General features: G+C 49.1%; 11 protein-coding genes across 19 annotated transcripts; 3 read left to right on the plus strand and 8 right to left on the minus strand.

Annotated features, from left to right (window-relative positions):
• Positions 1-20,129: 20,129 nt before the first annotated feature.
• CDH22 (cadherin 22) lies at positions 20,130-99,959 on the minus strand. Its single transcript, XM_059480920.1, has 12 exons — positions 99,829-99,959; positions 72,482-73,446; positions 68,384-68,678; positions 57,977-58,096; positions 48,617-48,784; positions 47,529-47,716; positions 46,449-46,702; positions 39,273-39,409; positions 32,175-32,296; positions 31,784-31,901; positions 24,298-24,549; positions 20,130-22,957 (listed from the first exon to the last, which is right to left on the minus strand). Exons 2-12 carry the CDS (start codon positions 72,698-72,700, stop codon positions 22,419-22,421), a joined length of 2,412 nt encoding a protein of 803 aa, XP_059336903.1. The 5' UTR covers positions 72,701-73,446; positions 99,829-99,959; the 3' UTR covers positions 20,130-22,418.
• Positions 99,960-129,397: 29,438 nt separating this feature from the next.
• On the minus strand, positions 129,398-134,997 carry SLC35C2 (solute carrier family 35 member C2). 2 transcript variants are annotated; one of them, XM_059480655.1, is made up of 9 exons: positions 134,646-134,997; positions 134,419-134,569; positions 132,735-132,798; positions 132,444-132,516; positions 132,121-132,289; positions 131,752-131,835; positions 131,361-131,425; positions 130,435-130,564; positions 129,398-130,291 (listed from the first exon to the last, which is right to left on the minus strand). In XM_059480655.1, the coding sequence occupies exons 1-9, from the start codon at positions 134,760-134,762 to the stop codon at positions 130,170-130,172; spliced, it is 975 nt and encodes a 324-aa protein (XP_059336638.1). In that variant the 5' UTR covers positions 134,763-134,997; the 3' UTR covers positions 129,398-130,169. The 2 variants fall into 2 exon arrangements, with proteins under 2 accessions (XP_059336638.1, XP_059336637.1); XM_059480654.1 differs by having other exon boundaries at positions 131,250-131,425.
• Positions 134,998-135,005: 8 nt separating this feature from the next.
• Positions 135,006-154,159, minus strand: ELMO2 (engulfment and cell motility 2). 5 transcript variants are annotated; one of them, XM_059480652.1, is made up of 22 exons: positions 153,925-154,159; positions 149,765-149,890; positions 149,590-149,630; positions 149,016-149,088; positions 148,634-148,684; positions 147,492-147,673; positions 146,594-146,693; positions 146,263-146,414; positions 144,027-144,105; positions 143,387-143,422; positions 140,463-140,513; positions 140,019-140,141; positions 139,259-139,393; positions 138,739-138,843; positions 138,551-138,659; positions 137,783-137,919; positions 137,300-137,463; positions 137,105-137,217; positions 136,694-136,801; positions 136,281-136,357; positions 135,890-135,967; positions 135,006-135,334 (listed from the first exon to the last, which is right to left on the minus strand). In XM_059480652.1, the coding sequence occupies exons 2-22, from the start codon at positions 149,840-149,842 to the stop codon at positions 135,134-135,136; spliced, it is 2,193 nt and encodes a 730-aa protein (XP_059336635.1). In that variant the 5' UTR covers positions 149,843-149,890; positions 153,925-154,159; the 3' UTR covers positions 135,006-135,133. The 5 variants fall into 5 exon arrangements, with proteins under 5 accessions (XP_059336635.1, XP_059336632.1, XP_059336633.1 ...); XM_059480649.1 differs by having other exon boundaries at positions 136,281-136,363; positions 153,925-154,157; XM_059480650.1 differs by having other exon boundaries at positions 136,281-136,363; positions 153,955-154,140.
• Positions 154,160-154,290: 131 nt separating this feature from the next.
• Positions 154,291-156,759, plus strand: SNRPB (small nuclear ribonucleoprotein polypeptides B and B1). The gene is made up of 7 exons (XM_059480873.1): positions 154,291-154,389; positions 154,497-154,648; positions 155,009-155,120; positions 155,367-155,519; positions 155,872-156,010; positions 156,150-156,275; positions 156,571-156,759. The coding sequence occupies exons 1-7, from the start codon at positions 154,387-154,389 to the stop codon at positions 156,606-156,608; spliced, it is 723 nt and encodes a 240-aa protein (XP_059336856.1). The 5' UTR covers positions 154,291-154,386; the 3' UTR covers positions 156,609-156,759.
• A 189-nt stretch (positions 156,760-156,948) lies between these two features.
• On the minus strand, positions 156,949-163,507 carry DDX27 (DEAD-box helicase 27). Its single transcript, XM_059480713.1, has 21 exons — positions 163,376-163,507; positions 163,158-163,292; positions 162,996-163,055; positions 162,574-162,724; positions 162,152-162,198; positions 161,910-161,996; positions 161,046-161,151; positions 160,786-160,959; positions 160,311-160,461; positions 160,059-160,158; positions 159,809-159,950; positions 159,581-159,734; positions 159,385-159,466; positions 159,132-159,309; positions 158,884-158,990; positions 158,637-158,742; positions 158,441-158,535; positions 158,214-158,340; positions 157,921-158,005; positions 157,651-157,725; positions 156,949-157,374 (listed from the first exon to the last, which is right to left on the minus strand). Exons 1-21 carry the CDS (start codon positions 163,469-163,471, stop codon positions 157,359-157,361), a joined length of 2,274 nt encoding a protein of 757 aa, XP_059336696.1. The 5' UTR covers positions 163,472-163,507; the 3' UTR covers positions 156,949-157,358.
• A 112-nt stretch (positions 163,508-163,619) lies between these two features.
• On the plus strand, positions 163,620-176,396 carry ZNFX1 (zinc finger NFX1-type containing 1). 3 transcript variants are annotated; one of them, XM_059480600.1, is made up of 13 exons: positions 163,621-164,025; positions 164,727-166,661; positions 167,446-167,577; positions 168,012-168,157; positions 168,360-168,503; positions 168,988-169,105; positions 169,359-169,600; positions 169,712-169,851; positions 170,167-170,321; positions 170,996-171,141; positions 171,498-171,608; positions 172,326-172,421; positions 173,848-176,396. In XM_059480600.1, exons 1-13 carry the CDS (start codon positions 163,971-163,973, stop codon positions 176,281-176,283), a joined length of 5,856 nt encoding a protein of 1,951 aa, XP_059336583.1. In that variant the 5' UTR covers positions 163,621-163,970; the 3' UTR covers positions 176,284-176,396. The 3 variants fall into 3 exon arrangements, with proteins under 3 accessions (XP_059336585.1, XP_059336583.1, XP_059336584.1); XM_059480601.1 differs by having other exon boundaries at positions 168,991-169,105; XM_059480602.1 differs by lacking the exon at positions 172,326-172,421 and having other exon boundaries at positions 163,620-164,025.
• Positions 176,397-177,312: 916 nt separating this feature from the next.
• Positions 177,313-183,695, plus strand: CCNDBP1 (cyclin D1 binding protein 1). The gene is made up of 11 exons (XM_059480771.1): positions 177,313-177,454; positions 177,556-177,615; positions 178,281-178,360; positions 178,930-179,011; positions 179,458-179,554; positions 179,824-179,897; positions 180,186-180,262; positions 180,909-181,162; positions 181,910-181,970; positions 182,906-182,952; positions 183,307-183,695. The coding sequence occupies exons 1-11, from the start codon at positions 177,388-177,390 to the stop codon at positions 183,413-183,415; spliced, it is 1,008 nt and encodes a 335-aa protein (XP_059336754.1). The 5' UTR covers positions 177,313-177,387; the 3' UTR covers positions 183,416-183,695.
• Positions 183,696-184,194: 499 nt separating this feature from the next.
• LOC132078548 (protein 4.2-like) lies at positions 184,195-194,154 on the minus strand. 2 transcript variants are annotated; one of them, XM_059480769.1, is made up of 13 exons: positions 194,007-194,154; positions 192,719-192,904; positions 191,835-192,065; positions 191,114-191,232; positions 189,997-190,119; positions 189,061-189,235; positions 188,517-188,655; positions 188,034-188,137; positions 187,467-187,709; positions 186,333-186,650; positions 185,738-185,898; positions 185,337-185,470; positions 184,195-184,450 (listed from the first exon to the last, which is right to left on the minus strand). In XM_059480769.1, the coding sequence occupies exons 1-13, from the start codon at positions 194,014-194,016 to the stop codon at positions 184,300-184,302; spliced, it is 2,094 nt and encodes a 697-aa protein (XP_059336752.1). In that variant the 5' UTR covers positions 194,017-194,154; the 3' UTR covers positions 184,195-184,299. The 2 variants fall into 2 exon arrangements, with proteins under 2 accessions (XP_059336752.1, XP_059336753.1); XM_059480770.1 differs by lacking the exons at positions 192,719-192,904; positions 194,007-194,154 and having other exon boundaries at positions 191,114-191,363; positions 191,835-192,068.
• A 4,556-nt stretch (positions 194,155-198,710) lies between these two features.
• LOC132078588 (protein-glutamine gamma-glutamyltransferase 6-like) lies at positions 198,711-210,142 on the minus strand. Its single transcript, XM_059480827.1, has 12 exons — positions 209,950-210,142; positions 209,377-209,616; positions 208,745-208,863; positions 207,514-207,642; positions 206,146-206,323; positions 204,582-204,717; positions 204,089-204,192; positions 203,068-203,310; positions 202,196-202,522; positions 200,994-201,151; positions 199,191-199,324; positions 198,711-198,864 (listed from the first exon to the last, which is right to left on the minus strand). Exons 1-12 carry the CDS (start codon positions 210,140-210,142, stop codon positions 198,711-198,713), a joined length of 2,115 nt encoding a protein of 704 aa, XP_059336810.1.
• A 4,817-nt stretch (positions 210,143-214,959) lies between these two features.
• On the minus strand, positions 214,960-229,403 carry LOC132078468 (protein-glutamine gamma-glutamyltransferase 6-like). The gene is made up of 14 exons (XM_059480629.1): positions 229,207-229,403; positions 228,119-228,233; positions 226,036-226,209; positions 225,188-225,427; positions 221,325-221,443; positions 220,959-221,084; positions 220,643-220,823; positions 220,259-220,394; positions 219,788-219,891; positions 219,449-219,691; positions 218,474-218,791; positions 217,351-217,514; positions 216,511-216,635; positions 214,960-215,425 (listed from the first exon to the last, which is right to left on the minus strand). Exons 2-14 carry the CDS (start codon positions 228,123-228,125, stop codon positions 215,275-215,277), a joined length of 2,088 nt encoding a protein of 695 aa, XP_059336612.1. The 5' UTR covers positions 228,126-228,233; positions 229,207-229,403; the 3' UTR covers positions 214,960-215,274.
• Positions 229,404-231,811: 2,408 nt separating this feature from the next.
• Positions 231,812-243,147, minus strand: LOC132078467 (protein-glutamine gamma-glutamyltransferase E-like). The gene is made up of 13 exons (XM_059480628.1): positions 243,083-243,147; positions 241,170-241,337; positions 240,621-240,854; positions 239,947-240,065; positions 239,340-239,468; positions 238,278-238,455; positions 237,984-238,119; positions 237,031-237,134; positions 236,322-236,567; positions 235,089-235,394; positions 234,284-234,441; positions 233,937-234,070; positions 231,812-232,195 (listed from the first exon to the last, which is right to left on the minus strand). Exons 1-13 carry the CDS (start codon positions 243,090-243,092, stop codon positions 232,048-232,050), a joined length of 2,070 nt encoding a protein of 689 aa, XP_059336611.1. The 5' UTR covers positions 243,093-243,147; the 3' UTR covers positions 231,812-232,047.
• Between the last annotated feature and the right edge of the window lie 646 nt (positions 243,148-243,793).

A 243,793-nucleotide genomic window follows, 5' to 3' on the forward strand; every position in this document is an offset into this window, starting at 1 on the left:
CAGGAGCCCTGACACCTGAGCCAGGGGCAGGCCAAGCCCTGGGCTATGGGATCAGCAGGGAGCTTTCTCCAAGGAGCTTAAAATTACTGCTGAATGGAGCAACACCTTTCCCTGCCCTGCAAGGAGAGCTCAGACAGGACCAACAGTGTGCACACTGCCAGAGCAGGACCCTCCCAGAACCAGGGATCCTCATTCCTGCACTGGCCACAGAGGATATGTGACAGGGACACCCCATTCCCAGGCTCCCTTCAGGGCTGGGCTCCTGCTTTCAGCAATCCCAGGAGCTCAGCAGCCACCCTGTGGCTCGTGCTGCCCGCAGTGCCGGGCGCAGCAGCGGGAAGGAGGGTGCGCGTATCAGGATGCTGGAGGTTATTGCTTTCATTAATAGCTGCATGAGAGAGCTCGAGGTGAGCCAGGCAGGAGCAGAGCCCCTCTCTCAGCATGGCTCCTGCCTGCAAATAGTTTTCACCTCCTTTTTGCTTCCCCAGGGCTTCCCAGGGCCGGTCTCTGCCCAGCGGCTACAGGACTCCTGGGTGCCCCTGGGTGTTTTGCACCCCACTGCTCTCCCACCCCCACTGTGCATTTCTGCTCACCCCTCTAAACGTTCTAATACTGTAAAAGATCCATCAGAAACCTTCCACTCCAGAGGGATATATATTATCTAAATTTGATAAGACAACTTAATTTCTCTCCGTGTCTGTTACTGGCGATAAAACTGGGAGACTTTTATGACCCGGAGTCCTCTGTAAGATTGTCAGGAACTTATTATACAAGGTATAACTGGATTTCTCTCCACAGATGGCTCGCAGCCATGAGCTGTAACGCAATTCTGCAGCACATTTGGTAGAATAAATGCAAAGAGCTTGTTACAGTGAGTTAGATAAGAGAGACGGGAACACGGCTCTCGCAGGCTAATTCGGCATCTGATCTGCCTTTTTCTCACTGTGAAGGACGACTTGGAAAAGTGCATTTCACACTGAGGAAGGAGCCAAGCCCTTCCCAGAGCCACCTGGGATTGGTGCAGAGCCAGCGTGGTGCACTCAGAGGGACAGCACCCAGCGTGTGACGGCAGAGCTGCTGGCCCTCTGCGCGTGCCACCGCTGTGTCCCCAGCGCCAGCAGGTGCCTTCCCACGTGGCACGAGGGCCAGCAGGTCCCTCTCAGAGGCCCTCATGGCAGGCTCATCCGTTATAGTTATCACACAGCCCATTCAGGCTCTGACCAGATAAAGACTGGTGATTTTTTATTTACTGATTTTTTATTTCAGCATCCTGCAGGCAGGATGCCACGCAGCGAGCTCATTTATCTCAATTTGCTCCCTCCCACCTCCCATCCCTAATTTTTCAGCAGAGCCTTGGAGGTGAAAGCCTTATCTCTGTGGCTCTTCTGCACATGGAAAGCAATCATGGCCTCTCCTTGTAGGGGCCCTGGTGGGGCTATTTGTTGTCGGGGCAGTAGCTTTGTGGACTGGAAATGAGACAAATCTCTCTGCAGCTGCTCATGGCCCTGGGCTGGGGCAGACCCTGCACTGTTTTGTGGGGCTGCAGTGGGGCTGCAAGAGCTCCCAGTCACACATCAGCTCCCCACTGACCATCTCCAAACAAGAAATGCTTTCCCAAGCTCAGACCATGTTAGAGCAAATGGGAATTGCTGAAACCATCAGGTGGTCACAGCATGTTCCTCTTGTAGCACCCATTCCCCTGCAGTCCCACTGGCTGCAATCCCTGGAGTGGGCAGATCCAGCCCTGCAGACCTGTGCACCTTTCTGCAGACAGCACCCTGGTGTCACACTGTCCCCAGAGCAGAGCCTTGCCCAGGCCCTGCCTGCCCCTGCACCACTGCCAGAGCTCCTGCAGGCATTTGGAAAAACACAGCTGCTCCTTGGCTTTTGGGTCCAGGGAATGGCAGGGCCAGGAGCCCAGCTCAGGGCAGGGCTGCAGCACAGCATGGCCACATTAATTCTGGGCGAAACGTGTTGTTATGTGCATCAGGTTTTGTAATGGAACATGTTTAAAATTCAATAGAAAGAAAGATTAAAAAATAAGTTTCTTATCTAGAGGAGCCATAGAGCCAGTGAGGAAATTATGAATGTCTCGTTGTCCAAGGTTAAAGAGTGAGAGCTGAGGCATGAAAAGGCAGGAGATAAGATGAAATGTTTTCTGTTCAAATGAATGGGCTCCACTCTGCTCCCTAATAAACGATCAGTGTCAATATGACAAATTAATTCTGCATTGAGCTCCACTCAGGGCTCAGTGTGTGCAGGGTGGGGAGTGTCCCGGCCAAGCCTCCAGTGCCAGACCTGTGCCAGGGCCAAGCCAGCCCTGCACAATCCCCTGCTCAGGGAGGGTGCTGCAGGACAGGCCCCATGTCCCTGGCTCTGCTGCTCCTCTCCACAAGGAGGGAATGGGATGCCCTGAGCTTCAGCTGTGTGCTGGGATCTGGGAGTGCTCCCTGGGCAGAGAGGGGACCACTGAGGACCCCAAGGACAAGGGGACAGGATGACACATCCCGGACTGGCAGCGGCTGCAGCAGAGCTGTGCCAGCAGTGCTGGCAGAGCAGCCAGGTGACCCCACGGAAGAGATTGGACCTTTTAAAAGAGACAGTGACAAATGAAGCTCTGTTCCACTCGAGGCACAGAGGAAGGGGACAGGGAGGTTCTTCCAGGAGCTGCAAGCTGAAGGTCATTTAGGAGCTGGATGAAGGCAAGGGGGGTCTGGGAGGGGACAGTGCAGGGCAGGAAGGTGCAAGCAGGGTGGGATGGTGGATGTGGCACCTGATGGACAGTCCCAGTGTCGCAGACATCTTTTATGAAAAATCTTTTCTTTAAGATTTTTCCTCTTGAGAAGCTGAGAGGCCTCAAGAACAAAATGGAAACATTGATTATCTGCTGCTGTGGAATGCAACAAGTAAATCTGTGATTAGTTTCATGTAGTTGTTTCTAATTAATAGCTAATCACAACCTAGCTGGCTCGGACAGAGAGTCCGAGCCACAAGCTTTTGTTATCATTCTTTCTTATTCTATTCTTAGCTAGCTTTCAGATGAAATATTTTCTTCTGTTCTTTTAGTATAGTTTTAATGTAATATATATCATAAAATAATAAATCAACCCTTCTGAAACATGGAGCCAAATCTTCATCTCTTCCCTCAACCTGAGACCCCTGTGAGCACAGTCGCATGCCAGAGGGGCAGGCAGTGCTGGGAGCAGAGGGCAAGGAGGAGCTGACCCCATGCTGGGAGCAGGGGCTCTGTGGATGATGATTGCATGCCTGGCACCAAGGCCTGGCCATGCCAGCCCTGGCCAGGATGGCCCAGCCAGACCGTCTGTGGTCCTGGCAAAGCCCCCACACCAGTAAGTGATGCTGCTGATGGGGACTTGTTTTCCACTGCTGAGCAGGAGCCCAGGGAGAGGAGCACTGTTCCTTGGGGTGGGGAGCAGGCTGTGTGGGCAGGCAGAGCCCAGTGAACCAGCCACCAGCCCTGGAGCTGCACCACCCAGGGCAGGAAAAGGCCAGCCATGCCATGCCATGCCATGCCATGCCATGCCATGCCATGCCATGCCATGCCATGCCATGCTATGCCATGCCAGGCCAGCAGGTGCCATAACAGCAGCTGTTGGTACTCACAGGAGCTCCTCAGTGCAAGCCATACTCCTGCAGAAGACAAATCACAGCCGACACACAACACTGTTACTCCGTGTTTATCTCCAGCTGCCTGAGGGCAAAAGCAGGTGAAGTTACAGAAAATGTGGGGTGTCTGGAGCTTAGCATCGCTGCAGCCCCGGGCAGATCCACAGCCCTGTCTGTGCTGGAATCACTCACAGCCAAACTCTGTCTAGCCAGCCTGGCACAGGCAGGGACAGATCAGAGCCCTCCAACTGGGGAGGCATCTCCATCACTGCTGTGGGGCTGGATTTGCTTCTTTTGGGGCTGCTGCACCAGCTTGGAGCCCAGCTGACCAAGGAGGGCTCCCATGCCACCGTGCTGCCCTCACCCCAGCACCGTGGCTGGCATGGCAATGCGGGCCTGCAGCAGCAGGGCTGTGGGACCTGCTCTGGGAAGGGTTAACAGCCTTCCACACTGACACTGGAGTGGAATGGAAAGAGTATCTCAACAGCTGAGATTAAAACAAGAAAATGAGTATAGAAATTATGTTTGTTAAAGCGAAATAGCTAATATAATCCTCAAAGGATTTTTCCTTTTGACTTAAAAAAAATCTAATATCTTCATTTCCATACCTTTTTTAAGCTAATTTGTGGAAAATTAAAATGGTGAACCCACAAAGGCTGCAGTTTAATTGAATCTTGCATCAGCCCTTGGTGAGCAGTCTCTCTTGGATTCCTTGATTAGTTCCCTCCATTAAATCATTTTTGCATCGTTTAGCTGAGATACTGTCTTCTGGCGGGTCTGGGACTCAGGGACCTGGATAACTCAGTCTCCATCTGAGCAGATGTAAAACGACACGCCATGCTCTGGAGAACTCTCTTATTTGGCCTCCTGTGTCCCTGGGACTCACTCCTGTGGCTGCCTGGGCAGACAGCAGGCACGGGCTGCCCTCAGCACCAGCCCTGGCACAGCTCAAGTGGGTGCAGAGCCTGGCACAGCTCAGGTGGGTGCACAGCCTGGCACAGCTCAGGTGGGTGCACAGCCTGGCACAGCTCAGGTGGGTGCAGAGCCTGGCACAGCTCAGGTGGATGCAGAGCCCTGGCATAGCTGAGCTGGGTGCAGAGCCCAGGCTCTGCAGGGCTCAGGCTGGGGTGAGCCCAGAGGAGGCAGGATGGGGAGCAGAGGGAGCAGAGGGAGCAGAGGGAGCAGAGGGAGCAGTGCTTGGCACTCACAGTTTAGAGGGGGTGCACTCACCCAGCTGTGGGAGGTGTGGGGTGAGGCAGGGACCACAGTGTGACATCCTGGCAGGGGCAGTCCTTCCTCTCTGCCCACCTGGAATGCCCTGTGCATGTGCTGCAGGCACCAGCCCTGCTGGAGCCACCAGTGCCCAGCATGGGCAGCCTCAGCACTGGCAGCCACTGAAGTTCACCTTCTGTGTCTCCCTGCTGAATCCCCTCTTTTTAAGTGTGGATCAATTGCACCTATCAAGGATGGCTCTTAATTTAGAGCACTTGCAGCCTCCCCTGTGCCATGGCACAGCATTCCTGCAGGGACAGGGCCACTCAGTCTGTCTGGGGGCACCAGCAGCAGCTGCACAGCAGGACAGCTGGCCTGGCTCTGAGCCTGGTGGGCCATGTTCCAGCCCTGCCAGTCTCCTGACCCCGTTGCACTCAGACTGGTGGGTGCTGGATGAGCCAGCTCTCCCTCCTGCATCCCCTGTGCAACTCTGGCACCTCTCGCTGCCCCAGCAGTGGTGCAGGAGTGTTCTGATGGCCTTGTCAGGCTATCATGTCCCATAGATTAAAACAGATTTATATAAAGTCCTTTTCACCCCATTAGATTACTCTGGATTAACCTTGATCTCAGTAATAGATGCTATAAATGTAAGTCCCGCTCAGGGGGATTTTATCCATATGTTCTTGGAAGGCAGAAAGTAGATAAATTCTTAGAGAAGGTCTTACTGAGCGATTAGAAAGATTTAACCTCTTCAGAGTCAGCTGGAGCTGCCAGCCCCTCTGCAGGGAGAGTGCTCAGCCCCATCTCCTCAGGCAGTGCCCCCCAGCCCCAGCACCCCCACACTGAGCTGGGACACGTCCTGGGCTGTCCCCTGGGCTGGGGACACAGCGTGCTGTGCTGTGTGACCTGACACCCCCTGTAGAGCCTGGGCTCTGCACCCACCCTGAGTCCCACTGCAGCCATCTGGGGGGCTGGTGGCCACCAGCACCTGAGCTGGGCTCACGAAGCCCCTTCAGAGCCAGGGCTGCCTGATGCTGCTGCTGCCCTTGATTTATGGCCTGTGCTTTCCTTGAGAGCTCTGTGCTTTTCCATCAGCAGAAGGGCCAAGCCTGTTGGGCAGAGCCAGCTGCAGCCCTTCAGTGTTTCGTGGCTCAGAAACAGTTAATGCAAGGAGAGATGAAGGCAGGACAAGGAAATTCAAGCAGCTGTTCCAGCAGAGGAAGGGGGAGCCAGCGCATTGCACTACCCAGCACACGTAGGTGTGGCCCGAAGGGGTGGCAGCAACCAAAATTAATTCCCCATCCCCTCCTGCTGCTGATATTAAATTGCTCTAAGCGCAGGCTGGAGCCAGAGCCAAGCTCAGCTCCTCCAGGAGAGTCTGACCAGCAAGTTGCCTTCTGCTTGCTGATCAGAGGAGCACCTGATGGAGGAGGGAGAATTTGGAATTTGGCACTGGGCTGGGCTGCAGAGAACTGGCCCTGCTGGAAGCTGCTGTGATCACACAGCCCGGGCAGGAGAGAGGAACAGGCTGCTGACAGCAGACACAGAAATGAAGAGGAGCCAGCTCTGTGGAGCAGGGCAGAGCTGCAGAGCCACAGCATCCAGGGTGGTCTGTGAACTCTCCTGGGGTTCCTGGTGGGGGCTGCAGTGCTGCTGCAGAGCCTCTAAGGCTGGAGCTGGTGGAAGGGTTTGATTCAGCATTAATCACTGCCTGCCTGTCAGGCTCCTGGCAGGGCTGGGCAGGGGCAGGAAGGGGCTGTGGTTTCACCTGTTCAGCCCCAAGGCAAGAGGCTTTGCCTTGCAGGGGCATGGGGACACAGCCCTGACAGACACAGCCCTCTCAGTGCTGCCCACCCTGTGGGCTGCATGGGCAGCCTGCACTGCACATCTGTACTGCAAGGACACCCCTCCCTGGGCTGGGGGGAGGCAGGGAGGGTACCCAGACCTGCCTGCAGCACAGCAGGATCAAGGGGAGCATGCCACCCCTCTGCTTATACCCCCAGCCAGGCACCTCTGCACACACCGAGGATGTACGGGAGGACCTGCACTGTTAGCAAAGTCTGATGCAAATGTGCATGATTGGCAGTGCCCTGCAGCCAGGGCTGCACCTGATGAGCTGTGGCACAGGGACAGACCAGCCAATCCAGCTGGTGTGAGCAGAGCTCTCTTGGAGGCAGCAGGCACAGGGGATGCAGAGTCAATACTGCATCCCCTGCCCTCAAGGCTGGCTGTGTCCATTCCTGCAATGACCTTGCTGCCTCCCCCTGCCAGCGGCCATAGCCACACACACCCCCAGGGAGGGGGAGCTCCATCTCCCTTGGATCAGCCAGGACCCACACTCCATCCTGGCTCTCCTCTTGCACCAGGAGACGTTTCCTGTGCTGGCTCTGCAGGGCCATGTCCATCCCACACCCCACAGGGGCCCTGAGCAGGTACAAGGCAGTTTTTGAGCAATGCAGGAATAAGCACCAGCAAGGAGAGGTGACTACTCCTCATAACCATCAGTGGGACCCGGGCTGATGGCAGCAGCTGTGGCAGCATCACTCTCAACTGTGCCCTGCCCTGCTGCACAACCCTGCACTGCTGGCCCTGCCCCTGGGAATCTGCAGGGCACCTGTGTGCAGGTGAGCCCAGCCCTGCTTCCTGTGCAAGGCATGGCTCTGCAGGGTGGCTCTGTGGCTGTGCCGAGCTCCATCTCTGTGCTCCAGCTCTGTGCTCTGAGCTCCATCTCTCTTCCCTGCTCACCCAGCTACTCTGCATGCTGAGCTGAGCCTGCAGGCTCTGCCCACACCCCTTGCACTGCCAGCCTGCCCAGACCCCTGTTCTTCCAGGCTCAGGAGCCTCCTTCACACTGCCACTCGTTGGGCCTGTCCTCAGGGCCATCACCAGAGGGTGGGGAGTGCCAGCGCTGCTGTGGAGCTGCTGGGAGCCCCCAGTGCTCTCGAGGCACCCCAATGCACTGGTGCTGACAAAGGGGGGTGGCTGCAGGCAGCACAGGCACTACCTGCACGCTGCAGCTCTCAGTGTGTAGCTGGAGCAGAACCAGCTCAGCAGCAGCCTCCTTCCTGCACCTCCCCTGGGTCACAGGGAGCCCTGGCCCTGCTCACCACAGTCCCAGCTCGTGCTGTCCCCAGCCACTGCCGGGAGGTGCCGGGGTTTGTCCTGCTCTGCCCCTCTCCCAGGGGGCCAGGAGGTCTTACCCAGACGTACAGAAATTCTGCCTGCTGCCATGAGCTGTCACCTCCGATTCTGCTGAATATTTAAAAACCGCCTGAATCTGAAGTGACAAATCTATCATTGACCATCTGCCACTCTGCACGGTCACCCTGCAGCAGTCCCTGACATTTCCAGCTCTGCCCTGACACGAGCCAGTAACTCAGAGATGGAAGGCATCAGCCTCAGCAGGCTGACAGGCGCTGGCCCCCCCTGCCCCAGGCAGCCCACGCACAGGGACAGCCGGGTCCAGGGTCCCTCCTGGCACAGACTCTGTGTCCAGGGTCCTCCTGCCCCTCCCTGGCACGTATCCGTGTCCAGAGCCCCTCCTGCCCCTTCTGCCCTTCCCTGGCACAGACTCCATGTCCAGAGCCTCTCCTGCCCCTCCTGCCCCTCTCTGGCACAGACTCCATGTCCAGGGCCCCTCCTGCCCCTCCCTGGCACAGACTCCATGTCCCTCTGCTGCCTCCACTGAGCACACAGCTCCATGCACACCGACCCCACTGCCAGCACAGTCTGGGGGACAGAGCCAGTGGGACACCCTGCTGAGGGCACAGCCATGCCCAAAGCTGGCTGTGAGCATCCCCTGCCATCCCTCTGAGGGCTGTTGGACATGGGCAGCACTGAATCCTCCTGGACGTGTACCAGAGGCTCCCCCAGCACAGCTGAGTGATTGGGGCTCCACTGGGGGCCCCCAGAAGCCTGTCCCTCCTAGGGCTACACAGGAGTCCTGCCACGTCTCCATGGCCAGCCAGAGCAGCCAGGCTGCCTCATTCTCTGTACAAGGGTTGGGGGGGATGTTTGGGTGTGAGACACAGCCCATTCCAGGGCCCCCTCCTAGTCCTTGACAGTGTCCTGTGTACACCAGGCAGGGATGATGGGATGGTGCAGGGAACAGGCTGCTTTGGGGCAGTCATTCCCAAGAGAAGTGCACATGTTCACTGCCACACATCCCTTGGCAGCACAACAACCACGCTCACTGCTTGGCTGTGTCCTGCAAGGTGAGCCCATGCTCAGCCATCCCTCCCTGCCCCACAAGGACAGGTCTGGGGGTCCCTCTCTGAGAGGTGCCCTCCCCAAGGCTGCTCCCCACACAGGATGCAGGAGGAGAGTTACAACTTCCCACTTCCAGCAAGGCTGCTGCACCCTGCACACCTGGTTTGGGGACCCATGGGTGGCACTGCTCATCTGGGCTCTGAACCAGTGCAGTCCAGGCTCCAGCATGGAGCAGGGGAGCCCCAGGAGCTCTTCTGCAGCAAGGGATGCTCTGGGAGAGCAGCATGGCTCTTGCACCCCATGGCCCCAAGAAGGGCCAACAGGTCCTCTCTGCAGAGCTGCTCCTGGCAGTTCTCCACAGAGGAGCTGTACTAGCAAGGCCACAGGGCTCTCATCAGCTCTCCTGCATCTGCAGCAGCTCCAGGGGAGGCTGTGGGGCCGAGTGCCAGGAGACCCCATGGGGGATGCTGTGGGCCATGGCCCTACACGTGGTGCTTGGCTCAGGCCCGAGCAGAGACAGCCGGGCTGCAGGAGAGCTCCCGCCAGCCATTCGCTCCGTGCTTGTAGCTGGCACAGAGCTGCAATTTACAATCAACCTGCTGTTTGAGCTAATTGTGCTGTAATTGCTGAGCTGTGCTCCCTCCTGTTCCACCAGCGAGAGGCGGCTCTCACACTTCTCTTGGCAAGCTGGCACATCCACGGCCATCAGTGCTCCCACCCCAGCCATGCCCTGGGCAGAGGCAGCTTTCCTCTCACTCCTCTGCCAGCAAACAGCACCCTGAGCTTGGCAGCTGCTGGTCTCTCTACAACCCTCATTGGAAGCAGCTGCTGGAGGCCAAGGATGACCAGGGCCACGGAGCCTCGTACACGTGGCACTGGGCACTGCACAGAGATGTCTCTGCCTCCTGGGAAGGCATCTTGCCAAAGTTTCCTTTATTCTGGACAAAATGTGGGCGATTGGAGGAGCAGAGCAGGCTGTGCTGGGTTCAGGGAGCGGCTGGGTAGGGCCTGGGGTGCCATTGTCCCGCTGCGAGGCAATGAGCTGATGAGCGCTGGGGAAGGGAGATGCCAGGTCATCAATTGTAATTAAAGGACACTGTCACTGCCGGGCTTGGGCTGGCTCCCAGCAACTCCTGTCACTCCCCCGTGCTGACACTGCAAAACTTGTACATCCTCTGTGCTATTTAAAAATCCCATCTTTAATAACTTGGAGACATCAGGAACCTGCATGACAGGCACAGGGGGGATGTCAGACACCAAGGGGACAAGCACAAGGGGAAGCCACTCCCTGGGGACCAGGGGATGCTGCAGGTGGTCCCAGCCCCGCGTGAACAGGCAGGGCTCGGTGTCCCCTGCGGGCTCGGTGTCCCCTGCGGGCTCAGTGTCCCCTGCAGGCTCGGTGTCCCCTGCGGGCTCAGTGTCCCGGGCTTGGTGCCCTGGGCTGGGGCAGAGCCGCAGCCCCGCAGGCAGCCCCGCAGCTCTGCCGCTGCAGGCGGCGTGTGCGTAATCAGCGCTAATCAGGTCGTTCTCTAATTGCGGGGCCTCCCGCAGGGTGGTGAGGGCTGGGGGGCGCGGAGGAGGGTGGCACTGCCCTCCCCATCCCCTCTCCTGTCCCGGCCAGGTGTCACATCTCTTGTCAAAGGCATCTGTGGAGAGTGGGCGGTAAACACTAACAAAGGCGCTGGGATTCTTTCAAGTGAGAAGTGTTTGGAAAACCAATTTTTCCTGAGAAAAGTCATCCCTCTTCACATCCCAACAGGTTTTCTCCAAGGACACCGTACCACTGTGTTTTTCTCACAGAGTAATTTGTGTTCCCAGCAGTGGGCAGCCTCATCCTGCCTGCCTGCTGTCCATCCTCACTGCTTGGTGTCCATCCTGGTTACCTGGTGTCCCCATGGGATTCCCAGCAGGGGAGATTGGCTGGGCACTGACCCTCTTGGCAGGGAGTCCTGCCCAGCACACCTGGATGTCTGCAGCTTGTCCTCATCATGGGTTTGTGCCTCCAAACCCATCCCTACCTGACAGGCTGGGGCCTATGTAAATTCCCACCATAGTCACACTGAGAGCTATCAAACTATCTAATTTAATTTCTTTGTGAAAATAAATAGCTAAAGTGGCCCTAGGTACCTGCATAAATACTTCAGCTTTATGTTGGGCCTGTTATTACTTCTCCCAGCTCGTGCAGTTGTAATGCACACTTAATAAGTACATATTTATTGCATGCCTCGTCCTGGTGGAAGAGTAGGGAATTTTTGCTGAATAAGCAGGAAAACAGCTTAGTCTGTAATAAAAAAGAGACGGAGTTAAACAAAAATATGCTGGGTAATTAATGATTGAGCTTTGAATGGCCATAATTTTTTATTAAGCAAGTATGCAAATATGGTGTAAGTGGCTGTGTTAGTATTCAACAACTTTTTTCAAATATTGATGGCTGATCTCTGGTAAGACTGTGTCTCTTTTCTTCATGCCTGTGTGCACCGTGATGAGCAGACGTGAGCACTGCTGTGTGTCCATGTGGGGAGCTGGGAGCAGGTACCCAGGGAGGTGTGCTGCTCCTGTGCAGCCCTGGCCAGCTTCAGTGACCCACACACCCCTCCTGTCCCTCCTGCCTGCTGCCAGCCTCTGCCTCTGTCTCTGCTGCTTTCTTTGCCTCCCTGATCCGTTTGTTGCACGCTTCATTAATCCTGATAAATGTGTGGGTTAGTGCTGGGAGAAGCAGCTGCAGGGATGCTGCCACCCTGGAGCTCCCTGTGCTCCCGCTCCGGAGGGTCAGTGCTGGCACCCGCCAGCCCTGGGACAGAGTCCTGCTGAGCAGCTGGCACCTGTGTCTGGGGAGCAGGGAGAGCAGGGGACAGGCACAGGGAGAGGGACAATGCCCCTGTGGCGCAGAGATGTCCCATGCAGAGCTGCTCTGTCCCCAAGCACCAGCGCCACAGCCATGCGAGCCAGGATGGGCATGCAGGTGACAAAGAGTTACTGAGCTGTGGCCAAACCATCACTCCTGTGGGTACCAGTGACTCTGTGCCCTGTGCTGAGTCACAGCAGGGCAGCACGAGGAGTGACACAGACTCCATGAGTAGCTGGATGCCCCTTCTCTAAGAGGAGATGTGGCGTTCCTGGGGCTGCAGAGACACGAGGGGATATGGCAGCACCCTGGGTGTCCCAGCCACAGGGGCCAATCGAGCTCTGGGACTGTTGTGGTGACAGAAAGGCGCCCTGGAGATCCTGGGGATGGACAGCCCATGGACAGCACCAGGAGGCTCTGCTCCCCACATGAGTGCTGCTGCTCTGTGGTCAGAGAAGCTGGCTTGGTGGAGCAGTTTTTGACAGGCCACATGAGTCCCAGGGGGAGCAGATCCCGAGTTCCCCTTCCCATCAGAGCAGCAAGGCAGGGAATGACACCAGCCAGTGAGGACAGGCAGGCTGCAGGAGTGACAGGGCCACGGCAGTGCACACAGCAACACTGGCAAACAGCGAGCTGATCTCCCCATTAGCCCTCATTAGCACGTGGCTGAAAGACAACACGAGTTTAAATTAAGAAGACATCACAATGGTCCCAACCGTGTTACTGCTGTGCTCGGGAGGAGCCCGACAGCTGCTGTTTAATACACCTCCAGGATCTGTCAGGGCACACACACACTGCACAGCACAGCGTCTGCCTCGGCACACACATGCTTCTGCATGGCTGCACAGCTCCACAGCACACAGCACCTGCCTCTGCACGTGCCCAGCACCCTGCCACACTCAGCCCTGCTGCCCAGGATGTGTCCCTGGGGCAGGAGGTGCTTCCTCCATCACCAGAACACCTTGCTGTGGCTCCATGTGTGTCTGTGCTGGGCAATGGATGTGTCCCTGTATGCCAGGACACAGCTCTCTTGCACTGTGCCCTCCTGAGCCCGGGGAGCAGGAATGAGCCGGTGGATCACCCAGGGTCAGAGTGATGGGTGGCTGCTGCAAGGGGAACAGCACAGTCTGGGGTTGCTGTTCCCAGCACAGCAGAGTGGGATATCAGCACTCCATATTTACACTGCACATTCCCAGCGTGACGCCTGCTAATGACTCCCACTGCTACGGGGGAGCTGGTGGCTGTCATGGGAAGGAAGGAAAGAAAAATCCTGTTCGTGGGCAGGAAGGGAGCCAGAACCATATGATGGGAGGTGTAGGGGGCTGATGCTGAAGGTGTGAGCTTGCCCCTCTCAACAGGGACAGAGCAACCTGCTGATGTCCCCCATGGGTGTCCCACAGGGTGTCCCACGTGAGTACCCCACACAGGTAAGCCTTGCCTGCAAGCTCATCTGCCAGCCCACACCTCATGCCTGAGGGCCTGCAGGAGCCCCAGTCAAGGATTGCACTTGCCCTTTGTGCCAGGACTTGCAGAAGGGCTGGAGTGTCTGACTGGTGAACAGAACCATGGTGGGACTCACAAGGGACAGGATGCTCTTGGCCAGCTGAGTGAGGAAAGCTGTGCTCAGGGATAGATTGTGCTTCCAAGGCCACAGCAGCAACAAGCACTCTCAGCCATGGATTGTGAATTTCCCACACATTTAGTGACAGTATTGGAAATGCATCTGAGCACATTAAACTATTTCAGATAGCATTAACTGTGCTGGCCATGTGCTGGCACAGGGACACCTGCAGGTGCTGCCCTGGGCAGATCTGGAAACTTCAACAGATTGGGAATTGGTGGGCACTGACAGCCAGGAACAGCTCCTGAGTCCCTGAGATCACTGGGCTCCTCTACCCTCGTGCCAGGTTCTCCACACACATCCACACGTGGCAGGAGGCAGGAGAGGCAAGGCTGGAGCTGAGGGTCTGCACTCACCTCCCTGCAGGGAGCAGCCCAGAGCCCAGCCCTGGCAGCAGCAGAGAAATCAGCATGGGGACAAGTGTCAGGTGCCCCTTCATGTCTGAGATGGTGAGTGGGAGAAGCAGAGGTCATCTCCTTCTGGAGGAGCAGAAAGCTGCAGCACAGAGCTCAGTGCAGACCTGCTGCCTCAATTATTTATAGGTACCATGGGTAGAACATGTTTTAATGACATTTGTGCTGGAGCTCAGCAGTGCGGATCCGCAGCCAGCCAAAAGGAATATGTCAGAGGCTTTATGGCCGCTAAAAGCAGCGTGTCAATCACAGTGGCATGCTCACCTCAGCCCTGGATCTGCTCCCCCTGCCCTGAGGAGAGCCTGCTGCTGCTGTGATGGATTGATGGGCAAACCCACAGACACACCAGCATAAGTCACCGGGCCACTTTTATGGGTAAATCACAAGTAATAAGCTTTCTCTGTAGAATTAGAATGACATCCTGGAAAATTATGCTCTGGTTTTACAGCATATGATGGAAAGGCAATGGACACTTTGGAAGGGGATGCCTGTCCTACCATCAGGCAGCCATGGCTCGAGGCTGGGTGTGGATGAAGCAAGCCTGGGTGGTGGAAACTTGAGCAGGAGATGAAAGAGACAGGACAAGCCTGGGAATGTGATCTGCACCGGACTGCACCAGCTCTGCACACAGGACTCATCCAGGCCCTGGGTGGTTGCTGGGTGCTGCTGTGCATGGCAGTGCAGCCCTGGAAAGGAGCACGGATGCCTCTGGATCCCAGCAATGTCTGCAGTGACAGGAAAGGGATGTGTCTCTGCTTAACCTTGTAATCCTGCAGCCAACTTCTCTGTGCAGCTGGTGGGCTAGGGGTGCACAGGCCAGGGCCCTGGCAGCCAGACCTGAAAGCAGATGAGATTCCAAATCAAGCCATCTGGACACAACACGCTCCAGCACCTCCAGCAGCTTCCCAGAGAAGAACCTAGGACACAGAGTCGTGATGCTGAAGCACCTCCAGCTCACCAGTGTGTCTGACAGTGTGCCTTGTGCTGGGATTTAAAGACAATTGGCCCTTGTGTCTTTTTGCATTTCTGCTTGCAGAGTGTCATTTTCTTCAGAAAATGCTCTTTTGCAATTACTGTGAATTACACATGAAAAGCAAGCCACCACGTATTGATTGGAGCCCAAGAAAAACACAAAAGCCATTTAGAGTAGATTAACTTTTTCTGGAAAACGGCTTCACAATTATTTAAAGAGATTAATCAGTTCATTTTAGGTCATTTTCCATTGTTTCCATGGCCTAGCCTGGCATATCCCCCTCTCCACTGTGGATGGAGATGAGGCCTCCTCAGGAGGAGGAAGGGGGGTGCAGGCAGATGGTGCTGCTCTCTGGGTCCCTGTAGAGACTGAATCAGGGCAGGGCACAGGGGAACCCTCCTCAGCCAACCCAAATACCTGCCTGCTCCATGCCAGGTGCAGCCAAAGAACAGGAGGGCAGAATTCCTGGGCCACATCCTGGGTCATGGCTTGTGCACCCTCACTCTCCTCCTGCTCCCCATGCCAGTGTGCTGCAGGCAGAGCAGGCTCCCACCCTCGAGTATTTCAAAGGGTTTTTTTTCTTCAGGAAGAAAGAATTGAAGTCAAATAGCTCCTGTGGTGGAATACTTCCCAAATGTCAACACAATCTGTGCTACATTACGGGTAAATGTGATAATCTTAACGCCTGGCTTCTTAATGTCAGTGGCACTGAAGTCTGATGGATTGACAGACTGCCAGAATGACACGCAGTCATAGCTGATAAGGGCTCTCTCCGGGGAAATCACAGCTTTTTAAAGATGTTGGCAGCTACTAGCAAGTACCTTTTTATTTAAAAGGATTACAAGCATTGATTGCACTTCCTGTTTTCTTTTTATCACATTCCTGCACCAAGCGAAGCTTGCGCTGCGAGCTGAGCTTTTCAGACAATTATTCTGGAATAATGAAGGCGTGTCATGTTGCCTGTAATGAGTGTTTTCAATGCCTAATTTGCGTGCGGTGTGAAGGGATTTCAACAGCTGCCGGGCTCCTGGCTAAAGGTGAGTGACTCCTGACCGCGGTGGAGGCGGCTCTGCCGGGGCGGATGGCAACGCGTGCTTCCCCCAGCTGAACAGGGATTAAAACTCCACCAATTACCACGGTGAAAAACACAAACCAAGGGGATGTGTTGTGCTTGGAAATGGCTGGTGGCTGCTCCCCCAGCGAACAGCTGGACCAATTCATGCTCACCTGAGCAGCTCCTCCACAGCAGCGGAGGAGAGAGGGATGAAAAATGGATGTCTATAAAGCTGCAGTGTAGCTGGACAGGGCAGTTAACAACCCTGAGCCACAAACACTTGCTGTCACCGACTACAGATGAGGGATGTCTAAGAATGAACACTTGGCCTCCCAACCATGGGCACAGCAGCACAGGTGGGTGGATGGTGAGCTCTGCACAGCCCAGGGGGGGCAAACACCAGGGCACTGGGCTCCTGCTCTCACCCTTTCTTGCTGCCCAATGTCATGCTGTTAAATGCCAGGTTTGATCCCTTACACCTGGGTTCCAGTGTTGGTGAGGGCAGGTGGTGTTCAGGACATCCCCCTGGCTGTCTTGGGTTGCTCAAACCCCTGCCAGGGGGTTCAGAGACCCTGGCACAGAGACCAAGATGCCTGTGGGTTTGATCATGACCCATGGAGCAAGCTACCAACCTTATATGAAGATCTGCAAGCCACGACAGTTTAAGTAGAATGATAGTGAATTTATCACAGGGTGAAAAATAGATTTTTGGGGGTTTTAGAATGGGGGTTCAGGGGGCAAGATGGAGGAATCTGGGCGTGTCCAGCCTTTCTCCTTCTTCTTCTTGGCCTCCATCTTCTGCTGGGATGGTGGCACTTTTAGATTGGTCTAGAGTAGAAGCTCACTGTCTAACATAGGTGATAGGTATTGGGAAGTAATTGTAAATATTGTAAATGTAATTTTTAGTATAAAAAGATAACACCTCCCTGGGGGCAGGCAGAGTGCCTCTGTTTGTCCTGCTGAGCGGATCTCATCTGGACAGAAGAAAGAATTTTATAGATAAGATACAATAAACAACCTTGAGACCAAAAACTGAAGAGCTCTGATTCCTTCTTCGACCACCAGGCTGGGAAAAGAGACTTTCTGATATATCTTGGGGTCACTGTGACCAGCTAGAGACCTGAGAAGGTGGGATGGGATGGGCCATGGGAGGGACAGAGCTCTGTGATTGCTGTGTGGGGAGCCCTGGTTGTGCTTTGCTGTGTGTCCCAACTGCTTCAGACTCTGCCCACCCGTGCTGGATTCAGCTTTGCAAAGCCAAAGGTATTTCCCTCAAAATTTGAAGAAATCATTAAATCCACACTCCTCTGGAAAGGAGCTGTGGGGCTGGAGAGAGCCCAGGCTGGGGTGTGTGGGTGGCAGATGATGGCCAGCCTGGCTGCTCAGCATGGCACAGCACCCCAAGAGGACACAGTCCTGCTGGCAGCAGGAACACCAGCTCTCCACCACACTGCCCTGCCTGCTCCACACAGTCAGGGGTGGTCTCAGCCCCACTGACTGCTCAGAAGCACAATTCCAGGGCCAAGTGAAATTCAGTGATTTTGTTTCTCTCCAACTTCTCTGGCTGTGGTGACAGAGCTGTGACAGCTGACTGGAAACACAGCTCTGCTCCCAGCAGTGAGAGGGGAGCAAGAACTGCTGCTGAGCACAAAGCCAGGTCATCTCCAGATACTGGGAGCCCTCCTGGGATGGGCTGGGAGGCAGCAGAGCCACAGCAAGCAGACAGCACAAAACAGAGTTCTGTGACAGCAAGAGAGCCCTGACAAGACAGAGCTGCTGCCTGCACCGAGCACAGGGCAGAGATGTGAAACAGATTTTGCTGAGCAGGGAGAGTCTGACACCACCCCTGAAAGCAGCTCAAGGGCTGGGTAAATGAAAGGATGTAGGGGGCTGGGATATTAGCTGTGTTGGAGGTGGTTAAAAGGAGTCAGATTTCTGGTGATAAAGCAGCTTCCTCAGAGGGTATGGGGAGAGAAGGGATCACCTTCCAGAGCAAGATATTGCCAGTGGGAACGGGAGGTAGATGTTGACACAGCCTTGCTACATTCAGCTACCAGAGATGGATTTTCCTCCTGGGGTTGAAGGTATCACTGCCCTTTTTTCACTTCCTTTTAATGATCCCAGCAGATCACATCCATCTTTTGCAAATCCCTCTCTAGGGGAGACCTGGACACCTTGCCTTCTGGAGCCTGCCATGGCTCAGTGCAGGCACTGGAGGTGACTGATGCAGCCTCCCTGTGCTGGGGATGGAAAGGGGCTGCAGCAGCCCGTGGCTGATGGGACACAGCCCTGCAGGACCCGTTCAGAATGTGACAGTGGCAGGTGCCACTGTCCTGGCCAGCACTGCCAGCAGACAGCCACAGGTCACGTCCCATGTAGTGAGAAGCATCATCTGCAGAGCAGGACTGGCTTCCCCTCCTGCAGGAGGAGGAGGAGGAGGAGGAGAGGGACCTGTCCTTACTCTGCTCTGCTAGGAGGCTGTTGTGCAACTGCTGGAGAGACAGAAGCTGCTGTAGAAGAATTTCCTCAGAAGGGGCTGTGTTGAGGAGGCATGGAGCTATTCAAGCATCTTCACAGATGCTTCTGCAATCAAAGCTCTCAATAATCCTCCTCTTTTGTAGTGAAGGGTCTGGTTCTGACTGGCAATTTGTTGCTTTGAGCTCTCTCCACTTTCCCACAATATACAAGAAGCAAATCCTCCTGCACAGCACAGGCTCACACTCAATGCCAGGCACTTGTCACCTCCACTGCAGTGAGCACAGTGACTGCAGACACCTCCTCCTCCTCAATGTGGAGCTCCCAGAACACTCCAGACCCCAGCCTCTAGAATCCCAGAGTGTTTGGGTGCCTCAAGTGGGACAGCAGGACTTGGAGAGCTGCAGCTGGATGAGAGTCCTTGTTGCCAAGGACCCGGGCTGGAAACTCGGGTACAAACACTCAGTTCTGTGCAAACAGCCACGGGCCAAGTGTGCAGACCTGCCAGAGCAGGTGGCTGTGACCACAGCACAGACTGACCTGCTGTGAGGGGGCAATTAATGCTGCAATTAATGGTGATGCTGGCAGAAAGAACAGCCAGGAGGCAGAAAGGCTTCCTCAAGGCTGGCAGCTGTGGAGGCACTCACTGTAAGTGTGAGAAGGAAAACTGCATGGATGCTGAGGTCTGACAGCACACCTTGTGCCTCTGGAAAACCCTCTGGCCTCAAGGCTTCCCCCTTCTGTCACAGCTTCCACTAACTGCTGTCATCAAAGGTCACCAGATGCTTCTTCCATAACATTTAGTGAATAATCAAGGGAGCAGGATGGTGTGGAGGCAAGGGGATGGTGAAGGATAAGGGAACACTCAAAGACCTGGGGGAACAATAATCCTGTTTTCCTGTTTTGCAGCCAGGACTGTAAGATGCTGTTTAAATGGTTTTTTGGAGCAGTTTGAAGTCTGCCTGTTCTATCTGCTGACCTGGCCCTGTCCCCTCTCTCTGTGCCTGCTCCAGCCCTCCCTGGTGTGCCACTGTCACACTGATGGGTGCTGCAGCCACCTCAGTGAGGCTTCCCAGGCTCAGGGAGGGTCACATTTTACCGTCAACACCTTGATCTTTCCCCAGCTCCTGGCCATCAAGGAAATGACCAGCAATTGATTTAGCTGGGTCAGGCCAGAATGTCATTTATTTGCATTGTTTCAGTATTAAAACTGAGTTTGAAAGAGGTTTTCTAGCTGCTGCCAGTAACTGAACACTGCTGTAACACACAGCATCACCAAAATGAGAATGGGTCAGGTAGCAAAGCTGTTGACAATGCTCAGATGTACTGAATCCATCAAGAATTACAGAATCATACAATAGTTTGCTCAAAGCACAACCCAGCTTTCTCTGGAAAGGGATGGAAAAAACCAAGGGCACTTTTTTTCATTGTTCATTTTCATTTTTTTTTCAAGTTCAGAGAGAAAAAATGGCCCTTCTCTTGAAGAAGCTTTTTCTGATGAGCATTTCAATGAAAAATGGGAAGAAGCCAGAGATGCAGCATCCTGCCAGTGGGAACTTGCTGCAGGGGTTGGCTGTGCCATGGCCCATCAGCCACCCAGCCCCTCGTGGAAAGCACCAAAGGGACCACAATGAGAGGGCAATGCAAGGAAAGGAAAAAAAAGACCAAAAAAGCACATAAGACTCAGACTAGACGACAAGGAAATAATTTATTTCCAGGTCCCAGAAAGACCTTGAGAAAAAAAAATAAATAACAAGGGTGAGGAAATCAACCTTCTAATTTCATCTGGGTAGAGAAACAAAAGCTTAGTGACTCCGTGGGACACGGTGGCAGCTGCCAGCTCCCCCTGCGGGGCCGGGCGGGGGGCGCGGGCACCTCCTGTATTTACAGAAAGGGAAACGCGAGCGTGAGTGCATGCGGAGCACGGGCTGCGCGGGGATGGGAGGGGTGCTAAACACCTACCCTGTCAGACCCCGTCTGCGAGGACAGAGCCCTGCTATTGCACAACACTTGGCTAGAGGGAGGGCCGGTGCCCGGGGGGCTCAGCTCTGCAGCCCAGAGGGAAAACACGAACACATTCCTGAGGAAAGAGAGGGATTTCTCCTGTTCTCCTGCTTGGAGGTGCGGGGTGCCACGTGCTCGGGATGCTGTGGCCAGAGCTGGCACTCAGGGCCCTGCTGCCTCCCCAGCATCATCACAGTGAACCAGCAGCACGCTGGGCGCGGGTGCCAGCCGAGGCCCTGAGGGGCTCCTGGTGCCAGCGTGAGCCCAGCTGGGCTCTGCACAGGTGGCAGTGGGCAGGAGCAGCTGAGGGCAGGCACAGGTCCTGTCCCTCTCTGCTGCCAAAGGAACGCCAGCAGCCGGGAAGCAACACACAGTAAAGAAATGGACACACATGTACACCTACAGTTAAACCTGCTCCAAAGAGAGAAACAGGGGCTGTAGTTAAACTGAAAGGACAAACCCAATGACAAGCCCAGGATGTGTCAGGCCTTGGGAGACCGTATCAGTTACCTATCAATGATATAATTGATTTTTTTCCCAACGTGAACAGATAAGGAGCTGCACCAGCCAGGATGGCCCGAGGTGCTGTGCAAGGACATCACTCTGCAGGCTGTTCAGTTTTCCCTGTGGTGGTTGGCAGGCTGGGAAGGCACTGGGCACCCAGTGCTTTCCTCCAGCATCATCTGCAGCCTAAGGAGCACTGGCACATCCCACTGGCACCTTCCTCCCCTGCCTCCCAAAACCAGGAATTACATGCAAAAGCAGTCCTGCTGGGAGCTCATGCTGGTTTGCTGCAGGACACTGTGCTGGGCAGGGGACACCCTGGGCATCCCGAGGTGTCACAGATGTGCTGCCCAACCTGCAGCCAGCTTGGCCCCAGAGCTGTGCCAGCAGGTTCTGGCCTCACACACATCTCCTGGGATGGCTGTTCTGTTGCTAACGGTGATGCTCTGCTGTCAGCTGGGTGCAAGCAGGAATTATTCTCCCCAGCCAGGGGCCAGGGTTCTCCTGCACCCTACAGCAAGGTCCTCCATGGGATGCAGCTCTCCACCAGCCACTGTGGGCCAGGGAGCACTGACATCCTGCCTGCTGCCCTGTGCAGCTCACACCATTTGCTGACAGCCAGTGGCAGGCTGGGAGCCCTGCAAACCCCAGGTCCTGTGTGAGGGGCTGGCAGAGCCCACCTGGGGGTGGTGCTCCGATGGCACTGCCCAGCACCGCAGCTGCTCTGTGGCCCAGGACACAACATCGTGCCTCGGTGACAGGTGGGACATCGCTGTGTGCCACTGGGGCTGTGGGGCACACCAGCACTTCACAGACAACGTCTGCTGTGCAGGGAGTGTTGGGGATCCCCTTCACATCACCAGACAGGGGTGAAGCGATTGGCAGCACGGAAGGGAAAGCTGTGAGCAGCCGTTCTGCAGGGTGTGATCCCAGCGTGGCATCCTCCCCCCAGCACCGTGCCCGCAGCCGGGGCTGCCGAGAGCCCCACGGGGAGCAGCGAGAAGGAAGACTTCAAAAAGCAAATAAACTTAGGAGGGGAAAACCTGAACAGAAGTTAAAAGCTTGTTTCCCTCAGCAAGGAAAGCTCTTAAAGAAATCAAAGCTCTTTAAATGCTCCGACTCAAGTGACAAAAACAATTTAGACAACAAAAGGCTCCCGGTTCGCTCTTCCTCTCCTGGATGGGGATCACCGAACAGATCTATTTAAATGATAATTTGTGGGGGAGAAACCCTCTCCAAACCCTCTTGAATTAGATTTTCTCCTTCTTAAGTCAATGCGTAGTGCTTTAATGGAGACTGGCTTTGAGGACGCCCCGGCGGCTCCTCCAGGCTCCCCACCCGAGCCGCACAGGAGCAGTCCCCGGTGCAGCCTCTCGCCGGCAGCCGTGCAGTCCGGCCCAGGGGCACAGGATGCCCTGTGGCAGCTCTCGGGCAGCAGTCCCAGCCCAGGGGGTGCCCGGGGCCAGGGGCTGCAGGGGCAGCTAGGACTCCTCGCTGTCCTCGCCGCCCCGGCGCCCCGCGTACAGCGCCGCCAGCTGCCGGAACCGCGGCCCCCAGCCCCCCAGGTAGGAGAAGTCCTGCTCCGAGCCGCTGGACCAGGTGTTGATGGAGCTCAGCGAGGGCACTGGCGAGTCCGAGCCCTCGAAGGCATAGGTCTGGAACGAGTCATAGGGCGGCACAGAGAGGTCCTCGTCCGCCTGCTCCACCTTCCTGCAGATGTAGTCTCTGAACACAGAGAAGTCCAGGTCCGGGCTCTGCACCCACTGCGGGAGGGCGTGCAGCTCCGAGGATGGGTTTCTGCCTGGGCCCCCCTCTCCTGGGCCCCCGCCTCCATCGCCAGCTTTGATCTCGCTGAAGTCGTAGAGGCTGCGCAGGGCTGACATGTCATAGGCCTCCGTGTCCTGCTCACCACCTCCTTCATCGTTGTATTTGATGACATTGTCCCTCATGTCCTCGTCCTCCTCAGAGGTCAGGTGGCTTTTGTGGTGCCGCTTCAGCGTGAGGATCAGAAGGACCAGCACTGGGGAAGGAACAGACAGTCAGAGGGGCGCAGAGTCTCAGGGATGCTCTGCTCCTGCAGGGTGAGGACAACCCTGCTCGGTGGCAGAGGTGGGGGCACAGCACCCTTGGCACAGGAAGCCCTGCTGGGATGCCAGAGGGTTCCCATTACCCTGGCTCATCAAGCAGCAGCCCTGCTGTGTACTGGCTTGGAAAGAGGTTTGCCCAGGCTCCAGGGCAGACCAGGAGCTTCCCTTGCCATGCAGCGTGACCACTGAGACAGGAGGGAGAGATGGATAAACACACAGCTGGACAGACAAACGGATGGGCTCTGCAGAAGGTCAGCAGGAAAATGGGGTGCATGATTCACAGAACAGCTAAATGCTGGGTGGGTAGACGTGGAGCAGATGGCACAGAGCCTGAGCAGCAAGCCGCAGCTGTGTCCTGGATCATCATCCATTCAGCCCATCACCTTTAAAGCACCAATGTGCACTTTATTTGTCTGGGCAATTAGGCAGAAATTTGTTTGCTCTGCGTTGGAAAATGAAACCAGTGTAAAGTGCACCCTGTGGGAAAGGGTTTTCTGAACGGAGATGCAGCAGGAGACAGGGAGTGGAGCCATGCCAAGGAGAGGAAACCTCACCAAACAATGTGCTGCTTCCCACAGGTGTCTGGACAAGCCCTGGAGCCGGCCAGGAGCCAGCTCTGGGGCAGAGAGGGCTTTCAGCAGCTGCATCCGTCAAGTGTCCTGTGCTGAACCTGAGGGCACTGCAACACCCCTCACTCAGAGCCCATTCCCACATGCACACACTCCCCATGCCAGCAAAGCTTGTGCCAGTGTGCCAGTGGCAGGCAGCAGCATTCCCAGGGTACAGGTTCTGACCTAGGCAGCACTCTGGTTTGACCACAGCCCAGCTCTGATCCTGCCCACACACTCTAACAGTGACCTTCTCAGGTAAGAGCAGACCTGTGTGCCCCACACCACACGCTGGGCTCACACAGCCCCATCTGCTGTGAGATGCCTGCGGTGGGCACAGCAGGGCAGCTGCCAAGCAGCTCTTGGCTCCTGCCTGTCCAGGCAGGGAGTGAGCCAGCAGCTCTCCAGGCTCTGCTGGGCAGCATCACAACCTGCCTGGCACAGGGAACTCTGCTCTGGCTGCCTCGTGGAGCCCAGCACCATGAGCTGTGACAAACGTGGGAGCTTCCCCACTGAGCAGGGACTGAGGTTCGTGTCCCCCATGCTGCAGCTACCAGGGAGGAGACAGATGCACAGAAGCTCTGTGCCCACATTCAGTGATGCTGAGGGAGTGGAGCAGGGCCAGGCCAGGCCAGGGAGGGCTCAGGGGACAGGCAGGCACTCACCAACCAGGATGAGGACGCAGACCAGCAACGCGATGAGGGCGCCGGGGCTCAGCGTGGCTGACACCACGTAGGCCGTGCTGTTGCAGGACTGGATGGCCCCGGTGCTGTCACAGCCACACACACGGATGGTCAGGGTCCCTGTGCTGCTCAGGGCTGGGGGGCCACTGTCCACCACCAGGATGGGCAGCAGGTACACGTCCTGCTCCTGGCGGTTGAAGCCCACTCTCTGCGTGTGCACCGCTGCCGTGTTGTCTGCAGGGAACAAGGAAAACCTCAGCAAAGTCACCCCCAAATCATCACAGCCTGCAGCACCTGCCAGGGGCTCCTCCATGCTCTGGAACAGCAGCTATTCCTACGCCACCCCCAGCAGTTATCCTGAGAGAGCCTGGGGCCTCCTCCTCCTCCATCACATGGATCCAGCTCATGGCTACCCCCTTCTAGCCTGAGTGCCTGAACATGGCCAGCTCCACTACAGCTCCACTCCAGCACATTCCCCTTTGCCAGCAGCACCTCAGGGCCAGCCTGGCATCTCCTTTGTCACCACACCTGGCAGTGAGCCTGGCACAGGAGCAGCAGCACATGAGTCTGAACCACGCTGACAAACAACGCAGGTGGCACAGAGAGAGGGGAAAAACTTCCAAAAGACCTTCTGAGAGTGGCACAGAGTCAGGATAAAAATCAGCTGCTGACATGTACACATGAACAGACAGGGTCTGCAGGTGGCACTGAGACTGCAAGAGCAGACACTGCTTCTTCCAAAGCCAAAAGCCATGAGTGAATGGTCCTGCCTCAGCCGGAGGGCCAGATACCCCTGTAATCCTCTGTAACTCCTGAAGGAGTAGGCAGAGCTTCTTCCAAGCCTCCCAGCCAAGTCAGGCATCCTCCTCCCCATCTGCTTACACCCTGCTGCTTGAGGGGCTCAGCTGGCACAGCACAGCTCGTTAAGATCCCATTAACACAGCCACTTCAGGGGCCCTCCAGGGCCCTGGAGCCAGCCATGAACCCAAGGAGCAGCTGCTGCCCACCAGGAGCAGGGACAGGCACTGACACTGGGCCTGACTCCCTGCTCAGGGGTGCTGCAGGCTGCCAGCCAGCAGCAGCATGGGCAGGATGGGGCTGAACTGCAGGTGACAATTGGAGCCAGGTGTCACAAGCCACTGCCGGCTGTCTGCAGCCTTTATCTAATAAACCATGGATTGGCCACTCACAGCAAGGTGCTGCTGTCTACAGACTCTGCTCATCAGAGCTGATTTATGCCAGACCATCCCCTTTCTCTATGAATCAGCCCTTCCATTGGAAAAGACATGTACAGTAACTCTGGCCCTTGGGCTGCTGCCACCACGGAAATTGCTGTATGGATTGGGGGCTGCACGAGAGCACCAGGGCATGGTGGGGACAGGAGGTGAGCCAGGATGGAGAATCAGCTGGTCAGCCAGGAAGCAGATCCCAAAGGGTGTTTGTGACAGCCAGGGCACTGCAGAGCACAGATTCCTGTCCTGTGGGACGCCTGCCACCGTGGCTGAGGGTCCTGGGGCAGCGTGTGGCAGCAGCACCACGGCAATGGGCACAGGTGGCAGCAGGAACAGGGGAGCACTGGCACCTGGGGGCAAGGAGGCTGGACCAAGTGTGGTGGCAGCAGCACCTCAGAGCTGCCTGTGGCCTGCTAAAGATGAGCTATGAAAAAAAAAAATTATTGTTATGCTAATCGTTTGCACAAAGGTAATGAGATCTCATTTGGTGCTGGTCCCCCCTCCTTGCTGCAGTGTAGCAGGGGGATATAAATAATGTTAATGGCACTATCTCAGCAAGACACCAGGACTAACTCCTGGCTAGTCCAGATAAAAGTGAGCCTCAGACACCTGGATGGAGTGGGGATAAAACCACAGTGTGACAGTGTTCACAGGGGTCTTAGGATGAGGGAAGATATGAGGATCTGACTCCATGTTTCAGAAGGCTTGATTTATTATTTTATGATATATATTACATTAAAACTATACTAAAAAAATAGAAGAAAGGATTTCTTCAGAAGGCTAGCTAAGAATAGAATAGGAAAGAATCATAACAAAGGCAGCTGTCTCAGACTCTCTGTCTGAGCCAGCTGACTGTGATTGGCCATTAATTAGAAGCAATCAACATGGGCTAATCAAAGATCTACCTGTTGCATTCCACAGCAGCAGATAATCAATGTTTACATTTTGTTCCTGAGTCCTCTCAGCTTCCCAGGAGGAAAAACCCTAAAGAAAAGATTTTTCATAAAAGATGTCTACGACACCACAGGACAAAAAGGACAGACCAAAGTGCTGTAAGAGGGTAAGGCTCTGGCCACAGCCCAGGAAGGTCACCTTTGCTGTCACTGTCACAGCAGCCAGGTCACCAGCCTGGGGCTGGAGCCAGATCCTGGCTCAGAGGGTCCCTGAGCACACAGCCCTGCACCTCCACTCCATCAGCCCAGCTCTCACACAGGGCTGCTGGAACACAGGGCTTGGAACTCCCCCAGCTGCTCCTCAGCACTGTGCAAACATAGGGGTAGCACCAAACCTCTCTGGAAATGCAGCAGGAGGTTGGCAACTCCCTTCTGTTTACAGGCAGCTCCAGCTCCTGCGAGGGACCTGCGACAAGGCATGCTGTATTTTTAGAAACAGTCTCTAGAAAGCAAGGGGAGCTGCCCATGCAAGTGGCAGAGGGGCAGGCACCAACCTCAGCTCAGCCCAGACAGTTTAGGCAGTCTGGCACCACTGAAAAAGAAATATTGCCACCCACCAAGTCAAAATAAAGAACGTGGTGGTTAAATTTAACAGCAGCATGACAGACAGGTCTGCTCAGAGAAACCTCGCCTCAGGAAGGGGCTGAGGGTTTGCCCTTTGACCCAAAATTGAGGCAAGGGAGCCACAAAAATCACAGCTACAAATGCTACTTAAAACATCATGAAATTGTATTTTATCTCCCGAACAGGGTGGCAGGCGCCCTTCATCCCAGGAGGGAGATGCACAGAGATTTCAAATGTACAGCAATGAAACTGCTCACCAAGGCTTGACAGCCTGGCAGGGACCACCTGCCCCTGGCACTGAAATGGCTCCACCACCTGCCCACCACCCTCTGCGCCCACCACCATTAACTCCTCTCTGCTGGGTGTTTGCACCCCTGTCACTCACAAACTATGGTGTTCCCCTCTGAGATACTCCAAAAAAAGGTGCTCTGCCATACGATTGTAGTCCTTTCGATCACAAATCTGGGAAAATTTTGCCCAGATCTTGGAATGTGTATCCTGGAAAATGCATCCAAGGCAATCTCCTACAAAACAATTGTCATTTCTCTTGGTGCAGTTGTTTCTTTACATGTGGCTGACCCACAGCAGCTGCTTGGGGATGTGCCTTGGTGCAGATTTGTTTGCATTGGCACAGCCCAGGCAGCCCTGGCCCCGCAGCCCTCGTGTCTGCTCCTCTGCAGCAGTTTCCTGCCAAATCCATTTCTGGGGTGATGAGCTGAGGAGCAGCAGTGCTTCTCAGGAGCAGCACTGCAATGTGAGCAGACGTTAATCCACAGCTCTCCTGAACAGACGACTCTGGGTCTCCACACTTGGTTTCCTGCCCAGTCCCCACAAAGCTGCACCTTCTGCTGAGCCTGTGCTGAGTGTCCTCTGATGCCCCAATCCAAACCTTTTACTATCACTGCCTTCCTGCTGCACAAATTGACATTTTCTTCGTAGGATTCCTGCCACCCTCTCTCTGATCACGCAGTGACATTATCCTGTGTTACATCACATCACCTTGTGTGACAGGGCAGGAGATGGCCCCTCTGTCCACCTGAGGAGCAGGGCACTGGGCAGGGCAGGAACTGACATGAGCTGAACACACAGGGACTCATCAACACTGCCCTAAGAGGGAACTTTGGAAAGGCAATATACTCTGGTGGTAGCTTAATGTCACTAGGAATAATAAAATAATTAAGTCTCCCAGACTCCCTCTCCAAAGAGGCTCTTGGCAGCCTTGAAGATAGAACTAATAAATCCTTCTCATAACTCAATCTCAAACAGGGCTAGCAGAGCAGGAGGGATTTTGATGTCCCTTCCCTCTCCCACAGTCACAGGGCCCTGTGAGCACCTGTGTTCCCTCTCTCTGCTGCCCCAGAGCCTGGGAACAGCAGCTCAGGGGAGGAGCACCCGGCTGTGCCTGCGGGCACACTGCTGCCAGAGCTGCCCCAGGGAGCACACCTCCTCCAGCCCCAGCTGGTGGAAGAAACATCCTGGTTTTCCCTTCTGCCTCTTCCTTCTCTCGAGTTCTCTGGATACCAGGCCACAGCACCACTGCTGCTCCTTCTCTGTTTGCTCAGCCCCGAGGAGGTTTGATGCTCTTTTACACACACCCACTCCAAGCCTGCCCCAGCCAAACGAGCATCTGCGCTGCTGGTGCTGAGAGGGGCATCCCTGCGGGGCTGCAGGAGGCTTCCTCTATCCTCAGGCAATCCACAAATCCTAACATTTTGCTTTTGATTGTTAGGATTTTCAGATCTTCTATCACCCATTACATGCTCTTAATGAGACCTGCAGAGAGTTCAGACATCTGCTTGCCGAGCCCTTGAGCCCTGGAGTCAGTAGCTCCATGTGTCACTCCACATTACCTAGCACTCCTTCCAGGTTGCTGGGCTTGCCTGCTTTCTACCACCCCTTCCAACACAATTAGCATTTCTTGGAGAACATGATTTCAGGCTTTAATTGCCTTTGATCCCGCTCTAGTCAATTTTCTCAGGGCAGAAAGGCCCAGCAAAAGGCGAGTTAGGAAACAAGAGGATGGTGAATGCCTTTGGAATGGCACCAGGTGGATCTTAACCTGGTCAACTTCTCTAATTCCATCTCTCCCTTTAGTCACTCCATATGACGGGCATCTTCTTCTGGATGCTCGCTGTTGTTACCACAGGTGACATTTACTCCTTGTCTGGTGAATCAGGGAGTGTGTGAGAGCTCCTTCAGACAGAGCAGAAACAGGGAAAGAGAGGCACCAACAGGCCATGGTGCTGTCTCCAAAAGCCCAACTTGCCCATCACCTGTAACTCAGCTATGTGGCTGCAGGGACACCCTTGGTTTTTGCATTTCCAGCCCTGAGCCAGCACAGCTCTGTGTGCCATACCCAGGACATCTGGAGGGAGCCCCAAAAGTGCTGTCCCCACCCTGCTGTCCCCACCCTGAGAACAAATCACTCCCCGAGGTGGCTTTCTGGTGCCACAAAGGAGCCAAGTGAAGTAGGTGCAAAGCAAAAGAGAGGATTTAAGCAAGAGCTTAGAGAATCCATCTGTGCTGACATCCATCAGTGTCACTCCTTGGCTGCAAAAGCAATATTTATAAATCACGTTTCAAAACTGGCTACAAATTTGTACAAAGAAACAGATGGGCTGGTGGTAGCAGTTTGTCACCACTGATATTTGCACGGGGGAGTAGAGACAATGCATGGTGGAGAGGGGTGAATGCAGGAGAGGGAGGCAATGGGGAACACAGGGGAGGATGCAGCAAGGTCACCTACAAGAGCAGGGGCAAAGGTGAGTGCACCCAGGGCAGGTGATGGAGTGGAGAAGGGGCAGAAATCAAAGGGAGGGAGATGGCACCAAGGCCCCTGTTAAAAATGAGGGGTGCCTCCATCTGCCACAGGCAGCCACCTCCTCTTGCTGTGGAAGACAGCACTGCTCAGCAACTGGGAGGGTCTCCAAACACTCTGGGAATAACCCTGCAGCAACATTTGTTTTCCCAAGAGCAGGAGGCGGGAGGTGATGCCAGCTTTTACTCATTTTATGCAGTGTTACACCACACAAAAAGCTCCAGGGATCATTTAGCACAAAGAGTTACCCTGTGCCACGAGAGCCTCATCCCACTCAAGAGAGCAGCAGCTCTGGAGGAGATGGTGGCACACGTGTCCTGCATCTCCTGCAAGGGCAGCTCTTGGGCACTGCTGTGGACACCCACACAGAGCCAGGGAGCCAAGCAGCCCCTGTCAAGCCCCACACACCCCCAGCCAGTTCCCTGGCAGATGAGCAAACAGCAGTGGTGGCTCTGGGGTGGCAGCCTGGCCATGCAGACACCCTGGCCCAGAGCTCAGAGCATCACGAGGGGCTGGGCAGGGATGGACACCCGGTGCAGCTCAGCGTGTTCAAGCACATTGTCATAAGGTTTTCCAAAGAAAGTGAGGGAAGTTAATCGCTGGGTGTGGGGCAAAATCTGGCTGAGGATTAAAGCCTGTTTACATGATAAGAAGCAAAGGTCTTCTGAACAGCTGCCCTTGAGCAGAGGGGGAGGGACTCAGGTCAGGGACAGCTGTGCTGCTCAGGACACAAAGCAATACCCAGCTGTGCTACCATCACATCTGAAGCTTTTCCATTTTGACTATCCCTTATAATGCTGAACCAAACTGAGCAAGCAGGATCTTACGTCAGCAGAAGGCTCCTGTGATAAGCTCAGAACAAACTAAACCAGGCTTTTGGCAGATAAAGCTGCAAAAGCAGAGAAAGAGAATGATTTTAAAAGAAAACCCAACCAAAACCAAAGAAGAATTTCAATGTGATCTGTTGGCCCCTGTGACAAGCACATGAGGCTGGAGAGGGTCCCAGTATCTGCAGGGGGCTCTGCTGTACCCACTGCTACGATCAGCACCTAAATTCCCCCTTAAACACCAACCAAAAATAGGGAGCATCCTGATAACTACTTTTCTGGATTGTTACTGTCCACACAAATGCAGCCTGCAAAGTCCAACAGCTGCCAGACTCAGCCAGCAGAACCTGCATGGCACCCCATCACTCACAGCAGCACTGAGTCACCCAGGATGAGCTACTGAGCTCAGGGATGCAGAGAACCCCAGAGCTGCCCAGAGGAACAGACAGACTCTGCCTGGCTGCCTGTCCCAAAGGAGAGGATGAGCCCCAGGAAACAGAGGAACTGCACCCAGATCCACCACCTGACAGGGAATCAGGCTCTGCAGGCTGTGTCCCAGAGAACCCACTGGCTGTGGGCTGCCCACAGCATGGCTCCACTGCCTCCCAGGGCTCTGGAGCTGCTCCCATTTGTCAGGGGCACAGGGCTGGCCACCCACATGGCAGCCCCAAGATGACCCCAGCTCCAGGATTTACCTTGGAGAGGAATAAATCACAACGCTCAAAATGGGAGCATGTTCTTCTATAAATCCACATCATCTCCTTGCCTGCAGGCAGGTTGGAGATTTCCCATCAAGAAAGGGACTGAGAGCCCTGAAAATACCAAAGGCTTAACAAGACAGCATGAGAGGAGCTTTGTAACTGCTTGCAGCAAGGAATAAAGCTGGCAGAGCCTCCTTGAGGAAATCCAAGCTGTTAGCTGATCAGTCCCACCATTTCAGGTTGACAAGAAGAACTGCAACATGGCCAAAGCACCCAGAGCTGGCACAGAGAGACCATAACCCAGCTCCCTGTCCATGGCCAGAGGTGCTGCTCAGCCTGAAGGATGCTGGGCCAAGGGAACAGCAGGACTCACCCTGGATATCCAGCAGAGAGAAGTGGTGGTTGTTGGTGGCCTCAGGTGCCAGGGTGAAGTAGAAGCGGTGCCCGCTCTGAGGCTCGTCCCGGTCCACAACGCTGATTGTCTGGATCAGCTGTGGGGAGAGGGCACAGGTGAGCACCAGAGCTGCTCCCACAGCCTCTCCCAGGGCCCCACTGCAGGGTCCAGGCAGCAGCATCACCAGCTGCAGCCAGGGAGGGACGAGCCTTCAGCCCTGCCAATGGGCTCAGTGGGAGCAGCAGAGTGACTCCCCCTGGCACAGGGGTGCACACCAAGGCTCTAAGGCAGGGGGGGACAGATGGGCAAGCTGGCACTAGTCCAGAGTGCTGCCTGCAGCCCTAGACCAGGGCTGGGGGACTCTCACTACCTGGCCTGGCTTGGCATCCTCACACACAGCAGCTTCATAGGGGGTTGCAAGCTCAGGTGGATTGTCATTGACGTCCAGGATTCGAATACGGAGAGAGGCCCTCGACACCTGGGAGTGGTTGTCTGAAACAGAGAGAGAAGCAGAGCTTCAGGACAAAGGGACAACTGCTGCTCTCAGAGAGCAAACCCCCTCATCCCCATCTGTCCAGAGCCCATCGTGGCTGCTGCCAGCACTGCACCTCTGCCTGCCTGTGGCACAGACTGTCTGCAGGACAGCAGCACCTGCAGAGCATGCTTCAGCCCCAGTGCACCCTGCAAAGCAAGCCCAGCCACTGGGCTGTGTGCCAAGGAGCCCTGAAACACCACCTGATCTACCCCTGGAAAACTGGAGCAGCCCAAAGCTGGTCCCAGCCAAAAGGGTCAGGAGCTGTGCTACAGCAAAACAGCACCAAGATGGGACAGAAAACTGGGATGTGAGATCCCCCTGGTACCTGGATCCTGATCCATAGGTGCTCAGGACTGGCAGCAACATCTGAGAGTCAAGGAAAGGGAGCTGGGATGTGAAACAGCTGCACCAGCTAAGGGCACAGGTTGGTGGTGGGATCTGTCTGTCCAGCTGTGCTGTGCCCAGGTGACCCAGGGTCAAATGTGCCCCACTGAGGCACGAGGCTCTTGCCCAGGGACTCAGGACTCTAATGCTGACACTGGGATTTTCTTAACTTAAACACAACATCATCCACCAGCTGGCATGAGGGGGGCACGCAGTAAGGCTGAGGGCAGCCCTGTCACCCTGGCACTCACCAGCCCAGCCCCACACAGGCAGTGGTCCCGGGGACCCCCCTCCCTTGGGGCTCACTCTGCACGTGGGATGGGGCAGCAATTACACCTCCACTCACTGCAGCATCACTGAGCTGCACACACACTGCCGAGGGACACCGAGCCCGTGGCACAGGATTATAAATCACTCTGGAGGGCCTGATGTTTGCTGAAGCACCTCATATATCTCCAGAAATGAGAACTCCCTCTTACTCCATCTCCTTTGTTTTACCCAGAGGCTGCACCTGTGACAGAACTAATGCTTCTCTCCACGCTCAGGCAGGAGTTCTGCTGCCTGTTTGTCTATAACATTAATAGTGGCCCCAACTGATCAGGTGGGGGAGGACCCCGGGGAGAGGAGATTTAGCGCTGCTCCATAATTAGCCAGGAATGTAAGCCCCCTCCCCAGAGCTGCCTTCACCCGGTTCTCACGTTATCACTCCCTCTCACCCAGACCAGCTGCTCTGGTGATTAGATAGTTGTTTTTGGGGGAGGGAGGCTGAAGTCGTGACTAAAAGCCTAGAACTATGTGTTATTTTAAAAGGCATATTGGTGCAGTGAAATTGCTTGCAGGAAGAGAGGAAGGGGGAGGCAGCGGGGTGAGAAGGGAGCCCGGGGAGGCGGCGGGGTGTGTGCTTGATGCCCACAAATGAGCAGGAAGAAAAAGGGTTCAGTTCCTGCAAGAAGGAGGATGACAGCGTTTCATCACCCCCTCCTCAACCCACAGGGAAGATGGATAACCATCCCTGCTGCTCAGCTCTGGAGCAGGCTGAGATTGCTGAGAGAAAGATGAGAAAAGGCAGAAAGGGAGAGGAGAGGAGAGGAGAGGAGAGGAGAGGAGAGGAGAGGAGAGGAGAGGAGAGGAGAGGAGAGGAGAGGAGAGGAGAGGAGAGGAGAGGAGAGGAGAGGAGAGGAGAGGAGAGGAGAGGAGAGGAGAGGAGAGGAGAGGAGAGGAGAGGAGAGGAGAGGAGAGGAGAGGAGAGGAGAGGAGAGGAGAGGAGAGGAGAGGAGAGGAGAGGAGAGGAGAGGAGAGGAGAAAGAATCCAGGACCCCAACTCTTCCCCTTCCTAACTGTGACCCAGAGGAGGAGCTGCTCCCTTAGTGCCCCACAGTGTGGGAGCCAGCTGTGAGCAGGAGCCATCCCAGCACTACCAAACCCAGGAGCTGTTGGGATGGTGCGTGCCAGCTCTGGACATCCAGGTGATCCTGAGCAAAGCAGCTTCCCTTCGAGTCCACCTCCCCCAGCCCCTGAGGAGGGATGTGAGCAGCGTGTTCAGAGCCAGGCAGAAGCACAGGGGTCACATCCCTGCCTGGGCACAGAGCTGGGCACCTGCACCCTCCCCTGCCCAGCCAGGGCTCACGTCCTGCTTCCCTGGGCACAGCTCTGAGACAGTGACCTTTCCAAATGCACCCTGTCATACAGAAACTGTCCTTCTGCCCTTCCAAAACTGCTGAAGCCTGAGGCTCGTGCTCACTCCTGGCTCAGTGACGGGGTCAGAATTTGACGTGTCCAGGAACATCGAGGTTAGAAAGGCAACTGCTGCATTCTTGTCTACCTTTCCAGTGAGGCACATATCAGCTTCTTTGTATTTTGGCTGTACAATGTATATTTGAAGGTTTCCCAATGCTTTATCAACTTCCCTCATCCTTTGAGCCAGTACCTGGATTTACAGGTGGAAAAAATGAAAAATGGTTGGATGTATTTGAAAGAAGTTATCTTCAAAACATCTGAAATGTGTTTTTTGTAACAGTGGCATAAACTGATATTACAATGGTCAGAAGTGTGATTGAGATTGTTGGAGCTCATCTGTGATGAAAGGCACAAAGCACTCAGCTAACAGGGGATTTACATCTGCGAGGTCAGAAACTCTGGCAGTGCTGTGTGCATGCACCCAAAATGCCAAAAGGCTCAGCAGGCAGGTCCCAGGGACAGAAAGAGAAGCAGAGAGGGTGGATGAGGCTGTGGGGTGGGTGCTGCAGGCACCTGCCCTCACAGGGCTCACCTGGCCTGTGACAGAGGCCAGGGCAGCACGTGCTGGCTGGGGGCAACCGGAAGGGAAAAGAACCATCTTCCATTGCAGCCTCTCCTCGGTATTCCAGCTCAGCTGACTGACATGCAAATTAGTTTAATTATTTCTTCTTCTAAAATAAATTATATTTTGCAGTGGCTGCAATATGTTGTGTCAGGCAAAATTACATTCAATATTTTTAAACTAATTGATGTCAGCCTTGAGAAAACCTGATTGACAGCAGAGAGAAAACTAGGCTGCTACCTAAACGCTTCCCTAAATTAAAATTAAACATGCCGTTTTTCTGCATTTCCTTCAGGAGTTGGAATGCTATTAATCTGAAAAGACTGAGGAAAGAGACATGGAAAACACACAGAACAAGAGGGAGATGCTGGGAGCACAGCCGTGCAGCACGGGAGCTCCAGGCTGGTGACTGGCAGCTGCCTTTGCCAACATGGGAGGAATTATTTCAGAGCCACTGGAGCTGCTGTGCGTGGGGGACAGAGCCGTGCCCAGTGCTTCCACACTGCTGCATCTGTGGCACAGCCACCAGCGTGGCTCAGGGCTCAGCCAGACACCCTGCCCAGTGCCACACAGCAGGACAGGCAGCACTGGGACAGGGCTGGCAGGGATGGGACAGGCAGTGCCAGGATTCTGGAGCAGGAGATGGTCACAGTCCTGCTGCACAGCAACCCTCAGGCCAAGAGTTAAATGCTTCGGGGGAATCTTCATCCACATCCCAGAGTATTTCCTTATTTAATTAATCATGTAAGTAAGTAATCTCAACAGGACAATATTCTCCTCTTCAATATTCAGAAGCAAAACACCAACTTGGCCTCTCCCTGAGCTGCAGACAGCTGAGTGCTCACAGGACTGACACTGAGCAGCTCTGGGCAATGCTGTAGCTCTGCAGCAGCTCCCAGGGATGGGAAGGGATTGACAGTGCTTGGTCACCCCTGCTGTGGCAGGAGAGGAGGGGACTTGTGGCTTCTGCTGTGCCAGGATCCAGCCCTTACTCCTCCAGACCCTCACGCAATCTCACAACAAAACACTTTGCATTTTTACACACAAACATCTCCTGTGGAGCTCCAAATCCAGCAGATGCCATTTGCCCCCATCCCCACACACACCCCAAAGTGCTCAGCAGCTTCTCTGGGTCTGAGGAGAGCCCAGGAGACCCTGGGCTGCCACATGCATCTGCAGCACCTGGAGCAGCCCAGCTCAGGGACACTGCTGGGCACAGCATCCAATCTGCTCTTCTGTGTCGAGACCAAATTGGTACAATACTGAATTCAAAATTTTTACATTAGTAAGGAAGTCAGAAGAGGCAGGAGTGGAATTTATTTCCTCACTATCTCAGCAAATTGGGAGAAGAAAATGCAGAGCAGAAGGCTGGGATGTGCCACTCTGCTCTCTAGCCCTGATGCCACGGCGCTGGGGCACAGGGTGGGTTTGGAGCTGTTGTGCAGCTCCTGCCTGCAAACCAGAGTGCTGCTGCCAAGGACAGAGCAGGGCATGCCAGGGGTGTGACTTGTCTGACAGGTGGCTGTATCAGAGGCTGGAGCTGAAAACGTGGTCCCCAGCTGAGGGGAAGCAAAGTGGAAGCAGCAGTTAAGCCAAGTAACATAAATGGCTCTCACCTCTCCTGAGTCCTGCCCAAACTCAGCAGCATGAGAGTCATTAAATTGCATCCAAACACAATGCTCTGATTAAAGCCAGTCTCCAGCAGGAAGATTTATCATCTCAATTACCAGCAGTGGACACAGCAGTCAAGGCCTCATCATTTTACATGAGCAAAGAGGAAAACAGGAAGAGAATCACTAATATTAGCCCAAGGAAGGTAAACAGCTTGCGAGGGAGATGAAGATTTATCTGTGGAAACGCTTGGCCTGGTCCCAGGGCAGATTATCTGAACAGCCCCCATGCTTCCTGCTGGCTGCCATGCTGCAGGCCAGGCACTCTGCTGGTCCTGGCAGCCCCTGCTGGGGGACAGAGCTGCCCTTGCTCCTCATGGTAACACTGGGGAGCCCAGAGAGCTCATGGGCACAGCTGGGCACAGCTGCAGCTTTTCTTACTGCTTCCAGGGGCAAATACACCCAGATAGCCACAGGCGGGAGATAACCTGGACACGAGCTCTGTTGCAGGATCAGCAGTGGGTGCCAGACAGGGCTCTCCAGAGAGGGGGCACAGCTCCTGTTTGGAGCTGCTGAGCCCCAAAAGCTGCCTGTGGGGCTGGGCAGTGACACAGCCAGTGGGGCTGGCTGTCCTTCAGCCTGCAGGGGTCAAACCCTGCCCAGGACAGCCCTGACAGCAGACCAGGAGGGCAGCTCAAAGAGGCCACATGGATGCAATATCTTGTTGCAACACACTCTAGGCCATGTTACTGGTGCCATGGGAATCAAGTGAGCCCTGGCACCACGGGAATTCAGTGGGTACAGTTTCCCACCAGCCCCAATGAGCTGAGGCACATTCCTGAGCAGCAGGACTCCCCCGGGTTTGTTCCATTCCTCCTGCCAAGTTTACATCTCACTGAGGACAGAGACTATGTGACCACTTGCCTCTGATGGAGTTGGTGATGTCCAGCCCTGTGGCACCCAGCTGCACCCCACAAGGCCATGGTGAACACCACAGACACCTGTGTGCCAGGCACTGCTCTCCTGGGTGTGCTGCTGCCCTGCATTCCCCACTCCCACTCCAGGGCTGATCCCACTGCACCAGGCACATCCTGACAGCTGCTGCACAGCCCTGCTCCCAAACCCCTCCATCACTCACAAGGCTGTACCTTTACAACTGCCCTTTCCACCAGAGGATCCAGACATAAATTGTACTTTAAATTCAATATCAGTCATTAATATTTCATGATTACAAAACGTCGAGGATAATGTCACTGGGAAGAATGTCTGGGCAGCTAAAACGGATGAGTCAGAGCTCACCATGGGAGAAGTCAGAGCACTGAAGAGTCTCCCTGGCTTTTGAAGCAATCCAGCCTGACAGGCTTCCCTGCCAGAGGGGAGCTGCAGCATTTACTGACTTGTTCTGAAATCCTAGCCACAGCGTGTAAATATTGTCCTTCTGATTCTTGTCACCTCACGTTTGCTCTGGATGCTGAGTTGTGCTGCAGTGCTGCCATCCCCCCTCCCTGCAGAGCCTCCCCATGGAGCCCCAGCACAGGGCACAGCTGGGCTGCCCTCCCTGAGATGTGCCCAGGCAGGGCTCACAACAGGGCCACAGCCAAGGAGAGCAGGGGTCACTGCCCTCACCCAGCACAGAGCAATGGCACAGGGAGGGACTGGGATGCACCATGGAGGCACAGATATCCCTTCTGGGCACTGGGGGTCTGGCCAGGGCCACTGACCCTTCCTCTCTAGGGCTACAGGGCCTGTGCCCTCACCTGGCCAGAGTGGGTAGCAGGATGTGACCTCTGGAACCCAAGTCAGGCCTTGACCTGGCTCCTTGAACATGAACACTCAAGAATGAGCAGAGAAACACTCAGAACAAAGCCTGAGAAGGCTCCTGCCCACAGGCAGACAATCTTGGCATATGTCAGCAGGGGTAAGGAGGTGCTCTGCAGTCCCAGCAGCTCCCTGGTACCCACTGCAGGGCAGAGGCAGAGCACAGCAGGGCCCAGGCTACCCTGGTGACTTGCACCTCCAAAATACGGAAAACTTTGAAGAATATGGCAATGCCTTTCTGTTTCCCAGCATGATGCCTGGAACATTCTGCTCCCACAGTCCCTTCCCACTGCTGCACCCCAGGATCTCCCATCCATTCCTTCTGTGCCAAGCCTGAATCACTCCAGGCATCCAGAGCTCCACACCCAGGTGCAGGTACAGCCTGTGAATCCCAAACTCGGAGAGCTCTGGCAGAAGCAAGGGCTGACAGTCCTGCAGTGCCACAGGGCTCCAGCCGAGGGGACATCCAATCCACCAGGGCACAGGACTGATGTGGGGGAGGCAGTGATGTGAGCACAGCCCCCCGGGAGCCCCCGGTGCTGCTCAGCAGGTGTGAGTGCAGGCAGCAAGCTGTGCAGGGATGACTGGCAGGGATGGCGCAGAGATAACACAAATTTGATTAGTGTTCATCAAATATACTATTCGACCATGCTCCCTTATTAATGCTCAGCTCAGGAAGAGTATTTTTAGGTTGTCTAGGGAGATGTCAGACTCAGTGCTGCTGCATTTATTTTTCTTTTTTACTTCGGTGTTGATTAACACTCGCGTTTGGGCAGCACTCAGATTCCTCCTCCTGCCCCACACAGCATCCCTGCATCTCACCTGCCTCCATGGCCAGGACAGTGATGTTGTGCCACCCTGCTGTCTCCCGGTCCAGGACCTTTCCTGTGACAATTGCCCCCGTTTTGGCATCGATGTCGAAGATCCTCTCGGCGTCGGTGCTGCGGTCGATGGCGTACCTGGGACCAGGCAAAGGGAAACCATGAGCAGCTGGAGGTGCCCACCCTTACCAGCAGCCCCAGGGTACTGGAATCCAGCACCACAGGCCCTGTGGCTCTGCTCTTCTTGTCCTGGGTTGCAGCATGGTACAGGAAGGCCACATCTCTACCAGGCTGCAAGCCCAGAGCATTCAACTAAAATTTAAGTGTGGCTTTTGGTGCATAAAGTGGAGCTGTGCACAGACTTTAGACAAGGGGAAAAGCCTGCTCTGATGGGAGCCTTAAGCTTTGGATAGACAGAGCAATACAAACACTGTGGGCTGTAACTTCACCTGTGACTCTGGGAGGCCTCAGTGCTGTAGGCTCAGGAAAAGCGTGAACCAAAGTGAAGGTGGGCATCCCTGCTCAAGGAGCCCATCCCACCTAACACCCTCTGTGCTGCTCCTGCCACTGCATCCTCAGGCGAGACACCCAGAGGGCAGGACACAGGAGGCTGTCAGCCACAGCTGCAGACACCTCAACTGCAGCTGCAGTGGCACAAAGCACAGGCTCTGGGCTGACCATGTGTAACTGGGGCAGCAATCCTGGCAGCAGAGAAATGGGCAGCAGCCAGCATCCCCTCATCAACACAGCACAGCATGCCAGCAGCCCCAAGATTTGCCCTATTTTGGGCTTCCTGTCCCACAAGGAACAGGCTGATGAGCTCCTCCAACTCTGGCTGTGTCCAGCTGCCCAGCAGAGACCCCTCACAGGCAGCTCTCACTCTGCTCATTGTGCTGCCCCAGTGCTGCCCCAAACAGCCCCTCCTGAGGGAGGAACCCACATACTCCCTGGGCCACCTCCAGAGAGCACAACTCCCATTCTCCCCAAGGGCAGCCCCACAGCCCACGAGGAGTCAGACACCAGGTTTGGCCCTGAGCCTTCACCAGGACACCACAAATCCACGTCCCAGTGGTCTGTCCTGCATTTCCAGCCATTACACATGGAATGGAGCAAGCCAACAGTAAATCAGGGCACAATGAGGTGTGAGATGCTGAAGGAAAGGGCTGGAAGGGAAGTCTGATCCAGCTGAGGCTGTTGAGCACAGCCATAGCACAAATAACAGAAACCACCACTGCAATCAGAATTAGAAATCCAGAAGGCCTGCAAATCACAAACAATACAGCATAATGTTATTGTGTACAGCATCTTTCACACACACTGAATCCCAGAGTGCTTCACAGAATTAAATAATACAAGACAGCAAAGAGTACAAAGGATAAATTACCAAAAGCAGGGCTGTGAATAAATTAAAGCCTTCAGTCACATGTCCAACCACAGAAGGAAGATAAATGTAGGGACAAAGCAAACTGGAAAGCTGGTGAGGAAGGACTGAGAGGCCACAGTGGACAGGAGCAGAGCAGGACAGGCTCCAGGCTGGCAGCAGGTTCAGGACAGGGGAAGTGCTCCATGTGCTGCAGAGCAGTTTTCCAGCTGTGGGTGCATCACCCACATGGCTCACAACCAAGGAACACCAGCTCACCTTCTTCATGACCCTGTGCTGCTCTGCCCCATGCCCTGGGATGGGACCAGCTGCAGATGGGAGTGCCTCTGGCAGAGCCCCTGCCCATCCACACAGCTCTGATGGAGCACACAAAAAGGCATTCCTGCAGTTTAACATGTTACACAGTACCGGATTACATTTCCTAGCTCTCTTCCTTTCAGACAGATGGGGAGATGAGAGAGTAAATACAATAGCACTTGCTTGTAGCCAAATAAAAACATTCAAAACCCACTATCTAAATTTACTTGCACCCAGCCACCACCTAGTACTTATGCAGCTGAATTCCTCCTGCCCCCTTGCATCTAGAGGTGATGGACATCTCCCACACAAAGCCAGGTAAAAGCTCATGTATCTCAAAACAGCTACCAGGGACTGCCTGCATTTTCTGCCCCAACTCCCAGCTGGCAGCAGATCTTTTACAGGCACACAGCCAACTCCAAAAGGGACAGCGACACTGTCTTGGCATGTACTGCAGCCTCTCATCCACTCTGTTCACTCACTGCAAAGGAAAAGGAGAGGTATGGCCGCTCTGAATTGTACAAATCAGTCCAATGTTCTGCTGGGAAGAGGAACAGAAACTGGATGACAACACCTGATACCTTTCCAACAGCATAACCAGTTCTACATAACTGCTTCCATTGTTCTCCCACACCCCCTGACCTCAAACATGTCCTGCCTTCCACTCCACTTCTTCATGCTGTTAAGTTCAAGATGGTACTTCACCCTCCCCGTGGCTTCCCTGCCTCTCAGAGAAGCACATGCCTGTTTTAATCACACTTCTGTCTTAAACAGAGACATCTGCAAAAAAAAAAATCCACCCAGAAAAATCCAGTTAGTGATGGGAGACACCCCCAGGCCTGGACACATCTGACAGGGCTGCCCAGCCAGAGGGCAGGAGGATGGAAGGGAGTGTTCAGGATAATCCACTGGATCCTGCTCTTATGCCTCTCATAGCTTTGCTGCTGAGGATGTCCTGTCCCTTCTGCACGGTCTGTTTGGGACATGCTGCCTGTACCCCATGGCCAGGCACAAACCAAACCACAACTCTGATCCCTTTGGCACCACTGCCACAGAGAAATGTCACCTTCTCAGTATGCCCCAGGGAAGGAGACAGAGCTCCGCAAACTGCCAGGGCAGGGCTGACTGTGCTGCCACTCTCTGTGACTGTGGAGGTGGCCAGTCCGGCTGGGTCTGCAGTTCCCAGAGGCCATGAATGCTCTAGGTGTGGGGAAGTAGCTTTGTTATTCCAGGTCATGTTGATTGGGCTGGAGTTTGGCATCAAGATGATCTGGTACTAACAGACATCTTTCAGGTGTAAGCTGAATGCTTTTGTTTAAGCTGTCTTGGTAACCTAAGTAGGTAGCCATGCTCTGGAGTTCTGGGCAGCTGTGGGAGCTGGGGACTGGAAGGGTGGCACAGGGATGCCCATCAAGCCCTGAAAGAAGCTGCTCAGAGCTGCAGATCTCACAGCAGAGCTCACCTCCCAACAGCTTCCACTTCACCCCATGCTGGAGTGAGCAGGGCTTTGCTGGGCTCACTCACATCATTTGTGCAACACAACCTTCACCACCGGCCTCTCCACCTCTACTCCAGCTTCATATTCACCCTTCCCACTGCAGTCCAACAGTGCTTCTCACCTGGGAAGAGGCAGCATTTAATCCCTCCTCCTCCAGGTGCTCAGTCAGGACCTGTGCTCATGTCTCCTGCAGCTGGCTGGTGCTCTGGAGCTGCAGTCCCCAGCTCTGATTGGGATGCAGACCTTGTACTCCATTTCCCTCTCTTCCTGCTGGCACTGCCTCTTGGTCTGGATGTTACAAGTGACTGTTTAATTTCAACAGCTTTCCCCATGCTCATCTTTCCCATGAATGCGTTTCTCAAGCAGTTTGTTTCACTTTTCCCCTGAACACAACAAGAAGCACATTTTATGCCATGTGTTTTGTTAATAGGGAGCTTTTCAAACACTGTATGAAAAGCTTTTTGTTGTGTTTGTTTTTTCCTCCTTTCCCTTTTGTATTGAAGCAGGTTGTAGTTCTTGCTGTGCTGTTGGAGTCTATAAAATGCCCATGTCCAACACGTGTCTCCAGATTTTGTGAATGCCAAACAAGAATATCTCTGAGAACCTTAAATCCCAAGCAACATCTTCCCAGTGCTGATAAAGCCTGGAATGCACACAATCAGAGCACAGGCTCCCACTGCAGAGAGAGAAACAAAAGGCTCCCATACAAACAGCCTCACACACACAGACAGTCTATCACTGTATTACTTCATACAATGGCTCAGCTGAGAAAAACTGCACTGTGCCCAGAAAACACACAGCTAAAGCCAAAAAGCCAACTGGAAACTAATTTTTTTTTTCTGAAAAGAAACAGTTCCAGTCTTTGATAGGGAAAAAACCCAGGGATGGAATAAAATAAAAAGAACTGGACCTTTAGGAGGGCATTTCCCACACTGGTACCACGGAGGGTTTTGTGCTCCACAGAGGGCTCATAGAGCTGCTTGGCCATGCAGAGCTCAGCACAGCTCCCTGCTCAGGCACTGGTGTCACTGGGAGGGTGTGAGAGACGGGCCCATTCTCTGAGAGATGGGCTGATCTCCAGGGGCCTCCCACAGCCAAGGCAAGCAGCTGCCAGGGGCTCTGCAGGCAGCACAGTGAGCTCTGTGCAGCTGGAGTGAGGCAGTGAGGAGGTGCCTCAGGGACACCCCTTCAACCCTCACATCTTTGTGACAGGTCACTGAGACCCAGTGCAGCTTGTGGGAAGGGATTTGTTCTCAAACCAAGTGGCTGCATCCTGTGGATCACCAGGAAGGCCGGGGAACATCAGCTGGAATGTGCCTCCAGCAGTTGCTTTGGGCAGTGCAGCAGGAGTCACACAGCCTTGTTCCTGCTGGCCTGGGGCTGGAAACAAAAAGCCAAGGGCACCTCCCTTCCCGTTTGGCTAAAAATACCTCCTAAACCTCGTTACTGGCAGCCTGGTGTCAGCAGGACCTGGAAACCCTGACGGAGCTGATTTCTGCTCTGCTGTCTCTGGCAATCCTTGTTCTTTGCTGCCTCAAGGGGAGAGCGCATCTCGCTGTGACAGAAGTGGTGGCTGTCCCTGTTCACAGGCAGAGCCAGCACACAGACCCGAGTCCGGAGAGCAGCCCAGCCCTGCCTCTGCTCCCAGATGAGGAGCAGAAGTTAAAGGGATCCACTGAACTGCAGCATCTTCAAAGGGCTCATACCAACTTCAAGGCACTGAGGATCAAATGCTGGTCGTGCCACCAGGACCAGGTGCTCTCTAATGTATCAGAGGTGAAGTACAAGTGCTGGCTTCTTGTGACTGAACTTCTGAGCAGCACACTTGAAACGAGAGGGGACTTAGTGCCTCTCCTGCTGACGGGTTAGTGTCACATCCTGGTGCTGCAGGGTGCTGGCATTAATGTCTGTGCACTGCTTTGAAGCTGTTAACAGCTGCCTACGCAGCAAAGTATTTTATTAAATTACCTGGCTAGCCAGAGGACAGGGAAGCAGGAGAGATCCAACTCCACCTTCCTCTTGCATTGGTGCTGCATCAGCATGACCAACAGCAACCTGCAGCTCCACTTGGTACGTGTTAAATGTCTGTGAAGGCTCACCCTGCTGCACTGCCACTGCTCATGACAGCAGGGACTGCAGCACCAGGACTGAAGGGATGGACCACGTCCCACAGGGCAGCAGGGAGGACACAGGATGAGCTACCTGCCTGGGGACAGCTGGAGGCACGACACGCATTTGAATGCATCAGCCCTGACAAGGGAAAACACATGGCAATTCCCAAATGGCAATTCCCAAGCTGCAGCAGATGCCTGGGAGTCCTGTTGGTTGGGTCCTTGTGTCTGAGCACAAGGCATTGCCTTGCCAGCACCGAGCTCACTGCAGGAGAGACTCCCAAAGCGAAGTTTGGGCTCTCACCATCTCATTCCTGCCCAGTACTCGAATCTGCTTCTCTCTGGTCCAAGTCTCCAGTGCCTTCTGTACAGCATTAAGAGCTTCCCTTCACTGCTTTCTTTTGGTCTGTCTGCAAACAATGCAGCAAGCTCCACAGGAAAGCAGCACAAAGAACAAGAAAAAGCAAGAAAAAGAATAGTTCTGTCCCCAAGGTCCCTTTTCTACAATTACAGATCAGAAAGTAAAATCTATGTTCTGCAGCACTGCTAGGAACAGTCAAGTGAAAAAGCACATGCGCACACACAGGTATGTGGGCACACCACTCTCCTGCAGGGTGTGTGCTGACAGACACATGCTCAGGGACAATAAAAAAAGAAATCAGACATGTAGCCTGACTGGAGAGGGACTGGAGAGTCATGGGATGAGGTGAGCAGAGTGTGTTGAGAACACATTCAGCACTCAGCAGCCACTAGTGCAAGTGGTGCAGCACTCACATACACAGTTCCTGGCACACCAATGCTGATTTCAGTCACATTCCCCCCAAAGTCAACTTTGAGCATCCAGCCTTGTGACACAGTACTCTCTGCTAGCTGCCAGGCATCTGTAGATGGCAGCTTTCCATTTGTAAATGCATTTCTGAGCTTTCTAATCATCACAGTCTTTGTTTGCATGAGGATCAGGAGATCCTCCTCACCCCACCATGAAACAGAAACCCACGGCTGCACAGCACCGAGCTCAGTGCCCCAGACAGGCTCTGGGGGACATCACTGAATGCAGCCAGGTGCTGTAGCTGAGCCCTCGGTGGCCTGTCCCCCTCCAGCCCACATCCCCATCCCTGTCCCTCCCTGCAGGGCTGGCTCCCTGCAGAGCTCTCAGTCACAGCCAGTGCTGCTCCCTGGAAGTGAGCGGCCCCGCCGGCACCTGGCACCAGAACACACATTTCAAGGAAATTTTCCACACGTTGAGGATGTTTTCTGAACACCAGATTTCCAACCCAACTGCTTGTGACTCAGGCCAGTTGGCAGGGCCAGAAGGCTGCTTTGTGCCTTAGGTAATAACAATTTAACAAGGTAACAATCTCTTTAGCCACAAATTAAATGGAAATGGGAAATGTCCTGTGCAGATAAGCTGCTGCCTGGATTATGTCCCCTGCCCAAATATAAACTCCTCTGATCTTTGATCCTATGCACACATGCACGCACACAGAGCTGGGCTGCACCTCCCAAGCCTCACCTCATTTCTCACCCTTCACCACCGTCCTCCTGCCACTCCTACTGTCAGGTGCCACTGCAGATACCTTGCTGTCAGCAGCAAGGACACACAAGCATCACCCAGCCACCTTTCCTGGCACTCCCTTGAGCTCACAAAGCTGTCACCTGTCAGTGACGTATCTGGCACCTGAGACACCGCTGTGCATGGGCTGCCACTCACCTGCCAGCTGCCTGTCCCATGACACACACACTGGCCACCCATACAGCCCTTGCCTCTTTCACCTGCACTCTCCCACCCTCTCTGCCCCAGCCATGAGCCCTCCCAGGCCAGGTGTCCCCTGCAGGTGTCCCCATGCCCTGTGCTGGACTGGCTGATGTGAGGGTGGGATGGTGCTTTACCGGACAGGGTGATTCGCTGTGTCCGGGTCCAGGGCAGTGACCACCCCCACGACAGAGCCCACGTGGGCATCCTCCTGCACCTCCAGCAGGTTGGAGGGGGGCCGGAACTCGGGGGGCTCGTCCACGTCCAGCACTGAGACCCTCACGATGGTCTGGTCCCGAAAGGTGCCCAGGTCCACGAACCGCGGGTCCACGAACTTGTTGAGGGCCTCCACCACCACAGTGTGCACTTTCTTTGACTCGTAGTCAAGAGGCTGGGGAAGAGGGAAGGGAACAGGGTAAGCCACAGCCAGCCCAAGGAGCCCCTCTGCTGCTCCTTCCTTCACCAGAGACATTGGGGCAGCCCTAGAGCCACTAGAGCCACCTGCTCCCAAGCCTGGGCGCTTCTGCTTTGCCCTTCTGCCAGCAGCACCCACACAAAGGGGGCAGGAGGAAGCAGAAGCCTCCATCCCACTCCCCTCAGGGCCCCCAACAGGGTGCCCAAGCTGTGAGCAGCCAGGATTCACTAGGAAGACAGCACAGTGTGTGCTGCACATGAGCGAGTTTTCATCATTAATCACCCTGCTCTTATTTCTACAGGGGAGGCAAGCTGCATACAGTGGCCTTGAAGAACAATCATTCTTTCCTGCCTGCACCAAGTATTTGCTTGATTGTTTTTGCCACCAAAAGCAGATACAGTTAAAGTGCTGCTGGTCAGGTACAGGAATTAGGTAGGCATTTTTCTCCTCTAACAGGTGCTATCAATAACAGCTGTAAGCATTCCTCCCCATAGTCCTATGCATGGTGCCTCCTCTGCACAGCTCACTGCTTCACTGCCACCCCCAAGCCACCCTGGGGGGCTCCAGCAAGCACTCTGTGCTGCTCCTTTTCAGCATTTCCTCTCAGACACAGCCCTGTGCTTTGCCATGCAGGCAGAGCAGAGACAGGTCTCTCCCTGCATCAGCAGGCACAAAAATGCAGCTGCTACTGCTGGAGCAGCACTCAGAGCATTTTCTTCAACTCAGATTCAACAGCAGCAGTCCCCAAAGGAAAGGGTCCTCCTAGGGAGCTGTGCCCTCCCTAGTCAATCACCACTCTCACCTTCTGCACTGTGATGACAGCCTCTTGGGTATTGCTGTCCGTGGTGACTTTGAACATCTCCACCCCTTCCTCATCCTTCACTTGGTATGTCATGTCCGTGTTCTCCCCAACGTCAGAGTCCTCTGCCTTCACCCTCCCGATGGCAGTGCCCACGGGGGCCGTCTCCACAATGCTGAACTGGTACATCTCTGCAGGAGAAATGGGCACCAAGGTCACTGCTCCTGCCTCTGAACTGCCCCCCACCCTCCACACACTTCCCTGGGGCACCTTTGGGCTGGGAGGGCTGCTCAAACCCCACCGTGCCCACAGTCCAGAATGCCCCAAGAGGAGAAGTAAATACAGCCAAAAACAAGGGCTGAAGGAAGATAACCGGGGAGCACTGACATTGCAGGTGCTGTGTGAAGTAAGGGCTGATTTCTCTGCGTGGACACTGCTCTGCAATCAGTGCTCTCTGATTCCTTGCAAAGATTCTTTAGCAATTTCTGATTTCTGGGAGATGCAGTCCAAGAGCTGAGCCTCCCCCAGCTGCAGCCCCTTCCCTGGCCTGCCAGCCTTAAGCTGCTAGAGAGCACTGCAGAGCCCTCACAGCCCACCCCTCACAGCAGCATCACCCCGCACCTTGCCTGGGCAGGGTCCCAGATCAGACACCAGCACCAGGCCACTGGCAGCAGGTTGGAATACAGAGCTGTGCTGTGACAAGGCTGCTGTCCCTGAGCAGTGTCACTGTCCTTGCACTGGGCAAGGGTGTGACAAGGTCTCGCACAGCAGCCAGGAGGGGCCAGGCCAGCAGCCAAGCTCCCAAGGGACAGCAGCATGGTGGACCTTGCTGGCTTCCAGCTGCTTGGAAGGGCTCAGGAAAGGGCTGGGCCTGCTCTCCTGCCATGCAAGCCATGCTTGCTTCCAGGCCCTGCACTGGGGCAGAGATCTGGCACCCAGGCAGGGACACCTCCAGACCCAGGAGCTGTGTGTGCCATGGTTCCTGGTTATTGTCACCCTGGGGTGGCCAGGCTGGCTCAGCCTCAGGTTCCACCCCAGCACCCAGAGGAAGCAGGACATGCTCCAGTGCCCCCCAGGGCAGCAGCACTCACTCTGAGGGAAGCGTGGCGGGTTGTCGTTGACATCAGTGACCACGATGGTGACGGTGGTGGATCCTGAGAGCCCCCCCAGCTGCCCTGCCATGTCTGTGGCACGGATCACCACCTCGTAGCGGTCCTGCGTCTCGCGGTCCAGGTCTGCCACGGCCGTGCGGATCACACCTGCAAACAGCAGCACATGAGCACAGAGCTGTCACAGGGCAGTCACAGAGCCACACACAGCCTGGGGCTGGAAGGGCTTGCTGGAGATTACTTTGGACAAGATCCAGACCTGGATCAGCTGGATCTCCCTCTTCACATGGGGCAGATGCTCCAATATTGCACCAACCTTAAGGGCCTTCCCTGGGCTCACTCTGGTATCCCACAGAATCACATCTGGTGTCAGGTACAGCACTTACATCTCACCAGTGCACAGAAGAAGGCACTGTCACCTCCCTTCACACTGTCCCCAGCCCCAGCCCTGGTGCTGCTGGCCAGCTCTGCTGCAGGAACACACTGCTGGCCACAGCCAGTGCCTGCTGAACCCCTCTGCAAGAGATCATGTCAGCAAAAGCCAACTAAGGGGAGAGAAGGGCACCGAGGGGGAGAAGAACAAGCCCAGGAGGTTGTCAGCCAGCCAGAAACATCCCAAAATTTCTCCTGAAGCCCAGGGATGGCCACAAGCCCAACCTGCTCCCAGCAAGTCTCCTCATGAAGCGTGAAAGAGTCCCAAGTGCTGCTTTTCCTGTGGGCTATTGCAGCTCCCACTGGGTTAAACCCTGGCACAGAGGAGGTCTGTGCTTTCCTCCAGGGTGACTGGGAGCAGGGTGGAAGATCTGTGGAGGTCAGAGGGGGCAGGAGTCACAGGAAGAGAGGACTCATCCTCACCCCCATCCAAATGCGGGGGCTGTGCTGGGGCCAGCCTCGAGGTCTGCTCTGTAAAAACCCAGGCTGAGTCACAAAACCCCTCTGGCACACATCTGCAACAGCCCACTTGTCCTGATCTGCTGAGCAGGAGCCAGGCTTGCTGCAGCACCCCTCACAGAACAGGGGTGCCCCTGCCCAGGCTCCATCTACAACGTGCCATGGCCTGGGCACGGGGGGAATTGTGTGATTTGGAGAATGGAGGTGTGGGCAGCACATTTCTAAAAGTCTGTCTGCACAAAACCCCTTAATTACAAGTGTCCTTCTAAGTTAAAGAGACCAGAGGCAACAAAACACATGCTCTGTGTCAGAGAATGCACTGGAGCTTAACAAAATGAATGGTGTGGTAGTACTTCTTACAAAAGTAACTCTCTTAAAACCTATGTTTATAGGTCTCCAGTATTCATCTGGGATTGGGGAAATGGTCAGGACTAAAATATAAAGGAATGTAAAGCAAGAAACAAAGAGCAGTAAAAGCCTGAAAACTCAGTGCATGGCAGAAATTATCTGTCACCCACGACTGTTTCATTTAAATGGAAACAAAGTAGGGGGAAAAAATTGAGGATGAAAGAAGGAAAGAAAAGACTCTGGTCTGAAGTGGCAGCAGAGTCAGGAAGGAAGGAGTGCTACATGGATACAAGGTCATCAGCACCACATTCCAGTCCCACTGTACCAGCAGCAGCCCATAATAGACAGGAATCATCTTAAAATCCCTTCCAGCTCAGTTCTTTAACATTCCCACAGATTTAGACATTGGTTTATGTTTTTGTAAATCCTCTCTCTTCCAGCGTTTTCTGTTTAACTATCAGCTTTACCTCCTCCTACTGTGAACTGCAAATTCATCTCTGCTTTGTTTCACCACTAATCCTGCCTGGTGCTAGGGACAGACTGGAGGAGGCTGCTGGAAAGGGTCCCCAGTGAGAGGTCTGACCCAGGGGGAACAGGGAGCTCCCCTCTTGCTGAACAAACAGCAGAGAACCATCCGGTGGTCTGAGCACCTTGCAATCCATTTGCTGATGTGCAGCACATCGAGCAGTGCTGGAGCATCAAAGGTCCAAGCAGAGGGGGAGCTGAGTTCCAGCAGGCTGCAAGGAGCCAAGGTATGGTACAGGGATAGAGCCCAAGGCTACCAGGTATCTTTAATCCACAGCCAGCAGGTTTCCAGTTTTCCCATTCATGTGTCTGCTGTGGCCTTGGGCATCTCCAGACCAGGGCTCAGCCAGAAATGCCACTGAGCTGGGAGGATGAAATTCCTCGCCCTTTGCATGACATTACAGGTGCAGGCAAAACTGTTCAGGAGACATTTATCACTCCTTCCTTTGTGAAACTAGCAATTATCCCAATGATTAGCATTGTTAGGATTTATTATAAAGACATAACCACCATTTCAGATCGTTGCCATTCTCCAGCTCTCATGGATGGGCACAATTATCACCCAGCCTGCCTTGTCCCTCTGTCACTTCAGGTTCTGTAATTACCCGGACTCTCCTGCCTTCAGCCCCATAGATGAGGGAGCAGGTCTGAACTCAGATCAGGTAGGACTGTTAATCACTGCAGAAACAAACCCTTGGTAGTGGCTGCACCACCAGGATGTCCTGATCCAACACAGAGGTTGTAAACCTCCCCATTGATACGGGCTCTCAGAGGAGACTGTGCTGTTATCCCTGGGGTAGCTTGGTCCATTAATCAATTGTATTGGGTCTGGGTGCTATTAGCACCTTGAGGGGTTGCTCTCAGTCTAGAGGTGTGGTCTAATTTTTGTAGGTTTTGTTTTACTCCAAGGTCGCCCCAACCATAAGCAGACCAGTGGTTTATGAGTGAGTGAAGCCAGGATAGGCACAATTATCACCCAGCCTCCTTTGTCCCTCTGTCACTTCAGGTTCTGTAATTACCTGGACCCTCCTGCCTTCAGCCCCACAGACAAGGGAGCAGGTGATTATCCTGTGAGGGGGCCCAGGGTGTGCTCTGACCCCCTCATTCACCTGCTCTGCTCAGAGGGAGCTGTTCAGACCCTCACACAGAGAGGCAGAGGGGATGCAGGAAATGAGGGAAGGACCCATCCCAGCACGGATGGCACCCTCCCACTTGGGCCAGCCCTGCACAAAGCCACAGGGCTCAGGGGCCAGGCCAGCTGCTCGTGCTGACAGGCCCCTCCTGCCACCCCACCGTGAATACAAAACCCTTATTTCTGGGCAAGCACTGTCTCATTGAAATTTAAGCAATTCTGTTAATTAACGGGGTCTGAAGCATTTTATAATGAAAATGATTCATGTCAGCACAATAGTGATGAATTGGGATGAGAGGGAAAAAGCTCATGCATTCACCAAGGCTGTAATGACTTAACTGAGCTGCTCGTAATGATATAGCTCATAATATGCCATGCAGGATGGGAGGAAAGTGCTCAGGCACTTCCCAGAACACCTCCAAGGTCACTCGTCCCAACAGGGAGCAAGTCCAGGCTGTTTGGCACAGGCAGAGTGGGGCCAATGTCCCCAGCCACCTCCTGTTCCTCCAGCAGCACAAGGCAGACAAAATCTCTGCCTGTGGTAGGGGTGGAGACTGATCAGAAACTCCCTCTCATGTTGTGGTGTGCCCAGTCCATCTTGGAAAGGGGGGGGATCTGCTGCAGACAGACTGCCAGACCTCCAGGAGCCCATCAGGACTGTCCCTGGGATGCTATTCCCAAATGGCACGGGCCACACCAGGCCACCAGCCCGAGTCAGGCTGGCTTCGTCTCCTAGGCTGAGGCACCTCTCACCATTTGCTGATGGCTGTGGCAGATCAGGGTCTCCACACGTGCTCCACATCCCTGTGGCACTAAGGGCACTGCCTCAAACACTTACCAGCAGCAAACCCACATGGTCCCATCCTCCAGAGCCAAGATAGCTCCCAAAACCTGACCCCCAGGGACTCTGCAAAGGAGCTGCAAGGGATGGAGACACAGACTTTCCTTCCTCAAGGCTGTACAGAGAGCACAGAAAAGCCATTGCTATCATCTCCCAAGATTCACCTTCTTTCCAGCTGGAAAAACTGACAAACCTTGTCTTTCCCAGACACTGCTAACAAAGCAAGAACAACCTCGAGCTCAGGCTTGTCTGCCCCATTCTTGTCACTATCTGTTACAGCTGAATAATGTGGACACGTGGTGGCATACCCTCTGGTACAAGGCACATGTGGCTTTCCAGCATGATCTAGATTAATCAGTATAATTACCAGGCAAGGGGACACTTAGAGCATCACATAAATACCACAGAATCTGCTCCAACAGCAGACTCTCTTTGGGTGACAAAAACAAAGCAGGACAAAGCACTCAGCAGGTAATTGCCTTCCAGGAATCCCATCATGATGGCCTTTGCTCTGCTCTCAGGTGCCTCTAGGTCAGATGTCCACATCCTCAGAGGCTGCCTGGACAAGGCACCTTCCAGCTGAGGGCAGGAGGAGCAACAAGCCAGAAAGTCAGGAAGTAACAAACAGGGACCTATCCTGAGGAGGCTCCTGATCCATCACAGCTCAAAGCAGGCAGTCCTCAAAGGCAGATGAGATTAACCTGGGCCATAAAGAGTCAAGCTTTTAGTATCTCCAGGGATGGAAGTGCCACCATCATGGTGACAATTCTTGTCTTCCTGCCATTTGGGTCTCTTTCGTGTGCATGCCTGAGAAGAATCTGGGTCTGTCCCCTCTATCCATGCCTGAGAAGAATCTGGGTCTGTCTCCTCTATCTCTCTCTCCTATTTAGCTGGCTAAAGCAGATTAATTTCTGCCAGCAGCCTGGTCAGTCAGATCAAACCCATCTCTGCCTCAGGCCAGGAATGGCAAGGCACCTGCCAAACTGACTGCAATTCCTCACCTGTGCCCTCACCTGCCTGCAGGGACACAGAAATACCAATATATCTGCCAAGACACCAGTCCTGCTGGAAGCACACATCCTGGAGGAGGTCAGCCCTTGCAGAAGAGGTCTTGGCTCTGAGAACCAGCACTTCAGTCTCCCTCCAGCCCCCATCCTGTCCTTCAGCTCAGCACAATTTGAGAGGAAGAAGCTAAAGGTGCTCTGAGTGAAATACAAGGCACAAAGGGTCAGGAGGTTCAGGAAGCACCTAACAAGGGCTTGTTCCAGGCTGCAATCAGCCTTGCCCATGCCAGTGCAGAGCCAGCACACTCACCCTTCCTTTGTCCCTTCTTTTAGCAGCTAAGTCCCTCATCACTTAACATTAATTCCCTCAGCACATTAGTAGATACACTCTAATTTCCTCAAGATGACCAAACATACAATTTGGTCCCAAATCAACTGAAGTTCCTGCACAGTCTCAGAAAAGGGCTGTTAATGTTCAATCTCACTGACAAGAGGAATCCCCTTAAATAGATGTGGCTTCTCTGCAGCCTCTCGTGCCTTACACTCAGCGTCCCTTGTGCCTGTGCACAGCTCTGGTGGATAAGGGACAGGGATGGGGCACAGACCTGCATAACCTCTGGGCACACAGAGACACACATCTGTGTTTCCAGGCACCAAGGAGTGTTTTTAACAAACTGGCAAGAGCAGCAGAGAAATGTGTCTGCCTCCCACCACCCCATCACACACACTAACAGCTCAGTGTGCAGCAGGCTCCCAGCCATAGCTCCTCTCCCAGCCCAGCCTCGCTGCCCCAGGACCAGGCAGGTCTGTCTCCAAACACAGCAAGGCTGGCAGGTAGGGCTGAAATAACTGAGAACTACACACAAATAACCATCAGCTTCATCCCAGCAGACCAGTATCTCCATTCTCCCTGGCATAAAAAGTTCCAAGCCCTTATGGCTCAGTCTTTAAATCAGGACACAGGCTCTAGAACTCAGGAGCTGGTTTAAGTCATCACAAATGCCAGACTGCATTTCAAATACCTTCTGAGTTCTGCCTTTTCCCTGCATTCAGCAGTGACAGATTTGAAGAACAACCTCTTCCTTACGGTAAAGAGCCAGGCTCCCATGCACAGCCCCAAACTGACAAGCTGGCTTTTAAGGAGGCAAACATAATGAAACCTATGGTGTTCCATGCTGTGGTTGCTCTATCACACTCAATATCCCTACAAAAGGATGAACAAGGCTGCTGGAAACAGGGACAGCAGGCTGTGGGGTGTTGAGCAGCTTCAGGCTCCCTCGCAAGGAAGGGATCACAGGCAGCAGTGAGTCTCCAGCCACACTGCCAGGGATGAGAGAGGGCACTGCAAAGGACAGGGGAGCAGACACGAGCTGCCTGCCAAAAGAGAGATTTGCCCCTATAAAGGTGAATAATCTGCAGTGGTACAGAGAATGCAGGGTGGTATCAAGCAGCAGCCCATGGATTTAAATGCACAAATTTCTCCTCTCGTGTAAATGCACTCAGAGAGCCCACACTCAGGTGCACATCTCCATATTGGAAAAGAATAAGCTTGAAAGATCTTGGTGAGGATGGGATTTCTGGAGCTGCCACTAAACCTCCCACCCTGTGTAACTTTGGGAGAGCTGGGCTTGTGGCCCAGCAGCAGCGAGGGGGATTCTGCTGTCAGATCAGTGCTCTCACCCAGAGCCAACACCCAGCACAGCAGCAGAAGAGGCTGTTCCCCCTGGAAGCAGCAAGGCAGAGCTGTGTGCTGGTTGCTGTGAGAGCACAGCCTCCTGAGCAGATCAGGGCAGCCACAGCACGGGCACTGCTGCTCACCTGCTGCAAGGAGCAAAGATTGCCTGCACCCTGTCTGAGAGAGGAAGGCAGCACAAAGCTCACAAAGCTTAATGCCTGCAGGCTCTTGCAACAAGCCATGGGGATATTCTTACAGCTGGCAAGAAAACCTTGCCTCAAAGGCTTATGCATATAAAGCTCCCCACTCACACAAAAAGAAAGCCAGCCTTGACCTCCAGCACACACAGGTGAAGTTCTTGAACCTGATTTGGTGTACACAACACAAGTTTCAGTCTCTGAAACTAATCTCAAAGCATGAGAGTGGCTGCTGTATATGAAAGAAAGAAAAGCTCGTGTGCATCAGCTGTGCTTTCTCTTCACCACCATTCAATTCTGGAATCTTCCTGCAGCATAAATGCCATCCTGCTGCTCCCACTATTCCAGCATTTAGATGCTTGTCTCCCTCCAAAGAGACCCGAGGTGCTACAGGCACTCAGGGCTTACTGAGTGGCAGGACTTGGCACAGCACAGCAGCCAGACAGTTTGGGTTTGCCTCTGAAAGGTCCATTGAATACAAAATCCCAGCTGAACACTACAGCTGCAAACATCCATGAACAGGAGACAAAGTCAGCTACACATGGTCCATGTTCATGTACACAGGCATGGAAACCACTTTTGTACCTGTGCTATGAGGGAGGGTGTGAAAAGAGCACAAGGCAAGGGGGGAAGAGAGAACCTGTGCTGGAAGGAGTCAGGGCTGAGGTGCTGTGCAAGGCAGCACATGCATGCATGCACCTGCAAGAAACAGCAGAGAAGGAGGTCAAAACCAAAAATGGAAATCAAATTGTTCTTCATTATCATATATTATAAGAAATGTAACATGCCAAGTTTTTATGGTTCTTTTTATGGCCATTAATAACAATGGTGGCTCTGAGAGCTGCGCTGCTGCTATGGATAATTAAATCTTATGCTCGGGGCAGAAGCTGGGCCACCTCGGGCAATCAGACTTGGATTCCCCTGTGCAGCATAAAGTCTTGTTCTAACAGAATGAGGGTGGGAGCAGGTTGGTGTGTGTTTGGATGGATATGATGACACTTTGTGCCCCCACAGCACTGCAGCCACAACTTGAGGGGCTGATGGGCAGAGCTGCAGCCCTGCAGTGCTGGGGAGGCAGCTGCCACAGGCCATTTGCAGCTCAGGGACCCCAGAGTCAGCCCCAACACCTGTGTTAGCAGCCAGATATCCTGCAAGCAGACATGCTCAAGAGGGGCTGGAGTCTTCTGCAGACTGTCAGCAATTTTGCCTTTGTGAAACACAAGCAAGTAAAACAGTAAATCAACCCCCCAGTGTATGAAACAGCCAGCTTGAGAATTAAGATACAAAAAGTCAAGGAATCAAGAAGCTTGGATTCCCAGAGTGACATTAATTCTCACCATAGTCCCACAGGGCACATTTTAGTTTATGCCTTAATACAGAGCATTAATGTGGCAGGAAGCTGAGCCTCTGCACGTCCTGGCTTGTGCATTGGCTCCCAGTGGTCCCTCTCCATTCCAGCAGCCAGACTTCACTCACACAAAGCTGTCTCACATTAGCAGGATCTCACGTGCACCTGAATTTTCAGTGGTTAGCCTATTGTTCCTACACACACAATATAAAACAAAGCAAATCTGGCAGAGAAGAGAGCCCAGGTGCAACAGCTCCTGAGCAAGGCGTGGGTACAGCCCCAGCCTGCTGCTTGTGCCCTCTCCCCCCTGCACCAACCTCAGTCCAGACAGAGGCATTTCCCAGCACAGGCCACAGTGTCAGGAGTGTGCAGGAACTCCCAAACCCCCAAATCTGAGCATTCCTTCAGCAGCAGCTGGGCTGGTGGCAGAGCCAGGGCTGGGCCCAGCTTCTCCATGTGCACCAGAGCACTGTCAGGAGCTGGAGGGTTTCTTGCAGGTGCAGAGGCTCAGGCACACAGACCTTCTTCACACTTACACCAGCATCTCCAAACAAATCCCAGCCTTAGAAAATATCAGCACAGACACAGATCAGCCTGACAGAGACTTGGGACTCCAGCCCAGTTCATGCCACTGTGGTTCAGCAATAGGGTGGGGAGGACTTTGCTGTCCAGTTTTCCAGCACAAGCTGCAGCTCCTCAGCCTGCTTGTCCTTTGACAAATTTTCCTTAAACTACAGGGCACTTTACTGCATGCTTTGTGCCTTAAATATCCCTTATTAGCATTTGAGTGTCTTCCTTTCTTAGCAAGCTTGTGAGGCTCTCATTAAGGGTAATGAGAGTCAAACTCCTGGGAGGCAAGGAGAATATATACCCCAACATCTCCTGGTTATGGTCTACTCTAACCAGTATGTCAGAGCATCATCTGCCAGGGATTTATTACAGAGGCATTTTACAACAGGCTCTATTATAAGTTATTAAGGAATGGAGCAGCTTCTACTGTTCTTTCATTAAATATTAATAGAACATTTATAAACCTATCCTTAATTTAAAGTGTTACCTTTAATCAAAGCCCTGGTGATAATGATGCAGCCTTTGGTAAGGCCCCTTTGGTAGTATTTAAACCTTCTCCACTGAAGTTTTATGTGCCTGTGGGGGCATTCCTGCTCCAGGCAGAGAGGAGCTCTGGCCAGTGCAGGTGCAGACCAGGCACTCTGGGCATGCAGCTGCAGATCCTGCTGCAGGCAGGGCATGGAGCTGGGCAGCAGCTTCCTCTGCAACAGCCCTGCCAGCAGCATCCAGCACCAGTGGCCAGCAGGGAGGCACAGATGTGGCTCACAGCCATGTGGGATGTTGTGGCCCAGCCCAGCTGGGTGCTGCTCACCTGTTTTGCTGTCCACAGTGAAGTGCTGCTCCCCCTCCAGCACGCTGTAGACCACCCTGGCACTGCTCCCGTAGGTGGGGTCGTCGGCATCAGAGGCCATCACCTGCATCACAGAGGTGCCTGCAGCAGGGACAAGGAGGGAAAGAGAAAGTCAGGCAGGAATTTAGAAGAGCAGCACAGACCTCAGAGCAGGGCCCAACACTGATTGCTTGCACATGATGAGGGGAAGGAGAACAGCTGGGTGCAAATGCAGCATCACCTCCCCACCAACACCTGAGAGCCAGGACTCCAGACACAAATGTCTCTGGTGTGCTGCAGAGTGGCAGCAGGGACAGGATCCTGGAGCAGGACCTGCTCTCCAGGAGATCACTGCTCTGATCAGATGGGAGCTTTCCCCCAGTAGCTTTCTACTGGACCACGTGGGGATGTCATACTGGCACGTGCCCTCCTGTCAGCACAGAGTGAGTGACAAGGTCACCTCCAGCACAGAGGGACCACCCAGCTGGGGCCTGACCCACACTGCAGCAGGCAGACCTGCCCAGGGACAGCAGCCTGAGGAGAGGAAAGGCTTTCACTCACCCAGACATAGCACCAGGTCCTCATGCTCTACACGTAGCAGGGCAGGAGGACTATAAATTGGATAAAAGTCCATCAAATGTCTGCAATTAAGTTATTGATTTTCAAGGCTGCCTCATTAAACTGGGTACTTCACTCCAACTGTCCCTGTGATGGCTTTAATTTGACATCATGTTCAATTTAACAAAAGCAGGACCCAGGACATGAGGGTGGGGGCAGGAGCAAAGGGGCTGAGATGCAGAGAGACAACAGAAGGGAGAAAGGAAGGGAAGCCTACCCCTGCCTAGAGACACCTTGAGAGAGGAGGTGGTGTGACCAAAGCACTCTGAGGACAGGCTAACATGTTCCATCTCCAGCACCAGATTTGGTTCATCCCTGCCCAGAGGTCAAGCACTGGCAGCAGTCAGACAAAAGCAGCCTCTGTTCCTCTGTTCCTGTGTCACAGGAGGCAGATATGGAGCTGAAACTATCCAGAGGAGGAAGAGGAGCTTCAGTCCCTGGTGCCTTCCTCCTCATCCAAGCCCAGAGGCTGCAGGCAAGGCAGGGATTTCCTGCACCAGCCCTGCCCAGACTCAGGCAGGAGATGAGGCAGCACAGCACAGTGCTGCTGTGAGCAGCTGGGATGCACAGGCTCCCCCTGTCCAGTTCACTCTGATCTCCTGGAAAGGGTGTTCACTGAGGGAAACGAGCAGTTACCATGGTTGCTTTTCATTCTCCTTGGCAGCCTTCTCAGAGCTGCAGCTCTGCTGATAACAGGAGAATCCCCCTCATCAGTCTTCAGCAACAAGCTAGTTTGAGTCAACTTATTTATGCTTTGCTGTCTCCAGTGGAGTTATGGTGCATCCCTGCCAGGCACGTCCAGATTTTACACCACGGCAACACTGGCTCTCTGCCTGGCAAACAACTGTTCAAGAAATACTATTGCTGCATTTCCTCCTCCTCTCCCTGCCATAACACAGCTCCTTCAGGCAGGTATGAGCCAAGGCACATCACTCCCACACCAGCCCTGCACATTCCCCCGGGCAGCCTGGCACGCTCCCTCGGGAAGCTTCTGATCAGAAGGCAAAAACAGGGACCAGAGGAGGGAGATGACACCAGGGTCTCCAACATCCTTCTCCCAGCTGCAGGAGAGAAGCCTCCTAGGGATGCTGGAGGTGCCAAAGTCTGAGGATCATAGCAAGCAGTACCTGCCTGTGATGGTGTTCACAGGGGTCTCAGACTGAGGGAAGAGACGAGGATCTGACTCCATGTTTCAGAAGGCTGATTTATTATTTTATGATATATATTACATTAAAACTATACTAAAGAATAGAAAAAAGGATTCCATCAGAAGACTAGCTAAGAATAGCATAATAAAGAATGATAACAAAGGCTTGTGGCTTGGACTCTCTGCCCAAGCCAGCTGACTGTGATTGGCGAATGATTAGAAACAACCAACATGGACCAATCAAAGATCCACCTGTTGCATTCCACAGCAGCAGATAATCAATGTTTACATTTTGTTCTTGAGGCCTCTCAGCTTCCCAGGAGGAAAAATCCTAAGGAAAGGATTTTTCATAAAAGATGTCTGTGACACCTGCCCCTGGGAACAAGGGAGGGCACAGCCTGGCAGCAATCAGCTGAGAGCCCAGTGCCCACAGTAGCACCACTCCTGCCCCTGCAGCACAGGCAGACCCTGCTGGCTTTGCACAAACATCTTTCACCCCAAGAACCACTTGTTCCTGCTGAGGGTTAGGAGATTCAACCCTCACCCACAGGGACACAAGCCCATCAGTTTATTTCCCTGCCCTTGCCCTGTACACCCTGTGTCAGGACTGCACATTTGCAGACAGAGCAGGTGCCCCAAGGACCACACCACAGCCTCCTGCTCCAGCCCTGTTTGTGCAGTCATCCCAAGGCAGGGATCAGGAGAGGCAGGCTGGCCACTAAATGTTTGCACCAGACTCTGCATCTCAAGATGCATTCATTCAATTGCACAACTCACCTCCTAATCCATCCCTGTCAGGCACAGCTGTACTCTCTGTGTTCCAGAATTTACCTGGATGCTGCCAAGCTGCAGAGTCTGAAGAGGAGGCAGGACTGTGCCCACCCAGAGCATGGTTTGTGTCACCATTCCAAGCCATGCCCTGGATAGGTGAGGGAGGCTGCTGCTCTCAGGTTTCCTGTGCCAGCACTGAAAGCTCCTGGCCCACACCTGCTGGGCACTCCCAAGAACTGGAAAAACAGGGCAGCAGCTCCAGCTCCAGGTGCCAGGGGGAAGCCCCACGTTTGGGACCAGAGTTTTCTGCTCAAGGGCAAGGGAAACCAAGCAGCATTGCAGCAAGACACCTTCACTCAGAGGCAGAGAGGGGCCCCAGTGCCCTTGGGCTGCAGCCAGCAATGCCAGAGGTGATGAAGGCTCTGCCCTTCCCCACCTGCCCTCACAGCATCTCATTAACAAAAGAGCAACATCAGCCAGGTAGGGTGCACTGACCCCTTTTTGTGCCTTGACTTCTTGTCTGCAAAGATACCTGCTCAAGGTCACCTAAAGGGGATCAGGAATTTATTAGTTTAACTTTCCAGCACCCTCCCCTAGCCTCCATTTATCCCCTTCCCACCCTTCCCTGTCCATGTGAAGAGCAGTGGTATTCAATTTCAGCTGAACCTGGTCCCCTCCTTCCTGCAGAGACAAGCTTTCCCTGGCTCCCACCCTGCTCCAATATTAGTCCCTGCTCTCCAAGCACAGCACTGCCCACAGCAAGTACAGAATGTACAGCTTTTATTTAGTTTTCTGGCACATGCCTTAGCCATAAAAGATACACTAAATAAAATCTAAACATCCATCATGTACTCTATCACCCGCCTCCCATAACCAAGGAGCCTGAGCCCATATCCAGAGAGATAATTAGACATGTAAAATGAGATAAGACCTTGGTTCCTCCCCCAACAAGCTCACTCCACAGATCAGAGGAAACCAACAATGTTACATAAAAATTAACAGGTCAGAATCCATCTCTAATTCTCCCTCTGCAACGGTGAGCTCTGACACAGCAGATCAAACAAACCCTGATTTCCTCCAGAAGGAAGGGAGAGCAAGACCCTCACTTCCCTCAGCCTAGCTGGCTGTGGCTGCCAGCCATCCTCTGTCCCCATGGGCCCTGCTTGGGCTGTCCCCATTCCTCACCCTGAGCCATCCTGGAGATGTGCCAGGGCCAGCAGCCAGCCCTGAGCTCTGCCAGCAGCATCCCTGCTCTGCTGTGAGCAGGGTCAGCAGGGCAAGAGGGGCTGCCCACGCCCAGAGGTGCCCGTGATGCCCCACTGAGCTGTTTGTGGGGGTCCCCAGAAAGAGATGAGAGATGAGAATCTGACTCCATGTTCTCAGAAGGTTGAGAATTATTATTATATTATATTATATTATATTATATTATATTATATTATATTATATTAATTATAGTATATTAATTACATTGTATTGATTATATAAATTCTATTCTATTTTAGAATGCTATACTAAAACTATACCAAAGAAAGAGAAGGATACAGACAGAAGGCTTAACAAGAATGAATAATAAAAACTTGTGACTGACGCAGAGAGTCCGACACAGCTGGCTGTGATTGGTTATGAAATAAAAACGATTCACATGTTTGGATAAGCAATCTCCAGACCACATTCCAGAGTAGTAAAACATGCAGAAGCTGAGGCTTCTCACCTTCCCAGGAGAAGAAATCCTGGCGAAGGGATTTTTCAGAAAATACCACGCTGATATTTTCCCTGCAGGAGCTGTGTCTCTGCAGGGTCCCTCCCCTGAGGGCAGCCCCCAGAGCCACCCTGCCATGCTGAGTGTCCCCAGGGCTGGCAGGGCACAGCAGCCCAGCCCAGTGCCCTGCATGGCATGGATGGGCTCTGCAGGGCACCTCTGCAATGCCAATGCAGGCCTGTCCTGGCACCTGTGGCTGCCTTCCCACAGGACCCAGAGCCTCTGGGGCCATCCCTGCATGAAAAGGCTGAGAGCTCCAGGCCACTTGCTATGCCACTCACTGCAAACACGTTCAGCTAAAAGAAATGTTGACAGGCAAACTCCAAACACATCCACGAGCAGAGAGGCCCTGCACTGAATCCACAAGGAGGTGCCTGGGACCTGTCACTTCCCCAGGGACAGAAGCACAGCCAGGCTCTGGGCAGGCAAAGAGGCAAATGAGCAGCAGGGAAAACCAGCACTTGCTAAACTTGGCTGTCTCTCCTCATGGCAGCATTCACCGTTCTGTGGTGAAACCAGGAGCATCCAGATGCTCTCCAGACCAGCTCTGGGGCTCAGTTGCCACCTGCAGAGAGCAGGGACACTTTCTGGGCATGCTGAGAGCCCTTTCTGTGGGATCTGGCCAGCTCCAGGACAGCACTAGGGCACTCCAGCCCTGCAGAACATCAGGGGCCCTGCAAGGAGTGCTGTGTCATGCAAAGCCATATTCCCTGGTCTGATGCCAGCGTGCAGCACTCCCATCCCAGGTGCCTGGGTGCCATGGGGCAGGAGGGAGTTTATAAACAATGCAATTTACAGCTTTTCTCTGGCCCCAAACACCTGCAGTGGCTGATGCACCCCAGACACATTCAGGCAGGACACCAGAGAAAAAAAGAACTGGAGTAGCTTCAAAATTACTGGAGCAGAAGTGAGTTTCTTGCAATCTTGTGAACATCCTGACTTGGTAGAAAGCCAGGCCCAGAGGAGATTCACTGCACAGCCCTGTCACCCCACAGGACAAGCCCCAGGGCAGTAACCAGGGTGCAATTGCTCCAATCTGCTACTCTGAAACTTCTTTTGGGGTATCTGGCCAGAGAAAGGCACTGCACAAAGCACACCAGCCCCTGGAATGGAGCAGATAAACGTGGTGCCATGGGGAGCAAACCACAGCATCCCATAGAGGGGCTGAAGTCCCTGAGGGGCTGGATGAGATCCCCACCTGGGCAGAGCAGTGTTTGAGCCTGTCCTGTGACCCAGAGCACAGTGCACAAGGGGAAGGACTCCCCTCACCAAGGACAGACAGACAGGGCAGCCCCAGCTCCCAGCAGCTTCCAGATACACAAAGTGACTTCAGCACTCCCCAGCAAGGGGGGTGTGTGGGGGAAATCCGATTGCCTGCAAGTGTTCTGGCTGTATGGTAAACAAAGTGTTTTTCTCTGCTTCCAGCACGGAGATTAAACAATTTCTTTTCACAATAATCACTTCTGCATTCAGCCAGCTTTGTGCTGGAGTCAGGGCTTGACCCCAAGTTTCTGTCTGTACAGCCAAATCGCGTCTAATCTGGACATGGTGCTAAACAGAGAAATGAGAGTGAAATGCACCAAGGGAGGAAGGAGTGATGCTCTGATGGGAGCATATGCCTTTCCTGGCATGCTCCTCTCTCCAGACCCTGCCTGCTCCCCAGGGACCCCCCCAAGTGAGCTCTGGGCTGCAACACCCATCCTGTGCAACCAGCAGAGCTGTCTGACAGGACAGTGTGCTGGATTTGGGCTCACGCCTCAGTGCAGCAGACAGCTGCTAAGCAGACCCCAGGGAGATCAGGAAAGGAGCCCAAAATACAGCTAATTTTAGCACCTCCTGTAACAAGGTGAAGCTCCTGCAGTTCCAAGGCAGTTGGCTGGGTCCCATCCTACATTTTCCTGAAGCTGCAGGTCTCTCCCTTTGGTGCTGGATTCTGCTCAACTCTGATGTTTTGAAGAGATTCACCCAAGGGTATCCAGAGAGGCTGAGCCTGGGGTGCCAGTACAGAGCAAGATCTTGACCAGCAGCCTCTCCTTGAGGTGACAGGACAGCAGTGAACAGGATTTGCAGCTCAGGCCCCATCCTGCACACACACTGCTCCTTGGTAGGCACGCCGTGGGCACAGGGCAGTCAGTGAAAATACTCCCCAGGAGCCCCTGCCCTCCTCAGCCTGGGTGACTCCAGGGCATTGCCTCCAGCCCAGCTCCCTCTGGGGGCTGAGCAGGGACCTCTCCATCCCTCTACAGACCCAGCTGCCCTCCCTGCCAGGCTGCAAACCTCCCACAGCAACTGCACTGCTGCTCCTGATGCCCCAGGCCAGACCTGGTTTCTCCAGAAAAGCCAACTACTGGTTTTTGAGCTGGTTCTGCTGTGCCAAGGGAGGCCAGATAAAGCTATTGGGTCAGCTTCCATTTTGGATGTGCTTCTTCCAAGTGCAGGGTATCCCTGTGTAGGAAACAATGCCTTCTCCAGCCTGGTTCATAGGCTGGGGCTGGCTCCAGGCACCACCTCTGCCCTTTACAAATCCCTTATCCTCTTGACCATCCTGCATCTGCCACTATTGATCCATCAGATAACAACAGCAATCCTTTCTCTTTTCCCTCTGCAGAGGTTCACAATGAGTTTGGATGAGTTCATGGAAGACAGATACTAAAGCTGACTAAACCCCCAGAAACCACCCACAGCCAAAGAAATTTCCAAGCTGAAAACAGATGCTGGCTGGGAGAACATTAAGAGGAGCATCACATGTCCTGTGTGTGCTGCTCCTCCTTGCTAAGAATGCACTTTGACCACTGCCAAGGCAAGATCTGGAACAAAGAGGCCTTTAGAGCACCCCCAGTCTCAGTCTCAGTACACACACACTGCCCTGGCCCCAGCACAGAGCAAGGGCAGCTGTGCTGCAAAGCACTCCCAGTTACTCTGAGAGTTTGTGCACTTCTCTCATTTGTTATTCCCTCTTAGACACTAGGAAATCAAATGACTTTCCCTCCCAATTAGTACTCCTTCATTATGCAAATAATGTCCTTTGATCTGCTCCTGCTGTCACGGAGCGGATCTGACTGTATTTGGTTTATTCCTCTTCATGCCCCAGGAAGGCACCCACCTCTGGGAGCTGGGACTGAGCTCTTGGCAGGGAATGGAGAGTGCAGCTGAGAGCTGCCTTGACTGAGAACAAAAACCACCCAAGCACAAACCCCAGCGAGGTCTGGGAAGGCAAGACCACAGGAGGAGGAGGAAGAAGGGGTCACCCTTAACTCTTCAGGCTGGGATGGAGAGCAAAGGCTGCAGAGACAGGGAATGAGCAGCTCCAAGTTGGAGAGCAGCCCTGCCCTTGGAGTGCCCCCATCCCAGTCACCCAATTTTTACTGCATTCATCTACTGCAGATGAATCCAGGAGGGTCTGAGAGCAGCTCGGCCACCAGCAGGTCCCCAGGCTTTGATCCTGATACACTAATAGCCAACTTAAGTTCTCCAGCCTTCATTCTCCTGCTTGGCCAAACCAAGCTGGGATCACCTCCATCCACACTCAGGAAGGCAGCAAGGCACACTCCCCAGTCACGCTCATGGAAATACCCCACAGCTCTAGGGAAGATGCTATGTCCAGCTCAGACAGCAAATATCAATAATCAATAACAACCACAGCAAAGCCATGAGCACAGCTGCACCCAGCCTTGATGCCACACAAGGAGCACGCCCACACAAAAAGGGCTTGGCAGGTCTCTTCCCACAAGAATATCCTGAACTTCACCTCCCTGAGCCAGCAGCTTCCCATACCCTGCACCCTCAGCCCTTCCTGCAGCATCTGGAGCTGAACTTCTCACACCAGGTCCATGAGCACCCCCATCCACCTCCCAGCTGCTGAACCTTGGAGGGTTGAGCAGAAAGCTCCTTGCCAGCCTTGCTGTTTATGCTTTCACAGGCTGTGCCCATCTTGTCCTTCGTGCTGCCTTTCCTGGCAAAGCCCAGGGAGAAGTGGGAAGGAGTTGGGCACTTGCAGGAGCCTCCAGTGGGTCCCTCCAGCTCTGCACTCACACTGCTGGGGCCCAGGCAGCAGCACCATGGGAGGATGATGTGTGAGACCCTCCCTGGGCTGTCTCCAGGGCCAGGCTGCTCTGGAGGAGCCCGTGCACCCCTCAGCATGGCCAGACTGCAGGCAGGTAGCCTGGAAAGCAGAGCAGGCTCCTGGCTCCAGCTCCCCTCTCCAAGCACACAGCTGGGAAATGCAGCCCACGCCCTTCACAACACTTCTCTTCACTTTTAACTTCCGAGTATTTTAATTTGCAGGAATCGCCTTCTTTCATGTTGTGAAACCGTGTTTCTTTCTCCCTCTGATCTCCAATTTCGCATAGAAACTGTCTCCTTTGATATGTCTTGTTCACATCAGTCTGATCAGGCAGCTCCATAATTGTTAGTGATTTTCAAAGAACTGGGATCCTTGTCTAATACCCAGACTTGAGAATTCCTTGCTTTTTTAAATGTTGTTCAAGCAAATTAGATTAATTTAATTTCTTTCTTCCCTTTGGGAACAGGATGCCTCTTGCTTTGGTGCCCACATGCTGTCTTTCATTTCTCCAGGAGCACCCAGCTGTAGTTCAAGGGGTCACTCTGACTGAGGCAAAGATTTGCACAGGTAACTGGAAGCAGAAGAGCTTGTTCTGCATACATGAACAGAATCCAGGCAGTGGCAGCTCCTCTGGTGCAATTCCTGCACCTCTGTACGTGCTGCAGGCCACATTCCAGCCTTGCAATATGCTGCACATGAGCCATGGAGAGCTGGAGCTCTGTCCCAAGGCAGTGCAGACTGAGCACCATGCCCTGCCCTCTGCAGCCAGACCTTCCTGCAGCAGCACAGCAGGACCTGGTGGTTCTCCTGAGCTCCTCTCAAGCCCCTGGTGCTCTCAGCTGTCCCCCTGCCCTGGGGGCTCTGCACTCCTGGCACTGTTGCTGCCCCTGTGCTGTCTCAGCCCTTGCTGAGTGTTGGGGTCCTGCCTGATGTTCAGTGCCAGCCTTTCACAAGCTGTCTGCCACCTGGACACAGCCCTTGGGAACAGTGATTTATGGTTCCTGCTCACAGCACATGCCAACACACACAGCCTGCTGTAGGGGTAGGACAGGGCCCAGGGTGCACAGGGAATGCTGTGGCCTCAGGCAGTGCAGCTCCAGCCATTCTCCTGGACTCCAGCTGTGCTCTGCAGCATGGGAACCCAGCAGAAGTGAGGGCAGCAGTGCTGCAGCTCACACATGACCTTCCTGCACCCCTCCCAAAGCTTCGGTGGGCACAGTGCTGACTGCCCTGCTCTGCCATCCCAGGGGGATGGACTCGTGCAGCCTCATCACCATCAGCCTGGCCCTCAGAGCTTAGTGAGGCTGATCACCAACACACCTGAGAGGGGCCTGCTGCCAAGGGGATGTGCAGTAAAGGCTAACATGGGAAAACCACACTTCTGTCACAGGGACATGAATTCCCCAGTCTCAGCCAGCAAGGCCTGGCCCCTCAGAGAAGGGCAGACCCAGCTGAGAAGGGGCTGGCAGTTCTGCATGGGGACACTCAAAGGGATGATGTCTGAGCAGCCCTGGGGCTCAGAAGAGCAGCAAGGCAGCACACAGAGGATGGCCTGAGCTGGGGGAGAGGCACCACTCAGACCAATCTGAACCACAGGCAGACTCTGTGAGCCCCTTGATTTGTGAGGGTTTAGTCCAACCAGCCAGCATGGTTGTGAGCCCCTTGATTTGTGAGGGTTTAGTCCAAGCACCCATCCTTCAGGAGGGAGGGGGCTGTGCAAAGCCAGAGTCAATGCACAGCAGGCAGCTGGCACCACCACGACCCGTCCCCAGAGCACGGCTTAGGGCTGAGACTGAGCGCTCAGCCAAAGGCTGGCAATCAGCTCAGAGGATTTATCCACTTGTTTTTCTTAAGCCACCTTATTTATTTTCCCTTTTGGCTCCATAGCTCTGCAATCCCTGAGATTTGCAAGCAGTTTTTATGGGGTACAGTGGGCTCAAAGCAGTGACAAGAGAGACGTGCAGCTTTCCCAGCCCAGAGCAGACCAAGGTGTGACAGGGGAGAGGTGCAGCTTTCCCAGAGCAGACCTACCGACGGGGGACAGCTCGGCCACGCTGCCGATGTAGGGCCCCTCGAGGAAGCGCGGCTCGCTGTCGTTGATGTCCTGCACCTTGATGATGAACTCTGACTCGGGCTCCAGCAGCTGGTCCGTCTGTCTGTCCCGGGCCTGTGCCCTCAGTGTGTAGAAGGTTTTCTGCTCGCGGTCCAGGCGCTCTGTGGCGTGGATGTCCCCTGTGATCTCATCGATGAGGAAGATGGTGCCCGCGCCCTCCCCGGAGATGGTGTACTTGATGGAGCCGTCTCCTTCATCTGAGTCCGAGTGGATCTGCCAGGGAAAGAGGGAAAGGGTGGGAGCAGGCTGGGGATGTGCTTGTACCCAACCCCAGCCACCTGCCCATGGTCCCTGTGTGATGCCCCTCTGCTCTTGTTGGACTGGACAGTGACAGAGAGCACCACCAGACAACTCCTGCTGGTTGACACGAAGGCCCAATAAATTGGAATTAAAGGCCTGTCTTTACAGCTCTGCAGATTACAGATTCTGCCAGTGCCCACCCCCAGTACAAACCAAGGGACAAACTAGTTTAAGAAGGGGTTATGAGATGATGGAAAAGCAAAGGACAACTCAACTGCACTCCAAAGAAAGAGGTTCCCCTCTGGGCAAGGACCCAGGACTCTGGCAGCATGGGATCACCTCTCCCAAGCTGCACCATCAGCATCCCCTCCCTTCTACACAACCAACAGTTTTTTCCCTTTTAATTGCCCAAAGTCCATCCTCATCCACCTGCTTTGCCTCAGCCACCCTCCATGATCTGGGCATCTGGTGCTGACAAGTCTCCCTGCTGGAGAGCTCACACACTTGCTGCACCCCTGTGCTGGGTTTGTGTTGCAGGGCAACAGGGGTCACAACATCCCATCATTATGCCCAGAGCCCCACTTTGACAAAATCTGCAAAAGAGTGTGACAAATTGGCTCATGTTAGGACTAAAAACAGACCCTGAGGAAGATGCCTTTGCAGGCAATCTCTGCTGCTTCATTTTTTAATTAAGACAATGTTTGGAATTAGGAAAAGAAAGGGTAAACAGCAGCTCCCCAAGGACCAAGAGCTGACTGGAATCCAGGCCAGACGTCCAGAGATAATTTTATTGGTGGCATTAAACTGAGTTATGAGGTTTTTACAATCCAGCCACTTATGAGAAATCTATTAACAGTAACTGGACAGGCAGAATGCATCTTGACAGGGAGCAGCATGGGCATTAATTGGGACAATCCATAATGGGACAGGCCCCCGGAAAGGTTTCATCAGCTGCTTTCATTTGTTTCCTACAATTTTTGCTTAGAATCAGCAAAGTCATGTCCCCCCTCCACAAAAAGAAAAAAGCCGTCCATTAATCGGCTAATGAAATATGAAAATGTTTATGGGCCATTCAATCTTCCAAACTGCAGTTCTATAATCCACCTTTCAGACATACAGCTCCACCAGCAAGAATTTATACCAGAGCTGCCTCTTTTTTTACGATGCCTTCATTATATTTGTCTTGTTAGATACAGTTTATGTATTTATTTCACAAGTGAGGGACCCACACGTTAGGCAATTCAGTGCATTTTGCACAACATTCACAAATTACTGCCCATGGTGACATATCTCTCAAGGCTTGCCTGGAAGGAGACCTTCACTCAGCTCACAAATAGGGCTGTGAGCCCAGCAGAGTCTGGGACCACCGTGATGGCTTTGGCTGGAAATGTGCCTATGGGGTGGTCACCCCACCCTGGCCATCCTGCCCTGGTCTGTGGGGATGGACATCCCAGCCTGGCCATCCAGTCCCCACCCTCCCCACAGGCTGGGGGAGAGCTTGCTGCCCTCTTCACTTTATCATCCTCTCCCAGCTCTCAGTGCTACTCCGTGAGCTTTTCAGAATGAAGGAGCACCAGGTCTGTACAGTGCAGGCAGCAGAAACCTGCATTTCCTGCTGAACACCGGGCTCATGATTAATAATTAGGCTAGAGATAAAGCATCCAGCACCACATTGAGCTCTCAGCACATCCTCTTCACATATTTGCTCATCACTGACTGCTTGGAGCAGGCACCAGCATCCCTGCGAACCGGAATGCTAGGAAGAAAAATGGAGCCTGGGCTCAAGGGGCTGCAGAGATTGATTTACAGGGGAAGATTAAAAGAGCTAAATCTGTGCTGCTTGGCTAAACAACAACTAATGGGGGAGGGCCGGATGGCAGACTACAGAAACACGAGGGGAGATGCCACAGAGCACATAGCAGGGATGTTCTCCCCTCCCTGTCACAGCAGGCAGGCTTGGGGAGCACCATGCAGCCTCAGGGCTCCCTCCACCCCTGGGCACAGCAGGACACTGATGTCACACAGCTCTGGGCCCCAAGAGCACAGGGACCACCCAGCCCTGCCTGCAGCTCAGCCCCAAGCAAGGAGAGCAGAGTCTGGGACATCCAGAGGGAGGACAATAGGCTGATCAGTCCCATTTGTTAAATGGGAAAATTGTTTCCTTGTCCTAAAAGACTACAACCAGAATTCTTACCAAGCCATTAATTACATACTAATAATTAAATCAAAATTAAATATGAACAGAGGTGCACATTCCTTATTAAAAGCAATTAAACAGAAAGCACAGATACACAAATAAAAAATGGCTCTGGGGCTAGAAAAGAAAGAAAATCAAATAAAAACTAGCCCGTAATAAAGGCGCACTCTGTTTGCTCCAACTCATAAAGCCCGAGTTCATCAATTTTCTTTAAATATTAGCAACTTAATTAAATCTGCTTTTTTCCCTTTAATCCTCTCCTCTATCTAAAATAGATCTGTCCACATGCAGAAGTTTGTAACTAGTGCTGACCCCATAATTCTATTTAAAAAACCCAAAGAAATCCACATCAAACTGACAGCAGCCTCAGGGGAAATTACAGTTCAGAAGAAGGATTAGCTAGAGAACCCAGATTTTATGGAAATGGTATCGGCCCTCCAGAAAGCACATGTAGGTGTGTGAGAGGCCTCCACGGAGGGCAAGCCCTAGTGCAGGAAGGCTCTGGACCCACAGACTGTGCTAAGAGGGCTGGCACATTGCTGGGGACAAGGAGTGTCCCAGGCAAGCGCTCCATGCTCTCCCAGCAGCAGGAAAAGCCTGGCCCTGCTGCTTCCAGCCCTGGGGATCCCAGGCAGAGCTGCTGCTGCTGTGAGCCAGGCGGGTGATGTGGTGGGTGATGTGGAAAGGGGCTGTAAAACGGGTGAGTTGTAGGTTTGGGTTCAGCTGGAGCAGAGGCAGAGCCAGGCCTGTGACAGGCCCTGTGCTGCTCCCAGGGGAGCCATGAATTAGCTGGGCCTGCTCCGAGGGCGGCGCAGGAGCGCGGCTTTGAGTGTCTGCTGAAACGGACACAAATCACCACTGAAATCCCCGCTGGCCCCCAGCCAAGAAACCCATTTTCAAGCTCCTCCAGACTTATGCCCAGACGGCTGAGGCCATCAGACAGCCCTGCTCTACAAGCTCTTGGGCACTTTCCTTTGGGGCGAGCCCATGCCTCCAGCTCCAGTGTGCTCCTCTGACTGGTCCCAACAGCTAGCACTGCCTTCACCCAATACAAACAGTCCAAACACTGCCTTCATCCAAATACAAACAACCCATCTGCCTGATGTGAGGGGCAGCTGCTTCTCCAGAGCTCCCAGAAAAGGATAAAGCCCAGAACCCCAATGTGAAATGCTCCTTCAGCCTTGGGACACCAGGAGTGGAGGGAGCAGAGGTCCATGTCCAGCCTTCCCCGGAGGTTGCACACCAGGGAAGTGTGGTGAGCTCCCTCCTCCAGACCCAGTCCTGCCCAGTATGGCACTGTCACCTGTCCCACAGAGACAGGGCTTCTTGCACCCACCCCCAGACACCACAAGAAACCAGTATACAACTGTAGGAATGCAGATGTAAGTCTTGGTGTGTCCTGGGAGCACATTAACCTCACCACCCCCAGCAGGGACCAGGCTCCTGCCATCACAGTCCAGAGAGTATTTCTCCAGCCAGGCTCCTGTGAACAGCCTTCACAAGGGCCCTCTCTCTGCTCAGCAGTGCCAGCATATCCACCCTGCCCCTGTCCCCCCATGGAGACACCAGACCAGCTTACCTTCCCCACATAGAGCGGCTCTGTGCCTGTGTACTCCTCCACCACAAAGAACTGGTTCCAGACCCAGCCACGCTTCACTCTCCCTCCTGCCAGCAGTGCAGGGTCCCCGGGCTCCCCAGGGCCCTGCCCCGCTGTGTGCATGGCCCAGCAGCCCAGCTCCTGCATGGCACACAGCAGCAGCAGCATGGTGCACAGGCAGCCCTGCAGACCCTTCGCCATGGCACTCTAGGGGGCTGCATCAGCAGGAGCTTCTGGGTGTGCAGCCAGCATCCTTTAGGGAGAAGCAGGAGGAAAGTCCACACAAGGAGCTTCTGGACAGGCAGCCAGCATCCTTTAGGGAGTAGCGGGAGGAATGTCCACACTAGGGGTGTGAGGCTGGCTGGTCAGCGCAGAGCATCCCTGTCCCTGCTGCATGCCGTGCCCTGTCCTGCCTGAGTCACATGTGGGACAAGAGGCGGCCCGGGCTGCCCGCTGCTGGCGTGGGAGCAGTCAGTGCTGGTGCCTGGCAGGCTGCTCCTGGGTTTGCAGAGGAGAGTGTGGCAGCTGGCATTTGTCCCTGGGGACAGAGCTGCAGGGCTCCGTGCTGGGCTGCCGTGGGTCTGGCTGGGCAGGGGGGCGATGCCCAGCCTGCTGCCCACCCTGCCTGTGGGCACACGGGGCACACACACCCGCTGCTGGCATTCACAGGAGGAGGAGGAGGAGGAAGCTCTTCCACAGAGTTTTCCACAGAGAGTTGACAGGATGAGCTGCTGTGGCCAAGGTCTGCCTGTCCTGTGGCAGCTGGGACTACTGTGCAAGGAGTGTGGCAGGGCAGGTGTGTGTGCCACAGGTGCAGCTCACAAGGCCATTTGTAACTCCATCCCAGTGCCTGCTGAAGGGTCCTTGGCCCAGGTGATTCTGGTCACTTCCATTCTCTGCTGGCTCACGCAGGGAGGTGCAGGGCAGTCAGCAGCATCTTCAGGAGCCTGGAAAAAGCCAAAGTGTCAGAGCTGGTGTGAAAACACGGCCCAATGTCCCCCTGTGCTGCTCCTGCAGCATTGCTCAGTATCTCCCACCCTGCCCTGCCTCAGGTGCTCCACTGCCAGGCCAAATCCCACAGGTCCTACAGAGCAGGAACACAACAGGGAGGGCTGCAGAGCTCCCAGCACTGCAGACATCTGCTCCAGCAGGGACTCAGAGACCAAGGATCCTGCTGACAAGGGCAACCCTCACCACATGGTCCTGGCTGTTGAGAGGAGTGAGGTGTGTGCCTGGAGGGAGTCACTGGTGCCCACCCACACTGCTGGGAGATGTGCAGCAGCACTCCTGGCACAGCACAGGACCAGAGCACAGCAGGCAGACAAGGCTCACAGTGAGGGATACCAGCCTCTGAGCATGGGAGGTGCAGCCAGTGCAGACACTCCTGCAAGCCCTCCTTGCAGAACCTCTCTGCCATCTCACCTCTGCAGCCATGGGCAGCAGGAAAGCATCTGTTAAAGAATTTGCCACGTGGCTGACTCCAAAGGTAACAGTTTGAAAAAGGGCTCTGGCGTAAGCTTCAAGCCACTCTCAAGGCACCAAGGGCTGGGACACAAGACCTTTAGCCAGTGAGCACATGGAGAGATGAAGCCTGACCAGGAGATGGGGATGCAGCATCCATCTCTCCCTGCACCAACACCCTGAGGTTCCACCAGAGCTCTGCAATACCAGCCACAGACTGATCTACTCATGAAACATGCACCAGCCTGCAGAATTCATCTCCTGTCAGCTGCTCCTCTGGAGGAGCAGAGGAGAGCAGAAAGAGGGTGAATGGAAAGGCAAATGATCCTGGACTAGATGTCCATCTACTCCCCACAGAAAGGGAGCTGGGTTGTGCTTTGCACAGACCCCTGCATGAATCTGAACAGTTCAGAGGAGGGACAGCTCCCACATATTTCTCCAGCTCTTTCCCTCACTTGCCATTCCCCTGTGTGACTCCACCAATGGGGCCATTTCCCAAACAGGGAATCTCTGCTGCACTCCTTCCTGTCTGCATTCACTTGTCTGGACAGACCCTTCCCTGAGAACCACAAAGCATCATTCTACACTGCCTGCTCATGTCTCACAAGTTGTGTGTCAAACAATGTGCACAAATCTGTTCACCAAAAGGTCTCACACACATCCCACCCCATGCACAGCCAACATCACTCACACTCACTGGCTCCCTCTGTCTATTTCTGCCTCATTTGTGTGCACACACATTTCCTCCCCATCTACACACACTGCATTCCACTCACACATGCACATCAGCTGTCACATGTGCCAGCCCTGTGCACTTCATGCTCCAAGGAAAACAGGGTCTCCAGTGTATTTTTATGTTGGCAATCACGGTACAGAAGCAGTAACATTGCTGCCACCCCTCCTCCTTGCCAGCCCATTTATTATAAAGATATTTCACACCAGCCAGGTGAGTTGTTGGCAATGTGTCTTGCAGCCAGGCCTCCCAAGCAGAAATGCTTCCCGTCCCTGCTCCCAAAGGGCAGCTGGTGAGAGTCCCTATCAAACCCCAGAGTATTTAACTCTGTACACCCAGGGGAGCAAGATGTCCTGTAGGTGGGGGATGGACTGAGCCATCTCTTCCCACACAGAGGGTAAAAGTAAATTCACAGATCAAATGCACAGATTGGGGTCTGGAGCAACAGAGCTGAGGCTGCCCAACCCACAGCAGGCTCCAGAGCAAGACACTCACAAAACCAGTGAGTGCTTTGTCACACTTACCTGGCTATACAGAAGATAAATACAGCCAGACATAGTGCACTGCTGTCACAAACAGCACTTCTCCCAGCTCTCACACCTAGGAGAGCTCTGGTTATTTTGGAGTAGGTTACCCAGACAGTGAGACATGTCAATAAACTGAGCAGCAAAAGCTGAGCCAGAGCAAGAGTTTCAGGTCAGCAGCAAGGGCAAATAAACAGTAAGTGTGGGAAGAACACCCTGCCCAGCATCTCTGCCTGCCACTCTGCAGCACTTTTACAGGCAACACCTCTGGTTGTATCCAAAATCTGAGTACAAGGAGCTGTAGCTGGTAAACTCAACTGCCAGAAAGAGAATTTAGAAAAGAATCCATCTGCATGTGTTCTCAGGACAGCTATGTCAGCCAGAGCCCTGGAGAGAAGCAGCCACCACCTGCTGAAGTCTCCCATTCTGCTCACCCAGCATCCTGTCCTTGCCATCCAGGAGCAGATCCAGCCACACTGATTTATAAAACCCTGCCAGAAGCCTGACAAGGCAGCAGTGCCAGTGCCAGGGTGCAGTTCTGCAACACTGAAGGCCTTCTGAACACATGGGGAGGCTGCAGGAAAGCCAGTCCAGTGGAGCAAATCCTGGCACCACAACCAACATCAGCATCCAGGGTGTCCAAGCGAGCTGGCACAAAGGCAGCACATTCCCACTGCCTCCAGAACCCAGCACTGGGGCACACAGCTGGCAGAGAGCACCAACACTGGCTCTGTGACAGCAGCAGGAGCCACCTTGATTCCCCTCATCACACCATCTCACACCTCAGTGACATCTGATTTCCTCCAGGACACAGGAACCCCAGACACTCACTGCAGGCAGCCCTGTGCACACAGAAATGGCAGAAATGGACGCTGGCCCTCTCTGTCAGCCTGACCAGAGTTACAGCACACCAGTGGAATTAGCACAGTCCCAAACAGCATCAATAAACCAGTAACAAGAACAGTTTAAATGCACACACTAAGGCAAGGCAGGAGAGAGGAAGTGAGGGCAGAAGAAGATGCTGCAGTGGGTGAGCTCCACTTGAGCAGAGCTGCTCCCTGGCTGGCAGACAAGCTGGCCCACAGTTCCCAAGGCAACTTGTTCAGTCCTGTTGCATCTGAGCACTCCACAGAGCAGATTCTGCCATGGAGAGAGAGTCCTGCTGAGCACCCATGGGGCTGGGCTGCGTTGCTGTGGGAAACACAACCTTATGTACAGTCTCAGCTATTGTGCTGGGTTTATATTTCACAGATTCCTCATCTGAGCTGATGCAGTTTGCTGGTGTCACGTCCCCAAAGTTCAGCTGCTCTCAGCTGAGCTGTGTGCTGCTCTTCCTGTGGGCAGCAATGCAGGTGCTGTAACCAGAGCTGCTTCATCCAGACATCAAAGCCCAACCACAGAACCTGTGCTGAACTCCAGTCCCCTGCACCACAAAATGCAGGCCCAGAGACACATCTCTAGCCAGGCTCATTGCCACAAACCAGATCCTCCTTCTCCAGTGGCAAATTCTCAGCCTGTGTCTCTTCTGTGACAGATTCAGGGTCATGTCTCTCCTCAGTGTGCAGAACCTTCTTTCCAGCTGCACATCACAGACCTCTTCCAGAAGCTGCAAAGCCAAAAGCACCAAGTCCTACTCATGCCCTTGCAGCAGCAGGAATGAAGACACCCCAGAAGGACCCATGCACAGGAACCAGGACTGTTTTCATCTTTTATGAAAAATCTTTTCTTTAGGATTTTTCCTCCTGAGAAGCAGAGAGGCCTCAGGAACAAAATGTAAACATTGATTATCTGCTGCTGTGGAATGCAACAGGTGCATCTGTGATTGGCCCACGTTGGATGTTTCTAATTAATGGCCAGTCACAGCCCCGCCGGCTCAGACAGAGAGTCCGAGCCACAAACCTTTGTTATCATTCTTTCTTTTTCTATTCTTAGCTAGCCTTCTAATGAAATCCTTTTTTCTATTATTTTAGTATAGTTTTAATATAATATATATAATAAAATAATAAATCAAACCTTCTAAAACATAAAGTCAAATCCTCATCTCTTCCCTCATCCTAAGACCCCTGTGAACACGGTCACACAGGACTAGCACAGTGTTTATTTCCCCATCTTATTGAAAACGTTTCACCAACAGCTGGAAGTGCCCCTTCCCCCTGCCACACTTGAGCAGTGGGGCTGTAAATAATCATGGGAATTGCTGCAGCCCAGCCCACAGCAGCACACATGTTCCCATGTGGCAGCATGCCCAGCACACCACAGCAAGCAGGCTTCCATGCAGAGTGTGAAGCACCAGACCCTCAGACTGCCCCAGGCCCAGGGTGATGTCCCCTGTCCTGCTGCTCTGCCATCCCCACCTGCAATGATCAGCACAGCTCCCCCTGCCCTCCCCAGCAGAGCTCGTGCAGTTTGTTGGTGCGCATTTGGCACAGCTCTACTGTACATCATGTTGACAGTAGAAATTACATCCTGAGCTTATGTTTTACACTGTGCTCTGTCAGAACTCACCGCAGCCCAGTGATCAGGACAAATTGAATAGCATCCCGTCCATGTCAATATTTATTTCATTTTACAAATGCAGGCTGATGCAGGAGAAAGTAGGCAGGGGGAGGGGGCAGGCAATAGCACACCAGGGCAGCAGTGCCCAGCACAGCCCTGCATTGCTGCCAGCAGCCCAGGGAGGACTGTCCCACCCAGAGGGAGGGAGCATCCCCGGGACCTCGTGCACACAGCTCTGCTGGAAGGGCTGGCACACCAGTACTGCTCCTCTGACAAGCCCTAAGAATTGGTAAAAAGCACAGAATTGCCCACCAGGTTCCAGGAGATGCAAAGGCAGGGAAGGAGAGCCCTCTCTCCTGAACCCCAGGCTGCAGCCTCAGCAAACGAGAGCTCGGATGTGCTGCTCTGGCTCCCTACTCCTCCCAGCAGAGTGGCAGCAGCATCAGGGCTGCTCCAGCTGCTCAGAACAGCCATGGGGATGCTACAAAATCTGCTGAGGAGCAAGGCACTGCTTGTGCCACCCTCTAGAATGCAGAGCCACAGCATGAATGCCAAGCACAAGAGAGGAGCTCCTTAAAGCTTGGGCTTTCTTCTGCTTTACCACAGCCCAGAGGACACAAGGAGAGGAAGGCTGCAGTAGGAGGGTTGCTGGACAGAGACAATTCCTCAGCCTGACACCCACAGTCCTCCTGCTGCTGCAGAATGAGCTCAGGGCAGCACCTCTCACACAGCTCCAGCCCTGCTACCCAGCAAAGCCAAGGAAGGAGCAGAAGCAGCACAGCAGGGACAGGGACAGTCCTTGGGGTGGGGACAGCACCTGCAGGCAGAATCCCAACCCCGTGGCTGAAAACTGGGGGCCTGTGGACTCCCATGCTCCTTGCAGTGTGCTCTCCCAAGGGCAGATCCTGCAGGGACAAAGGGGGCACGAGAAGAGCTGTGGTGTGCCCTCATCCCCAGGTCTGGAGCAGAATCTCTGAGCAGTCATGGGGAGCCACACAGAGTTACAGCACACCAATGGAAGCAGCACAGTCCCAAACTGTGGTTCTGCCAGCTTTGGCACTGAGCACAGGTGCCTCACAGGGAGGCTGCAGAGCAGAGCATGGGGAGATACAAGAGGCAGGCTGGAGATACAGACAGAGCACAGTCACAGCTTTGTCAATGGTTTGCAGCTCTGCTTCCAATAGGCAGGACTACAGCACCTCTGGAGACAACCCAGGACAGAAAGCCAGACAGACAGAGCTCCTACCTGACTCCCAGCAAGCAGCCATGAGTGCCCCACTGTCAGAGCAGCAGGAAGAGCACAAGTTTCACACAAGTTCATGTTCCCAGAACATGCAAACCCATCTGGAGACCCTTTCTAAATAGTGGAGCCAACCTCCAGCACCAACCAGCCCCCTCCATTCCCTGCCCAGCTCCTTCTGACCCCACTGTGCCTCTACCTGAGAGCTCAGAGCGTGAGCTCTGGCTCCAGCACCATCCAGTGTCAGCTCTGTCACCTCAAGGAACAGCTGAAGCCACGTGCAAGCACAAGAGCAGCTCTGGGGGTCAAATTAGTGCCAGCTCAGCCTGCAGCCCACAGGGAGCCCACCTGCCTCACATGTGAGAGCGTGGGCAGCACAGCAGCCCAGCCTCAGACAGCCCTGCTGGGACAGGGGGCAGGGAAAGCAGCAATTACTCCCAGAGCAATTCTTTCCAGCTCTGCCTACAGAGCAGCACGGGCTGTGACCACGGCTCCTCCTGTTAAACAGGATTCAAATCCGCTTAAAGCTGGGCAAAGGAGCAGGCTGGCTCCACACACCCCCCAGATCTGTTGTGTGCAGGTAATGCAGGCATGGCAAGGCTGCTGCAAAGCTTTAAGATGGTTCATAATCTCCAGGCCTAAGGCTAAGACATGAACTCAGGCTCTCCGGAGCTCACTTTCTCTACTGGATATTGTAAGACAAGATGAGGCAAATACAGGTTTTTGTTGGTTTTTTTTTTTTTTTTTTCTTCTTTTTATAAACTTCTCCTCGAAACACAGAGAGGAGAGATGAGGCAATCTCAGCAGACATAAAACACTGTCAACTCCAGGCCAGGCAGGGGTATCACAATCAAGCTTCCAACACCCCACACGCTGTCTCTTGACAGGAGATGTCAATAGCACACCAAGCACTTGGCCAAGCACCCATCCACATCCCCACAGCTCCTCTCCAGCATTCAAGAGGCACCTCAGGATTCCCCCTTTGGGCTGGACAGTGGAATGCACTGAGCCCTCTGGAATACTCTGCAGCTTTAGAACACCAGGGACCAAGAGCACAACCTGGCTGCAGCCCCCACAAACCAGTCCTTGGCTGGAAAACATGAACACACATCACTAATTCAGTAAGGGAAGTCAGCACTGCTGAGAGAGAAGGTGTGGGATGCCCACTCACACCAAGACAGATGATGGTCACAGGCACTGCACTGCAAGCTCCCATCCCAGCAGATCCCATCAGTGCTTTCATTTAAGTCTCAATGTTCACATAAAGCTGGACAAAGTACCAGAATACTGGTGCCACATCTGGTGGGAGCATCTGGAAGCTAGACAGGTTTTTGCCACTGCAAGCTCTGCTGAAATTGGGGTTTTGCCCACTGAACCCTCTGCTGAAATGGATCCTGCAAAAGGCAGACTCTAACTCAGCGTCCTTTCCAGAATATCACCAAATTTTGCCAATCAAGAGAGAGAAACCAAGAGATATCGACCTGGATAGCACTGTGTACAAATGCTGGAGATCAGTGGCAAAAGGATCCAAAACTCTAGAGGCTTTTTAATTAAGATATTTAAATTACTTTTGTCTTTACTTACACACTGAAAGGGTCATGCAACCAGTCACTGGATAAGCTTTTCCCAAATGCAGGTCCAGACTGTGCAAGGCAACATTTGGTAGCAATCTGCCTTTCAGCAAGTCTTCAGCCTTGATAGAGAGCCCAGCAGACAGACAATGATAAAATCAAGCTCTCCCTCTGATGTCACCAGAGCCTCAGCTTTAACAACAGGGCAGAAAACCCATTATCCGTAGTAAAAGTTTAGTCATGCTTATTTTTGAAGTAAATCACTGGATTTCCTCTTTCTGCTTCCTTGGAAGTGTTCTTTCAGCAAGGAACTCCTTCATCTGCCTTTCTTCTCAGATCAACTTGCACAGGGTTGAGGAAAGTTGTTTTGGCAGAAAATGTGTACCTACACAATGCTCAGCTCTGTATGACTAAACATGCCTCTTTCTCCCTTCTTTTTAAGTTGCTTTAAGTTTAATTATTGTCCGCTTTGATGCTGCCTTGAGAAATTATAATAGAAAAATGAGGCAACTGCCAGAGCAGGAGCTATTCACAACCTTTTGACTTCTCATATTCAGTCACTTTCTGCTATCAGACACACTGTGAGGAACAGTATTTGTTAAAGCTCTCACACAAGCATTGTTTGGAAAGAAGTATTTTCAAAGTTTAGGAGGGTGGTTTTTTTTCCCTCCAAATCTTCTCTAGTCCAAGTTTCAAAGAAATTTTAATTGCAAAGAAAATCTCAACATTTGCCCTAGGGAAGAGGTTTTTACAGCCATAACGGTCTCGCTCTGCAGCAATTCTTTCCCAAATATGGAATTTTCATGCCTTGTCTACGTGAATACAATACTTTTAATTTGTCTTTAAAAACAGTCTCTGAGAGGAGGTGGAAGCAGCCATCACAGCACCTCTGTCACAACTTCTGAGATGGACAGAGCTCCTCCTGCTGTGGGGAGAGAGCTCCAGAGCTCAGCCCAAGCCTTTCATTTTAGGATGTGGACAGAGAGCCGTGTCTGAAAGCCATTCCCCTAAGAGAGCTGCATCTTTTATGCCTCAGCACCTCCTGAGAAGCCTGAAGTGCTCTTGGGCAGAGAACCCTCCCCTGCCAGAGCTGCTCCTGTGGCCAGCCCAGGGACACACAGGGACTGTCACAGACATCTTTCCATGAAAAATCCTTTCCTTAGCATTTTTCCTCCTGAGAAGCTGCGAGGCCTCAAGAACAAAATGTAAACAATGATTATCTGCTGCTGTGGAATGCAACAGGTGAATCTTTGACTGGCCCATCTTAGATGTTTCTAATTAATGTCAATCACAGCCCAGCTGGCTCGGACAGAGAGTCCAAGACAGCTGCCTTTGTTATCATTCTTTTCTATTCTTAGCTTAGCCAGCCTTCTGATGAGACCTTTTCTTCTATTCTTTTAGTATAGTTTTAATGTAACATAGATCATAAAACAATAAATCAAGACTTCTGAAACATAGAGTCAGATCTCTGTCTCTTCCCTCATCCGAAAACCCCTGTGAACACGGTCACAAGGGACCACCATCACCCCCTTCCTTGCCTTCTGCTGCACTTCTTCTGGCCCTCAACACCACCAAAAGTGACAGGAAAGGAAGGGCACAAGCCCAAAACAGGACAGGTGCAATCAGAGCTGATGGCCCAGACAAAGGGGCCATTTGGATAGGAATTAGAGGACAAAGTAAAGTAAAAAAGCACAAAATGGAATTCTTCCGCTTTGACAAATGTGGAGGGAATTGGCTTCTTTTAAGCCAATGTTTGGCAGATGCATGAATTATTTATCATTCAATATTGTGTGATTAAATGGAAAATTGAAGATGTTCATAGCTCTGTCTGCAACTTCCTACCTCTTGTGAAAGACTCCTCAAATTCCTACACAGAATAACAAGTGGGTATTAGAGTGAGTCAGAAAGGTTCAAAGAAACCTCCTCCAATTTGCTTCTCAAGGTTCAAGGTCACATTTAGAGACTCAGTCCTCTGGTGAAATAAATACCATGGCAGGCACACATCACTTTCAGGAAGGGCTCTTGCTGCTGCTCACTCTTCTTCCCCATACATCTTAATCCTCTTAGCAATTTTGTCCTTGGAAATCCCTCAGTCTTCATGACAGGAGATCTGCTACCCCTCCTTACAGAAGGCATGAGGAAGTCCCTTCCTTCCCCTGACAGCACATTGTCATTTTGAGATTCGGACCAGGCTCCCACAGGATCCTCCACAATGAAGCTGAGAGGTTGTGAGGGAGGACAGGAGAGCAGCAAAAACCCAGGACAAGACCTGGGGGGCTGCACCTGCAGTTCTGCAGTTCTCACAGCGCTTTTCTGCAGTTGCAACAAGATCATCTGGTTGAGCACAGCCCAGAATAGAAGCCTGGACCACCTCCCCACTGCAGATGCCTCTTTGGGTGCCTTTGGCCCAAGCTAAGTGGCTTCCTCAGCACCTCAGGACAAGCCTGCAGCAATAAACAGCTGTTAGCAAGGTGGAAGAATGAGTGTAATTAGTCTCCTTAATGCCAATTTCAGCCTGATCTCTCACACTTAAGAAAACTGTTACAACGATTTTCTTTTTTTCAGAGGAGCTCATTAAATAAAAATTAGAAACAAGATAGCATAATGGGTAAGAAAATTGTTTCTGCAACATCCTGCTAAAATCCAGCACTGCCCTGCCTACAGACAGGCTTTTCTGGTTTGCAAGAAGATGCTCCAAACCTTCCAAAAATTCCCCAGGAATTCCTAAGCACCAGGAAGAAAAGAAGGAATGTGGCACCACGGGAATTTAGGAACCTGAAGCAAGATGGTGCAGAGCTCATCCCCCAGACAGGAGGCAAATGTGCTTTGCTAAGACTCAGCACTGTGCAGAACACTCCACCACAGCTGGCAGGAATCCCTGGCAGCTGAGTCTCCAACACAGGCAGCACATTTTGTTTATTGTATCTTATCTATAAAAAGTTTTCTCTTGCTTTGCTGAGGTCCGCTCAGCAGGACAGACAGAGGGACTTGTCACTGCCCCCGGGGCAGTGTTATCTCTTTATACTACAAACCACATATAACATGTTTACAATTACTTTCCAATACCTATTACTTATGTTAGACAGTGAGCTTCTACTCTAAACCAATCTAAAAGTGCCACCATCACAGCAAAAGATGGAGGTAGAAAAGAAGAAGAAGAAAGGCTGGACATGCCCAAGTCTTTCTACCTTGTCTCTAAAACCTCTATTCTAAAAACTCTAAAATCTACTTTTTCACTTAGTGATAATTTTATTATTACACTACTTAAACTTTTGTGGCTTTTAGGCCTTCATACAAAGCTGGTAATTTGCTCTATGGGTCATAATCAAACCTACAGGTGTTCTGGGCTGTGTGCTAGGGTCTCAGAGCCCCCTGGCAACTGTGGACACTTAGAGGGATGTATTGAGTTCTGACAGGGACCTACACACTGGAGCAGATGTGCCAGGAATATTCAGAGCACAGCACCTGCAGATAACAGCTCCTGCAAAATAAAGGGCTGACCTCCTTGTAAGCAACTTGCAGACAACAGCAACAGGCTAAATTTTGCATTCAACCATTAATGATTGATGCATTATTTATTTGGAATCATTTGCTTCATTCTGCTAATCACATCACCACTATCACATCACAGCTCCTGACAATGAGCAGTGCTCACAGCCATGTCCCAGGAGCCACTCACTCAAGCCAAGCCTGGTGGCCTCAGGGCTATTCCACCCCCCCAGGAAAACATCCAGCCTTTGCCAAAAGCTGCTCACTGCCCTGCAGACACCACATGCCCTCTGATGGGCAGCATCTGGCACTGCTCACACTGCCCCAGGTCCACCAAGGGCTCACCTGCAGTCAGGAGAAACCAGCAGCACACTCATGTTCTCCTGCCCCGAGCCCTTCTTGCACTTTGAGCCCAGCCCTCATGTCATGGTTTAACTGCACAACAAGGTAACCACTGTAAGTTTCTGCAAAATTCAGGTGTCAATGGCCCAACTTGGGCCCCACAAAGAAGCCCTCCCTGGCAAGGGCAAACAGCCCCATAAAGAGAACCCACATGGAAACTAGACACCTCTTTGTCCCCTCAGTGCCACAGCCCAGAATATCCCATTTGTGTCCCCCCCCAGGCATTCCTGTGCCACTTTGCAGGTAAAACCCACACAGCAGAGGACACAGACACCCTTCCCCAGAGGAACCAGTCCTTTGGGAATGGACCAAGTCCAGGTGGGAGCTCTGGAGACAGGGACAGAGAGACCACATGTCCCAGGTCATTCACATGTAAATGAAGAAGCATTTTAGCATCCAGTCTGCTAGAAATCAAATTCTGATATCCTTCCATGCCCACTAAATTCTGTTCACAAAGACTAGAAAAAAAAAAGGAAGCAAAAGCCTTAATAAATGCTGGAAGAGCAGGGAGCTCCCACCAGCTCCGAGCCCAGCGTAGCTCAGGGATTATCTAGGCAATAGTTTATTTTTCTCTCCAGTATCATTTTCCCAGCTTGATCTCTACTGTCGCAGTATGATGGTTTCACCCCATTAGCCTTGCTTAAAAAAGTGATCCCAGGACTGTGAGTGTTATTGCCCACATAAATCAGGAGGCTTTGAATATGGAGCACCTTTAAATAAACAGCTGATGGAAGTGAAGTTCCGGGATCATTATTAATAGCTTTTCATTTCTGTGGCCGCTGTGCTGTGACATTCTTTCCCAGCAGAAAGCCTCTGCTTCCTATCCCCAGCACATCTGATCCCCCGGGTCCTGCAGCCAGGATGAATGACTGCACCTCTGTGTTAATTGCATCGTCTGCTCCACAAACAGAATGCTAATATTAACCAGCAAGAGGAGGGGAGTCTGCACACCAGCAGTGATGGGACACTTCAGAGAGCGACAAACCAGTCCCACTGCCTTTTCCAGGGCTGCTCCTTCCTCCTTCCCTCGAGGAAGGGCAAATCTTCCAATACACACCAGTGAATGTTACAACAGGTGATGAGGTCCTGTTCAATTTCTGTCCTGTCTGAAGCGCCTTGTACTGGACAGACACCAATTTTCTCTGCTCTGCCAGCAATATTACACCTCTCACAAGCCCCCTGGTAAGCAAAATGATGCCACTCTCTGTCACCCTGGTTTTTTAAAGATTTTTTTAAGCCTTCTGATGTTGACATTCTTGTAGCGAACTTTCTCACACACTTTCTGTAAATAACTCCTTGTTTTGCATTCCTTTATGGAAGAGGAGAGAGTTGATGGACTGTTGGTCTGTTCAGTGTCATTGGAGAGGTGGCACTGTCACCCTCCAACCCACTGTCACACTTGGAAAACTATAAATGTTGGAGTCAGAAAATAAACTTCCTTTTTTCTTCACCTTGAGAACAGTGGTGTGTGCTTGTGCCTGTGCACACAGGTGCTCCCAGGTGGAATTCCCAAAATCTTCACATGCAGGACCCAGAGCTGCCAACCCTGCTGCATCCACAAATGACATCTTCCCCCAGGTTTGTGGAGAGACCAAGTTTCTCCTCAAAGTATGCTCAGGCTCTCTGAGGCACTTTGGCCAAAGCAAGAAGGAAATGATCCTGCTGACAGCCAGCTCCAACAAAGTGACCAATGTAAGTGCTGGCAAAGAGGCTCCACAGTGCTCCAAGATGCCCAGGAAAAGGCTGGCACCAGAGGGTCCTGCTGCTGCAGCCCACCCCCATCTTCTTCTACTGTTCTTGAGTCGTGCTGCTCAAAGAGAAATCACAGGGGAAGCAAAAACCCCAAAGCAGCCTGTTGCTGTTCGCAGGGACAGACTTTGCAACAGACATTTACTGTACATAAACTCAAAGGGCTGCAAAGAGCAGCAAACCACGGGAACAGGTGATGGCTTTTGATTTTACTGCTTGCTCTTTTCCCAAATCCAGCTCTCAGCAAGGAGATTTGGGACACAGGCATAAATAACAGAAGGTTCAGCTATGAGAAAGCAGAAGTGGGAGCATCAGAAAACTGGAGTGTGGCTGAACAAGGCTGAAAGAGACCACTACACACTGGGAGTACATTCCTTGGAGGGCTTTGAGAGGGACAAAAAGTGTTAGATGTGCCTCCTGATTTCAGAGCCCTTTTCTAGCTCTGAATTGTGAGGGACTAGCACAGCAGAGACACATCCTTATGACAAGACTGTGTGTCTCTGGATATGATTCTGCAAGAATACAGCACCAGCCTTCCCTCTGCAAGGAACTCTGACCACTTTGCTGAGTGAAGAGAAAGATTTGATTCCTCCTCCAGCACTCCCCCAGTGCTGTATTTGCAGACTGAGAACCAGCATCCAGCAGCAGCCACCCAGGGCCTTCAAGCACAGGAAACACAGTGGGTATCACACATGCAAAGCTCAGTGCATCACAGAAACACTGCTTTCCAACCACCAGACTTCAGCATCCCATTGAAGCATCACCTCTCAGCAGAGGCCAAATGTGCAAATTGCAGTTGAAAGGGAGAACATTTCTGAAAGCTTGAAGCACGTGAACACAGCAGACTGGAACAGAATCTGCAAGTAGCTTCACTTTAATGTCACTACCAAACCAACAGCACAAAGAGGAAGGGACAGACTGGGAGCCCTGGGAACAACCACTCTGCTCAGCACAACTGATAAAGGGAAATTAATCATTCATCTCCTCCATCAGGCACAGGGGTTCAGGGCTTTGGTGTAAAACTCCATCAAACAAGACTGGCATCTTCACTTCTGACATTCCTGGATGGACAGAGGACACAGCGTGGGTTCTGCACAGGGCTTATTTCACAATCCGGCCCTTTGCCTCTGACACTCCTGGAAACAGTGAGGCTGTGAGAATCTTCCCAAGCCAGCACCAGGCTTTGAAGGGTCTTTCCTCATGTATCTGCACAAAGCTGGGACCTTGGGGCCTTGTACGTGGGTTCTAATGTTATTATTATCAAAAGGAATAAAGAGGGACACGGTGAAGTCAGAGGCAGCAAAGCAGCCCAGGCAACAAAGGGAGGAAGAAAAAGAGAGATTACAGCAGCAACAGGGAGGACAGAAAAGCAGATGGACAAAGTGCATGGGAAAGAATAGAGCAAAGGGGATAGACATCCACGTGGGCAAGCAGGACTGTGCTGGAACACGGGGGAGTGTGGGCGTGCGGGAGGGGGCACAGACGCTCACACAGGCAGGTGCAGCAGCCATTTGCAGCTCCCAGTCCTCCTGCCCAGCCCAGGCTGCCAGCCTGGCACTGCTCCAGCCAGGGATCTGCCTGAGAGCACACACAGCACTCCCCTGGCCCAACCCTCTCCAGTCAGCACAGCAGCCGCTCTGACAGAGAAAGAGCCCCGTGACCAAAGACAGACAGACAGACAGACAGACCCTGGCTCTGAGCACCCCTCACTCCCCCCCAGAGCAGTTCTGTGCCTGGAAGAGGCAGAAGTGGCAGGACACATGTACAGACACAGCCACCTTCCTGTGTGGTTTCCTCCTTTGTCACCCTCGCACACATTAACCCTTTGCATCCTGCTCTGTCACTGCACTGCACACCCTTGCTTGCACTCCCTCTGTCCTCTGGGCTGCTCCACTTCTCCCTGCACACTCCTTCCCAGCTCCCTTGATGACAGTCACATCAGAACCCAAATCCCCAGTCCAGAGCCCAACACACCCAGTCCATGCTGTCACTTGCACAAGTGCTGAAATCCAAACTGCACATCACCCCCTGTGTGCTCCCACTCTGATCTCCAGGCCCCCACTGCTCCAGCTGGACACTGTGTCAGGACTGCAGCACAGACTAAACGTGCTCCTCCCCAACCCACCACCAATCTCAGGCTGCTGAGCTGGCAGCAACCTCAGGCACAGTTTGGGCATCCAAAGCCAAGCAGTGTCCAGCCAAGAAGCCATTCTTGCCCCCCTGGGCCTCTGAGTTGTTGTACATGTCTTTCCCCTCACCTCTCCATCACACCTCACAGTGGTGTGACACCAAACTCACACCTTGAACACACAGTCATGGTGACTCCAAAACAGAAAAACAAGACACAGCTGCCCTGAGCAGGGCTGGTTACAAACCTCTGAGAGGTTCAGGACCAAGCCAGACACAAGCACTGCATCTGGGCACTGCTTGGGCCCCCATGGTGGAGGACACTAGGAGCATTCACTCATCAAACAGCTTTCCACATCTTGGTACACAGAGGTACAGACAGATCTCACACACAAAACATATAAAGCATTAAAAAGTTATAAAAGACTCCAGGCATTGTCTAGAAGAGGACAAAGAAAAAAATAAAAAGCTATTTCTATATATACTTGGGAAGCACCAGATAGCACAGTGATGGACTAGATATAAAAAAAGATACAGATGAGTCTCAGTCCCAGCCTTTGATCTCTCACAAGGGAAATGCATGTGCTGCCTTCTGGAAACCAGGACCAGACATTGTGTCCTACCCCTGCCTAAGCCCAGCTCAGCTGCAGTTTAAAGAAAAGCCTTCCAGCCTGGTGCTTCACTGTCCCTCCCTCTCGTTTCTATTTCACAGCAGCTTTTCACAACCCTGACAGTGCTTACTACAAGCAATACCAGCTCAGCTGCAGGATTTTCTCCTTCTGGGACAGACTAAGGTTTGGAAAATGCCTCCCTAGAAGCAACAAACTTGTCTAGAGCCTGTGGCCAGGAGCTGAAGGCAGATGCTGAGCAGCAGCCCTGGGCAGTCCCAGGTCAGAGCCTGTCCTGCCAGCTCCAGGAAGGAGCTAGCTGAGGATCATTTACACCAGCTCACCACTGACACACAGTCCCGCTCACCAAGGCTTGCTTTCCAGCCTCTCCAGCTTCTCCCAACACACACCATGCCTGGCAGCACCCCACACCTGTGTCCTGGTCAGCCTGAGTGTGCCTTGGCCAGCACACCCACAGGACAGAGGCCCCTTCTCCTGCTGCCCAGGTCTGACAAGGACTCTTTTCCAAGCCACCTCCCTCAGTATGAGCACTAAAAGGTGTTTAATTGTATTGGGTATGGCTGGGAGGGAGTTAATTAGCTTTGCTTGGTGCTGAGTTTTAGCTTTGTGACCAAAACAAAACTGATATTTTAGCTACTGCCAAATGGTGTTTGCAGTGTTAAAACCCTCTCTGCTTCTCACCACGTCCTCAGTAAACAGACTGGGGTGCACAAGAGTTTGGGAGCGGATTACCCAGATCAACCACAAAGCTACCCTGTCTCATCTAACATTGTGCTCAGCAACAAAAAGGGAGAGGAGGGATCTTGGGGGGTTTGTCATCTTTAGCTCAGTAACTCCTGGACATCAGTCCATGCAGAGAAGGCACTGAGTGTTTGCCTTTGCATCCCTTGTTTTCTTTCTCTCTTCTTCCACTTTCACTCATTAAACCATTTTTATCTCAACCCACACACATTTTCTTTTACTCTTCCTTTCATTTTCCCATGACCCACTTGGGAATGAGGGAGTGAATAATTGGCTGTGTGGGGCTTAGCTGCTTACCAAGGCTATCCCACAACAGCCCAAACACTTGGCTGCACCAGTACAGGCCATGTTCACAGCCAGAGCAGAGGAAATCAGACTGCACCCTTCCAAAGGCATTACCCAGAAAGCAGCAGAGTGGCAGAATGAGAAGCTCCATTCTCCTTGCACAGTGCCTTGAGCCTCAGTCCTGTGAGGAGAGCTCACATCTCCAGCTCTGGAGCAGCCAAGCACCACCCCACTTCCCATCTAATCCACTGAAACACATTTGCACTCTAGGTGCAAAACCAATTAAAGCCTCAACTGATGGTTCCAGCATCATTCCCAGCAGACACGAGTCTCCCATTACACAAAACTGCTTTTTAAGAGAAAAATCCATAAATGCTCACCTGTGGTGGCTACTCCATCTGGGAGGGTTCAGTGCTTGCGTTCACTCCTTACATCCATTGCTTTGTGGTACCAAGAACAGGAGCAGCAACATCTGTCAGCACAACAGTCCTCTAGGCAGGACTGCAGAGCTCCAGCGCAAAAACCCTTGGCTGCCTTCACTAACCCAGCTCTGGGGCAAGGCAATGTCTTGATGATGATGTCCCCATCTGCAGGGTCAGCCCCTAGTCACTCGTGCCATGGGGACTCAGAGTGGCAGCCCCAGCCCTTTGCACACCTGGGGATTGTCCCCTGCCCACGCACCCAGCTGTGCCATCAGCCCTGCCACACCTGCCACCGGGGCTGCTCCTGTCCTGCATCGAGCTGGGCCACACCAAACCCACCCGGGGGCTCACCTGAGAGCTGAATCTGGGCAACAAAGCGGAAAAGAGGGGTTTGGGAAACACACAGCGAGACCACAGAGCCACTGCCCAATGGAGGACCCTGTTCTCAGCTCACCTCTCTTTCACATTAATTGGTTAATTGGCACGGCGGGCTGCGCACAGGAACGGAGGAAGGCTGGCTCCCTCTGCCGGCACCGGCCCGACCGGGAGCCCCCGGCCCGTGTCCACCCCCGGTACCGGGAGCCCCGGCCCGTGTCTGCCCTCCGGTACCGGGAGCAGTCAGAGCCCGGCCCGTGTTCGCCCCCGGTACCGGGAGCAGTCAGAGCCCGGCCCGTGTTCGCCCCCGGTACCGGGAGCAGTCGGAGCCCGGCCCGTGTCCCCTCCGGTACCGGGAGCAGCCGGAGCCCGGCCCGTGTCCGCCCCGGTACCGGGAGCAGTCAGAGCCCGGCCCGTGTCTGCCGTCGGTACCGGGAGCCCCGGCCCGTGTCCGCCCCCGGTACCGGGAGCAGCCGGAGCCCAGCCCGACACCACTGACCTGGCAGCGCTGTTATGAACAAGTTTATAGGATAACTCAGTAAATCGATGTTTGCCCTGTTTGTTGGCTGTTAAATGTTAATTACCCGGTTGAAAGTGTTGATTCTGTTAGCTGTCGGTGTTGTTGGTCACCCTGCCCAGCGGCCCCTTGCCTGTGCATTTCTGTCCCGAAATGGCTTTAGCCGTAGAGAAGGTGACATGTGAGTAACATGTAAATTAAAACACAATGTGCAATTCGAGAGAAGAACACCCTAAAAAGAGGAGCCAACTTGCGGTGTAAGGGACTGAGTGACATGTCCTACTCGGGAACTGTCACTCTATTCCATGGGTGTGATTTTGGGTGTCACCATAACCTTACAAGAACAGGACCAGGATGAGGATTTCAGACAATGAACTTTGCAGTTTTCCTAGGCACGCTCATGAGGGTGGAAGCCCCAGCTCTGCTACACAGCAAAGCTGTTTTACCTCCTCCTCCACGTCACTGAAGGGAGCAGCAGCATCCAGAGCTGATTTCATAAATAAAGACATTAAAAAATGAGCAGGTCTCCTTGCCCTTATTTTTACTACGCTTTGGGGGCTCGCCTTACTACACCGCCAAAATCCCCCAGAGCTTCCACAGCACAAATTCAGGGTGCCCAGGGAACGGGTGCCCTGCCTTGGGACAGCATTACTGCAGCAGGAATTATTTTGGAAAAAACACCATGCTGCTGGGAAACAGCCCGGGAGGGCTGTAGCAAACGGGTGTTCAGCTGACTTTTGAAAAGTTTAAGCAGGGATGTAATTTCTTAAGGACTCTGCTGATGCTCAGCTATTCCTACCTGCCATCAAAAGGTTTAGCTGTATTTCATAAGTGGGAAGGCAGCCAAGCTCAGAAAGCTGGTGAAGTCCAGCTCTCAAAGCAATGCCTCCCTCCTCACCTGTCTGTCCTCGACCTTCCAGACTCCGGTGGCAGGGAAAACAATTCCCTGTCCACACAGGCACAACACTGTCACATGTCAACAGCCACATGCCTAGCTGGGGCCACAACAATAGCAAAGACAGCACGTTTTCACACAGCTAAAAACACTGAATAGGGAAAATACAGAAAGATCCAAGGGTAACTCTGCAGTTTGGCAGTGGTGGGGGTGGAACCAACAGTGTCCCGTCCCAGGTTAAGAAGATGATTTGCTCACTGTTAGTATATGCACAACTCAACTGATTCTCTCTAGAGAGGGTGATGAGGACAGGAGGAGGTGCTCAGAGCTTAGGAGCCACTTTTAATGACAAGGATTATTGGAGAAACAGCATTTTGGGGATTTGGGATTCCGGGAAGAAGCTGCAGTAGGAGCAGAGGGAGATAATCCCAGTGTGACAGACAGAGACGCAAGGAAGCAGGACGGGAGAAGGGAGTGCAGCATCCCCAGGCACACACAGAAGTTACTGTCTGGCTCAAGGGAACATCCATTCCAGAGCAGGAGGCTGCCAGAACAAGGGTCTGGCCCACAGCTTCAGCTCTCTTCCCTCCTGGCATGGCCAGACCAGTCTGGTTCCTCTGCACCAGCCAAACCTTTATCTGTCCTTGCTGACTCTGGCCATCAGTGGGGCCAGAGGCTCTATCTGCCCCACAGGGCAGAGGATCAGGCTCCCTGGCCAGCCTGTGAGCAAACAGCCAGCCAGGGGCTCCCAGGCTCTGCCCCAAAGGCAGCAGAGGGGCACCGAGGGGGCAGAGCCAGGCCAGGGCCAAGGGGACACAGCCCAGGGTACCCAGCTCCAATACCTCTGAGGTGGGCATGGGGCCATTCCTGGGCTGGTGTCTGCCTGCACTCAGCCCAGCAGAGCACAGGGAAGGGCAGCAGTGCTCAAAAAGGAGTCCAGAGACAGATGGATGTCACCTGCAGAGGCTGTGCTGGGTCCCCAGGGGCTGCCATGCACTGCACTGGGGATGAAGCTGCCCCAAGCCTGTGGCTGCAGCACCCAGGAGGGGCTGATTGTGTACAGACCAGGACAGCTCCTCTGTGGGAATGAGCTCCCTGCTGCCAGGCCACTATTGTGACCACATCTCACCCTTCTGCCATCAAAACCTCAGGGAAGTGCCAGCTTACCAAAGCAGGGCTCAGCTCCTGTGCTTGCTCCTACAGCTGCTGCTTCCAAATCTCTCACTCACAGCCTTGGTGCGCAGGGTGAGCACCACTACCTGTACCCACACTCACACACGGGCTCCTGCCAAAAGGCATCCAGAGCTTTCAAGGCTCCTTTTATTGCCCAACATGTTTCTATGGCGACTACCTTCACATCCCATCATTGGCTGTGGAAAGCTTCTGGCCATCAGCAGCTTCAGGTGAGTTGAGCTTCAAGTCACCTGTAGTTTTTAATGCCACTGGCTACAGCCAGCTGGGAAGGGATTAACAAAGCCCCAGGTGAAGAGGGAATGGTGAGCATGGCAGTGTCAAAGAGGAGTGAGCCCATTCTCCTTCCCCTTGGTGTTCTCTCAAGTCCTGTAGCAGGGAGGAGCAATAGAGAGGGGCAGGGGGTGTCTGCAAAAGGGTATTGGACATACAATTCTGCTTCCATGGTTCCCTGAAGGATTTCCCAATCAGCAAAGCTCACAGAAGTGCCATAAGCAAAGCACAGGACCACTTCAGCCCAGCAGCCACACCAGTGCCCTATCCACAGTCAGGATGCTCCCAGCTCTGCTCCTACAGGGCAGCCACAAATCCGTGAGTGCTTCACCTCCATCACAGCCACAGCTTCCATCATGAGCCAGGAGGGCCAAATTCAGCACACGTGACAGCAGTGACAGTGTGAGACAAACAGGGTGGCTCTGTCTGGGGAGCAGACCCTGCCCACAGCAGTGTGACAGCAGTGCTAACAGGCACTTAGCCCAGAGAAGGGGGCTGAGGAGTGTGAGCCAAGGCATGGCTCTCCCACAAGAGATCTGAAATCAGCAAGTGCAGCACTGAGCCGAGTCAAAGCTGAATGAGTTCTGTTGGGTTTATTTTCTCCAGGCTCATGGGTGGCACTGCCAGAGCACGGCAGTGAGTAAAAGCAGGACAGCAGAACAGGGCACAGCAAGTGCAGAATTCCCAGACAAGAGCAGGAGGGCAGGACTGGGAACACAGAAGTGCTGCCCTTCCTGCAATGAGTATTGCAGCCTTGCCTTGTGTTCAGTGAGCTATCCTGAGATGGGGCACCCAGCAGAAAGGAGACACTTTCTGAAAAGCACCTTGATTTCCAGCTTGCAGGTGTAGCAGCAATGAATGATGCAGTCAAGCCTGGCCCTTGGGCTGGAGCAGATGGACCAGCTCTGGGCTGGAGCACAGATGGACCAGCTCTGAGCTGGCTGCCTCTCCTATGCCCCAGGGCACAACTACACCTGCTTTCAAGAAGGAAAATGCAGGGCCCTCAGCTTAGCAGGGTCTGTCCCCCACCTTTTAGGCAAAGCTGCCTTCTAGGAGGTCTGGGGAGAGCTACCCCATCTGACACTGGTGTGTGCCCTCACCACCACCCAGGCTGGGTCAGCAGCATGGAAGCAGCTGAGACAGCGCCTGGAAACCTGTTTGGACACAAAAGCCATGCCCAGCCACCGAGGCACAGGCACCCAGACACCCCCATGCTGTGAACAGTCTCTCCTTGTGCTCCCACCTGCCAGCACAGTCCTGCACCCCCCTTTGCTGCACATGCACCAGGAATCATCAACAGCTAAGGGAGCTCCGGGGCTGCCATGGGCCCCAAAATCATTTGCTCAGGCCCACAGTGTCCCACAGGCCTCAGAAGAAGGTGCTGTAATGCTGGCAAAGAGCTGAGACATCCATTTGCAAGAAGAATTCCAACCACACTGCAAGAGGATCTGAGGAACAGCATCACCAAGAAGATCCACAGCTGGACTTGGACCCTCTGCAGGCATCCCAGCCAGCCCTGTGGGGTCACAAAAGGCACATACTGCTGGAGAAATATCCAATTTTGCTGCCCAGAACCAGCACAAAAATGCCTTCCAACAACCATTCCCCAAAAGGGTACAACAGAACTCCCTTCTTCCTGCCACGGCACAAAGGACAATAAAAAGAAACAAAAATGCAAGAGATACTGAGCCAGGCTAAGGTAAGGTCTGGACTAGACTCTGAAAGCAGAGTTGTTGCAAAGGATGAAATTGAAAATTACTGTAATGTGCTGTATTCCTTTTATGGACTTCGCAAATAATAGAAAGTGATGACTACATGAAAAGGAAACTGTGAACTAACTGGGAGGATGGGTCTCTGCAGTGGCTGCCAGCAGGAGCACAGCCCCGTGCCTGAGCCCTCCACAGCTCTCCAGAGAAGAAACCAACCCACAAACTGGACACAACTGCAGAGAGAGATGTCCCACAGAGCTGAGCAGGCAGGGGACACCCAGCTCATGTTGGGTGAGCAGCTGAGTCCAAGTCCAACCCCATACTCCAAGTCTGCGGCAATTTGCTGTCAAATCCAGCCACAAAGACTTGGCTTTTCTGCTGGGGTAGAGCAGGGACTTCACAGCGATGTGCAGGCATGAGCCCTGAGAATGCTGCAGCAGCCAAGGCAAAGGACAGAGCTCTGTACCCTCACCTGCGGCCCAGGACTGCCACACACCTGAGAGCAAGGTGGCACAGGGGACCCGCTCCCTGCAGAGCCAAGAGCACACGGTGCTGAGGGCATTCCCAGAGCAATGAACAGCCTGAGGCAAAGCTGTGGCATCCCTCCCCATCGGGCACCCCCTCCACAAACAAACACCATGGGATAAACCGGTGGTAAGACAAAAGAGATTCTGAGAAAAGCAAGGAGCTGTACACCGTGTCCACCTACAACCTCTGTCCACCTACAACCTCGGGCAAGCAATCTGCTTGGAATTCACACCCACCTCATCTTTACATGTAATTTCTCAAGAAAGCAGATCACTCAAAATGGCCTGTGCCTCGGGATATGCATGGACTTATCTGCAGAGAAGTGTCATTGCTTGTAAACCCAAACACAGTTGCATAACCACATGGTTAAAAGATAACAGCACAAATTCATACATGGCTGTATCCTTATGCACGAATACTCTTCAACGACATGATGTCACAAGAACCCAAGTGTCACCACACCATTTCTTTTTCAAACTGTTTTCATTTGCTTTTAAAATGTAGGCTTTTAAAATATAAAAACGAATCATTTGAAAAAATAAGTAATTGTACTTTAAAGGAATAGCAGCAGATTAAATCCCACCTGAAGTCCAGTTTTGTTTCAAAGCTTTCACGAACAATCTAATCCTTCTAATGAAATAAAGTCTTTGAGTTGAAAAAGTGGCTTCAAATAAACAAACATTCCCTCTGCAACATTTCCAGCCAAATTTTTCTGCTATGGGATAGTGATTATGAGTACAAAAGTAAAATTTGCTACAAAAAAAGCTTTGCTAGCTCAATATTATTTTTAATGTGCAAAAAAAAAAAAGCCCAAAAGTTGACCAGACAATATAAACAACAAAGAGTAAATTGTGACCCTTTTCTCATAATCCTTAAACACAAGAAAGAACTATGACTTTTTCAAACATGACATTTAAATCATGAAAATATGGTATTTTTTGGAATGGAGCTAGGAAGAATAGGATTTTAACTGTTATTTTTAACCCAAAGACAACCTTTTCTTTCCCTTTTTATTTTTTCTGGAGGCCTGCTAGCTTCTTTTGAAAAAGAGTTTAAAACTGACCTTGTTCCAGTAGCCACTTGTCTGTCATAGGTATGAAATCACCATATCATATTATAAAGTGTCAATGCACCAAAAAGCAAAGGGCATTTTTTTTTCCCCCAGAAGGAACAAAACTGGCTTTTTTACCTATGAAACAGCACATACTTTTTCTTTCATGAGCCCACCAATTTCAGCACGGTATTATTCGGCAGCCGGCATTTCATACAGAGACCAAACCTCACTTGCTCTGACCCTCACCTCGCTGGAGCAGAGACGTGCGTGAGACAAAAGTCAGCACAGAATCTGGGCCACCTTATTTAGATTTCAGCGGGCTCTACCCTGTGCTGCTCTCAGGGTACTGTCAACATTTCAGGGAATTCATCAATGAGCAGCACAACCACCTTTTGGCCTTGAACACAAACAAACACAGCACCAGCACGAAGGAACCGTTTCAGACTTAAAGCCAGAGAAACAATTTATTTTCAGCATTTAAAAACTGATGTACCAGGACAATGATCTCCAACCCTGATAATTGTTTGCTGCAAATACTCATTACCCAGCGCTCTTGAAAGAAGTGGAGAGCATTCATCAGCCTCATAGGGAAAACATGGCAAAGCCCAGGTTCTGAGCAATCTGTGAGTACAGAGACTGCAGGCTTCAGCCATGCTCTGTGCATTGGGTACTCTGAAGAGACAGAAACAGGTCCCAAAGAAACAGTCATGAGCTGAGATTTCCTCAGTGGTATGCAAGCCTGTGTTGCAGCACAGCATTTTAACAGCGCAAGGACCAACCCAGGAGCAGGGAGAGAGAGGCACATTCCCCCATTCATTTCCTCAGGCCATGCAAACAAGCTCTGGAGAACCAGAGCTCTGCGGAGCCACCCACCCATCCTCCGTACCCTCTCAGGTCCAAAGGCATCCCTGAGGTGCCTTGCACTGTCTCATGAAGTTAAGTCTGAACTCCCGAGCCTGCCCCTCCTTGCCGCTGCCTACACCATCACCCCTACAACTGGTGCTGTTCATGCATAAAACCAGGGTAGATGAGAAGACAGGGCAGATGTCCCCTGACTGTGCAGGATGTTAGAACTGTCAGAAACCAAAGGAAAATGAAGAGGCATCAAGTGCATCGCTCCACTCGCAGACCCAGGGCAGTGCCCAGGTGGGTGAGAGGCACCTGGCGAGGCAGCGCTGGGCCAGGGCACGCAGGGAGCAGATGCGGCTGCAGATCCGCTCCCAGAAGGCCTAAGCACAGCCGGTTGGGAACCACATTTTAAATGAGGAAAGTGCTAGTTTTAGAACAGTTATTTTTAGTTTGTTGTTAGAAAAAAATGTGGCTCTGTGAAGGGAGATGTTACCCGGCCGGCTCTAAGGGCTCCCGCTGGGTCCCTCGGGTATGGCAGCCACACATCCACACGCGCCCAAAGCAAATTCCGTGTGGAATGGGCACGGAATGGGTACGGAAGAGTATGAAAGCTACGGTCCCAGTGAGAGAAATGGGGAGATGGATCGTGGGTAGGAAGGAGCCCGGAGAGGATGTTTTAAGATAACACCGGTGAAAAAAGGAGCTGCAGCTCTTCAAGCACCGGACTGTTTTAATTGGAGGGTGTGCACGGACCCGCAGCTGGCGCGGCCGCGCCGGAGGCATCGAACCTCTGGCTTCGCCCGCCGACACCAAGGAGACCGGGACACACGGGAGCACACCGGGGCACACCGGGGCACACCGGGACTGCCCGGCCCGAGGCGGCGGCGACCCCGGGGCCGGGCCGAGCCCGCGCTCACCCGCGGGGAGCGCCCGCCGCAGCCCCGCCGAGCGGCGGCAAAGTTTGCGGCGCGGCGAGGGACGGAGAAGTTGGGCTCCCCCGCCGCCCCCCAGCCCCCGCCCGCCCCGCTCTTACCTGGGGCGGCGGCCGCGGCGGCTCCCCCGCGCCGGGCGCTCGGCCTCCCGCGGCATCCTGCGGGCCCCCGCCGGCGCGGAGCGGAGCCCCGGCAGCCCCGGCAGCCGGCACGGAGCGGAGCGGAGCGCAGCCCCGGCACCGAGCGGAGCGGAGCCCGGCAGCGGGGCACGGAGCGGATCTCAGGCTCGGCAGCCGGGCACGGAGCGGATGGCAGCCCGGGCAGGCGGGCACGGAGCGGAGCGCAGCCCCTGCGCCCCGGCACGGAGCGGATGGCAGCCCCGGCAGCAGCGCGGAGCCCCGAGCGGCGGCGGCGGCGAGCGGAGCCGGTGCTGGCACCGGGCGGGCAGGGCGCAGGCGGGGCGCGGGCGGCGGGAGCGCGGCGGGGGCTGCATGTGCGGCGAGAGCCGCCTTCCTCCCCCTCGCTCCCTGCCTGCCTCCCCTCCTTCCCCGCCAGCCCAGCCCTGCCCAGCCCTGCCCGGCCCGGCCCAGCCCAGCCTCTGCTGGAGACTCTGAGAATGCAGCGCCGGGTCCGCGCCCCGGGCTGGCCCCGGAGCCTCCCCCAGGGACCCGCCCTGGGGACCCGCCCGTTCCCGGGATGCGGCCCCGCTCCCCCGCGGGCTGGCGCGGCCCCGGCGGGCGGCTCGGCTCTGCCCTGCCCGCGGCTCCGCTCCGCTCCCCAGCCCGCCGTGCCCCCGCCCCGTGCCCGCATCGCCTCCGCCGCCCCGGGGCCTCGCCGGCCGCCCCGGGGGCGGGAGCGGGGCGCGGACGGGGCAGGGGCAGACCCGGCCACCCCCAGGTCAGGATCAACCCTCCTGTGCCCGGTGCTGAGATCTGATTCAGTGCGTGGAGCGCGGGGCTGAGCCGGGGCGCCGGCCATCACAGAGACCCCAGACCTTTGAATGGTGCCACACACTGATGGCCCAATGGCATCGTGGCGGGAGCTCTGTCAGGGGCTCTGGGCATCTCTGGGGCTGAGCCTGGGGCTGTCAGACCCTCTCCCACTGTGCACCATGGCTGTTGGCATCCTCACACTCACCTCAGCTTTTTGGTGCCTTCTCCAGAGTCTTGCTGGAAGCATGGTGGGCACTGTCCTGGCCCAGCAGCTTTTGAGGGTGCAGGGGCAGAAGTGGCAGCACAGTTGTTGCCTTCAGTAGAGTCACACACCAGCTGCAGGATCCACAGACCAGTCTGGGCCAGTGGAAGATGGAAGCAGGAAGAAGCTCAAGGCTGGTGAGACTGCAGCACTGTATTTGGGGATGGATAAACCTTGCAAGTCAGGTTTTATTCACAGCTCAGGCAAACAGACTCCAGTGGGACATTTCCCAGTCTCCACTGCCCAGACACTCACATCTTACCTGGAGAAAATGCTCTCCTGTGTTCACAGCATTCTGTTATTTGGCCTTGGAGTTTGGCCCTGAAAGGAACACAAGAGAACACCAGAGGAGGGAATGCTGTGTTGCTGCATTTGTACTGCACCTTGTGTACAAGACAAACAAATCCTCTGCTTGGCCAGTTTGATCAAGAAACAGTAGTAACCCAGTAGCAGGTTATCTTCAAACTACATAGATCTGGTGCTTCCTGTTCAGGTGCCCTGAAGGTGAGGGGAAAGCAAAAGAGAGGCTCATAAGCACAGCATGGACCCAGGAGGAGTGGCTCCTCCTTTCCAGGACCAAAAGATGGGCAGGATGCAGACCCAGCAGCAGCTCTGGCAGCTTTATTCCCCACCTTTGCAGTGGCTGGCACAAGGCTTCCCACCACCCTACTGCTGCATGACTCCCACCCTCAGAGGGCACAGGGACCCTCAGGACATCCCAGGAAATGCTCCACATCAGCCCCTTCAGACACAGAAGCATCTAGAAATGTCCTCAATCCCAGTGTGAGACTGAGAGACCTGCCAGCTGCAAGCACTGCTGCCAAAGTGGATCCCACTTGAGCCTGATGCTCTTGTAGGGAAAGGAGCAAAGCCTGGAGCACAGCTGCTGCTCTGCTAACACAGTCTGCAAACAGAGACCGTGTGCTCAGTGCCAACTCAGCCCCGGGACACCTGCAAGGCTCTGGTGCCAGCTAGGACACTGGCACTGGGAACACCCAGATCCTTCCTCTGGGACAGCCAAGAGGTCACCTCGCACACTGCAGGTGGAGCTGAGCCCACTAAACTGGTGTGACACTGGGAGGAGATGGTCCCAGCACTTGTCTGTAGTCATGGTGCCCTTTTCCAGCCTGTTTTTGCTAAGACACAGAAGATTTGTTTCTCTTCCCACTGCCCCCTCCCCTGTGGCACAGCCTCTCCATGCCTGATCAAGTTGAAGAAGTCCCTGCTTACCACACATGGGTTGGGCTAGCTGACATTTAAAGGTCCCTTCCAACCCAAACCACGCTATGATGACTCCATGATGCCATGCCCCCTTGCTGCTGCCATGCAGGCGCTGGTAAGGCCAGACAGCCTGACCCACCCAGCTCCCAGATGAGCCTGGAGAGCACCACAGTGAGGCACTTTATGGCAGTCCTTCCATGACACCCAAAACCAGGGGTGCTTCACATGGCCAGGAGCCACCACGGGGAAGGAGAGATGGAGGATGCAGAGCAGGAGAACCAAGGACCACCCGTGACATGGTCACTCCTGTGGCTCCCCATGACCACAGCTGTGTCCCAGCCCCTCTGAGAAGCTGACATGTCACTGTCATGTCATGTCTTGTCTGTGCAGTGACAGAAGGATGGACAGGTTATCCTTTGGCTTTGCTGCCATCCCCTTTATCTCCATGAGAATTCAGTCCTCATCTGGCTTCTCTTTTTCTCTTGTTCTCATCACTGCTTTACCCCAGTGTTTAAATAGCTCTTTTGTATTTTTTGGCTTTCCTCTACCTGCAGCAGTCTTCCCTTACTCTGTTATACTCTCCCCATCTCATTGAGCTCCAGGCCCCTTGCTTTGTTCTCTCCCTATCTCTCCCTTTCTTTCTGCTGGTGCCTTGTTCCTTTTCTTGTTGTGATTTGTCTTCTCTGCTCTGTCCCTTTCACTCTTCTATTCTCCTTATCTCTTTTTGCTTCTTCCTCTTCCTTTTCCCAGTCTTTGCACTTCCCCCCTTCCTCTCTGTGCCTTTGTCTGTAAGGAGTTGAAAGTTAAAAGCTTTTCCAACTTGATCCTGAGCAGCTTTCCCCGGTGCTTTCATCTCCACAACACATTTGTAAAACTGCTCAGACTGAAGAGCCATGACATGAACAACTGAAGAAATATCAGAAAGAAACAGGACTCCCAACATGGAATGGAAATCTTCCTTTTCCAAAAAAAATCTCTGTTTCACTAGCACTGAGATTTTTCTCTCCACAGCTCCTTAAAACACAACATAAAACCCATTTACCACCATATAAAACCCATTTACCAAGATTTCATTTTCCTGGCCTCATTCTCCTTCCTGGAGACTTCCTGGAGTTCTGTAGGAGGTAGACACAGGGGTGCCTGAGAGCTCCCCATCATCTGCCAAAAAATAGCTGTGACCAACCTGTTCTCCCTTCCCCACCTCCAGCAGGTCCTGCCAGGTGTGTATCACAAACTGCTGTCCGCAGGGAAGTGCTGCTCACACCAGGAAAGGTGCTCTGGCTCTTGTCCAACCCTACTCCTGCTCTGCCTTCATGCAAAGATAGCAGAGACCTGGCAAACTCTCCAGCTGATGTGCCACCATCTCCTCCCAGCTGCCAAAAGGAGCTCTTTCTCAGCTCCTTCTCGTGTTCTGTGCAAGGTCCAGCATTGTTTGTTTTGGGTATAGCAGCTGCAGACCACTTCAGGGAAATTCAGGGAATTGATACTTTCAAGCTGCTTTGTTTGGTGCTCCTGTGCAGCCTGTGCTGTGCAGGGCTCATGTGTGAGCACAGGAGTGTGGTCAATCTCACCTGTGAGCAGGAAACCCCAGAGTTACCAGCACAGATCTGTGCTGTGTCACATGGAGCAAGCCCAAGTGCTGTCTGCTTACTTGGAAATTTGTTGCTGAGAAGCCCATGAATCTTGGCTATTCTCACAACTCCGTGAGAGATTAATCTTGCTAAATCCTCCTACTCCTTCCCTATTGGAGAAACAGATTCAGCACAGGACAAGCTTTGTGACTCACCTCTCTGTTGGCAGAGCCATCTCCCATTAATCTAACTCCCTGTCTAATGTCCACATTTGGCAGGCAGGCAATCCATCTCCAGTCCAGCTCTGTCCAGGATCCAGCTCCCCTGTCACTCAGAGCTTTCCCAACCCTGGGTGCCCTGCAGGGCTTCTCCCTGGCAGGACAAGGGCAGCCTGCAGCCCACTGCCCACAGTGACAGCAGGGGACACAGTTTGGGCAGGATGTGCACTTGTTAGGCAGAGAGATCCCTGGCTGCAGTGGCTGCTGGGCTCAGCAGCTGTCCTGCAGAGCCGTGTGCATTCCCTCAGCACAGCCCAGCTCCTCTCAGCAGAACAGCAGAGATGCACACAGCTCAGTGCCAGCAGCCTCGCTCCTGCTGGGGGCAGGATTCAGTCTGCTGCCCTCCAAAATTCACCCTGGAAGGAGCTGAGCACTGAGTGTCAGGACTGGCAGAGAGTGCTTTGCTCACAGAGCTGCAGCTCAGGGTGCCATGGGAGACGCATGGGAGCAAATCCCCCTGACACATTCCCTGCAAAGGGTCCCTGGGAGGTCACATTTGCTCCACTGTGCTTTTCAGCTACCTCTGGCCAGCTGCTCATCTTTGTCTCAGAGGCACTGCCTGTCTCTGGAGGGCTGCACTATGGGATGCTCTGCCCAGATTGCCCCCTGCCTTTACCTGGCTGCTGTTCTGGTTAAGGATGGTTTAGGGTGAACTCCACAGGCAGGTTGTACCACATGGCTTTCTTCATTGCCCATGGCTGTGGGAGAGGTTCTGCACCCCTTAAAAGGTCCAGCACCATGATTCCTGCTGGAGATAGGGGCATGAGCTGAAGACAGCAAGTCCTGCAGAACTGGGGACACTGTAACACAACACAGAGCGTGTCCACATGAAGATGGAGGTGACAAAACATGACTGGGAGGAACACAGCCCCAGCACTGCCCTGCTTGCTGGGCACACCTTAGCCAAATGCCCCAAACTCTTGCCCAGAGCCATTCCTCATGTCACCCTACTTAGGTTATTCCCTTTCCCAGACAACCCTGCCTTGCTGAGGTTCTTCTGTGCTGTGGGTCTTTTTCTGGGAACATTCCCACTGCCCCACAGATTCAGGCATTGCCTGTCACCACAGCCTGGCAGCTCCCCCCATCTTTATTCTCCCTGAGTACTGTGTCATTTGCAGACTCCACGGTGTCAGCCTTGTGATTAGATTCCAATGCCTTTATGAATAATTTGTTGCGCAATTATAAAGCAAATATTTAATTGAACTTTATGTAAAATTGCTTCTGCCTCTGAGCACTGAACCCCAGTTTTGGGAGAGGGCTGTGCATGACCCCATCAGGCTCTGGGCGCCCTGTGATGAGGCAAGCAGAGCACTGCCAGAGCCCCTCCCAGCAGCCTGTGCCTGCTTGCAGCCAGCTGGGCCTGCCAGGGGACCACAGGGGGTGGCTGCACACTGGCCCCAGAGACTGCTGCAGATGCAGCAGCTTCAGGATGGGTGAGCCTCCCTTCCCTTGGGAGCATATCCTGGGGCACAGGCAGGGATGTGTCTTCCTGGTGGTGATCCTCCCTTCCCTTGGGAACAGTCCTGGGGCACAGGCAGGGATGTGTCTGTTGGTGAGCCTCCCTTCCCTTGGGAGCATATCCTGGGGCACAGGCAGGGGATGTGTCTCCCTATGGGTGAGCCTCCCTTCCCTTGGGAGCATATCCTGGGGCACAGGTAGGGATATGTCTTCCTGGTGGTGATCCTCCCTTCCCTTGGGAACAGTCCTGGGGCACAGGCAGGGATGTGTCTCCCTATGGGTGAGCCTCCCTTCCCTTGGGAGCAGTCCTGGGGCACAGGCAGGGGATGTGTCTCCTGTTGGTGAGCCTCCCTTCCCTTGGCAGTGTGTCCTGGGGCACAGGCAGGGGATGTGCCTCCCTCCCTGCCAGCTGCAGCATTCCCACAGTGTGCCCAGTGCAGTGCTGGCAGAGCTCAGCCTGAAGGATGTCACTGTAGAAAATGTCTCTGTGACGAGTGGATGGCAGTCAGGTTTCAGCACAAAGATAAGGACGCATGCAAACACCCTGGATTTTCTTCTTTCCAGCCCTTTCATTCCAGGACAAGACTGGAGTGTGCAGTTGGAAATTTTAACTTCAGCTGACTCTTCAAAGGAAGGTATTCTCCATTGGCCATGTCTCAACAGCATGGAGCACCAGTCTGAGTTGATAACAGGAGCTTTGGGTGTCCATCTCAGCACATGCAAGGGCCTGTGGTCTGTGCAGGAACACTCAGTACCAGACATCACCCACAGGCTCAGCTGGAAGAGGCTGAACAGGAAGGGTCTGGAACACCTCAGATTGGCCATGGCATTGCCTCTGCACAGGAAAACATCTGTATCAGCAGAACCAACAGAACTGGACGAAATCCTAATTTACCATGGTCTGTAAAAGAGGCTGAAGTGCCTATTTCCAGTGAGGCGAATTTGAAATTGAAAGAGGAAAACGAGTGCATTGAAGAGATCAGAAGCTCCTTTCCAAGCGTGTATCTGGTGCAGGTAATTGCTAACTGACCTGGAGGGGCTCTTGAAATCGACCTAATGCAGCAGATTCTGCTGCTCAGAGTGGCTCCAGGGCTGGGGACAGCATGTGCTGGCACTGTCCCTGCAGTGTGCTGGCACAGGAGGACAGGCTGGGCACTGGGGGCTACAGCATGGGAAAGGGAAGGTATAAGGCTCCCCCCAAAAGTTTCTCAGCCTGGCCTGAGCATGTCTAGCTGGAAGGGCCTGGGCAGCTGCTGGGAGCTGGACACTTGTCCTTGCACAGGGCAGGCCTGTTGGCAGTGATGGGGGAACCAAGGCTTGGAACCTGGAGCCTTGGGAGGTTGGAGCAGGGATGGATGGGGGGTCTGCTCAGAACTTGGCAACTCAAGAACTGGGTCTGGACAACCAGGTGAGAGCTGGAGTCCCCCCTGGGAAGGTGCAGAATGCAACGTGCCCTGCTGACACAAATGTGTGGTTATTGGCTTCTCCACACAAACCAGTGACGAATGTCAGTCCCCTGTGGCAGCCTGGGGTTATTCCCTTCCCCAGCAGCACTCCCTTGCCTCTCATCTCAGCTTGGGCAGCCCTTTTACTCAGCTCTTGCTTTTATGCCTCTGGATGAAGCAGCACAGCTTACCCTTTGGCTGGCAGCCGCACGTCCCCTGCTGACAGCACACCCCAGGACCAGGCCCATTAGCTTTTGCCCCTGGCAGCTTCCCTTCCTTCCCAGCCCTTGTTCCTTTTCACTCATAGGCGTTAAAGGTTCCTTTCAAGGTACACCTTTCTGCTTCCTCTGCAATCCAGACATTTCTTTAATAAATCACATCTCTACTGGCTCTGTGATGTCTATTTGGCTTTGAGCTGTCATCTCCACTGCTTGTTGTGCCCAGCGTGAAATGCTGCCACTCTGCCTATAAAAATTGGAGGTTGGGGCAGTTATTTGTAGCAGTCATTCAACATTTGCTTTACTGGTCCAGGCCCAGACTGAGGAAAGCCCATTGACAAGTACTTGGCTCTGCTAATGGGCAGGCAGATGAATTGCCCCTGCTGTGGGATATGTTCACAGACTGCCCTCCCTTCAGTGGCACAGGGACTTATTCCAAATTGTTTGCTCCTAAGACTTACATCTAGATGCACAGATAACTGAAGCTATGTCCTAGATATGCAATATGAAAAAGAGAGGGCAGAGAAAATGAGGAAAGGCAGAGGTTGGGGCCATCGAGTCTGGGTTGCCTCCAAGAATCCCAGCTAGATGGAAAGCTTAGGACTAGGAGCACCATGATACAGCCTCCCTTTGTCCTTCTCTCCCCAGTCCACACACAGGCACACACACACACTCTCTCTCTCACTCACTCTGCTCTAGCCCTGAGGTCAGCCAAAGGCACAGAAAAATGAGGTTCAAAGCAATTGTAATCTTCCTGTGATAATTACAGAACTGTGGTGCAGTGAAAGTCACAGTCTGGCTGCAGAAAGCAGTGGAGAGCCTGCAAGCTGGAAAACAGTTGTTTGTTTCTGTCACTAGGATGGTGCTTGGACTCACATCCCAGAAAGGAAGAGTGATGAAGATGAGCACTGCTGGAGTAACCAGGGCTGAGGGCAGCCCTGGGGAGGATTTGCAGTCTGGGATGGGAGGATCACCATGATGTGGCTGGGAAGGACCAGCAAAGCCCTCCTGTACCCCAGGACATTGGTTCAGTGCCTACATCTAGGAGGTGCAGCATCAGCCCCAGCTCTGCTCACCTTTCATCATGCCCAACTCCCTCTAACTCAAATCCTGCTCAGCCACCACCACTGTTAAATTAGCTGGCAATGTATGTGAATATGCAGTCCTGGCTTCCTTCATCCCGTGGCAGTCCCATTGCACTGAATTTAAAGTTACACTTTCCTTGTGCCATTTATTGTCCTGCTGTTGTGACTAGCAGGTTTCTGTGAGTATCCGACAGGGTTCTACAGCTTTTCCAAAGTGCAGCTGCAGGAATCTGAACCTGCCAAAGATGTGCTGTAAATGCATCATGTGGGGCTCCTATGCTCACTCAATTACCAGGATCCAAACTTTCTAAAAATATTTGTATTTCCAAACTGTGTACTTGTGTCTTCCCTACTACATTTCAAACAGTCCAGTATAGATATTTTTAGAATAGACTCAAACACAGTCCATCATGTCCCTTGAGCACATAATTAAGTAGTCACCAGTTTAGCTGTTGTACGCCTGCCTTTCCTTTTCCCAGGCACACCGTCCTCCTAACCCACCTTGGAATTGTCATTTTCCTGAAGTTAGCTGTGGCACACTCATGGAATGGCACCTCTTGGCTGTTTTCACCCCTTCAGAGTGCAAAGGCAATGAGATGCTCTTACTGGTCCAAAATCCTCCAGAGCCAAGGCTATGGCTGCAGCTTTTATGAATACACATTCTGAATCACATTTTCTCAGGCTTTTACAAGGATATGGCTTAGGGCCATGTTTGTTGTAACTTTGAGTTTTCTGGGAAATACTCCTGCTTTCTGTAGCTGCTGCATACCCATTGCCAGGGACGATTTTTCCTCTGCAGTGGGTGTTCCTCTGGGTGGGCAGAGAAGCCTTCTTGCCCAGCAGACTTGTTCTGTTGCAGCTCCTGGCTCTTGCACATATGCTGGTCTTTCCTGGTGTGCTATTGCCATATGCAGAATTTCACAGATCAGTCTGTGCTCAGAATTCTTGCAGATCCTCAGCTCCAAGGTTTTACTGCAGGTCTTTAATTCTGTCACATATTGATCGACTGTTTCTGCTTGCTCGAAAAGGATTGGAAATGTTAAAATGATTCATTGTTTGGTGGGATACACAGTCGCATTTTGTTATGTTTCTCTTACACGTTCCTTTCCTCCTCCCACCAGCAGCACAGAGACCAGGGCTTTCACGTTAGTGCTTCTTTCATCTGCACTAATTGCTAAGTGGATCTCAAACTGCCTGACAGTTTCCGTTCTCTACTGCATCCCAGCAGGGAAGGATTTAATGCTGGACCCTGTGATACGCTTGTTAGTTCTTCCAAGAGCTCCTGGAAACCACTAAAGTTCATATTTAAATTTTGTCAGAGCCACCTTGCAGAGAGAAATGTATGTATGAGGAAAGATTGCCCTCATTGGGGCTGAACCAACGCTGATAAAAGTGACTTAGCTCTGAAGAGCGAATCGTGGGGAGTTAAAAATAATTTCCCGGAGCATCTTCCTGTGGCCCCAGCTCTGAGAATGAGCAACGAGCCTGGCATTCTGAGAGCCCAGCCCAGAGCCCATGGGGGCAGCACAGCCCTGGCTGTGGGAGGGACTCTGTGCCCAGCCCCTGTGTGGGTCAGGCAGAGCCATCCCTCCTTCCCCCCCTGCACTGGACACAGCACAGACAGCAGGCTGCTGCCCCAAGGCACCCCCAGCAGCTCCAGCAGGGCACATTGCCCCTTCCCTTCCTGTCAGGGCTGCCAGGACACAGCCTGGTTTGGCAGGGAACCCTCCTGGCACCGGGCTGGGGAGGCAGAGCATCCCTGGCACCCATGGGGATGCTGTGCTGGGGCTGGGAGCTGCCTCCTGGCACAGCAGCAGCCTGGAAGGGCAGCTGGGTGGAACTGGGCCCTTTGCTCCTCAGCTCCAGCCTGCCAGGAGCTGGATGGCCGTGCCCAAGCAGGGCAGAACATGGCTCCTTAGGGAATCCTTGGAATTGCCTTTGGAGAAACAGCAGCAGCCTGCACCGTGGCTCTGGGGCAGGCATGAGGAGCAGGCTCCACTTGCCATTTCCTTTTCTTAAACTTCAAATGTGCCATCAGACGTAAATTATTCACTTGTAATCCCTGGAGCTGGCAGCAGCTCAGAGAGGATCCAGCTCAGGTGATAAGAAGGAGGAAGGAAAAAAGAGGAACCCATTAAATTTAAAAACCTCTGAGAGCCACAAAATGTAAAAATATATTCAGGACAGGAGCCAGGCCAGGATAGGGAAGCTGAGGGTCTGGAACTCACAGCTCTCTGAGTAGTGGGGTGCCATGAATGACAGGGCATGGTGGTTTGAGTGCTCTGCTCTGTTACCTCATCTAACTCCTCATGATGCTCTGTCCTGTGTCTGTGGTGAAAATGGAAGGAGAAAAGAGCAGGAAATCCTGCTGGAGTGTCCAGCCCAGGCTGAGAGCAGAGTCCTGCTCTCCAAGGATGCATTTGGGGGGTGCTCTCTCCCTCTCACAGCCAGACCCTGGCTCAGCCTCCTGAGAGAAGGTGTTGGGGATCCCCAAAGTCCAGGTGTGGGAGCAGCTGTGTCACAGCATCAGCATCACCCAGCAGCACTGTCCCCAGGGACACAACCACGATGCCCAGAGCTGCCTGGGCTCCTGCAGCATCCTTGGAAAGCTTGTTTACTTGGTCCTGATGCAGTTACCATGCTAACTGGAAACAGAGAGCAGCCCCTGGCAAGGCAGGGGCTGCAGAGAGCTGGAATGAAAAACATTTCAAATGTTTCGCTTCACCAGCCTGGCTGCCCCTTTGCCCACCAGCTTTGGTCTGCTCCTGCAGCAGGAGCTCCAGCACCTCTGAAACAAACTGCATCCATCAGGGAGGAACACTCCCACCTCCCAGGCCTGGAAAGGTGTCGTGGAACTGCTCCCCAGCAGCCAGCACCCCTCCCCATGTGCCAGGGACTGAGCAAGCTGCAGGCACTCAGGGATTGCTGCTCTCCTGAGCCCTGCAGGAGCATCTGCAGGCAGGGGCAGGGCTGCAGCCCAGCCCAGCCTCCAGCACTGCCAGGCCCAGCCCCACAGCTCTGCAAGAGGGGCTGACAATGGGGTGGGGGACACCCACTTAGCCCTCCCCAGAAGCTGGAGGGATAGCTTTGGAACCCAGCACATCCCTTTGGCTGTCCAGGACGGCCAGGACCCCTGCCAGGGGGCTCAGAGACCCTGGCACAAAGCCCAAAATACCTCTGGGTTTGATTATGACCTGTGGAGCAAATTACCAACCTTGTATGCAGATCAGCAAGCCACAACAGTTTAGGTAGAATAATAGTGAAGTTTTCATGGGGTAAAAAAGTAGATTTTGAGCTTTCTAGAATGGGGGTCCAAGGGGCAAGATGGAGGAATCTGGGTGTGTCCAGCCTTTCTCCTTCTTCTTCTTGGCCTCCATCTTCTGCTGTGATGTTGGCACTTACAGATTGCTTTAGAGTAGAAGCTCACTGTCTCACATAGGTGATAGGTATTGGAAAGTAATTGTAAACATTGTACATGTAGTTTTTAGTATAAAGACATAACACTGCCCTGGGGGCTGGCAGAGTGCCTGGAACTGTCCTGCTGATGGACCTCGGCAGGACAGGAGAAAATTTTTTATAGATAAACCCAATAAACAATCTTGAGACCAAGAACTGAAGAGCTCCGACTCATTCTTCAAGCACTCAGGCTGAGAAAAGAGACTTTTAATATTTCTTGGGGTCACAGTAACCAGCAAAAGATCCTGAGACTGGGAGACACAGAGGATGTGACAATGTCCTGGCCCAGCCTCAGTGGCTCTGCAGACACAGAGCTTGGCCCCACCATGGGAGGGTATTTACTCTGAGCTCCACCCAGGCTGGTGGGCAGCTCCCCCTCCACCTCTCTGTGCTGCCAGTGGCTGTGGGAGGACAAAGAGCATCAGTGCTGGCACAGCCCATGTCTGCCAGGAGATCCCTGGCAGAGCTCAGCAGGGCTGGGGTAGGACTCAGAGAGGACTGGCCCTCACAGCAGCTGAGAGAACTGGTGGTTTTAGAGTGTCCAGGATCTTGTGCATCCTTTGTCACTGCACACCAGCTCTCCATCCTCTGTGCTCTGGGCTCAGACCCGAACTCAGATCCAGACCCAGGCTGAGCTTTGTGTCTCCAGCCTTTTGCAGCACAGCTCAAGCTGCCTGAGCCACCCCAAATCTCAGGGCTCCCTGTCAGCTCCACCTCTGTAACTGAGGTGAGGAAAGGGGCTGGAGGTGCTGCAGGTACTGCACCAGCCTGGACTGGAAGAGCAGCCTGAGACCCTGTGAGCAGATCAGCTGCACCTCCTGCCTTGGCTGCCAGCACCTGCAGGGAGCCTGGATCCCTCCTCAGAAGAGCAGCCAGATGGGAAAGGTCTGTGTGAGTCTGATAACAGCGGCTGCTTGGCTTCCCTCCCTGGCAGGGCTGCACAGGACACACAAGTGCTGTGTCTGGCACTGCAGGAACAGAGGGGCCAGGCTGGCATCTCTGCCCTTTAGAGCCCCCAGCACAGCTTCTCCTGCTGGAACACCCCCAGGGAGTGCAGAGTGAATGCTCACACCATGGTGAAGGGCAGGTGCATCCCTGGGTGTGCTCAGACACTTGGCAGATGCTGAGCCAGGCTCCACAGCACAAGGTGATGGTTCAGAGTGCAAAGTGCCAGCAACCCTTCCCCAGCAGGGCTCAAGGAATCCATCCCTGCCCCAAAACTCACTGAAGGACATGGAGCTGCTGGCTCTGGGCAGGACAGGAGCTAAAGGCCAGGCAGCTCTTTCTTGCACTTGGATGCCAGCAGGGAAGCTGTGGATGTGAGGGTAAAGCCAGGCAACAGAAAAGAACAAGGCAGTGCTTGTGGCAGGAGTGCTGAAATCCACTATTATTCTACGCTCTAAACTTATTTTTAAAATTCTCTTTCCTCTGCAGATGGTGCAAACAAAGTGCCAAGTGATCTGCCCCCACTTTTCTGCACAGCAAGCAAGAAGACATCACTGTATCCAACAGGTGGAGGGAGGTGGGCACCGCCACCAGCAGGCACCAGCCCCTGCTCATTTACCCTGCACCAAAAGCATCTCAGCAAGCCAAGCAGCTCCACCCTGCTTCACCCATGGGAAGGACAGAGCACCAGAGCAAGGCCAGGGTGCTGAGCAGGCTGGGGGAATGTGGGCAAGGATGGAGGATTTTTCTGTGGGTGGAAGGCAGAGGAAGGCTTGGGAAAAGTCTCCACATTCCCTGGGACTGTGGAAACCACTGGCAACAGGACAAACATCAGGGTCACTTCTAGGTCAGCAAAACTAGAAGTTCAGTGTATGCTTCTGCATCACAGCTTGCTGGAAATTCTTGGAATTTAGGTGGAGGATGGATGTGATGGCAATGATAAAAACTGGGCTTTGCAACCCATTTTCACACTCGGGGCCTGTGAGGTGGGCTTGGCTTGTTAGGTAGGTGAAGAGATCACAGTGATGGTACCAGGAGAGGAGGCAGAAATCAAGGCAGAGAGTGATGTCTGTGATCAGTCACATGACAATCAAAACAGAAAATAAAGCCCAACACCCAGCACTTGGCTTTTGCTCCTGCAAATCTCTCTGCACCCTTGTAATCAGCAAATCCAGAATCAGCCTCCATCCCCTGCACGTGGGGAAGGTGACAGGGATCAGCAAGGCATTGTAAAATTGGTTCTATTTTTACATGCACAGAAGGAACAAGGACTGCCCATCACCTCTGTTTCCCCTGACAGCAGGACTATCACTGCCTGGGCTGGCAGTGCCCAAATCCTTGCTTTATACTGTCCTTGGCTGCAGGGGCAGCAGGGGCCTTTCCTTGGGCATCCTGGCACTTTGGGGCTGTGAATATCCCAGGGACATTCTGGAACTTGCTGGAACCTCCCCAGTGCTTCCTGGTTTTCCAGGATTTCTGGGCACAAGCCTGCAGCCCCTGGTCTGACCCCACAGCCCTTGCTGCGCTCAGCTCCTGCTCTGCAGCACCATGGAGAGCAGAGCATCGGTGCCTTCCCCGGGGCTGGGTGCAGGGTCACTCCTGCTGATGCTGATGCTGCTGCCCAGGGCTGGTGCTGCAGCAGAGCCCAGCAGAGCTGTGCAGAGCAGCTCCCCACAGACTCTGCACCCCACTCCCCCCAGCTCTGTGTGCCTGGGGCTGCACAGAGCCCAGCACCCCAATGCTGCCCTGGTGCCAGGAACAAAGACCTCTCCTGAGCAGGCTGGGCTGCCTTGCCTGCACCTAAATATTCACATGCACTGTGCTCCAGCCCTTTGATCAGCAATTTATCTCTCCATGCCACAAGTTTCCTGGAGCCTGGCGTTTCCGCCCCGTGCTCAGCCCGGGTCCCAGGAGCCCCAGAGACAGGTGTGAGGAATTAGCTACAGGGGCTAATGCTCTGACAGGAACCAGCTCCAAAAGCAGGGGACAGAGTGTAATGTTTATTACATTTGAAGCAAAGCAAACATGTGGCCTACTTATGTATCTAGAAAGAATTAATTGGGGAGCTCCACAAAGCATCAGATTATAAATTAGAATAATTTTCACCAACTTCAGCCCATTCATCTTGTTTCACAGCAGGCCTGTCAGCTGGGGCTGACGTGGCCCAGTGCAGCCCCAGGCCCAGCTGCTGTGTGCTGGCACAGAGGGCTCTCACAGCCAAACCCATGGGCACAGCGTGCCAGAACCCACGGCAGCCCCTGGCCTTCAGCCAAGGCACACACCTTTAATGGAAACAAGCTCAGAGCCTTAAGAATGGCTCCAGAGGTGCTGAGGGCCAGCAGCTGCCATCTGCAGGGGTGTGCAGAGTGCTCTGCCCCAGGCACACAGGAGAGATGCTGGGCACTCACCTTGTGCTCCTCCAGCCCCTCCACCTGCAGGAGCTGAGGGTCTGGCAGGGCTGTGCACACCCTCCTTACACACCCCACCTGGTTACAATTACACAATCAGGCTCTCCTGATGGGACATAATGGACAACCTCAGGCCAAGGTCATGTGGAGAACCCTTTGCACAGCTCAGAGCTCACCCCCAGGACATCACCCACCATGTGCACGTCCCTGCCTGAGCTGCTGGGAATGTAATGCTCTGCATGCCCAAGGCACTGGAGGCCTTGGACTGACACCTTGAGAAGGGATAAAACCCCTTTGCAGTCAGATTCTGGTGCAAGGAGCAGCAGGAATCACAAACTGGAAAAGCAGCTCATGCCTGAGGTCCAGCCCCCCAAAAACCAGGCCCCAGAAAGGGCTCCAAAAACCAAATCAAGAAATGACCCTGAGGTGTTTCAGGGATTCTGTCCTGGAGAAAAAAAAAACCACCCAGAGCAGTGACTGTATCCCACATGGTGAAATCTCACTGGCTGTTCTGAAAGCAGAGGATGAGATAACACTGATTTGGCCTCCACTTACAGATCCCAAGGGGACAGCATGCAAAATACCATATGGATGCTGGGATCATTTTGCTCCAAAAGGTCACCTGCTGCCTTGCTGGATGAAGTGTTAAAAGAGCCAGAGGAGGTGCCTGGGCAATGCCTGTAAAGGAGGATCCATCCCTGGAGATGCAGTTCAGGTCACAGCACTGCCACCATGATCCCAACTCTCCAGCCCTTCACAGTGATCAGGGCTGGACAGAAGCAGAGGTGGGAGCAGAGCCTCAGCACCCACCTGCGCCAGTGGGAGCACTCCCAGGGCTGCAGGCTCCAAGGCACAGACAGTCAGGATGGTTTCCACAGGGAGGAGCAAAATCTGCTCCAGGAGTTCTCCCAGAGTGGCCAGGAGCAACTGCCTGGAGCACATTGGTGTGATGCTCCTCCCAACACCCTTCCAGACAGTTTTCAATTCAAAGAGACACGTGCCAATTTGTACTTGGTCTTTTTGACAAAACTATCCAGAAGCAGGAGCTAGCATGCTGCCAAGGCCTTCAGAGATGTATATAACAGTCTTGTCTCAGCTGACAGGACTCAAAAAGCTTCATGCCATGGCAGGCACTCTCATCAATCTGGTTTTAGCAGCTGAAACAACCTGCTCTGACACAGGAGCTGTCAGGCTCAGCAAGCCCACCCTGGCAAGGGTGTGAGATCAGGATGGGCAGAGCCCTGCAGGCACCAGCCCAGGGCTTCCAGACAGGTGCCAGGTGAGGGGCACGTGCCCCAGGCAGGTCCCACTGCAGAGCGACACCCACCCTTTCCCACTGCTCTGTCTCAGCTGCAGCCCTCACTGCACACCCGGCCAGCTGATAATTTGTGTTAGTTTGTTCAAATGTCATTATTAATTAGTATAAAAACACTATTAGCAATGTTAATGTATTCCAAACAGTTCTGAGCATTGGCACTGTGTGAAAGCAGAACTGGGGCAAACAAAGGCAGCAAAGCCAGGCCTGGGCAGGGGCTGAGCTGAGCAGTGAACCAGGATTGTCGCTCCCTCAGCTCTGCTCTCCCTGGTATGGCAGTCAGGAAAAGTTGGACTGAGACAGATTTGTGTTTGTGTGTGTTTGGGAATCATGGCCACGGAAATGACCCAGCAAGGGAATTTTAGGATTAAGAGAAAGGAGCTGAGGCAGGGGCATGGGGGTAGCAACAAAACCAAATGTAAAGTGGATGAATTATTTACTGCAATAAACAATTGTGAAGTCACTTACCCTGGCTCTATGCATTCTAAATGGGGGCTGCAATGTTTCTCACATCTCCCTAGTGTGCTGAATGATTTTTTTGCAATTGGATGCATGAGGCTGGGGTAATCTTATAAGAGACTCCAGAAGATCAGTTTAGTATTGATCATGTGCTGAATTTAAAGGCTTTCCACATCCATCTGCTGCTGTTCCTCAGGTGACAGCCCAGCAAAAATTTGGGTGCTCACTGGGCCCCTGCACCCCAGAGCTGCCTCATTTGGCTGTGGCTGGGCTGATGTTCAGCAGGACCTGGGGCCAGGGCATCCCACCAGAGCTCTGTTCTGGAGCCAGCAGAGCCACAGAGCTGCTCCCACCCAGCCTCTGGATCAGGTCCCCCAGAGGATCAGGCTCTGGTCAGCTGGTTGTGGACTGCAGTGTGTCACAGCTCAGTCTCAAAGGGACCCGCCACAGGGTGGCTGTGGAGCAGGAGCTTGGAGAAACATCAATCCTGGGGACACAGGGTGACAGGAACAGGCACAGAGAGAGAGAGCACAGGGAGGAGTACACGTGGAGCAGGACCTGTGTCTCCTGCTCTCTGCAGGTTTGCCAGGCACATGACTGCAAAGGGTGAGGCTCCAGAGACAACAGCCTGGCAGCAGGACAGCTGCTGTGACATGCACACAAATGTGACAGGAAGAGGGAATTTGGAATTATGGGACTCTTGGATATATTGTGTCATGATGAGGTTTTAGTTTTTCTTTCACTAATATGCATATTGCAACGTGCAATGGAGCCATGAAAGCTGTGAGCCACGTTTTCCAAATGACAACCTGCTCTAGGATGTTAAATATAAAGTGGTTTTTTTTGTAAAACAACAAGAGTTATATATATGAGAAATGTACTGATTTACTGAAATAGGAGATGTGCAGGGTAGGAAAACAATGACACCTCCAGGTCCATATTTACTTAACAAAGGACCTGTATTCAAGTAACCCTCACTGGTGTACTCACAGAGGTTGAGTGGCTGAAAATAAGGATACAACATGAAGAAGCCCTCTCTATCAGCAGAGAGAGCACATCAGGTGCTTCTTCAACATTCCCAGGCAAAAATAAGAGTCTAAAAATCCATTTTGCACAGCTGTCAGCTGGGGTGAATGGGGGCTGTTGTCACCTATGGGCAGCTCTGCAGAGCGCTGAGAGGCAGCACTCCAAACACAGGGCAGGACCTCAGTGCACTGTACCTGGTAGGTGCTGAGATGCAGATCTTAATTCCAGACATTAATAAGGCTTCCAGTTCCACTGCTGCTGTTGTTGTTGCTGCTGTTGCTTTGTTTTCAATAGCTGCAGTTGAACATTTAACCTTTACATTGATGGAATGACCCAAACATGTTTTTCCAGGCTGGCCAGCAACAGGGCTGCCTCACAGTGAGCAGAGGGATGATTTTCCTTTCAGCCTGGCAAAGCAGTGTGCTGGGTGCCTGGCAGACCTGCAGGTGTCCCCTGCTCAGAATACATGGAAGGGCCTCAAAGGTAAGGAACAAGCATTTCTCCACACTGCCAGCTCTAACAAAGAGGTGGCACAAGCCTCTGTCCTCTTGGCAAGCACAAGAATAGCAGCTCACAATTTGGACACCATGCAGCTGTTCCAGCTAGGAGGCTGGCTCTGGCTGGTGCTGTCCCATGCCTGTGCCTCTGCCAGCAGCTGAGGCACCTATCCATCATCCTGGCATTTTGGATGGCACAGAAAGAGTTACAGGAAGGAGCAGCAGAGTAATGGTGAGTTAATATGGTCCCATGTTTTTTACTACTCTCAGAATATTAAATTGATCGCCTGGTACCAAAGGCCAGAAGTGTCACCTCTCAACAAGATGAAATCTATGTAGCCTGTGGATAGGGGAAAGCCACAAGATTTATAAAGGCATCCACAAAATTAACATTTGAATGAGGATGTGGGAGAAGAGACCATGAGCTGCAGCAGCAGGTCTGCAAGGTCTCCCTGCCACCCCTGCATTCAGAGCCCAGCAGGCACTGCTGACTGCACCCCCCTGTCCCAGTGCCTGACCCAGAGGTGCCCCATTGCCAGAAAGGGATTGCCAGGAAGCTTTTGGAGGTGGCAGCATGTTGGTAGTGCCATGGGGAGTAAGTGGCAAAGGGCAGGAGCCAGCCACATCCAAGATCTCCTTGGGGAGACCCTCCCTGGCACTCACAGAGGCTCAGGCCTCTCTCCCCTCAGCTTCCATGGGCACAAGCACCCTGCCAAGGCTCCATCCCACTGCCCAGGTGTCCCTTGGCACAGCAGGCACAGACACCCAGCATCCCAGCAGCTTTTGGGGTGCACAGCTGCTGGCACAGGGGCTCAGTCAATATTTCTGCTACACTGCCTGTAAAGCCAGGGGCTGGGCACCTCTCTCTGGCTTCCTCTGCACAGCAAGGAAAATATCCAGTCCTGCCACAAAACTGAAGTCAGGGAGATGCTGGAGCACTCTACTCTGGAAACAGCCTGAGAGCTAAGGTTGTTCAGCATGGACAAGAGAAGTTCCTGAGGAAGCCTTAGAGCCCCTTCCAGTGCCTAAAGGGGCTCTAAGAGAGATGAAAGCTTTGTACAAGGGTATGAAGTGATGGAATAAAGGGGAATGGCTTCCCAGTGACAGAGGGCAGGGTTGGATAGGATATTAGGAAGAAATGTTTCCCTGTGAGGGTGGTGAGGCTCTGGCACAGGCTGTCCAGAGAAGCTGTGACTGCCCCATCCCTGGGAGTGCTCAAAGCCAGGGTGGACAGGGCTTGGAGCACCCTGGGACAGTGGAAGGTCTCCCTGCCCATGACAGGGTGTTGAAACAAGATCATCTTTAAGATCCCTTCCAACCCAAGCCATTTTAGGATTCTGTGATTCTACGACCCCATAGAGCTGCTATCATCCCATAAGACAGTGCTTGGGGCCACACACTCACTCAGACTGGCCCATCCCACATTGCACAGCTCAAATTCCTGCCCGGGGGCCCCTCGGTGTGTGTCACAGGGTGGCAGTGTCCCAGGGGTGGCAATGCCCAGGGATGGCAGTGTCACACATGTCCCAGCTGTCCCTCGGTGTGTGTCACAGGTCCCAGGAGTGGCAGTGTCCCAGGGTGGCAGTGTCCCAGGGGTGGCAGTGTCCCACGTGTCCCAACTGTCCCTCAGTGTGTGTCACAGCTCCCAGGGGTGGCAGTGTCACACGTGTACCAACTGCCCCTCGGTGTGTGTCACAGGTCCCAGGGTGGCAGTGTCACACGTGTCCTGGCTGTGGGCTCACACCTGGCGCTCTGCTGCTGCCGGCGGCATCACTGCCGTGCAATTAAAGGAATGAAATGTTTATACAGGAATAAATCTGTGCTAATGAGTGCATCCTGCCCTGACAGCCTCTAAAACACAGCAAGCAGCGCGGGAGAAGTTTCCAGTGTGCTCTGCTCCCAGGCAGCAGCCAGGCCTGGGGATGGAGGTGGGCAGGGAAAGGGAAGCAAAGCCAGGCAGGTGCTGGTGGGGCACAGCAGCCACTGGTGCTTTGATTTCCATTTCTGACAAGGAGTCAGCAGGAAAGACCAATCCCATGTGGGGCTGGCTCAGGCTCAGGAGGTATTTGTGCTGTTTCCTGCTCTGGGAAGGGAACTGCACCTTGCTCAAAGGTTTAGGAAGGACAGAAGAGATTTGGGTGGTGGGGACACACTGCTTTGGGCCCTGCCACCCAGATGGCCTGTTCAAAACCTTTGCTGCAGGAGGAAATCCCCACACAGGTCATCCTTGCTCCCCTCCACCCCTCAGAAACACTGCACTAATCCCAGTCCTGCCTACATGGGAAGGCACGGAGACAGAATCCAATTAGCCCGAAATCCTGCTCTGGCTCCTGCACAGCATCTCCCTCTCTCTCTCAGAGCTGTGGAGCTGCAGAGATAAACAGTGCATTAGGATTCCAGAGGGGTCTGGCAGCAAGGATGGCTCTGGAAGTGCAGCACCAGTGAGAGACCCCTGCGCCCCTCCCAAACCCCTCCCTCCTCCCGTGCCTCCTCATCCTCACTCTGCCTGCAGCACCCGAGCAAGGTGGGAGCTGAGGGCTCAGGCCAGAGCTGGCAGTGCTCAGGCTGCTGTACCCACCCCAGGGGCTCCATCTTTGCTGTGGGAGGATGAGAGGCCTCCAGAGCCTCCTGGGGGTGGCCAGGGTGGCACCAAGGCCAGTGCAGGGGCCCCTCTCCTTCCCAGGGCATTTCTGTGCCCAGAGAGCCCTTCAGAGCCAGCAGGACACTTGTCACCCTCAGCTCCAGCAGAGAGTGGCCCTGCATGCCTGGCTCTCCAGAATGATCCAGGGGGCAAAGCAGGTCCCAGTCCCACAGAAACAGTGGCAAAAGGGACTGAAAGAGCAAATCCTGCCCTGGGGAAGCCAAGCTCAGCCTTTAGCCACCAAGCAGAGTGCAGGGGGTACCTGTCACTCACTCTGTGCCAGGCCCTGCAGGACCTGAGGCAAGGAGCCCTCTGGGCCTGGGGCTCCCACTGCTGTGCTCACACTCCTGCTAGCACCCCCTGTAAATTACCTGCTTTGCATTTTGCAGCAGCAACTTAACAGTATTAATTCATTGTGTTCTGTCTTTAACAAACACCATTATCATATCACCAGCCAGGATTATGCAAATCCTGCAAAAGGAATTATTTCTCTCCCCAAAGTCACCTTGATTTATCAGTTTTAACCCAAAATGAAATAGTAAGTTGCTTTGGACAAACTGTTAAAAACATGGCCATTCATGACACATGGCCAGGAGTCTGTGATGGCCCCACAGGGCACTGTGCCCAGCTGGTGACCCTTCACATGGGCAGGTGACACAGCTCTGGGCTGGCCCACACTGAGTGGAGGTGTGTGACAGTGTTCACAGGGGTCTAAGGATGAGGGAAGAAACCAGGATTTGACTCCATGTTTCAGAAGGCTTGATTTATTATTTTATGATATATATTATATTAAAACTATACTAAAAAGAATAGAAGGAAAAGTTTCATCAGAAGGCCAGCTAAGAATAGAAAAAGAAAGAATGATAACAAAAAGAAAGAATGATAACAAAGGCTTGGACAGAAAGTCCAAGCCAGCTGACTGTGATTGGCCATTAATTACAACCATCCAGCATGGGCCAATCACAGATGCACCTGTTGCATTCCACAGCAGCAGATAACCATTGTTTACATTTTGTTCCTGAGGCCTCTCAGCTTCTCAGGAGGAAAAATCCTAAGGAAAGGATTTTCCATAAAAGATGTCTGTGACAGAGGTGGATCAAGAGCTGGGGAAACAGCCCCCTTGCAAAATACACCTGGGATAACTCCCTGGGTCCATTGCCCTGGGGCAGGATTGAGGCTCTGAAGAAGTGTAGAATCATGAAATCACTAAGGTTGGGGAAAACCTACAACATCAAGTCCAACCTTTGGCCAAAAGCCACCACATCAACTAAACCATACCCACATTGAGTCAGTTCCTGAGTGCTTCCAGGGATGGAGACTCCATCACTTCCCTGGGCAGCCCCTTCCAGTGCATGTGGGGCTGGCAGCAAGGAAACCTTGCTAAATTGCATCAAGGGCTGTCCTGTGGCTGTGACTGCTCTGTCCCCATCCCTGTCCCTCCTTTGCAGGCCATCACTGCAGGCTGGGCCTGTGTCACACTAACAAACCAGGGTGTTCTCCCACACAGGGGTGGGTGCAGCTGGGGACCAGCAAGCAAAGCTGCATTCCCCTCCAGGAATGGGCTCTGGAACAGGGCCTCAAACTGCTTAAAGCCTTTGGCCATGATTTCCTTGCTGCAGGGATGAAGGCTCCTCACCCCTCTCATGGTGCTGGACCTGACCCCAGCTGTCCCTGTGTAGCTGCTCTGAGAAGGCCCCGACGTGGGAGGAATGATGAGGAGAACTCCATGGATATCAGAAGGCTAATTAATTACTTTATTATACTATATTATTCTATAAATCTGAAACTGAACCTGCCAAGCACTGAACTCGGCACACAACTCTCACACTGCCCAGAATCTGTGACTGTCACCCAACAGTCCTGACCCACACACACACCTGGCCCTGACAGGCCAAGGAAACAAAACATCCTAACTTTGGGTAAACAATCTCCATGTTGCATTCTGCTTTGGCACAAACACAGGCACAGCAAATGAGATAAGAACATTCTTGGGAAGAACTGTGCCTTGCTTTTCTCTGTGAAGAGAAATGTGGGGCTACATCCCTCAGCACAAAGGAGGCACCTGTATGATTAAAGGTAATCTTTTTGCCATTATTTGTCAGCAGTTTGAGCCAGTCCTTCAGCAGAAGCTGAGAACAGCACCTTAGCAAGAAGAGAGGACTTCTTCTCTTTCTGAGGGCAGACAGCAAGGCTCTGCAAGCTGAGCACAGCCTTTTCTTCCAAAAGGAGCCAGGCCTGTGGTTAGTGCTTTGCCCTGACAGCCAGCACTGCTTTATGTGTTCCAGCTCAGTGCAGAGGGGCTGTTCTGAGACAGAGATCTGCTGCAGATTCCATTAACTGTGGATGGTAGCTGTGTTAGAGTATAAAAAAATTCCCCAATTAGTTCTAAATAATTTTTACTTTCAAACTCAATGTGTTCTGGCAGACAAAGCATCAAGGGCACCAACTGTGTGTTGGAGCAGCATGATTGCAGGCTGGTGAATTGAAAAGCCATAGACAGGTGGACACTCAGCAGCTCTTGTGCCTGTGGCTCACATTTAATTCTAACAGAGGATGGGAAATTCCTCAAAAAAACCCAAACATACTACGACAGAGACAAGGATGAAATTAGGCACTGCAACCTATGGTAAAATACAGCTCAGTAAGAGATAATTATTCCCAAACTAAATACTGGAAAAAGACCTTTTAATGACTCCCTGCACTGTGCCTGGACATCACCCCTGGCACACTTGGGCACACTTGGGCTGGGGCCTGCAGTTTGCACCATGAGAAAGGGTTTGATCAGCTTTCAGCCTCAGCCATGATGGGCCAGAGGAGCACTGAGCCCCCAAAGTTTTGTGGGGACAGAGCTGGGGACAGGCTGGCTGGTGGCTGTGGTGTGCAGGGACTGTGAGGAGGAGCTGGAAGAGCCTCCTTGGCCATCCCAGAACAGAGCCTGAGTGCTGGTGGCAGAGATGCCTCCTCCTGGCATGGCACAGACCAGGGCTCAGTGTCGCAGACATCTTTTCATTAAAAATCCTTTCTTAGGATTTTTCTTCCTGAGAAGCTGAGAGGCTTCAGGAACAAAATGTAAACAATGGTTATCTGCTGCTGTGGAATGCAACAGGTGCATCTGTGATTGGCCCATGCTGGATGGTTGTAATTAATGGCCAATCCCAGCCCAGTTAGCTTGGACTCTCTGTCCGAGACACAAACCTTTTTTTATTCATTCCTTTCTATTCTTAGCTTAGCTAGCCTGAGATGAAACTTTTCCTTCTATTCTTTTTAGTATAGTTTTAATGTAATGTATATCATAAAATAATAAATCAAGCCTTCTGAACATGGAGTCAACATTCTCGTCCCCTCCTTCACTGTAAGACCCCTGTGAACACCATCACAGCTCAGGCTGCCCACAGTCATAAAATCACACTCATTCCTGCTCTGATGTGCTCCACATGGTCCCTCCTGGATTTCTTACAGCTCCCTCATTTTCTCTGCCTCTCATCCATCCTGGACCCAGCTCCTCAGCACCAGCTCTTATTTCCAGCAGAGCCTGATGTCCTCTGATCATTTCACACCAAACCATGCTCAGCCAGGCCACCACTGCCCTTGCATGGTGAGAGAGAAGCTTGGAAAGAGGGACTATACTTCATCCTCCTGGCCCTGAGAATCCAAAGGGTGACTCTTGCCAGTCCTGCCCACCTTGCAGCTGGGACATCCCTCTCCACAGCCACAGAGCCCCTCAGGGCAGCCCCTGCTCTTCTGGGCACGGGGACAAGGCAGGCCAGAAGCTGGGAAGGTGGGTGCAAAGCTGGAGCACAGGAGGGATGCAATGGCACAGACCAAAACAGGAGAGGCAATTCAATTTTCAGAGGCTGTCCCACCAATTCAGCTCAGAGAGATGATAAGAAACCCATTTCCAGTGATAGGCACCCTAATCCCCAGCCATCCTGCATTTCCATTTTTGAGAGGCGCTGTTTCCAACAGGGAGGCATTTTCACATCTAGGTTTGCTAGAAGGGACAGCAATGGATTAAATACCAATTTTTCCAGCACTGATTAACTCCTTCTGTGCCTTCTCCTGCCACTTATGCAAGTGCTGGATCACAGGGCAGGGGAATGACTGCTGTGCTGTAGCCCTGGAGCAGTTGCACAGAGCTGGAGGCCTCTCCTGGGCTCTTCCCAGTGGCCTGCAGCCTGAAGAGACAGGGAAGAGAAGAACATGACATGCGTCAGCAGTGCAGGCAGAGCAGCTCAGATCAGGGATTTGTTATTGCTTAAGGCAGGACTCAGACTCAACGAGTCATGCAGCTAACTTTACATCCAGTGTCAAAACCATTAGACAGGTCCAAAGTGCTGCAAGACTGATTTAAAGTCACATTTGGAGGAGAATAGCCCCTCAGAGAAAAAGGGAAGCAAACTATGCAGTGGTGGCCATGCCCCTCACGTGCCATTTTCACAGTGTCTGCATTGTGGCCCAGGTGCAGCCTCCAGGTCACTGGAGAGGAGAAAGACAACAGCAGCACAGATGCTGACTTCCAGCATCAAGCAGAACCTCTTCTGTCACTGGGAAGCCACTAAGCCACAGCATTCCTGGAATGCCAGCACAGCCTTTCTCCACATGCCTGTAGCCAGACCTGCATCTGTACCAGCTATCCCAGTCCTCCTCCTTGTCCCACTGCCCTCACACTGTGCCAGGTTTCTCCATTTATCCCCGTTTCCTGAGATCAGGCTCCTGCCCACTCTCTGACGTGTCCTTCAGGGAGCTGATGCCCCCAGGCTCCCAGTCCTGCTTCTACAGCACAATTTTTTACCCTGGCATCCCGCCTAGCCATGATAAAACTCCCAGCACAGGGTGGGAACAAAGCCTGAACGGTCTGATTTAGCCTCTCCAAACCCCTCCCTTGGCCCCAGTGATGAACTGAGCAGCTTTGCTGGAATACCCAGACAGGCATTGCCTCATAACCCATGAGCTTTCCTGTACTGAGGCTGCAGGAAGGAGCCCTGGCTGTAGGCAGAGCTCTCCCATCACTCCCCATGGCTCCAGCACCAGCCACAGCTGTCCATTCATCAAGCACTGCACAAATGGAAATTTAAGGGCTCATGGCTCTATAACACAGAAAACAATTCCCTGTGCGTTTTCACGGCACGGTAATTTATTGGATCAGAAATGATGAATGGCAGCAGGAGGGGGCAGGGCCAGCACACAGGGGAGTGCTGATGCACTGGAAAGCAGAGACAGAGAGGAGCAGCTGAGGGCAGGGAATGGGAAAGCCCCCAGGATTGCTGCTGCATGGGGCTGGGGGAACGCCACCACCCACAAACACTGATTTCCTCCCCACCATTCAGGGCAGATGTGCAGCAGAGGTTTCTGTAAGAAACACCCACACGAGGAAGAAGAGAGCTGGGCCCTGTGCTCCTGAGAGGAGGCACAGCCTCACTCTGCCCAGGCTGTCTTTGCAGATTCAAGGCACAAGCAAGAAACGGAAAAAAGCTCCATCCCTGGGGAAAGAGGAGCACCTGGTGGAAAAACAGAGTGTAAACGTGAGCAGGACAGCTCCTCCCCCCTGTAATCTCCCAGCTCTGGAGTTTGAGCTGCATTCAGCAGTAATTGAAACCAGGCTCTTTAACACAGGTGCCAATTACTGCCTGTTAAAGCAAGGAGCACTGATAGATACAGCAATTACACAGCTCTGCAAGGCTGGAGAGCACAAAATGAGATGGAAGGGGCTCCTTATGCCACTGTAGGTGCTGTAGGACAGCTCTCTGCCCCAGCAAACCTCTTGCAGTGTTAGACTGCACAGGTTCTTGCACACCTGCATCTTCACCTGCGTGAAGAGCCTGCCCTTGCCACAAAGAAGGGAACAAAATCCTGGGGTGTCCCAGGTAAAGAATTGTCAAGGGAGCTGATTCCTGCCTTAGGCAGCACTGCTGAGGCCACACCTGGAGTGCTGTGACTAGAGCTGGGCTCATCACCACAAGACACACAGACACACTGCAGAGAGACAAGCAATGGGCTATGAAGATTATCAAGGGCCTGGGAGCCCCTCACATCTGGGGAAAGGCTGACAGAGCTGGCACTGCTGAGCCTGGAGAAGGCTCATGGGAAATCTGTCAATGTCAATAAATATCTGATGGGAGGGTGGAAAGTGGATGAAACCAGGCCCTTTTCAGTGGTGCCCAGAGACAGACACAAACTGAAACAGGAGGTTCCCCCTGGACACCAGGAACCAGTTTTTTTCCCCGAGGGTGGCTGAGCACTGGCACAGGGTGCTCAGAAAGGTTGTGGACTCTCCATCCTTGGAGATATCAAAGCCATCAGGACACATTCCTGGGCAGCAGCTCTGGCTGGCTCTGCTTGAGCAAAGGCTCAGGCAAGATGACCTCCAATGTCCCTTCCAACTTGAACCATGCTGTGATGGTGATCTCCAACCATTCATATTCTTTGTCTTCTGCCATTTCTACACTTCTGTTGCCCAGCTGCCTTTCCCCCACCTCTCTGCTCTTCTTTGCCTTCCTGGGGCTGATGTGGCAGTAAGGAAGGAGGCTGATGCAGATGTACTGTGCCAACGGTAGCAAGAGGACAATGGAAAGTGGAATTCCCAGAAAAATCCTGCAGAGATCCAAGGCTGTGAACATAAAAATCTGCATACCCCAGCAAGGAGGAAAACCAAGAGAGCCTCAGTGCAGCAGCAGGGGTACCAGAGTCAGAGGCAGTTATTTACCACTGCAGAGACTGCAGAAGAATGTGAGCCCTTTAAAGCCCCAGGCTGGCAGTAACCAGCATTCCTCCCATCTACACCCTGAGCTCCCCCTTCCCCACCTCACAAGGCACCAAGCACAAACCATGTAATTAATCCTACAGAGATGTTCAGCTGCAATGAGAAACGAAGCACATCCTGAGGCATCCCTACTGCTGGCACCAGGCCCCACGTTGCTGCTCTGCCTTGCCACTCCTGTGTGTTCTGGAGACAGACTTGCCTCCCCACAGCAAGCCCACTGGTGCTACAGACCCTGTTTGCTGGGCACAGGAGCAGAGGAGTGCAGGGGGCTCTGCAGGGACACTTTCTCCTTGCCCTCAGGATGTTTACGGCACTGAAATTTTAGCAGGAAGCCAAGCATCTGTTCTTCAAATAAAGAGGTCTCCCAGGGGGATGTGTGGGGAGGCAGAATCATCACACATGTAAACACCTGGTCTTACAGGCAGGAACAGAGTTTGAGGAAGGAGTGCAGCACTTCTGAGACTCATTCAGCCTTGCTTCCGCTGCTTAATGAGTTCAAACACCATCAATATTCAGTGGCAGCCCTCCCTTGCCAGGCTGGCTGTGCTGGTGAGGGGCTGGCACAGACAGGGCAGCACAAACCCCACAGCAGGGCTCATCCTCCTGCGCTGCTGCAGCACACGTGGCCCTGGCACTGCCCTGCTCCAGAGCTCTTCCAGGACATTCAGCCTTCACACATTTCCTCTGAGGAAAGGGGCAGAGCCAAACTGTGCCACACAATGTTTGTCTGTGCTGAAAGCTGCTTCCCCTGTCCCCTAAAGTGGCCCCTGACTTGGGGGTTGTCAGAAAATGGTCTGCACAAGCAGTGAGCTGCACCACTCCTCTCAGGCAGCCACTGTGGCACCAGGAGACCTCCTAAAGGCAGGAGACAAAGCTCTGTGCCTGCACACACGGCTGGGGGCTCCCAGGTTTCCCACCCCCAGCCCACTGCCTCAATCCAAGCCTCAAACAGCTTCAGCAGCACCAAGGGGCCTTGGCTACCTCTGGCCAAGGCACTGCAAAGCCACCCAGGGCTATTTCCAGAGGCAAAGAGGATTTACTGGCACTCCCAGCTTCCAATACCATCCTGTCCATACCTCCCTCCTCAGTAGACTCCAGTCTTTTCCATGCCTACAGTCTGTACTTAACACTCACTACAGGATTGTGCATTCTCATTTATTTTGTGCCATTGCTGCAGCACTCCTGGCTCCCTCCTCCAAGTCCTTCATCTTTGTATCTTTTACCATTTCCAGCATTTTTGATGCACAGTAGGATTTTTTCCTTATATGAGAGGGTGGGCAAAGATTCTTTCTCCTTTCATTAATTATTAGTGCCCATTCAAGCAAGATGGACAGTGTTCAGCAGAGCTGTGGTGCTGTTCTAACACTCTGCTGCACAGCCCTACAGCAGCACAGTCCCACCCCACCCCTCCCAAGCCTGCCCACAACTCTGCCATGTTCCAGGAGCTCCCAGACAGAGCTGGAGTTCAGGGGCATCACCTCTGTCTTAAAAAGGAAACAAGGCTGGAAGCAACAGACTACATGGTCCTACAGGTCACAAGCACAATTGGATTTCATCTTCAAGCACCATATCTGGTGCAAATCCCAGCCTGAAAATGCAATTTCCTTTACCTTGGATTTACAGGGACATGAAATCTCAGTCTGGGAGTTACACAGCAGAAGGATTCCCAAGGTTCAGCTGTAGGAGAGTGGAAAGCGAAATGAAGGAGCAGCTGTGACACTGTTGAAGCCAGTTCATGTGCAGGAAGTGCCACTGCCCCACATCAAGCACAGAGTGTTTGGGGCTTGGAGCTCACAGCTATTGGCAGGGCAAACAGGGTGAATCCTGCTGGAAGCATTGGATTTTCCAGTTATTGGAAAGTACAGCTAGGGCCAGAGCAAGTCATTCTCAGCTCCAGACATTCTCCTTGATGCACAGAACCCCTTGGTCTGCCAGCCTGTGTGGATGTGCTGGTTCAGCAGCTTTACATGAAGAAGCTGCACCACCTGCTGTCTGCTGTGAAGCCAGTTACCAGAACGTGATCAAAGATGATCACTGATAACCAAAGTTTTCTTTAGAACCTGTTTTTTACAGGACATGCTCTTGATTAAAGTCATCAAGAAAGACTTAATATCTGAGAACTAAGAAGTAAGATCAACAAAAGGACTGTTTAATCAAAATGGCTCAGGCTCTCAAACAGAATGAGAGAAGTTCACTTTAATACCCAGCTCCTGCCAGGAGAAAGACTGTACTGTTATCCCTTTGGGAAACTCTGTCAAGGTATTTCTACTCTAAAAACTACAAAAGCTACCACTGAACAAAACTTTGAAAGATGTGGAAATTCTGCCATGCAAAACACCAGCACCTGCCCAACACCACTTGAGGCTTAGCAGCAAGGAAAATGACATCTTAAATGCTGCTATTCCCCGTTCCTGGACTGCAGCACTCCCTGATCCAATCAAATGGGGCAAAGAGAGAAGAGTCTTACAAAAAGCCACACTGCTAAAAGTTCTCTTAGGATATGGTGCATCAAGGCAGAACAGTCAGTAAGTTCTCTTGGCTGGCATAAATATGAGAGGCTGCAGAACATCTCCCTAATTCCAGAGATCAGTGATAGCTGGGCAAGTGTTTTGTGTGCCAGGCCTTATGGACATGCAGTAGCAAGGTCAGTGGAGGACTAAAAGCAAAGGAGCTGAGAAGACAAATGACCTCTGCTTGATGAAGCATAAGTACAGAATGTACAGACAAAAGCAAATGAGAAAAAGAGTTTATTTAAAAAAACAAAAAATCCCCCTCTCAAAACCCCACATACTTTCTGATAAGCTTATTGCTCAAGTTAGATCTCATGTGACACTGCTCATTCTCCTCTTGGCCTGTAGCACCAGAAGTACTCCTGCATCCCTGTCTTCACTCCAACCTACATCATCTGGAAATGTTCATAATTTTCAACTGGTCCCAAATACCAGCATTCAATTCTCCCCTTACTGTGCACACAGAACATGGAGGTCCCCAGGCACAAAAGGTCCTTGCTGGGACAACTCTAGGGATTTATTCAGTGATCCTACCAGGATGGGAGTTCCTAATTTGCAGAAACATTAAAAAAGAAAATGGAAGGTGTAGCTACTTTCTCCTTTGAAGTCAAAACCTAAACAGCAGTAAAATCATCCCTGAATCACTCAGCCTGCAGTCCAGACATGTCCATGTTCATTCTACAGCTCATGGTCTGCATTGTCAGTAAACAGCTTTCAGGATCCCCTAATGGACTTTTCATAGCTTTTCCCTGTCTCACCTCACCATTCTACACCCACTGAACCAGGGCTTGTCTTCCAAGTTCCTGTGAAAGGGATGTTGCCTTTTCTTGTGCAGCATCTACAGATCCACTCTGTGGCAGAACAGCAGAATTCTCTCAGCGGGCCCTGGCTCTGCTTTGGGTGGTCACAGAGACTTTTGGACCTTCCTCCTGGATAGCTGTCAGGCAGGTTAGGTAAGAACAGAGCAGGTGGCTTTGTGCTTCATGTTCAGTCAGTGCTGCTGTGGGGTTTCAACAACCTCCTCCTCTTCCTCAGCCTGCTCGGGGTGGCGCAGCAGCAGCTGCAGGTCAGGGTCAGAGCTGCCCTCTTTGTGCGGCTCCAGTGCTTTGTCACCTGCATGCACACAGCCCATTCAGGGACAAACCTGCTGGATTCCCACCAAACCTAGTGCTGTCAACCAGCTGGAACCAGACACAGCTCCTAGTGAAGCAATGAGAAAGCCTATAGAGAAAGAGAAAGGGATTTAAAACAATCACCTTTGGAATTCATGGCTTTGAGAACAACGTGGAGGGAGATTCCCAACAGGCAGACAGCAAAGCCCAGCCAGTTCAAGAGACTGAGGCGGTCTCCCAGTAAATGTGTGGCCAGGAATAAAATGCAGATTTCCTGTGGAAATAAAAAAACATGACAAGTGGCAGGGCAGGACCTGAGGAGATATGCATGGTACATTTTTCAGCTGGAGCCTAGATCAAGATGTCAGGCTGCTAAATTTCTATCAGCACATTCTTTCATGCGCGCAGAGTTCTAAAAACAGTTTCTAGAAACAAACAACCTGTCAAACCAGGATGTGGGATTTTAAGTCATCTGACTGCATAGCTCAGTTACAGAGGAATCCTTCAACTTCTGGATCAGAGAGATTTCATATATCACAGTTCAGCTCAAAAGTATGTGTGCTGCACTCCTCTGGGGAGGATGTGCCAAACTAGGCTACAGAGACAGCTCAAAGCAGTGGTTTGGTCATACGCAGGTCTGATGCAAGAGCTTGCCCTCCTCTCTTCCACACCATCTGCTGTCCATGAGGGCAATGTGTTTTAGTCTATCCCACATTCCAACAAACTTTGATCATTCATGGTATTTTTTATAGAACAGCCACTAGTCTCTGGCCCTTTGCTGTCAGGGACCAAGAGACTTCCTGCAGAGACTGCAAGGCAAAGCATCAAGCTCCTGTGCAAGGAGAACAAAAAGAACAAGCAAAAATTTCTAAGGATCTAAGCAAGCTCCCAGCACATAAAGCCCAATAGGGATGACTCAGTACTTGCCTTCTAGTATTAGCACAGGAACCATGCCTTACCTTAAAAATGCCAGCAATGGAAAGGGTGAGGCTAGATGTTCTGGAAACCAAGAGGAACTCAGAAAAGCCTAGACCAAAGGCAAGAATTCCACCCAAGAACAGCTTCCCTACCAGAGAGAACAGCATTCCTGCTTCATGGAAACGGGAGAGCTTCTCTGATATGGACAAAGGAAGGCCTAGGAAGAAGACAATGAGTAGCAGAATACCATTCCCAGCTCCCAGGATTCCCCTTAGTAAGACTGAATGGGTGGGCTGCTCACATTCCAGTATGAGGAGGATGTGGAGCCAGTTCTTCACAGCCCTTACTTCCACAAGTGTGGCAAGCTACTACTTCTATGCACTCTTAAATGTTCTGCCAGCACAAGATAAATCATGGTCTCTAATTACTTTGCAGAGTTGATAGCTGTTTGCTTATCTAAGTGAATTATCTCCAACAAACTGCTAAGCAATCTCCCAACCACTCTATAAAGCTCTCCCTGCTTTCTCTAATGAACTCACGCACCCTCAAACACCGCAAAGAGTGGGAGGAGCCCCAGGAACATGAGCGGCTGCAGGTGAAACATGATATCAATGGGATTCTGGAGCCCTGAAAGAGGAGAATCAATAACAGAGCAGGCAGCAACAAGCCAGGGAATAACACAGGTCCCAGAGCCTTCATTAGCACCATTCCTAGACAAACACCTTATTTGTGATGCCCACACCTGTGCTGCTGCAGACACCCAGCCACCTTCATTACCCACCAACAGATACCTATGCCCAAGGTTTCAAACATATTCCAAGAGATGTTTTGTTTCTGCAGCAAGGGCAATCACCTCTGCTTATTCCCCTCCCTGCCACCAGCACCACCACCCCCTCCTGGCACCCCACATACCCAGTTCAGCCTTCTGCATCAGGATCTGTGTGAGAGTCCAGCGAATGCCCCCCAGGAAGGAGGCACAGAGCACCAGCACAAAGCCCTGAGCGTTGAACTGTGTGGACTTGTAGGTGAACATGAAGAGTCCCCCAGCAATGAGCAGAACGACCAGCAGCAACGTCACCCTCTGCAGGAGAGCAAACACAACAGGGACAGGCACCTCCTTCCTTCCAGATTCACCCACATAACTGCAGCATTCCTCTACTCACATGTTTTTGTACATGCACTGCCTGTTTCCCTGGCTCTGACCTCCTCCCTAAAGCTTTGTGTGGGACTCTTACCATCTCCTCCAGCTTGAAGAGCAGTGAAAAAAGCAGGATGAAGAGAATGGCAGAGGATTTGGTCATCGTGTAGCTGTAAGGACCAAAATACACTGTCAGACTCCTTCAGTGTAGCTCTTCCCATCACAGTACTATTAGGAACCATCACCCATTTCTACACTACTACCAGCAAGCTACCACAGACCCTGCATGCTGACCCCACTAATCAAACACCTCTCCAAGGAACAGACCCTGGCAAAGCACTCTCCAAACCCCACCAGAGGCTCCCAGGGAACGTGTGTTTGTACTCACAGGGAGACAGTGACATACAGGAAGCTCCAGTTACTCAGCCCAATATCCAAGGAAGTTGACAGAGCTAAAGAATTAATGAAAAAGTCCTGAAATTAACCAAACTCTGTGACATGAAACAAACCCACCACCAAACCCTGCTTCATGGCCACAGATAGCAGAGCAGACCTAGGGGAAAAAATAAACTTTCCTCAAGTTAGTTCTTCAGAACCACCACAACTCAGATATTCTCAGCTCTTCATGTTTCTGTCCTGTTCCCTGTGACTCAAGTTGGGCTCAGCATTGCACTTGCTCAACATGCATTACAAAAAAGCCAGAAATAACTCTTGCCCTCCCTGTGACTGAAAGTGATTGCAGATTTGCATAAAGTCTTTCTTGACTGTATCAGAACATGATAACTTGTAAGTCTGATGGCCACTGCAGGAAGCCTGAAAAAGCAAGAATTATCTGCACACAGCCTTAACCCTGGTGCAGCTTTTGGTACAGTCTATTCTCCCTTCTATCTAAGTTTCCTACCACAGGAAACAGTGTTACTGATCCAAGGGCAGGCCATGCTGAAAGGTCAAATTGCTGCAGATGTGGAGAAAGCTTTTTTCAAGAAACCATGGGGCCATTTATGTAAGGTACTGCAAACCTTGCCAGAGATCACAGACCAGATGCTGTTCTGTGGGAGCCAATACAACACCCAGCCAAATAACTGCAGAAGTAGTTACAGTTCTGTGCTCCAAGTAGGAGCTTCACTTCTTGGTCTCAGATAGTTCTGTGTGCCATGAATGATGAACTCTCTACCAAGCTCCATCCTGAGAAAGATGCAACACATGGCTTGATACCAGCGTTAAAGAGAAAATGTTACTTGCAGACACAACTCATCAAGGCACTGCAGAAGGTTCTCTGTGCCAGTGACTCCTTCAGAAAGATTTATTCTGTGTGGCCTCTCCCTATCCTTACACATCTCTGTAATGAGCAACGAAGGTGGCATGTCTCAGGCTGAACCTTTAGGTAGCATCTACACCTGCCCTACACCTGGCAGGGAAACACAGGAGCTGGAGCAATGGCTGGACCCCACAGCTCACCCTGTGCCAGGGGATTGGCCCTGACCACACCACCAGGCAAAGGGCAAAGGGCTCTGGAAGCAGCCAGAGTGCCACAGGCAGCCCTGTGCATTCTCAGAGTCACAGAATATGCTGAGTTGGGAGGGACCCATCAGGATCATTGAGTCCACTCCTGACCCTGCACAGACAGCCCAAGAATCCCACCCTGTGCCTGAGAGTGTTGTCCAAATACTTCTTGGACTCATTCAGTCTTGGTGCCATGACCACCCCCCTGGGGAGCCTGTTCTAGTGCTCAACCACCCTCTGGGTGAAAACCTTTCCCGAATATCCAACCTAAACCTCCCCTGATTCACCTTCATATGTCTTCTTGGATCCTGTCACTGGTTACGAGAGTGAAGAGATCAGTGCCTGCCCCTCTGCTTCCTCTCGTGAGGATGCTGAAGACCACAATAAGCTCTCCCCTACGCCTCCACTTCTCCATACTGAACACACCAAGTGACCTCAGCCGCTCCTCACAGGGCTTCCCCTCCACTCCATCACCATCCTCGTGGCTCTCCTGGATCTTTCACACATTGCCGTGCCCCAAAGCTGTGTCCCGCTCCCGCTCCGCCGCCCTCTCCCGTGCCCGGCCGTACCTGCGGGGGCGGCCCGGCGGAGGCAGTCGGCCCAGGACAGCGCTGCCCGCGGCCGCCCGGAGCGGCAGCGCTCCAGGGCGCGGGCGAGCGCCGCCAGAGCGAAGATGAGCAGCAGGTGCAGCAGCGTGACCAGCAGCGGGAACGGGAAGCTCTGCGGGACCGACAGCCGCTGTCACCGCCGCCGCCCTCCCGCCGCCGCCGCCCCGCACCGCCCCGCCACCCCGCACCTTCATCAGCCACTTGTTGTAGAAGGTGATGCCGATGGAGAAGCCGTAGTAGAGCAGCACCAGCGGCGCCGCCAGCGCCGCCCGCCCCAGGGCCGCGCCGCCCGCCCCCGCCGCCATGCGCCTGGCAGCGCCAGGAGCAGGAGGGAGCGGGGATGGGCACGGGGGCCGCGGGGACGGGGCCGCGGCAGGGCAGGACAGGGCACGGGCCGCGATGCTGAGCGGGCCGGGGCGGCGGGGGGAGAAGCGGGCCCGGCGGTGACGTTGGCCGGCGGGGCGGGGGAACGAGCGGCGGTGGCGGAGCGGGGCGGGCGCGCAGCGGTGACGCTCCGCGCAGGGCGGAAAGAGGCGGAGGCGGCGGCGGCCAGGAGCGCTACTGGTTATTATTGGAACCGATACAAAATGCGGGCGGCGCCGGGACCCCCGGGCCGAGCCCGCGGCACGGCAGCGAGCGGCGGCCCCGGCCGCACGGCCCGGCGGGCCCGCGGCCCTCAGCCGTAGTGGTACACGAAGTCGTAGCTGCTCGGCTCCTTAGGAATCGGCGGCGGCGCTTCGGGGATCTGGATGTTCTCCAAGTCCAGGAGCCTCAGCTTCATTTCCATGCTCAGCAGCGTGTCCAGGTCGCTCTTGGTCAGCTCACTGGACATGTCCTTCCCCAACAGGGCGTTAAGCCCATCAATCCAGATACAGTACTGTGGGAAAGAAGGGGTCATTCACGACTCCGGGCATAAACGATACTTTATGTCCAATCTTTCTGTCCATGCAAAAATTAGAGAACTTTAAGACAGGAAACACTGGAGGGAGTTAATATGTAGGGAAAAATCCCACCTGCAGTGGGATTTTTTGGAATCCCAAGTGGGGTGCCCACTTCCATTTTCACTGGAAGTTAAAAGCCTACAGGAAAGTGTGAGCCCATGGTTGTACTAGAAGGACAAGAGTTTCTACTGTGGGACAACAAATGAAAAAAGTAAACATGTTCTAGGCATCATAGGAGGGAAAAAGTAGCAGTCCAGACTAGGGGGAATTAGTGTGGGATTTTTTTTTTTTTTAAGAATTTTTTCATCCCTTTGTTTTCCCTATAACTAAGAGAAAATAAAGATGGTCCATATAAAGCATCAGCAACATATTCTAGGAATGAACCTGGTGAGACACAGCCTGCTCAAGTCTCTAATGAGAAGCAACTGATCCTTCTTAATCTCTGAATTAAATTGCTATATATTCTACTGCTTAACCACTACATTTCTTACCTCATATTTATTAGGTGCAATGAAGTTCAAGGTCTCATCGGGATCGTATAATATGGAGAAGGCCAATTCTAACACTTCCTAAATGGAAAAGAATCTTTCACTCACCAGCTGAACAGGACATTACAGCACCTTCTGCCTGCCACTCTGAGAGAGCTGCCTTGCTGCAGCTCAGTTCACTTTCTCACACTGGTATTGTGAGTAATTCTGAAGAGACTACAGCACAATCATGCTTACAGCCCCTTGCAGTCACAAAGGAACACCAGGAAAGGGCTCAGACAGGAGATGTACACTACACACTTGCAGTGGGGGAGATCATTCATTCCTCTTGCTTGCTTTCAATCTCAAACACAACAGCATTAGATATTAATGACAGTGAAAAGGGAGCACTTGCCTTATTCTGTTTCAGTGCACTTTTCTCCTTCATGTGTGGACAATCCTTCCCTGTGACAATGGCTTTGATGTCTGCAACTGGAACTAACAGTGAAAAAGTAAAACTCCCAAACAAGCAATTCTAACCAGGAAAATACAGAACTTTGTTTTGTCTTTGCAACTGAGCACTGTTTGGTTTTTTAGCTCGTTAGTGCAGTTTTTCCAAAACACATTACCAGTAAGACATCCCTGCAGCTGGCTTTTAAAAATGAACTATCAAGTAATTCCAAGATTTGAAGAATTTGGGCAAGGACCAAAAGTTGGTATCTCCTTCGTCAGGGCTTCAGCTTTGTGTCTTTCATCTTTATCTAGTATTATATTCAGCCTCTAGACAGCAGAGCACAGAAGAGTGCACAGCCTGTAGTCAGGACTTACTTTTTTCCTGTAAAGATTCAAAGGTCACTTCCCCCTGGGCATTATCTTCCAGGTCTCCATAGTGTAGCACCTTGTGATTCAGAGCCAGCCGACAATACCAGAACCTTTCTGGAACACACACCAAGGGTAAACTGAGCAAGATCATTCACATAAGGTCTCACAGCCACTATGTTACAGCCTCTCCACCCAGTCCATCTGCTTGCCCAGCTCCTCAGCACAGCTTCTTATTCATGAGGGGATGGCTGTATTCTTAGAAATGCACATTTGTGCCATCCCAAACTACTGGCTGATATGGACAGCCAAATAACCAGCTTTTCTTTCTGGCAACATGCCTGCTGGCATATTAATTAATTAGATCTTTTTTGCTACAGTTCTTCACATGACAAAATACAGTAGACACTGTCCCCTTACCTTGTCTTCTGCGATTTCCAATTTTCCTAAAGCTACTTCCCTCACAAAGCCTGTTCAGGCGCTGCTGCTTTATCAGCTCCAAGATCTCAGGTTGGATTTTCTCTCTCAGCTCCCTGGCAATCAAATATGGAAGAGTAAGCAGAAAATGGAGATAATGGCAGGGATAGAAGGTAACTGTTATTGTTAGGCACGTACACAATAGGTGGGGACTGGAAGTCATCTTGGCTCATTCTCTCAGACTGGCGTAGCCGCAGAATCTCAGAATAGCTCAGGCTGCGCAGTTTGCTCTTGAACTGGTCCAAGGAGTTTGGTTTAGAGGGCAGAGCCCTTGTGATCTGTTCCCTAACAACCTGCATAACCTAAAGAGGTGGGACAGGAAGAAAAACAAGTCACGTTCTGGTTGGCAGCAGAGAATCAGGGCACAGCTCAGTGGCAGCAAAGAACTGACATGGGATAACCAGGGCCAGGAGTATCAGGATACTCGTGACTTTGAAGATCCAGAAGAACCAAGAAGGACCTCAGGGCATTCCAAATAAAAATTGAGTCATCCTCCCTTACAGCCCATACCAATGCCCTGTCACATCTTCTGTGCCCTACTCCTTAACGAAATATACAGACTGAGTGAATATGTGCTGATCTGCAAAAGATTTTACAAAAATATCTCTTCTCCACCCTGACCTTATTAAAATCTTCTGCTGTCGCCCTCATTTCTTTCCAGGTCTTGTTCAACAGCTGGATACAGATGGCAAACAATTCCTCAAATGCACGGTCATGGGTGAAAAACATGGGGTGATAGTCATTCCTGCCTTCATTGGCTTCAGAAAGAAACAAACCACAGCCATGTGAGCATATTGGACACAAGGTACTAGGAGTAACTAAAGTCCACTACAGTGACAGACAACTGATGGTGTGCAATAGTATTTACTCCAAGAGATTAAGACAGCTCAATACTTTGTCACTCCATATAGATAGTTTATTGACAACAGCAATTCTCCCCACACTTCACCATGCAAACCTCTGTGACTCATGCCCTTTTCATCCTGGTCCCCCAAAATAACTGCCTGCAGTGTTTCCCATCTTCCTCTGGTGGAATTTCTTACAGTGGTTAATTTTCTCAGAATGCTGTTTTGAAACTGTCAGAGCTAACAAACTTTTCCCAAATTCATGGTGGTTTCAAGACTATTTTTTTATAGAGCACCTTACTGAAGCTCTGAGAAGTTGAAGCTTTCTGCATGTATCAGTTTTTCAGGAGAACCACAGTGCACACACCAAAATTTCTTACTTTATTTTGATAATGTATTATCACTCAGACATCAGCTGTGCTAACTCCAAGCTTGTCCTTTCCTTACATGGCAGAAGTGAGATCAAGGTACAAATGCCTGTGAATATTCTAGAAGCATCAGCCCAGCAGCCTGTGAAGCTGGGTAGTGAATGAATGGTACTTACGGAGTTCCCCAACTTGCAGGATCTCACAAAGCATCCTGGTGAGCTCAATGGCACTGCGCCCAAAGGGACACTCATGTTTATCTTCTCGGCTGCTGTTCTCCAGAACAATCTACAAGAACAGGATGCCAAATACACTAAGAAGAGCTGCTGAGGTGTTGGCATCTGTAAAAATCAGCAGCTTCACATACCCTGATATAGGTGTCCTGATGAAATTTGGCCAAGTAAAGCATGTTGTCCAATGCCAGCATCCCAGGAGGAGTCTGTGTAAAATCCATGGCTGGATTGATGTGATTCTGAGAAAAGAGTGTGTAGAAAGAATCCAGACAAATTAGCTCAAAGAAATTGTGTGAGAACCTTTTCTGAATGAATTATAAACCACCTGTCCATCAAGCACTGCCTCACATCCATCCAAGAGGTAACCCAGAACACCTCTGACAATGCTATCTGAACTTTCTAGAGGAGAGGCTGGTTCCAAGTTCTTCATAGCATATATGGTAAGGAAATACCTCCAGAGAATGCCTAATGAACCCTTGCATTTAACCCATCAGCAAATTCATAATGATCTTCCCCAGGAGTGTGAGTGAAACTGAATCTCTAAACTCAGATACCAAAGTAAGGTAAAAGAAACAGATATTTTTGTTCCTTATTTCCCCACTCCTATGGAGATTGCTCAGACTGCCTTGACAAGGTTTACAGTCAGATGCATACAGTGAATCCCAGCATCTTGTAGTCCTTGGTGTACATGGCTTTGCGTTTCTCTGTTCCGCTGCCAGGGACGGTGTTGCTGTCAGACTCTGCATCAAATGCAATTCTTCTCAACTCAAATATGATGTCTCTCTGTGCCTGAAGGACAGAAGGCAGGGAAATGGTGACGTGATCAATCACTGCAGCAGGATTTTCACATATTGCACACTCCTGCATCTCTTCTCAGAGCTCACACAATGAACACAGAGAGATGCCAAGGGTCATTAGCACTATGCACACAAAGAGGCAATCCATTTCAAAATGGCAAGTTTCAGTACAGTAGGTAAAGCAAAATATTTGTTTGCACTTTTCTTTAACTGCAAGTTTAGTTACAGGCAATTTCTAGTAATTCAGATAATGCTATGGCATTTCTCCTTAAAAACTGTAATACAGCTCAGTAACAGACACCTGAAAAATGACCAGTTTTCCTCCTAGACTGCAAGCAAATGGATAAAATGATGTGCCTGCCATAGAGGTTAAGTAGCCAGTTTGACAGCTGGTGAAGAAAGGAGTATATGGCTTTCAGTGCCCACTTACATCTCGAAGTCCCACAGCATGCAGCAGGATGGTCATGAGCATACCCTAATCTCAAGGTTGACAATATGAAGGGCGAGTTTGAAACCTTATGTACCATGCACTGGAAATTCCATAGTGCTAGGGAGCCCAGGAATGAGGCTCTTTAGACATCTTATTCTATCAGACCTTACTCAGCTCTAATAGTGACCTGGTCATTGGGATCCATCTTGGTCATCATTCTCTCTTCCAGGAGATTAAAAGTCAGGACCTGCAGAACGTAGAGCTGATGGGCCATTTCTGTTTTAATGGGGCGGTTTCCTCTGATCACATGCTGCAAAATAAAGGAGAGGGTAGAAATTAAGAGAATGCAAATAAAAGTTGAAGTATTAACCCTAGGCATATGCCAGACTGCATGTGCATCTCTCTATATGAACATTCAGTTGTTTAACCTCCATATCCCACCAGAAGCATAATTATAATGCTGTGTAAGAGGAGAAAGCAGCATCCTGGTAACCCCCTTTTGAATAAGCTTTACCTTTGAAAGAGTCACTTTTCTGCAAGTGCCCTGAGGGCAGTAGAATTTACACTATACACAAGTGAAACCTCCATTGAGAGGGCATTAGGAAGCATTTGTCATTCCAGACATACTTACATTTAGGATTATAGACCTCAGGTGCTTCTGGGCAAATGCATTAGCCATTTCCTGTTGTGGAATTTAAAGATGAAATAACATGAGTGAAATATAAACAAAAAGCCCACACTGTGCAGAAAGGAGAAAATGGAAGAAGCCTATGAATTGGAGATAGCATTGGCACACAACAAAGTGCTTTTCTACAGACTGTCAATTTAGCGTAGCATCTCACCACAACTCATAGATGGCTCCCCTACAGAACATCACTAGTGTGGAGAAAGCCACTAGCAGAATCAAAGCACAGAAGCAAATTTAGCTTAATGTTGGACATCAAATGGTACTTCACTATTAGGAGATATGGCAGCAGGGAGCACATTGTGCATTGCCCAGGAAAATATGCAATGTATAAGAGCTTCCTCCAATCAACATTTCACAGCTTCTTATACCAAGGTAAACACCCAAGATAACAAGAGCTATGGGATGAAGGTTTCAGGTCTCCTCCCTCTGAAATTTATTTCCTTTGTCCACTTTATAAAGAGATGATCAGAATTCAGCTTGTGATCAGAAGTCAAATTGTGAGGACAATTTGCAGAAGCATTTGAATTTACAAAAATACCGGCTAGTAATTTTCATGCTCAGAGGAAAGCTTCCAGTTTCCCTCTTGACTGCATGGCTTCCTTCTCTAGATGAGAAGGGTTTCCCAAACATCAAGTCATGATGACAAACAGTCACAGCAGATACAAGATGCCTTCAGTTCCAGCAACAGTTACACATTCATCTGCAAAAACCTAACCTGTGCTTTCTTTGGAAATTGTGAAGATGCACTTTCTAACATAGCAGTGACCTCATCACCCCTGCTAGGAGAATGCTAATGTCAAGGTGAATATCATGAGTTTGCTGCTACAAGCAACATCTTTTGGGTAAGAAAAATCTGTTGGGCATTTTATCATCTGGAAGAAGTCCAAAATAACTGACAGTCTGAGATCTCTCTTCACACTCCTGTGCGGTGCAGATTGAGAACTGGGAGCAGATGTGGAGTCTCAAACAATTGCACTCAATCAGCTGTACATCCTGAGCAATCCAAGACTTTCCAACTGCTCCTATCAACATCACTCTTGACAGAGCAAGATGTCTGCTAAAATGTATGCATTAACCTTGTTCAGAATTCCTATTACCACTTTTGATCCAGACAGAAACCTCCTGAACCAAGACAGTGACTGACAGCCAAGCTGTAATGGCTGCAAGTTCAGCAGGGCTCATCTTACAACCAAAGTGAGTCAGTGCTTGAGTGGAAGGTATCTAAGGAGCATCTAGATGAAGTAGGAGGTGCTTTCAGAGAGAACACATTGCCCTCTGAGTCATTATTTTCTACTACTATTTGTGAGATGTAGTACTGAGAATAGGGCAAGGCTCTGTTGTTAGGATTTGCTCATGCATGCCACACAAAGAATCCTTTCCCTGAAGGAATTGGTTTGTATGTGGGATGGAGTTAACAGGTGACTGAAGCACATAAGAAGTGGGAAGGACAAAGACAATTAAACAATTCTAAACAGCATAGAAAGAAGCATCAACACACATACAGTCTAACCACTGCTAAGGGATCTATGCTCTGCTGAGAGTCCAGTGAGGCTCACTTGGCTACCTGACGGTCACAGAAACACAGAATGATTTATGCTGAAAGGGATGTCTTGAGATCACCTAGTCCAACTCTGCTGTTTCAAGCAACATCAGACAGATTTGGCAGCCCAGGACTGTGTCCAGTCAGGTTTTTAATATCTCCACTGATGGAGACTACAAAATCTCTCTGGATAACCTGTTCCAGTGTTTGACCCCTATCATATTAATGTCGTGTGGGTGTGCACACTTCATGTGGAATTTCCTGGGTTTTAAGCTGTGCCCACTGCCTCTTGTGCTGTCAGTAGGCACAACTGAGAGGAACCAGGCTCCCTCTTTTTTATTCCCTTCCATCAGATATTTAAACACAATAAAACCTCCCCGAGTCTTCTCTCATTAAGGCTGAGCAATCCTAAACCTCTCAGGCTCTATTCATATGGAATATACTCCAAGTCCCTTAGACAACTCTATGGCCCTTTGTGGTCATTTGAATTGTATTCAAGGGAGGGGAAAAAAAGTGAAAAATCCCTTTGAATTTTGTTTGCTATGAAGTCTACTATCTTTGCTGAATTACCAGCAGAAGAGTATGATTTTTCTTATTTTCATGCATTAAGCATATCCATTAATTTTAGAAATTATGTAACATTTGTTGAGATGGCAATTTCTACTGTGAAGGTGCTGCATCCTTGATAAAAGTGGAACATTCTCTGTGCCATGCAGAAAACCAAAAAACCTACCAGTATCTCAACAGAGAAGGTTCCAAATCAACCTATTAACAAGAATGGTGATTTCCCTGGAGTGATCAGAGGGCAAAAACATTCTTACACTACAATTACCATAAGGGAGAAGTCACAAATTAGGCAGAATTTATGCTCTAGTCCCCAGTCAGCATCAAGTTTCGTGACTGCTCTTCACAGACAAACAGCTCTATCTTTAGAAGGATGCAGTTGGATATGAAACTGTCATTAGCACAAGTGAGATTTGGGCTATAAGCTCATGCTGCAGTAAGTTTAAGGAGATTCAGATTCTAAAGGACTTTTTCCAGTTTTACAATTAGTTCACCTGGTCATTCTTGCAGAATCAGTCTCCTTTTATGACCATCTGTACGACCTTGTGTGCACAGAAAGCCATTCAGGGTTTCTTCTGCTACTGGTTCTTCTCCCCTGCACAGTCTGAGTGCATCCCCAGGAGTCCTCCCACCCTTCTCCCTAGGTTTATCCACTCCCTGAGGCTGTGGGCATCATCCCTGGGATACAAGAAGGCACAGCTAGAGAAGAGCTACCATGCCTACAGTCCCCTACATGACCAGCCCTCAGGCTGCAGTTACTTACAGTGATGGGCAGGTCTAGTGGGTTAAGCAGCTTGTCCTGCTGGCAGAAAGCAAAAAAAGGCACAAAGAGAAGCAGACAGGATTTAGCTTGGAGTCCAGGAATAAGGCACAAACAGGGCACTAGAGAAGAAAGGCTTAACACAGCAAAGCTACACAATACACACATATGCACATCTTGCAGGTAGCTGAGATCTTGGGAGCTTCCTCAAAGCAGGGCAGTGTTTCATTTCTCATGTTTGTCAGCACGGATATCCCTCTATGACTTAAGAAAGGTCCCTTTTTGGGGGAGAGGGAGGTGAGTGTTTCTTTATTAAGTACATACAGCCCCAAGGAGTTTACTCAGCCTACCTCTCCCATACACAATTAACTTAAAAAACTTCCCATGCTGTCTGCAGGATTACTTTCTGTTTCTGAAGGTCTTTCAGAATCCTCTCTGAGCATGTCCTAAATATAGATGTGTGTGCTCCAGGACACATTATTAATGGGATGGTACTTTTTCTCCTCTGTTGCCATATTGAAACAGGCACTTAAGTTCTTGGCAAGGTCTGAGGTCTACCTTGCCCAGACAATGTGATTTCTGAGGCATAAAAAGCCAGGCAGCCACCATCACTCAGGTTTAAAGTCAAAAGGCAAGAACAAACCTGTCTCTTGTCCTCAGGTGCCTTCAGGAAGAGGGCATTGATCAAGGCAATGGCATATGTCTGAATCTCTTGGTTTGAGCTGCAGAAACAAAAAAGGGAGGCTTGTAAGGCAACAGGCAGTACAGAACATTACAGCTTTACCTGCACCATGAGAACACTGACTACAGCAGTTGTGCATTTTCAACAGACAAGCAGGACTCATGTAACTCATGCTTATGATGTCCAACTCTTCAAAAGGCTTGCAAAAAACTGTCAGAGATTTCTGACTGACAGGTCCATTATCCAGGAGGCAGAACAAACTGCAGCCCAGCACCATCACAGTTTGTCTCCAATGATGAAACTATCTCTGTAAAACCTGGTTATGGTAGAGTCTGCCACATGGATACAGCTTGGAACTTGCATGGAGCAAGTTATTTTTCTCCCCTATGCCAGTGGAAACCACTAATGTCAAATGGAACTAAGGGGAAAGAATGCTTCACTGCAGAACTTCCTCAGGTGCTCAGCCCCTTCCTAGGTCACACAGAGCATGTGGTTATACTTGTCATGTTCCAAACAGCACAAAACTAAGCTTCTAAATGCCAATGACATGCTTCTGTCCTCCTCCTGTGTCAAATGCAGGTCTGTTTCCTGCAATACTCTAACTCTTCCTGGGGGGTGGACCTTGGCTGTCAAGTCACTCTATCCCTTGGCCTGACCCAGTGCACTCCTGCATCAAGCTCTTCTGATGAACACAAGTCCAGTGTACCACCTAAAAGAGTATGTGTGCTTGAATATACTTATTTTTTAAAATATTTTTTTATTTATTTAACTATAATGTAGAAATAAAAGATCTTTTCATAAAAGATCTGAAGCCAATACTTCTTTTAGCTTAAATACCTATGTTCCTCACTTTGACATATCTCTGGATAACAACCATATTCTTTCTTCTATTGCTCCCTTCCAAATCTTTTTCATTTTGGTCAATCTGCTGTACTTCAAACATGCAAATCTCCATGCACCATCCTAGGTTCTCCTTGGGCCTCCAAGCTGCACAGGTCTCTGAAGTCTGCCATTCACTTTTGCTCTCCTTCTCAGGGTTTGTTGCTCTTTTGACAAAGCAGAACAATTTTTTAGGTTAGTTTCTCCTCTTCTAACTCATCTCCTTTGGACTTGTTTCCATGGTCATGTTCTTCCAGAACATATCCTCTGTTATGGACTGTTCCCTCCTGATGGCCTTGCCAAGAAAACCACCAGCAAATCCTGACTCACCCTCTCCCTCCCCTTCCAAAATATTCCCTGCATGGATGCTTTCTTAAGTGACCATTTGTGTTCTGGAAGCACTTAAGCACACAAGTTTATGTCTTGAACAAAGAAAATTTGCTTAAAAAACCTGCACAGGTGTGGTCAATATAAGGACCAAATCTGTGTTTGAGTAAACCAGAAATCATAAAGCTGAAAGAACATATACTCTTTGCATAACAAAGCTGCTGGGGTGTTCAGGAGAACTTGTTTAGCTTTTCTGTTAATCAAATTCAAATGTATAAACATTCCAAGCACGCAGTGACATTGATGCAACACTTTGTTTGCACTATAATTTGGTTAAACTACTGATCACTGATTAAAGAGCATCAATCACATTCAGAAATAGTTCTTTTCCATACATTCAGAATTAAAAGGCTTGAGAAAAAACCCAACCTGTTCAAAGCTCTAACAGCTACATGCAGCTTTTTTATAATGAAGAGTAGAACTGACCTAGACAAACAGCCCTAAGAGACAGAAATTAATTTGCCATTTTGTTTGGAAAGGGAAGAAGAAAATGAAGGGAATTTTTAATCCTTTCAAGCAAGAAATGCAATTGTTTTCTTCTTTAGTATGCAGAACAAAACCCAGAAGATGATGAGCTCTTAGATTCTAGTGGAGATAATTTAAAGAGGGGTAAAAGTAACAGACAGCTGGATGCAAAATCTTTGGGAAGTTATTCTAGTGAAAGGCAGGTTTGGTCCTGGCACTGAACACACTTGGCAGTTATTTAAAGCTAAATATCTTTGTTCAACATTCATGTGCCCAAGTTCTTCCAGAACATATTTTTCTAGGATCTCAGTTTTTAAAAAAATCCATTAGAAATCTTAAACTTCAAGTAAGTTTTCATATTGGTAATGCAATCGTTAAGTGTTCCAAATGTAAGAGGATGTATTTTTAAATAAAACAAATAGTCATAAAATTGGTATAAATCCCCCATTGCTGGGTGGACACTCACACTTGCAGGTGGGAAATGAGCTGCCCCACAGTGATCTCCTCTGCAATCTTCTGGTACAGAGTCTGGCTGTTGAGCACCATGCTCTCCAGGATGGCCAGGGAGCGCTGCAGGATGGACACGTCCACCATGGGCTGGCTCACGTACCCTGCAATCTGAGCACACAGCAGGTCAGCTGCTGCCAGCCAGACACTTGTGGGGAGTGAGGGCTCACAAATGGGGTGCACTGTGCTCTCAGACAGCACTCAGCTTCTCAGAGTCTTGTGCTCTTCCTGGGAGATGCATTAAAGCATGGAAAGAAATAATATCCGCTCTCCCCTCCGCCCAAACTCACCTGTTTGATGAAGGTTATTGAGACCATGTCCCAGGAGACAATACCGTGGTCCATGAGCTCCAAGAAGGCAGTCAGGGTGAAAGCCAACATCTCACTATAACTGAGAAATTGGAGAATTCAGTTACAAGAGATCTGCTGGCAAGAAAAAAAGCCTGCCCAAGCTGGATAAGAGAAAAATGTCACCACTTTCTCCTAATAACATAGTTTGGCACCTGGGGGAGCAATAAAGTGTATGCACTCATGCAGATAATTTTACTGTTTTGTGGAAAGATATTTTATTTTTCCTGGTTACAAGCACAAATTAAAATTAGCAGCAGTAAGTCCCTAGTACTGCCACCAGAGACTCACAATCACCAGGATCAGTACTTGGCTACTCAAAGGAGCAAACATGTTTCCATATCAGAAAAGAAAATAAGGGAAGTTAATTGTCCTCTAAATATTGGGACCTGACTTGAAATAAAATGAGGGCACAGCATGAAATGTGGAAAATTTAATACATAACCACAAGACAGAAAGATAAAAGAGACTGAAGGGAAGATTGCAAAAAATGCCAAAAATGTATTAGTTGCTAATATATAAGAAGAGCTATAAATGTTATTACAGTAAGTTATCAAGACTTTAAAAGTACTTCCCAATGAAATATAACAACTGCAACAGAAAATCCAGCTGAATTCTTTGTACCATAGCTCACTGTGATTGTGCTTGAGGAAACTTCCAGAGCAAATCATGACTGTCTTTTCTTCTGCCTTGTGATGTTTAGCAAATGACTGGAAAGATTTTGTCTCCACAAATCAGCATTTGCTCTAAGGTTGTGAAATTGCTTAATGCCACTTTAGCACGCAAAATGAGCCCCTTATTTAAGGCTTTCTCCCAGAGCCCTGGAATAAAGGAAACTTACTGGGATAGAAGCTTTGTCCCACTCTCCACCAGCCGTGTCAGCACTGTAATCCCTTCCATGTTGATGAACTCTGTGGCAAAGGTGACGTCTGCTGAAAGTTTGGCCAGTTCCTTCATGGCATCCAGCCTGGCTTCCATGCTGTGGGACTGGATCCTCTCCATCAGCTGGCGAGCTGCCCTGGACTGGCAGGAAAGAGGGATGGTGCCAGTTACAGAGCAGGCACCTGCAGGCTGAGTCCTGCCAGCATCAGCATTCTGTCAGAAGCCCACGGGTGGGCAGGGAGAGCAGAGCCAGGCTAGAGATAGCAGCAAAGTCACATTCAGTAGCTGCAGTCAGCAAGTCTAAGACAGACTAAAAAAAGGCTTCTCTCAGCAACAGTTGCAGCCAAGCAGGAGGTAAAATGCTGGTTTGCATGTTAGAGCAAATGCCTGTTTTCTCCTCACTGAGGTGAGTGGAGGTGGGTATAGAAATATGGAGCAACACCATTAAAGAAATACAATATTGATAAAAAGTCTCACAGATTCAAAGCGAAGCATGATCTCATTTTGTGTATTCACAAGACATTCTGTAAGATTTCTCAGACACAGATCATTATATCCTCTTAATTCCCTTTTGCCCAAGTACCTTCTCCCAGTCCCACTCACCCTCAGCTCTATGCCAAGAATTTGCACAGAAAATGGTTTAAGAATTTAAATAAAAAGAAAGCTGAAAAAGATTACTATTGAAGGCACAACAGCAATAATTCAGCAAAAACAACCTCCTCTTCATCAAATTTGTCTCTCTTTTAATTTTTTGCATTCAGTTGCTGGAACTGTTGCTTTCTAACTGACCATGCTAAATGCATTCACATTGAGAATACATTTGTCAGTGTTTCACTGCATCCTAATCTAGGAGATGCACTAAAACTGTAGACTGGATTTATTGACAGGAAGTCCTATAAAAGGGCAGAGCATCCAAAGGAAAGACACACACCACAGGCAGGAGGGAAAACAAAAAGTGTGTGTCTCACTGCGTGGAAGGGCCCACAACAAAGGTACCCACCCTGAAATTTGGGGAGAAGGAGAAAGAAAAGCCAAGAGGTAAGAAACAGCCTGCCTCCCATGGAGAGTTACTGAGAAAAAGGGAGGTGAGGAAGCATTTACCGGGGACACTGCCAGCTGGAGGATGGTTCCGTTCTTGATGTCACAGCGAGTCTGGAAAGAAAACCCAAACTTAAACTGTGGAAAAGTGGGGGAAAATAACCCAGCTGGATCCACAGTGCACATCTGTATGCACAGTAAAGGGGCTTCTATGCCACACAACCCCACTGAGGGTACTGAATTTGAGTGCCTGAGTCCCCACACCCAGGCATGCAAAGGGAGCAGTGCAAAGCTCCTCTGTTGAATGGCACCATTTGAGTCTGAATCTCCCTGAGAGCAGAGATGCTGCTCCTCAAGGATTAGTGCAGTATTGTTCCATGACTTGTTCCAAGACATTTTGGACTCTCCCCCAGGGTTATCACAAACTGCTGCCTCTCACACTGACCTGCTCTGTGATGTACAGCTGAGGACCATCAGCATAACGCAGCGTGTAGTACTCAGGGTTTGGCAGTGACCACCTGGCAGAGGAAGAAGGGTACATTAAGCATCTTTGTCCTCTTTCTTCTAGCTGTCCATTAGGAAATGGAGCTTGATCCCAGGAAGTTGCAAAAAGAACTTTCAAGCAAAGCTTTAGCAGGGGAAATTAGGTCTCCCAAAGAGGAGGGAAAATTCCTCTTGAGGACAATGTGGGACTTCAGCCTACTCTAAATCAACTCTGAGGAACACCTGAACAGGCCTACACTTCAAGAACAGCAGGATGGGCCAATCCTCAGAGAAACTGACCCTAAGGCATACAAATGCACACACTAAGAATTGGAATAAAAATGGAAGGCCCTCATTTGCCAGGAGATCCTTTTCTTCACAATTCAAACCCCAGCCCTTTCTGTGGCCAAAACCAGCAGCAGGCAGCATGGACTGTGCTAGCAGCACATTAACAAGCAGCAGACTTCCACAGTAACCCAGCAAGATTTGTCAGCAGGACAGACTTTCTCCACAAGGATTCCCAGAGAACTACTCACCCATCACAGACCTCCTTGATGATGGATGCAAGAGGCCTTTTCTAGAACAGAAAGACAGTCCTCAGAAGCCGTGTTCCTCTCAACCAGAAAGGAATACTGCCCATTTCTATGCTTCCCACATTCCAGTATCAACGCTGCGGTGCCTTTCCTCCCCCATCTGGTTACCAGGTCTCACCTGATCTATTTCCAGCAGCTGGGCATTGGCACCTGGCCACTCAACAGCCACTTTCACAATGTCTGAAGGTGGTGGCATTGCTCCAGACTCCTTCAGGTGCCCTTACAACAGCATACACCTCCACACCTGTTAAGAGAAAGGACAGTGAGCATCTTCTCTGAAAACTATTTTACTTGCTACACTGCATCTAACACCAAGCTTTGAAACAACTAAGCTCAGCCTTATGGTTTCCTGGGCCTGACAGGGACAAAGCACCCAGTATTAGCAGAGATCAAGGCCTCACACAAACAGCATGTTGTGAAATTGCATGCTCAGCTTCATCACCTGAGAAATACTTCTGAGAGCTTGTTGGGGCACTCCCAAGAAGGAGGGTCACTGATCAGCAAAGCCCCATCTGCCACCCACTGTCTGTACTGGCAGCTCAGGGTGCAGGATTACTGAAGCAGCAGCTCCCTAGGCTCAGCTGGAGGTGACAGCAGGAACAGACTGCCCAGGTAGCCTCCCTCCCATGGGCTCATGTTTACTCATGCCCCATACAAATTTCTCAGACAACCTGATCCACTCAGGATGCCCAAACAGGCTCTTTGGCAAAGCTAGCTTTATCCTATTCCCTTCCTGTAACATCATAAATCCAAAACATGAGCATCCATCGCAGAAAATAAGGTAACTCAGCATTTGCTCCGGAGGTGTACCTTTCACTCCTTTATCTGCCTTTCAGGGCATAAACTTGATGTGTTCAGGGTTTGGTCCCAGTCAGCTGTCAGACACAGTGGTTTGTGCCCAAAAAATTGGACTATGTGACCTCCTGCACTCCTATGACAGCCAGACTTGGTTCACTCTACCACCCCCCACCACTTGGGAAGTATCTGGCAAGCCAGATTCAGAATTTCATTATATTCTGGAAAGCCAAACTCAATTCACAGAGATGGCTACAAGTCAGTATTCCTAGCCTTCTCTTTCTGTTTGAGCACCAATCCCAAGAGTGGCTTGTATTTTCTTAAAACTCATTAAATGACTGTAAGACTAAACACATCTCATTCAGAAAAGTGCCAGTCAAGTTAGGTTCAAAATAACATCTCCATCCTTCCAGATAAGCAGCACACATTGGCTGACCTTGGAAAAGCAGCAGACTCAGGGCACCAAATCAGGGCAATTTCCAGTATGCAACCAGTACTCCCCAAAGAGCCCAATTTGTATGACACCCCTCGACCTGCAGGGTTTCCATGTATTAAATCTAGAAACAGGAAGTTCCCAAATGCTGTGTGATTTCCAATCACTGTTCTCCAGCAATTAAAGGCTATGATGACCTAAACTGAAGGCCTGAGAAACATCAGTCCTGTGCAGAAATCACACACTCAACATCCCCAGTACCCATCTGTAATAACTGAACAGGTAATTACCTCTCCCACGAGCGAGCCAGTCACAACCAAAAAAACATCTAAATCTATTCAATGTTCAAGACACAACAAATACACAGTGTAGAGACAAGGCTCAAAGATTAGTCCCTGAGTATTAAGAACTGAATTTGTAACTTTTTAAACTAATTTACCCATGAGTAATTATGCATGAGTAATTAGCATCTAATTACCACTTTTCCCTTCAGTCTCTTGCAGTACAGTCACAGTCTTTCATCTGGATTGCAAGTGACAAGTTGCTACTGAAAAGTACAAGGAAATACAGCAATTTATATGCCAAAACAAAAATGTCCAGATTACTAGAGGTAGAAGCCTTCACAAATCTCTAACTTTTCTTTTCCCACTCAAAGAACATGCCTCATTCAGATAGGGAAGTGCCCATTAAAACAGAAATGCTGATACGAGGGGAAATCCTGCAGAAATTATAGAACATTTAGGTTGGAAAATACCCTTTAGGTCATGAAGTCCAACCAGAAACATAACATTGCCAAGTCCACCACTAAATCACGTTCTTAATAACCATATAAATGTCCTGTTTCATGCCAAAAAAGTACTGCAGAGGCACACAGCACCTAGAGGTCATGCACTCTACCTGCAGCTCCCCTGATATCCTCACCACCAAAACCAGGGACCAACCAAGTTGTATGGCACTACCTTGGTATCTCCAAAAAAAAAGCTCTCAGCTTCATACAAATTCAAAGTAACTCACTATGATATTTAACACTTATTTCTGCCCCAAATTCCTTCCATAAATGAGCACCCACTCATGACTGGCAACCATGCTCCCTATTCCAATCAGTATTCAAGGCACAGCAAACACACAGTGAAAGAAACAGAGCTTCAAGACTCTGAGAAATATCTTTAAGGTATTTTTTTTTGCACAGCACCACCACAGAGCTGACACCACAGGCATCTCTACCAAGGCAGAGATTTGAACACCAAGGTGACTTGGCTAAGGAGAACCCAGAGAAGCAGGAATTAAAAATTTAAAAAAGCAGGAAACTTTTTAGAACAGTCTTGGTCAAACAATGCTTTGAAAGACCAACACAGATCAATAGTTCAGCAGGAGCAGCTTCCCAGAAGAGCATGACTGGATCATAAATACAAAGGGTACCTCAGGTCAGCCTCTTAACGTGAGGCTGCCTGCCAAAAGCATGCTTTGAAAAGATCTCACTGTGCACCTGCAGACAAGAGGGGTGTCAAGATGTTTGGTTTTACAATGGATATTTTGCAGTGCAACAGTGATAGAGCTGATAAAATTGTTGAGAAGCTCTTGTGAAGAGGTACAGACCACGATGTTGCGTCATTGTGTTTACCATCACTTTTGTGCATGCTCTCACAGCACATTCTTCTCAACAGCATGTAAACAATTCCTCACAGTTTGTACAGAGAGACAGAAGCCAAGCTGAAATCCATCAAAAATTAATTCAGTCTGCTTCTGCAGAGTGAGATCTGTCATGTAAAGCAGTGGTGCAGGGGTAGCTGCAGGGCAAGGAAAAATCAGCAGAGCCACTAAAAACACACTATTCAAAAGACTTCTGAGAAGCTGCAAGCTAAAACAACTACAGTATTTTAAGCAGAATTTCCCTATTCACAAACTCAATCTTCTTTTCATTACAGATAGAGAACAAAGCGTGCTGCACACAGAATGAAAATGAGGAGGATGAAAGAACATTCCCTGAAAAAGAAAAGCTGCCTGGTAGAATCCCCCAGTCAACAAGCAAATTGCTGCAGCTTCTGAAACCTGTAGATGCAACAAAACACCCTCGGCAGTCCTCAGCAAGCCCCCAGATGGTACCAACCGGCCAAGCTAAAGTGGGAAGTGATGTTGGCACAGGGACTAATGGGACAGGTGGGCAGAGAAGCCATTCCTTGGCCAAGCAGCATGAAAGGGTAGGAGATAGCAGAGTCCAGCCTGAAGACTATGCAGTTTCCTATGCTACCTCACACACTAAGCAATGAGAAACATCCCTGTCTAGATAAACCAGAGAAGCAAATGGCTCAGATTCCCTGCCTCTGGAATCCCACATTGCTCCAAATGCCTTCCGTGGCTGCACTTCGGCGGTAAATCACTATGCCTATGGGCCCTGGAAATGCACATTTCAACACAACACGGCAGAGACCGTCTCTTGGCAAAGACAGAAACTGATAGCAACGAGCAAAAAGAGAACTGCTTTATTATTTTCAATCAGTCAAGTGACTTCAAAGCCGCCAGCTAGGCGTCAACCCCTGAAGCTTGGCCCAAAACCCAGTTAAAGGAATTAAACAAGAATTTTTCTGCTAAGTCCTGTCCGCGCTGTGCCTCGGCTCCCGAGGGAGCACTGGCCTGGCCCCTCTCGGTGTCTCCGGGGGCAGCGCGCCGGGCACAACGGGACCTACGGGAGCTGCTGCGGCGGCCGAGCCGTGCCGTGCCGGGCCGGGCGGAGGAGCCAGGCCGGAGTGAGGGCCGCGGGCAGGGTGGGCGCGGCGCCGCAGCGCGCCCGGGGAGGCGGCAGACCCGAGGCGCTCCGCCGACGGCTGCGCTCCCTGTTCCTGTCCCTATCCCTGTCCCTATCCCTACCCACGCCCTGGCCCGCCCGCGCTCCCCCGGCCCCACCGCGGCCCCACCGCGGCCCCACCGCGGCCCCGCCGAGGCGCTGCCGGCGCTGGCACCGCCCCTGGGCGCGTCATGCGCCCGCCGCGCTGCCATGGAGACCGCGGGGACCATGGAGACCCGGCCCGACCCGACCCGCCGCCCCAGCGCACCGCCTGCGCAGCCGGGTCAATGCCGCTAACCGAGCGTCCCTCGTCCCCGCGCCCCTCCTCGCCTCCGGGGCCGCCGCGGCGGGGCTCACGTCAGTTCCCCGTGCCCACGGTGCCCCGCCTCCGGGAGCGGCTGCGAGCGCCAGGGGCCGGGCGTGCGGGAGCTCATGCAGGGCAGCCGCTCGGGCTGGCGCGGGGCTCTGCGGCGGCCGCGCTCGGCTCCCTCCGCCCCGGCAGCGAGCGCGGGGCCGCGGAGCTCTGCGCAGCCCCCGCCCCCGGGCGCGCCCTGCCCCGGGAAGCGCGGCCGCGGCGCGCCGGAACGGGCGGGGCCCGCGCAGCGCGGGCGGAAGTCGCGGCGGCCGCACGTAGGAGCTTCCGCCGGGGCGGGCGGGGAGCGCGGAGCGAGGGAGCGCGGCGGGAGCGGCAGGAGCAGCGGCGGCGGGGGGAGCACGGAAAGCCGCAACCATGGTGAGCCGGGCGGGCCCGCGGGGCGGGGGGCCGCCGGTGCAGCGAGCTAGCGGTGCAGCGAGCTCCGGGCCGGGCCGGGCCGCAGGTGACGCGGCGCTCTCTTGCAGACGGTGGGGAAGAGCAGCAAGATGCTGCAGCACATCGACTACCGCATGCGGTGCATCCTGCAGGACGGGCGCGTCTTCATCGGCACGTTCAAGGCCTTCGATAAGCACATGAACCTCATTCTCTGCGACTGCGACGAGTTCCGCAAGATCAAGTGAGCGCTGGGGGGCCCCCAGCCCGGCCCTCATCGGGGGGGCCTCGGGGCGAGAGCCGGGACAGCGCTGGGGCAGCGAGTGCTGCCGGATCCTGCAAAAACACTCATGGGTTTAGTCTCTTTTGTCAAATCGCCAAACTGCCAAAGCTTATCGGACCCTTTGTTTCGGTTCTCCTAATAACCAACATATATGATGCCGTTTGTAGCAGTTAAGATTTCTCTTTGTACTTAGTTTGTGGCATAAAAAAATATGCTCATCTCTGGAGAAGCAGCCTAGTCATATATTCGGTTGAAACCTCAAAGAGCAGCATTCATTCATTCTGTTTTTTCTTCTGTTTTGCAATTTTTTTTTCTCCCCAGACCTAAAAATTCAAAACAGCCAGAGCGGGAAGAGAAACGAGTCCTTGGCCTTGTGTTGCTGCGAGGAGAAAACCTGGTGTCCATGACAGTTGAAGGACCACCTCCAAAAGATGTAAGAATAAGCAGAGAACTAAAGAAAAAACAAGGGAAATCTGATGAATTTGTTTCTTTGCAAGGGAGTGATGCTATTGTTACAGATCTTACAGATGCTGTTGTAACTAGGTCCAACAAACTTCTCTGCAGGAAGCTCTAATTCCTTTGTGGGCTGGGACATTTCATTGGACAAAGGAAGGCTGTGGGCATCTGTAGGCTCTGAGGATTTCTGATAAATCTTTCTTTTTGGGGGCTTTGTTTTCAGACTGGAATTGCCCGGGTGCCCCTTGCTGGAGCTGCTGGAGGACCTGGTGTTGGCAGAGCAGCAGGGAGGGGAGTTCCAGCTGGTACTCCCATGCCACAAGCTCCAGCAGGATTAGCTGGCCCTGTCAGAGGAGTGGGAGGACCGTCCCAACAGGTGAGATACTATGACCCATGTGGCTTTTATTTTTTGGTACCAGTGTGATGCAAGAAATTGGTGTAGTGGAAGAACTGTAATCCTAGTTTACCACAAAGTTTGAGCCTAGTGAGGCTTTTTTTGGTACTAGATCTCCCTAGGTATTGTCCTGTATGACAAAAGAGGGTTGAGAAGTGTAGCTTTTCACACATAATTCAAGTGGTATCCATTGAATTGTATTACAGTTTGTAGTGTTCTTTGGTAAGTTAAGAGAAGACTGGTGTAATTTCTGAAGGGGAATTTCAATATGATTTTTTAGTTATTATGATAAAGCAGGTGCTATTTTTTCTGAGTCTGTTTGTTTTGTCTATAGGTGATGACACCCCAGGGTCGTGGAACAGTTGCAGCTGCTGCTGCAGCAGCCACTGCCAGCATAGCAGGAGCCCCAACTCAGTACACACCAGGGCGTGGGGGTCCTCCCCCACCCATGAGCAGAGGAGCCCCTCCTCCAGGTAGGAATTACTCTGTAGAGCTCATGTTTTGTTGCAAAATTTGTAATAACATTTTTCTGATGAAAATGTGGTATTGTAGAATATCCTGATACCCAGCCAGTGCCTTGAATATTCATGCTTGTTTTTTCTCTGGCTTAAGGAATGATGGGGCCTCCTCCAGGCATGAGACCACCAATGGGCCCCCCCATGGGAATGCCACCTGGCCGAGGGGCTCCCATGGGAATGCCCCCCCCAGGCATGAGACCACCACCCCCAGGGATGAGAGGTGAGCACAGACTATCCCAACTGCTGTGGGGCTCTGAGGAGCTGTAATAAAATGTTTGAAGGGTGATGCATTCCAGTATCTCCCTAGCTCTGCTAGATGTCAAAGTGCTTTGGTGCCAGAAGGGGTTCTGTGGCTACTTTGAACATGGGGAAATGTTTGGTTTTTTGTTTTTTTTTTTTTTTTTTTTTTTTTTTTTGTTTTTTGTTTTTTTTTTTTTTTTTGTTTTTTTGGTTTTTTGTTTTTTTTGTTTAGTGTTGCTGCTTCTTTTCTCTTCAACTCTTTCCTTTATTCCCAGGACCCCCTCCACCTGGCATGCGTCCCCCAAGGCCGTGAGAGTTCTGTGATGTACCTCTGAAATGGGAGAAGACCAAGGAAGGGGATACACTGAGCAGTACCACCTGTCATACCTTTCCTATGTATATTTTATATCTGCTGTTGGTGATATTTGACCTTTATAATAAAGATGGAAAACCTAGTACTAGGAGTCACTGTTGTGCTGGTCTGTTTGTGTGTGTCAGGAGTGTGAAGAAAAAAAGCTTAATTTGTGTAGACAGAAATTAACAGGTGGTCTGTGTTCCTTACAGGAATTAAAGTATAGCAATGAAGTTTAACGTGGCTGATGGAAAAAGAACAGATTTGGAGAGTGGAGATGGTAAAAAATTAAAGAAACATCTTTGTGACAGGTAGTTTGAAAAACTTTTCTTCCTATTATAGAAATGGGTTCTAAACCAAAAGAATATTTTTCCAGCTCTTAATTATTTGAGATCTCAGAAGTCTATGAGCAAAACTTTGTTCAGTTTTTGCCTTAAAGTTATTATGTACATGAAATATGTAGCATATTCCAGCTCTCAGTTGTTCTAGCCATCCATAAAAACATTAACATTTTACAAGAAAAATAATCCTTTATTTCATGGGTTGCTACAGATGATTTCACAGTCTTCAACCAGGTAATTGACAAACATCCCACAGTTATTCCACTTGAAGAAAAACTTCAATTTTACTGAGGTTGTCTCCTTGCAGTACTATAAAATTGAGGGCCTGTACAATGTGTCTGAAATTACCCATTTGGTAACAGTTCTTACTTTACTTTCTTTTATACCTGCAAGAGAAGACAATAGAAATTATATTACTCCATCAGTCAAACTCTCAATGACAGATGAGGAGCAGCACTGAGCATTTTCTAGGCATAATGGTCTCCCAAGTAGAAGCCTAGGAAATGTGTTATTAAAGGCCCTATCTTTGATTACCCCCAGCATCAGACCTGCAATAAGAGGGTACTGCAGAACCAACACACCTTTTAGCAATGACAAGAAGAAGAAGAAGAAAGCAAGGAAAAAGCCCCAAGACTTGAACAAGAAAGTAAAGGGAACTATACCTGGACTTGGATTTGAAGGTCCCTCCTTTCCTGCGCTGGGCGATACCCAAGCGTTTTCGATCTTCAAATGATGGGCTTCAGAGAGAGAGGGGAGGGAGGAGAGGTCAGCCATGTCACAGAATTATATCAGCAGGACAGGTACTTCCCAAAAGAAGCCTGCCCCAAATTTCAGAACCTCTTCCCCCAATACCAGAGTATCCCTGAGGAAGTACAGAGATGCAAACAAATTCTCATTACTGCAGCTACACTAATGTAGACCTAAGACCTTACCCAGCACGGTACTGCTTCAGAGCCTTCCTGCTTGTGTTGGTCAGCTCTTCATCAAACACAGACACTTTTTTCTTCTTCTTGGGACCTAACAAATAACAATCAGAACACTGCATCATCACAGTACTCTTGAACACAACAATTAGCCTAAGCAGGAGGCAAATGACTGCAAACATGGACCCTGGGCCAGCACTTGTGGCCATTCCTTCAAAGATCTCTATACAAACTAGATTAATTTACCTATTTCTAGAAAAGTGACATAAAAATGAAGTTAGCTGTAACACAAAAGTCTCTACCTGCTGGTGCTGCTGCTGGTTCCTCTTCTGGCAAGGCTCTGGCTCTCTTTGCTCGGCGATTCCTCTTTGCCAGCCGCTCAGCATACATTTGAGATTTCAAGATCTCAAACTGCGACCTTTCCTCTGGCTGAAAGGTGTTAAAACACAAGTTTTGGTGATGTGAAGCTTTGCTAAGGGAGAACTATGATAGTCTAGCCAGGGTCCCACTTGTTGACAAATCAACTCACTGTCATTTGGCCTTTTTTCTGTGTGTCCTGAACAAATTTCTTCCTTTTCTTTTTCCCTCGTAATGCTAGGTCAAATTCCTGCAGGGCTTTAGCCACTGGAAAGAGAAAGAAAACCAGAATAAAGAACCTCTTAAAGCAGAAAGCAGAGGCCAGCTGTGGCTATAGAATTTTAAAAGGTCACAGTGTCATGACTCACGTTTCTCTTTCTTCCTCTCCTCACGGGTCTGGAACCAGCTCCGCTCCAAATTCTCAGTCCCAGTCTCTTTTTTGCCTGTCTCCAGCTGCTTCTTTGCCTTGTTGATCTGTGATAATTCATGCAAGATGTGAGCTCATGATAGCTAAAAATTACTCCTCTCTTCCCTTTCTAAAATAGGCAGTTTAAGTACACTTAGGGTAACCTCATAATGGACTATATCACACCAGATACTAAAAAAATTGCTTACCTGGGCCTCTGACTGTTGCATCTCACGTTCCTCACGCTCCAAGCAGAGAACTGCATAGATATCTTTCTCTAGATTCTCAATCTTCTCCCGAAATTTCAGTATGACATCTGAAAACAACACCATATGAACACCAGAGGCAGCTCATGTGAAGTCCAGCTTGTTTTTCAGCACCTCTAGTGTCCCTGTGTACCACGATATTCCCTGTGTACTCTTGCAGCTTTTTACCTCAGTATAAAAGTACTACATACCTTGGGGGAGGATTCTGGCTTTCACTGGTGTTTTAGCAGTTTTGACAATCTCCTTCAGCATCTTGCGCTCTTCCTCGCCCACCAGTGAAACGGAACGACCAGCCTTGCCTGCCCTGGCTGTCCGACCCACACGGTGCACATAGTGTTTGATGGTGTTGGGCATGGTGAAATTGATTACCTGTAACAGAAACGGTGTTAGTAGGAAATCAACATGAAATGCCTCATTAAAAAGCTCAGCATTTCATATACTCACTGTTTTAACACCTTCAATATCGAGTCCACGTGCAGCCACATCTGTAGCTACCAGGATATCAATCTGCTCATCCTTAAAGCGCCTGAGCAGAGAAAGCAAATACATTAGCAATGAATGTATCCATCTACTTCCACCCTAAAACTTCCAACTTGGAACTTCTTTTTAGCCTAGGCTTGCTAACTAAGCCTGCTAATACCTGAGTGATTCCAGCCGCTGTGTCTGAGAGAGGTTCCCATGCAGCTCCCCAACGCGCAGCCCCATCAGTCCCAGCAGGATGTGCATGCGGTGAGCTTGCTTCTTGGTCTGGGTGAAAAGCATCACGTGGTCCTGGAACGTTCGTGTCAGCAGAGCTAAAAGAAAGTCCTCTCAGAAGGCTGCTCCACAGTCACTCACTGATTCCAGCCTGCCTTGGCTCATCACTGACCTGTTACAATGGCCTCCCGGTCCCCCTCCCGGTTGGGTCTGATCCGGATAAATTCCTGCCGCAGGAAAGGCGCAACATCTGTGTTGCTGTTCACGAAAATTCGGACGGGATTTTTCAGGGAAACGGAAGCCAAATCTTTCACCTACAAAAACAGGTTAAGAAAAAATAGTCCACATGATTTCTGGTAAAAGACCTGAAAAATTCCCATTCAACTTCCTGCCTGGGTATGTTTCTCGGCAGCTTGTCTTACCTCCTCCGTCATTGTGGCAGAGAAAAGCATTGTCTGACGGTGGTGGGAACACAACCTGATTATTTCCTTCATCTGTTCCTCAAAGTATTCATCCAGCATCCTACACAGGAGAAAAAGAGCAAGGTAAGGCAGCTTCACTTGGGCCTGGCCAAGAAACATTACATAAGGCAGGACAAGAAGGACAGCCTGATAACCTGGAGAAATGAAAGCAAAAACCTGCCATGTTTTTCATTGCTGTCCTGCTTACCCTACCTGTCTGCTTCATCCAAAATCAGCACCTCAACACTGCTCAGGTGGAAAGAAGGACAGTTGTGGAGATGATCAATCAGTCGCCCAGGAGTGGCAATAAGAATGTCTGGCCCTGAGCGCAGAGCAGCTTCCTGAGTCTTCACATCCAGGCCACCTGAAAGAGAGGGAATAGAGACTGCTGACCCCCAGAGCACAATGCAGCAAAGTACAGGGATGCAAACTGCCTGAGAAGAGGAAGCACCTCAGATAAAACCACATTCAAAAATAGAAATGACCCCATATTTTCTTTCTCAGAAACAGCTAAACAAGTACATCACAACCTTGGAAAGCAAGACTTTAAACTGCAATGTATCTACTAGAAGCATAATAACCACACAGCCTCCAGTTTTACACACAGAATTCCCAGTTCTGCATAGTGGTTTACAATGAGCCTTTTTCTGTATAGTGGTTTACAGTTCACATAAATGACTGAACTCACCTACTGCCAGACAAGTTGTGACACTGCTGAACTGTGCCAGCTGTTTTGTGACAGAGTGCACCTGAATACCCAGCTCTCGTGTGGGCACCAGAACCAGCACACGTGTTATGGGAGCCTGACGAGGTTTGTAAATCAGGCGCTCAAGGACAGGCAAGATGAAGGCAGCTGTTTTACCTGAAAAACAAAAAAATATTAAGAAGGGTTACCAATTATTGTGAATAGCTGATTCTCTGTTTCTAGTGCCCTGCTCGACTCCCTACCTGTCCCAGTGGCAGCACAAGCACAAATATCCTTTCCCAGAAGACCCACTGGGATACAAGCCTTCTGAATTGGGGTTGGTTGCTTGAAGCCAAGAGCTGTGATTGCCTAGAAAGGAGGGAGAGCAATTAAACTCTGTCTCTAGCATGGCCACACCTGGAGTGCTGTGCCCAGAGCTGGGCTCATCACTACAAGACACACAGACACACTGCAGAGAGACAAGCAACAGGCTATGAAGATTATGAAGGGCCTGGGAGCCCCTCACATCTGGGGAAAGGCTGATAGAGCTGTGACTCCTCAGCCTGGAGAAGGCTCAGGGGAAATCTGTCAATGTCAATAAATATCTGATGGGAGGGTGGAAAGTGGATGGAGCCAGGCTCTGTTCAGTGGTGCCCAGAGAAAGATGCAATGGGCACAGACTGAAACATGGTGATATATGTGTTTAGTTCCCTCTAAATACCACGAACCACTTTTTCACCTCAAGGGTGACCAAGCAGCAGCACAAGGGGCCCACAGAGGTTGCAGGCTCCAGCCCTGGAGATATTCAAAGCCATCTGGACACATTCCTAGGCAAGAACTCTAGGTGGCCCTTCTTGAGTAGAGGTTGGACAAGACGACCTTCAACCATGCTGTGACAAGTCTTGCTCAAGATGGTGTTAACACATTCAATCTTTGATTGACACCATCAAAGAACAGTTCCATTAATGTATAATAACAGCTTCTAAAGGACTATCACACTATCTCCCAAATTATTTCCTTGTCAGAGAGGTTGCAAAGTAATGAGAAATTTGACAGCTCTAATTGGTGGCAGGGAGGCTGTACAACATTCTTCAGAGTAACATGTAAAAAACCAGCTAGGTAAATACCTTCAGCAAAGGTCGTGAAAGATTCATGTCCTGGAATGACAAGTTATCATCATATTGAGAGGCATCTTCAAAAAAGCTCTCTGCTTCCTAGAAACAGGAACAACAACAAAACTGGAACAACACATGCAGCAACACAACATTATCAAAGGGCTCTGGGCTGGTTTCTGAGCTATGATTTGTAAACCAAAGCAAATTCCTCAGTAAGAAATACTGGAGGAATTAAACTAGTTTTTAACACTTACCACTTCTCCCTTTTTTGATCTCTTCTTTTCCTTCACTTTGACCTTATCTGCAGAGAAAGATAAGTGTGACAGGAATTAGGAAGCACAGCTAAACCCATAACAAGATGAACTAGCTTCACCTTGTAACCTCATACTTTTTGCTCTCAATTCAGCTATTGAGGGAGAAGCCTCAGAAACCAGTAGAGGCATGTAATGGAGTAAACTTGCCCAATAAACATCCTTGTTCGGGGATGAGGTCAATTATGGCTACCATTCAAAATAAACTTGATTAAAATCAGAAGGAATGTTGCAGAAGGCAAAAAAAAAAAAAAAAAATTAAAGGTGCTCCTTGCCCACTCCCAGCAAGGCTTCACTTCACACTTTTCTCCAGTGAGCCAACTGTGTGTCAGACTCTTGGCCATCTCAGTGTGTACTGCTGATACCTGCTGTTGTGAAGATACTTTCATCATCTAGTGAATATTCAGACTCCACATCTTCTTCATCCCTCCTGCAATCCTCATGCTCCTTTTTGATTTGATCATCTTCAGCCTCTGCATCCTCAACCTTTACTTTGGCTTGTTTAGCTTCCCTTTCCTAAAAAAAAAATAAAAATGACAAAAATGTTTTAAAAAGAAAGGATGAAAAATAAACTTCAATCCTTTGTGAGTCTGTGTTTGCTATCATGACCCCATTCACAAATCCACGGTTTTGCATAACTTTAATCACTAATAATTCTGCAAAACCATCCATTCAGCAGCACATCCCATGTGGCAGCAAACCGAGCCGATGAGCAGCAGCCACAGCACCGTGGCTCAGGGAATGGCCACACACATACCAATATTTCAGCAATGAGAAAGATCCTGACCTGGAGCTTCCTTTTCTGTCTCACTTTCTCAATTTTCTCATCCAACGTCGTTGCTGCTTTCTAGGCAGAAAATCACAACAGGAGAGCTGTAAGAGGAGCCCAGGAGAGCAGTGGGAGCTGTTGCCTCTGGTACCGCAGCTCCATCCCGGCCTCAGGCCTCACCTTGCCGCGGAGCTGCCGCAGCGCCGCCGTCCAGGCATCCTCCCCGCCGGCCTCCGCCTCCCCGAACACGAAGTCGGCGCTGAAGTCCCCGCGGGAGGGTCCCCGCCGCCTGGGGCCCGGCGCCCGGGGCAGCTCCTGCGGGAACAGCCGTGAGCACGGACCCCGGCCCGGCCCCGCCGCACCGGCCCGGCCCGCGCCTCCCGCCCGCCCGGCCCCACCTCCTCATCCTCGGAGTCGCCGGATTCGGAGTCCACGGGCACCACGTCCCCCTCGGCGATGGTGCCCACCAGGCCCAGGCTCTCCAGCGTGGCCATGGCTGCGAACCGGAACCCCGCGGGCCACGCGTGCGCTGGGCCGGGCCGGGGGCCGGGCTGGGGGCCGGGCCGGGCCGGGTGGGCAGAGCTTCGGCTGCCTCCGCCCCGCAGTGCCGGGAAAGGAAACCGAAAGCAGTCCTGCCGGGGCTGGACCGGTGGCCGTGCGGTGTTTTCCCATACTTTGCAATTTCACTGTGCTTCGCTTCCCCTTCTCTTCGCTTCCCCTTGCCGAGGGAGCCGGAGAGAGAAGGAGAAGCTTCGTTTCGGGCGCGCTGACCGCCGCTGACAGGAGTGGGGGGTCTGCCCACCGGGCGGGACTTGCGGGGAACTGGAAAGCGAAACTTTGGGGGGAATTGGAAAGGGAAGTTCTGCTGGGTCTCGGGGCAGACGCGGCGCAGCATCTCCCGTGTTTGGCCGCAGGAGCGCCGCGGTCCCAGCGCCCAGCGCTGCCCTCGCCCCGGAGAGCTGGAACAGAGCCGGAGCGGTCCCCGGCCGGGCCATGGAGGGTCCTGGGCAGGAGCCCCACTCCCTACAATTCCGAGGTGGAGCGAGAGGTGAGGGTCCCCCGGGGAATGCAGGGCAGGAGGGCTGGGTGTGGTGCTGGTACAGGGGGATCCGCTACTCCCCTACCTGTGTACAGCGAAGTTTTCTCTCAAGGCTGGGTTTCAGCACTTCCTTATTTGCCCTTGGAGTCTGTTTGGGGCCATGATGCGGCGATGTGTCGCAGCAGGCTCTTCCTGTTTGTTCCTGCTAACAGTCAATTTTTCCCTAAACGTTCTGTGGGGAGTCTGATAAAAGCCCCGTGGGCTGCTCTTCCTTCTTCTCCGAAAGGCTGGACTTTCAGTAAACACTCCATGTTTTGTGCGTGCTATGTACAGTTCAAGTCAGTTGTGGCGTCCTCTTATCATTATTTCACTGATGATTAACTCCCCAGGAAACGCTGTCCTGTGCAGAAAACTTAAACTTTCACCTTCTTACTTCTGCTTTCAGTTCTGTGGAAAGAGGTTTTCTTTTTTGGTGTCTTCGTAGCTCAAGTGAACTCTAAGCACAGCACTCTCTTTAGCAGTTGGATAGAAGGGTACAAATGAGACACTAATTTGAAAATCTATGTGCAAATGTAATAATTTTTAATTTGATGTCAAATGTTCAAAATATGCTGACTGTCAGGTCAATATACTCATTTGTCTTTGTTGGGAAGCATGTTAATTTGGTTGATTTATAATTAAGGAGTGTCATTTTTCCTGCTTTTTTAAAGGACGTGTGCTTCGTTTGGACACTGGCTTTACAGGAAGAGGCAGAAACAGAACAAATAATGTGCCAGGCCAGGCACCTAAGTTAGGGGAAAATTTCCAAGACAATAATTGTACCCTTCCACATCGGCAAAGAGGAGAGGGGTTTTGTGGTTGGACTTCAAAGGTTCCTCAATCAAGTAAGAATCCAAGAATCCAAGGTGAACAGCCCAACAGTGAAGCCACAGGATTCTGGAGAAAACAGGAGAATGAGGGAAGGAGAGTGAGGTATCAAGGTGGACAAACACATGACAGGGGCAGAGGACCCTGGAATGAGCAAGAAAATGCATTTAGAGGAAGAAGGTGTCAGCTTGGACAAGCCCGTGAGAGGACCAGAGGACCCCAGAATGAGCAAGAAAATGGAGGCAGGGGAAGGAGGTATCAAGGTGGACAAGCTCAGGGAGGAGCTAGAGGGAGAGGGCTGAGGAGTGCTACCCCAGGTGGTGCCCACCGCAGTGAGCAGCCTCGGCAAGCCAGAAGGATTGGCTATAAATTCCTTGAAAGTCTCCTTGAGAAAGACCCCTCAGAAGTTGTCAACACACTTGCTTCCAGTTCAGGGTTGAAGGAACTTCTTTCCCAAACAACCATGAACCGCAATTTCGTTCAGCTCATTTGCCAGGTGCTTCGGAAAGCGTGCAGTTCCCAATTGGATAGACAGAGGGTCCAACACATTCTTGGGGTTGTGAAGGAGTCCAACTTTCTCAGGGTCTGTCTGCCACAGTATGTGTCTGACATGGTAACAGAAGTAGTTCCTGCTGTACGCTATGAGTACCCTGAGCATATCAGCAACATCATTTTACTTCTTCAGCACCTGATAAGTACTTTCCCAGCCAGCTCTGTGCAGAAAGTCTCCCTCCTCTTGACAGTCTTGACAGCATCCATCGATGCCCTGAGAGGTTTTGGTGTGGACATCACAGAAGAGACAGAGAAGAATCTCAATCAAGTCCAGATGCTCATGCAGCATCTGCAGGAGAAGAGACGTGAAGGCACCCTGAGGGCTGATAATTGTACATTTATGCAGCCTCAAGATGGGCAAGCAGGAAGCTATCGTTTCATGAGCATTTGTCCAACATACGATGAGATCCACGGTAATGAGAAACCTTTTCTACGTCCCAATTTTGTTTCTGGAAAATATGAAAGCACCAGTATTTATCTTGACACCCACTTCCGACTTTTGAGAGAAGACTTTGTAAGGCCGTTAAGGGAAGGTATCATGGAGGTTTTGCAGAACCTCCAGGACAGAAATTTAAGAAAGAGAAAATTTGATGACGTCAGGATCTACTTTGATGCACGGATTATTGCCCCGTCTTGTACACCAACTGGAATTGCTTACAAGGTCCAGTTTGACACAAAACCACTGAGGTTTGTACATTGGCAGAATTCTAAACGATTGCTGTATGGATCCCTTGTCTGCATGTCCCAAGATCACTTTGAAACATTCCTTTTTGCCACCGTTTCTAATCGTAATGCTGCAGAACTTGCCAATGGGATTGTGGAGCTGTCTTTTGATGCAGACAGCCAGCCACTGGTGGGAGAGTTTGAACCCTCAGACTCTTTCCTCATGGTAGAGACAACTGCCTATTTTGAGGCCTATAGGCATGTGCTAGAAGGGTTGCAGAAAATGCGGGAAGAAGACATCCCATTCCAGAGGTACATTGTGGAATGTGATGCACAGGTGAAGGTGCCAGCATACCTGACATGGGATACTGCCTACAACTTTGCACCCTTGGTGAAGACTTCACGTAAAGAGAAGTGCCCTGATAGCTTGAAAATTGTCAAAATTCTAGATCCCGGTCAATGGCTTTCAATGGAAGATTTGAAATTAGATGAGTCTCAGATGCAGGCATTGAATCTTGCACTCACCAAGGAGCTGGCTATCATCCAAGGACCTCCTGGCACTGGTGAGACATATTTGCTTAAAGGCTCTGTAATTTAAGGAGTTCTTGTTGATTTCCCCATCTAGGGAGATTAACGTCAGAGAAAGCCAGCTGTACTGTCTCCAAAGCTTTAGTCCTGTGCATAATTGATGCTTGAGTCACCCAGTTAGTGTGAGCTGTGGAGACAGTTAATATCCTCAAATAGCCACATCTGATCTTTGCTCACCTACATGCAAACAGACACCAACTGCACTGTTGGCTGTGCTTGTATATTGGGGTGAAGAAGTTTACAGTGGCCTTTGAGAACTTGGTCCTTCTTGCTGTGCAGCACTCTCCTACTTGTCTTCACAGCATGTTAGGGCTTTGGGAACATTCAGCCGTGAGCCATTGTGTGAATAAAGTATTACAAGATGGACTGTAATTGTTTTAAATGGTACCTGAATTTAACAAGCACCAGTGCTTGTATTTCAGTAGTATATGGATGTTTCATGTGCAGCCAAATGTCATCTATGATGCCAGTATCAGAGTAGGCTGGAGGATCCAGTGGGAGAGAAAACCCTGTGTCCAGTGTATTATCCAAAAAATAACATTCTTGCAGACCACGGCCTTGCTCAGCTACAGGCTGGAATGTCAGTTCATGCTGCTTTGTGTACATTTTGTAAGTTAGTTACCCCTGGAGTCAGTTCTCTTGGCACAGACCAGATTGGCGGCCTGGAAAGAAATCTTTTATCTGTTTTGATGATTTCTGTGTTTCGAGGCACTTATAGAGCGTGGATTACCCTTTTCTGATTCTGAGTTTGTCTTGCAGGGAAGACTTATGTGGGTTTGAAGATTGTTCAGGCTCTCTTGACTAATGATCACGTGTGGCAAAGCACTTACAGGAAGCGTCCCATCCTTATAGTCTGCTACACCAACCATGCACTGGATCAGTTCTTAGAAGGTAAGAGTGCCTGCAAGCAGGATGGTGGTATAATCATAGAATGGTTTGGGTTGGAAAGACCTTAAAGATCATCTAGTTCCAATCCACCTGCCATGGACAGGGATACCTTCCACTAGACCAGGTTGTTCCAAGCTCTGTCCAGCCTGGCATTGAACACTTCAAGTGATAGTGCATCCAGTTCTCTGGTCAGCCTGTTGTTACAACCTGTAATTAGAAACTACACTGTAACCCTTACTCTGCTCATTGTACGGCATGATAACCTGCATTTTGGTTTGATTCTTTTTAGTGACTCTAGCCCCATTGACATAGATTAAAAAAACTTCTCTCAGAGCAAACCACTGTAGGATTTGCTGTCAAAGGGTATTTTTCCTACGTCTTGTCCTACTGCTGAAAACTGAGCTTGGCCATTTAGTTCTAATATTTTTTATTCACAGGAATATACTCATTTGAAGAAGCCGGGATAGTGCGTATTGGGGGCAGGAGTAGCAGTGCAGCCCTGCACAGATTCACCTTGAAGGAGCTGAGGAAGCATGCCTACAGATTTGGTTTCCCAGACTACCACTTCAGAGACTCTGACCATGTATGTACAGACCTCCTGGGAGATGCTGGGACTGGGTTGCCTGTGCATTGGAGGAGGTAATAAACCTCCCCCACACCTGGCCTTTCACCTTGTTTTACGCTGAATTTGGTCACTTAATTCTTCTGTCAGATTTTTGTCGTGCTGTTAGTGAGCTTTGTTTCTCTGAGTGTGACACTGCCTCCCTGGTCTTTGTTGTGAGTAGATAACGAGGGAGATGAAGGAGGCTGAGGGGGGTCTCCTTGAAGGAGCGAAGCGGTTGGAGTGCACGGCCTATGGAGTTCTGCACGAGCGCTACTTGAAACCACACATGGCACCCCAGCACTGGGCCAGCCTGAGAAGGGCTCTGGTAAGAGAGGTCCCTTTCTTCTGAGTCAAGCAGTCCCAGTGCATGCTTACCATCCTTTCTGCTAATGGGCCTGAGGTTCCAGCAGCACACATCTTTTTAGCACCGTTTGGTTACTGGGAAAGTAAAGGAGTGAACAGCAAGCTGTGCCAAATGACAGTAGTTTAAACAAGCAGGGCAAGAGGGGCTTTGAACTTTGCTCCTTCAAACTGCAGAGATTGTAAGTGATCTTTAGTGGCATAAAAATGCAAGTACCCAAAGGGAAGCCTCTTAAGCTGAAGGGAGGAGGGGTACCCAGGAAAGCCTCTTAAACTGAAGGGAGGAGGGGTACCCTTTCTGAAGATCTGGGGCTGCTGGGACTTTCTAGTTCTGGAGGGTGTCTTGAGGGGACTTGTCCTAGTTCCCACTGCTGTAAGGTGCTGCTTTGGCATCATGCTAAGACTCTGAAGTACAAAAGGCCTGGCTGATTTGACTTTCTCTATATTAGCAGGACACTGAGTTTTACTACATTGCTTCACAAAGCTCACTGATTCTGGAGTGGCTGGGACTTGGTGTATCTGCCTTCACTCAGAGTGCTGCAGAGAATATATCAGCTGAAAATCCAGGTAAAACAAACAAAGCAAAAAAAAAAAAAAAACTAAACACCAGAAAGACACCCACCCCACACACATTTTCTACAAGTGTGTTTGCCTAAGCAGTGGATGTGTGCCAGAAAAGAGACACTACTTCTTAACAGGCACTGAATGATGTGTGATACTGTGAGGGAATTAAGATTAACCCCCATTTCAATGTAGTGGTCTGACTGCTGCACTGATAGAGTGGCTGTGGCTTACTTCATGTGACTGGTGACTCCCACAGGTGGTGATCAGGAGGGAGAGGAGGAGAGCGAAGATGAAGCAGAAGAGGAGCTTTTGGAGATCCCAGAGATGGCTGACCTGATTGAAGATGAGAGAGTGATTGAGGATGAAAAGATAGCAGACTATTGGAGGAGGGAGAAGGAAGATGACAGTGTTCAGGAAATAGCCCATTCCATGCTGGCTATGAAGCTGGATCAGGAAGAAGGAACAGCTCAACCACAGCAGGAGAACATGCAGTGGGAGGTACCTGCATGCATTGGCATGACTGTGTAAAGAAAAACACGGGGATACTAAAACAAAAGAATCTCTGTGCTGTAACTGCTTATTGGGGTGCTTTTTTTTTTCGTTTTGCAGGTAACTCGTGGCCAGAGGAGAAAAATTATGCGGAAGATGAAGGTTGAGCTCCGTAAAGTGAACGCAATGACAGAGTTAGAGGCCAATGCTGTTCAGGATGTGTGGCAACTTGACCTGGACTCCCGCTGGAGGCTTTACAGGTGACAAAGCTATTGTGCAGGGCTTGTCAGGCAGGTGTTTCCTAAGATCATTCCAGTGTGCAAACTGTGTCAAGCCATGATGTTTCTGTTTGTACTTGTTCGTTTCCTTGTTTGAACATGCTCGTTCTTACCTTCCTTGTACTGCATGGGAAGCAATATCATGCCCTTCATTTGTACATGTTCAGGACTAAGTACAGATGGTAATAATCTGTTTCCCAAAAGGCATGGCAGAAGTTTTGAGCTGAATCCACTCAGAACCTGTGGATCACCATCCTGTTTTCCTTGCAGTGTGTGATAATGGTGCTTTCTTCCCAGGCTTTGGCTGCAGGCTTACCAGGGTTCTATTCGAGAGAACATTCGGGAGCATGAAGGGCGGTATCAGGAAGCAGCCAGAAAGCTGAAAGAACTGAAGCTGGAGCAAGATCTCTGCATTCTCAGTAGAGCCAGAGTTGTGGGGATGACAACTACAGGTGCAGAGCAGTTGGGAAACAAACCAGTATTGTATTGCTTACAATCATGTTTAAAGAACCTTTTTGCTGAAAGATTAGAATGTGTTGCTTCACAGCCTGGGACAGGCTCTGCCTTTTTAATCTTTGACTCCCTTTGCAGATGGGGCTGTTGTGAGAGTTAAGTAGTGGCATGAGCAGCTTCTGCTGTTTTGCACTCCCCCCTCTTGAGTAGCATTCTTCTAATGGAGCTGCACCACTTGTGCCTTAGTAAGGCACAGCCAATACCTGTGTTGCTATTCCCACAGTACCTTCTGGAGATGGTAGTGTCACGGTTGTTGTAGTTTGTCCCTTTGGAGAGACAATTTAGCCTTATTTATGTGTGTAGAACACATAAATAAGTATAAAGTATAAGTATAAAGTTATCATATTGAGCATTTCTTTTGTCTGAAGAGAGCTTTGGAAAAAGGACCAAGGCAGGCGTAGGAGTAATCCCCACCTGCCTTCCTTAACTCATCATATAGAAGCCATCCCTGGTATTGTGCTGTTTTAAAATTTAAAAAGCCAAGTGTTGAAGTGGGGAATCTTGAGAAGAACCCCAGTTTTTCTGAGACACAGCCTACTCCCCTCTGTGAAAAGTCTTGCCTTACAGCTTGAATGAAGTTATACCCTAAGGTTTATCTTCTGTCCTTGCTCAGGTGCTGCAAAATACCGACAGATCTTGCAGTACATAGAGCCACAGATTGTCATTGTAGAAGAGGCAGCAGAGGTGCTTGAGGCTCACACCATTACTACTCTGAGTAGAGAATGCCAGCACCTCATCCTCATTGGAGATCACCAGCAGGTAACTTTCATGGCTAACATCTCTGTCTGCTGGGTTAATGAACAAGAACCATCTAACCAAATGCTGTGTGGGAAAATTGCCAAGGCTTTTTGCTCCCCAGCTTCCACAGATACCACAGGTCCTCTCTCCTGTAATTTTAGAGTAGAGCTCCTGTGGGACTGATGTTTTAGTTGAACTAATACAATTTTAGATGTGCTTTGATTGTGACTGTATCTAGCTTTGATGTTTAGCACTTCTGTAAGAATCCAGTCTCTGGCCTTTCAGTGGGAGACCAGTCACAAAAAAATGAGCGTGAAAATCCTACTTAGACATAGGAAAAGTGCCAAAACATGGACCTCCTATCCCTTCTCTTTCAGTTGCAGCCAAGTGCAAATGTATATGACCTGGCCAAGAACTTCAACCTCGAAGTCTCTCTCTTTGAACGTCTGATCAAAGTGGATTTCCCTTTTGTCTGTCTGAAGTACCAAGTAAGAAAGAGCTATAAAATACTTCATGGAATTTGTATTTAGGTTGTTTTAAGTTTGTAATACAGTTAAGTTTATATTTCTACTGTAAGAGCAGCCTAAAAGAAGAGCATGTTCCATCTAACTTCTGAAAAGAGTGGTAGGAGCTGTCAAACTGATACAGAGTTCCAGAATATTTTCAGTTATTTAGCTATATTGTCCACAGCACTGTGGTTCTCATGTTTTTCTGTGAAGGACACGGTTTATTGTGGCAACTGAAACTTCCACAGCTTTGCAGAGTGAGACAGCACAATTCTTCTCAGGATGCTTCCTGCTAAATTGCTATAATAATCTATCTTGGTGCCTGGGGAAGTTAATTGTACCACCACCAGTCCTGTGTTAAAGGTACTTGAAAGAGCTCATTTAGTAGTTAGGGTGATGTGCTGGCTTTTGTTATCTATAAGTGTGCCTAGATTTGCACTGAAGCCAGCATTACTGTGCAACAACCTTATCAAGAGATTTTCTTGAAGATGCTCTGCTACTCTCAGTCCTGCAGTTGTTGGTGGTGTCAGCAATGGGGTGAGGGAGAGCAGGGATTGGGAAGTGCTCCCTTCTTGTCTCTTATTGAAAAGTCATCCTTGTCTTATATTCAGCCACTGTCTGTACAGTGGAGCAAAAGAATATTGATAGGGAAATATGGTTCTCCTTTCACAAGACTGATAAAATTGTTTTGTGTTTCAGCACCGCATGCGCCCTGAAATTGCCCAGCTTATCAGTCCTCATATATACCAGAATCTGGAGAACCATCCCTCTGTCCTGGAATATGAGAATATAAAAGTGAGTTTTCAGCAGTCCAGGGGGTTGCTTTTGTCCCCTGTTACTGGCTAAATGAGTTTCTGTAAACTACAGTGTTCAAGGATTTCAAATTCTTAGGTCAAATTCACTTATTGAAATTTATACCTGAATTAAGGAATTGTGCAATATAGAATTACATAAGTAATTTGTAGTTCTTCTGGCATTAGTAATGGTGGACGGTGGAAATAGATCCAATACCAATGACTTTAAAAGAACAGTAAAAATGGAAGGGGGAACAAACAAATTGTAGGAGTTTGAAAGCTAGGAAGAAATCTTAAATGAAAGATTTAGAGGATAATATTGAAATTCCAACATAAAATAGGTGACAGGATTACTGGAACTCTTTCCTTAGTCTCTCCATTTGGGCATTCTGCCAATGCACAACATTGCAAAGAAGATCTATGCAGCTTACAAGTATAAAGTCATCATTTATTATCTAACATGCTCAATAAACAGCCAGAATTTAGTAAGTTATTAGAATGCTTGCCTTGGGTATCAGTCAGAAGTGTCAGTCTTTGCTTCTTCCTTAATGATACTGAGCATCCATCATAGCACTCACTCCCCATTTTCTGATTTAAATTTCCTTAATGAAATGAGGAAATACAAATGAGGAAGCCCTAACCAGGGCTTCATGTATCTCTAGGTTGGTGCTTTTCTTGCATCTTTGAACTATTAACAGTCATCTCTCTGTAATCTTACCTTGGACAACCAGAGATCTGTGTTTGATCTACAAAAGCTGTTCTTTCCTGTTAAAATCACTCTCTGGGTTTTGGCAGGCAGAGCAATAATTTCTTACGGGTAGAATAATTCCAGTTAATAGGTAAAAAAGTAAAAGCACCTGCTAACTCAAGGCAAATAGAGTTTTTGAACAGGTGAGCAGTCCACTCTGAACACCATGAGATGGTAAGTGACTACTGGAGTCCTAGCACTCCTAGTTTTTTCTGTTGAAGAAGAAATCTTCCTTGCTGCTTTGTTTTTATTGCAACAACAGAGGAAGTGTGTTTTAGGCAAGTGCTCAGTCCTGTGCACTGGTAACTTAGTATCTTTCTCCTACAGGGCCAAAACAAGACATTGTTCACACCATGAGTATGCTTTGAGAAGTTACTAACACTTCATGTTTTCTTTGGTATAACCTAGAAACGTACAGTAAAAACATCTCTGGAAAGATAGGGAATAAAATCAGAAACTGATTTCATATTAGGATACTAAAATATTACCAGTAAGCTGAAATGGGAATTTGATTAATAACCTATGGAAATCTAAGAGGAAATCACCTAAGTACACAGTAACTGCATACTGTAGTCAGCTCCTTAAAAGTCCTCCTGGATGTGGATGATCAGGAGCACGGAAACACTCTGGGGTGACAGAAACTAGAATTCTCTCTCTGACATCCTTCCTTTTGTTTCAGGGTGTCTCAACTAATATCTTCTTTGTGGAACATGAGGTTCCTGAACAAGAGATCCAGGAAGGGAAAAGCCACCAGAACCCACATGAGGCCCACTTTGTAGTGGAACTGTGCAAATATTTCTTGTGTCAGGGCTATGAACCTTCTCAGATCACCATTCTCACTACCTACACTGGACAGCTCTTCTGTCTGCGTAGGTTCATGCCAGCAAAGATCTTTGAAGGTGTGAAGGTTCATGTGGTGGATAAGTACCAGGGAGAGGAGAATGATATAATTCTGCTGTCATTGGTGAGGAGCAACAAAGAGGGGAGACCTGGGTTCTTGCAGATCCCTAATCGGATATGTGTGGCATTATCCAGAGCTAAGAAAGGCCTCTATTGTATTGGAAACATGAGAATGCTTGGCAAGGTTCCTCTCTGGAACAAGATCATTGTAACCCTTAGGAAGAATGGTCACATTGGCCAGTCATTGGAGCTTTGCTGTCAAAACCACCCTGGAACCAAGACAAAGGTATCTACAGGTGAAGACTTCAATAGTGTCCCAGAGGGAGGCTGTACTCGTCCCTGTGAGTTTAGGTTGAATTGTGGCCATGCTTGCACAAGGGCATGTCACCCATATGACCCCGAGCACAAAGAGTACCAGTGCCTGAAGCCTTGTCAAAAGGTACTTTGTGAAGATGGGCACCGCTGCCCAAAGTCATGTTATGAGCCCTGTGGAAAATGTATGGTGAAGGTAAAGAAAACTATTTCTAAGTGTGGCCACGTACAGATGGTGCCATGCCATATTCCAGAATGGAAATTTGAGTGCCTAGAACCTTGCCGGAAGAAGTTAAACTGTGGACACACATGCATGCGTACCTGTGGGCAGCAATGCACGATGAAGTGTCCTCAACGGGTTACAGCCACACTGAAATGTGGCCACGAGCAGAAAGTTGCTTGCTGGATGACCAGGATGAGGCATGAGGAGCCTGTGAAATGTGAGAGTAAATGTTCTGTCACACTGGCATGTGGTCATGTATGTTCAGGTTCCTGTCATACTTGTTTTGAAGGAAGATTTCATAAGGCATGTGCCAGGCCATGCAAGCGTGTCTTGATCTGTTCCCACAAGTGTCAAGAGCCTTGTACTTCAGAATGTCCTCCTTGTCAGAAGGAATGTGAGAACTACTGTATTCACAGTAAGTGCAAAAAGAAATGTTGGGAAAGCTGTGTTCCTTGTGCTGAGCCGTGTGAGTGGCAGTGCCAGCACTACCAGTGTACCAAGCTTTGCTCTGAGCCATGCAACAGGCCTCGCTGCAATGTTCCCTGTGCTAAGATGCTGCCCTGTGGTCATCCCTGTGTTGGATTGTGTGGAGAGCCCTGCCCAAAGAAGTGCCTTGTTTGTGACCGTGAGGAACTCACTCAGATCTTCTTTGGCTCTGAGGATGACCCAGATGCTCGATTTGTACAGCTTGAAGACTGCGGCCATGTCTTTGAGTCTCAAGGCCTTGACCACTATATGGATGAAGATGATGATGCCGTCAAGCTGAAGGTATGCCCTCTGTGTCAGACACCCATCAGAAAGAATCTGAGATATGGCAGCAGTGTGAAAAGGCAGGTGGAGGAGATAGAACGGGTGAAACAGAAAATCCGAGGCCCGGCAGAGGAAATTGAGTCTAACAGACAGAGGCTGCAGGCTCAGGCTGCGCTGATGCAGAATCTTTTTCTGAGACCTAATCTATATTCAAAGTATGCCATGCTGGAAAATAAACTAAAAGCTTCACCTCTCTCCACAAAGAGTATCGGACTAATTGAGAACTTGCTTAATTTTTACAAACGTGTAGCAGACCTAACTAATTCTCTGAACAAAATCGATGAGAATGAAAAGAGAGGGCTGATAAAGAGGCTGGATGAAGTGCAGAAGTGGTTGGATAAGCCACGCATCAGTTTTACAGACCAGGAGCTCACTGACCTGCAGTCTGAGATCCAGAGGCTGACTTACTTGCTGAGCCTCTTGGAAAGGTGCAAAGCAACAAGTAGGACGATGCCCGCAGACATTGCAGCAGAGATTAACAGTGCACGGGAGATCCTGGAAGGGACAAAGAAATTCACAGAGGAAGATGACGCTGCAGTGAAGGCTCGCTTGAAGAAGATCAATGCTAGCTTGCCTATGTCAGGGCTGGGGATTTCTGAAGCTGAGCGGGTGCAGATTGTCAGTGCTATTGGCTGTCCCCGTGGCCACTGGTTCAAGTGCAAAAATGGGCACATCTACGTAATTGGGGAGTGTGGGGGGGCAATGGAGGAGAGTAGGTGCCCTGAGTGCCACGAAGTCATCGGTGGCACCAACCACACCCTGGAGAGCAGCAACCGCCTGGCCCCGGAGATGGACGGGGCAACCCACGCGGCCTGGTCCGACGTGGCCAACAACATGCTCAACTTCGAGGAGCTGCGCCGGCTGATGTAGAGTGTGAGCTTCGCTCTTTCCCGCAGACACACACACACACACAGGGGCACAGCCCCACTGCTTTCCCCCTTTGCTTGTTCTTAACTAATAAAGTGTGTCACTAATAAAGTGAACCCGGCTGGGCAGTCTCTGTGGGGTGGGGCTGTCTCTATGAGGCTGTCTCTATAGGGTAAGCTGTCTCTATGGGGTGGGGGTGTCTCTGTGGGGTAGGGCTGTCTCTATGGGGTTGTCTCTAAAGGGTAGGGCTGTCTCTAAGGGCTGTCTCTAAGGGTTGTCTGTGGGGCTGGGCTGTCTCTATCGGGTAGGGCTGTCTCTATGGGTTGTCTGTGGGGCGATGCTGTCTCTATGGGGTGGGGCTGTCTTTATGGGGTTGTCTATGGGGCGGGGCTGTCTCTATGGGGTGGGGCTGTCTTTATGGGGTTGTCTATGGGGCGGGGCTGTCTCTATGGGGCGGGGCTGTCTCTATGGGGCGGGGCTGTCTATGGGGTTGTCTATGGGGCGGGGCTGTCTCTATGGGGCGGGGCTGTCTCTATGGGGCGGGGCTGTTTTTATGGGGTTGTCTATGGGGCGGGGCTGTCTCTATGGGGCGGGGCTGTTTTTATGGGGTTGTCTATGGGGCGGGGCTGTCTCTATGGGGCGGGGCTGTTTTTATGGGGTTGTCTATGGGGCGGGGCTGTCTCTATGGGGCGGGGCTGTCTCTATGGGGCGGGGCTGTCTCTATGGGGTTGTCTATGGGGCGGGGCTGTCTCTATGGGGCGGGGCTGTTTTTATGGGGTTGTCTATGGGGCGGGGCTGTCTCTATGGGGCGGGGCTGTCTCTATGGGGCGGGGCTGTCTCTATGGGGTTGTCTATGGGGCGGGGCTGTCTCTATGGGGCGGGGCTGTTTTTATGGGGTTGTCTATGGGGCGGGGCTGTCTCTATGGGGCGGGGCTGTTTTTATGGGGTTGTCTATGGGGCGGGGCTGTCTCTATGGGGCGGGGCTGTCTCTATGGGGCGGGGCTGTCTCTATGGGGTTGTCTATGGGGCGGGGCTGTCTGTGGGGCGGGGCCGCTCCCGGAGCGGACGTGACGCGCCTCTGTGGCGCTCCGGGGCCGCCCCGCAGCGATGGAGGCGCGGGAGCCGCTGCGGGACGTGCGCGGGGCGCTGCGGGCGGTGCTGGCGCGGCTGCGAGGTGCGGGCTGGGACCGGGAGCGGGGCCGGGCGGGGGTCGGGCCGAGCCGGGTTGAGCCGGGCCGGCTCCCCGCGGGCTGAGCTGTGTCTGTACCGTTGCAGAGGGAGAGCCGAGCGAGGGCCGAGAGCCGTTCGAGCTGCCGCGCTTCTGGGACGCGCTAGGTACGGGCGGGGCGGGCCGGGCCGGGGTTCGGGGGTGCCGGGTACCCGCGGGGCCGGTCCGGGGCAGGGCTGCCCTCCCCGCGGGTCTCCAGCTGTGGGGTGTGCCCTCCACTCGCGGAGTCGCGGAATGGGCAGGGTTGGAAGAGAGGGATCTTTAAGATCATCAAGTCCAGCCGCTAACCGTTTGCCCAGCTGTAAACCATAAACCACGTCAGTGCCAGATCCAGCCTCCTGGATCATCCTAAACATCCCCAATTACTGACTCCTCCACCGCCCAGGCCAGCCCGTTCCAGTGCCTGACCACCCTAACTCTGGTCCCCAAACGCTCCAAGGTGTGGCAGAGCAAAGGCAGATATTGAACCGTTCACACAAGGTTTCTAAAGGTCTCTGTTAAAGCCTCCTGGCACATCCTGCTGAACAGGTCATGGACCAGAATGCAGACTGGGGTTCACTACCAGCCAAGTGAGAAAAAGCAGACAGGACACAAGCAATGCATGGCACGAATGCAGCAGGGAGTTTTTCTTCGTAATGGGGTTTAGTTTTTATCTTTGTATTGCTTGGGTGAAATGGTAAACAAGCAGTAGAATCAGAGCTGCTGCTATGTTCTTTTATCTTTTACCTGAGTTACTTTGTCTTCTTTTGCTCCTGTTGGATTTTTTTTTTAGGTCAGACATTCCAAGTAACATCACAGGAAGCTACAAAGCTGAGTCTGGCATTCTCAAGGCCTCCACTACCTTCTGCAGAGGTGAGAGAAAGCCTTGACAGACTATGAAATTGCAGTGTGTTTGCAAGCTTGAGGTATTTCTTGGTTCATTTGACTAAATGGGCTGTGTACTGTGGAGTGTATTAATATAATCCAAGAACTGCCCAGAGAACAAATTTCTCTAAGGTAGGGAGATATACTAAATAAAAATGTTCTTATATTCTTTCACAGCCACAGCTCATTGCTGATAGAGACAGATTATTGGAGAATACAGACCTTAAGTTTAACAAAGAATATGCAATATTTTTGCTATCAGTTGAGAGAAGTTTATCATACCGGTGTTGAGAGCAGAGGCAGAAAAAGACCTTAAGTTCAGAATAATGATCTAAGTTACTAATTCTTTTCTGATGCATGACTACCACACCAGGGAGTGTTTTCTTACTAAATCATGAGGCAAGCTAAGATGCATACAGTTGGCTTATGGTGCCTTTTTCTTGTGCTGTATTTGTTTACTCAGAGCAGTCTGAAAGCCAGTGATTGCTTGTGAGGATGCCTACATGTGCTGCAGCTGGGTGTTACTCTGGGTGATCCTTTTGCCTCTCTGTTTTCAGAACTGCCGGAAGCTGAGTGAGGATGTCCAAAATGCCATTCTTGCAGTTGCCACAGTGTACTACTGGCTACCCAAGGGCCAAGGTGAGCTGGTGACAGCAAGGCAGTCACCACTGTATGGGATGGGGGTTCTTTCACCACTGCTGTATAGAGAAACCCAGTGTTTCAGAGCCTAATGAGGTCTGGTATCAGCAAGTTTTTATTACCATGGTATCCCATTATCAGCTGTTCTGTAGACTTTGAACGTGTTTATGAGTGAGGTACTTGTCTGTCTGCTGCTGCAGTTTTCCATCTGTGGGAGAGTGATGATGTAGGAAGTTGTGTGGTTGATTGAGCATTGAAAAGAATGAAATCCTTGTCCAGAGTTCTTTTGGACCTGGGAAGCATTTCCCTTTCTTCAAAATACATGTAACTTCATTTATACAGTGTATCCACACAAACGGAGCAATCTGTGTGTTCATCTTCAGCACTTGCTCTCTGTCAGTGCTGACTTTGTGCCAACTTTCTTGCTCTTTCTCTGTCTCACCCAGGTACTACCCTTCGGAAGATGGTTCGAGATGCCACCACTGAAGTAGTGGAAGGGATGATCCAGCTCACAGACACAATTCTCAATGCCCCAGTGGAGAGGTTGTCATTTTCAATTGCATAGTTATGTGATTTTGTGATAATTTTGTGATAATTGTGATTAAAAGGCAAGAACAAGTTACAAGTATACTTGTTAGGAGGCAGTAAGGGCTTTACACAGACTTGGCATCCTAGTGACAAGCTGGTTGGTGACATCTTTGCAGCAGAACTTTTGCTAGTGTTTATCATCTTTGTTGCAGAAAATGAAACAAACCACAGTCTAGCACAGTGCTGTTATTGACTCTGACCTTGAGGGTTTTGTTTTGTTTCAGCTTGTCTCAGGAACAGCTGATATCAACTGGAGGTGTGTGGGAGGCCTGTGAGCAAGTGTCTAACCTGCCACGAGGTGAGTGTTTTAAATGCAGAGCAACAGCTCCAGGATGGATCTTGGAATATCAATAGCTTTTGCAAGGGCATTCCAGCTGGTACAATAAAAGCTGAATGGAGAATAACTCAAAAACTTGACTGGTTTTGAAATGTATAAGCTTGGAAATCAGGTCAGATTCTTTGTCTGACAACAGTGCAGCTCTGAGCTCTGCAGGAAGTTTGATCCTACAGTGATTGCAAGCCTAGATGGAGGTTGTTGGAGACTGATTTGAAACAGTGGGGTGCCACAGTTTTCATGCTTTTGCAGATAACCAGGCAGCAGTTGTGTCGGCTCTGGCTGCATCTCTAGGTGTGGTCAAGGATGCTGTGGAGGAGATGGAACAGGTAAGGAAGCCCCTAAGCCTTAGAGGGACATGCAGTGGTGGATTCATAGACTCAGAATATTCTCAGTTGGAAGGGATGCACAAGGATCATCAAGTCCAGCTCCTGGTCCTGCTCAGGACAACCCAGACAATCCCACCATGTGCCTGAGGGTTGTCCAAATGCTCCTTGAACTCTGGCAGGTTTGGGGCTGTGACCACTTCTCTGGGGACCCTGTTCCGCTGCCCAGCCACCCTCTAGGCTGGTTCAGTGATGAAACTCAGGAATTATTTTACATCCAGACTTTACTATAGATTTGCTCCTACATGACATAGATTATTTTTTTATGCATGGATTTTAATGAGTTTTTATTCTCAAGCCTGGTTTACTTTGTATAAGATTTTCATAAAGCCATGAATTGGGAATGGGGGAGGCAATTTAGGATCGTGTAAGAATTCACCAAGTTCTTGCTGTTTGCACTGTTAGAGTGGTGTTTTTTCTTAATCCAGTTATTTTAGCATTAACCAACTGTGATTTCTCCATTAATTATTTATATGATGTCTAGATTGTTAGTTATTTATATGATGTCTAGATTATTTTTTCCCTTTGCTCCTGGGTGTTACTGGAATTGATGCCAGGCTCTGGGTTTTCAGTGCCTCTGTGTTCTCAGGCACTGGTGGAAGGGCAGGATCCCTATGGGGACATCATGGAAGATGAAGAGCTGGGCTTTCGGGGCAACAGGGACACGTACTGGTCAGAGGCTGACAGGCAGCTGCTCAGCTCCTGCATGGGACTGATGAAGGCTTCTAAAGCTTGCCTGAAGAAAGTTTTGGCTGCAGTGAAGGCCCATGGCAAAGCTGATTCTCCAGAGCACATTGCACAGCTGGATGACCTAGCAGACATTGCTAATGAGATCAGCCCAAGGTAAGCAGGGTTCTCCCCATGCTGTTTTCCCTCCAGAGCACTCCTGGTCTATGACGGTGTTCACAGGGATCTTAGGATGAGGGAAGAGATGAGAATCTGACTCCATCTTTCAAAAGGCTTGATTTATTATTTTATGATATATATTATATTAAAACTATACTAAAAGAATAGAAGAAAGGATTTCATCAAAAGGCTAGCTAAGAATAGAAAAAGAAAGAAATTATAACAAAGGCTTGTGGCTCGGACTCTCTGTCTGAGCCAGCTGGGCTGTGATTGGCCATTAATTAGAAACAACCAACATGGGCCAATCACAGCTCCACCTGTTGCATTCCACAGCAGCAGATAATCAATGTTTACATTTTGTTCCTGAGGCTTCTCAGGAGGAAAAAAGCCTAAGGAAAGGATTTTTCATAAAAGATGTCTGTGACACTGGTCTTTCTTTGAGGTCTTGAGTGAGAAGTTGAAAGAACCTCTGTGATACTGGAGCTGTGAGCAGGTGGTGGACACAGATGTAGTGGGAAGGCTGTTAAGCTGTTGAGGGTTGTGTAGGTCAGGAGAGAAGCGCAGGGGATGGAGCTGTGACCACATCTCACTCCATGGTGACAGGGACACACAGCATCCCATAGGTACAGCTGGCATCTCTCTGTTGTTCCTGACCTGCATTCAGGACTGGGGCAGACTTTGACCAGAATCTGTGAGTTGTGCTATCAGAACATTCCTTCCTTGCTCCCCTCTTTTCTGTTCCAGTGTTGATGAGCTGGCACTGAGCATGTACCCACCTGTGAACCCACTGGCTGTGCGATTTAACGTGAGTATCTGCAGTCCTGATAGCTCAGTGCCTGAGTATCTGCACAGGGAATGGGAAGAAATCAGATTGGAAGGCTTAGGTGACTTCAGGGAGAGATGGGTGCTAGTAACTGCCTCAGTAATAATTTCTTAAGGATGAAGAGTGCCCTTTGTTCTTGCACGCTTAACTTCAGGTGGACACACATACTGCATCTGCACCTCTTAAGGGTACTTAAAACTTCAGCTCTGAGCTATAATCCACAGAGATTTGCAGTGATAGAACCTCAGGAAAGTGATGTCTAAGGCTGCCTAGCTACTGCACATGTAGTTCTTTCCTTGGGTAGTGCAGTCTTGCTCAAATAAAGCTTTCTATGAAATGAAAAACTCTTTCAGTTAGTGTATTTAAGCACTGAACCAAGCTGCTTGGAGAAGCAGTGGAGTCTGCATCTTTGGCAACACTGAAAACTTGACTAGGCAACACTCTGGCAACCTGACTGAGCTTTGAAACATCCCTTGCATCATAAATCAAGTACAAATCTCCTCATATCTGGGATTTGTTTTATTCTTAATCTTGGTTTCATGCCTTTGGCCAGTGGCTTGATTTTTTTAATAAAAAAAGAATTACTTAATATCAAATTACATTAAAAGCAATCACTTGCAACTTTGTACTTTAATACCAGTTACTAATTTCTAGTAGGCTTTAAAAAAAAAAAGGCATTTTAATGTGTGGTTTAAAAAACAGACAGGTTTCTTTTTTACCTGTCACAGCCAGGAGTAGGTTGGAAGGCACTTCCAGCATGGCAGTGATGGATGACTTCATTCTGCATCGGATCCATGGCAGTTTTATTCATAACAGGCTTTTGTGCATCCCCGTAGTCCTCTTTATTTTCCAGTACTGTTCAGACCCTCCTTTTCCTCTCACTTGGCTCACTTTATTTCCCTTTTGTTTCTTTCTAGGCTGCTAAGCTGGCCTCAGTATTAACGAAAGTCTTAGAGATTGCCAAGTGAGTATGAGCTACAGTTTTGTAAGTGTGTGTTCCCTGCTATGAAGGTTGATACCTTTGTGCCTCATGTCAAACATGACTCATTTCTGGACAGTAGATGCTGGCATTTCAGAGCAATGGTGTTGTTATCTAGTCACAAAGGGATGGGAGTGAGAAAAAGGTGCTAGGGATGATAGTGGTTCCTTATTTTGGGTTTGGGACTGCAGACATGAGTGTGGGTTCTTGCTCAAAGCCCTCTGGGGCTAGAGCAGCCCTGTTTTACTGCTGGTTATTCAGAGCTTCACAGTACCTCTGTGCTGTCTGGATGCAAACAGACCAGGAGGCTTCCCTAATGAATTTCCTCCCCTTTTGCAGGACAAGCCATGTGTGTCCACCATCAGAGGAAGGCTGGGTGCAGTTTCTAACTGGTGCAGTAGATCACAACATGAACAAAGTCAAGAGCTTCACACAGGGTCAGCTTTAACTCTTCTGTGCCTGTGTGTGCTGCTGCCACTGGCTCTGGCATCTGCATTTCCAGTGAACTTTGCTGTTCTTTGGCTGTTTGGAAAATGATGAGAACAATGGAGGAGAGAACTTCACTGCTACTTGGAAGAACCTCTCCAGGAAGTTGCCCTTTGCCGTGGCAAAGGTGTCATTTTGCTTGGATTCTTGGGATGATGCAGTGCTGCTTCTGAATGTGCCCCATTCTTTGGACATTACAGCTACTGTGGGGTTCAGAGAAAAATAAAATATTGCTAGATTTACATTAGTTGCTTTATCTGTCTTCAGAGGACAAAGGGTATATACAGAATGAGAGGGTCTTGCTTCTTTTTAAGCAGCCCAGTGAATAATTATAAAATGTTCTGCACTGCTGCTATTTCCTGTCTATTTCCTGTTCACTGTCTTAGAGAGCAGTGAATGAGCTTTCTCTTATTTTCTCAGAAAGTAGCAGAAGATATTGTTTACTACCTTACCAATGTCAAGGATCTACAGGGAGAGATATCCCTCTATATATATATATCCCTTGAGACATCCTACATCTATCATCACTTTAAAAGTTCCAGGATACCCTTTACTTGTCACAGGTAGGGCAGAAGACTTAAGCACTGGTGGGCTCAGCACAGGTGTGGTGAGAACTGCAATGTGTGCTTCAGCATTCAGCCCATCTTTGTCACAGTGAGGCTCACTTCTAAAACTGCAGAGTAGACATAGTGGCAGATGGGAGAGAGTTGAGTTTGTGCAAATAATCAAAATCAGACATGGTTTTAAATATAGCTTTTATTATAAAAACTGTTTACATCTGTGCTTGCCCGTGACCAGGGCACAGATCACAGCCACTCTTTGGTGAGGACCTGTTCTGAGCTGGCCTCAGGCAGCTGCAATGTTGGTTGTTCTGTAGCTCTTCAGGTTGTGGAGCTGGAGGCAGGTAAGACGTGCAGTGAGTCTCCTGGGCCCTGCTCGGGTGGGGGTGAATGGGATTTCCAGCTCTTGAGTGCTTTTAGCTTGCACAGAGCCCAGCCTGAAAGGAGAGAAGGGATTATACAGGAATCGCCCTCTTTGTGGTTTTAGTTTCCTGTGTCTGGGATATGCATTAGCTGGACAGGAATGTGGTGCCAAAAAGAAGGAAAGGAAAAACAAGAAATAGAAGAAAGCTGGCAATGACTCAAACAACTACGGTGAAATTGTCATCTAACAGTGGTTTGGGAGGGAGATAGGACAGGAGAATTGAAACCCTCCATGGAGACATCTGAGGGGACTTTGTCCTAATGCAGCTTCTTGGGACAAATGTGGGGTGTTTGTCATGTGAAGGGGAGCATGCCCCTTTGGTGGCTCTTGGCTAAGTAACATCTGCCTGGTTCTTCAGTAGAGAAGGGAAAAACACCACTGTTCATTGTTTATAGTGGGTAATGGATGGAAAACTGTCATAAACAATACAGTTTTACTCCACTTAGGGATGTTCAAGTTGCTCACTAGAAAGTAATTGATTTCTCAGCAGCAAATAGTTTCTAAATTTCTTAGCTCATTTCAGTGACATTGAACTTTGCCTTATTTCATGTGTATTTCTCACTAAGTCTTGGGGCATTTCTCTGTTATCCTTTTTGTTGGCAGGAGGTTTTCCTTTTGCTGTCTATGCCTTTGATGTTGAAGCTTTCACAAATGCCATATTGGCTTCAACTTGGGTATTACACGTCTGTTGAAAATTCTCTTAGCTGGCTTTTCTCCTTTTCAGTGTGAAAATCATCTGTATTATCTGTAAATAAAGGATGGGATGCTTGGGCCTTTTATGCCATAGTGATATTTTCCTTCCATGTTGTTGCTTGGTTATTTTTGAGGACAGCTTTTCCTTTGCTTGTATTGTGTCTCTTTTTCCACTTGCTGTTCTTGGATCAGCACTTTGCACTTACCTGTAATTCCTGTGTCTGTAAATGAGCCCTCGCCCTGTGACTGCTATCACACACTGCTCCAGGGGCTCCATGAGGGGGTTCTGGAGGCTGATCCTTGCTGTGCTTGGCTCATACTGCACCATGTTTTCTAGGAACTGTTGAAAGAAGGAAATGAGCTGAAATTGAGAGAAGAAAATATATTCTTCTATGATTAAAGGGAGATGAGTGATTTTTTTTTTTTTTTTTGGTGCCTGAGGTGCCATTTGCCAGAAGAGGCAAAGTCCAGCTTATTTAATTTATTATAATTTCTTCTGCTCTGCTTTCTCAGAGAGCTCCTGAACCCAGCAGAATTGTTTTGCTGCTTATGACTACAAAAGCTGTTTTTTCCCCACTGCAGAGGCAGGATGACAGCCCAATCGTACCTCAATGGTGAGAGGGGAATCAGAAATGCTGATTTCTTCCTGTGCCAGGTACATGAAGGAGGAGTCCTCATCTCTAAGCACAGCAGTCAGCCTGAGCAGGTGGTTCTCTCCCAGCTCTTTTCCAAACCATGTGTAAGGCACAGACACCTTCAAGTTATTGACTGGAACAGAGGGGTGAAGCAACAGGTGATGAGTGCAGCCTGGTCTGTCCCTGCATGACACCTGGGAGTGTTCAGTGCCCAACATTGTACTAAAAGCTGCAGCATTTAAATGTGACCTCAAGCGGATTTGCAGATTGGAAATCTCTAAGGTGATGTTGCCAAAGTGTTTTATTTCACAGGATGTGTGAGGTTGGAATGGACAATAGTGGATTATCTGGTGCAGCCTCCCTGCCCAAGCAGGGTCACCCCAGGGCACAGGATTGTGTCCAGTCAATTCTGGAATATCTCCCATTAGGGAGACTCCACCATCTCTCTGGGTAATCACCTAGAATCAACTATTCAGCCAACCTTTTGTAAACCTAGGGCTGGGGGAACTTTTCTGAAATGAGAGCACTAGAGGACTTTTCTAGCCATGCACCCAGGGGAGTCCTTACCTGAATTGCTGTGGAGGTTAAAATGAAACTCTTCCTTCCAAAGCTGGGCAATGGGCACACCATTATAATGCAGAGCCTGGATCCCAGCTACCAGATGAGTAGCCTTTTCTCTATCAGTGTGGTTGAACACTTCAATGGAAAGTGTCATATCTTGTCCCAGTTGCAAAGAACTTGACTGGAAATGGATGAAAATGTTGACTGGCTCTTCCAGAGCAGTAGGAAAGAAGATAAACTGTGTGCTGCTCATGCTGCTGGTTGTCTCAAGTTCCTTCATGTTTCTATAGGCTTTGTCAAGGACTTTTTTTTCCTGGAGAGAACCTGTCACAAAAAAAGGAAGCACATACTTTGGTTCTCTTTCCTGTTTACTAGTGAGAAGCAGCAGGAGAATGGCATTGATTTCTCCTGGTAGTACTGGAGATACTTTTCCTAAGAGCATAGAGAGATATCCTTTTTTGCTTCTGGGTGGGTCACTTTGAAAGCTTCAGCTGTCAGGATATTCACTGGATGTGCCTGACAGATTCTACTTGGCAATAGCTGTCACAGTTTTTAAAACACCTTGGTGCTAGCATCTCTCAGAGTAGAGGAGGCAGCTGCTTTTTTCTGCTGTAGCTAAGGCACAGTTCCATGCTCTCATGTGTTGAGAAGTTGCAGTTGTCTCCTGCAGCCATGGAGAAACAAGCCACAGGTGAAGATGGGGTGTTATGGTTGAGCCAGGGAAACCACTCAGATTCTGGAGGGGAGCTGCTTGTTGAGGGAGAGATTCAGGCAGTATCTGAGAGCACAACAGCCCTTTTCAGAAAGCTGGAGTCTGAAATACATCTATCCATATTTATATTACAGAGAAAATGGGAGGTGGATGTACAGAGTGTAGAGATAACAGAAATCAGAAAAGGTATTCCAGACACAAACACCTGGTCTTCCACAGACCTTAATGCCATTAAGCAGGGTGAAGTTTGGGTGATGGCCTCTGCTTTGGCTCTGTAGACAGAGAGAATGAGGTGTTCTAGTGCCACTGAAGAAGGGGAAGTAGTGAGAAGTGGCTGACCCTGGTGCTCTGGTTTGGTTCTGCTCTGGTCTTTTACTCCTGATTTGTGACAGTGACAGGGAATGTGCTCAGCCTGTGCCTGCCCATACCTTCAGGATATTTGTAGTTTTGTGTGATGTCCTCACAGCGCTCACTGCCCACACTCTTGGTGCTGATGTTGTTTCCAGTGTATTTTGTGCCACCAAAAGCTGGCTTGAGGGTGTCATCTGCTTTGTGTATCCACACATGACACTTGGCATTGATGGCAGCAAAGAAGTAGCAGACATCATAATCAACTTGTGTGTCACCTTCCTTGATGGCACGAACAGGGGCTGGCCCACAGAAGGATACACCTGAAGAGAAAATGTGGTCCAGATAAGATTCAGATGCTTTCCCAACTAAACCCATCCCTAGTTTTGACCTATACTGGTGAAATATCTCGTTTAGGAGGCCATTAGGAAGCAGTGATAGAGCTACATGAGCTGCACAAACCAAACACATAAATGATAGTTTTGTGCCTAAAGTCAAGAGGGTGAGTGAGTTCCTGTCTTTTTGCATCTTTCCACTGAAAGATGGGAAAGGAGGAATATTGAATGGCTTTATTTACCTCTGCTTCACTTCCCCCTGCTCTTGCTCAAGCCCATCTCTGATATCTTACCCTTGCTCTGATATCTTACCCTTGCTTTTTTCCTGGCAGGTGGCATCCAGTGCCTGCCACCCACTGTACTCTGGCAGCAAGTCTGAACGAGCCATCCAGCATTCATTCCAAACGTGGAAGGTCCTGCAAGAGGCAACAGCATGAGCTTACATCCAGGGACTGAGCCCTGAGGTACAGGGTAAAGTTTTTGAGTAAAGCTTTTGCCAAACCACAGCTGGTTAATGCTCCCTTGAAGGAGTTCAGTTCATATTGAGAAGAGCAGAGTTGTGTGTGGAGAAACAAGTGGAGTTTCTGCAGCTGGACTGGGCTATCATTCTTCCTTTGTGGGCTCTAGAAATAGAGCACTCTTGAGTTTATCAAGAACAGGTCCTGTAGACAGGATCTCAGCTGAGCTGTCTCCTGTCACCTCCTTGCAGCTGTTTTACCTCTTTCCCCTGGGTTTCATTTCCCACATCCAAGTATTGTCTCAAATCCTTGCTGGGGCCCTGCCATGTGTTCTTACCAGACACGAGCACTCTTGTCCTGTGTCAGCAGTGTCCCATCCTCATCATAGTACTCATCCACACTCAGGCTGCCCTTGGTGTTGTGAGCCCAGGTAAAGCCAGTGACCACCCTGGTGGGAATTCCCAGGCACCTCAGAACTGTGTAAAGAGAGAGCTGTGAATCAGTTGTGCACCCTGCCTTAGGAGTGTCTCTGGTGATACATGTAGAGCCTCTTCTGGTGCTAGGCCTGTTAGGAATGGCACAAAATCTGCTGTTTGGACTTTGCAAGAGGCATTCCTCCCTCAGGAAATAAAATTTCACATGTGCATTCAGTGAATGGATGTACTGATACTCTTGTCTTGAAGGCAGTGATGCTGGGTGTTGATGACACTAAAGATGTGCCTCTCCCCTGAGGATAAAAGGCTGTAGGAGCACTGTACCTGGGCACAGGACTGTCCCAAACACCCAGCACCACCCTGTACCTGAGCACAGGAGTGCCCCAAACACCCAGCACCCTGTACCTGAGCACAGGAGTGCCCCAAACACCCAGCACCTCCCTGTACCTGAGCACAGGACTGCAGCAGACACCCAGCACCTCCCGGAGTGCACGGGCTGGAATTTGGATGCAATCCACTGCCGGAGGATGGGGATGCTTCCCAGCCACTTGGAAGGGGGTGTCCCATTATGGTGTTGCCCAGGCTCATATTCTGTCAGGCTTCTAAATTCACTGCAGTTCAGCTGTGGAGAAGGAGGAGAGAAAAGATGTATTAAGGAATTGCCTCTCTTTGATAGGTCTGCCTGATCCTGTTTGTGGGAGGTGTTCCCAAAGCAGAAGAAACCAAGAAGACATTTTTATGCCAAGCATGATGGTCATGGCTGAGCAGAACAGGGATGTCACAGACATCTTTTATGAAAAATCCTTTCCTTAGGATTTTTCCTCCTGAGAAGCTGAGAAGCCTCAGGAACAAAATGTAAACATTGATTATCTGCTGCTGTGGAATGCAGTAAGTGGATCTGTGATTGGCCCATGTTGATTGTTTCTAATTAATGGCCAATCACAGCCCAGCTGGCTCAGACAGAGAGTCCGAGCTACAAGCTTTTGTTATCATTTCCTTCTTATTCTATTCTTAGCTAGCCTTCTGATGAAATCCTTTCTTCTATTCTTTTAGTATAGTTATAATGTAATATATATCATAAAATAATAAATCAGCCTTCTGAAACATGGAGTCAGATCCTCATCTCTTCCCTCAACCTGAGACCCCTGTGAACACTGTCACACAGGGGCAGCAGTCTCCTCTGAGATTTGTTCATTAAATGCATTTTTACTGCTAAGAACGTCCTGCAGCCCTACGTGTCTGCTGAAGGAATATCAGGACAGGCTGGAGATGGGCAGGAGGTGTTGTTTGGAACAGGTTTCCTCTGAGGCCAGTGGTTTAGCCTGCCCTGGGGGTGAGGAGGTGCCCCCTGCTCGGGCCAGGGCTGCTCTGTGCCCTCCTCACCATGGCAGCAGCTGCTCTGCAGACGGGGACGGGGCTTTGGCGCTGGGCAGGATCCTTTTCTCTTCGGGAGTGCTCCCCCAGAGCCAGCAGGATGAAGCAGATGTCAACCATGTCCTCCTCAAACTGAAACAAAAACACATCACTTCAGGAAACTCCCCATGAATTTTTGTTCTCTTGAGTCCCTACGAGGGTTTGTGACTGTGCAGATTGTTTCTCCCTTTCTGCTGATGGTTTTGGGTAAGTGGGCTGTGAAGGAGGGCAGAGGTCTGCAGGGGGAGCTGAGGACAGACCTCCAACTTTATTGAAGGTGGGAAATGCATCAGCATGATACTGCATTCCCTGATTGAGGGAAATTGATGCTTTTCTGTAGGGGGATAGAATATAAGAAAATAAAGATAGTGTAGAAAGTAATCTTACCCCTAAGGAGTTGCAGCTGGACTAATTATCAAAGATGATGAACAGGCCTGACTTTAACAAGCCACAGCTGTGACCAATGAGAAGAAGATGCTATAAAAGAGTGGGGTGGCTGGGTGAGAAGGGAACTGGAGTCAGTTGGCTGCTTTGTGAAGAGCAAAGAGTCAGTGCTGGGAGGAGCAGCCCACAGAAACACCAAGGAGGTATGAAACTTTTGTGATAAGGAGACAACAGTATGGAACCCCTGCAAAAAGGTGAAACACTTTTCTGGAGCACTCTCTAGGTTGGCACAGAGATGCTTGTAAGATCTGCTGGCACAAAAGTGAAATAATCACTGGTTATATCAGATGGCCTTAGACAAACAGAAAGATCTTCTTGTCCTCACTTTACCTGATAGAGACAGTATTATTGAGCTCTGTTAAATGCTTTTATACCTGTTGATGAAAGGAAGGCACACAAAGCTCAGATACAGAACAATGCATTCCTTTATAGAGGACAGCATGAGAAGGAAGCTAAAATTACAGGTGCTGGGTTATAGGACTTCATCCACAGGTCCCTACTCTCCTGCACAGGAGGTAGTGGGTGCAGAGAACACAGAGATGAGTAGAATTTTTTCATCAGTGTCCTGTACACACCAGATTTATGCACCTTTCCTCTGCTGGTGGTTGGAAGAGAGCACAGACATACTAGACCTCTTGCTTACCTGGCTGAAGTCCCAGGGTTGGGCTAGGATTGCATTTTCAGTCCCCTGGTAGATGATGCCATCTTGGTTTAGGATATACTCCTGCCGCTGTGCCTCATTAGCCAAGAACACCTCATCATCTAGATTAGGGGGAAAAAAGCACCAGGAAGAAAGCATGGCTGGTCTCAGGTGCACTTGCATCTCTCATGCATCAGCAGGTTCCACTGGGCTTTGGCAGCCCCCAGCATTCTGCCCTGAGAAATACCTCAGACTGTAAATCAGACAGGAAAGAAGAATTTCATGGTCATCTCCATTGCCTTGTCCAAAAAGTTCTCTGGACCCAGGCTGTTGCCCTTGCTGGCCCTTCTACTCTCCTGGCTGATAAGTTCTGATACTAAGAAAGATACAGTGGCCTTAACCAGACCAATTACAATCTTGACTCATCCTAAAATCTCTATTATAGAAAACACTTAATCAAACACTTTCCCCTTAGCAGAAGGACAGGGCTTTTCCAGTGGAGTACTCCAGGGAGAGGCAAAAGTGCTGAGGCAGGAAAATTTGGGCTTTATGAGCCCCTAGCTCTCTCCTGAGGTGCTGTGGGGAGCAGGGCAGGAGTGGAAGGAGCACTGGGTGAGTCAGCCTCCCTCCATGGAGGCACTGCCACAGCTCCAAAGTTGTTTTTTTTTTTTGTGAAGTGGCTGATCCCAGCCTGCATTTCTCATTTCTCTTTCTGACCACCTACCTCTGCACCAGGGATTAAAGAGGAGGGTGAAGTCGCCCAGGAGCTGAGGGGATTTGGAGGCACGGAAAAGCAGATTGTACTGGCCAATGGGGGCATTGGCAGGTGTGCTCACACGCAGGGTCCAGAAGTTTGGGTCCTGTTCCTCCACTGCTGCACTCCACTGCTTCTGGTCTGCCAGGCTGGAGATAGGAAATTCAGCCTGGATTTCATCTGCTTTGGCAGAATGTGGTCCTGCAGACAAAGAAATCTGGTTGTGTTTATTCCAAACATTGTTTATTGCTCACCTGTGCAGACAGCAGGGACCTTGTCTCTCTCTGGAGCCACAGCTCTCCTCGTGGAAGGGCCGTGACCCTTTAGCAGCTCAATGCCCACTGAACACTGCTAAGGCCAGGAATGCACTCAGGCCTCCCTGCTTCAAAGTGAAATGTGCTTTCCATAGATTTGTAGAAACCAGGAATGGCCAGAATGGTGCAGCCCTGCTGTGCCTATGGAATTTAGTGTCTTGTAACAGCCCAGTGCTCACAATATGGTGAAACAAGCTGGGGCTGAAAGCTGCTGCCCTTCTCAGGGGTCTCATAGAAAACACTCTGACAGAAAAACCTGTGACAGGCCAGCTAGGTTTGAGCACTCCTAACCCCAAAAGCCAGAAGAGATCCCATGAGCATTTTGTAACCATGGAATGGTGAAGCTGTGTTGGTTATTGTGTGCAGCGTCCCTTCTGGAAGGGATCTGGTTGTGATCCTGCAGGAGACTCTGCTTTGCCTCACATAAACAGTTTACTGGCCTCACATCTAAATTTGGCACCCCTGCCCAGCTCTGGAGATGGCTTTTGCCCCCAGCTCTGGTGGAGGAGCAGAGCTCTGGTAGGTTTGTTATGGCATTACCTGTCTGTACGATGAGGAAGGTCATCTTCATCTGCTTCAGGTAGTTGTGTACTGGAGCTGAGAATCTCACAGTGACGGTGAATGGCTGTCCTCTCCTCACTATGAGCCTTTTAGTGCTGATCTCTTCTGTGTGGTGGTTTTTGTTATTCTCTGGTATCATGAAATCACATTTTTGGATGCTCAGACCTGTAGTGTGAGAAGATAGAGAATGAGTTTGGGGCTGTGAGCTGGCTGCAGTCGGGCCCTGAGCCACATTCTGGGGCACAAAACCAGCTGATTGTGAGTGGAGAAACACCCATTCTCCCCCTGCCTTAGAGACTTTCTATCCAGTAATCGTAGGGACTTCACTCTGAGCTTGGCTGTTCTGGTGTTGAGTGATTGTTGAGCTGCCTTTGCTTATACCTGACATCATTAAGTGCAACCTTCACTGCTGGTTCAAATGCACAGCTGGATCAAACTCCAGTTTTCCTACTTTGTACCACATCAGTTGGCAATGCCATGCAGGAGACAGGAAAGATCCTCCTCCTCCTCCTCCTCCTGTCTCCTACACAGGCTTCATACACATCCTATGTGCTTCTGTCCAGCACCAGAAGACAGAAAAAAACTTGTCACAATTTCAAGCAGCCAGTTACTCCCTGTTTTATCTCAGCCTTGGAATCATTTGACCTTATTTACCTCTTTGGGTTGTAGCCCATCACTAAGATCCTTGGCCCTGTGGGTTGCAGCTGCTGCCCCTTATGTGACACATAATCCACCTCCCCTTGCTGACCCATTCTGTTTTCTCTCTGTGATGGAAATGTCTGTTCTGTGTCTTGTAGAACAGTGAGTGATGTGGAGTCTGGCTTCCTCTCCATCATATGACTTTTCATGGATCTTACTGTCACTTTCTTCAAGGTTTCCTGGAGCCTTGTTTCCCTGCTCCAGAGGCTCAAACACTTGCTCATCTCTCTGTTTCAGTTGTGCTGTCTCCTTAATTCCTCCCACCCCCCCATTCCCTGTGATGAGGATTCACTTAGCTCTGCTTCCAAGCCCTCACCTGTCTGCCTTAGCTGCTCCTTGCTGCTTCTCAGTCTCCTCTCAGGGATCAGTACCAAGTTCTGATTGCTGAGCCTTTTGTGCAGTCTGCCCTGCAGACTGAGCTCCCTAAGCCTTTAGAGCACTTGGCTCCTGCCCTGCAAGCTCAGCTCTCCCCAAGCCTCATGAACTCTGTCTTGGAGCAGGAACAGTTGTCTCTTCCTGACACATGGCTGGCAAATGCTTGGAAGTAACAAAAATGATTTTTGCTTACCTTGGCCCATGGCTGGTTCTGGGTACCATGAAAATATTCAGCTTCTGCTTGCTCTGGTGGGCAGTGGCTCCTTCCTGCAGCTGTGCTAAAAGCTGTCCTCTTGCAAAGTTGTTTGCTTGGTTTCTTTGTACAGGGTGGGACGTGGGGCTGCCACCTTTCCAGCTTATCTGGTGTGCAGATGTTGAGGGCTCTTTTATCTCTCAGACCACACTGGAGAAGGCTACAGATGAGGTGAAGTTCCACAGCAGGAGGTGAAGCATTTAGAGACAGCCAGTGACAATTCCTTCAAGGAGCTGTGCACTGAGGAGCCCAGAGTAGGAAATGCAAATCTAAATATGGCTCTGAACAATGCACAGAGTGCACTTCCAATGTAACTGTCGGACAGCTGCTCTCCAGCATTGACCCCAAGCTATTTAGATCCTAAACCCTTCAAGGAGTTAAAAAATATACTCAGTACATCCATTGCTCTTGTGCCTAATTCAGAAAAGTGCAACCACTTAAAAATGAGAAAATGTGTTGAAAGAAACTACTGAATTTGTGTAGCTTAATGGAGGTTATTTAAAAATATTGAGCTGGAGACTTGGACTAAATATGTTCCTAAAGTTGCTGTAATATAAAAAGAATGCCACTGGATTAATAATAATTGGTCAAAAGACAAGAAATAAGGTATCAGAAATGAACAGCTTTCACTCTGGAGTGAGTCATTAATAGTTTTGCAGAAACCTATGATCTCCAAAAACTTAAAAATAATTTGAGAAGTTGATTACATAATATAGTCCAGGGAGTTCAGTGGCTTTCTAGTATTTCTTTATTAAATTTTACAATTGTTTGCTTATCTGTGTCATTTAAGCTAGAAACAAACTCTCTTGAGTTTTAGGTTTTTTGTATAGATTCACTTCCACAGAATAACTGCAGAGTGTTTGAGGCTGGAAGGGACCTCAGAGGTCATCTTGTCCCAGCTCCTGCCCCAGCAGGGTCACCAGGAGCTGCTGGTCACCTCTTGTGGTGACGAGTCCAGCCCTGGGCACAGCACTGCAGGTGTGGCCTCAGCAGTGCTGCCCAAGGCAGGAATCAGCTCCCCTGACCCTCTGGCACTTCTTTACCTGGGGCAGCCCAGGATGTTGTTCCCTTCCTTGTGACAAGGGCACACTCCTGCCTTGCGTGAGCTTTGACTGCTCTGACTTTATTGCAAAGCCTGGAGGTCACAAAGCCAGATTTGCAGAAGTTGGGAATGCTAAGAAGAATATTGGGAAAATCTTCCAGAAAATTCTGTATTTATTGTATACATCGCTCAATGTCAATTATATGTGATTTTTGTATATGTCTTGAACTTTTTTCTTACATAAGGAGCTAAACATGGTATGTGATGGCTGATTTGTGCTCTTTCAGTCTAAGCAAATTTTAAACTGACTGTGCTCAAACTTCTGACTTTCCTTGCATGATCAATGAAGTGCACTGAAATGCACCTTTGCAGTAAATGTGTGAATTTTGAACCTCTAAATCAGGGTGGTTTAGATACAGAGAGGTATTTATCCCATCATCACTGGCTTGTGACGACTGTGCATACACACAGTACCATCTCTTGGTCAAACTGGCAACTGCAAGTAACATTTCCTGCACAGGATTTCCTGCACTTCAGCTCTGAAAAGAGACCAACTTATTGTCCCTTTAAGTTTTTCTTGGGCTAAAAAAGCCCATGGAGAAGGTTAACATGCAAAAGAGAGTTCTGCATGTAGTATTCAAGTGTTTGTACTGGCATTCCATCTGGTGAGAATGAGCCCCCTGTCCCCAGGCTCTCCCTACATCCAGGGCTGCCCCATCCCAGGTGCAGAATCCAGCACTTGCCTTTGTTAAACTTAGATGGTTTTGTCACTTCTCTATCCACTACATCCCTGACATGGTCCTAGAAATCTCAAGAAAAAGTTATCCATAAGATAGATCCTTGAAAGTGTCCATCCTGCCTGGATATTACTTTATTATCTTATGGTGTATAGGAATACTTGTTTTACAGGTCCAAACATAAATCCATAAAAACTTTATTACCTTTAAAAATAGAAGCTTAAACTGAGTGAGCATCTTTTTATAACTGGATCTCTCTCTGAATATGGTGATCAAAAATTACATACACCCTTTTATTGTGTCTACAATTCCAGCTTTGATGTGGCATACCCATGAATTAGATAGGAATTTTTATTTTGAGGGAGACTTTTTGTTGCTTTAAAGCAACCAGAAATTCTTACACTGTGCCTTTGGTTTTATCTTTTACAGTGAGCAGAGCCCTCTACATGCAGTACAGGAGAGGGACAGACCAAGATGTAAAGCAGTGAGGCTTTGGTGGCAGAACAATGTCATTTGAAACCAGAAACTTCAGCTATTTCTGGTTGATTTTTTATTTTTTAATCTGAATCTAGAAACTTAGAAGAACAGAATCATGGGGAGAAACATTCACTACCCTGGAGGCTGATTTCAGTGTGTTCCAGGACCAATTCATGGTTGTGAAGGTGTCATATCAGTGAGTGCTCATTGGATATTTTTTGGAGTGGTCAGACTGGAATGGGGGCTGGCTGGGTCAGCCTCTTGGGCATGCCCTTATTTAAACTGCATATTTATTAAGAAAAATACTGACAATTAGCCATTGCACTCCCCCGACTCCCACTGACTTCTGACCAAGAGCTGTGTAAAGATTGCAGGTTTAACAAAAGCAATTTAAATCCTTCCTCGGGCACTTAGATGTTTTTCTCTGTAATAATCATTAGTATAATTGAACAGTTGTCGGATGTCTCATGCAGGGAGAATGTGTTTCTCCTGCATGGCACTGGCCAGATCTGCATTTTCACACTCAAAGTGAGCTGGGTGTGGTTGCTGAGGGCAGATGGAAATGCTGACGCTGTGAAAACCCAGCGAGTGTTGCAAAGCCTGGGACTTGGCCCAGGCTCTCCAGCCTGGCTTCCCTTTGAACTGCAGCCTTCCTTTGCAGGTAGTTAATTAGGATGAGGTCATTGCAAGCTCTGTGACAAACACTGTCTGAAATAATTGCCTGGATTGTGTTTAAGAAGGAATACTGAAGGAATTTGGATGTTTTGGTTGTACGGTGTGTAAAATGTAATGTCAGTCTGCATTCTTGTAAGATTTAATGAGATTCTCTGAAATGCCATCACTACCTCAAGGCCTTCTCTGAGGCCAGTGGAGGATTGTCTGCCCTGACCATCCAAGATCCTGCAAGACTTAATTGATAGGTGCAAAGCTACCTATTCCCCTCTCCTTTGCCTGGAGAAATCTGAATTCCTGTGTGTATGTGTGTGTGTCCTTTTCAACCTTCATTCCAGTCTCTCTGGGCTGACTAGTTTTACCAAGCTTCCACATCCATTATATGTGTGGGTGGCAAAATATTGTAATTGATGTAGTAAAATGGGACTTTACATGTTTTGAAGATTTTGCTGGCTTTAAATCAAAGAAATATTTAAATGAGTTCTCAGGTTAGTCTGTGTCCCAAAGTCAGTTTGTGAGCATGGGACATTCTGGGGGAAGCTGGTCCTGCATTGCTGGGCAGTTCTGACTGTCAGGAGCAATAAGTCAATTTGTCTCTTAGGAGCATTCAGAGCTTTGCTGGATTGGCTTGTTAACTTTGCAAGGAGTGAATGGACACATTAGGGATTTAGGTATGGGTGGCACAATGCCTCCCTCATGAATGATGATCTGCTTTAAGCAGCTTTGTGGCGTGAGGAAGAGTGACTGTTAATTGTGAATTTTCGTACACCTTTCTGATGTCCTCCTTTTTCTACTTTGCTACTTTCTCATTTTTCCAGTCATAATAAGAGAGTTCTGTTGTATCACTGCCATATCTTATTGCTGTATTTTCTTTCTAGCAATAAGATTCAATGAGAAATTTAATCCTGGAATTTAATTATGTCAGCTACTTGGATAGTACTTTGGCTAGTACTGAATAAAACATATTTAGTGGATATAAGCATGGAGAAGTGAAGGTTTCAGGGACACCTTATAGTTCTTTCCAGTGCCTAAAAGGGGCTCACAAGGAGGCTGGAGAGGGACTTTTCACAAGGGTATGGGGAGATTGGACATGAGGGACTGGCCTTAAGCTGGAGGAGGGCAGGTTTAGATTGGATATTAGGAAGAAATTCTTCCCTGTGAGGGTGCTGAGGCCCTGGTACAGGTGCCCAGAGCAGCTGTGGCTGCCCCATGATCCCTGGAAGTGTCCAAGGCCAGGTTAGATGGGGCTCTGAGCAGCCTGGGATGGTGGAAGGTGTCCCTGCCCATGAAACAAGATGAGCTCTAAGACTCCTTCCAACTCAAATAAATTTATTATTCTGTGATAATTAAATTGCATTCCATGAAGCTTATAGAACCAGTGATTTTAAATGATGTTCCTAGGAAATCCAGCTGCTATTATTGCTACAGGCTCTAATGCTGCAAACCATCACACTTGATCCTCTCCTTCAAGTTTAATGATATAATGGTTCCCACTAGTAATTGTATGTGTAAAGGCCCATAAAACAGGCTAGAGAATGAGAAAGGTGACACTGTCTTTACAGTACAGTCCCTGGTACCTTTTTATTGGTTTCCGTTCATATTACATCACTTTATTTTGGCTGAGTAATCTGCATTTCTGTGCTTCCGGTCACGAGAATGCATGAACACAGCACCAGCCTCATAAACAGGCAAAACTGCACTGCTGTGCAGGTTATATCACTGAGTGGGGGCCACATGAATCATCACAAATCCCTTAATGTCTGAAAAGTGGGTGCAAACCAAGTCCACCTGGAGCTGCCTGGTGCCACTCCTGTAGGGAATGATCTCAAACTCCACTGTTGAAGTCTCCATGGGGGCCATTCTTTCCACACTAAAAGAGAGAATGCATTTGTAAGTTAAAGCAGCTGAAAAATTCTTGCTATGTATTCTTCTGAGCACCCAAATTTAAGACTATATGCCACCTCTCCACTCCCTGAGCATTCTGTAATTCAAATTGTGGCAAAAGCAGTGCAAAAACTCCATCTGCTGTATGGAGAGTACTGACATCGTGGCATTTTGTCCAAGGCTGGTGCAGATGAAAGTCATGAGGTTGACAGAATAATCTTTTTAAAAACCCCACCGGTACTCCAGATTTCCCAGTTTTTCTCCAGATTTCCCACCAAAGTGAACAATGACCAGTCAGAAGTGTTGACATACCAGATTCGGAGTTGCTCTTTGAGCAGGCCGCTGCCCTCAGCTCTCAGGACACAGTCTGTCACCTCCTCACACAGGGGGTTGGTGAATGTGACCTCCACATTGACAGGCTTGTGTACCATAGCTGGACCAAGGACCTACAGAGAGAAAACATTCTGCATCAGTCTCGTGTCTTCATAATGCTTTTCTCCTTTCATTCCCATTGCAAACCACTCACCCTTAGGGTCACCTGGGCAGGAAGGAGCCAGGAATTAGCTCATGTGTGTGGTTTTGGGGAACAGAGTGTGAATGAGTGTGGCTAAGAATCAGCAAGCTGCTGTAGAATCAACCATTTAGTCCCTTTTTTAACTAGGTCAGTGCATGGTTTCATGTATAACATGATACTCGATCAGAGTGAGAACACAAGTATTGGCATACATGGCTAACTACTGGAGGCACCTTAAATTAGCTTTAACTGGGCTAAATGAAAGGTTTGGGACTGGAGAACATAAGGGGTGTGAGGCAAAGGTGAATTGTGGTGTCTCAGGGAAAAGAATGCAAATTAGCAAATAAACATATTCATTACCTTATTTTGGCTGAGATAATGTGGAATTGGGATATCTGGTATATAGTTGTAAATAATGTAATATAAGGTAACATCATTGAGAGGTCCCAATTGCATTTCTCTATTACTGTCTCCATGTTTATAGGGAAGTTTCAATCAACAGAAACATAAATGCTTCTTAACACTTAATCACTGAATGGGAGTAATTTAATCCAGATGCCTGCCCTACATAAACTGGCTTTGCTATTTGCATGACACAGCACAGAGACTTTGTAAAAAGTCTCACTAGAACTTGGCATTCAGAAATTGCCAGACCTGCAAAAAAACACAATTTTTTACTCCTGTATGTGACCTTGCTTTTCTTGTATGCTACTGACAGAGTGGTTTGGGACAACTAATCCAGTCTGGAGGCCCTGAAGGGCTCTGCACATTACCATATTCCCTCTGTGTTATTTACAGTAAGATGAGCAGATAGCATTTGATCCCATGAGTTATGCAGCATTTAAATCTGCTGTCCAAAACCAGTTCAGCTCGTTTATGTGGATGTGATGGGCCATGCAAAGCCAGGACTGTCCCTGGGCAAACATAGTGCAGGATCTTTCCTGCAGGCTAAGAACTGCTTTTTATTCATTGTACTACATGTGTCAAAAGTCAGTTAAAAGTGGAAAAAAGAGAAAGCCTCCACTTCTAATTAATCATTTGGGAAGTGTTGCAGAAGGTGAAAAGTGACATTTATCATGATACAGTTAAAGAGCTTTCTTTGAATATTGGTAATAGAGAGACTCACAGCCCCAGGTGTTATCAGCTGGTCACTGAAGGTGTCTTTGTTAAAAATCAGTCTTCCTAAATAAACTGGAAGATATTGATCAGACTTTTCTAACAGAAGGGGAGGTCTAAATATGGATGAGATTTCTTTCTCTGTATTCTGCCTGTCCATTCTTAGGTAGACTTACCTTGTAACTGTTGTAACACTGAGAACTTGATCAGTGCCACATAACAAACACTGACAAGAATATCCCAGCACAGCTATGCCATGGAAAGATTTTTCTTTTTTTTTAATGCATTTCATTTCATTTGTATCATATGGCCTGTTACTACAGCAACAAGATCCAAGATCAGGCATGATTTCATTTCCCATATTCCTTCCCATGAGGAAAGGGATGGAGTAGGAAGATGTAGGAGATAGTAGGAGATGGAGTAGGAATTCCAGTCACTGCTTCTCAGCACATCTCTCAAGGGTCACAGAGGGGACTAGCTTTTACCTTGATGGTGATAAAAGGATCCTGGAGCACAATATCCTTCTCCACGAGAAGTGAGGCTCCCCGTTTCATCTGGCACACAGCAGTCACCAGGATCTTCCTGTCATCCACCAGAGAGTTTTTGTACTGGGAGTAGGAGATCTTGAAAGAAATCTCTTTCACTGTAATGAAACAGAAACAAAATTTCCCTCTCTTCTTTTTTTTTTTTTCTGAGTATCAGCTATCTGTAAGATACCTGTGTTTTAAGGAGTAATTCTCTTATCACCCTGGGGCTACACATTTGTGAGTGTTGACACCAACAGGCAGGAATGATGCTCATGGGTGACTTCTACTCACATTTACATAAAGCACTAAATGATCAGGTACAGTTTGGTATCTGGGCAGTCTGAGGATGGATGGATGGATGGATGGATGGATGGATGGATGGATGGATGGATGGATGGATGGATGGATGGATGTGGCAATACCTGCTGGTGTTTTTTTCATTAAACTGAAGCTGGGGTTTATTGCTCCTTCCTTGCAAAGAGGGCAGAGGTCAGAAGGTGGATTGGTTGAAATGCCCTTGCAGATGCAGCTGTTCAGCCTCTGCCTTGCACAATCAGAGTTGCTGTGCCAGTGAGGAAGGCAATGGAACTCAGTATAGTGAGAAAAAGAATTCTGCTGGAACTCTGTAATGAATTCTAACGTGTTATATATTAGCTTGAGAGGGTAGTTCTGTCCATCTGTGCTGCCTCTCATTTTTCAGCACTGTCCCTCTGAAAGCAGGGCAGAGACCCCTCTCTGCAAGTGGCACAGCTCTTCCTGCAGTCGGTGGTTTCTGTTGTGCTGCTGTGAAAGTTGCAGGCTTGTTTTCCTACCTTTAATTTGTCTTTTTGTTTTGCTTAGGGGGAGCCAGCATCTCACTATTCTCCAGTCCATGTCTCTTAGTTGTTCTCTCTTAGCAAAGAAGGTCATAATGTAGCACCAACAGTGGCTGTGCTGGGTCAGACAAAAGGTCACCCTGCTCAGTCTCCTTTTTGTCAGTGCCTGAAAGCAAATGCTTAAGACAGGGAAAATATGTGTGTTTCTTTTCCCCTGAATAGCCTTGACCTACAACTGTTTGCAGGTCATACACCTCATGAGCCATTCTTTAAATTAATGTGATCTGACCACAACCCAAAACTATATCTTGTCCAGTAATAAAAGCTGTAATAAATCAAAATTACCTTCTTCAGATCCAAGTTTAACAGACCTATGCAACTGCAAAATCTCTGCCTTGGGTTTTCTGGTGTAGAGAATGGCTGAAGCCTTCAGTTTAACCTTTATGGTCTTAAAATCTGAGATCAAGTTTTTGAGTGTCAAGGTAAGGAGGATGTCCTGGCCAACCACAGGAGATGCATCAAGGAGCAGCTTCCCTGAGATGCTGGGGGTTTGTGCAGGGTGTGCCCTTGAAAATCCTCTTCTGGACCTTGGAATTCTGCTTCTTTTCCCAGGTCTTTTCACACCCAGCAGCTTCAGTGCTTTCTTGTACACCTGCCTTTCTTTCAGGGATCCTGCATTGAAAGGTACCATGGTCAGAGATCTCGTGCATGTACATGCTGTGGTGCCATGAGTGATCTCAGACATTTAGGGAAGCTGAGAAGGGCAAAGACAATCAAGAGCAGAAAGTGAGGTCTGACCCTAATGTGAATTTTGGCACAAAAGCAAATGAATGTGCGTGGCCATGAAGGCTGGAAAGTAAAACCTGCCCAGGTGCCCAGGTGGCTGCTCATGGGCACCCCTTAGAAGCTGTGGGCAGTAGGAAGGAAGGTAATTCTGGGGGAGATCAGTTCTGCATAAGGTGGAGCAGTTACCATCTCCTCTGAAACTGAGAAGGATGAAATAATCCTTTTGCAAAAATTCTCCCCAACCAGCTCTCCAGAATGGCTGTTGTTTCAATTGAATCAATATCAGCAAGTAAGGAGCCCTAAGACTTTGAAAATTCACAATTGCTTGGCTCTAGAAGTAAAGAAATTTAGTCAGTGCTCAGTCCAACAAAGGCCTTAATTCTTTTCACACCTGATCATCAGTGGCAAAACTATTGCAATAAAGAATTTACCTTCTGGATATTTGTAATTATCAGTGACATCCACACGGGCGTTAGTGCCCACTGCTTTGGTGCTGATAAATTTCCCAATCTTCCTGGTGTCAGAATAAATTCTCTCTTTTCTTTTCTTGCTGTAGCGAATCCAAGTAACACAGTCAGCATTCACTGCTGCAAACACAAATGGGCTGTCGTAATCCAGGTCCACATCCCCTTCCTTAATGGCTCTGGTGGAGGCAGGACCACACTGATAGATGCCTGCATTACAGAGGGGGAAGTTGAACAACATAAATCCTCATGCTGACAGCAGGAGGGAGAGGCAGCCACTCCAAAGACACATTTGGGAGAAGTAAAGCAACATAAATCCTCATGCTGACAGCAAGAGGGAGAGGCAGCCACTCCAAAGACACATTTGGGTCAAGTACAGTGTTTTAATGTCTGTGTGATGTGGTAACAGCATGCCCTGAGATTCCAGGTGCACTTTAGATCAAAAGGTGGGGCTGCACAGGAGGCTGGTGGGGAGAGCTGAAGCTTCTGGTGATGGGAGCCATGAGAAATGGTCTCACCCACCAAAGGCTGCATGCAAAACTCTCAGATGGAAGGAGAGGAGTCAGAAGTACAGTCAGAATGAGAGATGGGAATCAACAGTGCTGGGTGTGCATTGAGAAGAGCCAGGAAACTGAATTTGTTCAACCTGGTAGTGAAGAATGGGACTGTGTGATGTGAGCAGCTAAGACAAGCAGGGGTGAGATAAGTGAACTTAAGATGTGCTGGCTTTTGTGGAGGCGGAGAATTGAAATGAAAAAAGAAAATTGTTATGCTGCTCAGCAATCCAGAGGCTGACAGAAAAGCTCCTTACTGGAGATTGATGTGGGTATTGCTTTTCTTGTGCACCCAAATGAATGCTACATCTACAGGGGATATATAGAAGAGAATTGTCCTGAAATTTTTGGTAATTTCAAATTTCAGTTTTTTACTCCTGGCAATCCTTAGGAGTAACATTATCTACAGGTTTTCATATTTACAACAGTGTTACCTTTGCTTCTTTCCTGGGGTGTTGCATCCAGAACCTGCCATCCATCATAAAAAGAGCCGAGGTCTCTTCTAACAAACCAACTTTCATTCCAGACATGGAAATTCCTACAAGGGAGGTAGAATGCAGAATATCAGATTTGTACAATGCAAGAAATAATTCTAATTCAGTGAAGGAAAGCTCCACTGTGGAGAGAGCAGCTGCTGTACTCCTTACATGAGCACCTCCTTCCCCTTTTTGCCAGCTTTTTGTGTTATACCTCTGAGAAAGGTCGGGATGTTATGAAAAAGAAATATTAAAAGGAAAATACTTCATTTCAGAGTCAATAATTCAATATTGGACATTCCTGAACAAAAAGCCAAAGGTCTGGAGTGGAGCTTTATATCACTGGGATCATAAGGTCAGGGTGGTTTTGGTTTCTCAGGAGCATGATTCTAGATATTTTAATTAGCGGGGAATATAATGGAAGAAATATAAAAGAAGTATGTATATTTACCACACACTGTCTTCACTCAAGTGCAGGTTGTTTCCAGACACATCAATGTACTTATCAATACTCAGATTTAGGTTCTTGTCATGGGCAGAGTTGAAGTTTGTAATAACACGAGTAGGTATTCCCAAGCACCTCAGTACTGCAATATAGAATACCATAAAAGCTCTGTAAACCTATTTTGCAGACATATAGAAAGTTTTTCTCTTGGTCACGCAGTTTAGTGCATGTTTTCAGTGGTGAAACAAGCCCTCAGAAATTTCCCTCCAGCCATGATGCAAGCCACACTCATTGTGCAAAATTGCTTAAAAGACACTTTGACTGACATGACATTCTTAGCTGTCATGTCCTTTTAAATAAGATTTTGGTTCATCCATTTATTTTAATCTTTGATTCCTTACCCTGTTCTCTCTCCCATTTTCCCTCTGTTTCTTCCTTGTTTCTTTTTCTGCTTATGGAAATACACCTCTCAATTTTCCTTTGTATTTTCCCTACAGAGGTTTTGGTGTCTCAGAGCAGCTCTGACTGGACACTGCTAGAATTAAATTATTTTCCTGACTTGCAGCTCCCTTTACAGGTCCTCAGAATTGTGACTTGCTCTTGTCATCAGCTGATAAGATACAGCAGTAGAAAACTGGCAGTGTGAGAAAATGACTTAAAAGAATACTGGTTTTCTTTGAATCCTTGCTTTGAAACAGGAAACCTTGATCTTTTCACCAGCCCAGCCTGAAAAACCCTTTTGGTTTTTGCTTACTCACAAAGTTTTGTGTTTACTCACAAAGCTGGCATGCATTATTACAACCTGTAAACTGAAGGATTAACCCTTCACACATGGAGAGAAGAGGTTCCTCACTCTTCCCTGCCAGAGCTGAAACAGCCTGAACAGAATTGTCACAAAGTTCAGTTCGTAGTGAGCTGCTGTCAGAACCCAGGACATCCCTCTGGCTGCCCTGGATGACTCGAGACCCTGGCAAGGGGCTCTCAGACCTTGGCACAGAGTCAAAAACACCTGTGCCTTCAATTTTAGCCCATGGAAACAATTACCAACTTTATATGAGGATTTACAAGCCACAAGAGTTTGGGCAGAATGATAGTTAATTTGTCACAGGGTGAAAATGTAGAATTTTGGGGATTTAGAATGGGGGTTCAAGAGGTAAGATGGAGGAATCTGGGCGTGTCTTGTCCTTCTTCTTCTTGTCCTCCATCTCCTGCTGTGATGGTGACACTTCTGGATTGGTTTAGAGTAGAGGCAGACTGTCTAACATAGGTGATAGGTATTGGAAAATTATTGTAAATAAAGTACACGTAGTTCTTAGTATAAAAAGCTAACACCACCACAAGGGCAGTCAATGTGCCACAAACCAACCTGCCAGACAGATCTCAGCAGGTGAGAGAAAGAATGGAATAGATAAGAGAAAATAAACAACCTTGAAAAGCAGACCTGAGGAACCTCAACTTCTTCACTCGCAGGGCTGGGAAAAAAGACTTTTCAAGACCTCGGGAGCCATTCCAGCAACACAAAACCTGAGAAGCTGCGTGTGTGGTGCCACTTCCAGCAGTGCCAGCGTACCTGTGCAGGTGACTCCTGCGAAGACCCAGCACTGTCCGTAGCGCACGGGGCGGTAGCGGGTGCGGTGCCAGCGGCGCAGGATGGTCACGCTGCCGCTCCAGCGCAGAGGGTTCGTCCCCGAGCGGAACCTCCCGCTCCACTTCCCTTCCACCACTCCCTTATCGTCGTTGCTGTTCACCTGAAAGAGTCCTTCTCGTGAGAGAATTAAAGTGTTTACAGGAAAAGAGAGAGGGAAGTAGTTAGAGGTGACCCTGTGTGGGTAGCACTGTTCTTGTTGACTGGGTGATGGGACAGAATATTTGAATTTTAGACAGAATTTCGTCTGCTCAAAGGCCACACACAACTGGACCAAACCCAGACTAGATTGTAGAATCTGGTGATTCAAAACTGACTTGTTTTCAGTACAAGTGATCCCAAATGTACTGACTGACACCTATTTACATTTTCTCTGTTTCAGCCATTGATCTCACCTCCTTCTATGTCATTACTCTGCTAGAATCTGCATTCATGCTGCTTCACATTCTCAAGTGATTTATGGGAGCCTTGAGAAATCCATCTTTTCTCTGAATGAGCATTTGTTGCAAATGTGCACATAGTACAGCTTGCCCAAACTTGTTAAATGTGGTTGCATAAATTTGTGCACAACCATTGTAGAGCCTTGTTTAAGTATCAAGTGTGGTGGTACAGGATGCAGCAAGTTATTTTTAATATTTTTTCCTTAATTATTTGTAGTTATAGTAATTTTGTACATCTGAGTAGAGTTATTTACTTTATATTGAGGCTGAGAATGCCTAAAGTGAGTGCTGTCCAAAAGGCTGAAAAATATCAGTTATAAAGGAAGAATTTGCTAAGAGTTGTGGTGAGGCATGTATTATTTATATAATAGAAAACTTTTCAGCTGCCTAGTTGTGCATTTATGGGTTTGTGAGGAGGAGCTGTAACTATTTGTTGCAGGAAATGCTAAAAAGCTCACTGAACAAATATCCCTTAAGTAAAGAATGCTAAATTCAGACATTAAATGCAGCTGAACCAGCACTGGTTTTCCAAAATATTTTGTGCTTCTCTTGGGTGTTTGAAAAACTTAGCAAGTGATTTCAGAATAGTCAAAGGCTTTCCAAATTAGTGAAAAGATCTAATGGACTGAGAATCTGTCAGGAAAACACATGTGAGGTTTGATGTTTCTCAGAAGTTCTTGGAAACATTCCTTCAGCTGTGAGCAAACTTTTGGGAAGGAGAATAAATCTCCATTTTACCTATTTTGTAGCTATTTTTTGCTTGGCTACACCTATGAAACATTGAGGATTTCATGCTGAATGGTGAGTGTGGGTTGGGGTTTTGTTGGTAGGTGTAAGTACAGGATGACTTTACCGTGGCACTGATAACCCTGCTCACGTAGACAGGGCTGTTCCTCCTGGACACATCCAGAGCTGGGTCCTCACGGTGGTTCAGGCTCCGGTCCAGAACAGCCAGAGAGATATCCAGGATGTCCTCTTCAAACTGGAATCAAAACAAGCAATATATCAAAGTTGATTTCATAAGAAAACCCAAGGATAAACTCCCCACCTGGTTTCCTTCTCTGAGCTTGGGAGGAAGATGGGAATAGAAGAGTTTTCTGTACTGCTAAAGAAAACTGGGGCAAGAGGATATTATAATCATTAAGCTGCCAACTCTCCATAGTGTTTTAAAGATGTCTGAGCACAGTGTGGGTGCATGGCCAGTGGCATTCACAAGGACATTATGTGCCTGGTGGCACAGACAAGATCACTGTGGGTTTGGCTCAGCAGGGCTCACACCCTCCCACATCCTGCCCTGCCCCTTCAGGCACCTGTCTGTTATGAAAGCTTTGCCCTCATGGGCTGCCCCCACCTCATATGAGGTGATCTGATCTGAAAGAAACCCACAAAAATAATTATTGTGGATTAGGGTCACCAAGACACTGCTTGGGCCCAGAGAATGCCCCAGTGCTTGGCTGGATGGATGTGGCCAGGCAAGGATGGCCCTTGGCCTCTGAGACAGAAAGGAACCCTGGCCTTGTTTCATTTATCAATGTAAAAGCAACCATGGGGTCAGGAGGATAAATAGAAATGCTGTCTGCAAATGCTGGTGCAGTTAGAGGGCATGAAGGGGCCAGGGATGGTCCTGGCTGGCCTGGGCAGTGGCAGGATGGCTGTGTGCCTGGAGATGGGCTGTGGTTCTGTCTTTGCAGTGGTTACACTTGGAGGGCCAAACTGCTTTTCAAAAATTCCAACAGGACTTGTTTCAGTTGAGTACATTTGGGGTATCCTTTTAGGGTCTTCTGCCCCATTACTGAACACATTGCATAATATAGTTTTACCAGTTTTTCTAACAGGCAAAAGAAAACTTTTGCCTAAAATTATGCTTTGTTTCTTTTATTTCTGTATGAGCACATGCCACACAGAGGAAATGATTCTGATGCTGCTGTCTGTAATGTAATGAAAAATGAGATCATATCTGCAAGAAGATCTGAAGTGAGGAATATTGAACTCTTATACTATGAGAGAATGATTTTTTTCTCCTCAAGATCCTATTTACCCACTACTCTTATTTTTACAGTTCTGGAGGAGGTGATGCTATTTACCTGTCCATAGTTCCAAGCTTCTTCTTGAATATCTTTCTCCACTCCCTGAAAGATGATTCCGCTGTCATTCAGGACATACTCCTGCCTCTCCTTTTCATTAGCCATGTAGACATCATCATCTGCAAGCAGAGTGAGACATGATGGCTGGAAGGAAATGGTTTTGCTCTAACTGAAAATCTCAAATAGAGAGCAGTTCTAGGGATCAGATGAGACTGCCCATACATTCAGCCTTAGGACTCTCTGCTACACCTCTGTAACCATTTAGAAAGTAAAATAAGCATGAAATTCCTTTCGGGGAACTGACTGTGTTCCTGTCCCTGCAGTAAGCACAGTATGTATCTTACAGGCACTTGTTACTTGTTTTACAAATGAATGCAAGAACCAGAGGAAAAATCAGAGGAAAAAAATTCTAGAATGAATATTTGTAATATTTACTCCCTTTGATTTCTTATCCTACAAGCAAGAGTCTGGGTCTTTGATGCCTCTCAACACTGAAGAAGGGACAAAAACTTCATCCTTGATGTTAAGCAAAAAACCAACTTTCTGTAGCTGTGACCACCAGGCACAGACTTCACTGTGACACCCAGGTTTCCTGGCTGAGACAATGAGTTATTTGGAGGTTCAGAGCATACCTGGACACCAGGGATTGAAGAGTAGCACAAACTGGCCCAGGACTTTGGAGGAGAGCTTGTTCCCAGCGAGGACCTGGAGCTGGAGTTTGTATCGCCCGACGACGGCGTCGGCTGGGCTGAGGATGCTGAGGCTCAGGCAGCGAGGCTCGCTGGACTCCTGGGTTGCACTCCAGCCATTGGAACCCTCCTCAGAAAGGCTAAATACGGCCTTGGTCTGCTGGGATTCTTCTGGAGATGGTCCTGCCAGAGGGAATGGTGGTTTGTGGGAGGTAGAGGTGAATTATGTTATGGAGAGAACACGCAGCGCTGCAGGGATGTCCTTAGGAGCAGAGATACAGCCTTGGTGTGGAAATGAGGATGGCTCCTGCCTTCCTTTGAATTATTTACTGTCTCTTGCCTTAAGGTGTAGGTCAAACTTTAATATGGGAACTCCTGAGCCTAAAAGGGCAAGGAATCCTGAGGGGAACAGGGCAAACTTTAATGTTTCAAGAATGGGCTGTGTACACCTGTAAGGCACAAGTATTTTGGAGCTGGAATAAGCTGGATATGAGATGACTGCCATGGGGAGATTACCTGTGCTTGCAATAAAGGTGAAGTTGTCCCAAGATTGTGCTGTTGTTTTGAGGTTCAGAGAGATGTTGAAGGGCTGCCCTCTCCTCAAGATGAGTTCTGTGCTGCTGTAATCAGAGGTATGGTGTGCAGCTTTATTTAGTTTGGATTGCCAGTTGACTTTTCCTATTTTTAGGGCTGAGAAGACACAAGACATGTTAATTAAAAACATTTTCCTTCAGACTTGCACACCTTTTCATTGTGTCTAATGTACAAATTTTATTATATTTTTATATAGCTGACATTATGTGCTATAGGAACAAAGAAAAAAATCCATTGTTATTAAAAATTGAAAAAAAGCCAGGGAGTTAGACAAACAGCTAAAATATGAACTCTTTTCTGTAGGGTTCTTTCAGAAAAGATAAAAACATTCCAAAATTCAGAGAATTCATCTTTAATTTAAACAAAAAGTCAAAATCTTTTGTGTTTAGATAAGATTTTGTTAAAGTCTGAAGAGACTTCTATTCCTCATGTTCCTGCCCTGTTTCTGTGGTGATAGCTAGTTCTCATAATGTTTTACAGATTTACAGAAAGAAAAATTAAAACTATTAAAGTATTAAAACTCTCATCAGGAAATGCCAGGCTGGTTCTGGAAACACTGCCTGACAATGATGTCTAGGAGGTTGGTATCTTCAGTGTGGAACTTGCTTGTTATCTTCTCACGTATCTTGTATCTAAATTAATTTACAGCCTGTAGCTTGAAGCTGGGTGTTATTTCACACTCTGTTGGAGAAAGATTACAAACAGAGGAGTGGCATATCTCGAGGCAGTGCTATGGGTTGCTCTATTGTATCATGATAGGTTGCCCAATGTTGAAAATGAGGCACTGAAGCTTAGATTATAAAAGCTTCAAGCTTTCTCTTTCCTTGATAAATTAAAATATTCCCACAACAACAAACAAGAACAAAGCAGAAAAATGAAGGTTTCCCTATGAAAACAGGTGTTTGGAAAATGCCCTTTTCCAGTATGATATTCCAGAGGAGTTTCAGGTGAAGAAAACCCCCTGCTCTGAGTAGAGCCTGTTAACCCTGTGCAGAATAATGCTGCTGTAAGCATTTCCATAATTTCACTCAACCAAGAAAGGGGCTCATGTCTGAGAGAATCTATAGGCTTCTACTATAATAATAGGGTGAGATTTCAGTTTTCTGCTGCGTTTGCAGCACGGAGTTTTATTCTGTGAAGGCTTGATAAAGGCTCAATTGTACGAATTTTTCAGCTTTTTGGAAGAATTGTGCATTTCTGAGGCATTCTCCAGGCAGTAAAGGCCTGGAGCAAATGACTTTCCTGTAGTCTGTGTGCATAAGCATGTGTGAGTGTTTTCAGTTAGGGGTCTTGCTTCAGATGTATCACCTGGAGACAAAAATTCCATTGGCAGGAGTCTGAGTTTGAGTCACATGGTATGAAATGCCTGGAAAGCATGTTGCTTGCATCATCACTTCATTTTCCTGCCTTAAACATGTTTAATTGAACAGGACCATGGAAAGCATCATTCCTAATATCAAGTCTTCTAATTTAAGGGTGACTTAGAAGGTGTTTCTGAAGGGCACTTGGAGTCAGGGTTTGAAAAGGAGTCAGTTTGCCTTGCTGCACTTTATCCATGTGTATCCTGAGTGCCCAGGCTCTGCAGGGCAGGGATGCAGGAAACTGAGAGCATTTTGCACATTTGTAAATAAAAATGTCATGCACAGAGGATTTAATTATATGAGTGAGGCTCTGATGTTAAAGGACCGAACAGTGCTATTGAACACTGTCAGAGTGTCACAGGCAAGGTCAATATGGAAGAGGGGAAGTGAGCAGAAGCAGGAAAGATAAAGAAGGCAGTGGCTAGCATTGGTTTCCTCTAACAATTTACTGCATCAATAGTTTGATTTGCCTTGTGAAGTTCATGGCTACACAGGCATTTCCAGAGAACATGTGCAAGAGATCAGGAAGAAAAGTTCCATATACGTGGCAAGAGCACAGTAAAGCTTGATGCCAGTCTTTTCTCCACGTGAATCTCAAATTTATCCTTGATTTGATCTTCACAGTTTCAATTTCAATCCTATAATTTCTTTTTCTTCTTTCAGGGCCTGTGAGGGTTATTTTCTGTAAGTCAGTCAGTGTAAAATTGACCAAAAATGTGTTTGGGTGTCCATGCTGTAATGGACAGACCTTGGGAGCATGCTCAGGAGAAAAAGCCTGGTGGTCACTGCTGAAGATGCTGACCATGGTGCACACAGGGTTCTCTATGACTGAAAGATGAAACTCTAAAAGTAAAACATTTTTAAGCTAAACTTTGGAGTCTGTGTGTGAGTATTCCATGGTGCATGTGTCTAAATCGAGATCTTTACAGTCAGCATGAGAGTGAGCACAGAGAGTGCCATCCCAGACAGACAAACAGCACTCAGCTGGCAGAGCCCCTCTGGGGAGCCCAGAGACCACCAAGGGACCTGGCTGAGGCCAGACTCCATCTGATCTTAGAGCCTGGAATTTCCATGTAGCAGTTTGATGCCCCAATCACCAGCCAATAGTTAATTAGGTGGCTGCAAAAGCACTGAATAGAGCAGTTAATTGATACGATAGAAAAACATTTTCTTATTCTACTTTTTGTGTTACTGGAAAAAAATAGGTTCAAGACTCATAATAAAAGAAAAAAGAAAATCAGTTCTAGTAGAAAAACCAATAAATACACTTAACCTAAAAAAGCAGAGTTCCTGAGAGAGCAGCAAGATGTAATTTATCTCGTTTCCTCAGCAAATATTGCTCATCTGGATTGGAAGAGGATGTGTGGAGCCATCAGGCTGGATGAACTTACCTGCCATAAGGATTCCTTCTTCCTTTCCACCCTCGTGCGTAGCTCAGAGTACAGTTACAAAGGTGTGCAAGAACATTCTAAATCCTCTTCCAGCAGCACCAGTAATGAAAGGCTCAGGACTGGACTTGGCTACCTAGGCTGGAGTTTATACAAGCTGGGTGTGACCTGTGGTTGGTAGCTACTGTTTTTGTAGTGATATCCTACGTGAGTATCCACTGATGACTGCTTTAATTGCACAATCTTGAATCCAATTATCCTTATGTAAAACTGGTGAAGGACTGAGGAAAGATGAGAATCAGTATTCTGGCATTTTAGAGAGGAAAGCATCCAAAATTGGGTCTAATGAAGGAAATACTATCTTAAGTAGACAGAAGCAACTTAATTTTAGATGGTTTGGTTTGTGTCATTTTTGGGTTTTGGGGACTGTGTGTACAGAGGGCAAGTGTAGACTAATGTACCTATGGTACAGCACACTGTGTGGGAGAAGGAGTAATCCAAGGAAATTTATAATAATTAGTGTTACTGCCAGTAGCTTTTTTCCCCCACCTTTTTTTAAAAAAGACATCTATCTGAAGATCTTCCATATTACTGCATATAATTCATTTTGTCTTTGCCACATTATTGTAATAATGCTTCCTTCTCATTACCTGTTTCTGACATGATTATAATCTGCATAATATAATCTGCATTTCTTCTCTAAGGAGAAACACTTCCCAGGGAGGGGGCATTGTTGTGCAGTCAGCTCTGACTGGAGACTTGGTTAAGTAAAGAGAAGTCTTTAATGGCTGCCTCTGCTTCTAATAATTTTTCTTTGTAGTTTGGTGCTCATCACACATGCACATAGCTTCTCTGTAGCTGTTTGGCATGGCAGGGTTGGTTGGGCCCTGGAGGAAGCTGCAGAGCTGCTCTTCTGGTGTGAGCCCTGCCCTCTGTAATTACAGCACTCTGCTCCTGCCCTCTCCTCCCTCATCCTGTGCAACAGCTTATCTGAAACATGCCCTGGCCATTTGTCCCAGGAGTAGGCTGCACACTGCTCTGCATTTCCAGTGAACTGTAGTGAGGAGTAAGGGGTGTTAGGAGCAGGGATGGTCTGTTATTTTCCTCCCCTCTACATCCTGCCTTGTGTCTTTTTTTTCAGTTCTGTTTTCTGTTTTGTTTCCACTTTCATATCAAGATTGCCAGGAACCAAAAAGGCGAATTAATTGCCTGCAGTTAAAATACATTTTTAAAAAAGGGAATCTAAAGGGGTATTTTTATGGCTTCTTGTGTGTGTGTGTGTGTGTGTGTGTTTTTCTATAAAAATCTGTGATTATATCTGGATCCCTCAGACTCTGAAACCTCCAACTCTGAACTGTCAGACAAAAATGCCCATGCTCATAACCCCCAACAGCTCTCTTCCAGCTTGTTAATTCTGATTTAAACTTTTTGTAAGTCACACAGCAAATACAACTCCTCAGGCTTGGCAGAGCTGTTTGCACACCACCAGTGCCCCACATCCTGCTCTCAGGGTGAGCTGGCAGCTCCTGTACCTGCTCAGTCATCACCTGGAGAGGCTGCAGGAGCAGGGAATCCTCACAGCCACTTAAAGGGTGGCTTTTGGGGCAGACCTGGAGATGCTGGGATTGGGAACCCACAAAAGAGGTTTCTGTCTGCAGACACTGACAGGTGTGGGGTCAGGGCTGCCCTGAGGGAGCCACAGGGAAGGTTTGAAGCCAGATGTGTTCCTTGACCTCATGACCTTACACTGGTGGGCAAGAGGAGTAATTCACCCTGTGCTGCTGGGCTGCCACGCTATTGCAAAATCTTATTGCTTTGTGGAGCCTGGGACTCTGTCAGCTGCATGGGAATTAAGTTACTGTTTTGAATATGTACATGAGTTCTCCACTCTGTGACAGGTCTGTGCCCACAGGCTACACAAATACTGCCAAGCATCCCTTTTACCATCCTCCCTAGGCTTTTTTCCTCCCCATTCATGGAACTGTAGGTGTCAAAAATACAGATTAGATATTAGGTGAACAATGGAGGAAATGTTCCATTATTCTAGGTTAGTGGCTTGTGAAATGAAGAAAAAAAATCCCTTTTCCTCAGACTTGTGATTTCTTGTAAAACCCGATAGAATGTACAAATCATTACAAAACAATACAGTTGAGAATTATTTTTATTTATTGCTGACAATTAGAATTTGGTCAAAGGGAGATTGTATTAATTATTTGAGGGAAGAGTCAAAACTGGGAGCTTAACAGAATGAGATTTGAAAATAGTGAAACTATTTCTATAAAGAAGGGGCTGAATTTTTTTCTTTTGTCAGGGGGTGGGAGGGAAGAGAAATACAATTAGAGACTAAATAGTTAAGCACCATGAAAGCAGACTGGATTCTATTGCAATGTAAGAAGTCATCAATTTTTGTGCAAAGTTCCTTTCTGTCACCCCTGTCCCTATACAGAGGAGAGTGTCTTGCTGTGTTAATGCTGAAATGGAAGGCTGATTCCATCACATTATGCAGGGGCTACTGCAATTGTTACAAATCCCTTAACATGTGAAAATTTGTCACAAGAGAAGTCTACTTGCAGCTGTAAGGGCCCAGCCCTCCGAGGTGTGAACTCAAAAGATATTTTTGATCTCTCCCTCGGTGCCAGTCGTGCCAAACTGAAAAAAAAAAAAGAATAGAAAAAAAAAAAGAAATTTAGTTCAGGCTTGAATTGTCTTTTATGAGATTCCCAAGAAATAGAACTGCATTTACTTGAGACCCAGCCTTGTGTTTTGAGAATTATTTAGGGTTTGAGGCTTTGTGTAGACTAAGAAATGAGAAAGGACTTGAGGCTTTGTGTAGACTAAGAAATGAGAAAGGACAGAACCATCTTCCTTTATTCTTAAATGGAATTATGGAAAAGAGAGGTGCAATGTCTCAGCTTCATCTTAGGGCTGGATGCAAATTTGGATAGTCAGCACAAACTCAGAATAGAAAATCTTTGATGTCAAAGGTCAGTGCTCTGTCCAATGCCTGCTTGGTTCATATCTATTTTGGCAATAATGATTTTTCTAATGGCCATTGTGCTTTGGCTTGTATCTACTTTTGGCCTAAATTGGTTTAGTTTTTTACTGGAACAATGTTTTCCTTTTTTTTTATGGATTATTAAGTCCAAACAGTTCCACAGCCAAAGCAAGTCAGGCTGTTTTACCATAGAAGAAGCTTTAGGAAATGCAAACTATTACTCAACACTGAGCTGATCCATAAAGCAGCAGAGTCCAGAGGAAAAGAAAATAATAAAAATAACAAATTGCCTTTAGGTTTTAAAAAGGCAAGTTTTTTCTTGCTTTAAAGGAGAACAGAGAAACTTTCTGTTTGGGCTGAACCAAGGGGAGTGTCTGACTTGTTTGCTTTAGCCTAATTATCTTTGTAGTATCAGGGTATTTTATATGAAAATAAAACCAGAACGCCAAACTGTAGAATAAGCTGCAGAGAGACAAAAGAATTTGACAGGTGCATTTGCTTTCCCAGGAAAAAAGAATGTTAGCAGGTTTGAGTTGTTAAAGAAGCTCTATGTGGAAGAAACACCACACGATTAAGGAATCACCACACGATGAAGGAATCGTATGGTGTCACTTTTGCTTTCAGAAGTAGAAAATATAAAAAAGACAAGCCAAGTGTGTTTTTTTCCTTCTGTGTGAGAAGTCAGATGTGCTGTTGGTGGTGCTGGAGGCAGTGAGGGATTGCTGCAGGTTGCACTTACTTGATCTTGACCTGCTGGTTCATGAGGGTGACGAACAGCACGCAGCGGCTGACGGGCTCCGGGAGGGGGTTGGCGTAGGAGATCTCCAGGGACACAGCTCTGTTCACCACAACCCTCCGGGGCACCTGAGGCACAAAACACCTTTCTGGTCACTCCCTGGCTTATGTTTCTGCTCCCTGGAGTCAGGATTCAGTGGAGCTGCAAGTGGCATTTAGCTGGCAAACATTATCTTTCCTCATGTTTGAAGCTGGATGTGACAAACATTATCTTTCCTCATGTTTGAAGCTGGATGTGGCTCAGCTCCATAGGGCTGTCCAGCTGTCTGCAATATTTTGTGCATCATTTCAGTGAAATAGAGCTCTGGCTCTACACTAACATGTTCCATGCAACCTGTCTGATATTTTGGTTGCTGAATGGCTTTTTTTCTTTTTTGGCACATCATTGATTAGGATTAAAGTGCTAAAACAATATGAACTGGCTCTAGCACTGGTTAGAACTAAGGGTTTAAGTCTGAATTTTGGCAATGTTCTTCAAGGGCAACACAAGCACTTGCCAATACATGGAATGAAAACAAGGACTGTGGAACATAAGGCAGTGGCTTGTGACTGGGAAAAAAGAAGGTAACAGAGCTGTTCTGAGAAACAGGGCAGATTCAGGACAAGGTTCAGAACTGGCCTCTTACATCCTTCCATTCTCAATTCAAGCAGGCAGAATTTTGGAACAACATCTGAAATGGCAGGCTAAATGTAATAAATTTATCTCCAGATTCTCATCTTAAGATCTGAGCTCCAGAAAGATCTTTTAGCTCCTGTTCAGAACATCAGGGAGAAAATTGTTCACCTTAATGATGATGTTTGTGTTCTCCAAAATGATTGTCTTCTCCACCAGCAGCTTCAGCCCCTGTGAGCGCATGACTTCACACAAAGCAGTCACTTGGATCCTTTTGTCAGTGGTCAGATATTTTCCATAATGAGTATAAGGTATCTTTACCCGGATATGCTTCCCTAGAATTCAGAAATATATTTAGGAACCATTACATTTCCAAAGCAAGCTAAAGAGAAAATAGTTACAGTGAGGGGTTTTGTTCATTACTGAAGAGAGAAAAGATGGCAGTGGAGTTTGTTTATATTTCCTTCTTGTGAGACTGATTGTGTATTTCCCTCTTCTGGTGATCCTTGCCTACTTTAACTCATTTGACCCTTACACTTTTGAATAGAAGACATTGGCCTGAAACTGAGGGAGTCTGCTTATCTGCATTTCACTGGATTCCTGACCCTTTGTATTTCTTATTATTAGAGGTATAACTATTTTAATCTATTCCCTCCTTATAAGCTTTTTATTTTACCTCAGTCAAGAAGAAAGTTTGGGTCAAGTTTCACAGAGATCCTTTTCAAGTGACCTGGTCAGCTGCTCATTGTAGTCCTACAACTTTTCTGCTGTGTGTGGGGAAAATGTTTATCTTTGTAGCTCCTGGGGATGAAAAAGATCTCTATAATAATTCCAACAGTCTTCACTCTTCAAAAGAGAGACAGAGTTTCACTGTAACTTTTAAGCTTTTTCCTAGTTGATTTCTTTTCGTGTGTTGCCTGTTGGGTGCCAGAAGGCACACATCAGACTTTTTTTACTTGTTAAGAGTAACATGTGTTCCTATGTAATAATCAGCACACACAGACACATGCACATATATATACATATAGAAACCATGATACACACACATAGTGCTGCTTCTGGAGCTGCAACATAAGTGTAGCCTCCCATGGAACATTTCATGAGACATCTACTTAATGCTTTAAGTAGTGCAAAATTTTCAGAAGAAAAAAAAATAATGTAAAAAGTACTCATAAACAATGAGTAGCTGCACCAAAAGCTGATACAGGTATGATATGGATGCTTCTTCTTTCCAGTTGCCTTCCTGTGGCTGGGACCAGAGCTGTATTGGCTCCTTAAGGACATTAAAAGTTACCTTGTTTAGGACCAAGCTCCACAGCAGTGGCTGCCTTCAGGATCTCTGCCACTGCTCTCCTCGTGTACAGGATGGTGGAGGCACTCATGTCCACCCTGATGCTCTTGCGGTCCGAGGAGAGGTTGTTGAGGACCAGGACCAGGTTAATGTCCTTGCCAAAAACTGGAGGTTCAGCCAGCTTGAATTTCCCAGCAATGCCAGGGTTTCTCATTGTCTCTGAAGGTCTTCCCCCAGGAGAGTCTGTGTGTCCTTCTGTGACACTTACTCCCAATATCTTACTCAAGGCCTTTTTGTAGACTCGTCTTTCCTCAGAAGAACCTGGTGGAAGCAGAGGACCAAGTAAAATTCTACTTTTGTTGCAAATGCACTTCCTCTCTGTAAAGGTTTTCAGACCAATACAGGCTATCAGCATCACTCAGAAATATGCAATACCTAAAAGCTCCCTGTATCTTCATTAAACTCCATTCAGGTTTTTCACAGGGGATATACCATGACAAGGTGAATAAATCACTAAAATGAAATATGATGCATTTGTATTTGTTTAGAAGGGAGATTTCTTTTTCTCTGGCCAGAACATGCAGTAATGTGCTAAGTGATACTCTGCTGATCTGATGGCAGCCAGCCTCTGTATTAAACATGGTTGCAGTAAAACACTGAGGAGTGAAACCCTGAGGGTTTGTTTGCCTTGGGTAGTAAAATGTATTTTATAGCCCTGTTTTGTGTATGCATTCAATTTTACACTTCTGTGGAAGGGACTAAAGTATATTTTGTGTTGTCCCTTAATGAGGAAGCTATATAGAAATATATAGCACCAGAAATATAGCACCCGCTGTATTAAAAAAGTAATCTGAACACAATGGCAAAAATATTTTCTGAAGGCAGCGTAGAGATGTTTAAAGCAAGCAGGTTATCCATTCCCCAGCACCAAGGATTCAGTAGGCAATAAAAGGAGATAATTTGTGCTAATTCCTCCACCTTCTGGATATTTGTAGTTAGCAGTGACATCCACACGGCCATTGCTGCCCACAGCTTTGGTGCTGATGGACCTGCCAATGATTTCAGTATCACAATAAACTCTCTTCTTGCTTCCATCATTGTACACAATCCATCTGTTGCAGTCAGCGTTCACCTCTGAGTACACAAACAAGGTGTCGTAATCCAGGTTGACTTCACCCTCTTTGATGGCTAAGACAGATGCAGGGCCACACTGAAAAATTCCTAAAATGTAAAAAAAAAAAAAAAAGTTAAACTTTTATTAGTTGTGCTCAGTTTGGAGAAGGACTCTTAGGTCAGGCTGAGAGCTCAGGCTGTTACCTCTGCTTTGTTCTTGTGGAGTTGCATCTAAAACCTGCCACCCATTGTATGCCCTTCCCAGGTCTGGGCGAACGAACCAGCTTTCATTCCAGACATGATAATCCCTGGAGACAAAGAACAATGTCTAAAAAGAACAATAATATAGAGTAGTCATGCAAACTTCCAATTGGAGACGAGTAGTGAATTTAAAAAAAAAAATTTCTAAACTCTAAACTGAGGCACAAAGTATCAAGTTACAGTACTTCTTTCAAAGGACAGATTTACTGTCTGCTTTTGAGGTATAGAGACCTCAGGGCAGGGAGGGAGAAAATAATGAAGCATGTTGTTTGTTTGTTTTCCAAATGGATGTCTGCAGTATTAATTTAGATGGTTGTATTACATTTTGCCCACTCAGTTGCTTTTGAACTACTAGTGTTTTTAGGTCTAGATTCTCTCTATTGCTGTTGATGAGATGGAAGAAATTATATTTACCATGTGGAATCCTTGCTGATATTAAGAGTCCTTCCAGAGCTGTCATAGTACTTATCGATACTCAGGTTTCTATCCACGTCATGGGCAGAGTTAAAATTTGAAACCAAACGAGTTGGAATCCCCAAGCACCTCAAAACTGAAATACATTTTATAAAAAAAACAAATGAGCAAGAAATGCAACAGAACCCACGCAGCTTTGTGATTACAAATTACAAGCTTCAATGGTTACAAATATCTGAGAAACGAAGTGTCTAAATAATTTGTGATTCTTCAGCATTAATGGTCTTCACAGTGTTGTTCCTTTTGTAGAAATTATTGCTTTGTAGTTCTGATAAAAGCAGAGGTCCCAACATTTCAGCCCAGCCCTGTATCCTGACAGCTCACCTGTGCACATGACACCCGCAAAAACCCAGCACTGTCCGTACTGGACAGGTCTGTAATTGTCCTGGCGCCATTTCTTGAGGATCACCACGCTGCCATCCCACCTGGAGGGGTTCTCATGCGAGTGGAAGCTCCCTTGCCACTTCCCCAGGAGCACTCCATTGTCGTTGTCATTTCCATTGATCTGTCAGTGGGCAGAATGCACAAAGTGAATTGTCTGCACTGCACTGTATGTAGCTCATTTACTGCTCATGGCTGAGCCTCAGAGGTGCTTTCTGCTCACTCCTGTGGGGCTGGGGTTAAGTTTTCCATTCCTTACCATAGAACTGATGACTCTGCCCAAGTATTTGGGGTCTCCTCTTCGGGACACGTCCATGGCTGGGTCCTGACGGTAGTACAGGCTCAGATCAAGCATGGTGAGACAGATGTTTAGGAGGTCCTGAAACTGTGATCAGATAAAATACATTTTTAAGAAAATAGATGGTTTCACAAGCAGAATGAAAGGAGATTTTATTGCAGTTCCTCCCTTCTGAGACATCCCACCCCAAAGTTGATAGCCACACTGTGAGCAAACCACAAGTAAGGCTACCCAGGTTGGTGCAGTTATTAAATAAACAGCAAATAATGATAAGATAAATGCTGTTGGAGACAAAATGAGAGTTCAAACAAATTCCTTGTGACTTACCTGTCCATAATACCACCCTCTTGCTTCAATGTACCTTGCATTGCCCACAAAGATTATTCCATTTTCATTTAGAACATATTCTTGTCTCTCGTTTTCATTGGACATGTAGACATCATCACCTGTAAACCAAGTTGGGAGGCTTAAAGCTGAGAATACCAGCAACCTTTCAGAAACATTTTTGTCCTGATTTAGCAAGGAGAAAACTTCTATTTGAAAAATAGAATTGTTACAGCTCCATGAAGAGGTGCAGTTCAGTGATAATGTCTGTTATTACATATGGCCAGGGAAGGTGTGGGAGGTGACAGAAGGGTCCATAACATATTACTTAACTTTTTTCCCCTATTTTTAGTGTAGCCTTGTGTATTATCTAAATGTCCCCTGTCTGCACATTGTGTTTTTGTGAGGAAGATAGACAAAAGTCCAGGCTAGCTCATCACATTTTTCTGTCTTCTCAGGGTAGTTAGAAGTGGAACAGATTGAAAAAGATTTGGAAAGAATGACACAGATGACATTTTTCTCTTTTTTCCAGATGCATTTGTCTTATTTTAAGATTCCTAAATGAAGACCTTTGCTTGCCTGATCCAAAGTCCTATGAGAAATATTATTAGGATAATCTGCTCAGCCATTCACTTGGAGTTCATTGTTTTTCCAAGTTTATGGCACAGTATTTAGCTGCTGTGAAAGTATTGGTTCCCACAGAGGTTTAGGTTGTTTTGGTTGCTCTTTAGGTAGCAATATCTGCTTAGCTCTGCTTTCAATTCCATAATATTTAAAGATATTTTCTGAAAGGTTCAGGATTGCAGGAAATAAGTACAAAAGGATCAGCTTTTCTATTTTATTGAATCAACTTCTTTACCTTCCTATAGGAACTTCCCATCCTTCCCTTCCTGCAAATAAAGAAATTGCAGTTTATTTTAAAAATTGTATAATGTGATAGAAATCTATTTCTCTGGTTGCTGTCCACACTTTTTAAAAATAATATCATCACTGTTGATTCCTGAAGTTTTGGGGTAGCATGGACATGGAGACCTGTGTCCAGTTTCAGGTGCTGCACCTCAAGGTGTGGACCAGTTGGGAAAAGTGGGAGGAGCACTAAGAATGCTCAGCATTCCTGAAAATCTGAAGTATGAATTAACTCAGAATTATTTAAGGTAGGAAATAAATGGGGGCAAGGAATGGGGCAAACATTGTAATTAATTCCAGAAATTCTTGGGAAGAGGATGGGGCAGGGGGAAATAAAATCCTCTTCTTGGTGTCTATCATACGTAGGATGAGAAATTATATACTGAAGTCAAAGCAAGAAAGATTTGGTTAGTTAATAGGATAAAGATCTAATAGAAAGGCTTGTGCTTTATTGGAGGGAATTGCCAGGGGAGGTGCTGGAGCTTCCCTAATGGCTGGTCATTGAGAAGGAATTCAAGACCTCTCAGGAATGACCTAAGTGCTGAACTGAACCTCTCTTATAGCCCTGGTGTAGGACTAGATGACTTTCTAAGATCCTTCTAGCTCTGTGATTTAATTATTCTGAGCAATCTAAATGTCCTTGTATAATCACTTGAAGAACATTTTTTTTCCTAAGGTTTATGTGCTCTCAATAAACCTTTATAGCTTACTAAACTAGATTTTTTTTTTTGGTCCAGAAATTTTTTCTTGTATTAATTTATCCTAGTAACCCTTCACTGAACATGGTTTAATTCTTGTCATCTCATCCAATGGCATTAACATTTAAATCTGTATAACTATTTTCTCTTATACAGCTGAAGATTGAATTTTCCTTTTTCAGGGCCATTTCACTTTGTTGAAATGTGTTCACTGTGTTCACTTTTTTGTTCTTTGATTAACAAGGGTTTTCACATTCTTCATGATTTCCAGGTGATAAGTCTGTCACTGAAATCATTGTTATTTCTCCCTAGAGGTGTGGTCTTTTATTTCCTAATATAATATCTTATTTCTTCTCACCTTCTCCACTCACTAAGGTCAGCCAGTTATTTCTGTGTGTTGTCCCAGCCCATCTGATCATGGAAAATGCTGTTTTGTGCCAAAGTCAGTGATGAACTATTTCATCTGAGTATTTTTTTCAGATTATACTTAAGGATCCACTCTGTAGTAGCTGTGCTCCAATCCAGTATTTTTTCTTTCATCTCTAGTCCTGTTTTCTTACAAGTAGTTCTTTATTGATATCACAGTTAATGAATTAATTTCTGTATTCGTCAGCTCAAGGATTAATCTCCCACCTGGAACCATATCTACAGACCAGATTTGCCATTTATCCTGTGCCAAGAAAATAAATTTCCCTTTCCCTTCTGCTATGACACTTACAATAGTGGTAACATACCCTCAAACTGAATCTGTTCCTGTTTTTCAGGACCAGGGAGCTATTGCACTCAGCAGAACTTATTCAGCAGCATCCTTCATTCATTAAGGATACTCCCTTTTATCTGTCAGTAGCCAATGCATCATCTGGTAGATCTGGAGGACTCTTCCACAAAAATCATTAGTTTGAAATTGCAACGGGCACAGCTTAATTTGTCTGTTTTCATCTGAGAAGAGTTTGGTCTCTTGTGTACCACAGCCACGCTGGTGTTCCAGCTCAGGAGCTGTCACATATTGCTGTCCCTGCAGTGTGGTTTTCGTCAATTACAACTCACACACAAATTATTTTTCAGAGGTTTCTGGGGAAGTTTTTTTCCCTCAGGACTGTGCAGAGATGGTCTGAATTTCCTGAACATATTTGTGTAATTATTTCTGTCTTCCAGGACTTGCTGAGCTAATTAGCAGCTTTTTTCATCTTGGCTATTGACGCATTTCTTAGTGGCTCTTGATTAACATATGGTCATGGAAAAAAAATAGTGGATGATTGTGGCTACTTTTCTCCCATAGCTCTTTACTCACTGGGATGGCTAAAAGTTCTCTTAGCACCAGGGTGTCACGTTTTCAGGCTAATCCAGGTTTCTAGACTATTGCACAGTTGCAAAATATGAGGTTAGAAATTTGCAGCCTCAACATATTGCAGGAGAAGTGCGGAAAAGAAAAGTTGGAGCAACAAGAGATGTCAATTTTCAACCCAAGAGAAGAGCATGGGAATTGGACAGGAGCCAGCTGTGTGTGCTTGTGGCCCAGAATGCCAACCACATCCTGAGCTGCACCAGCAGGGGTGGGCAGCAGGGTGAGGGAGGGGATTCTCCCCCTTGACTTTGTGAGACACCACGTGGGACACTGCATCCAGTTCTGGGCTTCTCTGCACAAGGGAGATGTGGAGCTGTTGGAGCCTCCAGAGGAGGCCACAGAGCTGCTCTGAGCTCTGGAGCCAGGCTGGGAGAGCTGGGGGTGTTCATTCTGGGGAAGGCAAGGCTCCAGGGAAAGCTCATTGTGGCCTTCCAGTGCCTAAAGGGCTTATAAAAGGAGGGAGAGCAATGCTTTACATGGACTGAGAGTGCTAGGACAAGGGGGAGCTGTTATAACGTAAAAAGGGAGAGATTCAGATTAGCAGTTAGGAAGAAATTCTTTAGCAGAGGGCAGTGATGCACTGGAAGAATGTGCCCAGAGAAGGCCTTGTCTCCAGAAAAAGTGATTTGCTCAGTTCTGAAGAGCCTGTGATACAACCGCATATAACACATTGTGTTGGGGTACAAAGTGGGTGGCAGCAGTGAAACAGCCTATGATACAGCCCCATGTAGCACATTGTGTTGGGGTACCAAGGGGGTGGCAGCAGATTTTTAATGCAGTGAAACCAGGCCTCTGAGCACAGGGCTGAGATTGCAGCCTCTGGTGACCCAAAGAGAGACAGCCTGAGGGAGCAGCTCTGTGCAGGCAGGAAAGCAACAAGGTCAGCTGTGCCCAAGAGCAAAGGCATTGGCACCTACCTGGGCACCAGGGGTTGAAGAGTAGCACAAACTGGCCCAGGTATCTGGAGAAGATCTTGCTGCCTGCGGTGACGCGGAGGGTGAGGTTGTAGCGCCCGATGACGGCGTTGGGCGGGCTGGAAATGGTGAAGTTCATGGCTGCAGAGTCACTGGGTCCCTGGGCAGCACTCCAGCCGCTGCCCCCCGCCTCAGAGAGGCCGAATGCTGCCCTGGTGCGATGGGACTCCGAGGGGGATGGCCCTGCCAGAGAGAAAGAGTCACAGGTTTCCATCCCAGAGCTTGGTTTCGCCATTTGTGGTGGTGTTTGCAGGGGTGCCAGGATGAGGGAAGAGATGAGAATCTTGACTCCATGTTTCAGAAGGCTGATTTATTATTTTATTATATATATTATATTAAAAGAAAATGATATATTAAAACTATACTAATAGAATAGAAGAAAGGATTTCATCAGTAGGCTAGCAAAGAATGGAATAATAATAAAATCTGGTGACTGCTCACAGCCTCGACACAGTTGGCTGTCATTGGTCATCAAGTAAAAACAATTTCACATGCTGGGTGAACAATTCCAAAGCAGCAAAACATGAAGAAGCTGAAGCTTCCCAGCTTCTCAGGAGAAAAGATCCTAATGAAAGGATTTTTCATAAAATAAACATATTTTCATAAAATAAACGAACATTAACCTCACACTTGAAATTGAGCACATTGGGGTGCGGGAAGCACTAAAAATACAGGCAGAAAAATCATATGTCTAAGTAAAATAAGGAGAGAACTACAAGGAATAAAGATTAGAGCTCTCTAATCTTTAATCTCTAATCTAATCTCTAATGGATCAGCTATGGGAGTGTTACCTATTTCAGTGACAAACCCCAGGCTCTCCCCATTCTGCCTCGGCCTGTTGAAGTACAGGGTGATATTGAAGGGCTGTCCTCGCCTCACGGTCAGCTCGGTGTTGGCATATCTGTCAGTGTGGTGGTTGGCTGCATTCACTGATGGCTGCCAGCTGATGTGTGTTGGGGTCAGGTCTATAAAACACAAGAAAACTTATGAAGAAGCAGCTGGCATGAGGTCATTTGCTGTTTAGTGGCAGGGTGAGGTTACTAAGAGCAATTACCTTTTGTGGGAGGAAGTACAACTAAAAAGCAGATGCCCCATTAAATTAAGTCTATTGGTCAATAATGGAAATATTTCCTTGGGTTTTGTTAAAGAGCCCTCATACAGAGCACTTATGTACTTCCTTTACAGGGTTGGATGCTCTCTTACCACTTGACTTAAAAAGAAATTTACAGGATCAAATTGGTGTCATTTCACAATCAGCACCAAAGAAAGCGTCCTGTAGCCCCTCTCTGTTTTCAAAATACGTATTTTTAGGGTCACAGGAATGGCAATTAGAACATCTTACTTTTCCTGCTTAGATTCTGATGCCATTTGGCCTAGATGCAAGGAGAAATGCATAGTGAGAGATCATCTGTCTTATATAGATGAACAAGAGGTATTTGAGGACATGCTGAAGCTTTTGACAAATCAATCCATCTGTCTGAATCCAGCTCTGTTCAAACTCCAGCTGGACCACTGGAGTTCCTGTTCTAGCAGGCAGTAATTTCATGTCATAGAAGAATTTCTTGCAGTGTGCTTGGAGTTCTCTGATATTGTGTCCTCCTGCACATATGCTGTTATTATGGTCTGTGGTTTAAAACCCGTAAAGTAGTTCCTGACACCTCAAATGCTGAACTGCCTTGCTGGCAAGCAAATATGAATATGATATTCCTTGCAAGATTGTTTTTCCTTCCCTGTTTTCTTGCCAGGCTCAAACCTGAGCAGCTGTGCTGTCTTTGGGAATGCTGAGAAGCACATTCTGTGTTTATATCTGCCCTGGGAGACTCTACAAAATACACCTGGAGCATTGTGTTCCAAGTTTTGGCAAATGCTCAGGGCAAGTACCTAGGTGAAGGCTCTTCCAAGTAATTTTTATTAAAATATCATAAGTGCAATGAGGGTGAGGGTGGGGGAGTGGGGACAGGATGGGGACACAAGACCACCACCATTTTAAAGGGAAATCGAAGGAAAACAATAATAACAACAAAAAGAATAGAATGGAAAGGAGGGATTAATGCCTATGCAATATTATTGTAGGGATCTTCAAACAAGCTTCTAGGTCTATACCACAGAGCTTATCAGTGAAATACTAAGTCAGATCTGAAACAATATATCTGCATATTAAACTACAATTTAATCCTTGAAGACGAGGTAAAACTAATTTTGCAAAAAAGTGTTCTAATTAAATTCAAGGAAGATTTTTTTTTTCTGGTAGTTTAGGACCACAAAAAGGTAATGTGAGAAAGTACTGATAGGCTAAAAAGGAGAATTTTTACCATTAATGTATGGGACAACAGCAAACTGCAGTTAGCTGCTGCTTGCCCTGCAAAGCTGATTTGTAAATGTTTTTTCCAGCATTAAATGAGAAAGAACCCTGCTTTGCAATTGCCCACCTCAATAATCATCTTCATTTAAAACTTGAAAAAAGCAGAGATGCTCTCAGTTGCTATTTTCCTTTGTTAGGATTTTAATGTATTTTTAAATTCCCATCTATATGTTCCATGCTCACAGCTTCATTAGAATGGATTACACAAATTTTGTCAATACCAAGCATAACACATATCTTACAAAGCATTTAAAAAATGGTGCCTTTTCAAGTAATTAAAATTTCTTTACTCCTCCATGTCCCAATATCCTCTGTTTAACTCAAAAATTATTCTCAACCAAGTCTTAATAATAACAACATTAAAACTTTGAAAACGAAGTGCAAGACCAAATGACAATATAAAATTACCTTCAGATAAGAAATCTGAGCAGATACCTACAGGGCATGAATCCTGAGGAAACAGCCCTGAGTAAATATCTGCTGAAGAGAAGCAAATGACTTGCAGAACTCACCTGCCATTCCCTCAGCTTATTTGAATTGCATACAACTTCTACTTTGCTCTTCAAGGATGTCCAAGTCACATCAATCATAAAAAGGAAAAACCCAGCAATCTTTTCGTGCTGTCAGCTGAAATTTGAGAGAAGGGAGAGGTACTTAGCAGTTGTTATTAATACCTGTAAAGTTGTCAAACGAATTAACTGGTTCCTATAATATATGTCTGTCTAATGCCAGAGTTCCTACTCAACGTGGGTGTAATTATGGGAGGAGATACCAAAATTATTTACTCAGAGGAAATGCATGCTCTTGAATCCCAAGAGAAGAAGAACTTCCTACAGAGATAATAGGTGTGCCATGAATAAGTTATCTTTAAGGATGAGGAAATGGGGAGCGTGGTGGGACATAAAAGCTGTCTGAAGGAAAAAGAAGCATTTCCTGATGACTTAACTTCCAAGCTGGTTAATGTCACTTCTGAGTTTATCCAATAGCTGTGGGTTGGTTTCAGAGGGTTTTTTTTTTGGTCTAATATTATCTCCAATACCCTCTGACAAATAAAATTATAAGCTCCCACTAGAAACAAGTATCTGTTTACCTGTTAAGTTAGCTCCATATATTAGTATTTCCCAAAAGTTTTATTTCAAAAAGAACTCACAAACTGATAACCTTGGGTACTTTTTGTCAGCATAAACTTTAAGCCTGTCTACTTTAACAACCATGACTTTTTGGATTTATGAATACATTTATTTTTGGTGTTGTCCCATCACTTTGTAAAACAGTACGAATAATAAAACTATGTAGTTTTGAAGAGGATTACCTGCTTAAGATTCTGCAGACCCACTGATCATGTTTTATCACTCAGTATAGACTTAAAAATAAATTAATCTGAATTCTAAGTTACAGAGAAAGAAAACCCAGCTGAAATAGCGAAAGTTAAGCTCCAGCAGCTGTTTCTAAGGTTGTTTTTACAAGACAGGCTTTTGTACCTTTTTGAGAAATGTTGCTTTCCTATTACAAAGACCAAAATATGACAGACATGCCAGCCCTATCCCAAAGCCTTTCCCAGCAGGCAGCAGCACACCTGGCACAGCACATCCCCACTTACATTATAATTCAGCGGTTCTTCCTTCCCTTGGAAGTTTCCAGGATGTTCAGGCTGCCAAAGCTTCTTCCGGGAATCACCTCAAATGGGGTTTGATTGCTGTCCAGAGCTACTTCAGTTGGTCTTTTTCTCTTTTCCTTAATTCATATTCCTTGGAAACCATAAGAGCCACAAGCCTCTGATGTTGCCCGGTCTTCACACAGGGCCCTAGTGACAAACCGCATCGACCAGTTCTTAAGTTCAGGCGCTGGGTACTTACAGTGATTGCCTCAGATGTTACACATTGCTCCCACTGGCATTTGGCTGTTTCCTTTCTTCTTCCTCGCTGCTCACACACACGTAATTAAGTCTCAGAGCACTTTTTCTCTCCTGGCTGTAACCACCTCCTTGGCCTCTGCAGGCACGCCCACAGTGGTGCTGCCGAGCCACCAGAGCCTCTCTAAGCCTGGCCTACATCCCAAACTGGCACCTGCCAGTCTCACCTTCACCACAGCAAAGCAGCAGCAGCTGCTGTTGCAATCCCTTTGGAATGCAGCAGTCATGGTTCCTAAGTGACTAATGGCTGAACGTTGTCACAGGTGTTTTTCCTAGCTCAATTCCACCCACCTGCCATCCAAAATGGTTCAAAATACTTTGTCCTTCTCTTCCCGCTGTATCTGAGTCTTGGATTTGCAGTTCAGTTTGCTAACTTTCAGAGAAAAACTTTTGAATTTTATTTATCTCCTTTATAATTTTGTCTACTGTTCATATCCCCAGAGTAACTAAATCCACCTTACAATTGTCTTGTTGGTACTTTTTTGCTGCAAAGAAGAAAGCAATTTAAATTCCACAAAAAACTCCCATTGCAGAATCTTCTCCTTAAGTCTATATTGAAGTTGTCTTTTACTCACACTCATTAACTTCATGTGCAGGGAGTGTTGCTGGGGAGGGTCTGATTTAAAGGTTTCTCTCATTTCTGCTTCTGCAATTCACTTGACTTTAGCACAATTTGAGTGTTTCAAACACAGAAGAGATGGAAAAATAATTAATTTAGTGTATATCTGCATTCTAAACTCAAGGCTGTGCTTGACCTTGAACTTCTACTGTGGTTTACTGCTGCCCAGAGGAGGCCATCAAGATGATCAGAGGGATGGAGCTCCTCTCCTGTGAGGAAATCTGATGGAATTGGGTTTCTTCATCCTGGAAAAGAGAATTTGGGTGGTCTAATTGTGGCCTGCCAGTACCTGAAGGGAGCCTACCAGGAAGATGGAGAGAGTCTTGTTAAAAGGGTGTGGAGTGACAGGACAAGGGGGAATGGCTTCAGACTGACACAGACTAGGTTTAGATTGGATATTAGGGAAAAAAATCTTCCCTGTGAGGGTGCTGAGGCCCTGGCACAGGTTGCCCAGAGGAGCTGAGGCTGCCTCATCCCTGGAATTGTTCAAGGCCAGGTTGAATGGGGCTCTGAGAAACCTGGTCTGGTGAAATTGTCCCTGCCCACAACAGGGGTATTGGAACCAGATTATCTTCGGGGTCCCTTCCAAGCCAAGCTGTTCTGTGAATCTGTGATTTGCACCATGAGAGCTCTTGGCTTGCCTTGAGGAACACCAGGAGAAAAGAGGAGGAACCACTGTGGGCTCCTTGCACAGCCTCTCTGTAACTCACCCCATCTAAAATCCAGTGTGGTCTCACACTGGCATCCTGTGATGGCAGCAGGAAACAGGGGGGCTGCAGGTGCCCTGCTCCAGCAATTCTGCTGACTACAAGGACAAAAGGACTTTATAACCAGTCTGCTCTTGTGTTCCTGAACAGTGAGAAGCCCTTGTGACAGGTCACAGTACCCTGTTCAGTGTGGTCGAGGCTGGGGCACAGAATTAAGGTTTTATTGCTTCCTGGCCCAACAGTGCCAAAGCAGCAGCTTGTCTTTCCATCCACTTTACCTACACAGTCATTTTTAGTCAGAGCTTGAGTTACTGTTCCACAGTTATTGCCCATAAACCAAACCACTCACTGGGCTACACCTACTTCACTGGAACCCATCATTTAGCCTGTACCAGTACCCCATAAAAGGTTGAAGTTTGCTTTATTAACTCAAATCTAAGAGATGACTTCCTGACACATAATCTATAGTGAAGAATTCATAACTCTTCTCAAGTAAAAATACCCTCAGACTTATATTGCCTTGCCTTTTATTCCCAAAGAAGTCTTTCAGCAAATAAAAAACATCAGCATTCTAAACTATGCACAAAATATGTACCCTGAGCTGGGCAATTACCCCCATGTGTTTGTTGAATGCCTCTCAAATTGGACACCACCCAAATTCCTGATGAACATCTCCTATGCCTCATTTGGTCATTGTGATTTGCCAAAAAAAAAATAAAAAGGGAAACTGTCAGGACAGTTTGTAGCAAAGAAGACAAAGCTAAATGATATAAATTGTGCAAGTCATCCTCACTATGTTGAAGTATCACAGTTTCAGTAAGGAGAAACACTTTGGAAGTGTTTGCAAGTCCATTGGATAAGGCTTTCACTAAGTAACAATGAGTTTATGAATGTGTGTGCAGAGGCATCTGGAGCCAGGAGGAATTAATTCCAAAGAAAGCTAGACATAAATCAAAGAGTCTCCAAGTGGAAGGTAACATATTCTTTTTAATATGGATATTCACAACAGTAAATGAACAATCAGCCATTCCTCAGTTTATTTAAAATTACAGTGTAAAATTGCAATGATATGGTGCTGGTGACCCTTTATCAGAGGAAGCAAAGATTTGTTTTGCTGATTATCTCATTGCTTTCTATACAAGATTTCTTATCACATTTTGTTCAGTTTATACACACACAGACCACTCCTTGTACATCTTCATGTTAGTTAATCACATTTACCATCTTAAAGGTCTTGATATCTGCAAATTTATCACAGAAGAAATTAACAAGTAGATGTTTGGGTCCCGCCTCAGAAGGGATAAGTTTAAATTTGGTACTGGATTTCTCACTGGCTTTCAGTGGTGGTATGCTAAAATAAAAGGAAACAGAGGGAAAATACAAGTCAAAAACAGGCTTATGCAACATGCTTCAGTTTCTTCACTAATCATCTTCCACCTGGAGTAAGAACTCTTATCACTTCAAAGTAAGACGGCCATGAAAAGATCACACATGGCTTGATCACACAATACTTATCAGATAAGTATATGATAAGTACTTAAAGACTCAAATCCATACATTAAAGGCTCTCACAAATTCATTATGCATTAACCCAGAGCAGCCCACAAAGGGGGACACAATAATATGTGAGATAAGATTTCATGCAGAACAGAGGGTGTAAAACACAACACTGAATCATTGCAAAAGAATAAACAGAGACCTTGCAGAATGTTAATATCAACTCTTGAATTAGAAAGGAGTATAGCACCAAGGAAACCTCAGTGTTTACAGAGCAGGAAATTCTGAATGAAAATGAAAATGAAAATGAAAATGTTTTACACTGAATGTTTTGTAACTCCTGGAAACTTGTTAATGTTTTTCTCTTACTCTGACATATAGTCTTGTCTTGCCTGAGGATAAAATTGTGTGGGATAGACAACAGGAAACCTCCTGTAAATTCCCTCAGGAGAGCTTATAAATGATGGGATGAACCTTTCCTAATTGCTCAAGTGCAAATGGCAATGTCAAGTTGCTGTGTTTGTTTGTTTGTGTTTGTCTGTGTATTCAGCTAAAGAGCATGTTTTTATATCCCAGGTATTTTCCAGAAATAACTGCATTTGTGAGGATACACTGAAATTTTTATGCAATTTCTCATATGTACAAAATGAGGGATAGTCTGAAAATTTAATCTTTCTGTTTCAATTATGAAATACTGAAGGGAAAAGGGCAGAAAAAGTTACAAAATCACCCAAGCAGATAATAGGCAACTGGGATCTATAGTTAAAAAAAAGGTGTTTTATTCCAGTCTTCTCAATCTCAACATCATCAAATAGTTTCTTGACTGTGTTTATTAATCCCCTAAGATAATTATTTGGTAAAGTTCTGAAAGCAGAGAGTGTGCCTGGAGCTCTCATTTTGGAAAAAGCTGCTTGCCATGGTTTAGTCTGTTCTGCAAATACTATCCTCCTCAAATTGTAATCTGCTGTGTCTGGAAAAGCTGAGCATGGAGCAGACCTGGTTTTGTGCTTTTCAGAGGTCCCATCCTTTGAGATCACAACTTGTGTCTAAGCAGTAATAATTTTTGTTCCCAAAGCTGAGACACTGCTGTATCTGCTTTTTACATGTATTTCTGTATGTTGGATATAAATACAATTTGTTTACAATGCTGTGCACCCAGATTGGCACCTGCAGTCCATTTACTAAAGTGAAAAAAATATCCTGGTATGTTGTAATTTGGACAGAAATAGTTGTGTATCCTATTGTTGGCCTTTGATCTCAAGAAGGTGCAACCTGTCTGGCCTATAGCAGGATAGACAGCCTCAGCAACATTTACAGCTTGGGTAAGCATGAATTTTTTCTCTGGAAGTGTGTGGTCCTGCTAGATAGGCAGGAAAACAAGTTCTGTCCAATTAGGACAGCAATTATTTGACCTCCCAAACCATGGAGCCAAAGCCCAGCCTAGATGAAGAGCTGGTTCATCACTGTGTGCTCATAACCTGTGCCTCCCAGCTGACAGCTAGAAAAAGGTGATGTCTCATCCCACGGTTCAGTTCCAGCTCATCCATGCCCACATTCCTGTGTGTTTGATAGCAGGAGATGGTTCTGGTACCCACCGTAGCTCCAGGATCCCTTGGAGCAGGTCACTGCCCTCCACCTGCAGCACACAGTCCTTCACCTCCTCATTGATGGGATTGGTGAATGCCACCTCCACAACCACCTCTTTATTCACTTTTGCTTCACCAAGTACCTGTGCAAAGAAAACATTTGTGAGGCCAGGTTCTGTGTTCTTTTCTAGCTGAGCCTTTCCAGGAGTCAGAAGGGGAGATATTATGAGAGGCTGTGATGAACCATGGCAGAATTTTTGAATGTGAGCGGAGCATTTCTTTCAGGGAATAAAGTGCTCTCAAAGAACTCCCTTTCCCTTTTCTCTGCCACTGCAGTTATAACAAAGGGAATTTACCTGTATGTCAATGGCAGGATTGTCCAGGGTGATGTTTCTTTTCACAAGCACTTGAATCCCATCCTTTACATGACATAAAGCTGTGACCTGGATTGTTTTGTCTGTAGTTAACTGCTGCTGGTATTCAGGATACTTTATCTTAATGGGGAATTGTTTTTCTAGAAGGAAAAATTAAAAAAGGAATTGGTATATGCTTTTATAAGCATATCTAACATTAGTATTTTCCTTTTATGCTGTGACTAGGAATAGGAGGGTCTTCAGCCATCACTGCCAAATTAATTAATGCAAATCTATCTGTTTGCTTTAGGTAGATAGTGATTTCTTTAATGTTATCCCTTCTCCATTAAATACTACTGTATTGCCTGGCTTCTTTCCCCCCCTATTGCTCTGAAAGATGCAACAGCTGGAGTTTAAGGAGTTTGCTGGTGCCTCTCCAGAAGTTAAATTACATATTAAAGAAATGAATTATTTTTTCTGTTTCTCACTAATGACTTTGAAGTCTAAGATTAATACAAGACAGTATCAGTTGTGATCCAATGATCTTTCACCTCATGTTGGAGATGCTGACACATCTCTTATCCCAGGCTCCTAATGATAATATTTTCCAAAATGTGAAAAGCACTTGGGGACATGAGAATGTGAAGCATGCCTTGTTAATGTACGTGTAATCAATATTTTTCTCAGCCTCTTCTACCCAGGGATTTAGGATTACAGTTTGTTAAGAGCTTTTCCTCCCAAGCTGAGCAGCCTCCAATGCCCCTTTACAGATAAAACCATTATGTTTAAAAGGTATTTGAAAAATTACCTTCCTTTGGAGCCAGAGTGACAGACAGAGAGTCCTTCCAGATCTGATTAACTCGTCTTCTAGTATACAGAGTACTCCATGCAGTCATATTTACATTTACAGTCTTAGCATCAGACTGCAAATTTTCAAGAACCAGAAGTAGGTTGAGATCTTTGCCAACTTCTAAAGAGCCAGCCACCTTGAATTTTCCTGAGATGTCAGGCTTCTGTTCAACTTCCTCCTGTTTTGGTGCTGTAGGATCAAATTTATCCTCAAGTCCTAGCTTCTTACGGGCTTTTTTGAAAATCTCTCTTTCTTTTGCAGAGCCTGTCAGGGAGAACCATGAAAATCATCTTCAACAGTTAACATGCATCTCTTATTTTACATGGCTGCTAGAGAGCAGCTAGCCAGGACATAGTGTCTGTGTTTAGAGATAAACAAGCTCTCTGTTTTCCACAGCCATACCTCATTTTCTGCAACTGCAGTCAGTAATGTCACTGTCCTTCTAATAACATTTTTTAAAAACATAAAGTCTTAAGTCTAAAGTTTCTCTTTCCCCATTTCTATCCCTTTTTATGGCTATAACATTTAGAAATGTGAATTCTTATTTGCTAGCACAGAGGGAGGCCCAAATGTTGGGGAAGGCTGATGGCACTGTGGGGTGGGTTGAGCCTGGCTGGCAGCCAAGCATCCACCCAGCCCCTCACTCCCCTTTTCCATAGGAGGGGAGAAGGCTTGTGGATTGAGGTAATGGCAGTTTAACAGGAGAAGCAGAAACTACTCATGAGCCAAGGAAAAAGATAAATATAACATGGGGATGATCAGACCTGAAGGACTGAGAAGGTGCTGTGCTCTTGCACCCTTTGAAAGAGTTGCTTTTCCTGGGTCTAAGTGCTGATTTAGCTCAGGTTTCTGCAACAGGTCTTTTATTCTGCAGATAAATGCTTGGGCTGTAGCCTAATTCTCACTAAGCAGAGGCAGACAGTGCATGTCAGCAACACGCACATGGAAAAAGAACACTTTATTTGGAGATACTTGGACTTGACTTATTTAGGTCCCACAAAGCAGCTCCATATCAGAAAGGGCAAGGCAGTTTTTGTTTTTGTTTTTGTTTTTACTCAGTACCTTTTCTCCCCTTTTGTGTAGGAATTGAATAAATTCTGCTCCTACTTTATAAATACACTCCTAACTTAAAATTTATATCCTTTTGGGAATGAAGCAGCTGTGATCAGAAGAACCAGAGGTTTTACTTACCTTCCTCATATTTATAATCCCTGGTGACATCTACACGAGCATCTCTACCAACTGCCTTGGTACTGATGGAGGCACCGATTTCTGTAGACTTAGAGAATATCAAAGTTTTCTTTCCAGTTGCAGAGTCATAATTCCAGTACATACAGTCTGCATTCACTTCTGCAAACACAAAGGGGCCGTCGTAGTCCAGCTCTACTTCTCCTTCTTTGATGGCGTGCCGTGAGGCAGGACCACACTGATAAATTCCTACAGCATCAAGGAAAAGGAATTTAGGCACAATCTTTGACAGCAAGCAGATTATTAGACAGATATTTATCACTGACTCCTGAATTGCCCTGTGCTGCTGTCCCATTCAAGCCCTTTCATTCACATAAACCCTCACACAAGGTCACTCATCAATGTATCTTGTGTTTATTCTGAAAGTACACTTGATTTATTCTATATTATCCCTTAATTTTCAATAGCACTTGATACCTACATTGGAAGTATAGGAATTGCTGTAAAAACTGCTCCTGGAATTCTAGTTTCTTTCTTGGCATCCACAGATTATCTGGAGCTTTTCTAATGCAACCAATGAAGTATTTCCTTCTGCAACTATTTCTGAGCAGATTGACAAATTGCTTTTACAATGATTTCTCTTTTTCTTTCTCTCTAAAAGTGACTGACTTTATTAATTTTCAGCATTAATCCTGAAATAAAATTCGTGTACCTCCACTTTCTTCCTGGGGAGTTGCATCCAGAACTTGCCATCCACTGTAAGAGGGGCCCAAGTCGTTGCGTGTAAACCAGCTTTCATTCCAGACATGGAAATTCCTGGGTGCAAGAATGAACCAAGTAAGTTACTAGTATGTGTTTATGGATTCCTGTTCACCTCTTTTAATCAGCCATCTTAGTTGCCTGGATTAAATGCCTCTATTTGCACAGTTCTTATCTGAGATTCACCACTTCTACCCTGACCCTCACTACATTAACTAGAAAAGTGCTGAAAATTGCATTGTGGAAAAAATATAAATGTTCAAGGGCAGAAAACAAATTTGTGAAGTTGTAAAAAATGCCTTGAGCCTGTTCTTCTCCAAAATCTCCATACACTTCCTTTGTTTTAGCTTTAGGTTGCCTTCTGGCACAACACTACAGTTCTACATGTCACATGTAGATAGAAACAGTCCAGAACAAGAAGGGGAATAAACAAGTCAGAAACTGAGGGACTACTTCTGCTCTTTGCTGAGTGCAAGCTTATTTGATCTGCATTTGATGCTTAATAGAGGCAGTAGTTAAATTACTTTCACTCCAAATGATGCCACTGCAAGAAAGCTGGTTCTGATGAACTTTTACTGGTTTTGAAAATAGTTTCAAACTAGATTAAGTCACCATTGTTTGATACATCCAATGCAATATTGCAAATTTTCAGCCATCTGTGGCATCATAACTATAATTTTGCCTGCCCTGGCTTCAATTAGCTGTTGTAATTAGTGTCACAATTCTTTGTTTAACTGAGAAAGAGTGAAAACACCAAGTCCTGTAGTATTATTCTGTAGTATTTTTTATTGATCCTCTGTGTGTGTAGTAGTTTTTAAGGCAATTCTTAATAAGATATAGCATTTGTCATCAGAATCTATGCTCTGTAGACATTATTAAGCTCTACTATTAAATATTGAGGCTTACCACACGCTGTCAGCTCCCTTCTCCAAATGATTTCCTTCTGCATCATAAAACTCATCCACACGCAGATTTCCATCTGCATCATGGGCAGAACTGAAGTTTGTAATGGTGCGGGTGGGAATCCCCAGACATCTAAGCACTAAAGAGTGAAGAGAAAGCCACAGACAGAAAGCAATATTTCTGCAGGTTTCATATAGCATAGTAATGTCTTCAAAAGCTTCTATTTAGGGAGTATTAGCAATGCTTCTTTTAATAGAATCTGTGCAATGTCAGTCATGTGTGTGACATAAAACATACCTGTAGTCAGTACTGCTGCAAAAACCCAACATTGTCCATATTTAACAGGTTTGAATCCTGATTTCTTCCAGCTTTGCAGGATTTCACCACTTCCTGTCCAGCTGGTGGGATTTTTGCCACCCTCATACTTTCCACTCCAGTTTCCTAGCACCACCCCTTGGTCATCATTGGCGTTGACCTGAGAAGATATTCACTAAATTTATGATAAGGTAAATTAAGAGTTTACAGCCTGTCTGAAAGGGGCCTGGGAGTTAGAGTAAATGCTATATTGAATTTGAGCCAGCAGTGCTCTCTCATCAGAAAGGAAAGCTCACAGTAGGCTGCACTGGGGAAGGTGTGACTAACCTTTCTCTTTCATATACCAATAGGCAACAGCAGAAAGCTGTAGCTTGGGAAAATCATATCTGACATAAGAGAAAAATTCCTCATTAGGAGGGTAGGGCTGCTCTGAACTGGTCACCCACAGAGGCCACAAATCCTCCTTCCTTGGAGAGTTTCAAACCAGCCTGGCAAATCCATGGCTGAGCTGATCTAGTATCCAGTAGCTCCACTTCAAATGGGTGGCTGGACTAAAGACCTCCAAGGAACTGTTCCCTCAACCATCCCAATCTTATTTTTTCAGTGTGACTGAAAAATCATTTTTGATATAAGAGACAAATTCCTCATTAGGAGGATATCTGAACTGGTCATCCACAGAGGCCACAAACCCTCCTTCCTTGGAGAGTTTCAAAGCAGCCTGTAAGTCCATGGCTGAACTGATCCAGTACCCAGTAATTCCTCTTCAAATGGGTGACTGGACTAAAGACCTTCAAAGAACTGGTCCCTCAACCACCCAATCTTATTTTTGCAGTGTGAATACTGGATATCAAAGTGATAATTATCAAAACTATCCCAGAGGAGATAAAACTGGCAGGCTCAGAGCAGTTGACCATGTAGGCCCATACTTCACCATACAGCCAGTGGCCTAAAATTCTCTATGAAGTGGCTTCGTATTTACTTTCCCTGACTACTTTTGCAGGACACTTAGTAGCTGAGTTTGCACTTTGTGAAGCTGTTGCTTACCATGGCACTGAGAACACGGCCCAGGTACCTGGGGTCGTGTCTGTGAGACACATCAGTGATGGGATCCTGGCGGTAGTACAGGCTCCGATCCATTATGGCCAGGCAAATATTGAGGATGTCTCCTTGAAACTGTGGTACAGAAAGGAATCAGTGCTTTGAAAATAGAGATTACTAAAAATCAGGATGCAGACAGCCGCATTAGTGTTGAATGGAGTTTTTAAATCACTGATTGAAGCGCTGCAGAGCTCAGCCAGGAATTACCATGTAAAAATGTGGCCACAACAAACTCTGAAAATCAAAATTCACAGAGCTTTTAAAAACTTGGAATCTGTGGACTTGAGGCCTCTCAGCATTGCTACAGTACTTTACTAAGTTAAGGCTATGTAGTCTTAGTAAAGATATTAATGTTTGTGCTGGCTGGTCTTCCAAGGCAGAACAGGGAATAGTAAATTACAAATCCTCATATTGATCAGTGAAACAGGGCTTGGCACAAGGGTTCATTGCAACAGCAGAGTCCTGCTCTTCAGAGATGTATGCAATGAACTGGAAAAAGCAAATGACCCAGTTGATGCAAAAACAATGTCTGGTGCTTCAGTGCTACATTTACCTGGCCAAAGTTCCATCCAAAGCTGCTGATATGATTTTTATTGCCTGCAAAAATGATGCCAAACTCTTCTAGCACATATTCCTCACACTCAGCCGCGTTAGGCATGAACACATCATCACCTGAAAAACCAAAACAGAGAGATGTACAAACACGACAGGCAAAATAAAACAAAACTTCAGGAGTCTTGCTCTATAAGGCAAGAGCTCTCTTGGTCTGCAAGGGTGCTTGCAGATATCCACCCTTTGCTGTTCTTGGTGCTATAAACAGATTGTGAAACTCAGGATCTACAATTAGAGAAAGGGGTGGGAGGTGTCTGAGTGAAGATGGAGGTGTGACACTGCCAAATCTCTGAGAAAATGGTAAATATGACTCTTTTCTTGGTTCTACAGAGGCCAGACACTCTCTTCTAAACTTGTGCAGAAATAGGGAAGCTTTGTCAAAAGCACAACCTTTTCTTTTAGGACAATGAGCTCTCTAGTATGTACATGCTACAGAGCTGATTCTATGTACCAGAAGGTCCTAAGAAACTGTTAGACTCTTCTTTTTGGTCACTGATCCATTCTGTTGTCAATTTTCAGCTGCTATATTAAAGTATAGATCAAATAGAGAAGCTGCAAATATTAATGAAGCTAAAAGCAACATAGGTCTTTAGAGGAAATTCGACATATTCATACCTGAAGCCCAAGGGTTAAAAAGCAAAACAAAAGTGCCAAGACTTTGTGGAGAGGAGCTGCCACTTTGAACACTCAGCCTGTAACGTCCAATGACAGCATTGTGTGGGCTGGAAATGGAGATGCTCACAGAGCTGGCGCTGCTGGACTGCACCACTGCACCCCAGCCCTCCTTGCTCGCTGCGCTGGAGATATCAAACGTGGCCAGGGTCTTGGTTGCCTTTGAGGGTTTTGGACCTTTCAAGAGAAACAAATAACATTTTTTTTTCCATGCTATGCTGAAATAGAGATTTAGTCATCAACGAACTCAGCGTGGATGTAACCCTCCCAACCCTCCCCTCAGGTGAATTTGTGCCAAATATTGGCAACTGAAGGAAGCTGTGGCTGCTGGCTGGGGTGGCAGCAGTACAACAAACACCTCACACACTTCCATGGCTGTGAATGAGCACGTTGGCTCTGAGGTTTTCTCTTGCTGCTCTGTAGTGCAGATTGGGCCAGAAGAATGTCCTGAGGCAGCATTGCTGTCCCTGTGGAAGAAGCTGGGGGCCATACCTGTTTCTGCAATGAATATCAGGTTCTGCTCAGGCCGTTCTGCTCCATTGAAGGTGATAGTGAAGGCCTGTCCTCTCCTCACAATCAGTTCTTCACTAGAAAATTTACTTGTGTGGTGTTCTCTTGCATTTTCTTTCAGATGCCAGTCGGTACTCGGCTGCGTTGCAGCTATGAAAAAATGAGATGAGCAAAAAAGCTTGGGGATACAACCAAAGAGGAAGGAGCACAAACACACTGAAGAATTGCTTGTTACTTTCTACAGGTAACTGGTACCCATGTGAGGCTTCTGCTAAAATTAGAAATAATTTTTATGTGAGCATTTTTTTTAAGAGGCTTCATCTTGCATAGGCTGTTAGAGGTTATCTGCATAATTAAATATAGAAGCAGTAGTATACATGGTACTAAAGATATACCCTGTACTAAATTAAAATCAGAAAGGCATGTAAGAGGAGAGAAACCTGAGAAAATTGAATATTTATGAGTTACTTAGATAAAAATCTCTCTGAACTCTATTAATTCTCCCATTCTGTGATGGTGTCACCCTAAGAGAGGCACAGCCTTGCTGCCTCTGAATGAGAAATAAAGAAACCTGACTGAGCTGAGAAACCCTGTGAATTTTAAGCCATGATGTGGTCTCTAGCCCCATTATGTGTCACACAGCTGCCACTGTTGGAAGCACCTAACAGGAACATGCTGATGGACACTGGGATGTTGTTTGGCAGTGGAAGAGATGGCAGAACTGGAGAGAGAGTACTCTTAAAATATATTTTGGGATGCTCTTGCATGAGAACTGTGGCTTCAGTCAGAGGCCAGAGAACAAAGATCCAAGATTGGCTTGGATCTGCCATCATCAGAGCCTATGGAGGGATTTCTAGTAGGAGATGGCTTGATGGTTTAACTGAAGTGCAGACGTATAGATGAAAAAGTTTTTCTCTTCCCCTGTGAAGAGGGAGATAGGAAAGAGTAGGAATGTGAGGCTTAGGAGTGGAAAATTGTTACCCTGTGCCATTATTGAGTAAAAAAAAAAAAAGCATCCTATGTTCAAAGAGATTTCTTAATGTAAAGATTTTTTTACAGCATGATCTTAAATTTATCAAGTTCAGAAAAGCCTTGAAATAACTACATTGGTAGTTTTAGCAATGCAGTCACTGTCCAAATGTAGAGGAACGTGGGTTTTTTACAGTATTGAGGTGAGAAGTACAGATGATTCTTGAAGAACATATCTACTATTAAATAAAATCCTCAGAAACTTAGCAGTGAAGCACATCTATTGTAGAATGAGCTGAGGGCTCAGGGAGTTTTGCCTTTAGAAAGGCAGGAGCTGGAAAAGCAACATGAAACACTTTATAATCATTATTAAACTGGTCTGTTTGCATCTCTATAAATATTAGCAGGTGAACAAAAACCCCACCACAGCGACAAAGAAACTGCCAAAAAACCCCCAACACTCCCATTTTTTGTATCCTCTCTGCCTCAGCTTCAGATTTCAGCCTTCTCTGCTCAGTGTAGCCTTCCTCAGCCTTTGCAGTGATACATTCCCAAAGTTCCGCTTTGCTTCTTTCTCCTATGTCAAGTCTGTCAGTCTGTCATTTGCCCTTTTCTGAAAACTCCAAATAGCTGCAGGTTTTCCCTTTCTATTTGCAAAATATAACATTTTTATGTCAGTTAAATACCTGTGCTGCCAAACCTCATTCTGACAAGCTTGCTTTTCCCATGCACACAATAAATGAAAAAATGCAATTCCTCTGAAAATCCTTCTCCTGACTTTCAATGGAAGAATTTCCTGCTACTTCTTTTTTTATTGGATCAAATCTCCTTAGAGAAGTAGTGACCTCTCAGTGTCCATGACAGAGCTGAACATGAAGTATGGATGTAACAAAGAGCATCACAGGATGGGCTTTCCCCTTGCTCACCTTGGCCCATATCTGATCAATGTGTCCTCTGGAGCTTCCTCTGGAAGGTCTCCTGTAATTCTGCTGGCTCAAGGAATGAGTTCCACTGGTGCCTTCACTTCTTTAAACTCTGCAATATTTCCTCTGGGGGTGGAGCTCGAGCCGCTGTCTTTGCCCCCAGCCTTGATCTGACCAGTGGGGCTTGAGGATTCATTTTTCATTCATTTTCTTTCCTCTCTCAGTTCTTACGTCCTCATCTTATTTCCTTGCAAGTTAACATCTGAAGCTTGGACAATATTTATTCCTAACAGTCTGGCCATTTCTTAAGAGTTTCTTAATGTGTTTAAAACTATAAGAACTTCAGCAATTAGCTGCTTTTCTTTCTGTTTTAGGGCTAAAGTTCTAGGAACAGCATAACTCCTTCTTGCAAAACACTATTTTTAATTTAAAATACTCCATCAGAAATATTTACATGGACTTTTTGTTTAAATTAAGTCCCTAAATCTGTTGTTTTGGAGCTACTTTTTTCCCTCTCCCTGCATTGTAGTAATTGCAAAACAATGACCAAGCTACTGTCTCTGCCCCAGGACCAGTCAGGGCCAAATTTAAAGAACCAATTTTTTATTTATCACATAATTTCTGTTTAACCCCGTTCAATAGACAAGCACTCCATGTCATATTTGCATGACACACTACAGTGACACCAAATAAGTATATTTGTGACTAGTGATA

Source organism: Ammospiza nelsoni, chromosome 12 (assembly GCF_027579445.1).
Source record: "Ammospiza nelsoni isolate bAmmNel1 chromosome 12, bAmmNel1.pri, whole genome shotgun sequence".
Lineage (NCBI taxonomy): Eukaryota > Metazoa > Chordata > Aves > Passeriformes > Passerellidae > Ammospiza > Ammospiza nelsoni.

What these genes read in the sequence shown, in the direction of transcription:
- CDH22 (XM_059480920.1), bottom strand. Translation starts at nt 72,700, where the DNA reads ATGGCGAAGGGTCTGCAGGGCTGCCTGTGCACCATGCTGCTGCTGCTG. An exon ending in AGCCGCTCTATGTGGGGAAG is followed by an intron (nt 68,679 to 72,481) that starts GTAAGCTGGTCT and finishes TTTCCCTGGCAG; the next exon opens with ATCCACTCGGACTCAGATGA. An exon ending in ACAGCGAATCACCCTGTCCG is followed by an intron (nt 39,410 to 46,448) that starts GTAAAGCACCAT and finishes GCCTGGTCCCAG; the next exon opens with GTACGCCATCGACCGCAGCA.
- SLC35C2 (XM_059480654.1), bottom strand. Translation starts at nt 134,762, where the DNA reads ATGGCGGCGGGGGCGGGCGGCGCGGCCCTGGGGCGGGCGGCGCTGGCG. An exon ending in TCTTCAAGCTGGAGGAGATG is followed by an intron (nt 132,290 to 132,443) that starts GTAAGAGTCCCA and finishes GCTCTCCTGCAG; the next exon opens with AGGGTGACGTTGCTGCTGGT. An exon ending in GATGCAGAAGGCTGAACTGG is followed by an intron (nt 131,836 to 132,120) that starts GTATGTGGGGTG and finishes CTCCTCTTTCAG; the next exon opens with GGCTCCAGAATCCCATTGAT.
- ELMO2 (XM_059480649.1), bottom strand. Translation starts at nt 149,842, where the DNA reads ATGCCACCACCTTCAGACATTGTGAAAGTGGCTGTTGAGTGGCCAGGT. An exon ending in TGAGGTCTATAATCCTAAAT is followed by an intron (nt 140,142 to 140,462) that starts GTAAGTATGTCT and finishes TTTATTTTGCAG; the next exon opens with CATGTGATCAGAGGAAACCG. An exon ending in ACAAGATGCTGGGATTCACT is followed by an intron (nt 138,844 to 139,258) that starts GTATGCATCTGA and finishes CTCTTTTCTCAG; the next exon opens with AATCACATCAATCCAGCCAT.
- SNRPB (XM_059480873.1), top strand. An exon ending in CAGAGGAGCCCCTCCTCCAG is followed by an intron (nt 156,011 to 156,149) that starts GTAGGAATTACT and finishes CTCTGGCTTAAG; the next exon opens with GAATGATGGGGCCTCCTCCA. An exon ending in ACCACCCCCAGGGATGAGAG is followed by an intron (nt 156,276 to 156,570) that starts GTGAGCACAGAC and finishes CTTTATTCCCAG; the next exon opens with GACCCCCTCCACCTGGCATG.
- DDX27 (XM_059480713.1), bottom strand. Translation starts at nt 163,471, where the DNA reads ATGGCCACGCTGGAGAGCCTGGGCCTGGTGGGCACCATCGCCGAGGGG. An exon ending in CACAACTTGTCTGGCAGTAG is followed by an intron (nt 160,462 to 160,785) that starts GTGAGTTCAGTC and finishes CCTCTCTTTCAG; the next exon opens with GTGGCCTGGATGTGAAGACT. An exon ending in CCGGGAGGCCATTGTAACAG is followed by an intron (nt 159,735 to 159,808) that starts GTCAGTGATGAG and finishes ACTTTCTTTTAG; the next exon opens with CTCTGCTGACACGAACGTTC.
- ZNFX1 (XM_059480600.1), top strand. Translation starts at nt 163,971, where the DNA reads ATGGAGGGTCCTGGGCAGGAGCCCCACTCCCTACAATTCCGAGGTGGA. An exon ending in AGGAGAACATGCAGTGGGAG is followed by an intron (nt 169,601 to 169,711) that starts GTACCTGCATGC and finishes TTCGTTTTGCAG; the next exon opens with GTAACTCGTGGCCAGAGGAG. An exon ending in TGTGGGGATGACAACTACAG is followed by an intron (nt 170,322 to 170,995) that starts GTGCAGAGCAGT and finishes GTCCTTGCTCAG; the next exon opens with GTGCTGCAAAATACCGACAG.
- CCNDBP1 (XM_059480771.1), top strand. Translation starts at nt 177,388, where the DNA reads ATGGAGGCGCGGGAGCCGCTGCGGGACGTGCGCGGGGCGCTGCGGGCG. An exon ending in CTGGCTACCCAAGGGCCAAG is followed by an intron (nt 179,012 to 179,457) that starts GTGAGCTGGTGA and finishes TGTCTCACCCAG; the next exon opens with GTACTACCCTTCGGAAGATG. An exon ending in CTCAATGCCCCAGTGGAGAG is followed by an intron (nt 179,555 to 179,823) that starts GTTGTCATTTTC and finishes GTTTTGTTTCAG; the next exon opens with CTTGTCTCAGGAACAGCTGA.
- LOC132078548 (XM_059480769.1), bottom strand. An exon ending in AAACTACAAATATCCTGAAG is followed by an intron (nt 186,651 to 187,466) that starts GTATGGGCAGGC and finishes TTTTTGTGACAG; the next exon opens with GTTCTCTCCAGGAAAAAAAA. An exon ending in TAACCTCCACAGCAATTCAG is followed by an intron (nt 185,899 to 186,332) that starts GTAAGGACTCCC and finishes CCTCTGTTCCAG; the next exon opens with TCAATAACTTGAAGGTGTCT.
- LOC132078588 (XM_059480827.1), bottom strand. Translation starts at nt 210,142, where the DNA reads ATGTCTTGTGTCTTCTCAGCCCTAAAAATAGGAAAAGTCAACTGGCAA. An exon ending in ACCCCAGGAAAGAAGCAAAG is followed by an intron (nt 203,311 to 204,088) that starts GTAACACTGTTG and finishes TCTGTAATGCAG; the next exon opens with GCATCTATCAGTGTGGTCCT. An exon ending in TAATTACAAATATCCAGAAG is followed by an intron (nt 202,523 to 203,067) that starts GTAAATTCTTTA and finishes CTTTCAATGCAG; the next exon opens with GATCCCTGAAAGAAAGGCAG.
- LOC132078468 (XM_059480629.1), bottom strand. An exon ending in TGCGGGTGTCATGTGCACAG is followed by an intron (nt 220,395 to 220,642) that starts GTGAGCTGTCAG and finishes AATGTATTTCAG; the next exon opens with TTTTGAGGTGCTTGGGGATT. An exon ending in TAACTACAAATATCCAGAAG is followed by an intron (nt 218,792 to 219,448) that starts GTGGAGGAATTA and finishes TGCTTCCACCAG; the next exon opens with GTTCTTCTGAGGAAAGACGA.
- LOC132078467 (XM_059480628.1), bottom strand. An exon ending in TTTTAACCCTTGGGCTTCAG is followed by an intron (nt 240,066 to 240,620) that starts GTATGAATATGT and finishes TTGGTTTTTCAG; the next exon opens with GTGATGATGTGTTCATGCCT. An exon ending in ATCCTGCCATTGACATACAG is followed by an intron (nt 234,071 to 234,283) that starts GTAAATTCCCTT and finishes TTCTTTGCACAG; the next exon opens with GTACTTGGTGAAGCAAAAGT.